The following is a 275,639-nucleotide window of genomic DNA, read 5'->3' on the forward strand; positions in this document are numbered from 1 at the left end:
CGATGGTGGCCCGCAGGCTCTTGGCTGACGACTGGGGGGCGCGGGTGGGCGTCAGCCCCACGGAAAGCCCCAGCGTGGTGGGGTCTGTAGCCCCCTGCCCGCCCAGACCAACACTGACCCGCTGCAAACGCTGCCGGGGACGCCCCGCGTGTGGTTTTGAGCACCTGGGCGGGTACCCGGTGGAGGATAGAAAACCCACCCTCTGCCCCACAGCTGGTAACGGGGAGGGGACATGAAGCTGAGGGAGAAGGGAGCCCAGTGTGAAGAGCAGTCCCCTCCCCAAACAATGCCCAAGCAAGCAGAAAGAGGAAGGTGCTAAATGAAACGGGGAAATAAGCGACAGGGCACAGGGGCCAGCCTGCCACAGGGCTACGCATGGCCAGGGAAGGGAAATGGGGCACAGTCAGCAAGATTTGGGTCTTGGTGTGTCTGTAGGGAGGCTGGAGGTCCCAGAACTGGGCTGGCGAGGCTCGCTCCTGCACCCACCCAGCAAGGGAATCAAGGAGCAGGGGAACAGCACTGAGACACGGGGCTGTGCCGGGGGGTACGACCACCCCAGCAGCTACAAAGCACCCGGTGTGCAGCAGGGACAGGGCAGGGCAACGGATTTGGAGCGATTCTGCCAACAGTAAAGGGCTGGAGGGGTAACGGGGTCCTGCCTCGGGACCCCTGGGGACACCGAGTGTGTCCCCGCTCCTACCTTGGTCTCTGCCAGCTGCCGCTTGAGGAGGTGCAGGGCCTCGGTGTGGCCTCGCTCGCTCTCCTGCAGGCCCTGGAGCTGCTCCTTCAGCTCCCGCTGCAACGCAGGCAGGCGCTCAGACCCAGCTCGCAGCCCAGTCTGACCAGTCTGCCCAGTTCCCCACTCCCCATGGGGCCGTGAGCTGGGGGACCCGGCAGCATTAAGAAAAGAAAAAGACAACCCACGGGATTTGGGGGGAAAAGCAAAGCTTCTCGCAGGTCCCAGGCTCCTGCAGCCCCAGGCTGAGCTTCACCAGCACTGCCAGCAGCACGAAGCCGAGGTGCTGGGAACCCCCGGCCCCTCGGGACCACAGGGTGGTCCCACAAATGTTTACCGGGGCATCACTGGGCACTGACAGCGGTGAGGGGATGAGTCGGTGCCCGTGAAGGTCAGCGCCCAGCTGCCTCCCCGCAGGCACGGGCACAAAGCTCCCCTGAAACGGCAGCCCTGGGGGTTTGGGGACGGACGAAGGACCGTGCCCATCGGGTGCCAGTGCCTGCACAGCAGCACCGGGGTAGAGACACGCTGAATGCATGGACACAAGGGGGAATTTTATGGGGAGCACCTCCTCAGACCCACGTGCGAACAGAGGGAGCTCCAGCTAAGGTGCACGTGGGCAGGCAGACAGGGCATCCCACGGACACACTGCCCTGGGGAACAGGGACAGACAGACGGACAGACGTCGGCAGAGCAGCTCAGCGCAGCCGGGCAGGGGGGACAAGAGGGACAGCGCCCGGACCCCCAAGCCAGGCAGGGCCGGACGCCCACCCACCCACCTGCAGCTCCTCGAAGGCATCGTCCACGTTGGTGACCTGGTGCTGCTCGTGCACGGCGGGCTCGTCGCAGAAGAAGCAGACAACGGCGCGGTCGGTGAGGCAGAAGAGCTTGACCTTCTCATGGTCCTTGCAGGGGAAGGGGCTGCGCTGGGCCCCCAGGATGGCGTCCAGGGGGAAGGCGCTGTAGCGCTCCACGATGTTGGCCAGCTTGAGGCTGGGCGCCAGGGTGGGCTCGGCGAAGGTGCGCCGGCACTCGGGGCAGTCGCGGGCGCCCTGGGGCTCCTGGCGCACCCAGTGCTCGGTGATGCAGCGCCGGCAGAAGTAGTGCTCGCAGCCGAAGCTCACCGGGTCCTGGTAGATGCTCAGGCAGATGGAGCACAGCAGCTCGTCCTTCAGGCTGCAAGCCATGGCCGCCCGGGGGAGGCGAGGCCGCCCGGGGGACCCGGGGCTGAGAGAGCCCGTGGGGGCTGCAATGGGGGGGAACTGGGGTGGTGTGGGGGGGGGGAGGGCTGCAGATGGGGCTGCAATGGGGGAAATTGGGGGGGGGGCTGCGAGGGGCGGGCTGCGAGTGGGGCTGCAATGGGGGGAACTGGGGGCTGGCTGCGAAAGGGAGAACCGGGGAGGGGCTCTGGGGGTGCAGCGGGCACGGGGGGGGCGGGCTGACTGGGGGGGCGGGGGCTGCCCGCGGGGCCGCAGCGGGGGAGCCCCGGGCTGAGGCCGCCCCGGCGGGCCGCGGGTTCGAATCCCGGCCCCGGCTCCGCGCCCCACCCGCAAGTCCCGGGTTCGAGGCCGCCCCCCGCCTACTCCGAGCCGGCGGCGCCCGCTGCCCTCACCCAGCCGCAGGCGGTGCCGGTGCCCGGTGCCCCCGGTGCGAGCGAGCCCTCGGCCACCTCGCAGCGCGCCCCGCCGCGACGGGCGGGGGGTGGGCGAGGAGGAGGAGGAGGAGGAGGAGGAGGAGGAGGAGGAGGAGGAGGAGGAGGAGCAGGCGGGGCCGCGCGGCACTTCCTGCCTCCCCCCCCCCGCAGCCACAGTGGTGCCGCCCCCGCCCCATTGTCCCCCGCCCAGCGGCCCGCACCACCTCCCGCCCGCGGGGGGGGCCTGGGGAGGAGGCGCTTAAAGGGGCCGCGGTGCTGAGGCGGCTCCGCTGCGGGCTCGGAGCCGTGCCCGGGCCCCTCCCGGTGCCCCCCCCCCCGGTGTCGGAGCCGTTCCGGTGCCCGGCGCTGCGGCCTGGCCATCGGGGAGAGCAGCCCCCAGCCGCCCCCCTCCCGCGGGCACCTCCGCCCCCTCCCGGGCAGCCCCCTCCGTCTGTCCGTCCGTCTGTCCGCCCAGCCTTCAGTTGGCCCGTCCGCCCATCCGCCCCTCTGTCTGTTCTGTCCTTCCGTCCCTCAACCCCGTTGTCCACTCATTTGTCCATCCTCCCCTCTGCTCCTCCCTCCATCTGTCTGTCCATCCGTCCCTCTCTCCATCCCTCCATCCATCCCCCCATCCCTCCATCCCCCCATCCGTCCATCCGTCCATCCGTCCCTCTCTCCATCCCCCCATCCGTCCATCCGTCCCTCTCTCCATCCCTCCATCCCTCCATCCATCCCCCCATCCCTCCATCCTCCCCTCTCTCCATCCCTCCATCCGTCCGTCCGTCCCTCCCTCCCTCCACCCACCTCCCCACCTTCCCGTGCCCAACAGCAGCTCCCCCCTTCCCGCCCCTCCGTTTTGTCCCCAGTCCCCGGGGACAAGGGTTGAGGGGACACCGGGGGTGACACCGGCAGGGGCAGGACCCCGCGGGACGCTCAGCCCCGGCTGTGGGGTGCAGGGGGGAGGCCGGGCCCCCCTGCGCCCCCCGGGCTGCTCCCTGCAGCACCAGGGCAGCTGCGAAGCCACTGGAAGGCGAGGAAGGGTTTATGTCCCCAAAAATGTGTTGCTGGCAAAATGCCGCCTTTTTCCCCCAGATCTTATCGACTTGACCAAAAAATGACGGAGCTGCGGTGGTGACAGGCTTCTCTTGTCCCTTCCCGTGCCAGGGAGCCCTCCTGCCTTGGGGCTGTCCCCAGCCCTTGTCCCCAAGCAAGGTGATGGCCAAGCCTGGAGGAGCACAGCCACCGTTTGCCCGGCCGCTTGAACCATTGTCCCCAAATCCCGCAGCATCGTCCCCAAATCCATCCCCAAATCCGCTGCCATTCCCTCCGGGCACCGCCTGGGGCACCCGGCCAGGAAACCAGCGCGGGGAGACCCCAGAAGCCACGCAGATACAGGGATAATCGGGAACGGATGGCGGAAAGCCCCGTCCGCGCTCTGGGGACGCACCCGGGGGTCCCTCTCCCGAACCCCCGCCGCAGAGGGGCTCTCAGCGGGGGCTCGGGGAGGAAGGAAGGAGCCTCATAGGAGGGGGGTAGCGATGCCCTGGGGGTCGAGCTGCACATTTCAGAGGCAGCACAAAAGTCAGGCCCGCCGCTGGCCGGCAGCCAAAGCGAACAAGGCTTTGCTTTGGCTGCCGAGCCCCCTGCGTCCCCCCGAGCCCCCCAGCACAGCCCCTCCTGCCCCTCGTCCCCCCCCCCCCCCGGCAGGGGGAATAACCGCCCGCTTTGTTCCTCGCCCGTGCAGGAGGAAGGCCCGAAAGGCTGAAAAAAAAAAAAAGAAAAAAAAAAAAAAGCCAACCACAGGGGTTTGTTTTTTCTGCTTGTTTTTCTGCATTAGGAATTCAGGTCTTGTCTCCCCTCCAGGACCCGCTGGGGACTGAAGAAATGCTGAAATTAAATCATCAAAGCGCCGTCGGAGCGGGGAAGGGGCGGCTCGGCCGGCAGCGCGCCCGGCTCGCGCGCCCGCTTCGCCCCAGCCTGCGGCACGTGGCGGGGAAGAAGCACCCGGGCTACCCGGGCACGCAGCCCTGCCTTTGTGCCAGGGGGGTGGGAACGTCCCTTCGCATCCCCAAGTCCCCCTAGGAACCAATATCTGTTTTTTTCCATGGTTTAAGTAAACCCTGCTCAGCTGAGGTCAAAATACCCTCATTTTTTAAATTTTTTTATTTTTTTGTGGGAAATGCAGATGGAGGCCAGTCCCTGGAACTCTTCCCTTTCCGGAGCAGGTTCCTCCCTCAGGTACTGATGGGGAAACTGAGTCAGGGGGAGATGGAGGACGGGGTGAGCACGGCAGTCCCACGGTGGAGCCACTTGGACGCGTGGCTCCCAGCCCATGTCGTTTAATTTGTGTCCCCAGCAAGTGGCCGGAGCACCCGGGGTCGGACTGGGAAATCTGGGCGATGCGGAGCCGCAGCCCGTGGGGCACGTGGGGTGGCCAAGGGGTGCCCAAGCTCTGAGCGGAGCTGCTAAGTGTTGGGTTGCTCGTTGGAGTTGGAGAGGCACCCGGGGTCCCCCCAGTGCATCCCTGCAGTTCGTTAGCGCGCCTTCGTTAGCGCTGCAGGAAGGGAAGCGCACCCTGCCCAGAGCCCTGTTGTGGGCGAGAGTGGGGCGTGAGCCGTACCTGCAGCAGCCGGCGTGGATGAAGGGAAACCGCACGGCGGGGTGTGTGTGTGTTTGGGCAAACAGGGAAATTAATCCCGGTTAATTTTTAAATTGGCTTCGTTACCTCCTGTTAACCCTTGTGCGAGTGCCCGGCGGGCTCTGCCGCTGCAGCCGGAGGGTCAGGGAGCCCACATCGCCGCCGTGCCTCTCTTCCTTGATTTTTCGGGTCACGCAGATGCTGCCGGGAGCTGGGGAGGATGAGGCGGGGGACCGGGCACGCGTGTGCCCTGCGGCCACGGGCTGGAAGGTGCCAGGAGCTGGTGGGAGCTACCGCAGGGGACACCGGGGACCGAGTCACCTCCGAGGAGGGAGAGGGAGCAGGGTGAGCTGGAAAACCCCATCGGGGGGTGCGTGGGCATTCGGTTCCTTCTGCTGCCCCGTGCCGCACGCCGTGCCCGGAGGACGCTGGCAGGAAGGGAGGCCCCCGAGCCGCTGGAATTTTCCCCGCCGGTTCAAAGGGTGCTGCCGGGGGGCGAAGGCGGGGAGGGCAGGCCGGGACAGGCAGCTCCCAGCACACACGCCTGCTTCCCAGCATCGCGCCAGGGCAGGTTTTGGCCTCAGCAGGGCGGACGCGCAGGGCTGGGAGCGTCCCCCTGCGTGCTCAGGGCTGTCCTTGTCCTTGCTGCAGCCCCCAGCCGTGTCCGCACCCATCCTGCTGGATCCGTCCTTCCCAGGTGGGGTGGCTCTGGCACCTTTAGCTCCGTCAGCGTTAACCGGGTGCCAGAGCACAGAGAGCAGCTGTTAGCGCCTGCCTCTTTTCCTTCCCCGCTCCCGCAAACGCTCTCCAGCTCTCCCAGGGCCCCAGTGCCACAAAGCCAAGACGTCCCCAGGATGCAGTCCTGGCCCAGCTAAGCTCGGCGGAGGCCTCTCCTCTTCATGGGGTGGGATTTCATCCCAGTACCCAAAGCCCCAGGCACCAAGGGTTAATGGGAGCATGCCCCCACGCAGAGCAGCGTCCTGCAGCCCTCCAGAAGAGCAGGAGGATGCACAAAGCCGCACTACACTGGTCCTTTTCATCTCCTAAGTGCTTTGCAAACATTAACTAATTAATCCTAATTAACTCATTACCTAATTATAACCAAATGGCCCTCCCATTTGCAGGGGGGAGAAGGGAAATAAATGCACTGCCACTTTTCTTTTTTTTTTTTTTTTTTTTTTTTAGTAAACACTCCCAATACCCCAAAACCTCTGCAGGACTCAAACCAGCATCTGTGGGGCCCCCGTGCACAAAGGACTGTTGGCATGTTTTGGGGTCGAGAAACCTTCCCAATCCCTGCTGTTCTGGGGTGAAAAAAAAACCCTCTGCAGGTTTGCTAACCCCATGCAGCATCCCAATAAGCCGGGAGCGAGCATTTCCATGCGCCCACCTCCGGGGGCCCGGCGCCCCAGCGTCACCAAGGCGCAGCGTGCCCACCCTCGCGGCTCACGCGGCTGCCGTGAGTCATCGCCTGCTGGCTCGTGTGCTGTCCCGCTGGTTGGGAAACACCTTGTAAAACGCTGCACCGACTTGTTCCAGGTCTCCCAACTGCCTGCCGTAATTATTTGCCTCTTGCAGGGCCAGTGAACGTTTGCGGGGTGTTGCAGGCAACGTCCTTTGGGGCAGGCATCGCCTGCGCCCGCCCTGCTCCTGCTGATTAATGGCCTCTGCTCCTGGGCTCTGACCAGCGCTTCCACTCCAGCCCTGCTTTATCGAAAGAGAGAGATTTCTTGCAAAGAAAAGGAAACAAATATGCGGTTAGGATGGAGAGAGACATTTCCCGAAGGATTTCCTGCTGCTGCTGCTGCAGACAAGGACAAAGACCAAGCGGCTTTGGGACGCGGGGCCACCCAGCACCCAAAGGGCTCAGCGTGGTCCCTGCGGCAAAACCAGCGCGACCCCTCGGGGACACCGTGGGGACCGAGTTCCCCGGCCAGGCTTTCCCAGGCTGTGCTCCATCCTGTTTTTGATGAAATCTCTTTTTCACCACCAGTTCAATGGGAGGGATTTCAATAAAGCCGCAGCTTGGTGCCGCACAGATGCGAACCGTGCCCTGGGGACAGGGACTGGGATCTCTCCAGCATCTCTGCCCCTCCTGTGCTTTCTCCCCCGAGCTTCTTCCTGCAGGAGACAAGGAGCGCATCCCTGACCCGATCTCCTGCCTTTTGGCGGGGACGTGGGGAAGCAGGAAGGGAGCTGCCGTTCCCAGCGCCGGCGGGCGCAGCTCTGTGGGCGCGGGGAGAGCAGGTGTAGCAGGGATGCCGCCTGCCCAACCGCCCGCAGAGGTGATTTATGGCAAAGGAGGCATCTCCATGCCACGCCGAGCACTCCCCTGCCTTCCTTCCCTTTTAATTGCGGTTGGATTTGCCCCGGGGGCAGAAGAGCCTTTGAACGTCTGGTTTTGAACGCGAGCTTTGCAGCCAGCTTCGTTTCCTCTCTGCAATGCCATTTTGCAGCTCAGGATGGGGACGGCAGCGTGGGAGATGGGCACGGGTTCCCTGCCATTGGCTCCTGGTGCTGCCAGAGGCCGGGTGGTGTCGCGCCAGCCCCAGGACCGGAGCTCTGCTGCCAAGGAAAGGGGCCCCTGCCCACACCCAGCGAGGGGGGAACGACTGAACCCACACCGTGCACAGCTGGAAGAGCCCCAGTGCGCTCGATATCACAGCGTCTGCACCAGGGACATGCCAGCTGGCCTGCCTCGATGGCTGGGGATCCCCCGTGCCCCGTCCTGCTGTGTCCCCTGCCTGCAGGTCTGGGGCTGGCCTCCAACAGCTGGGATTCTCCTTGGGCGATGCAGAGGTTCGAAAACACCAGTTTCACAATGACGGCAAAATACTTCCAGCAGCCAAAACCCCCCAGCCTTGAGGACAGAAGTGAAAGAAGTGTTGACAATGTACCTAGCAAGGAGCCAGAGGAGAACTTGGCAGCATGGGGGTGGCAGGGGACGAGGGGATGCCATCGGCCTCGGGGGCGGCAGGGAGAGTCCAAAATGTGCCCAGGTGTGAATGAACCTTCCACCCTGACACCGCCGCGGGAGGATGTTAAATAGCAACTGCTAGGTATAAACAGCTGAGCATCAGATAAAGGGGGAGTTTTCAAGGAGCTGGCTCAGGATCTCTGTTGAGTCACCAGGAGCTGGTAATTAACAGATCTGGGGATGTTCCAAACGGGAAAATGTTGGGTGAGCACTTAACGGGGGACACACGGAGCGATCGCAGGTCAGCGAGCCAGAAACAGTGGTGGGGATGTGGGTGCAGGACACGCGTGAGAGCAGAGGAGGAAGGCACAGCGGGGTGACAGTGTGCCTTGCCGCGTGCCGTCACCTTGCCAGGATGAGTGTGGGCACCCACCGGCGTCGGGAGCAGTGCCCACCCTCGGTGGGACCTCACCCCTGGCGGTCCCAAGTCCTGCCCCGCTCGCCCCGGGCCCGTCCGGTCCCTGAGGGAGCCCTCGCAGGACCGCTCCGAACGGGAGGGGCGTGAAGCCCGATCGCGTTCGCCTCCTACTCCAGCTGCTCTGGCGGAGCTGTGGGAACAGCGGGAGCAGGGGGAAGAAGATGAAAGGCAGCGTGGGAACTCGCTGCTTTGCTTTCTTCTGCAATAAAACACAGGCCCTCCAACTCCTCCAGCCCAGCTTGAGATACAAAGGGGGAGAAGGACTCGTCTGTGCCTACTGGGAGAGAGCCGTGCTTCAGGGCTGCGGCAGCCAGGTGAAGGACATGCTGAGGACTGAGCCCCAGATGTGCAAAAATGGGTTGGGAATGCTGCGGGATGAAATCAGGGGGGTGGTGCAGCCTACACCTTCCTGGCGTGGTGTTGTCGCTCAGGAACTGTCCCAGGCGATGCTGGACGCTGCGGGAGGCTTTGCCCATGGGAGATGCCCAGTCTGGAAACCAAGGGATGCAGCAAAGCGGTGCTGTGGCATGGCACGTGCTCTCCGTCTCCCTTGGGGGGCTGGGGAAAGGGCAGCCCCGTTGGCCCTTTCCCTGCTCCCCAGCCCTAAATCTGAGCCGTGTATAGGGGAAGCCATGTGGTTTGCCCATTATGGGTCCTCCTGGCAGCTGCCAGCCACGCTCTCTGCCTGCTCCTGCCCCCCTTTCCTACTCCCCACAGCCCCCCAGCACCAACAGCCTCCGGTGCCAGGGGATGTGACACCCGGCTGGCACCTGCGGGGCTGCCTTTCCCACCTCCTGAAGCCAAGCAAGCAGAGCAATGTGGTGCTCGCCTCCCACTTTATCTGTCTGGGTTTTCTTTTCCACCCGCTCTGCTCATGAGGGACCCCGAAGCCCTGCGAGTGCAACCCACTGGAGAGAGGCCGGGGGAAGGCAGCGATTGCAACCAGGAGCTGAGAAAACTTGGCCTGTGCGGAAGGGCTGAAGGACTGGATTTGTTTAGTCTAGAGAAGAGCAGGCTGAGGGGAGACATAATAACAGCCTTCAAATATGTGAGAGGTTGCTGCAAAGAGGAAGGGAGCAAAGCACTCCCGGGCGCGCTGGAAGACACTGCCGGCTTCACGGGGGGGATTTCATCTGCCCGTGGCATCTCTCACCTCTCCATCTGGGCTTTTTTCATTCTCTGCGAGGGATCCTTTTAGGAAACTTTGGAAAGCATGAAAAAAGCCCAGGGCTGGGCTTTTGTTTTTTATTTTTTTAATTGCACTATCACTGGAAACTTATGGGAAACCCGGACTGCCCCCAGTTGTTCTTGGTTTGCTGGAACCGAGCTCTGTGCGCTGCTGCATGACAGAGAACTGGGTCCTGTGCAATTCAGTGAGCGCATGGGGACAGGCAGCTGGGGCTGCAAATCACAGAATCACAGAACTGTAGGGGTTGGAAGGGACCTTGAGAGATCATTGAGTCCAACCCCCAAACGATGAAGGGCTCCTGAATGCGTGTGGTCAGGAGCCGCCTCCCCAGCTCCTGGTGATGCTTTGTGCCCATCAACGTCTCTCTAAAACGGGACGAGATGTTTTCATCGCAGTTATTTCTCTAAAACTGAAGGAAAACATTATTACTAAGAAGCAGAAAGGTGCTCGATACCTGCCTTGAAAACTGGGGTTAAGGAGCTGGTAGAATGATGCTGACGTAGAAAGCAGCTCACATTTTTGGGACGTCAGCTTGGAGGCAGAGGGGATGAGTTGGGTTCACCTCCGCTCCCAATGGGGCTGGTGGGCTGGTAGCCGCCTGCCTGGGACCGAACCAGCCCAGCCTCTGTTACATGGATTTACGAGGTTGTTAGCACGCAGAATTAAGGACTCCCAGCGCCGCCGGTTTCCCAACGTGAGCTGGAGAGGGCTTGGTAAATGGAGCCCCACGGGGAGGGGTTTGGTGCGTGGGACCCCACCACACGGCCACCACCGGTGAGCGAAGTGTCAGGCACCCACCAGCAGTGTGCCCGCGCCCAGCGGGTGCCACATCCAGCAGCAGCGTGGAGCCAACGCAGCACGGCCCCCAGAGCCCCCAGGAACATCCCGCTCACTTTCGAAAGGCGAGGACTTCATCCCTTCCGCACCAGGGCCGGAGTCTTTAGGCGTCTTTCTGGAAAGCAGAAAAACGGGCAGTAAGGCCCGAGAAGTGACAGAGAGTGAATGAAGAGGTTACTTCTGCACATCAGCAAAAGGAGTCAGCCGGAACAGGCTTCTTGAGGGAAGACCAGCAGCACCTTGCAGCCTGACAGTACCTTCACACGCACACCTACACACGGATTGAAACCACCACTGCTACCCGGGCACGGTGCTGCCTGCAGACGTAGGGGATTCAGACGTCTTCTGCACCAAAACAGAGGGGGAAATTCCGCGTCCTCTGTTCCCAAAGCACCTTCGGCTCCACGCGGACGTGCTGCAGGATGTTTGTCCGCCTGCCCTGGGTACCCCCTTCCTGCTGCATGCACCCCAAAGTTCACCGACACAGGGCTGCCTGGGGCTCACCGCCCTCACGCACGGTCCCCAGGCCTCTGGACACGAGGGGAAAAAAAGCAAAGCAAAACCTGAGCTCAAGTTGGGAGGTAGATTTGGGGGGGGAACCTCAGGAGGGACAGAGGCAGGGCCACAGTCTTGCTCTCTGTGCATCCCCCTCCTCCTGTTTTCTCCCCAGAGCTTCCCCAAGGAGAAATAAATGTTAAAAAAAAAAAAAAAAAAAAAGGGAAAAGGAGTGTACCTAGAAGAGATCCTGGGCTGAAGGAGCAAAAGGGGAAATGGCTCAGGAGACACAGGGCTGGGGGACCAGAGAGGGGCCGGGGGATGCCAGGAGGGGCTGGGGTGGATAGAGGCACTTGTGGGGTGCAGACGTCCAGTGAAGGGCTGGGAGGGGGGCAATGGGGGTAGCGAGACTCTGAGAAGGGCTGGGGGCCTCTGCAGGACTGGGGAGACACAAGGAGGACCGGGGTGTCAAACCTGGGGGCAGAGACCCTGAGGGGACCCACAAAGGGGGCTGTGGGGAGGGGGGGTGAGGAGATCCAGTGCTGGGTTGGGGGGCTGAGGAGGGGGGAACCCCAAAAGGGGGCCATGGGGCTGCAGAGACAGAGGGCGACTGAAGAGACTGGGGGCTGAGGAGAACCAAGGTGATGAGACCTGGGGGGCACGCGGGGGCTGAGGAGAGCTGGGGAGGGGAGCCCTGAGAGAACCGGGGCAGCTGAAGAGAACTGGGGGTGCTGGGGAGACCTGGGTGGGCTGAGGAGAACAGGGGGCGATGAGGGGGCTGAGGAGACCTGGGGGGCTGCAAGCCGGGGGCACTGAGGACAACTGGGAGGGCTGAGGGCAACTGGGGGGGCGATGAAGGGAACTGGGGGAGGAGGAGAACTGGGGAGTGCTGAGGAGACGTGGGGGCTGTGAAGCAGGGGTGCTGCAGGGAATGGGGGACGCTGAGAACTGGGGGGGCGATGAGAGGAGCTAGGGGTGCGGAGGGCACCTGACTGCTGCAATCCAGGGGCGTTGAGGGGAACTGGGGGACACTGAAGAGAACTGGGGGCTGAGGAGAACTGGGGGGCGAGGAGGGACCGGGGGCTGAGAATTGGGGGCGCTGAGGGGAACTGGGGCTGCTGGGGGGTCTGAGGAGACCTGGGGGCTGCAAACCAGGGGTGCTGAGGGGAGTGGGAGGCACTGGGGGGAATTGGGGGGCACTGAAGAAAACCGGGAGCTGAAGAGAGGTGGGGGGCGATGAGGGGGAGTGGGGGCTGAGAACAGGGGGCTGAAGAGGGGAACCAGGGTCTGAGGAGATTTGGGGGTGCTGAAGGGAACTGGGGGTGCTGTTTGGAAAGAATGGGGGCTGCAAACCAGGGGTGCTGAGGGGAATCGGGGGGCACTGAAGAGAACCGGGGGCTGACTGGGGACGACTGGGGGTGCTGAGGGGTCTGAGGAGGCCTGGGGGCTGCGAACCAGGGGTGCTGAGGGGAGTGGGGGACACTGAGAACTGGGGGGCGATGACGGGAGCTGGGGGCTGAGAATTGGGGGTGCTGAGGGGAACTGGGGCTGCTGAGGGGTCTGAGGAACCTGGGGGCTGCAAACCAGGGGTGCTGAGGGGAAACGGGGGGCACTGAGGGGAATCGGGGGGCACTGACGAGAACCGGGGGCCGAGGAGAACCGGGGGGCGAGGAAGGGACCGGGGGCCGACGAAAGCCGTGCAGCCCACGGCCTCCCCGAGCCGCTCCGCCGCCAGCGAGGCCCCGCCGCCCGCCGGGCCCATCCCGCGCCTCCCCCTGCGGGTCCGCCATGGCGCCGGGGCCGGGGCCGGGGCCGGAGCCGGGGCCGCGGCGGGGGGGCGGTCCCGGCCGGGCAGGGGGGCCCGGTGCCGGCCCCGCGGCCCGGAGCCTGGGCGGGCGGAGGAGGACGCGGGGGCGGGCGGACGGCGCGGGGGCGCCCATTTTCCTCCGTGCGGCGGAGCGCCGGCGGGACCGCGGCTGGCGGGAGCATGGCTGTTGGTATAGGAAGTGTCTTTTTTTTTTTTTTTTTTCCTCTTTCCCCCCTCCTCCTTCTCCTCTCCCGCATTCAACCCGGGTGCTTCGAAAAAAAAAAAAAAAAAAGCCAAAAAAAAAAAACCACCCCAGCCCGCCCCCCGGGTGCGAGCCTCCGGTAAACACCGGCCGGGGGGGGGCCGGGGGGGGGCACCGCGGTGTGGGGCCGCGCCGCCGCTTTTCCTCCTTTTATCATTTTTTTTTTTTGAATTTTTTTTTTTTTTTTCGCAGATCTGCAGAATATGGCGTCCCCGTCCTGTGTTAAAAATAAGCCGGGGCTGCCATTTTTGTTTTTCTTTTGTCTGCGAATTTTAATAAAACTGTCTGAGAATGTGGGAGAGGCGGCGGGGCGGCGGAGGGGGCACCGAGCGGGGCCGCTCCCCTCCCTCCGCCCGGCCTTTTTGTCTGCGCCGGGGCCGGGGCTCGCCCGCAGCCCGCCCCGCCGCGGCCCCCCGCCCGCCGCCGCCGCTCCGGCTCCGCCAGGGCAGGTCGAGGATTTCAACTTCACTTAACGCCAAACTTCGCCTTTTTCGACGCTTTTTCTCGCCTTTTTTTTTTTTTTTTTTTTTTTTTTCCGAGGGGGGCGCCCCCCTGCGTGCCCCCCCCCCCCCTCCCGGGCGACGGGGGAGGAGGAGGAGGAGGAGGAGGAGGAGGAGGAAGGGGGGGGCAGCCAGGAAAATGCCCGCTTTGCTGGATTTTCTCTTTTTCTCCCTCTGGATGGTCTAATGGAAAAGTTAATTGCAGCCGAACGTACCTATTTTTGTGCCGGTGGTGGTCGGAGAGGAGCTGTGGATGTTGCATGGGGGCTCGGCTTATTTTTTTTTTCTGGTTGCCTTTTTTTTTTTTTTTTTTGCCTTTTTTTTTTTTCTGCACGGGGTGGCGGAAGAAGGGGGGGGGGGGAGGCTGCTCATTTATTTATTTATTTATTTCCCCCCCCTCTCTTTCCTCCCTTTCCCCTTCTTTCCCTGTTAACCGGTTTTTGTCTCGAAAGTGGTCTGGCTGGCTGGAAGGTTTTAATGGGGGAATATTTTGCATCGCGCTTTGGCAGGAATGTGGAAGCTGCAGCCTTAGAAAGGGAACCAAATTTGCGTGGTGGTGCCTAGAGAGGTCTGTGTGTCTGTCTGGACATATATATTTAGCCTTGTGTTAGCGTGTGGATGCATATACTATTTATACATCTGTAATCTCCCGGCCACGCTGGGCCGGAGCTGGGAGCCGGAGTGGCCGCGGCTAAGCTGGGAGCAGGAGGATGCGTTCTCGCCCAGGAATGATTAATCCGCCTTTTTCTTTCTCCGAGCCGGCGGCGAGGACGCTGCCGTGGGGCAGCTCGGAGGATGCTCCTTTCTCGGCCCCGCGTCGCGATTATTCGGACAACAAGCGTGCTTTTCAATCCGGCACGCGTGGGGAGGGCGAGCGGGGCTTTCGCCCGCTCCTTCCAGCTGCCGGTGGCCGAGCCAGCCCCGAGGCCTTTGAAATTAAAGTGATATTTTAGAGGAGAGGTAAAAGTTTTCAGCCCCTCCCGGCGTGCAGTTTGCAGAGAGGCGGAGGGTCCGGGGTGAGGGGATGGATTTAGGCCCCGCGCTTCCAGCCAGCTCCCCGTGCCTCAGATTCGCAGGCAGCTTCGGGGTGAAACGTGGTGACGCCGGGGCAGGACAACTCCCCCTGCCCCGTGCTCCCCGGGATAAAAACGTTGCTTTTCTTTTTGTCTACTTTCAGGAAAAACCCCACGTTCCCACGGGTTGGGTAGGTGGGAGCCGCTTCGCTTTTGTTCCTCCGCTCTGCCTCTCCCGGAGCTCGCGTGTCGGGGGCTGTCTGTGTTTTTGGGGTGTGTGAAGTTGTCCTCCTTGTCCCCCGTAGAAAAACGCCCCGCGTGCAGCACCAGTTCCCAGCTAGATCTGGAGATGGACGCGGATAAGGGGAAGCAACGCCAGTACTCTCAGAGGTGGGCATGCCGGCTTTCTCGAGGGGAACTGGAAAACGATCTGTTCGTGCGGGTCTGGGAGCGGGGGCATGTCCTGGCCCTCCCCAAGGAGCCCGGGGAGCGGCGCCCCGCGGGGTGAGCCCGGGGCCGCCTGCCCGCGGGGAGGGCGCAGGGAGGGGACGGCCGCTCGCTGGACCCAGCCACCACGACGGGGACCCTGCTCACGGCGTAAGTCCGAACGCTTTGAATTTCCATTCCCAGGGCGCAAGCTGGATTTGAAATATCTGTACTTAATATGCGCAAAATGATCTTTTCTCCCTTAAAAATCCTCTTTTTTTCTACCCCCCTCCCCCTTGAAAAAATGTGGATCCTCGGCTGGTGGTGGAGGTGTTATGACAAGTGCATGTGTACGCAGGGGTTGTGTTGTGGGGCGGGGAGGAGGGAAACGCTTTGCTGCCTCCTCGCCTGGCCTTGGGGCAAGCCTCTGCTCGGCCGCCCGTGCCTCAGTGTCCCCAGCTGTCACAGCAGCCCTGCACACGTGCCGGGTGTCACCTGGCTGCTCGCGGGGCTCTCGGCACCCCCAAACCCCCTTACTGCAGTGCGGGGTCCGGCTGGTCGGGCCCTGTCGGAGCATGGTGGGCTGCGGGTGCTTGTTCTGGCTCGCGGGGTGCTGGGATGGCACGCGGTCCGTTTTGGGGGCGGCCGTATCTGTGGGAACAGGGGCTGGTGGAGCAGGCAGCCCCCGCCAGCTCCAGGGGCTGTTCGGGGACGCGGGTTCGGTGGTGGCACCGGCTGTGGGACTGGCTCCGCTTGGCACCGTGGCGTGAGCATTGCCCCACGGGCACCGGGGTCCCGCACAGGCCACCCCTGCCCGCCGTCCCCATTGCCCCCTCGCAGCCCCACGTCCCCTTCGGTGGCTTCCAGCGGTGTGGCTTGGCCCCGTGGAACGCTGCCTCGCTGGGCTGAGCGGGTCCTGCTCGTCCTCGTGTCCCCTCTGCCCCCGGAGGTGAACGCTGCTGGTGCTGGGGTTTTAACCCCAGGCTTTGGGGTCTTCTCTGCTGGCTTCCTTGGCTTGTCCTTGGGCTGGCAGCTCTCCCCTCGCCTTCTGGGAGCGCTGCCCTGTGCCCTCTTGCTGCCCGGCTGGTTCGATGGGCTGAGACCTGGCCGTCCGATCCTGCCGGTTCCCCACGGTGGTCTCCAACGACGTGGCTTTCAAAGTGAAGCAGGTCGCCTTGGCGGCTCTCCCCATCTGCTTCGCATCGATTCCTTCTTCCCTCTGGACACGGGGGGCTGCGGGAGCCCCCCACGCTGGGGAAGTCGCCCCGGGCGGCAGAGCAGCCCTCGGGCCCCCAGTGACTCCTTTTGGCCTTCGGGCGGCCGCTCTCTCCTTGCTGGGCGCGGGCTCCTCTGGGATTTGGGGCTCCCTGCTTGGCCCTGGGTGCGGTGGGCAGAAAGCGGGGCTCAGACCCCGCTCCGAGGGCCGGCCCGTGGTGCCGGGGCGCTCTCCCTGCTGCACACCCGACTCCCCCGCGGAAGCGACGGCGCGCGCTCGGCTCCTCTCACCCACCCTTGTGTCCGCGCACCCCTTCCCGCGGGGCCCCTTCCCGACGCCCCCGGCCCCGCTGGGCCGGCGTGGGGTTTTCTGCTCAGCCGCTCTTGGGCTTTTGTTGGTTTTGCTCGGGGAAGGAAATCTGAATGAGAAACACCAGTTACAGCCCTTCGGGGGGCGGAAACGTGGGGTTTAATTGGTTCCATCTTGGGTGAATTCTTCTGGCACACGATCCCCTGAGCTGCTCCTCTCCGAGCGAGCGCTGGATGGGGATTTCAGAGCCGCCTGCCCCAGGTTTCTTGTGTTGTTCCTGCTTCCCCGGCTCGCGTTCCTTCTGCTGCCTCCGCCTTGGGGAAAATTCTTCCCGCTGAGGAAAATCCGGGCTGGGGGCTGTGGGTGCAGGGCCCACGCGGGACGGTCCCCCCAGGCTGGAAGTGGAACGGAGCGTTCCCCGGCACGGGGAGCCCGCCCAGGCACGGCGTGCTGGCACGGCGCGGCGGCCCCTGCGGCAGGCGGGCGGCTTTGATGCTGCTTCCCGCCCGGCGGCTCTGGGCTGGGGTTTTTGCAGAGGGGCCCTTGGTTTCTCTCGAAAAACTCCTGCTCCGGGCGAATGCTGCTTGCACGCATCCTGTGGAAACGCGGGCCGGCTTCTGCCCGTTGCCAGCTGCATGGGCGGAAGGACGGGGAGCCCGCGCTGCCCCTTGCCGGCCCCTTACCCTGGCAGAGATGGGCTTACAAGGGGAGAAAGGCAGCGGCCTCGTGCTTTTGGGGGAAAATGAGGCAGAACGTGGGGCAGAGCTGGGTTCTGCTCCCGCCCAGACACTGGCGCAGAACGCTGTTGGGGGGTGGGATGGCACGAGGCTGGACAGAGAGCCAGCAAAGGGATCGAGAGGAGAGGCCAAGGCCGCAGGTCCCACGTCCCCTGCCACGTCCCCGCGTCCCCTCCCAACGGTGTGATCGCGCCTGGCGCCTTGGAGCCCTTCTCTCTTGCCTGCCGTGCCACCTCGGGCTGCGGGGGCTCGTGCCGCCCTGCGCCGGGCACCTAGCTGCCCGTAGCCGCCCTGTGCTCGCTGCTGCGCTCCCGGCTTGCTGCCCGAACCGACGCTCGCTGCCCCGGGGACCCTGCTTGGGAGAGCGAGGCTGCGCTGGTGGAGGGACTGGCTTTTGGCTTGGTCGATGGCACCCCGCAATACTCAGGCATGCCGGCTGCCGCTCGGGTCACCCCCGATCCCTCCCCTGCCTCCCCTCGCCCCGTTTGCCGCCCGTACCTGGTGCCGGGTCGGTTCGTGGCCGCTCGCTGGCCGTCCCGCAGCTGGCCGCAGGGGTGAAGCGGCGCCGGTACCCGGGAGCTAACCCTTCTTGCGGCGGTGCCGTGCCGCGTCCGTGAAAAGAATCTCTTGTTTCTTTTTATTTCAGCGAAGGCGAGACAGAGAGGGCTGCCAAAGTAGAGGCGTTCCCTAGAGAACTGTAGCTTGACTTAGCGGCAGTTTGGTAGGAAGTTGGAAGGCTATAGTGAGCTCCGGGGCCTGGCGCTCGTACCCACCCGTGCCATCATCTACCTCCATCAATCTGGAGCCTCATCGACACGTCTCCCCAGGCAGCTGCGGCCATCTGGCTTCTGAGGCCAGCCTGTGAGTACCAAACACGGCGTGCACCATGTCTTGTCTCTGCCGGGTCACCGCCGGCCCCTCGCTGCAGCCGCCTGCGCACCCCTTCCCCTCCACGTGGCCCCGGGCCTTGCTCTGCCACGGCGCCTCTCCCTTCCCCTCGTCCCCTTCCACCCGGGCCTCTTCCCCGGCTTGCCGACTTTTCGGGCTCTCTTCCTTCCCGGTGGGTGCAGAGGTGATTTTAGGGCAGCCCGAGCTGTGCTGGCTTCATCCGGGCGGCAGCAGGTCTGTAGCGGCGATGCTCCGGGTCCTGCGCTCCCCTCGGGTACCAGGCTCACGGCTCCGGGCCCACAAGGGCGGGTTGGGGCTCAGCCTGTGGCCCCAGGCGTCCCCGGCCCCTTTTGCCGGGCCTTGCTGCTCCGCGCATCTGCTGCTTGCTCTTTCTACTCCCTTCTCCCCGGCGTCCCCCCGCCGTCCTTCCCCATGCGAGGGCTCCGGCCGTGCCGCCGGCCAGCGCCGCTCTCGTGCCTGGGCCAGGACTGGCGCCGGTGGAGCCCCCTCGGGCGGCCACGATGCCTTCTTCGCCTTCGCAGCACCTCTTCCCGTGGCACGCCGTCCTGTCCGCCCGCCTCGCGCCCAGCCCTGCCCTTAGGGACGCTGGGGACAACCCCCTGTGTCACGAGGGCCACGTCGGTGCCTGGGGATGGGGCGCCGGTGCCCAAGGGAGGGCGCGTGGCCCCGCTCTCCTCCCTGCGTGGCACCGTGTGGCACGGCGATTGGGCTGCGCAGACCCTCTCCGTGATGTAGGGGAGCTGTTGCCCAGGGTTTTTCCTCCTGCCTGGCCAAAAAAAAACCCCGAGGGGGCAAGAGAGCCCTAACGCGACCCTGGGGCTGCCAACATCCCCCTGGGCGGCCCGGTGTGTCCTGCAGAGCCAGGGGGAGACGTGCTGCAGTATTCCCCACCCTTCATAATTTCCATTTTAATGGATTTTTTTTTTTCTGCTGTGTGTCAGCTTCCATTTTTCATAGTTAGCTGAGAATATAGAAAAAGGGAGTTTATGTATTTTTTCCATCTGCTTTATATCCCCTCCAGCCCCCTCCCCCAGCTATCTGAGCGCAGCCCGTGCCACTCCAGCCCTGGGAGAGGGGGAGCGGTCCCTCTACTCCTGATGAAATGCTGCACGATTTATAAAATTAAGTTGGGACAGGAATAGGGATTTTTTTTGGCACGACAACTGTTTCTTTCCTCTTTATTCTGCTCAGGTTTGTAGAGCTGCAAACATGGTTTTGACTATTACAGCAGCCTCATTATTTAATAAGCCCTTCTCAGGTGGAGAGGGAGGGAGGGGCACGGGGAGTATTCGTGCTTTCCGCCCCGTGGCTGTTCTAGGTTGCGCTGGGGTCTTTCATTTTTTGAGCAAATGCAAGTTTGACTTGCAAAACAAAGGGAGAAGCTCGTTGTTCGTAAGCAACCCTACAACGAGAGCGTGAAGAGCACAGGGCGCTCAGCGGAGAGGCTGGTTCCTGGCAGATTCCCTGCCAGATTTACAGCTCGGCGATGGGACGAGGAACCAGGGACAGAGCCTGGCTCCTCTCGAGGCTTTTGGGTGGGTTTCCACAGCCCCCTCTGAGCTCCTCATGCGTATGGCTTCCCGCGGGTCGGACAGCACGACCCCGCTACCGGCAGGGAGGTGGTGACCTGGGGTGACCGACAGGACCGCGTGCCACGTCTGTGCTTGAAGCGGAGGTGCCCAGAGCCACGAGAGCCCCTTCTCCCCGGGGAGGCCGGATCCGTCCGACCGAAGCGTTCGGCTGAGCGCCCGCGCCAGGCTGGGAACCGCGTCGGGTCCCTGCGGCAGGATGAGGCCTGTCTGCAGCACTTCGTGCAGCTTCCGGCTTGGCCAGAGCCACACGGGGCTGTGCAGGGACCGGCCGGGGCCACGCGGGCGCTCTGAGGGCTCGCGGTGCGGCCGTGGCTTCGCGTGGTCTGTGCGGAGAGCCTCCGGCTCCGGTGGAGCCCGCTCTGAGCACGCCGTCAGGATGGGCGAGGGGCGGGCGGGAAGGACGGAGGCCACAGGGCACCTGCTGCGAGGACGGAGGAGCAGCTCCCTGGGGCGGCTCCAAAAAAACCTTTTCTAATCATAGCTCCGGCTTCCTGTTTTCCCGCTCCAGCCCGGCGAGGATCGAAGGGGCATTTCAGCTTCCCACGCCGCGGCGTGGCCGCCGGCTGAGCCGTGATGGTGCGGTTTGAGCCAGGGGAGCTGGCCCGTGGCTGTGCCGGGGTGCTCGGCCGCGGCGGGGGAACACGGGGCCTCCCTGCCCGCCCGCTGCCCTCTTTCCTTCCTGCCTTCATCACGAGGGTTTTTCCCTGCCACAATGTCCTCTTTTGGCCCGGTCTCTCCTCGCGCTGGCTGCTCTCCTCCCGCGCGGCGGTGCTGCCGGGGCTGCCAGCGTCCCCCCGTCCTGGGGACACCAGAGTCCCCTGCGTGTCCCGAGCAGCGACGTGTGGAACCCGCGGGTTACCTTCCTGAACAGCCACAGCGCTTCGCCGTCGTGTTTCTGCAGACGTGGCGCGGGGCAGGGCTCCCGGTCCCTCTGCATGCCCTGTGCACGGCTCTGCCTGCGCAGACGAGAGGGGTAAACCTGGCAAACGGGCAGAACACGCAAAAATCACGTTTAGGGATATTGCGAGCATATGGTCGGCTTTGGTCCGGGGTGCCCTGAGCTGCCGGAGCGCAGAGCGAGCTGGGACGTCCTGTTCAGGGCTCTCCACGAGCAGCTCCCGTCCCGGCTCCCGGCTCCAGGTCCCTGGGGACGCCCTGACTGGGAGGGAAGCGGGGCTGGGGAGCAGGAGCCGGGGCGGGGGCACCTCAATAAAAGCGCGATGGGGTGAGTGGCGTGGGGAGTGGGCTCGTGGCGATGTCAGCGCGGGGTGCCCTGGGGATGCTGCGGGCATCCCTGTGAAAGCAGACGAGGGATGTGGGAGGGAGCCATGTGCCGATGTTTCCGAGGCAGGTTTCGGAGGTGCGGCGTGTCGGTTCCCGATGCAGGTCCACCTTCACTTGAAACGTTTGCCTTAAAAAGCCAAAATCTGGCGTGTGGGCAGCTGGAAGAAAGGCAAAACACAGCGGTTTGAGGCAGGGAAGGAAATTTCCACGCGAACCCAGCCGGGATGCTGTGGTGCCCAGGCAGTTGCCGATCCCGGTCCGTGGCGTTACGGCCCCGCAGGGTCTGTGGGCCTGGACCCGTCTGCGGCTCCCAGCCCCTTGTGCTCGCTGGCAGGCGGTTTCTGCCCGCCTGGAGCTTTTCGTCACATCCCCGCCAGCCAGTTCCTCTCCCCGTTCCCGCTGCCGCACTTCCTTTGCTACAGGCAGACGCATTTCCCCAGCCCTGCGGCCGGTGGGGACATGGCTGTGCCCTGGGCTGACCCGTGACCGATGCACCTCGCGCCTCGGCCCCGTGCCGGCACCTCTCCGGGGCAGGATGCGCCGGCGAGGCGGGCGGGTGGGAGCGGCTGGGCGCTCGCTGGCATCGGCACGGGGCTTCGCCGGGAGGCTGGGGGTCGTGGAGGAGCGGCCCTCGGTGCTGCCAGGCTAAAGCTGCCGCTGCCGGGTAGGTCTGCGCTCCCGCGAGGTGCGGCGCGGGACCCGGGCGCTGCGGCTCCGCATCGAGAGGGATGTTGGGTCCCCGTCTGTGCCTCAGTGTCCCCAGGCGGTCCTGCCCTCCTTCCCAGCGGCGCTCTGGGGGGGGAGCCTGCGTCCATCTCGCGCCCGCTGACTGCCACCTGTAGACATTTTGGGGACACGCTTTGCCCTGGGACAGGGGCTGCGGTGCCACCACGGCCCTGGCTGTAGATTTTGAGGTGCTTTAATGCGACAGACGGGCGGCGGGCGAGCGAGGCCGGGTCACGGCCACATGCCACCGTCCCAGCGGGGACCTTGCCTCTCGTGCCCTGCGCAGGCATCGTTTCGGTGCGCTCACAGCTCCTGGCCCTCCCCTGGGGGCTCGCAGCCCCTCGCGAAGCACTCGGAGGCCGCTGCTGGCCCCGGGGATGCTTGCGGGGCTGGGGTCCGTGTCGGTCTGGTTTCTCCCTGCTGCAGGATCCCGGCCGTGGCCTGGTTTATATTCCAAATGGAGGTCACCTCCCGGCAGCTTCCTCACCTGGCGAGCTGGGGAAGGCGCTGAGGAGGCTCCGATCGCGCGCGGTAATGTCTCCGTTCCTGTGCAGCCGATCAGTCCGGGCTCCCCTGACCGTTGTGCACAGACAGGAGGGTTTTTTTGGTTGCTCCAAGCTTGAGGTGCAAACAAAATACCCGTACATGGTGTGTTTGACAACAGCACGGGCTTCGTTTATCAACGTTTGATACCTGGGAGAGAGGAGTCAGCGTGCTCAGATCCTGCGAGAGGCTGCGCGTCCCCTCGGCTGCCCCCGAGGAGCCCTCCTTTACGTTTCACCGGGGCCTCTTAAACGCTTACCCCTAAACATGCCCCTGCCGAGGTCTGCTGGGCTGCTTTCATGCCTGTTTATGTCAGGCTGTTACGTTGTTGTCATTTTCTTGCCGTCCCCATTCAGATGTTTTCTATTAACCAAAGATGGATTTAGAATTAATTTTTCCGAAGTGTTTAGCGTCTCTATAAATTTCCCGGCCCCACTGCAGCGGGGCTTTCCAGGAGCAAGCACTGAGCTGCTTATGGCTGTTGTAGGTCATTTCGCTTGGGCTTGGGTTTGGGTTTTTTTTTCAGCCTGGGCTGGGCTTCGGGTCTGATGCCACCACTGTCGTGCGTGCGCCTTGCTCCGTGTCCCGTGCCCGCACCAGAGCTGCATCCCATCCACCTCCGGCACTTGCGGCCCCTCCTTGAGGTACCAGGGGAGCAGCCCTAATACCTCCGGGGCTTGAGGGATCTGGGCCTCGCCAGGAGGCATTACAAGCCTGTAATGCGCTCAACCCTTTTATTCCCTCTTCTCTGCCAAACTGCGCCCTGCATCCCCCTGCGCCCGCGTGCTTGCCGCTGTTGTGGGGGTCTCGGAGGCGGACAGATGCCCAGGGCTGCCCTGACCCTGCAGGAATTTGCAGCTGGGAGGACGCCGCTGAGGTCCCAGCCGCGCAAACAGGCCCTGCCTGTTCCCTGCCCTCTTTTACAGCCGGGGCGTTGCCACCCGCAGTGCTTCACAGCTCCCCCGGCCCTCGCCAAGCTTCGCCCCAAGGCAAGCTGTGTCCCTGCTGCCCCGGCCCTGCGTGGGCACCAGGGGTTTGTGGGCAGCGCTGCGGGAGCCCCAGCAGGTGCCCGGTGGCCACCAACGCGGCCAGATTTTGCCTGGGAGCGTTCTGGTGCGGCCGCTCATCCCCTGGCGATGTGCTCTGCGTGGCAAACGAGCTGCCCCGGAGCTGGTGGCCCGGGGTTCCCGCTCCACTCCCTTCTCCCTGCTTCATCTCCTCCTTGAAGGCTTTTCTAGGAAACCGTCGCCTGGAAATCACGTTGTTATCAGACGTGCTCCTAAAAGAGCCTCTCGCAGCGCGGTGGCGTGGCTCAGCGCTCGCGGAGCACGCGTGCACGCAGAGATGCTTCTCCGGGGGTTTGGGGGTTCATCAGCCTCGTGCCACCGTTGCGGCTTGAGTCCCGTGGCAAATTGCAATGCTGGGGAGAGGTGCGGAGCCTGGGGGCTCCTTCACCCTGGGGAGGCCGGCGGGTGAATGCTGTTGGGTCAGGAAGGGCCAGACCCAGACCCGTCCCCTGCCCGCGCAGCCCCGCGGGGAGGTGGGAAGGAGCCACGCTGGCTGCTGCCGCCCCGTAACGTGCCCATCTCTCCCCGCAGGATGGCGGAGCCTCGCTTCAACAACCCCTACTTCTGGCCGCCTCCTCCCGCCATGCCCAGCCAGGTAAGACCCCCCGCAGCGCCGTGCCTCGGGATGGGTTTTTGGGGAGGAGGGAGGGCAGATGGACGTGGGGATGTGGGAAGGGGTGGGCAGGTTGGGGTACACCTGGGGGCCCTGGCTCCTTCACCTTCTCTCTGCCTTGTTCCCCTGGCAGCTGGACAACCTCGTCCTGATCAACAAAATCAAGGAGCAGCTGATGGCAGAAAAGATCCGGCCCCCACACCTGCCCCCCACCTCCGTGGCCTCCCAGCAGCCCCTCCTGGTGCCCCCCTCGCCCGCCGAAAGCAGCCAGTCCATCATGTCCCTCCCCAAGCTGCAGCAGGTCCCGGGCCTGCACCCGCAAGCTGTCCCCCAGCCCGACGTGGCCCTGCACGCTCGGCCGGCCACCAGCACCGTCACAGGTACCCACACGGGCACCGGTGGCCCCCAGCAGCACAGGAGGGGCTCGAGGAATTGGGGGGTCCCCGTTTTGGGACCCCGCTGTCTGTAGGGATGCTCGGGGACACGGCAGCGGGTCGTGAGAGAAGGGAGCGGGGAGGGCAGGGCGCACGCCATTAACGCCTGCCTTTCTTTGCCTGCCAGGGTTGGGGCTGGCCTCCCGCGCGCCCGCGGTCAGCACCTCCGAGTCCAGCACAGGCACGGGCACCACCACCCCTTCCACCCCCACCTCCACCAGCCAGAGCCGCCTCATCGCCTCCTCGCCCACCCTTATCTCAGGAATCACCAGCCCGCCCCTCCTCGACTCCATAAAGACAATCCAGGGCCACAGCTTGTTGGGGGCACCCAAGACGGAGCGGGGCCGCAAGAAGATCAAAGCGGAAAACCCTTCGGGGCCGCCCGTCCTCGTGGTTCCCTACCCCATCCTGGCCTCGGGGGAGACCGCCAAAGAGGGGAAGACGTACAGGTAGGCACCACCCGCTGGGAGCTGGGGCGCCCGGCCGTGCCGCAGACGGGGGGGGTGCAGCAGAGGGGCCCGGCACGGCGTCCCGCCCCAGCTCGGCCCCTGCGGTGCTCTCCCCCTCCAGGTGTAAGGTCTGCCCCTTGACGTTCTTCACCAAGTCGGAGATGCAGATCCACTCCAAGTCGCACACAGAGGCCAAGCCCCACAAGTGCCCCCACTGCTCCAAATCTTTCGCCAATGCCTCTTACCTGGCCCAGCACCTGCGCATCCACCTGGGCGTGAAGCCCTACCACTGCTCGTACTGCGAGAAGTCCTTCCGCCAGCTGTCCCACCTCCAGCAGCACACCAGGTGACGGCACGGCGTCCCTGAGGGGCTGGGGAGGTCCGCATGGGGTTTGGGGGGTCCCTTCGGCCCATTTTTCCCTGGTGGGGTTGGGTGTGCACTCGGCACGTGCCACCTTCCTCATCTCCACCTCCCTGATCGCCACCCCACCTTCCTCATCCCTACCTGCAGCCTCCAGCCCCCCTGCCCGTCCCTCAGGTCTTTGGGTCCCAGCCCTGGGGTCTCCCCTTTCACCTGTGCCCCCTTGGGCCCCCTGTCACCTGGCGAGGCACCGCCCTTGCAGTTCCTTTGAAGCAGAGGCATGTGGCCGTCGCTGTCCCCAGCTGTGGTTCTCCCACCTAGCGTGGGAGCAGCGTCTGCCCCCGGTGGGTGCCGGGGGCTTTGCAGGGGGTGAGGGTGGTGGGAGCTTCCCAGCCTTGCTGGGGGCGGCAGCCTGACTTGTCCCCCTCCTGTTTCACCTGTCTCCGGCGCAGAATTCACACCGGTGACAGACCCTACAAGTGCCCGCACCCCGGCTGCGAAAAGGCGTTCACACAACTCTCCAACCTCCAGGTCAGCACCCTGGGGACATCGTGGGAGGGGGGACAGAGCCCTGAACAGCCCCCCCCGCCCCCCGCCCCGGGGACTGAACCGCGGGGAGGGCTCAGAACAGGGAGCACTGTTGCGGGGCTGGGACCCGATGCTTGTGGCTGCTGGGGCTCTCCTGGCCCCCTGGCCCCGTAACCCTTCCTCGTGCTCGGTTTTGCAGTCTCACCAGCGACAGCACAACAAGGACAAGCCCTACAAGTGCCCGAACTGCTACCGGGCATACACGGACTCGGCCTCCCTGCAGATCCACCTCTCGGCGCACGCCATCAAGCACGCCAAGGCTTACTGCTGCAGCATGTGCGGTCGCGCCTATACCTCGGTGAGCGGGGCCGTGGGGAGCACCGGGCGCGGAGGGGGGGGCACGGACCCCGGACTTTGCCGCTCACCCTCTCCCTCTGCCCTGCAGGAGACCTATTTGATGAAGCACATGTCCAAACATACCGTGGTGGAGCACCTCGTGAGCCAGCACTCGCCTCAAAGGACGGAGTCCCCCGGCATCCCCGTGCGAATCTCGCTCATCTAAGGAGGCTCTGCCTGCTGGCCGCCCTCCCTCCCGGCTCCGCTGCCGTCGGGGGGCCCCGCGGAGGCCATGGCGCCACATCCGGACCCCCCCGCTCCGCACCCCCCTGCCCGCCGAGCGGCCCTGGCAGCTTGGCGGGGAGCCGGCGGATGCGGCCACGCTTTGGAAACGTGCCCGGGCCCCCACGCCCCCGGTCCGGCCCCCGGGACTGCAGGTTTGGTGACATCCAAAGACGGTTTCAGAGCACTTTGAATCTCTGCGTTTTTTTTTTGGGGGGGGGGCGGGGGGCGTCTTCTCCTTCGGTTAGTCCCTGCCCCGTCTCCTCTCATTTTGGATACAAATATATATATATATTTATTGGCCAAGAAGTTGGTGCTGCTAAAACAGAAAAGGAAATAAGACACAAAACGAACCGCGGACCAAGATGAGCGCCGGATGGCGAACAGGGGCTCGGGCCCCCTGCCGCGGCCTCTTCCTCCCCTGGACTCTGCGTCGGAGCCATGGCCGGAGAGGGGAGCCGGCAGGACGTGGCCGAGCAGGCACGGCAGCAGGACGGGCACCGCGGCGGCCGCTGCCTCCTTGGGACGCTTCGGTTGGTTTTGGTTTTATTTTTAACAATGTTCTCCCCTCGGGGCTCTCTCCTCCCACGCTGGACTCCGTCGCCGGGAGCAGCAGAGGGACGTGCCGGCCGCCGGCGGACACTGGGCGCGGGGCTGCGCGGCTTTGGGGCGAAGCCGGCGGGGGGAGCCCCGCGCCTCCGCCGCCCCCAGGGGGGGGCTGGATGTGGCCCCCACTCCGCAGGGCGCCGAAGGCGGCGGGAGGGCATCGCTTTGCCTTGTGCTGGCCCCGGGCGCGTGTACATAGACCCTTGTATAGAGCCGGGGGGGCCCTGCTCCCTGCGGAGAGACTCGACAGAAACTCATCTATATTATGTACTCTTTGGTTCCGTTTTGGATATTAACTGTGTTATTTTTTTATACACTTTTTAAGCCTTAACTCATTGTTTTGCCAGGGTGTTTATTACCTTCTGTTTATTAATTTGAGTTCCCGCAGCCTTTTTCCCCCACCCTGTGTCCATCCTGCCTCTGGTTCCTCGTTTCCGACTCGATGTTGTACGATACTCAATATTGTAATCTTTTTTGTCAGCATGTTAATACTGTGTAAATATGCCTCTTATACACACTGTTAACACCCCCCCCTCCCTCCCCCTGCCCTGTTTTGGGGCTTTTTTTATTTTCCTCGATGGAAATCCAGGCCACACGTCCCTAGAGCTAGTTATTACCTTATTAAAAAAGGAAAAAAAAAAAAAAAGTGGGAAAAAAAAAGAAAAGAAGAGAAAATTAAAAAAAAAAAAAACCACCTCCCCCCTCCCCCCTGTCTTGCATTGTGGTTCACGGAGAAGCCAGGGGGAGGCCGTGGCCTCGCCGGGAGCGTTTGCGGTCTGTTGAAAAAAATGAGTGAAACCCCCCCAAACTGGCGCCTGTTTCGAAAAAAAAAAAAAAAAAAAGAAGAATAAAACAAAACAAAACAACAATCTGCTCTTTGTATCGCTCTGTTGTGAAAGACAGAAAAAAAAATTACTACTAATAAATCTGTACGTGCAAACTTTGGCCAGGCTGTGGGTGTGTGATGGGTGCCTGGCCCCCCCCCCCCCAACCCCCCCACCTTGGGGTCCCGGGGTCCCTTTGCCACCCCCAGCTGGTGACACCTGGGGACAGCGCCTGCTCCCTGCCCAGACAGGCCTGCAGGGCCCGGGAGGCAGCGCAGTGCCGGGGGGGTAACGAAGCAGCCGTGGGGGCTGCCGTGGAGCACCCCAATAGGCACCCTCGGGGCCGTGTCCCCAAGGCCACCAGCTCATTGCTAAGGGGACACCCCAGGGGACCGGGGGGTGGCCAGAGCACCGCGGGGCTGGCGGGCGGCTGCCCAGAGGGCAGGGGGAGGCGGCAGCTCTGGCCCCCCGGCCCCCACAGGTGTTGGGGCTGGGGTGGGGACACGCAACGAGCCCAGCACCGCTGGGGCGCCACGCAGGTACCAGCTCCAGGACACGTGGCCACCATGGCCACCAGCACCCAGGTGGCGTCGCCACCATGGGCACCACCCCCAGGAACACCTCACCGGGGACACCAGCGCTGGGGATGCCATCTCTGTGGCCACCAGCTCCGGGGACTCCTCACCATGACCACGGGCTCCGAGGACACCAGCTCCAGGCCCCCCCCCGTCCAGGGCTCACATATTTTGGGGCCGGTGCTGGGATTTTGGGGCCTGCCGGCACCACAGAAAGGACGCAGGCAGCCGCCTCCCTGGTGGCTCCCCTAGGGTCCCAACTCCATTTTGGGCTCCAGCAGGGATATGAGGGCCAGAGAGGAGCTCCTGAGCTCCCTCGGGGGTATCAGGGTCACCTCCAGGCTGCCACCCAGCAGCACACCTGGGGCTGGTCCCCTGCCTCATGTGGTCCTCCTGTCATAGAATCATCGAAGTTGGAAGAGCCCTCCAAGACCATCTGGTGCAACCATCCCCTACTACCACTGTCACCCGCTAACCGTGTCCCCAAGCCCCACGTGCAGCCTTTCCTTGAACACCCCCAGGGACGGTGACTCCACCGCCTCCCTGGGCAACCCGTCCCAACGCCTGACCGCTCTTTCTGAGAAGAAATGTCTCCTCATTTCCAACCTGACCCCCCCCGGCACAACCTGAAGCCATTCCCTCCAGTCCTATCACTGGTTACCTGCGAGAAGAGGCCGACCCCTAGCTCCTCTCAGGCAGATGCAGAGAGCAATGAGGCCTGCCCTGAGCCGCCTCTTCTCCAGCCAAGCACAACAGGGATGTCCCAGCCCAGTCCCCAGGGGTTAGAACAGGAACAGACGATGGAGGTGCCACCAGGCCCTCCCGTGCCACCAGTGAGCCCCATCCCCATCACTGATGGAGCGACAGGGGGGACGACTCCCAGCCCAGGCAGCCCTGGGCCCCTTTCCTGCCCCCACAGCCCCTGCTGGCCTCGGGCTGGTTTTGGCTGCACCCTGCAGCCAGGGAAGGACGTCCCCAGCTGGTGGCACCTGTCCCAGCCCCGGGGGCCGCAGAGCCAGAGGCACCACCAGGCCCTGGGGGGTACCGCGCGCCTGCTTACGCGCCCACAAGGTGGGTGGGTGGGTGCGAGGAGGACATAAAGCATGCAGGGAGCAGGGGTTTATTATTTTTTTTCAGTGTTTATTAAAAACAAAAACAGGAAAAAAGGGTTGTGGTTTCTGTGTTTTTCCTTTTTTTTTTTTCCTCTTTTCTTAGAAAGACTGGTGGCCAGCAGCAGCGGCAGCGAGGGCTGGGGGGTCCTTACCTGCCTCGGGGGCTGAACCCCCACCGCCGCCGTCCTCTACTAAGGTGCCCCCAAAACAGCCCAGGGTAGGGGCGACGCCTTCTCCACGAGGCACCCCGAAACGCCCCTCGGGGGGCTACAGCCCCCCTGCCAGGTCCTGGCAGGGCCACACATTAAGGCAATCGTCCTGCTTCGCCCTGCCGTTCCGGGGGGCGCGGGGGCCCTCCCTGCCGGAGAAGGGGCCACCCCACGGGGCACACCCAAGGGGAAGCTATCGCTACGGGCTATGTACACACCCCTGCAGCAGAGCTGCGCCCCGGCCTGGCTGCGGGGCGCAGGGGGGGCTGCCCCGAGGCTGTTTGTGCTCAGCAAGTGGATCCCCCCCTGCCCTCCCTCCCCATCCCGCCCTGCAGCCCCCCAAGCTGGGCAGGGATGAGGGGGGGGCACGGGTCCCCCCTCCCCACCCCGCCAGGAGCGTTCGTGCGGGCCGGCGGCCCCGGCTCTAGGAGTCCTTGAGCATGCTGATGCGGGCGTAGATCTTGAGGGCCGGGCCCAGTTTGATGTTCATGGTGCTCATGAGGTGGTCCTCCTTCAGCAGCAGCAGCGCCTGCCCGTCGATCTCCTGCGCCCTGAACTCCTCCGCGATCTCCTGGCAGCCTGTGGGGACGCGGCCATGTTCAGTACCACCCCGAAAACTGTCTGCGTCCCCCCCAACCCCCTGGCACCCCGTGCTCCTCACCCGGCAGCGAGCGGATGAACTCATAGACGTCCTCCACATTCCACTTGCTGGGCTCGCTGGGCAGGAAGCGGTGCCCGATGCCCGCCAGGTCCCGCATGTGCATGTCAGGCAGCTCCATGTCGCGCAGCTCGAGGTCGCGGTCGCCCTGGCGCCGGCGCGAGGTGGACGAGCTGGCCGAGATGGGGGACAGCGGCTCCTCGTAGCTCGAGTTGTCCGAGCAGCGGCTCGAGTCCTCCTGGCTGTGGTTGAGCTGCAGTGACGCCGTCACAGAGAGAGGCACCGAGCCCGTCGGGAGAGAAACCGGCGTCTGCGGGACGGAGCGACCGGGCAGCACCGGCCTCGGAGCTCACCCGCCTGTGCTCCCCCAGCTTTGGGGACGAGTCGTGCCCACCCCCATCCTCACCTGCTTCTTGGTGTCTTTGCTCAGGGTGGGCACCTTGCAGGTGCGGCGGCGCCCGTGTGGGGGGCCACCAGGTTTCTGCAGCTTGCTGCGGTCGGGGTGGAACAAGCCCACGCGCTTCGTGCACCCCACATTGTACCTGCGGAGTAGAGAGGGTGAGAGAGTGGGGCTGGGGGGGCCTCCAAGGGGTGCACGGGGAGGGGGCTGGCCCCCGAGTTACCTCTTGGCACAGGCCATGGAGCAGAAGCGCTTGGAGCGCTTGAACTTGTAGGCGAAGTCGACGCGGCCGCAGAGCTCGCACTTCAGCTTCGGGGGGTTCCCCTCCTCTTTGGACTCTGGGGGGCGCGGAGGGACACCCAGAGAGAGAAACGCAGCCAGCTCAGCCGCGGGCGGGGAACGGGGGAGAGAGGGAGGGAGAAGCCGGCGCCCCCTCCCCGTCGCGCTCGGCTCGGGGGGCCGGGCGCTACCTTGCATGTAGGGCTCCTCCATTTCCGAGTCGGTGGTGGTGGTGTTGTCCTGCTGCGGGAGTTTCTCGGCCAGCAGCTCCTGCGCATACTTCTTCTTCAGGTTCCCCACCAGCAGCGAGGACCGCCCCACCTGCGGGAGGGGCGTCAGCGGGGACCCCGGCCCCGCCGCGGGGGCGCACCGAGAGCCCCGGCGGGGAAGAAGGAGGAGGAGGAGGAGGAGGAGGAGGCGGCCGCGGGCGGCCCCACGCGTACCGGGAACGGCTCTGCCCCCTCCTGGATGACGAACCCCTCGATAACGTGCGTCAGGATCTGGGGCTTCACTATGGCCTGGGGCGGTTTGTTCTCACCATTGTGCGGGGCGGCGCCGGCGACGGTGGAGGCAGAGCTCCCGTTCCCCGAGGTCATGCCGGGAGCGCTGGCGTCGGGCTGCGCATGAACGCGGTCGGCGCCCGGCTCTGCGGGGGCGAGGGCGCCCGTCAGCCCCGGGGGGGGGCCGCGCTGACGCCGCGCTGACGCCGGGCCCCGCGCAACCGGGCCGCGGCCGTCCCCACCGGGCCCTCGCCCGGCCCCGGCCCCGGCCCCGCCGCCCCCCCCCGGGAGCCGCCACCAGGACCCCGCGGCCAGGCCCGGCCCGGCCCGGCGGTGGCGGCGGGCCCCGGCGGGCCCTGCCGAGGCCGCGCTCCCCCCCCCCCGCCCTACCTGCGCCCGGGCCGCGGCGGCGGGCGGCTCCGGTCCGGGGGCGGATGCGGAAGTGAGGTCAGCGCCCGCCGGGCCGGGCCGGGCCGGGCCGAGCCGGGGCGGCGGCGGCGGGGCGGGGCGGGGCCGGGCGCGCACTCACCGGCGGCGCTCAGCGGCGCGGCGGCCCCGGCGGCGCCATGGCGGGGACAAAGGCGGCGCGGGCGGCGCTCGGCGGCGGCGCGGGGACAAAGGCGGCGGCGGGGCCGGGCCGGGCCGGGGCGGCGGCGGCGGCTGCGCGGGGCGGGGCGGGGCCGGGCCGGAGGCCACGCCCCCGAGCCCCCATTGGCCGGCGCGGCCGCCTCGCGCGCGCCTGCGCGCGGCGCCGCCGGGGAGGGGGGGGCGGGACGGAGCCCTCCGTGAGAGGGGGCGGGGACACAGAAAGGGGCGGGGCTTGGCGGGGGCGTGGCCAAAGCGGGCGACGGGCGTGGTCATGTAAATGAGGGGGCGGGGCTGCGAGGAGGGGCGGGGCATCCCCAGCCCCGCGCCCTCGGGTCTCGCCTCGCAGCCCCCCGGGGAGCCCCCGCGGCCCCCCCGCGGCCCCGGTGCCGGCCCCGCCCCCCCGTGCCTCAGTTTCCCCCCCCCGGCGCTTACCGTGAGCGGGGGGCCGCTCGCCCGGGGGGGCCTCGGGGCCCGGGGGGGCGGCGGGCGGCGAGAGGGCGGGGGGCTGCGGCGGGGCGGCGGGCGGGCTCTCGGCGCTCCTCTCGGCGGGCAGCGGGTCCCGGCGGGTGCCCTCGGGGACGCTGAGCGGGGGCTGCGGCGGGGACAGCGTCAGGGCCCCCCCGGCACAGGGGCACCGCGCGGCCCGGCCCGTGCACGCGCCGGGGCTGGGGCCTGGTGAGCGGGCACGGGCACGGCCCGACGATGCCCGGACACCGACGGGGCGCCCGTGCGCGGGTCGTGCCCGCATGCGGTGCGCGGGGCTGGGGTGCACGGTCACCCCCCCCTCCAGTGCCCCTGCGCACAGGGACCGGGGCTGTGCACACACGGGCGGCGACCGGCCCCACGTGTGTGCACTGGCCTGGCGCGAAGGCGGCCGCATGCCTGTGTGCGTGTCAGGCACACGCGTGCACGGGGCAGACGCGTGTCTGCGCCCGGAGACGCATGCACACCCACGTGCACCTGCCCACGTCAAGCGCGCCTCCCCATGCACCCCCCGCACAGACCAGGACCCCCCCCCCGTGCCCCCCAGCTCTCGCCAGCCGGGCAGGGGGGCACAGGGAGGCCGGGGGGGCCCTCACCGTGGCACCGGCGGGCTGCAGCTGCAGGATGACGGCGGAGGCGTGCTGGAACTTGCGGGGGGCCCCGTGGCAGCCGGGGTGCCCGTTGGGGGCGGCGCCATCGGCCCCCGCCCCGTGGGGGACCCCCGGGCCGGCCCCTGCTTTGGGCGGGGGGACCGGGCCGGGGCTGGCGGGGGGCAGCGGCTGGAGCTGGGGGGCGGCTGGCCCCGGGGGGGGCTGCCCGCGGGGCGCCAGCTGCTGCTGCTGCTGCTGCTGCTGGATGACGAACTGCTGCTGCATCGGCTTCGGCGGCTGCTGCAGGAACTGGGGCGGCTGCAGCGGGGCGTAGGCTGCGGGGACAGGGCCCGCAGCATCGTCACCGGCGCCTCGCCCCCCGCACGTCTCCCCCAGCTCGGCCCGGGGCCCCCTCCCTGGGAGGCTGCGCCCGGCCTGGCACCCGTTCACCCTGGGGCCTAGTGACAACGATGCCGGCTGCTGCACCGCCTTGGTGGCCGGGGTGAGGCTGTCCCGGTGGGGTCCCCGTTTTGGGAAGCACATCGGCACAGCACCCCGAGGCTGGGTCACCCCAGCAGGGTGCTGGGTGCCCAGGGAGCGAAGAGCCTTCGCCCCAGTAGGCGAGCTGTGGGGAGGAACCCCCTCGCCCCTCTGGCCCGCAGCCTCACTGCCCTGCCAGCCCTGGCCCCGGGGTTTCTAGCGGCCCGCGGGTCCCAAAGGCAGGCAGGGGTGCTGCCGCACAGCAAACGCCAGGGCCGTCATTAGGCTTCAGAGCGAACAACCCCGCAGGCCGTTCGGCTCAGAGCCAGCCCCGTTCGGCTCACCCAGCCCTGACTTCCAGAAGGGCTGCAGGTCCCGCGCAGGCCCTACAGGGCCCACCATCAGTCTCCAGGGTGAACGCCCCGCAGCCTCCCTTCCTGCGCCTCTCACTGGGTGCCCCCCACCCCCAGCACCCAACGGGTGCCCCACGCCCCCGCCACCCCCCACGGCGCAGCACCTTACCTGGGGCGACGAGCGGGTGGGCGGCTGCGGGGGCGGCGGCGCGGGCCAGGGGGTGGGTGCGGGCCTCGGGGCCCTCGGCCTTTTTGAGGTGGTCGCCGGGGGTCTCGGGTAGGGGGACCCGGGGGGGGCCGGCCCGGGGGGGGCCGCCGGGGGGCTTCATGGCGAGGGCGGGGAGGTGGGGGCCGGCGGGGCGCAGCGCCAGGCTGTGCACCTGCAACGGCAGCGGGTCAGCGGGGGGGAGCTGGCAAAGGGGTGGGGGGACGGGACAAAGGGGTGCCGGGGGGGCCTAACCCCCTCACCGGGGGGCTCACCTGGGGGGCGGTGGGTTGCGGGGCAGGCGGCGGGGCCGGTGGCGGGGCGGGCGCGGGGCTCTCGGGCCGGACGGCGCTCACAGGGCCCGTGGGCGTGAAGATGAGCTGGGGGGGAGAGAAGAGTGGGTGCACGTCCCCAGCGCGTGGGGGTGGCACCCTACATGTGTGTGTCCCCCCAAAACATCCTCGTGGGGTGGCAGAAGCATGGGGTATGACTGTGGGTGCCCGTGGGGTCTGGGCACCCTGTATCAGAGGCACCCTGTGGGCTCTGGGCACCCCCAGTGCTGTGGGGAACACCCTATAGGGTGTTGGCATCCCATGGGGTCTGACACCCCTTGCCCAGGGCAAAGGGCACCCTCTGGGGGCCAGGCACCCTACAACAGGCCTATGGGTACCCCCTGGAGTCTGCGCACCCCGTGGTGAGGGCGAAGGGCACCCCATGGGGTCTGGGTGTCTATCGGGGTCTGGGCACCCCCGGCAAGGTGAAAGCACCCCATGAAGCCTAACGCTCCCTAACCCCATAGGATGGACGCCCTACACAGCCTGGGCACCCCCCAGCAGCGTGGGGCACACTCTATAGGGCCTAGGTGCCCAGTGGGGCCTGGACACGCCAGGGTGGGGCAACGGGCACCCTATGGGGTCTGAGGACCCCAGAGGAGGGTGTGGGTACCCTGTGGGGTTTGGGCACCCCCAGCAGTGTCACGGGCACCCGATGGGCTCAGGTGCTCCCTACGGGCGCACCCCACAGCAGTGTGACAGGCACCCTATGGAGCCTGGACACCCCACAGCAGGGTAAAGGACTCTCTATAGGGTCTGGTTACCGCGATGGCCACCCCGCTATGTCCAGGCCACCCCACAGCACGGTGAAGGGCACCCTAGGGCCCCTCAAGGTTCCTCCACGGCGGGTGCCCAGCACCTGCGGGTACCCTACGGGTCCCGGCGGCCTCGCGGCACGCTGCCGGCCACGCCGTGGGTCCCGGCCACCCCCCCAGCGCCGTGGGGCAGGGCACCTCTTACCATCTGCGCCCGCAGGTACATCTGGGCCTGGCTGGCGGTGAGGGCGGGCGAGGCGGCGTTGCCCAGCAGCACGGCCTGCTGCGCGATGCCCGACGCGCCGGGGGCGACGCTCTGCGCCCGGTTCAGGAGCTGGGCGGCCGCCGGTGACGTCGCCAGGTTGATCTGCAAACGGGGAGGGGGTGGGGGGGGGGCGGCGGTGGGAGAAGGCTGGGCTGCCGGGCCGGTGGGGGGGCCGTGCCGCGGCGGCGGGGGGTTACGGGGCCGGGGACTCACCGTGGGCTGCTGCGCCGGTGCCGCCTGGGTGCCGTTGGTGCCCGAGGAGCCGCTCTGCCTGTTGGCCGCCAGGCTGGCCTGCGGGGCAAGGAGCGGAGCGTCACCGAAACCGCAGCACCCACCCATGGGTGCGCCCCGCGGCGCGCTGGGCGGGGGCGAGAGCCGGGGGGGGTCCGTACCTGCTGCACGGCGGCCAGGCTCTGGAGCTGGGCGCTGGTGAGGTGCTGCTGCTGCAGGGCGGCCGTCTGCAGCATCAGGTGCTGCTGCTGCGCGGCGTACATCTGCTGCAGGTACTGCGCCGCCGTGTTGGGCTGCCGGTGCAGCGCCTGCTGGATCACCTGCGGGGCGGCGGCAGCGTCCCCAAAACGCCCGCCCCGACCCCGGCACCCCGTAACGCCGGTAAGCGTCGCCCTTGAACCGGGACCTCGCAGCGCCCGGGGGTTTTCTCTGTTCCGAACCCGGCGTCGGATCTGACCCGCTCCAAGCCCAACCCGGCCCCGTTTTTGGGTTAGTTTCCCATGTTCTGATTCCGAACCACGTGCCCGGCATCCCAAATGTTCCGGGCACCTTCCCGCCGGGCGTCGCCCTACCTGGACGGTCTGGCGGTCGGGGATGCCGCTGTAGACGGAGATCTGGGGGGCGGGCGGGCGGCCGGTGCCGGTGCTGCTGGGCGTCGTGCCGGTGCCGCCGGCGCTGCTGGAGGGCGGCTGCGGGGGCGCCGGGAGCTGCTCGTTCTCCATGGCGGCCGGCCGGGGCCGCGCGAGGCAGCGGGGTCACGCTAGAGCTGGGGGGAGACGGAGCTGGGTGAGGGGGGCACCTCCCAGCGGGGATCCCCGGGCTGGGGGGGCCCAAGGGTGCCAACCGGGGTCCCCCAGCCTCGCGCCTCCGCCCTGCTGCCGGCGCCTTCCTGCGGCGAGGCGGCGCCTCAAAGGCAGCGGCGGGGGGCCCGGCCCCCTCCCCGCTGCTTCCTGCCCCCAGCCCCAGCTGTGGGCTGGGGGCTGCGGGGCACTCGCAGCCCCCCGGCCCCCCAGGGCTGTGTCGGGGGATGCACGTGCCCAGCGGCTCCCGGTTCACGGGGCTGGGGCTGGGAGAGAGGTGCTGGGGTGCTGCGGGGAGCCCCAGGGTAGGTGGGACGGAGGGCGGGCGGCGGGACAGAGGGACAGAGGGCTGGGTGGTGGGACAGAGGGACGGACGGAGCCAAGCGCCGAGGCCCCCACTGCTCCTCTTCCCCCCAGCCACCCGCAGACCTGGGTGGGAGCCTCCAGGGCTCTGGAGGCCCCCCCGGTGTCTGGGTGCCCCCATCCCGGGGGTGCCACCGGGGCGCCCCGGCTGCAGCCTGCCTGGCCCTGGGTGCTGAGCGAGCGGCGGGGTGGGACGGGAGGGGAATGGGACGGGGACGGGACGGGGACGGGATGGGACGGGGACGGGATGGAGATGGGATGAGGACGGGAAGGGACAAGGACGGGATGGGGACGGGATGGGGACGGGATGGGGACGGGAAGGGACAAGGACGGGATGGGGACGGGAAGGGACAAGGACGGGATGGGGACGGGATGGGGACGGGATGGGGACGGGAAGGGGACGGGATGGGGACGGGATGGGGACGGGAAGGGACAAGGACGGGATGGGGACGGGATGGGGACGGGATGGGCCTCCAGGCACTGGGGGACAGGGGAAAATGGTGAGGGGACAGAGGGAAGGACGGGCAGAAGGAAGGATGGCCAGAAAGATGGACAGGAGTGGGAACGGTGAGGGGAAGGAAGGAGGGATGGACGGACGGACAGCGGGACGGAGGGAAGGGATGCAGGGAGGATGTAAAGGACAGAAGGAAGGGAAGGGGGAGGACGGACAGAGTGACGGACGGGAAGCACGGACAGGAAGGGAAGGGACGAGGGAGGGAGAGGAGGAAAGAAGGAAGCAGGAAGGGGACAAAGGACAGGAGGGCCGGGGACAGAAGTCGGAAGGGATGGAGGGACGGGTGGGAGAGGGGACGGAAGGATGGATGGGAGGGACGGACAGATGGAAGTGGGGAAGGGAGGAAGGAGGGAAGATGGAAGGAGATGAAGGGAGGAAGCACAGCCAGAAGGAACGGAGGGACAGACGGAAAGGACAAAGGGACTGGGACAGAAGGAAGCAGGGAAGGGACGGGAGGAAGCAAAGAGAGGAAGGGAGGGCGAGACGGATGGATGCAGGAAAGGGCTGACGGGGGAGGACGGACAGAAGGACAGCCAGGAGGAAATGGGAAGGGGCGAAGGGAAGGACACGGAAAGACGGAATGACAGACGGAGGGGAGGAACAAACGGACAGACGGACGGATGGGAGGGAAGGGACAAAGGGAGGGAAGGAGAGAAGGAAGGACAGACGGACGGATGAGAGAGGAAGGGGACAAAAGGAGGGAGGGAAGGGTGGGGAGAGGAGGTAGGGACGGGATGAAGGGAGCGAGGGAAGAGGGACGGACGGACAAAAAAGGCAGGGATGGACAGAAGTACGGAGGGAGGGACAGAAAGAGGACAGAGGACGGAAGTACGGAAGGGATGGAGGAAGGGGAACAGGGGCGGAAGGAAGGCGGAAAAGCAGAGAAGGAAGGACGGACAAAGACGAAGGGAGGGAGGGAGGACTGACAGACGGAGGTAGGAAATGTACGAATGGGGGGAAGGACGGACAGACGGACGGCAGGACAGGAGTGGCACGGGGCACAGGGCGGGAAGGGCGGCAGGGAGCAGGGAAGGAAAGGGCCGAAGGGCGGGAGGGGAGGCCGGGGGGCGGAAGGGGTGGAAGGAGAGGAACCGAAGGAAGAAAGGACGGACAGAGGGGACAAAGGGAAGGACAGGAGGAAGTGGGCAAGGGACGGACGGGAGGGATGGAAGGCGGGAGGGGGAGGCCAGGGACGGAGAGCGCTGGGTGCTGTCGAGGCCGCAGGGAGGTCCCAGGGCAGCAGCAGGACGGAGCAGGAGCAGGAGCACCTCCAGCACCTCCAGCACCACCTCCAGCACCACCGTGACCCCGGCCAACGCCAGCGCCATGCCCACGCCACCGGGCCGTGGCCACCAGGACCTGGTGGCTCCGCTGCCACCACCCGCGGCCACCGCAGCCTGGCGCTCCCAGAGGTGCCAAGAGGCCTCCGGCCACCTGCCCAGCGGTGGCCCCGCCACACGGCCCGGCCGAGCCCCCGTGGGTGCCACCACGGCGGGCGCCACCACGGCGGGTGCCACGGCCAGCACCAGGGACAGCGGCGCCGGGTGCTCCACCATGGACAGCGGCCACGGTGGCCACGGCGGGTGGCCTTGGTGGCCACGACAGGTGACCCCGTTGGCCACGCCACGGCATGGCACGGACCCAACCCGGCGCCGCACCCGGGTGGCAGGCCCAGGGGACGTGGCGGCAGCGACGTCCCCCGGCCTTGGCGGCGCGTGGCTGCCCGTGGCGCCGCGTCCCCGGAGGGCGCCGCTGCCCCGACACGCGTGGGGACGCCGGCAGCGCGTGGCTCCGGTGCCACGGTGCCCGGGCACGGCTCCCGAGGCCCATCCCTGCTCCACGGCCGGTGTCGCTGTCCCTGGCGCCGCTTCGTCCCGGTGTCCCCGCCGCAGGGCCGCGGCGCCTCGCGTCGTGCCCCGGCTCTGACCGCCGCCACGTGTCCGCCATGTACCGGCCTCGACGCCGCCCGGGCAGGAACCGCGCTCCGTGCCCCGCGCCCAGCGGCCGCGCTCCCTCGGCCGGGTGCAGCGCTGCGGGTGCCGGTCCTGGCGGCACCGCGGCACCGGGGACACCGCCACCGGCACCGGGCGGGGGGCGAGCGGCTGGGGGCGGCCACGCCGGGCCCTGCCGGAGCCGGAACCCCACCGAGGGGCACCCCCGGCTCCCCCCGCTCGGCCCCGGGCCCCCGCCGGTGGGTGCCGGAGCCCCCCCGGGGGGAGGCAAAACCGGGGTGCGGGGGAGACCGAGGGGGAGGGTGGGGGGGGGGGAACCCGGGGGGGCGGCGGGCGGTGGGGGGGGAGCCGAGGCTGGGGGGGGGAGGCGGGGCGGCGCTGCCGGTACCCGCGGGGCGCTGCCGGTGCCCGGGGCCGCGCCGGGGCGGCGGGGGGGGGGGGGGAAACTGAGGCACGGCGGCGGCGCGGCCCCGCGGCCACACGGCCACACGGACGCGTGCGCGGCGCGGCCCGGCCCCGCCCCCCCCGGCCCCGTTCTCCCCCCCCTCCCCTTCCCCCTCCCCCTCCCCCCGCCCAGACAAAGCCGCCGGGGCCCCGAGGCGCGGCGCGGCGCTCCCGGTACCTGCGGCCCCGCGGCCCGGGCCGAGCGGCTCCCGCCGGCCATGACGGAGGCGCCTCCGGGGGCTGCGGCCGCGCGGGCCGGCGGGGCGGGGCGGGGCCGGCGGGAGGGGCGGGGCCGGCGGGAGGGGGCGGGGCCTGCGGGGCGGGGGCGGGGCCGGGCGGGGCGGGGCGGGGCCGGGCGGCTCGGCGCTCCCTCAGGCGGCGGCGGGCGGCCGGGGCTCATTTGCATGCCGCCGCGCGTCACGTGCGCCGCGCGCCCAATCAGCGCCTCGCCGGCCCGCCGGACACGCCCCCCGCGCCTCGCGCCCGCGGCTCGGCCTGCCGCGGCTCGCGCTCGCCATGGCAACGGGGGGGGGGGGGGGGGGGGGGGCCGGCCGGGTCGTCATGGCAACGGGGGCGGGGCTGCCCGCGCGCTGCCCCGGGAGCGGGGGGGGGGGGGGGGGGGGCGGCGGGAGGCTGGGAGCGGGGGGCGGAACCGGGGGGCAAGCGTGCAAAACCGGGGGGCATGGGGCGAGTGTGCAAAAGTGGGGTGCAAACGGCAAGTGTGCAAAAGCGGGGGGCAGCCCTGCGAAACCGGGGTGCGAGCGGCAAGCGTGCAAAAGCGGGGAGCGAGCAGCAAGTGTGCAAAAGTGGGGAGCAGGCAGGAAGCGTGCAAAAACGGGCTGCAAGCGGCAAACCTGCAGAAACGGGGTGCACGTGGCAAGCGTGCAAAACTGGGATGCAATCGTCGAGTGGGCAAAACCGGGCTGCAAACAGCAAGAGCGCAAAACCGGGATGCCATGAGCAAGCGGGCAAAACCGGGGTGCAAGCTTGCAAAAACGGGGGGCAAGCAGCAAGCGTGCAAAACTGGGATGCGATCGCCAAGCGTGCAAAACCGGGGTGCGCGCAGCAATCCCGCAGAACCGGGGCGCACACGGCGGGCCCGGGACACGCCAGGTCCGAAGGGATCCCCCACGCCCCCCCCCCCCCCCCCACGCGCCCTTGGTCGCTGCAGGAGCTCGCTCGAGCAGCAGCCTAGCGGCTAATTGCGGCTAATCGCCGCGGGCTAATTACAGCGGCACATCCGGGGGCTCCTGGGTGTGCAACGGGGCGCGAGGCTTCGTGCACGGCACTCCCGGGTCTGCAACGGCGTGCACGGGGGGGGGGGGGGAGGTTTGCAGAGGGGACACACGGATTTGCGGGGGGGGGGGGGGGGCTCTGTTCTGCCCCTGGGGCTCGAGCGTTTGCACGAGGGGCCCCAGGCTTTGCAGCGGGGACTTGCGGCTTTGGGGCTCTCGGGGGGCTGCACGGGGCGCGGGGGCTCCCACCCGGCACGGAGCAGCCGCCGGGTGCCGGGACCCCCCCAGCCGGGCTTCGGTGCAGCCGCCACGAGGGGGCGATGCCCGCCCTGCGATGCGGTGCCTGCGGGCCCTGCACAAGGAGCCTTTCTCCCTTTTTCTCCATTTCCCCCCCCCCCCTTTTTTTTTTTTGCCCCCTTCCCCGCGCAGGCAGCGCCCAGCAGCGGGGAGCACCCATGGGCGCAGCCCCCCGCCGGCCCTCCGGGACCCACGAGCACCCGCACGGCAAACAGCTTCGTAGCAGCCGGTGGCCCAAACCGGGCGCTTTTCGACCCAAAAAGGGCGACGGCTTCACCTCCACGTTTTGGGGTCACGGCGATGGGCCCCGTGCAAGGCCGGCATCCCTCGGGCCCCGGGGTGCAGGAGCCAGCTGGGACCGGGCTGGGCCCCGCGTGCCGACGTCGCACCCGCGGCACGGCCACCGGCACCGCGCTCCCGCCACGCTCTTCCCGTGCTCGCACCGGGGAGCCGGGCAGGAAAAGCTTTTAAGCAGAAATCCTCATTGTTTCCACCCAGCGGGGTGGCCATTCAGCCTCCAAACACACGGAGGGCTGGGTTTCCAGGAGGAAATTTCCCTCCAGCCGCAAGGGGATGTTAAAAAAAATATATATATATTTAAAAAAATAATAATAAAAAAAAATGCTGCGTTTGGCCCCAAATCTCGGGGGGGGGGCTCGGCGAGGTGTGGCCCGGCCGCCCCGCGCGTGGGCCCGGCGGGCACAAATATTTGTGCGGATAACGAGGAGCGGGTGGGCGCCGGGGAACAAAGCGCGGACGCAGCGCATCCCCGCGAACAATGGGGCCGGATATTTCCTGGTGGGAGCGAGGCCCGGGGACGGAGCTGGCTCACATCCGCCTACCTGCGGGCCCCGCGCTGCCCGGGTGGGCTCACGGTGCCACCGGGACCCCGATTCACGTCCCCGGGGGGTGTAAGGGGGCTCTGCCCCTGCCCTCTGGTGCCACGGAGGTCCCAAAGCCCCTTGGGTTGACTCGCGCCCGCCCGTCGCGTCCTCCTGGGACGTGGCACAGGGGTGACCGCCCTTCCCAGGGCTTGCATTTTGCCTGACCCCTTTTTCGGAGCAAACTGCTCCCAAATCCTTCCTCCCCGAGGGTCGCAGCAGTTGCCAGCAGCATCCCCAGAGCACCATCACCCCCAAAGCATCGCCCCCCTGCAAAGCCCTTGGCCGCGCACGGCGCCCGCTGGAAGGGCTCCAGGGCAGGGCAGGAACGCAAGGAAAGGGGCCGGGCGGGTTATGCAAGCTGCCGAGTTGCCTCTGGGGGGTTGTTTTATTTTTTTATTTTTTGCCGTGAATTCAGGTATTTTTCCAAAGGAAATCACCCGGTGACGCAGCTCGCCTCGTGCCTACGCCTCTGTCCCCGGCTTGTTCTGGATGCCAGCGGGGGGGCTGGAAGAGCCGGAAACCCCCCTGGCTTCTGGAGCCCTTGGGGAGTTTGGCACTGAAGGGGCTCAGCGGGGCCGGGCGGCGATAAAATCCCCCCCGGCTCCTTTTTTGGGGTGCTCCAGCTCAACACGTGGATGAAACATCTGCAAGGACAGGCTGCAGGAGAGGAGAGCTCGTCTTCAGGGCTCTGCGTGGCCAAAACTTGCATTTTTTTCCTTTTTTTTTCTTTTTTTATAAAACTTAAGTGGGTCATGAGCGCTGTTGCCAGCGGGGGAGGTTTTCTTGCAATCCCCCTGTTTTTACCTCGAGCCTCCTGTTTCCTCTCACCGAGCAGAAATTTCAGCTTCCATCCGCTTGGTGTCAGCTCCAGCCCCTCTCCAGCCACCGGTCCATCCGTCCGTCTGTCTGTCTGTCCCAAACCACGCCATGTCTGGCCGTGCCGGCCTGTCTCAGAGGGGCTCGTTAATCTCCCTGCCATTACACCCTTAATTTACCAGCCTTAAGAACTGCCCCGTCTCCTCCTTGCATACCCACCAGCCCAAATAGGAGCGAGCAGCTCGGATTTGTGCCCTGCCTTTCGGCTGGGGATCCCAGCGCCAGGAACCCCCCACATCGCCTCCCTCGATCCCACCGGGTCTTATTTAAATCGTGCCAGTGCGTTTGGAAGCTCCCTTTGTTCAGGAGGGTTAGGGGTGGCAGAGGACGGCGGTGGGACTTTGTAGTGGAGGGGGGACGGGGGTCCTGACCCCGGAAGGGAGCCGGTGCTCTCGGTTTGGCCGATGTGCCCTGACCCCATGAGCTGCCCGGCTGTGCAGCGAGGTGGCAGAAATCACATTGCACCGGGCTGGTGCAATGGGAGTTTCCTCCAGCACGTCAAGGCAGGGCGAGCCCGGTGCTCCTGGGGACGTTTCTGTGCCCTTGTGCATGCCGGGGCATTCAGCATCAGTGGGGCATTTAGCGCCGGTGCATTTAGCATCGATACATTTAGCATTGCTCCCAGGGCGCTGCATCGTACGATACGCCCCAGCGAGGGCCCCAGCAGCAGCACAAGCACCGATGAGTTTACAGGAGTGAGGGGTTTTCATTTCTGGGACCTGAACACCCTGAGAAAACTGTCCTAGCACAGATTTTCTAACTCTGTGAAACCAGTGACCCCGTTCTCCCTGATTCTTCCAGCACCGTCTGGACAAAATACACCGGAGAAGAGATTTCAGTATGGTCAGATTTTTTTTTTCCTAAAAAATAATAAGCCTTCCCAGACAGAGTTTGAGCCTGTACTTAAGCAGAACTATCCTGAAAGCACTTGAACAAGAATTCCCCAAATTGCAGCACTGGGGACAGGGGTGCAGTGGTGGGGAGAAAGGAGAGGGTGGAGGGGCCGGCAGAGGGGCTGCAGCGAAGGTTTCACAGGCAGAATCGACACTGGTAATAGCAAAGAGAAAAAAAGGTAATAGAAAAAAAAAAAAAACCTTGTGAAAAAGCCGGGTAAGCCTCTCTATTAAATTATTCTGCCCGGCTGGAGCCGGACACCCGTTGCCTTTGATCCTCCCAGCCCCGTCCCGTTCCCAGCCCACGGGACCCGGCTCCTGATGGGCACTGACAGCTCGGGACAGCAGCCCCCGTGTCCGCAGGGAGACTGACGCTTTGTTAATGAGCCCTAATGAGGCCGAGAGGCCCAGCGAGGCTGTCGGTGGGCTCTGCTGAGCCGGCGGGGTTGGGAGTGATGGGATAAGGCCCTGGCCAGCCCAGGGGCTCTGCAGGCGGGAAGGGGAAAAGAAGAGATTTTATTTTCTCTTTTGGCTTTTGGACACCCATCGTTTTTCCAGCATCTGGCAGTGGGAGCACAGCTGGGCTGTGAAAAGGCAACTTAATTCCTCTGCTCTGCCCTCTTCTTATCACCACCCCCCTCCTTTTTTTTTTTAATTACTTTGGATTTAACAAATTCCTGGCAAGGCCCTGGGCTGGTCCGTGCCCCTTGGGCAGGCTCAATCCCCTGGGTGAGGCTCGAGGGGAGAAAGGCTGGGTCTCGTGCCTCGGGGCACCAATCCCCCACAACATCAGCCTGGCTGTTAAAAAAAATAAAAGGTTTAACTAAAGTTAATTCAACAGATGATGCAGACGAGCTGGGGGCTTGGGTGCAACAGGATGGGATATAGGGAACTGATAGCAACCCACCCTTGCAATGGGTTTGCAACAGGCTTGCAATGGGTTTGCAATGGATTTGCAATGGATTTGCAATGGGCCTTCAATGAGCTTGCAATAGCCTGTATCAGTAAGTGCTAAGTGTCTCCTCGATGTTTTGGGCCTCTATCAATAAGTGTTAAGTGTCTCGATGTTTTGACTGCAGGCAAAACAATTTAGCAAGTCTCAGGAAGCCAGATCCCTGGTCCTGATTTTTGAACATCCACCTGGAAAGCAGGGTGGGCATTGAGGGTGCTCTGGCACTGCAAACCCATCAAAGAGCTCGAATCCTCATCGGCCACCAGGTGTTTCTGAACATCCCTGTGATGCTCCCAGCTCTCTGGGCTGGGACGATCGCCCGTGTTTTGCGGCTGGAGCCTGCTCACCTGGGGAAAGAGCACCCAGCCTCGCTGCAGATCGATCCAAATTGCATCTCTGCAAGCATCTGCGGCTGTGTGCGAGCCAGGCTTTTAATAAAGCTCTTCCCAAGAGCAATGAGGCTTTAGCTGTCCAATACAGCTGATGTCTGGAGGCTCCAGAAAGGTATGCCTTCCTCCCGTTGCCTCCAGCTGGTGACGTCTCCCAGGGATGTCTCTCGTTTCGGGCCATCCAGGGAGAGGTTTTGCTTCAAGTCACCCTGGGAAGAGCTCTGCGTCAGCCGCCGCTGCCTCTCACCCCTGTGCCCTTAGCTTTGCTTTCAGTGGTTTAAGGAAAACCAGCTGCAAAAGCGGTGGATTAAAGGGCTGGCTGAAGGCAGGGGGTGGGAAGCCCCCGCAGCGCGGGGCCCTGAAGGTGCGATGTCTGCATGGGGCTGCGCCGAGGAGGCCTGGCAGCGAGGCTCCTTCCTGGGATCAACGAGGCCCCACAGCCTCCAAGTAACTTGAACCAGAAGGGAGGGGAGCCCAGGCTGGGAAATTCGGTCCGGGGACGCCTGAGCCTCTCCCTGCGCACGTCGTGGTTTCTTTGATCCTGGCTCCGAGCCTCGCTTCCCAGCCTCCCCCCTTGCCTCTGTGCTGAGGGTGCGATGGGCTAGCAGGGGGCTTGCAGTGCACCTGAAAGGGGCTAGCAAGGGGCTTCTAATAGGCTGACGATAAGCTTGCAACAGGCTTGCAATGAGATTGTAACAGGTGTGCAATGGGCTCCTGATAAAATTGCAAGGGGCTTGCAATGGGCTTGCAACCAGCTTGCAATGGGCTCACGTACTGGTCCTGCCCAGGACGGAGTTTACTCTCTTCCTGGCAGATCGTGCGGTGCTGTGCTCGTGGCGTGTGACCATGCTGCACCGAGAACAGAGCCGTGGCCTGGGTGGTGCCGAGCTCTCTACCAGGGCTGATCCCCAAGCGTCTCTTTTGTTGCCCAATGTGGGGCTCGAAGGGTGTGCGATCACAGTGGGTTTGTTCGGAGCGTGTCAGATCGCGCTTGGGGCTGTTGTACCTGGCTGGGGGCGTTGTTCCCGGATTGGCTCCTGTGCGTCGTGGTGCTGGTGTGTATTTACTTTGGGTGCTGACGTATGCGTTTCCTCCTCTGTTCCGGTGCTGGATCCCTTTCTTGCCATACAAGGGCAAGGAGGGCTCGGTTTTAGGGCCAGTTCCCTCTGATGTTTTAGCAAATTAGCTGGAGGTAGGACTCAAATGCATGCTACGTAAGCTTGCAGATGATACTAAACTGGGAGAAGCTGTTGATTCCCTTGAGGCTAGAGAGGCCTTACCGAGAGATCTCGATAAATTAGAGGGCTGGGCAATCACCATCCACATGAAGGTTAGCAAGAGCAAGCGCTGGATTCTGCACCTGGAAAGGGGCAGCCCTGGCTACACGTACAGGTGGGGAACGAGAGGCTGGAGATCAGCCCTGCAGAAAGGGTGGTTCTGGTCAAATCTGTTCAGATGGTTCTGGTCAAAGGCAAGTTGAACCTGAGCAAGCAGCGTGTCCTGGCAGCCAGGAGGGCCGGCTATATCCTGGGGTGCTTCAGGCATGGCATTGCTGGCTGGTGAGGGAAGGGATCGTCCTGCTGTGCTGATCTCTTCTCTCTGGTGACAGTGACAGGACCCGAGGGAACAGCATGGAGCTGGGACAGGAGAGGGTCAGGCTGGATATCAGGAAAAGGTTCTTCACCAAGAGGTGGTCGGACACAGGGACAGGCTCCCCAGGGACATGGTCATGGCACCGAGCCTGCCAGAGTTCAAGAATCGTTTGGACAATGCCACCAGACACAGGGTCTGATTTTTGGGTGGCCCTGTGTGGAGCCAGGAGCTGGATTTGGTGTTCCTTGTGGGTCCCTTCCAAGTTGGGATATTCTGTGATTCTATGCAACAACCCCCCAGAATTGTTAATGACTGTTTTCCACGTTTGTCATTTGCTCTGTTGTTTATCGCATTGTGTTGATTTGGGAGAGCTATGATGAAAGCGTTGGCCTTGAGCCCTATGTGGTATTTGGATCCTACGTGTCTGCTGCTTCAGTCCTCTGAGAACCATCTCGTGGAGAAAATCAGCAATTACACCTTTCCGCTTTTCTCCTCTGAGGAACATTTTGTGGAGGGAGGAAAGGATGCCACCTACCCACAGAAGCACAGAGGGGCTGGGGGCGCCCCGGCTCCATCTCGTCCTGGCCCCAGCAGGGCCACCTGCCGCGGGGTGCCCAGGCCCGTGCCCAGGTGGCTGCAGAAGCTCTCCAAGGAGAAGGCTCCACGGCCCCTCTGGGCAGCCTGTGCCAGGGCTGCGACACCCGCGCAGCACGGGAGGGCTCCCCGGTGCTCGGCTGGGACTGCCCGGGCTCCGGTTTGTCCCGTCGCCCCTTGTCCTGGCTCCGGGCACTGCTGAACAGGGCCCGGCTCCGTCCTCCGTGCACCCTTCAGGCCCACCAGGTCCTTCCCTGCCAGGCTGCCGTCCACTGGGACACACTGGGATGCGTCCACTGGGATGCGTCCCAGCATGTCCCGGTGCTGGGGTTGTTCCCAGATGCAGGTCCTTGAGCTTCGTCTCCTGGTTGAACTTCAGGAGGTTCCTGCGGCCCATTTCCCCAGCCTGCCCGGGTCCCTCTGGATGGCAGCACCACCTCCTGGTGTATCCGCTGCTCCCCCCGGTTCTGTGTCATCTGCAAACTCTGCCCCACCGTCCAGATCGTTAATGAAGACGTTAAACAGGATGGGACGCAGTATTGGTCCCTGGGGTGCACCACTCGTTACCGTCCTCCAGCCAGCCTTGGCGCTGCTGGCTGCCTTCCTCGGGGCTTATGCGCTGGGCCTGTCACCAGCCGACCCCGCTGCCCACCCAGCCCTGCCTCTCCTCCGGGAGGGGGCTTTGCAGCCTTTAACAGCCTCTCAGTGCCTCAGATGCCTTCAGACTGTTTGTACTGGTGTGCGTTGTGAGTCTGATTTGGGTAATTGTTCATAAGGCTAAACAATGGCCGAGCTGCTGGACAGGCAGGAAGATTTCGCCTGCCCCGGGCGGAAGATTTCTGGTTTGCAGTTAGAAGAGCCGGGTAATGGATGCTCTGATCAGGAGGAGGGGGCCCTGCCTCCAGCCAGGTGGAGGCAGAGGACAATCAAGATGGGAGTTGTCACATCCCAACAGATGTGATTAATAAAATAACAGCCGTGTCCCCACCAGTGAACAAAAAGGAAACCCAAACCTTCCTAGGCATTGTGGGGTTCTGGAGGATGCTGTTTCCAGGTCACAGTCAACTTGTAAGTCCTCCCTATCAGGTCACCTGAAAGAAGAACTGTTTAAGTGGTGCCCTGAGCAGCAGCAAGTCTTTGAAGAGACCAAAGGGAACATTGTTTGTGTGGCAGCCCTCCGGGCACTCTGGGCAGGACAAGATGTAAAAAACATTCTTTACACCACAGCTGGGGAGCGTGGCCCCACCTGGAGCCTCCGGCAGAAAGAAACAGAGACCCGAGGTCGACCTCAAGGGTTTGGAGCTGGGGGTACTGAGGAGCTACACTCCAGCTGGAAAGGAGGTGCCGGTGGTGTCTGAGGGGGGGTGAGCAGCTGCAGAAGGGGCTGGTACAGAAGCAGAGCTCTGTGATTGCCTGTGCAGGGCTGGTTGTTCAAAGAGAGGATCCCCTCTACTAATCGTGACGTGTGGTGTAAGGGGGGAGCACTGATTGCACCAGGGGCCCAAATGGGGAGCCCCAGCCACCCTGTGATCCTGGAAGTGTTTGTGGAAGGCAGAGACCTCAGAGCATTGCCTGAGGAAGCGCCCCGTGACAGAGGCCCCACTATCTACTAAATTGCCAGAAAACAAGAAGCAATATGCCCTGTTACTGCTGGGTCCCGTCAGATTGGGGGAAAACACTGGAAAGCTGCTGTGTAGAGTCACATGAGTTGCGGAAACTGCCGAAGGAGAAGGTGAATCGAGTCAATTTGCAGCGGGGAAAGCCATCCGACTGGCCCTAGAAGCTGTGGAACGAGAAAAGTGACCAGCACTTTATCTCTGTACTGGCTCCTGGATGGTGGCAAATGCCCTGCAGGGGTGGCTGCAGCAATGGAAGCGATCCAGCTGGCAGCGCAGAGCCAAACCCATCGGGGCTGCTGCATTACTCGGCCTCTTTTCTCAGGTGGCAAGTGACAGGACGCGAGTCATGCCAGGGGCGATTTAGATTGGATATCAGGAAGAATTTCTTCATGGAAAGCGTGGTTAGGCATTGAAATGGGCTGCCCAGGCAGGTGGCGGGGTCGCTATCCCTGGAGGTATTTAAGAGTTGTGCTTAGGGATGTCGTTTAATGCTGGTCTCGCAGTATTAGGTGGATGGTTGGATGATCTCAAAGGTCTTTTCCAACCTAAGTGATTCTGTGATTCTGGCAGGACATTGCTGTCTGCATGGAGAACCTCACTAAAAATCCGCTATGTAGATGCTGATGTGCCTAAGAGCTGTGCCACCAAAGAGCACCAAGATAATGAGCAAATAGATGAGGCTGGAAAAACTGAAGTGGTTCAGATAGAGCTGGTCTGGGAACATAAGATCGAGCTGGTCATTGCTCGTTGGGCCCATGTAATATTGGGACGTCTGGGGAGAGAGGAGATGTACTGATGGGCTTGAGATCGAGGGTTGGACCTGACCACGGAACCCATTGCAAAGGTTATGCATGAGTGTGAAACGTGTTGTAATCAAGGGCGTAGAGCCTCTCTGGTAGAAAGGATGGTGACTGCGATATCCACATGAGAGGCCTGGCAGATTCGTTATATTACCTGCCAAGTGAACCTGCCAAGTGCTTACCATGGTGGAAGTAACAACTGGGTAGTTGGAAACATGGTCTGTAACCCATACCACCACCCGAAACACCATCCTGTGCCTCGAAAAGCACATTTGGGGGGCAACACAGCACCCCAAGAAAGAACTGAACCAGACAACAGGACTCATTTCTGAAATAACCTCGTAAGCACCTGGAGCCCAGCACTGATGGGGTGCACCGTGTTCCCTATCACGCACTAGCCTCCGGAAAGACCGAATGATACCATCGGCTGTTAAAAACTATCCTGAAGGTGATGGGTGTTGGGTCATATAAGCAGTGAGATGCAAATATGCCGAAGCCACTTGGCTGGCTAATAGCAGAAGATCAGATAACCAACCTGGCCCTGCCCAAACAAAACCCGTGTGTATTGTCAGAGATAAAGTTCCTGCAGTGCACCTAGGGAATGGGTTTGGGACAGCAAGGGTTGTTCCTCCCTCAGGAAGAGGGAAACCTGTTTGTGGGATGCTTTTGCTCAAGGACTGGGGGGTAATGCAGGAAGATGGGGAAATGCAATATGTACCTCAAGGAGAGTAAACCCTGGGGGAAAATAGCCCATGATTTTTGTTGTATATTGGAGGAAGTAGTATGGCAGGAATCACCCAAACCCCAGTAAAATGATCCTCTCAGAAAGCCAGGCAGGTGCAGCAGTGACCCGACAGGGGCTGGTTTTGACATCCAGTAACTCATCACAACACAAAACACTGCTTCTGTCCTGAGCAGCCACCAGCACAGACAGAACCCAAGCCAGGGACTGGCTGAACTCCGTGGACGTTTTATGGGCGTCATACAGGAGTGACCCTCAGACTAAAGGAATATATCTGTGTTTTTATCAAAGGGCACCAAGAGGGGTGGTGGTTAGTGAGGATGTATTGGACAGTGTAGGATGTAGACATGATGTAAATGGTATGGAATAAGGGAAGCAGATTGTACTGGGCCTGCCCAGGATGGAGTTGGCTGTTTTCCTAGCAGCCTGCGTGGTGCTGTGCTTGAGGTGTGTGACCAAATCATTCGGGGAACAGAGCGAAAAAAAGGGAGAAAAAGAGCGTTTTTGGGGATGTCGGCCATCTTTTACTTGGGAACTTGCTGGGCATCGGTCTACCTGTGAGAGGTGATGAGTGCTTGCCTTTGTATCCTTTTTTCTTTTTCCTCTCCTCTCCTCTCCTCTCCTCTCCTCTCCTCTCCTCTCCTCTCCTCTCCTCTCCTCTCCTCTCCTCTCCTTCCCCTTAACTTCTGACACGTTTGTCCCAAGCCACAGTTTTCTTGCTGTTTCCCTTCCTTTCCTCTTGCTTGGGGCCAGGAGCAAGCAGCTGGGTGGTGCTGAGCTCTCTACCAGGGCTGACCCACAGCAGTGTGCAGTGGGCTTGCCATGGATTGCTCCTCTCACCCTGGACCGGTCTCACTTCTCCAGGTGTTCCCCCACCCTTGCCACATCCCAGCTCTCATTTAAGCCCAATGTTGGGCAGCTTAATATCTGTCCATCCGTCTTCTCTGCTTGCCAGGCTGTGAGCCGAGGCACCTTCCTGCATGCTGGGCATTGGAGCAGGGCAGAGACTACCCCATGCCAATTTCTACCCCCAGGGAAAACCGTGACCCTCCAAATCCAGATTACTTTGGAAAGCACTTGCATTTCTGCTGGGAAACCTAAACATGCCAGTGAGGGTAAATCCGCTATAAATCGAGGAAAGCATTCACTCTTTTACTATTTTGGAAGGGATTTGATGCTACTTTCAACTGCTTTTGTGTGTGTGCATTACAGCTAGAGGAAGCCGGTCCCTGCTGATTGAAAAAAAAATTGCTTCATGCCAGGCCTTTAGTCCAGTGCAAAACTCAGGGAGATCCCGCCGTGGCCCTTGCTTGATGAGGAATGAGCACACAAATGGGCTCTCCGTTAGCCTGGCTGGCTGCCAGATTTGGGTCAGAGCGCTCTGAAACAGCTGTAATTCGGCACTGAGACTAAAGCTCTGCTTCTCCACGTTTCAAGAGGGTTAATACACGGTCAGTTTATTTACTAACGACTGATTGACTGATTGCTGCATGCACCAGCTGGGCCATAAACTAACTGCAGCTCGTGCTGACAGTGATGGCTTTCCCCAGATTTATGGGATAAAGACAAAATAGCAAAACTTCCTAGGCTAGAAAACACCCCAACCCCTGGATCATTTATTATACTGATTTTCTGGGGCCTCTGGAACTGGCGAGGTGGCTCCCAGCTTCTATAGCATCTCCTCCCCCAGGTCAGTGCAGGAGATGCGCTGGGGCCGGGGCAGTCGTTCACCATTGATCCAGCCCAACTTCAGGTACTTTGCAAGCATTTCCTACAGATTTTCTCCCTCTTTTTTTTTTTTTTTTTTGCCTCTTTTATTCCCTGAACCTATATTTTATTGGAAAATTAACCACCAGCTCCATTTTTCTCCCAGCCACCCCTAGAAGGATGCTGCTGCAACCATCTGTAATGTAGTTATGCAACAACCTTGGTCCTGCTCTAAAATGTATTCACCCTTCACAACCCCACAAAAATCAAGGGTACCAACAAATCTGAGTGCACAGGGCAGGGGGTGCTTCATCCCAACATTGCATTTGGCTCCCACCATCTTGCTCCTGGGAGGGGTTTTCCTGCTTATCCACAAACGCTGTGTAAACGTGGCTTAGCAAAGGTTACGAACGTCCAGGATGGAGTTCGATGAGCAGTGAGTCACTGGCAAACCCGAGTGAGTGTGTTGGCAGGGATTTGCCCAGACGGGCACCGTGGGCTTTGCTCTTTCCCCATCTTGGGGCAAAACTACAGCCGTGGTGATACCAGGAAGAAAATGTACCTGTAGTTAATGCCATGCATGCTCGCTGTCCCCTTGCTTTTTCACTTTGCCCTGGGGCTTTCCTGAACTTACTGGCTTATCTCTGGCCCTGATTTCCAGCTTTTCCACCCCTTTCATTACCGTATCCCATTGGCCACCACCAGCACAGCCTGGTCTCGGTGCTACATCTCCGTTTCCCATTGTTTTGCTCAGATTGAGGACAAAGTAAAGCAAACAACATAAAATAAATCCTTTATCTATCTGCATTATATAGTTCTGGCTCTTCTCTTTTGATGAGGCTGCTCTACCACTGGGGTTTCACATGGGTTTCAAGCTTTTCCCTGTTTCCAGTAGGACCCGATGATGTTTTTGGCTATGAGAGTCCCTGATTTGCCTTTGCAGAGTGGGAGAGGACCATCCTCTGAAAGAATTATATATCTATATCTATATATATAGAGATATATATCTCCATATATATATATCCAGCCCCGCAGCTGCTCACACTGGTACAGTCATCCGGGGGCAGGCGCCTGGGAGCCTCTCGCATGGATTCTAAGCCTCCTGGGGAGCCCGCCCCTCGAGAAAAGTGTTTTTTTTTCTTTCTTTATTTTTTTTCCCTAACACTCAAAAAGCAGAGATGTTATCACCAGTAGAGACCGGTGCAGCCATCCAGGTTTGCTACCCCAGCCAGAAACACCGGCCAAATCAAGCAAAGGAGTAGGAGGCAACGCAGGAAAAATAGACCCCCTGCAGCAAGATAGCCCTCGATTTATTTACACTGCAGGGACAAGCGTGCTTCAGCGCTCGGCCGCTTGCTTCCCGCAGCGCCTGCACACGGTGAGCCACACAGGTAGCCAGGAGGGTGACGCGTGCCTGGCAGTGCCCGTGGGATTTTGGCCCCAAACGCCCCTATTTTGGGCTGGGAAATGCCCGAAGATGAACCCCAGGCATGGGAGGTGCTGGGGTTTTTGTCCACTGCAAGCCAAGGGGGAGAAGGTAAGGCTGGAAATAGTAAGCTAGACTGAAAGCTAAGAACACCTAGTGCCAGCTGGAGCAAATGCAGCTGTGGCTTTTCCTGCAGATAGGTGGCCACTGTCCCCAAAAAGCCTCTGTGCATGCAGAAAGTAGCAAATTGATGCTCCCTGAGCCCCCTGTCCCGCATAACACACTGCATACCCCAATCCCAGCAAACCCAGGGCAGCAGAGCCGAGCTCCTGGGTCGCTGCTCCTCCACCCCACCTCTCCTGGGGCTGCAGGAACCAGGTTTGCCACCAAATCTACATTTTGGTCATTTAAGGCATCATAATATCAGCTAAGTGCTTGGTCCCCAAGGCTGGGTGTGCTGGGCGCTGGAGGTGTGCAGGATGTGGCTGTGTGGGGTTGGCAGCTCCGCAGCTCCTTGCCCAGCTCCTGGGCAGCTCCTGGGGCTTGCAGTTGGTGTTTTGCTGGAAAAATCACCCAAATCTGTAAGCCAGCAATTGCTGGAGCAGAGACAAAGTGATGCTGCTGTCGGAAGTACATGATGAGGAATGAAGGGGGACATTTTGAGGGGCTTCTTGACGTGGCTTGGCCATCCTGGTGTTACATGGAGCAGGGAGCTGTACAACACATCCCCCGAGCACAGGGGGGCGTCCAGCCCGCACCTGGGGTGATTTGGGGCTGCAGGAGGGATCTTGGGCTGCTCAGAGCCAGGGCCAGCTCCCTGCCCTGGCTGAAAACACCCCTCCGGCCCCTACCACACTTTTGCCTATGTAAAACCCGATGCATCTAAATAATAAATAGTTCTCTGGGCACCGTAGCATCGAAAATGTTTGCACACCAAGAGCCTGGCTCCAGCGAAGACACCAAAATCCCACCGCTGGGATCTGCTCCCCGCAGCCATTCCCAGGCCCCTGCAGCCCCCCCGGCCGCCGGCTCCCTCAGGAGGAGCTTGGGCCAGCCGGCGAGGAAAACAAGTGCGGGGAGATCGTCGCGGGTTATTTAACGTGGCAGCGGGCCAGGCTCGGCATCACCTGGGCTGGCAGGAGCGGATCCGGATTCAGCCTCTTATCTCCAATTACAGAAGGTAAACAGTGGATTTGGGACGTAAGCTGGGCTTAGGTCAGCCGAGGCTGGTCGTTAACACCGGTATCGGCACGGCGAGGACGTAATTAGCTGGAAATGCAGCTCTGCTCTGCCATATGTGCGCATTCAGGCTCCAGCACACTTTGGGAGATCAGGGTGGTGAGGGGGCGTCAGGCCTGTCCTTCCTCCAGTAACACTTCCACCTGGGCAAAGCCCTGGGAAAAACAAAAAAGTGGCCACTCTGCTCAAATATTTGTCAACAGGTGAAGTGATAAAGCCAAGGTGGAAAAATTCACTTTGTTTCACTGAATGACTTGTGTCCTGGAACTGCTCTGCCCTCTTCCTTTTCCACTGGGAGAAAACTATGCCATGGTGTTTTTTTTTTCCCGTTCCAGCACAGAAGAAATGGGGGAAAAAGTGTTGGGCAGTGTGAAAAAGTCCCCCTGTCCAAGCCCACTCCTCCTTTCCTGAGGAGAGGAAATAAATCTACTTTATTTTCTCATTTTTAAAAATAATTTTGGAGTGTCTCTGTGCAGTTTGCATCTTTGCAGCAAGGGCTCGCAGGAGCGGGCGTTGCGTTTTCATGGCGTCCCGTGCCTGCAAGCAGGTGACCACATCCCACAGCTGTACACAGCTGGATTTTCTATTGTTTTTGGGGCATGTAATGCAATTTTAGGGCAAAACAAGCCAGGTGTTCCACACGGCTGCTGCACCCCCCACTGCAGACACCTATATGCATCCGATCCCAAAGCGATACGGCCACAGGCGTGAGCCCTGCCCTACAAGGCACCAGCCTTCGCGGTGCCCGTGGTGCTCCAATGTTCCCCTTACGTCCCCCAGCATGGGAGGGAGCGGGGACGTGGCTGGGGGCTCCGCAGACCCCAGCACAGGCCATGCCGCCCCCTCCATCCCCAGCCGATGGCTTGGAGCCCTCCCGGGGTCCCTGCCACGCCGCCGCCTGCGTGCTCGTGCCCCCCTGGCCGTGGCCGCGTTAATACACTGGGGGGCCGTGGTATTTCCCTGGCAGCTCCCCGTCCGTCTCTGCCACGGCCAACCTGCTGCCGTCCCTGGGGCTTAGCACTGCCGTTCCCCGGCATTAAGGGCAAGGCCGTAATCTGGTTACAGGAGCCCCCACCCTCTGCTTCCTCGCTTTGGCCGGTGCCAAGCCATGTCCAGCCGCCTTTCTGCCCCGACTTTGATTTCCTGCTGATATTAAAATCATTTGGGCCAAAGGGCCCTGCGGCACGGCCCAGCGCCTCCCGGATACGGGACCCAGGGGCATGCAAAGCTGCGGTGCTCCTGATGCAAAGCTCCCTCTGGCTTTGCATGCAGCTTAGCCCTCCCAAAACGACCGTGATGGCAAACGCCGGCTCCTGCTTTCCAGGCTCTGATGTCCAGCACCGGGAGCTTCAGGAGCGCGGTGGGTCGGGGGCACAGTCCCAGGCACGACTGGTCCGAGGAGAGCAGCCCCATTCCCACCACCACTTCCACAGGGCTCACATCCTCCCGCTTTGCTCTCCCTGGTGGTGATTATTTGTGCACCACTTGGCTTCTTCCTCTTCCTTCCCTTTGAAATGGCGATTTTGCTTCCTTTTGAAGGAGCCTGGGGTTCCTGCGCTCTCCCAGCACAAATGTGAATGTGGTGGGGCTGAGCAAGCCTCGCTGCTCGGGGGGCAAGGAGCAGGGGGCAGGAGAGGCTGACACTGCAGCCAGGCTCTGTGCTTCCTCCTCTGGCCATGGTGACGGCTCTCTTCTTGGGGAGCAAGATGGTATTTCCAGTGCTGCTTGGTGTCAGGAGCACTGCCAGTCAAGGGGAGGCGTTTGTCCCTTGGTGTGGTGCCATCAAAGCCTTTCCATGTGGCCAGTTTGGGGTCCCCTGGTCCACAGAAAGCAGAGAGGGACTGGCGCAGGGGCACTGAGGTGCTCAGACCCAAGCGTGTGGGGCGGGCTGCCGGAGAGGAGACGGGGGTAAGCACAGCCCAGGTGACACAGGGCAGTGCCAAACATGGGGCCAAGCCTGCCTGAAAATCCAAATTTGCCCTAAATTCAGCTCACTTCCAACATGCTCCAGCACACAACCTAGGCTGCACAAGGCCACACCTCTATAATGCTGGGTAACGCAAGCCCTGGAGATACGGAAAGCCCAAATGCATCATTTCGCCTCCGGTTTCAGCTCTCTTCGCCTTTCCTCTGCATTTTATATCTCAGCAACAATAAGACCACAACAAACCGGGTAACTTCAGCTGTCTGACAAAAGCCCTGCAAATTATTTCAGCTCAACAGGTCGGAAGGAGGCCAGGGCACAGGCTGCCGGGGCGCTCGGCCGGCGGAGCTGTCGCTTTGTATTTTCCAGCCCTTTGCACCAGCGGGAGAAATGTGCAGTCTCTAACATAAAAAAAAAAAAAAGACTGCATCCATTCCAGCCGACCCTCGTTTGAACAGGCACAAATTCCATACGTTGAATTTGCAGTGTGGGAAAGAAGCGTAAAAATAGCAAAGCCCAGCCTCAAAACCCCCCGAAGGTGCCTAACGCTTTGGGTCCATCCCAACACCCAAGCGAACTCTGAGGTGATTTAAGCTGTGTTTGTGATTTTTGCAGCCCGTGGTGAGGAGCAGGGGTTGGAAACAGAGCCCCAACATGTAGGGAAGGATGGGAGTCAAATGGAGCAGACAGGGAAAAAATAGGGGATGCTCCTTGCTCTGGGCAGAGCAAACGTATCAGGATGCCAGCACTGATAAACAGGGATCAATGTGGATAATTTTTGGCTAAATCCCTATGTCAAAGATGAGCATCTGGCTGTGGACCCAGCAAAGTATAACTCCTCTGAGCAGTCTTGGAGCGAAGAAAATACTCAATGTTTTTGTCACCCTCTGTGGGTTTTTCAGCTCTTTTCTGCCAAGCAGCTAGTTCAGAAATGGGGAAAAAGTTCAAAGCACGGGTTTTTTTCCTGCTTTTAAGTCTCCCAGCCATCACGGGTGATTTTGGGGCATCAGCAGGTGCCTTGTACCAACAGAGACGTCTTCGTATCCCCTGCCCTGGGGAGGGCCAGGCTTCGGCAGCAAGCGCTGAGCCTGGAGCTGAGCTGCCTCCAGCTTAATCCCTGCCAGCTCCCCGCAAAGAATAGGCTCCCTATTCATTAAAGGGGGAAATCAAACTACAGATGCTCTGAAATATTTCCTGCTGACACCCCCGGGCCGGCAGCGTGCCCGGAGTGGGGGCACGTGCCCCTAAATCCTTGGCCTGGCTTTATCGCAGTTGCGCTGCGTAACACTGCCCTCAGAGACCCTACCGCAGCTTTCAGGCTCTGTTTTGTGGGTTTTAAGGGTGAAACAAGATTTTTCCCTTCCTGGAAATGTCTGGAAAGCGTTTGTGCCCTCCAAACCACCCCCGGGAATACCAATGGATGGTGTGAAGCCAGTAAAGAGATATATGTTTTTTAAGCTTGGCCACAAAAAACAAAGTGCATTTGGGGCTACGGGATTTTTAGGGGTGCCAAAAGCCTCTTAGGGCACCAGCAGTGAGGGTTCTGGGGGGTGAGGACACCTCTGAACCCCCTGTAGGCAACACCAAGTGCTGGGTCCTGCTTGGTCCCACTTGAAAACGGGGCCACAAAACCGTTCTTTGCAGCCCAGGAAGGCAAGGGAGCTGCAGACATCCCTCTGGGGTTGGATGCAGCCCTCACACCGAATATATTTCATGCTAAAGCCACCGAGACGTCCTGCTGAGTGCAGGACTTGCAGGCAATAAACTTTGCAGCCCTCCTGCTTTTCACGGAGGAAGCAGAAGTGCTTTGCAAAGCGATGCCTGGCCAAAGGGGAAGAGCTGCCCAGCACTAACAGTGGCTCAAAGGGGCTCCCGAGAGCTGAAAGAAAAGCAGGAAACCTCTGAAAAGACTAAAATCCCCTGGGCTTTTCTCCCCAGATGCTGAGAGACTGTAAGATGGGCCTCACCTTTGCAAAAAGGAACTGTGGGTGAGCCAAAAGGGGGTCTGGATTTGTGCAAAGGAGCCCCGGGTTACCAAAATCCAGTGACAGGTTCACAAAAAGGGGTCTCAGGTTTGCAGAATGGGGTCCCACATTTGCAAAAAGGGCCCCCAGGACTGCAAAAAGGGCCCCCAGCTTTAAGAAAAGGGACTCTGGGTTTAAGAAAAGGAGCCCCAGTTTGCAAAAAGGGTCCCCAAGTTACCAAAAGCTGGTCCCAGGTTTGCAAAAAGGAGCCTCAGGTGTGCAGAATGGGGACCCAGGTCTGCAATAAGGGACCCCAGCTGTCAGAAAAGGGGCCTTGGTTTAAGGAGAAGTTTGCTAAAAGGGGTCTGAGATTTGCTAAAGCCTCATCTCTTGCCGTGTACACTGGATGTTGCGGGAGGGCTCCCATCCCACGGTGCTGCACATGGGAGCTCGAATCCCTCCCCAGTGCCTCCTGGAGAGCAGGCAGATGGGGAGGCAGTGCCGTGTTGCTCGCCCGATGGTGAGGGGACAGGGGCTTGAGCCTGTCCTCTCATCCTTGCCCCTATAACTCTGCCCCCGTGCGAAAACCAGCAAAATGGGCATTACCCATATTTTTATCCCCGTGTGATTTCTTCTGAGCTAATCTGCTAAGAACTTGATCCCCGGGCTGGTATTTCAGAAAAAAAAAAAAGGAAGATTTCATGCTGGGGAGAGAGCCGAAAATCTCCCTCTGGTGCAGAAAAGCCTTTGCTGGGGCTGGTCCCCCCTGGCCCTCGCAAGGCTCCCCTACGCCCACCTCTGCCTTGCACAAGCAGCCGGGGTCTCACTGGAGACTTTTGCAGCGTGAAGTCCCCCAGCAGACACATTTTTGCAGTGGGGGCCCTTAGGGAGCTCAGGCAACGTTTTTTAGTGCTGAGCCCCTGGAGAGAGCGATGCTTTTGCAGCATGGGGCCCCCAGGGAGAGGCATTCTCGTGGCGCTGGGTCCCTGGAGACGGGAATTTCTGCACTGCAGGGCCCCCGGCGTGAGCGGGTTTTGCAGCATGGGGCCCCCGGAGAGGGTTATTTTTGCAGCACAGGGCTAGATAGCACCAGCCGAAAGATATTTGGCCTAAAGATAGCCCACGCTTGCAGCGCAGCAGCTCTTCATGTGCCACCGTGGCTCCCCCCGTGCCCCAGTCCCAGTGTGGGCAGGATCAGGCCCTGGCTGCAGCATCCCCCCTGCCCCCTTGCCCCAGCACCCCCACCTGTGGCTGTGTAAGAGCTCGTGCCCCAGAGCTCTTTTGTGGCCGTAATGATCTTTTCGACATGTTTTTGGATCCTGCTTCATAAATGTTGTTTATTTCCCACGTGTTTCCTCCAGCGTTCCTCATCGGGTTAGCCCAGAAAGCTGCTCAAGCTACGTCTGTCACCTTTGGTTTCCTTCTTCTACTGCTGAGGGATCCACACACTCTTTGCAATAATAGTAATTAAGCGTGAGGTTTTAAATACATGCCATAATTAGGCTTGCCTAGCCTCCATGGAGGAAAGCTGCTGCATCCAAATCCAACGTTAAGACTTTGAAAGCGTTTTTCCCCATTTCTGAACCAATATTGCCCCTCACACACATTCCCTCTGCCAGGAGCGAGGAGTGTCTCTGACAAACCCCACCTTGAGAAAGTGATGCCTTTAAATTAGCATTTAAAGTTGTGCTCGGGTCAAACGTATTTCAAAGAGGCCAAAAATATTCCTGAGAGCCAAAAAGCGCCATGCTCTGCGCAGTGCTGGAGGACGAACAGCAGCCTGCTCTGACGTTCCCCTAGGGATCCAGGGAAATACCATGCCTGGGCACCCAGAAAATGCCCTGCTAAAGCTGTATTCCTGGCAAAACAGCCAAAAATGTGTAAAATGATCGTATTTTATTGTGAACCACACAGTTAGCTCCCATGGCTTCTGGGAAGGTCGGTGCAGGGAAATGACTTAATGCTGGAGCGGATGAAGAGCATCCCCACCGCTGCCTCCTCCTCCTCGCACCGCCGGGCTCCAGTTTGGCATTTTCCAGGCAGTTTTGCTGCTTGACGCCCATGTGGCCGAGCCGGAGCAGCCCGGCGGGGGGCACCGGCTGCTTTGTTCCCCCCCCCCAGTGCCCTTAGCGGGGAACCGGAGCGGCGAACCGAATCGGCACAATGCACATCCCGGCTTCAATGGCACCGGCGCTTTCTCGGCCATCGTTTCCTGAGTTAAACAAACACGCGGCAGGCGGCGCGGCTCGGCGCTTCTCCCACCTTTCTGGAGACCTGGAATTTTCCTGACCCTGCGAATGCCCCTTTTGTGTGTTTTATTTTGTTATTGAGCCCTGCACTATTCCGGGAAGAGGAAAAAAAACATGCAGGCATCAAAAACGCCTTGGAACGTCTCCCTGGGTCAGGTGACGGTGGAGAATAATATCCGAAAAATGTTAATGCCTGCAGCGAGACGAAATCCTGCTTGGATTAAAGCTCATTGGAAGAGGCCTTTCCCAACGAGCTCAGCCGTGCGAGCCCTCGGTGTTAGAAGCAGGAGGATGCTGCCTCTCCTGCCTGGGGCAGTGGGGACGATGACGACTTATTGCTGCCGCCTTCGGGCCCCACTCGCAGGCGTGAGGCGAAGGGGGGGCTCCCCAAAATGCCCAAACTCACAGCTGGGCCCATCCCTGCTTTCTGGCTCAGCCTCAGCATGCCCTCTGAAGCCACCCAGTAAGCTGCAGATGATGCTCCGAGGGCCCATGGCTGGTGCCACAAGGGCTCTGCAGACGTACGGGCTCTGCCACACCACTCCCAGCGAGGGGATGCTCTGCGGGGTGAGGATGTGGCACCTTCCCCCTTCCCCAACATTCGGATCCCGTGGGTTTTTTTTTTCCCTTCCCTTCCCTTCAGATTTTCCCATTTGGAGCCATCAGGAGCCATGACCAAGACTGTGAGTGGTGCCGACGGCCCCCGGAGGATCTCCTCTGCCGTGGCACCCACACCTGCGCCCTGCAGCCCAGCCCTTGCTAAGCAAACACAGCTGGCTGCCGGGCACAGCGGCCAAATATTTTCTCCCTGACGTGGGTTTGGCTCCTGGAAAAAAAAAAAAAAAAAAAAAAAACACAAGAAGAAACTGAACCCAACGGGAGAAGCAGCAAACGGCGCTGCTGCCTCGTCCGAGGCGCTGGGATGGGTAACGCGGTGCTGGTTACACCGGTGTCGGCTTCTGCTGAACCACGCTGTGGTGACTTAATGCAACCTTTGAGTCGAGTGGAAGGAAGTTCCTGCCCGAATCACCCCGTTCACCTCGTCCCCACAGTACAAAGCAATGACTGGTGCAGGAAGAACCTCTTACCCCAATTTTACACCCGATTTCCTCCCCGGTGCCCACCCAACTTCACCCATGGATCTTCCTGGCTGCTGCCCAGGATCTGGAGGGGCAGGCAGGTGTCCTGTGGACAAATCTCAATTATTCGTCCATCCCTGGCAGCCACAGGACTCAATTCCCCAGATCTCCGGAGCGTTTGGGGTTGTTTCGTCCCGGCCTTAGCATGGGTGAGCTCCCATGCACGGGGCTTTGAGAAGCTGATGGACAGGTGAAGCAGGGGGAGGAGGTTTTCCCTCTCTCCAGCCGCACTCCTCTTTCACTGGGACTTTTTGCTCTGTGTCCCCTTAGTAAAAAGGCTAGAAAGTGCTTTGCCATGGGAAGGGTTTTAAATATTAAGCTGGAGTTGTGCTGGTCTCTTGGGAGAATATAGGATATTTTGCCAGATGCGTGTGCTTGGGTTCCTTGAGTATTTGCATGCTTTCTTCAGATCCACCACACCTGCCTCTATACATTTTTGTACCTTTCTTGTGCAAAAAGAGGCCCTTAAACCCCCATCCGGACACTTTCAGCAGGAGGCATCTTCCAAACACGGCCACCTCCCCGTGTGCCCGCTGTGCCTCTCACAGGCACCATAAATCTCTCCTGGGAGCCTCTCCCTGCTGGCTGCCCGGCAAGTCGGAGCAGCTCCTGCAGGCACGGCCTGGCCCAGAGCAGCTTCCTCGGGGTTTGCATCTGGGAACTGCTCTGCGACAGCGGCCACCGGGGCTGACTGGGCTCTGCTGAACTCTCCCCGTCGGCGTGGCGGAGCCCCAGGCTCATCCTTGGGTTCAGCTGATTTTTCTAAGACGGATTTTTCCAGCCAGGCGCTTCGGCAGCCAGATCCGCTCCGTGGACTCGCTTAGGATGGGATGGGCACAAAACGCCGCCAGGAGAACAAAAGCTGGAAAACAAAATCAGGTAGCTGAGACCCAAATCTGCTCGGCAGCAGCCCCGGCAGCACCATGCCAGGGGAAATACCACCCAAACACCGGTACCTGTGGCCTGGCCACAGATGAAACCCTTACAGATGATCCGCAGCACATCAGACCCAGAGTGAATTCATTCCTGGCGGATGCAGAACTACAGGTTTTCGAAATGTTCAGAAAATTTGTTTCAGGCAGATCCTTTCAACTGGATCCCAGGCAGAGGTGCTCTGTTTTCCGCCCCAGCAGGTTTTGCCCAGTTCCTGGTGGATTTGAAGCCTGTCCTTAGAAAGTCAAGGCTGTTTCAGGGGGGAAAAAAGGAAAAAGTTTCATTTAGAAAAGCCCTGGATTCCCGTGGAAGTTTCTCCTTGCTTTCACCTGATGTACGGAATGACATGGCAAAACTGCGGTGCCGCTGTGGTTTCAAGTACAACCTTCCCCCAGCTCTTCTCTGGCTCAAGTCTGGTCCTTTTGGGGCAGACAGAGCAAAGCATGAGAGGCCCAGTTGTCAGGGCGTGAATATTAAGGTCAAACCCCCCACTTCTAGCCATGCCAGCAGAGCCAAAACCCTGCTGAAATGGGTGCTGACGAAGCACCCATTGGCAGCCCGAGGCTGGATGCTCTTTGAAAACCAGTTCAGGCTGGAAAAGGGTGGAAAAAGGAGCAACCACTGGGTAAAACTTGCAAACAACGTGATTGTTTCAGTGGGGAAGTGTGGGATACCACTTCTACAATGCGGCTACATCGGGGCCGAGGCTGCGTCGGGGCCGCGGTGCTGCGCCGTGCTGGGGGAGCTGGACGCGGCGGCGGTGGAAAATTACCACGGGCCGAACAAAGAAATCCAGGGTTTGGGAGCGGGAAGCGAATAAACAGGCGGGCCAGGAAGCTGGGGCAAGGCGGAGGAAGTCTTGGGCAGGGGAAGGGAAGAGAGAGAAAAGCTTTCACTGCGGGGGGCTGCGAAAATAGGCGCCCCCGGAGGGGCCGGAGCCGGGACAGGGAGCGCAGCCGTGGGAAGCGGCGCGGCCGGTGCGGGCAACCCATGCAGACCCGCTGGGAGGAGGTTTCCACGCTTTGCTGCTTCTCCCCCAAATTCCCCCATTTTCAAGCTGTTGGCGCAGGTACCGAGCCCCACCTGCAGCCCTCCAGCCCTGTTTTCTGCCCGCTCCTGGGGTGGTTTGGGACCAACCAGGAGCCCGTAGTGAAAAATCACATAAAGCCAGAGCTGCTGTCTTGCTTTTTGCTCTTAGATGGAATTGCCAGCAGCTAGGAATGAATGGTTCTGGCGTAACGGGGACGTGCCAAAGCAGCACCACGCTGCTGGGTGGCCCCACGGCCTCATGCCCACGCTCGAGGCCGGCAGGACGAGCGATTTTCATCTCAGGGGCTTCACGCACAGCAGCCGGGGCTTATTTCCAGCTGCTGGGATTTTCTACTCCTACAGCCCCAGCACCTGTTTCGGGGGTTTTGGTCGCCCAGCACTGCAGGAACCGGGGTTTGAGGGTGGTGGTTCCTCCTTTGCCCTGCTTTGCGCACCCTCGCACCGCTCGGCAAGCAGCACGCCGGCGCGGGGAGCAAGCCCTTCACCGCGCTCCCCGAGCTGGCGGCGCAGCTGAGCGAGGCAGCGCCGGGCGGGCACGTAGGCAGGAGCTCAGCCTCGCAAAGCAAACACAGACGTATAGCCCAGCCCGGACACCCTGACGCTGCAAATACAACACAAACACTGCAAGTGCCGGCCTGCAGGTCCCACGGGCTTTTGCCCCTGAAGGCAAAATATAGACGGGCTTTTTTTTTTTTTTTTTCTTTTGGAAAAGAAATAGAGAGATTAAAAAAATGCTGCTTTGAAGCCAGGCAGGCACCCAGCACTAGCACCCGCAGCCAGGGATATAAATAGGCCCTGTGGCTCGTTTTGGGGCCCCTTCGGGTGCAAATCTTATAAAGTCAGGTGTCAAGAGCTGGGGACAGTGGGTGGCCCTGGTGGGGGGACGAGCCCCGGCCCCACACTGGCTCCCAGTGGGCATTTTCAGCTGCAAGAGGTGGCATCGGGTTGTAGCTGAGGCCTGGGAAAGGTGGGAAAGGTCCACAGAGAACCCCCCCCAGGGAATTTTCCCTGCTGAAAATAGGCCGGGGGTCCAGCCAGGAGGGGACTGGGCTCTGAGCAAACACAAATCGGCGATGAGGGCATGGATGGGGACTTTGTGACTCTCTTCTCCTGGCTCGTATTTGCCTGGTGCTGGAGCACTGCAGTGCTTGGGTGCAGTGCCAAGGACAGGTCCTCTGGAGTGGGGAAACCGAGGCACAGGGAGTGCATGGGCAGAGCCGGCAGCATCCGGCATTCCCCATGCTTGGCTCTGCAGTGTGAGAAAAGAAAACACAATATTTCTCATTTTCTTCATTTTCAACCAGTTCTCAAAGCGGAGCAGATCAGTTGGTTGAGCCGTAAGTATGATCCAGGGTCTGTTGCCTGCATTTCCTGCAGCCTCCGGCCACGATCAACCCAAACGAAGAAGCCAGGAGGGTAACCCCCTGCTCGGGAGCGTCCCTTGAGGTGGAAAACGGAGGATGGGGAGCCGCAGAGGGGAGGCAGCTGTCTGGTCGCAAGCGCATGCCAGGCAAGACGGTGCCGATCAGCCCAGCGTCAGGCTGCTGCATGCACGGCCCTGCTGCCCTCCGCCGTTGTGAAACGCCTGGTATGAGGAAGAAACTCGTGCCCCCCATCCCCGCGACAGGTCCCAGTGGTGCATCGCCCCCAAATCACCCCCTCGGTGCCAAGTGGCCCCCAGCGAAGCATTGCCCCCGCTCCTGCCCTGGTGGCGCAGCGGGGCCCTGCCACAGCCATGCTGGCAGCAAAGCATTTTGCTGATGTTGAGAAAGGTGCAAATATTGCCCGTTGGCACAGTAAGGGGGTTTTACTCTCCCCCAAAAAACCCTGCAGGGGCCCATCCCAAATGGGACAGAAGGCACCGTGGCTCTGGTAGAAGCCTGGCACGTCGGCAGTTTGCATCGTGGCAGGGGTGGCCACCCCATGCTGCGCAGCCCAGGAGGCTTGAGGGGGATTTGGGATTCACTCAGGGATGTGCCTGGCTTCAGGGAACGAGGCACCGAACACCGCAGGTGGTGCCAGAACCAGGCGGCTTGCAGCGATGTTGTGACATCTCCAGGGAGGTCCTGGGGTGGCTGGGGACCGTGTGCCATGGGACAGGATGGCCTGGGCACACACTTCGCCTCCCCGGCATGATGGGAGAGGTGCTGATGGTGCTGCGAGCTTCCCTGGGCTCGGTGGGTGTGCGGCTGGCCAGATCCTGCCTGCCAGAGCAGAGCAGGGCAGGAGCCAGCCCAGCCAGGAGCCGGCAATCGGCCCGCGTTATTGCAACAGGAGGCGACAAGCCCTGGCCTGAGCCAGCAGTCTCGGGGCAATTTGACGCCCAGCACCGGGCATGGGACTGCCGACATGTTTCATGGGAGCCCGGTGGACTGGAGCCCGCGGGGAGCGAGGGCAGGTCCCTGCAGCGCCGCGCGGGCGAAGCTGCGCCGCGTTCGCTCCCCTGGGGCGGGCAGTGCCGGGGTTTGACCTTGCTGCGTGATGCAGGAAAGCATCCGCCTTCCCCACGCCGCGAGGGACTGGCTCGCTTCTTTGGCACCCCCTCCAAATGCCGACCATCGTTTCGGGGGCCCCCAGGCAATGCGGGGGCTCGGTGGCTGCCCGTGGGTGTGGGCGGTGGGCACGGCGGCGCTTTCCCCAAAATATCAGGGCTGCCAACCTCAAAGGAGCTGAGGAATTCAGAGAGCAGGCCACAGGCAGCTTGGGCGAGCGGGTGAAAAAGCAAGAAAAAAGGCAGGGAACGGTAGGCTCAGGGTTATAATTCAAAAGCCACAGGTATTTTGGAGGCTAAAAATTCAGTGAGGGATCAAAGCGCCTGCGTGGGAACGCCGCAAGCCCCAGCATCGCCTCCTGCCCGGCTCCCGCTCTGAAGATGACCTTGCTTCGACTTCCAAAATCTCTGGGAGGCAGCATCCCTGCCCGTCCTGGTGGCACGGGTCACCCCGAGGTGACACAGGGCACCCAGCCCACAAAGCAGGGCCCCCTCCCGCCTTGCTGCTGCTTGTTGGGGTCCCTGCTCCGGGGTGCTGTCCCACTGCACCCAACTGTCCCCCCCGGCACCGGGGCAGGTGCAAAGCCAAAATCCCTCTTGCGGGGCTGGAGCCGACCCGGCCCCTCCGTGCCCTGTCATGCTGGTTAATTACAGCGCGGCTCGCGCCCCAGGCTGCCTTGTTGGGCGGCGCGGCCGTGGGGAAGGCGAGCCGGGGCCGCATCCTGCCTCCCTACCCTGCCCGCGCCGGTGCGCGCGTTGGCCCAGGAGAGGTTTGCGCCGTGGGGTTTTTTGGCTGCTCCTCCCCAGCCCAGGCGCTGGGTGAGCTCCAGTCCTTCTGCTGCCTGAGCGAGATTTAACCTGAAAAGAATATGAAAAAGCATAAAATTGCCTCCGAGTCACTCAGGTGACTCCCCAGCCCCAAAACCAGAGGCCTGAAGAACCGACAGGAGCCCAACAAGAGGCTGTTTTCGGAGCTGGCAACGGCGCTGACGACACATGGCTGAGATTCCCTGATGATCCCAGGTGGTTTGAGCATCCCCCATGGCTCAGCATCCCCTCTTGTCCCCGGGAAGCCCCCAGCCCCACCACCACGGTTGTCCCAAAACACAGCCCCGGGCGGGTTTTCCGGCGTGCTGGGACATGCTGGGAAGCGCTGGCTTTTCCAGCATTTTCCTATTTCTCTCTGCTCCCATGCAAAGCATTTGGTGGTAAAACCTGCCCTGGGGCACGGGGAGCGTGGGCTTCGCTCTGCTCAACCCCACCTTGCCCTCATGTCCTGCTCCCGTGGGGTCTGGCTTTGGGGAAAAAAAGGAAAAATTGCATGGGACTGCACGGGAAGCAATGCCTGAAAATGGGGAAAGAGCCAGTTCCGCACGCACAGGGAGGGTTTGGGGGGTGCGGGATTAAGAGTAAGGGGAATATTTCGCATCCGTGCAGTTTGGGGCAGACTTGGCCGCCCTATTTGCAGCAGCCCTTCGGTGAAATTCAGGGCTCTGAAAAGGTCCTGCTGCATTTACAGCCCCTGGGAATGAGAAATGAAATGAAAATCCAACGTCGATCACTGGAAAGATAACAGAGCCGGTTTGGCTGGGGGGGGACTTTCAGGCTCCATTGGAGCCTTTACAATTGGCTTACAAGTGTTAAACCCTGAAAACTGCCCCGATAAGGCAGTTTAAGCTTGAAAACTGCCCCGATAAGGAGAAGCCCCGGGGGTGATGGATGCCCCGAGCAGCTGCCTCCCAGCATCCTCTGCATTCTGGTCAAATCCAACAGGAGAAACCCCCAAATTTGGGGATTTATAGCAAATGGCATGGCTACCCCACGCCATCCCCGCTTTTTTGGGGCCGTGGGGAGCGGCAGCCGAACCTGCCAGCACGCTGTCCCCAAGCCCCAGTCCCGCACCACTGCTTTCTTCATCTAATGAGCGGAGAATTTCCCTCCGCCTTTGTGTTTAATCAGCTGCTCATTAAAACTTTTGCTTTAATTGCTCCAGACGAGGTGCAGCGGGGCCCGACATATTTCCAATTTCCTTTCTTTAATTCTTTTAATTGGGAGAAGCAGTGGGACGGTGACCCGGCTAGCTCCCGGCTGCTCAGCAAGGGTAACCGGGGGCTTTTTGGGGCCATTTTCCACCCATTTTATAGGGCTGCTTCCCACCGCCTCAAAAAATGGGCGGCTCCTCTGACAGTGTCCCCAAACCCCTGTAGGGTTTGCAAGACAGCAGGGGGGCCCCCAAAACAAGCCGAGGGGAAACGTCACCTCCTGGCAGCGAGGGCGGCTTTCTTTTGGCTTCCCCTTAAGCACTGCTGGCGGTGAGCCCAGGCTTGCTCCCAGTGGCATTTTCGGGTGCCCTCCCAGTGCCACCAGACGCTTTTCCCCCCACGGGAGAGGCCCCGAGGCTGCAAAAGCGCCGGCTGTTATCTCACCCATCAGAAACCACCGCGTCTGCGCTCAGGGCACGGATTTGCTGACTGCTCGCCTCTCCCTACCTGACGCGGCCAGTAACGCTACGAACGTGTTCTGCAGAGCCTTTCACCCAGGTTTATTTATGGTTTTTATAAACCGTAAATAAAGGTTTCCATAAATCCCCGGGCTGGCGGGCAGGGCTTGTGGGGACGGTCCCAAGCGCCTCGAGCTGCGCCACTGCCCGGTGGCTCCCCACGCTGCTCCCGGGGCTGCGGCGCGGCGTGGAGCCGTGTGCGGAGCCGTAACCTCTCCCGCTCCCCAGACTCGTCCTGGATAAGAACAGGTCAAGTCTTGAGCTTCGAAACCCAGCTCCCAGATTCAGGGACTCGCTGAGTAATGAGTTCTGAGTGCAGGGCTGTTGGTGCTGCCTAGGCGGCGGGCGCGTGGAAGAGCCAAGCCCTTGGTGGAATGAGACGAGTGCAGCAGACCCGGAGGGGCGCAGGGAGCACCCATTGTTGCTGCTGTCATGAGTATTGTGTCACCATGTCACCCATGGGGGACATCCTTCGGCCCTGTCCTGGAAACGTTTCCCAGCCAGGGGGCGAGGGCTCGGCTGGGCGGCAGAGGACCACGCCATGCAGCAGGATGTGCTCCCCGCGGTGCCACGCCACAGAGCACTTTGTTGGGTCCCCCTGCTCCCGCTGCCACCCCCTGGTGGGAAGGATGGGGCCACTGCTTGCAAAGCACCCCTGAACCCCCCAAACAGCCCTTTTGCATATTCCTGGGAGACTCCAGGGCCCTAAAACTGAAGTGCAAAGCCCAACACCACTACTTTTCCCCTGCAAGTCCGGTGCTGCCAGCTGCCATGCCGGGACGGGGCAGCGCTGACTCTCACCGCCCGGGGCCAGGGGATGCTTTTTCCTTCTTCTGAGTTAGCAGAATCGCAAGTCGGCACATTTGATGTACGAGGCCACGTTTAAAACATGCCTCTACAAAAGAGCTTTTCATGACTGAAGACTAAGAATACCTGACTAATTATTATTCAGGGAGTTATTTAGGTAATGGGTATTAATTCGTCTTCCTGTGCGGCAGTAATTGCTGCAGCGAGCTTGCTCCAACGTATTCCCAGTGCAGGGAACCGGGCACTTCCCAGTGGGGCCCAGTCCAGCAGGGAGATGTGGGGCAAAGCCCATCGTGCCCGTAGCTGGAGGGGTTTTCATGCAAGATGTGAGGCTCTGCGAGCCCCAGGAGGGACTTCTTTCCTTTCTGGTGCTTCGCAGCTTGCAGAGTGCATGGGGGTGCCCACGCTGCAGCTCCCCATGTGCTCCCCAAAGTACCTGGGACACATTCACCTGGCTCCAGCTTTGCATGGTGGAAGGGAAAAACAGGGGGTAAAGGTTGGGGGGCATCACAGGGAGCACCCCAAATGCTCTTTTCCTTCTCCTTTCTCTGTCTGAGGCAGGAGCAGCTCTCCCTGCATCATCAGAGAGAAGCTAAGCAGGGTTGCGCCTGCCCTTGCATTTAATATGGCAACAGTGACAATGCTCCCTGCCTCCCACGAGAGGGGGGACTACGTTCACTCAGCCCCCCCATCCCCAAATGCCTCCCCACTTCTAACCCAGGAGCTCACCCGTGCTGGTGAGCTGGCCCCAAAATCCTCCTCCGGCCCCTTTTCTGCCCCCCCTCCCCATGACTACCTGCAGCCCTGTGGCTGGTGCTGCCATGGAAAGCCCGTTTTGGGGATGTGGGTGGGCAAAGGATGCTCCCTCTGCAACGGCGGTGACACCCATCCACCCCCGCCGTAGCTAGCAGGCTGCCAGCATGCGTTAAAATTAGCACGATGGGACTATTTGGGTTGGAAAATCAGCCTATCTGGCTCTGCCGTGCCCAAAATCTCTCACCAGTGGCTGCAGGGATGACGGGCACCCTAAAACCTACCTGCAAGGTGAGGCATCCTTAGGGACGGCTCCATGGAGCAGGCTTCCTCTCCGCAGGGTCTCCTTGCAGCGCTCGTGGGGCTGCCGCGGCTGCCACTGGCGCGGCCCCTATCAGGGTGGCCTCGGGCCGAGGTCGGGGCCTCCGGGACGCAGCCTCGAGGCAGCGAGCGGGCGAAACCCCGCTGGGCTGTCCCTCCTCCGTGCCCCACGGAGGGGGAACCACCGTGGTCAAACCCAGAACCCTGCCAGACCCCAGGCTGCGCGATAGCACTGCCCATGCTGCAGGGGACGGGGTGACAAAATAAATAAATTCATGGGAAATCGAAGAAAAAGGAGCCTCCCTGCAAATTAAGACGATTAAGACACAGGAGTCACTCGATGACCTTTTCAGCGCTTCCCTTGGTTGTTATCGCTAATGATTAATTATTATCATTAACAGCAGCTAATGATTAATTATTATCATTAACAGCAGCTCTCCTTTCCCTCCAGAAATACCCCCCAAAGAAGAAGGGAGCTCCAGCAAATGGGAGTTGTTTCAGCTCGGTGTTAGGGAAAAAATCACCTTTTTTTCTGCCAACCTGGGTGCGCGGGGCAGGAGGGGGGGGGGCCTCAGGAATGGTTTGCGACGTCTGAGCAGTCGGGGTGAGGGAAAGCAGCGCATTTTACATCGGTGTCAATATGGATGTACGTATGTACACGTATGTATGTACATGTACGGATCCGTGTTTTCAGGAAGAGGAGCAGGTCGGGCGGGAGGAAGCATCCAGCACCGTGACCCAGGCTCGTGAACGTGCGAGGCTGAAGGGCTGGCGGCTGCCTCCTGCTCCGGCCCTCGCCTCTCGGCGTTCCGGTGACTCACCGCCGCCGTCAGCGCGGCACGGTTATTTTTAGGTGCAGCCTCTTTTCTCTCAGCTGTCGGCTGGGCAGAAAAGTTGCCCTAAAAATGCAAACGCGAGAAGAAAAAAGGCTGAGGTGCAACACCAGTGTTTGCAAGACCCGGTCCTTGAGCAGACCGGGGACGGGCTCTCCCCCCTAGATGCAGCGGGGACAGCAGTGCGGCGCTGGCTGTCGGCTTGGCAATTCCCACCTCCTCCCCACGCCCAGCTTTTAAAAATCTATCTTGAATTCCTCCATACACAACAAAAATTCCCTCTTCTGTTCAGCCCTTTCCGTCTTCCCTAGCGGGTGAAGAGGCACAGGCGTTAGCGCTGGAAGCGGTGCTGGTATCGCTGGGAGAGCTTTCCTCCCTGCACAGAAAGTGGCTGGAAAGCTGAAAAACATCAGACTGGAGCCTTGCTGCTCATTAATTGGGATAAATTATATGACACATATGGCTGTAGTGGCTCTTACTTAGTGTGTTAATCATTATTGCTTTTATACAGTCCACGAGGTAATCTGTCTGTCTCGCAGTCCACGGACTGCAGCGCTCTGGTTTTCCTGTGCTGTGACCAGCCCGAGCAGGATGAGGCCGCTGCCAGCCCCGTTTTAAGGACAAGGAGCACGCTGCGAGGCTCGGGCTGTTCAACCCCGACCTCGAGGCCGTCAAGGTGCCGCCAGCATCTCCAGAAACGGGGGCGCAGGGCTCAGGTCTCACAGCTCGCCTCCTGCGCCCGACCCCATGGGACTGGGGTGCTGCATCAGGACAGGGAACGGGGAGGGAGCTGGAAACGCCACCGGGGGCAAAGCACAGCCCTGGGGGCACGGGCAAGCTGCGGCGGATGGGATGACAAACCGCACCGCGCCCTCCTGCTGGCACCGGGTGATGAGGACAGTTCTAGGGAAGGCTGCGCTGGCATTGCCCAACCCTTCCCATCGCCCAGCCCTGCTGCCCCCTGGACTTTGCCTGTGTTTCGTGGCTTTGAGCTGATGCTTTTCACACCGGGCACCTGCCTCAGCTCCTGCCGCTTCTGGGCTTGACCCGGTCTCACCACACGGCTTTGAGGGTGGCGAACCCACCCAGCCCGGGAGGTTTGACCCAGTTTGCCTTGGATTGCAGAACGTGGCCGCTGCGATGGGGTGACCGGGGTGCGGAGTGGCCGGCGGGCAGGCAGGGCCGTGGCCTGCCAGATGTTGACAGCTGCTCCCAGCTGTTGTGCAAGCTGTAATAGGAAATGCGAGCGCATTTAATGCTAGCTTTGAAGAGCTAAACCAAAACACCCAAACAAGCACGGGCAGATGGGGTGACCCAGCCGCCAGTCCCGGGGCTGCAACGCATGGCTCAAGTGCCACGCGGCGCGGGTTGGGCTCTTTGGGATATTTCGGAAATGGGGGCAAATTGGGATGATGGCCTTGGCCGTGCTTCAAAAGCCCTGCCATTGCACGCTGCAAGGACAAGTGGCTTTGTGCTGCTTTTTGGGCTTCTCTTTGCACAGCAAGCAGGAAAAGTGACTTTGGAAAACTAACCAAAGCTGTGAATTAGGCCCAAGCAAATTAAAGCCATTTAACTCCCGAACAAGCACGTCCACACCGGCACGGAGCACAGCTCAGACTCTAAATCTAAGGGTCAGTTCCGATGGCTTTGCCCAGCACCCTGCATGATGAACCTGCTCCCGGTGAGGCGGCGGAGCCAGCACGCAGGTGCAAACAGCTCTGGGGACTGTTCTGTGCCCTGATCTGGGAGCAAAAAAAACACACCCCAAAGCACTTTTAGCTCAGTGACTGCTTCTTTTAAAGCTCCTTGGGGCTTAAACACATTGGAGGCCTTGGGAAACATTCGAACAAATTTGCCCTGAAGTGGATTAGCTCTGTCCCGCGGCGCGGCGGGGATGCTCTGATTCAGAGTTCAAGTGCCCTCGGCTTAATTCCTCTTCACTCGCTCCAGAAGCAAATTCGCTTTGGGGCTGATGAAAGGTGGCTCTGAGCAGCTGGGTGCTGATTCCAGCCCCAGCTGCAGGAACGAAGCTCCCGAAGGCGTTTCCGCAGCCAGTACCCCCCCCCCCCCCGGCAACTTTGGCCCCTCAGCCCCACGCTGGGAGCAGGGGGTGTCAGAAGCCTTCTCCTTCAGCTCCTGGGGGAACGGCTGCTCCCGGTGCTTCACCTCCCCGCAGCGGGAAGAGCTCTGCCTCGCGCTTCAGCTCCCTGCCTCGCCCTGCTCCTCCAGCCCCCCAGCACAGCACCGCTGTGGGCCCCCCTCCAGCCCCCCGATGCTGGCTGTAGCCCCGCCGCTGCTTCAGCCAAAATAATATATATAAAAAAAATAAAAAGCAAACCCAAGCCAGGTGAGCTGAAGCCTCCCAGCTGGGAGGGCGCAGCTGGAGCAGCAGGATTTGGCTCCCCTGGGCGGTTGGGTTTTGGCTCGGGTGGGCAAGGGAGTGGTTTTTTAGGGAGCTAGGTGGGCGGCGATGCGCAGGGCCTCCGCTGTGCCCAGCTCCATGGATTTTAAGGACAAGGGCGAGGGGCATTTCCATCCCTTCCCCTGCCTGCAGGACCAGTGCTTCTGGCTCCTCACTCCATAGTTGCTCCACGTCGATGCCAACACCAATATCCCTGCAAAGCTGCCTCCCCCCAAATTTCCCTTCGGAAATACTGATTTTACTGCCTAGACCCAAAAACCAGCCCCAGAAAGAGGTGATCCCCACTTTGCATCCTGGCACCGCAGCGGGGGTTTAACGCTGCTCTGGGCCACTCGTCTCTTATTTTTGCTCAAGCAAACAGGGCAAGCCGAGACTGGGAGGGCTGGAACTGTGCAGGGGGAAAGGGGAAAGCACTTCAGCTGTTGGGCATCTGGGTGCCGGGACAGCCGCGTGTCCGGCAGCGCTGGGCCTGATCACATCGGTGCCAGCCGCGGGCACCCTGGGGATGGGAGAGGTGGCCAGCGCGGGGGTGGCAGCGCTGACGTGACACAGGGGAAAATAAAGACAGCAGACTTCCTCGTACGCCCGGAGATCAGATTTTTCCAGAGAAATCATGCCAGCTGTGTGTGGAGTGGCAGTTTTGGGGCGCAGGGCACACAGGGAGACGCACAAGACCCAAAGCTCCAGCTTCGCCCCGTCTGTGCGATCGCTGTGCCGGCGGCGCTGGCCAGGCTGGGACAAGCCAGCGAGAGGCAGAGGTTGATCGAGCTGGCAGGGAAGGAGCCCGCTCGCCCGCGGCCCCGTGAGTCAGCGGTGGCCCAGCTTTGCACTTGGGCTCCAGAGCGCTCGCAGCCGCCCGCCCGCTCGCCCAGCCTCGGCAAGGGCGCGATCCCCAGCGGCGCCGCAGCCGGCCGGCTGAGCGGGCACGTGCTCGCACGCTTTGCTGAATCAACCCTCGCCGAAACAACCCCAACCCACCGGGTTTCTCCGGCCCAGCCAAGCAGCGAGGGCTCGGCTCCCTCCACGTGGGGGCACGGCGAGGCAGAGCCCCTCGCCGCAGCCTCTGTCCCCAGCGCCAGCTGAAGCCCCCCGCTCAGAAGCCCCCCATTGGCCCTCTGATGGGCGATGGGACCCCCGCTCCCCGCACGCACTGTAGCCCCCCAGCAAACCCAGCACCCTGGCACCTGCCAGAGCCTGGAGAACTCCCCCTGGGCGTGGGGATTTTATTTTTACCCTTTCCGCCCACCCACTCCAAGGGAAGGGACGGGCAAAATATCCCCTAAATCCCCCTGCAAGCCCTCGGGGAGCAGCTTATCAGCGCAGACGGAGATTATCGCCTCTGTGTTTCCAAGCCACCCTTTTCCCTTCCATCAGCACTCGCCCATTGTGGCGAACCCGTCCCGGCTCCCAACAGTACTTTCTTTTCTTTTCCTTTTTTTTTTTTTTTTTTTTTTTGAACAAAATGCCGGTTCATCAAAAGCCCTTCCTCACGCACGGGAATTTCACGTCTCCCGTTTGCGATGAGCAAAAAGGGGAAGGAGGAAAAAAACCAAAAAGAATAAAGAAAAAAGAAAAGGTGCGTGGGGGGAGTCGTGGAGCCGCCGGAATTCGGATTTGCTGCTTTCCCTGCGTTGCTCAGCCCGAGCCGAGGACTCGCCCGAATGCCCAAATTCGGAGCAAACCAGGAGGCTTGAAGAAAACAAAACTTGACTTTTTCCGGCCCCCCCCACCCCCCCCCCGCCCCCCCGCCCCGACTTTTTGCACAATTCTCTCTTCCTCGCTCCTTTACAAGGCAAAAAGAAAGCGGCCGGAGGCTGAAGGGCGAGCCCCCCTCCCGGGCGGCCGCTCGCGGCGCCGTGCCGGGCTGGCTCCGGGGCTGGGAAGCGGCGACTTTTTGCTTTTCTTTTGCTGATTTGCGAGCGCAGCGCCCGCGGGAGGCGGCGGGGGCCGGGGCAGACAAAGCCTCCCCCCCCCCCCGGCGGGACCCCCGCCGCCGCCGTGCGCGGCCCCGAGCGGAGCCGGGTGGGACGGGGTGGGACGGGGAGGAGCTGGCGGACGTGCGCGCCGGCACATCCAGCCCCGAAACCCCTCCCCGGCCCCTTTCCCCCAAGGTTTGCAGCTCGGCAAAGCCCCCTTCCTGCACCAAAAGGGTGCACCGGGGGGGGGGGGGCGGGGGGGGGCTGCGCTGCCGGCCCCGCACCGGGCGCACGTCGTGGGGCGGTGCTGCGGGAGGTCCCACCCCGTCGGCTTTAAAACCGCACTTTTTTTTTTTTTTAAAAAATTTTTATTTATTTATTTATTTATTCCTAATGGCAAGCCTGCAGTTTGGCAACTGGCGGCCAGGCCTGCCCGCGCAGGAGAGGCTTCGACGCCGCCGGCCCCGCGGTGCCCTCGAGCTCCGGGGTTTGCCGGGGGGAGTTTTTTCCTCGCACGGCCCCGCTCCGTGCAGCGGCACCCGGCCCTGCTGCGCGCACCGAGGGCTGGCTCGCAGCCTCTTTCTCTGCCCGGTGTTAGCATTCAAGCGCCATGCCCGGCGAGCCCGAGTTCATTCGGCGGCAGGACCGGCGGAGGTTTGGGAAGGGAGCCCGGGCTGCGGCCGAGGGAGCGCGGGAGCCCCGGACGCCCCCAAGACCTTGCACGTAGCAAGCGGGGTCGCTGCGAAGAGCCGCCGCGCTCCACGTGCAGCGGGAGGCCTCGTGTGGAAACCGTTGCACGCGCGGGGCGGCGGGCACGCGCATCGCTGCGCGCACACAGGTGCACGCGCACGCGTGGAGAGGCGAGCCCGTGCCGATGCACACGCACTCGCGTGCACTCACATGCACGGATGTGTGCGTGCGTGCAGGGGTGAGCGCGCCCACGGTTTCATGCCCACGTCGCCACGCGCGTGCGTGCGGATTTCGGCACCTATTTCCACGGGCACACCGCGCGTGCATGTGCCCCCTGTGTACACTCCCCCCCTGCACCCCCCTGGGCAACCCCCTACGCCCCCCCATGCTCCCCCCATGCAACCCCCTGTGCACCCCCCTATATTCCCACCATGCGCACCCCCCATGCACCACCACGCACGCCCCCTCCATGCCCCCCCATGCCCCCCCCACTACACACTCCCCATGCCCTCCCATGCACCCCCCCATGCACAGCCCCTCATGCACCCCCCCACACAACCCCATGCCCCCCCATGCTCCCCCCACGCCCCCCCATGCACACCCCCCATGCACACCCCCCCATGCTCCCCCCACGCACAGCCCCCCATGCACCCCCCCGCACCCCCCTCCATCCCCCCCATGCTCCCCCCACGCCCCCCCCCGCACACCCCCCATGCACCCCCCACGCACAGCCTCCCATGCACCCCCCCGCACCCCCCTCCATGCCCCCCCATGCACCCCCCACGCTCCCCCCGCCCCCCCCCGCGCCCCCCCCATGCCCCCGCCCCCCCGCACACAGCCGCACGGCCGCGCGCCCTCCCCGCCCCCCCCGCCCCGCGCACACCCCCGCCGGGCCCCCCCGAGGCCCCGCCCCCTCCCGTCTCCCCCCCTCCCCCCCGGCGCTGTCCAATGGGCGCCGCCCCCCGCGCCCCGCCCCCCCCGCTCTCTTAAGCCGCTCCAATGCCCCCGCGCCGGCCGCGCGCCTCCGCTCCGCCGCCCCGCGAGCAGCTCCGCGCCGCCCGGCCCCGCCATGGAGACCGGCAGCAAGGTGAGCCCGCGCCGAGCCGAGCGGCACCGGCACCGCCCCGCCCGCGGCACCGGCGCTGTTATTCCTTTCCCCGCCGGCCCCGCTCCCTCCGGTGCCCCCGGAGCGGCGGTGCTGCCCCGGTGCAAGTTGGCGGGGCCGGTGCGCGGGGTTGGGGTTGGGGTGGGGGGGGGATATAAAGCCCGGGCGCTGCTCGGCGTCCGGCTGCTCGGGATCCTGCCCCGGGCTTGGGCCGCGGGGGTTTGGAGCTGCCCGAGCTTAATTGCGTCAGATTTAATTGCACCGCTGCTCCCGGGGCACGGCCGGGGGGCTGCGGGCGGCGCTGCGCTCCCCTCCGCCCCTTCCCCCGCTCCGCGTTTTGGGTTGAAACTGAAACGAAACGAGAAACCGAAAGGTGAGCCCCGAACCGCAGCAGCTGATCCCGGCCCGAGCTGCCCGGAGGGCGCCTCGGAAAGGGGCTCGGGGAGGGCAAACCGAGCGGCAACCGAGCGCTGCCCGGCCCAGCTGGGGGGCTGCGGGGGGCCCGAGGCACCCCGGGCGCCGGCCCCGTCCCGGGTGGGGGCTCCCCGCGGACCCGGTGGCGTCGCAGCGGTGCCGAGCCCCGATTCCGCCGTGTTTTGTTGGAAACGGGGTCCCAGGAGCGTGGTCGGGGGGTGAGTGGGAGGCACCGGGCTCAGAGCAGCCCCCCCCCAGGGGCTGGGCTGGAGCAGGGAAGGGCTTTAAAACTGATGCAACTTCGTGGGGCCGCGGGATGGGCTGTGGGGCTGTAGGGTCGTTCCTATCAGACCCCGGTGTGGGGGGTCTGGGTGGGCAGAGGTGCCCGCCGGGCCGCTGCCGAGACCCCTGTCCCGGGGCGTTACGCCAGCACGGCGGCCTTGCTGGGGAAGGGAGCAGAAATGGCTCCTCGGCGGTACCAAGTGCCGGGCGGCGCGCTGTCCCGCATAATAAAAAGCCAGCTTCCAGTTCAACTCGTGGTGGGAGCCCGGGTGGCTTCTGGACTTCGTCAGCGATGGCTCCGAGCGATGTTCCTGCTCCGCCGCGGGCAGCGAGAGCCGTGCCCGGCTCCTGGCCGCTTTCCGGGTCAGCCACTGGCAGAGCGGGGCTGGGGAGCTGCGTCCAGCCTTCCTCCTGTCCCCGGGTTTGGGGTGCCTTTTGGGAGTAGCGCGGCTTTTTCCTTCAAGCAGGCTGTGCTGGACTGCTGGGGGAAGGCTTTTTTGGGGGATCGCTGGGGGGAGGAGGGGGTTGGCAGGCGGTGCAAGGTGCTGGGGAAGGAGCCCGGGGACGTGACGGCCGGGAGCATGTCAGAGCCAGCGGAGGGAGGCATCAAGGAAACTTGCTGTCTTCCTTCACAAAGAAATCCGAGGCACCGCCGGGCAAATCCAGCCCTCAGCTACAGAAATGGAGGCTTGCAGGGGCCAGGGACAAACCCGGTCTGTTTTTGTGTCTGTAACAGCAATTCCCGTTAGATCAACTCACGTTAGAAACGGTCTATTTTGGTTAAGTGAGTAATCAATCACAGGGCCAGCCTGCTACTCCGTCATGGGCGACGCTTAAATCCCAAGCGCGTGTTTCCGAAAGGGCCCCGTCCCATGGCAGCCAGGCACCTGGCAGCCCACCCCTGGGGGGGCCGGGGGCCATGAGCAGCGTGGGGGGGGGGACCCCGGGGCTGTGGCTTGGGACTTTGCATAAGAAAACACTTCCTGGGCTTGTTAGAGAGGCATTCCTGTGGTTGCAAAATTCAGAGGGATCTTGTTGATGTCCCCAGCTGACCTTCTTAAAAAAAAAATAAAATAAAAGTAAAAACATTGGGCTTTTTCCCCTCCCCTTGCTGTGCGCTTTCTCCCACATCGAGGCCCTTTGGCAGTGATAATCCCAGCACCCGCCTGGCCCCGGAGCCCCACACGAGCCCGCGGTGATCGCGGTGGGGCTGGCGGCTGTGCCAGCCTCCCATGCCCTGCCTCGGCTGCGAAGAAACTCCCTCGGCCGCCCTGTCTGCGGGCACCGGTCCTGTGGCACGTGCTCCCAGGGCCGTGTCCGCTGCGTGGCGTTATCGTCAGGTTTACCCAGCGCTGGGCAGCGACAGAATTTTTTCCCGGACAGAGCCAACGCAAGCCCCGAGTTATCGCTGGGCTCTGGCTGCCTCCCCGGAGGCTGCGCGGTGATGCAGCGGGGGCCAGGCTGGCGGTGCGGTTCCTTCCCCGGCAGGACGGCGTCTCCGTGAGGAGGGAAGCTGCCGGCATGTGATGGTGTTCTCCCTCCCCCCCAGTTCCCAAACTGGGCTGTGACGGGGGGTCTGCGCCTTGTGGGATGAGCCCCTGTGTAGCCGAGGTGTAAGGAGAGGTCTCGGGGGGGGTTGAGGTGTTCATTTTAGTTTGCTGGGAGCCTGTCTGTGCGTGCCATCCCAGCTTGCTTTTGCTATGGCTGGGCGAGATGCCGTGCTCGCAGGGCTGTCTGTTTTGTGATGCAAAGTTTATTTTCTGTCGTCTGCTGCCCCCATTCCAGCAGCCTGGCGGAAGCCTCTCGTGCCGCTGGCTTCGTCTCTCGGGCAGTGGTTTCGTCACAAAAAGCCTTTGCAGGAGACATCCTGCGGAGCGAGCAGGCTGTGAACCCTCACTCCAAGCGCCCTTGCTGGCGGGAGTGACCTTGCTGGCGGCTGTGGGGTGGGGAGGATTACTCACACGAGTAAGGATTTGCTCTCTCAGACTTTATTTTTCCAAAACACCGAGCATGTGCTCAGGCTGCATTCAGGCAAGCCGGCGGGTGCCCCCGCACACCCACGGAGTTTCATTGTCCGAGAAGCAGCCTGGCGTTCAGAAAACCTCACGGGGATCTGACAAACCCTGCTCCCCCCGCCGGGCAGCCTGCAGGCAAAGCCTGCTGCTGCCGGTGCCCGCTATGGCAAGGCATGTTGCGGAGGGGTCACGTTTGCAGCAGGCTGCATGCCTCATCTTTACGGGCTATTCTAAAAGTGGATCGTCCTGGAATTCCCTACTGGGACTTTTTTTGAGATTATTCATTTCCTTGTTCCATTAGGCAGGCAGCGTTCCGAAATCCTTCCACGCTGGTGAAAAATGGGTAAAAAGTGAGGCAAGGGAGATGAGCAAAGGCAGCGTGGTCTGCTTGGGGCTGAGCTAGCATCCCTCGTGCCGCAGGTGCTGGTGAGTGGGGCAGCGCCCAGGTGACGCTCCCCGGTATCCTCCGAGCATCTTCACTTCCATGTTCAGCAGCAAAGGAAGCAGGAAACGGCGAGCCAGACATCCTTCATGGCGAGCTCTCACCTTTGCTTAAAAACCTGGCTCTTGCAGTATGCCGGAGCGAGGAGAGGGTATGGGTCTCTTCCTATAGCGCATAGGGCTCCCTGTAGCCGGTACAACACAGCTCTTGTCTGTCTTCAGGCTGTGCAGGTGTTCATTTGGAAGTAGCTGTGCAGGAGTAGGAGGGGGAAGTGCTTTTGCTGAACTCCAAACAAAGCTGCTGCTTTCTGTTAGGCTCCAAGTGAGGGGTTAACAAAACAGAGCTCGCTGCATGGGTTTACAAGAGTTTCCCATGAAAGACGGCCGCTAGAAACCAGCTTTTTTTTTTTTCGGCTCTCCATCTTGAGCCTCTCCTTTAATGGCAAGGTTAAGGCTGAAACGCAGCCGGCCGAACGGCGGAGCAGGCTCGGCAGCGTGCTTGGCGCTCGAATGCAGGCGCACGGCAGTGAGCAGGCGGCGCTGACTCACAGCGGTCCCGGCCAGGCTGCTGGCTTTGCCCAGGAACGGTGGCCAAAAATGCCAAAAGCCTATGCTGGAACTTTATTCCTTCATCTTGAAGCTGGTGGTGTTTCTTAACAGAAAGCTGGGGATTTCTGTCAAAGGTTAAGCTTGCAAAAGTAGTGTTTTTCTTCCTGATAGGCACCGTGGGGTGTATAAAACAGAAGGAAGGGTCTATTAAGTGTTTTTTGGTGAACTTCTTGAAGTGCAGTCCAAAGTGTATGCTCAAGGCTGAAGACTTTCACTCCTTGAACGCACTCACTTAAAGCGAGGCTTAGCGCCCTGTTTCTCCCATACACCAATACAAAGCCTCTGTCCTCAGTTGTGCTGATTGTCTTTTTTTTGATAGTGAAATCCCAAGCCTGTGCTGGAGAAAGCCCCTTGTGAAGAGCCAGTACTGCCTGTAATCTTCCTGGAGCAAAGTTCATGCTGAGGACTGGCCAGAGCGCTGCATCCCCATCCCCGGCCGTCGCTGCTCCCTTTCATAAAAGCTAGCTGGGCAAACAGGCGTGTTGCAACGGCGTGACTCACCTGCAATGTACTGCACACCCCTCCTTGCTTCCTGCTCGCCCCAAGTGTGCAATACGTGGGGATCGATGACAGGTATTCCTAGATGTGTGAACCGGTGCTCACCGGCACGCTCCTGTGTGAGGAGAAGGCTTTGTGTGGCTAAACAAGGCTGAAATTGCCGCCCTTCAGATGGGGAAAACAAAAAACGCAAGGCACTTCTAAGCGTTTGTTCAAGCACAGGTTGTTTTTTATACATTAATGGTGGTGTGCGTTGTAGCTGTGTGGAGCAAAGCCATCTGAGGCCAGCGTGGTTTGTGCTGAATAGCCAGAGAGTTGGAAGAAATTACAGCCCTGCGACACCGAGCTGTGCTGGCTGGACGGGGGAGCTTGGGGTTGGGGTTTTGGAGCACGGGGTGGATTTCTGTGCCCGCCACTTGTTTTTCTCTAACTTTGGCAGCATTTCTCAGCCTGCTCTCACCCTGCATTGCAGGTCTGGGCCACAAAGCTGCAGTGCTGGGATTTGTTGGGGGGGCGGAAATGCGTTTTTAATTGTGGAAAGGCTTTTGGGCAGCAGTGCGAGGGAGAGCAGTGTCACCGTAAAAATGGAAACCTGCCAGGTGTGCGGGGCCTCGCCACCAGCTTGTGGGGTCGGTGGGGCGCAGGAAACCCAAGTCCAAACTCCTGCGGCCAGTTTTGGGAACTGTGGCCCTGAGCTGGTCCTCGCTCTGAAGTTGGCATTTTCTTTCCAAGGTTTGTCGGACTTGCTGAACAAAAGCAAGTGACAAAACCTCCCCAGTTTCTTGTGAAGTGGAATTGTTGTGTTCAGGCCAATGCTAATTAATGAACTTAATTAACGGGGCTGGCTTTATTTCCTGAGGCAGCTCAGGGTCCTGTTGCTGCTCTTCGCAGTGAGCTTCCTAATTCCCTGTTAAAGCGGAGAAAGGCAGATTGGCAGGAGAGCCAAGACCAGCAAGCAGTAGTTACTGTTGCCGAATGCTTAGTGTTTCAGCGCATAGCCCTTGGTGTGTTGTCTGCAGTCAGCTGTCACCATCACCGTGTTGTGCTTCGGTGGGTCTGCCTGACACCAGACCTCTGGAAATGTCCCTCTGTGGTGCCAGAGGAGCAAAGTGGGGCTGGAGGTAGCTGGGCAGGCTGCCACTGCCTCCAGGTCTGTGGTTTCACCATGCTCCCCAGCTACGCTCCTGCTTTTGGTCTTCCAGCTACAAACAAGTGCTGGGGACCACTGGACACGTGGCAAAACCTGCAGTAAGGGGGGTCTCAGTGGCTGCGGGGAGCTCTAGCTCCCCAGGGAGCGGTATACTTTTATGTGAGCTCCTGCTCACAGAAGTTTCTTCTTGGGAATCTCGATTCCTTGGGAATCGTGCACTGGATTCCTGCTTTGCAGGAAGGGCAGCGTGCTCTGGCCAGGAGCACCTGGGAGTGCCGGGCTCTGTCCAAAAACAATGCCAGGGCCCAGCCGCACTGCCTGAGCGGCCAGCACTTAATTGCAGGGGTGCGGGGAGCCTGGGGAGCCCCATGAAATGACCTGTGACGGGTCTGGGAACCAGATGCAACTGTCCCTTGTAGAGGGCTAGATTTGTCTGGGCTAGATTCAGCTCAGCCAAAATTGTCTTGGAGTCTGTCTGGTGCTTCCTCTTGGCTGGTGGTCTCCAAGGGCCTGGGTCCAGCACCAGAAAACCAGGGCAGGGCTTTGGGTGGGCGTTAGCCTGGATCTGGGCCGGCAGCGCCCCGGTGAGCTGCCTGGTACTGGTGAAGCCTTGCACACTGAGCGTGCTGGGTGGCTGCTACCACTGCGCTACATCATTTGTATTTTTGGGGACTTGCTTTGTGCACTCACCGTCTGTTTCTCTTGCTGTTGTCCTCCACTTGGGCTGAGGTTCACCTTCCAGGGGTCTGTGCTGGGCTCCCGTTGCACGCCTCACCTCTGGGCCCCAGCACTGCTGCCTGCTGTTGATGTATCGAGTGAAATGTGTGAAATGCATGTGGGTCTCGCCTCAAAGACAGCCACAGCCAGACACCAGGACCTGACATCTGACAATTGCAACACGGGTTTTCCCTCTGCAGGAAAAGAGAGGGGGCAGGAAGCGAGGGGGCCGCACTGAGGGAAGAAAGGCCCTTTCAGGCAATCAGGCAGAGAAAAGGAGCAGGAGGAGAACTGCAGGGACGGCTGTCGGGGCTGGGATGTGAATGGGAGAAGTGCGGCTGGAGGAATAAGTAGGTGGTCAGGTCAGGGAGCCGGCGCGAGCGGTGCCGCCGGGGTTGTGCCGGGACAGCGGAGGAGGCGCTCGTGTCGGCAGGCAGGAAGCGCCCTGTGGGACCCAGCTGCTCGCAGGTAACCCGCAGGAGGCCGGCGGCAGCTGCGGAAGGAGAAGCGAGACTGCTGTATGCGGTTTCGGGCCCTTCCTGGCAGACTCACTGCGTCACAGACTGGCCCATCCCAAAACGAGATGGCGTGTGCAGCAGGGCTCTTGTGCCAAATCAGGTGCCTGTGGCTGAGGCTTTGGCTCTCCCCAGCAAGGGAACAATGCCTGGGATTTGGTAAAGAGTGCTCGCCCGCTCCAGCGAGGCCTCCTGTCTGCCACAGCAAGCATCGCAGCTGTGTGCGAGTGCTGAGCCCCAGAGAAGGGGCTTTAAGTTCACGTGAATGTCCCTAAGCTGATTAACCGAACCTGGGAACATCAAATCCCTGCTCTTGGGGCACTGTGGCTGGGCTGAGCAATGGGGAAATCTCCTGCCAGGGATAATTGGGCCATTGATGGAGGTGTCCAAGTGCTGGCCTGCCCTGACCTTGCTCAGAAACAAGCCTCCAATTGTTGCTGTAGCTTAAGCAGGAGAAAAGGGAGGTGGGCAAGTGCTTGCCAAATAGCCAAAGGCACTGAGGCGTTGGATAAATGCTGGGATTTTGCTTAGTAACAGTGAATTAGGCTCTGACACAAACCTTTGTTAGCGGTGGCTGAACCATGCGGTCCAGGCCATCTCCATGCTGGTGACGGGGATGGTGCTGCTGAGCGTGGTTGTGCTTCGCCATGCTGACCCCCAAGCCTTTGGTGCTGGGGCTCGGCTGCCCCAGGAGCACCTCTCCTCCCCTGCTGTTTTCTGTCCAAGGTCACAGAGTCCGACAAGGTGCCTGGGCAGCAGAGCCTCGCAGCACGGCACAGCAGGAGCCGTGAGCACCCAGGCGCTTTGGGCAGATCCAGTGCACGGGCTCCTGCAACATCCCTGAAAGCGGCCCCAGGAGCCGGGTGCCAGGCACTGCATGGCCAAACCAAACAGGGCCGGGTGCGGTGGGCGGCTGGGGATATCGCCGGCATGCTCTGCTCTGTGGCTATCTCTGGCGTGCCGTCGCTGCGGCACCCTGGCTCTGAGCGCTTGGCGTGGGGGATGTGGCACATGCAGTGACCCCGATGTCTGGGACTGTCGTGGCCTAAAGCCTCTGGCCTGAGTCAGGAGGCAAAAAAAAATAATCCTGGGATCCCGAAAGTGTTGTGTTACTTAGCCCACGTGGATGTCAGGAAACCATGGAAGCAGGACGTCCCTTTTGTCCTGGGTTCTGCCCATTCACGCTTGCCTGGCACAGCCGGTCCACCCTGGTGGGTGCCCAGGTGCTGGCTCGGTTTGGGTGAGCACAGGGCCCCCCCAGGGTGCTGCAATTTCAGTTTTCTGGTGGTTTGGATTTGTGGAGGGGGCCCGGGGCTGTGCTTGTGGCTTTGATCGGAAGGAAGACCCCTTCCCTCTGGAGCTCTGGAGGGAGGCATTTTGGGGGGGTTGCTTGGCCCCCTCAGCACAGCCAGTCCCACATCTTGGCTGGGGGGCTCCCCGCGGCCTGAGGCGGGTCTGTGGCACGCGGCCTCCTGAGCCCGCTGGGCTCAGCGTGGGCTGGGGTCTGCACCCTGTGGCGGCTGAGTGGGTTGTGGGCCCACCAGTGTGTCTGCCTGCTCCAGCAGCGTGTGGAGCCATCGTGCTGGGGGGCTTGCCCCATGGAGGCCAAGGGGGGTTGCTGAGGGCACAGCATGAGCCTTCGATGCTTTCCCCTGGGAAGAAGTCACGGGTGTGTAATCTGGCCATAGAGGATCTCTGTGACGGAGGTGGTGTGAGCAGGGCGGCAGGGACAGACATCTGAGTCGCTTGACTTATAAAGTATGTAGTACCAGTGGTTCCTGGGGCTTTTGTGCTGCCTCGGACTTAGCAGCTTCCCAAGGTGACCGGGGGTCCCAGAGGCAGGGGCAGATGGGCAGGGTGCTGAGAGGGGGCGAGGAGGACCTCGGTCTTGGGGGTAGGAGGGCCTGAGCAGAGATGGGGGCTTGCCCGCTGCCGGGTCCTGGGCGGGCTGGGGGTGCCTGCTTGGGGCAGAGCCTGGGACCCACACCTAACCCCTCTCCTTTTTCTCCTTCACACAGATGACAGCTCGCCTGATGCTGGCTGTGGGAGGAGCAGTGCTGGGTTCCTTGCAGTTCGGCTACAACACTGGTGTCATCAATGCCCCGCAAAAGGTGAGAGCGGAGCGGCAGCAGGACAGCATGCGTGTGCCGATCCAGGCATGGCAGCGTGCACCGAGCAGCCTGTCTGTGGCAAAATGGGAGGGTTGTGCAAAGAGGCTCTTGCAAGCGAACACTTACTGCCCACCTCGCCCCTCCACCATGAGCCTGGCTAAAATAGTACATCCTGCTAGGCAGCTTACTGCCTCTAATGGGATTTGTTAAGGAGCTGTTTAGCTCTTGTGCTCCCAGGAGAATTAGTTTCCTCTTGCTTAGCGTTTTGCTGGTGAATTCTGGGAATGCATGTGTGTGCTTCGAGAGGCTCTTGGGGTGGGATCTGTGTAACTTTTAACCTCAGCCTTAGCGAAGATTTCAAAGCTAATTGGGACCTTAGTCATCTCCCGGGCAGTGACCTCGCTGATGGGCAGCTGAAGAAGCTGGTTGTTCTCCCACATGCGGCTGAGAGCCGGAGCCCAGACGCGCAAGGCATGCCATGAGAACTCCAGCACTTTCTCTGGTGTGGCTTTGCAGGGCGAGCGGTGGAGGAGTTTGGGATGTGAGCAGGCCTGGGAGTGCTCACCCACGTGGCCTCACAGATCTAGATAACAGCCCCGGTGGGCTGCCTTAGCAGGGAGGGGCGGATAATTATTGCCCCAGTGGAGGCAATGTGCAGGAGGCTGCAAAATACCAATGGTTTGGGGTTGCCAGAGCTGCCTGGCCTCCACCACAAAGGAAGCGGGGTGCACCAGCCCCCCCATGCCTGCTGAGCCTTCACACCCATCTTCTGCCCTGCAGGACGGAGGCGGCATTGGCTCCGAGGGCCGGTTTCGGCTGCGGCAGGGAGGGTGTCTGGCACTGCCTCCTGCCTGTGCCCTTTTGCCACAGTGCGGGGTACCTGGCGAGCTTGCTCACCCTTGACTCAGCAGGCGCCAGGCGGTGACGGCTGGGGAGATGGGAGGCAGGGCTGATCCTGCTCTGGGTGTGGATAGCAATAACTCACCCGGCCTGGGTAACTGCTGTCCTGCCAGGCTGCAGCAGGCTGTCCTCCCTCCCACTTCTGAGACAGGAGCCTGGAGTGGGGCAGAGCTGCGGGGGGCTGGGAGCAGTCCCTCTCCCAGCTGCTGGGGTGGCTGCAGGGCTTTTTTCCAGGGGGCAGACGTGGGGACCTGCTGTGGGATGTGGCAGCTGTCTCTGGTGGGGGGTGGCAGGATCCTTCATGGGGTCTCAAAGGGAATCTGAAGACCCCAGTTAGTTGGTAAAGGGTGAGGGTGTTGGAATGCCTGCAGGAGCATTTATGGGGGGGATCCCATGCAGGCATCAGAGACTAAACATCCCCAGGTAAGTGGATGAGCAGGGACAGACAAGATGAAATGACATAGCTGTGTGTGAGAGGGAATGAACAGCAGTAGGTATTTGCTTTATTTTACTGCCTCTAGCAGATACCAGGACCCTCCCATGATCAGGCACCTGGTGGGTACTTGGAAGCTCTGAAAAACATGGGGTTCCTCAGAACTGCACAACCTTTTGAAATTTTACAGCCCTGGAAATGTTAGCTCAGAAATCCTGTATTGTGCTTGTTACGTGCCCTGGGCAAAGCTCAGCTGCCAGGGTAAGGTGTTGAAAGACAAACTGGGCTCCAGCTGCCGCTTGGCTCGAAGGAACTGGCTGTTCCTGGGCTGCAGAGAGAGTTAAAACATCAAAGCCTCTGGTACACAATCCCAAATAATTAAAAACACTGAGGCAGAATTTGTGCCACTGCTGTTAATCTTATTACTGGTGGGATTGGCCAACGGGCTGCGAAATCTCCTGACATTGCCCGGGAGCACAAACACCAGCGTGTCACCTCGAGCACTGAAAAACTTGTGAAAGGGAAGATCCCATGCAAGTACTTCCCAAAACATGTCAGCATGGGAGGCTGAATCCTCTTAATTGAGGGGAGCAGGGTGCTTCCTTGAGGCTGCAGCAGTCTTCATGCTGCAGGATGCTGGGGGCCCGCACCTCCCGGCAAGCTCCTGTGGTGCCTGTGGAGGCCGGGCTCGTGGGACGGTGCCATCTTTGCCTCTGCACTGGCTCTGCCAGCAGCCTGGATGGCTCTGAATGTCCCCCCCCATGCTGGCAGCCACAGGGACTGCTCTGCTCCTGGGGGATGTCTGGTCCCCCTCTCCAGGAAGGGGGAGTTGTAGGAGGGCCTCAGAGGGTGCCACCGCTCCAGCTGACTTGGTGTCAGTGCTTTGCCTGCGTGAACGAAGCCCAAGGGCTCGAGCCTGTTCCTGCCCAGCCTCCTTGCTCCCATAGTCTTTGGGTGTAGAGTCAGGAGCACTGAAAGCATCCAAGAGCCAGAGCGCTGCAGCATCTGCTGAGGGCATTGTGCTGTTCTGGCTCTGCTGGAAAACCCTGGCCTTCCCCTGCCAGATGTCATCGCCGGGCACCAGCAGGGCCCACCTGTGCTGGTGGCCTTCACATTGGTCAGTGGCGAGGCTCCGGTGCGAGGCGGAGGTCGGGGAGAGGCGTTTGCCTCCTGCCCATCCCGGAGACAGGCAGTGGGAGCAGCGCGTGCAGCGCAGTGAGCCGGGAAGGCACGGAAGTGTGCTGGGAAGTGGCTTTATGGTTTCTGCTCTCATTTCCCCATCCCCTGAGCTCCGTGCAGAGGAGCACTCCTGACGTGGCGCAGTGTGCTGTGGGACCTCGGGGAGCAGATGCTCTGTAATTACTGCGTTGCATCAGTGCCATACCTGCCCGACTCCAGTGCCTGGGATGAGGACGTGAGTCATTTCCTTACATCTCTTTTCCTTATGGCTGCAGGGACTTTTCTCCAGCCTGTCCAGCTGACCCACTGCAAAGGGAGATGTGAGTCTCCTTGAGGTGGGCATGGACCACATCTGAACTGCCCTAATGGGGTCTCTTCTTGGGGACAGGCACCAGGTGTGATGTGAGGGGAGGCACATGGATGGGTTTTTCGCAAGGAATGGGTAAGATCTTCCCCCAAGGTGTGTTGCCAGGTGCTTCCACATCTTACAGAGCGTGGTGGAAGCTGTCCAGCTGTGCCCTAAAACCCTGGGAGCTCTGGTTCATACGGACCCACAGCAAACAAAGGTCCCTCTGCCTCAGTTTCCCCTTGTGCTTTCTTAGTGTTAAGCCCCTGGGCTCAGCCTTGAGATGGGCTGTGTTTTGGGGACGAGTCTCCTAGCAAGCTGCATTGTGCGTGAGGTGCAGAAGAGATGGGGAAAGTGGTTTGAGGTGCCCATTTACTGCAGGAAAGCCCTGCCCTGTACCAGGGGAACAAGACAGCAGCGCACAGGGAGGTGGGAGGAATTCTGTTGTGGGCAGCAGGATGTTCTGGGTGTGGGGATTAAACCCCTGCAGCTGCAGGCTTTGTGTCCCTGCCGAATCTGAGCCCTGAACTTTAACTGTGGGAAGCAGGGCTTGGGACTGGGGTGCATCAGCCCCTTGGCTTTGGCAGCGTGCATCCAGCAATGCTTTCCTGCACCAGCACCCTGCAGCCAGCTGCCTCAAAAAAAAAAAAAGCTAAGAAAGCCTCCTTTCTTGCACTGAGGGCTGAACACCGGGTTTGTGGTCCTCTTAATATAGTCCTCCCTGCTCGGTGCTGCTGAAACAGCTGCTTGTTCCTTGTGGGGTGTCTGTAGACATGATGCATGGAGGGGACGGCCTGAAACTGGGTGAGGGCTCGTGGAAAACAGCTCAAATTAAATGAGGGTGAGGGAGGAAGGCAGGAGGGACACAGAGAGCCTTTGGGAAGTGTAGCTCTTCTTTCTTTGCCCCCCACTCTTCACGCTTCAAGCTCAAAAGGGTTTTTCATCCATGTGTGGCAATCAGATCACGGTGGGATTCTTCATCGATCACTTTTGCACGAGGAGAAGGGTTTGCAGGAGGGTTGGTTTGTTTTTTTGAGCTGGGGGAGCCTTCGTGGTGCCGAGAGGAGCAGCAAACCCACAGCCCAGAGGAAGCTGGGCCCTGGCTGCGTATCTCAGCCAGCCCTGGGGCACCAGCCGGCACTTGGATGACTTTCCTCGAGGGGAGAAGGATGGAGGCCTCTGAGGAAGGCAGGGAGGGATGTTGTGCACCACAAAGTTTGGGCTGTGTGCTGTACCCTCAGGGGAGGCAGAGAAGTTCTTGGGGATTTTGGACCTGCACCCTCCCTCGCTGCTTGGCCTGAGCCAAGCCCCCCCGGCAGGTACCGCCTGCTGGAGGGGCTTCACTCCCCAGGGCTCAGAGCTGGAGAACACGGCCAGAAGCCTTCCTCCTCCCTCACTGCCACGTTTTTGGAGGGTGGCTGTGCCCAGGGGCCTCGCAGCTGCCCATGCTGGCAGGGTGGGCGATGGAGCTGTTCCTGCTCACCCGGGGGATTTTTGGGGTCTTCCCAGTGGAGTCAGGGTGTGCAGCCTCCGCTCGAGGGAGCGATGGCACCTGCGCTCTGATCCCACTGGAGAAGGAGGTGATGGTTTCCAAACTGCCTTTTGCAGTCCTGCTGTTCCTCGTTCCCGGGAGGCAATAAAACAATGAATCAGGGCTGCTGCTGCTAACAGTTCCACTTGTGTGTCCTAGCGGAGAGCCGCTGCAACCTGATAGTGCTTTGTGTGTGGAGCTGCATCCCGTGTCCCATTGCTGCCCCTATTTTTAGCCTACATCATGCCGGTGTGTTCATTATATAAATTGTTAAATAACTGCAGCCAGTAAATTCCTTGTAGAGAAGACGGGGTTATTACCTTCTCCGCCCAGCCTGATATTTTAAACACTGTTTCCCTTTAACCCAGCATCCATCTCCCTAACACAATTTTCGAGTGTTTTAATTATTGGGACTTTAGGTTTCAGGCTCTTGATCTGGGAGGAGAAATCAAGAGCTTGAAAAATGAAGCCTGCTCCTTGCTCTGTGCATCTCCGAGTCCTGCTGCTGTGCAAGCCAGCTTGGCGTGGGGTGTTTAAGGCGGTGGGCTTTTCTGACAGGCAATCCTGTGTGCTCGAAATAATTACAATTGCTTGTTTTGGTGACTTTAGGAAAGGAGGGAGGGGGTGGGGACAGGACACACAAGCGTCAAAACATCTAGGCAAAGCAGGACGGGGTGACCTGGAGGCAGATGAATGAAATTACTTAAGCCTTGTGAAATCCTTGTCATTTGGGGGTTTGTGAAAGGAACAATTTAAAAAGAAAAAAAATTCCCACCATCATTATTGAAATTTACAGTGAGGTATGTGGTACAGATTGTATTTCTTGGGCTTTCTCTGCCAGGGATTCTCATTCATAAAGTGAAAAACTAAACGAAGACTTATTGTGCAGACGCTTTCTGAGGCTCATAGCACCGCTTGCAGGAATGAAGGCTCGCTTCCCGCTTGGGAGCTGAGCGTGCGTGCAGCCATTTGAAGCTTCAGGATCGGTGATTGTCTAAGAGCAGCTTCTCTTGCTTGCATGAAGTCTTTCCTCCTTGCAGACAGGGTTGCTCCTCTCTTAGAAGGGATGGTGTCGGTGCATCGCTGAGACCCATGCGTATTTCTTTTGGGCATGGGTGAGCCTTATTCCGGGAAGGGGCTGTCCATGACCCTTAGGTAACTTGATTGAAGCTGTTTGGCAGTTGGCTGGCTGTGTTTCTTTAAGAATATATATTTAAAAAAAATGTTATTCTGCTAAGAAAGTAATTAAAAATGTGCACCTGTCTTGGCTGTCAGCAGCTACTACTAAAGTAAAGTCCTAGCAACATATCAGTAGGGAAAAGGGGGTTGTTTTTTAAACTGGGGTCTTTGTTTAGTAGGATTCAAGCTGTGCTCTGGCACAAGTATTGCAAAAATACACTAGAAACAAGCACAAGGAGCTGTGCGGGGGGATGAAAACTGAACTCATCCACCTCCAGCTGCACAGACCATGTTGCTTTCATCCCCATCTTCCTCCTGTGTCTGTCCATCTTCCTCCTCCCCGCGTGTAGCTTCTCCTCTAGAGATGGAGACCCGAGCCGCCTCCTGCAGCCCGCTCAGCCCCTCGCCATCGCTCCCTGGGCTCTGTGGTGGTGACCAAGGAGGAGCCTGACCTTCCCGCAGCAGAACGGCCGCTTCAGAGGCTTTTTGGCAGTGCTGAGCGTTGGCAGGGCGAGCCCAGAACCTGTCTGGCTGCATTTTCCCTGTGCATCCCTTTGGGTTTCCTCCCAGATCCAAGCCCTGCTATCAGCTTGCTGCCAGCCTGCAGCTGGGTGGCTCCCATCAAGTGGAAAGCAACGAGTACTGGGTTTAATGGGAGCGTGCCTGCAAACCGGGGCTTGCTCAGTGACACATTGTCTTGTGACGGGGAAGAGATGGGCCAAGCCTTGTGACTGAGGCTTGCGGGCCAAGGCAGGGGTGATGGGGAGCTGCCTGCAGGCTGTAGGTGGCTGGGCCGAGGCAGAGGAATTTGTGGCACCGGTGATGCAGATGAAATCTTGAGCAGCAGGAGTGGAGGAGGACGTGCCCAGCCTTAGCAGATGGGTGTGTGGTTAATAGCAGGGAGAGCCCCTCCGCTTTGAAGGGTGCTTGGTTCTGCTCTCGTGCCAGCCTGGGTCTCAGCGGCGGAGGTGCTCTGCTGCCGGCCCATCCTGGCCTTGAGTTGTTTGGGCTGCGGCGGCCGCACCGAAGTCATGGTGGGGTCGCAGGGGCCTGCGGGGAGGAATTAGGGCTGTGACGAGGTGAGGAGCCTCATTCCCCACCGAAACTGGGAAGGGGAATGTCAGCCACTGGCCTGGGGAGCCGTGTTTGGTCCAGACCGCGTGAGCAGCAGCGTGTGGCTGCGGTCAGTGTTCTGCCGGGGCTGGAGGCTGCAGGTGAGCCCGGTGTCCGCACCACTTCCAAAGCAGGCCTGGGCCTAGCTTCGCACCCCAGGCTGGGTGAACCCTGCCCTGCAGCACGAGGGAGAAGGGCCGGTCCTGTGATGAGCCTGGATCCAGGCAAACCTGTGTTGGGGTGTGCTGCAGCCTTCCTGTGCCAGCATGGCTTGCGTCAGTGGTGCTGGGGACGAGGTCTGCTGAGGGCTGTGTTGTGGTACCCAGCATCACGGTGGGGACATCAACAGGGCCATGAGCAGAGCTGCAGGCTGGTCTTCCTCAAATGGGGGGCATTATAGGTGCCCATGTGGCTGGGACAGGATGCTATCACTGAAGTGCCTAGCCCTGTGCAGTGTGGTCCCTTAGGCAGGTGTCGGCGAACCTCTTAGCATGAATGAGGCACAGTCTTACCCTGTGGCTTCGTTTCTTCCCCCTTGCAGGTGATTGAAGACTTTTACAACCGCACCTGGTTATACCGATATGATGAGCCCATCAGCCCTGGCACCCTCACCACGCTGTGGTCCCTCTCTGTTGCCATCTTCTCTGTCGGAGGAATGATCGGATCCTTTTCCGTGGGACTCTTTGTCAATCGCTTTGGCCGGTGAGCACTGAGCGTGTGGGACCTGTGCTGACCCCCCCCCCACACCCCTCCCAGGGGCCCTGCTGCCTCATCCCCTGTCGTCCCAAACCCACACCCGCCCTCTGTGCTGCACGGAGCGCTGTCCAGAGCTGCAGCCTTGCTTTAGTCACGGCAGTTTTCTCCACTGAGAGCTCCACCACTTCCTCTGGCAGTGGGAACTGGTGGAGGCGGGACTGGCTCTGGCTCATGCCTTGCCCATGAGACCATTCTTCCATCCTCGGTAGCTTGTTACCGCTCGTGCTGGGAGCTGGCATGTCTTCCTTTCCCTGCCTTCTCCAAGGCTTGGCCTGCTGCGGAGCTGAGCCCTTCATGTGAGCCAAATTCATACAGTCTGTCCCATAATAGCTTCCCTGTTGGCTTTTTCAGAGCCCGCTGATTCGGATTAGCTTGTGTCAAAGCTGTGCTGTGTTTTGGTCCTTAGGGCAGCATCTGTTTAACTGGCTGTCACAGGGGGGCATTGGTCTCATCCCTGCTAGCACCTCTGTTTCTCAGCTGTGTGCAGCAATGTGCTTGCACTGCCTCACAGGCTGTGGAAGCAGATTGAGCCCTGCGTGGTGCTTATGCTTCAGCCTTGAATGCTTTTCTGCATGGGAAATGGCTTTGGACACCTCCCTCAGGCAAAGAGTTGGCGTTTGGTTTCATGCACTCAAACAGTGCCTACTGATACCCCCTTTAGCCTGACACCTGTGGTCCTCACCGCCCTCCTTCCTTGCCTCCCCAGGCGCAACTCCATGCTGATGTCTAATGTGCTCGCCTTCCTGGCCGCTGTCCTCATGGGCTTCTCCAAGATGGCTTTGTCATTTGAGATGCTCATTCTCGGCCGCTTCATCATCGGCCTGTACTCCGGCCTCACCACCGGCTTCGTGCCCATGTACGTGGGTGAGGTGTCACCGACTGCACTGCGGGGCGCACTGGGGACCTTCCACCAGCTTGGCATCGTCTTGGGCATTCTCATTGCACAAGTAAGTGCTGTCCAGGTGGTCTGTCTGTCTACGCTGGCCACGATGCTGTTTCTGCACAGTCAGCCAGGGTTTCTTCCATGTTGCTGAAGCTGCTCTGGGTCTTGGGATAAGGTGGCCCAGGAGCATTGTTTGTGCTGTGGCTCTGCACAGCCGTTCAGAAGGAGCCAGGGACAAAGCTAGGGCTCAGCAGGCACGAGGGTGCTGTGAGATCTAGGATTTGGATAGGCAGCACTGGGACACAATGTCTGTGGGCCACCTGGATGCGGTGTGGGGCTCTGCCCCTCCGATAAGTGCACTGTGAGGCTTGGGCATCCTCAGGTGCCCCAAGAAGGGGAGCTGGATCCAGCTTGCGGCAAGCTGGCTTAAAGGAGAAGGGGAGGCTCCACAGCACTCACGTGGCTCAACCTCTCTTGTCCTCAGGTGTTTGGTTTGGACTTGATCATGGGGAATGACTCACTCTGGCCACTGCTCCTGGGGTTCATCTTTGTCCCTGCGCTGCTGCAGTGCGCCATCCTGCCCTTTGCCCCCGAGAGCCCCCGCTTCCTGCTGATCAACCGCAATGAGGAGAACAAAGCCAAGAGTGGTGAGTGACCCATGTCCCCAAATTCATTTCACTATGCGTGAGGCTCTCAGCCGCTCCTGACCCACCCTCCCTGCCTCTCCTCAGTCCTCAAGAAGCTCAGGGGCACAACAGATGTCAGCAGCGACCTCCAGGAGATGAAGGAGGAGAGCCGGCAAATGATGAGAGAGAAGAAGGTCACTATAATGGAGCTCTTCCGTTCCCCCATGTATCGCCAGCCCATCCTCATTGCAATTGTGCTGCAGCTGTCCCAGCAGCTCTCGGGGATCAATGCGGTGAGTTTAGGGCAGGGCTGGCAGGTTAGGTGCCACAGGTAGCTTGTTCCACCTGGGCACAAAAGCTTGGGCTGTGCTGGCTCCATGTCTCCATTGCCCGTGGGTCTGTACCAGCCCCAAGCTGAGACCCGACTTCTTTCCTCATGGCGCTTCCCTTCCGTTTGTAGGTTTTCTACTACTCCACCAGCATCTTTGAGAAGTCAGGTGTGGAGCAGCCTGTCTATGCCACCATTGGCTCTGGGGTGGTGAACACAGCTTTTACAGTTGTTTCGGTGAGTTTTAGCCTGCTGTGGCTGCCCCACCAGCAACCACTGTGTTAATGCAGGGCTGGACTGGTGGGCTCAGGGGCGAGCATGTAACATGCTCCCCAGGGAAGGTGGGTGCAGGGGAAATAGGAATGCTTTTCCCTGGGCAGGGGGTGTGCTGACAAACACATCTCCCCCATCTGACAGCTCTTTGTGGTGGAGCGAGCCGGACGTAGGACCCTTCACCTCATCGGCCTGGCGGGGATGGCAGGGTGTGCGGTGCTCATGACCATTGCTCTGACGCTGCTGGTGAGTGATGGGGGCTGAAGGGCAACCCCAGGTGGGTGGGCTGGGAGGGGGCACTACACGCTGCTCCTTAGTTGGTGGCTTGTGGGAAGGTATGGTGGGAGAGCAGGACTTCCTCCTCCCAGGGGTGATTGCAGAGTGGTCCCCTCTGCCCAGTTTGCTCTTGGGGTCCCAGGAAACCCTGTCTCCAATCTAGAGAAACCTCATGGCTTCTGCCAGCATCAGGCCTGCCTGCAGTCTTGTTTGCGCTGGCCAGATGCTTTGTCCATCCCCACTGCAGGGCACTCACTGACCTTTTCTCTCTCTCCCTTGGACTAGGACCAAATGCCCTGGATGTCCTACCTCAGCATTGTTGCCATCTTTGGGTTTGTGGCGTTCTTTGAGATTGGTCCAGGCCCCATTCCCTGGTTTATCGTGGCAGAACTGTTCAGCCAAGGCCCTCGCCCTGCCGCCTTTGCTGTTGCTGGGCTGTCTAACTGGACCTCGAACTTCATTGTGGGCATGGGCTTCCAGTACATCGCGGTAATCATCTCCTTCTGCTCTTGGGGGGGAGTGGGTCTGGGGGTGTGTGCAGGCAGCCTTACATTGCGCCAGCTGGATTATGTGATTAGAAGAGATTTTGAGTCCTGAAACCTGTGTTGAGAACAGGACCTGGGTTTGGTTTGAGTTTGGCTTGGGAAATGTGCCTTGGGAAGAGGCTTGGGGACAGGACTTGGGGGGCTAGACATATCCTAGAGCAGGCTGGATTTATTTTTGAAGCAGCAGGTAGGGGCAGGACAGTCACTAGATGAGAAGCCCCTTGGCTGGGGGGGTCGGGCACAGGCTGTGGTGCACTGCTTTGCACTTGGAACTGGTGAGCAGCTGTGCTCTGGCAGCTCCCGCAGAGCCCCTGGTCTTTGGCTCTGTCTGTACACTCACCACTTTGGTGTCTCCCCTTTTCAGCAACTCTGCGGCTCCTACGTGTTCATCATCTTCACAGTGCTGCTAGTCCTCTTCTTCATCTTCACCTACTTCAAGGTGCCAGAGACAAAAGGCCGGACCTTTGATGAGATCGCCTCCGGCTTCCGTCAGGGAGGCGCAAGCCAGAGCGACAAGACCCCGGATGAGTTTCACAGCTTGGGTGCCGATTCCCAGGTCTAACCAGCCTGCGGCACATCGTCTCCTCCGAGCCTCCCAACTTCTCTCCTGAGTGTTTTTAATGCTTGTACAGAAACCAGGAAGGAGGGAGCGGGGGGTCTGGCTCTTCTGCATACGCTCCTTCTCCAGACTCCCCCACTGGCCGCCTGGTTCATCAGTGACAGACTGACATATTTTTGCTAGGAACGATTTTAGCTGGTTTCATGTCCAGGATTTCAAAGCTGATAGATGCAGAAGCAATGACTAATATTTTAAAACCAACCAAGCAGCGTCGTCCAGCCTCCATGAGCAGGAGGGTGGCTCCCTTTTTAATGAAGTGATAGGTTATTTAATGAGAAATCACATAGTGGAAGGTTTTTAAAGCTGGAAACTTTTTTTAACATTCTAATCATAGAGAAAAACATGTAATTTGACTAAGTCTAAAACAACAAATTTCTTTTTTAAAAAAGTTATTTTTTAAAACAGTCTAAGATTTCAACCCCCTGCGGGTTCGTGGATGGGGATTCCCTGCCCTCTGGGAATGCCTTGGGGCAGCACTGAGGATGGAGAGGTCTGCGGGTGCAGTCCTGCTCCTCTGCAGGTGCCGGGCTTGAGCGTTTCCTGAGGAGGAGGTTGGAAAGGTCACAAGTACTGTAGCAGGTTGCAGAGCACCATCTCCCTTTGCAGTCTCCAGCAGCAGCTCCTCGCCTTTCCAAGTGGAGGGCTCTGTTTCTGGCTGTGCATGCTTCCTTGCCTGGATTTCAGCTGTTCTCTTGCTGGCTGTGCGCTCGGGTGGGCTGAGATGGGAGGGGAGAGGGGTCTCTTAGTTTAATCTTGGCAATATTTGCCTGATTGGTCAACGGTGGCACAAAGTGTCGGCAGATGGGAGAGGGGAGAATGCAGCAGAGCAAACCAGCAGCCCTGGCCTTCCCTAGCGTGACGGCATCCCCGCCAAGTCAAAGCCCTGCATTGGCAGGAGCGGCCGGCGGTCCCATACTACATCCAGCAAACCTGCCCAGCGCTACCATATCAAGTCCCGGACTCACCGAAATTCATCACATGGATACAAACATTTCCTGCTCTGTGTATAGACTGGAAGATATTTATATTATATATATTTTTGTTCAATGGTGTTAATAGTAGACATTAAGTTATAGTGTTTCTGATTGACAAGCAAAGTACTGTAAATATTCTTGGAGTATATTCACATTGTATAATGTATACAAAAGGTACAGATAAAAGGTATAGTTTCTATAGCAACTGTAAGGAAAGCTTGTACATGGTTAGGATGACTTTTGTATAGTTAATTACCTGCACTGTAGTTGTATCTATTGCACTGAATTTTAGTCTTTAGTATATTAAAAATAAGAAATACCCTTCTTTTAAAACAAAACTTAAAAAAAAAACAAAAAACAAAAAGCAGCCCTTCTCCCCTGAGTGCAACTGTTGTAGGAGCTACTGGCACAGGCAGTTATTTAATAGTGGTTTTTTTTATTTATTTGTCTGTTTTGGAAGTGACTATAATAACCACACCTGAAAGTAAATAAAAGGAAGTAAAAGAAAAAAAAAACAACCACATGACAGAACTCATCACACATCTGTGCAGCATACCAGAAACGGTGCACTTCTTCCTCCCCCCCCCCCCCCCCACAGATGCATAAAAATAAGTGCCAAGAGAAAGACGTGTGGTGTGCTAACAATAAATGAGAATGTATGCAGCGACCCAACCTCCTGTGTGCTGTGCTTTTTTTTTTTTTTTTGCTGGGGCACACTGGTGACTTGTGGGCAGTGGATCAAACCCTTACCTGGGCCTTCCCCTTTGGCTCTTGGTCCACCTCGGACATGTGTTTGTGCTCACAGAGCATTTTTCTCTGTGCCACCTCCTGCTCCAGGGGTAGCGGTTGATGGGGAGCAGTGCAACCCCCATAGCACTCCCCAGCACGGTGCCATTGCCATCCCAGCTGTGGCCCAAGCTAAGGGTTTCTGGCCGTGTTCACCAGTGCCCAGATTTGGGCTAGCTGTGGCCCAACTCCATTTTTCTTCCCTGAAGCACCTTGCGGTGGGGCTGGGAAGGGGGAAGTTGTGCTGCTGGGGCCAGCGGGGAGGCAGGATGGGGAAATTCGCCCTCTCCCCACTGGTTTGGAGATGAGCGCGGCTGATGGATGCAGGCCCTGTTCTGGGAACGTTGCTCACAGCATCTTTTGTGGATTCAGGCTCCCTGGAACAGGCAGTGGCTGTGCCTGTCCTGCTCCCAGAGCAATTTGCTCCGGACCGGAGCAGTCTGTGCAGCCAAGGCCCCACACGGCGAGGCAGGGCATGCGACAGGGGCTAAATTCCATTTTTACCACTTGGCAAAGAGCGAGCAGCACAGGGACAGGCGGGCACCTTTTGGGAACTGCAGAAGACCCCAGCTGGTCCGTGGGGCTGTGGTTTTGGCTGACGCAAGCCAGCAGAGCCTCGTTGCCCACGGGCATCGTGTGCTGCCTGCCTGCAGTCAGGCCCAGGCTGCCTTTGGGTGCTGGAGGTGCTGCCTTTGGCCCAGGAGCTCCGTTTTGGGCCCTTCCAGGTGCCAAGCGAGGGCTCCTGCCAACGAGCTCCTTGATGGGGTTGCCTCAGCACAGGTGCAGATTAGCAGGGCTCCCCCAGCAAGCGCAAAGCTTTCCCTCAAAGGAAACCAACGCTCTTGGTTACAAAAGGTCTGTGCCGAGCAGCACCGTGCTCCTGGATGTGTTGTTGCCACCTCCTGGTACTGCTGAGCTGCCTTCAGACATCGCCGAGCCCCCATGTGGGCCCATGGAGGAGCCTTACCAGGGCCATCCCTGGGATTTAACTGCCCCAAGCCCCACCTGGGACCCCCAGAGCTGCACTTTGTGCTGTGGAGGTGTCACCCCTGCCTCCTCATGCTCCATCTGCAGCTCTGTGGGTGGACGCCTGACACGATCCATCCCCTGGCGGCTGTCGCTGGACCCCACAGCTGCCCCCGGCCCAGTCGGCTGCGCTGGGAGCCTGTGGGGCTGGGATCTGTGTCGGGACAGCACGGTCCTGCGGCCCCGCTGCGAGCACCTAAGGCAGGGAGGGATGGCGCTGGTTCCTGGGGGAATTTTTCCCTTTAACAAGGTGCCAAGCGCTACAAGTCCAAACACTTCCAGGCAAAGAAATGCTGATGTTGATCACTTCAGTTTTCTGCTATTTATTGAAATGTCTCTTTGCCCTGAAGTGTATACAGAGGAAAAGGCTGTTCCTGAGGGTCAGAGGAAATAGCTCCTGTAAAAAATCTTCCAAATCTCCCAAAAATGCTCCTCGTGCAAATTCCAGCAAGACACACAGTGGAACACTGGGTTGAGGATAAGGTCATCTGCCCAGGGCTCCTCTCATTACCATTGCTAGGGTTTCCATTTCCAGCCCTTGCTCATCAGTGTGTAGGCCCTGCTCCTGGAGATGCCCGGCCCTCAAACCTATAAAAAATTAATTTTCACACTGCTTTAAATAGCCAGGAACAGTGATACTGTGCTGCGTGGCACCGCCATGGAGGGGACACCAGCCTGACACGTCACGCAGAGACAGCCTGGCTGTGGCATGCCCTGGGGGGATTACTGCTTCCAAATCCCCAGCCACAGTGATCCAAATCCTCCGTGTCCTGAGGCACGGTGCCAGCAGGCGCTGAGCATCCTGGCTGCTGGCACCCCCCCCTTGAGTCCCCTGTGTGCTCGGCCCAGCTTTAGTGAGAGCTGCCCTGGTTGGCTGGAGCGGAAATATGAGGGTGGTTGTGTCCACCAGCATCTCCCGTAGCAGTATTTGGAGGTCTCCCACCTGCCCCCAAGTCTGTCTGCTATGGGTCACCTTGCGTGCACCTCTCGGAGCTGTCCCACCCTCTGTAATTAAAATCAGTTGAACTGGAGTGAGTGGCTTTCCTTTTACCTGCAACATCAATCCTTTCTAATTGTTCAGGTCCCAGCTCGACGAAGCATTTAAAAGCGTACTTGACTCCATCCCAATTCAGCAAGGCAATTAAATGCATTCATAAATCCTCCTGAAGTAAATGAGACTTAATCGTGGGCTTAACGCTCAGCTGAATCCAGACCTCAGCAGCAGGGCAAGTTTCTCTTAACCTCTTTCCCAGCTGTGCAAGGCTGTCACATGCTTCAGGGTCTGAACCAAGCTCACTGTGCAGCTGCCTCCAGGTACAGGGCTGGCTCTCTCGGGGCTCCTCTAGCCCTTCTCTAATGCCTGTTGGCCTTCACACACCGAGGGTCACACATACTCTGTGCCCTGCTGTTCTTCTTTCTCTGCTCTGCAAGGAAGCCCATGAGAGCTTGGCAGCCAGTTGGATGGGAGCCTGTGGGGAGCAGCGCACAGCAACTCAGGGGACTTCGTCCTCCTGGGGCTGGCACCAGAGATAACGGGATGCCTATGTGGTGGCAAGCTCTCGGACATGAGGAAACCACTTCTTTGGGCTGCAAGCTCTGCTTGGCTAAAAGGCTAGCTGGCTTTTTAATCTTTGGCCTCAAGTCCATTGACCAGCATGCTTACAACTCTTGATGCTGTTCTCATGAGTCCTCCTGGATGCAAGTTCTCCCATGAGTGGAACAAATGAGTCCCTCAGTGTCCAGAGCTATGAGACTCCTCTAAAGTGCTGCAAAAAGTGAAACCATGGTTGGAGACTGAGGGGTATTACAGAAAGGTGAAACACCTGAGCAAGCCCAGCCATGTTCAGGGGAGCAGGTGTCAACCACTCAAGTCAGGAATGTAGTGAAGACCTTCCCTGGGTTCCTCCCATATCTCTCCACGGTATCTCACTCATGAAAGTGAAAAGAAAATTGAGGAAAACAGTAACAAATATATGTCAGCTGTCTTAGCTTCTGAACAGACAACATGAGGATGTAAAAGGCTGTTGTGCTTATTTACATAAGCAAGTAGATAACAATTTATGCATCTTGCGAAGGTTGTGCTTTTGTTTCCCACCCTCACGCTGCTATTCCATAACAGTCTACAGAGGTTGACCAGCATGTGAAAATAAACTAACACCACAAAGCTGAACTTTCAAACACCTGGAGATGGAAAAGGACACATCTAGAAAGATGACAATAGCAGACAGGACCTATGCCTTGTAAGGTATTTTCATTGTTTTCAGCAACGTAGTTAGATAACTAGGATCTGTAGCCAAGGACCTGGCTCTGGTAGAAAGAGCTCCTTATTTTGTGTAGAAGGGCTTGGAGTTAATCAACTTTAACAAATGGCCAATGGCTTCTAGAGATTCTTGTTGGGGCAGTTGTTTCAGCAGGTCAAAGGCTTTTGTCCCCATTTCATAAGCCTGGAATGAAACAAAAAAGACAATGTAATTGTCAAGAATTTGGCTTTTCTCAAGGAGTACTTAAAATACCTGCAGAGGCTCACTGGAATAGCTGCACTGGATCAGATCCAGGCTCCAGTCACTCAGCTGCCTGTTTCAGAGGGTGACCTGTACAAGCTGCTTTAGAGGAGAGAGTAAAGCTGCAAACAGATATCATATTTAGGATCCAGTGGTGCAGACAGAAGAGATTACTAACCCCAGCTCCTCCTGCTGGAGAGCATTACCTCCCATCTGATACAGCAGTTCATCTGAACATTCTCAAAGCTATTTCAGGCAAAAACAGCTGTATTGACTCAGTTTGAACTAAATCCCTCACTTCCCTCAGCAGTTCATCCAGTGACTAGACATTCTCACAATTACAAAGCTTTGCCTTTTTTCTAATTTGAATTTGTTTCTTTGTGTCTTCCAAATCCTATGGCTTTCTCTAGTACAACAAAGAAACCATTAATAATCTGTATTTTCACCCTTCAAATCACAAGCAGAAGAAACTTGAGTTTCTGACTGCTTATCCCAAACAAAAAGGCCCGATTTCTAGATGGTTAGTGTTCAGCACTTTCTCAAAATCCATTATTCTGAATGCAGAGAACTGGACACTGAAGTTAGCAGTTGCACCTGAGATTTTTAGCCATAATCTCTCAAACAATGTAGCGCAAATTCAAAGCTGAATTACAAGGTCCGATAGTGTGAACCTACATAAACATCATGGTAGATGCAGGGAATCTTGCTCAAGTAGAGACACATGCAAGACCTATGTTTTTCTTGCTGCTTAACATCCAAACTGATGTCTAAATATGGCTTGTGACAGGCAGGTACACTGCCAGGACATCCCAGATAAAGGACAAACCTAGAAAACATGAGTAACTACAGGACCCATTGTGAATGGTGTGGCAGAGATCAAAACAGATCCAGTGGGCTTTTTTAACCTTGACAGGGTGCAAATCACGGGCTGGCTTCATGCAGAGCTGCCAAGGCAGATTTGCCTTAGGTTATCCGGTGCTCCGAGGCAGCCGTGCACTCAGGACAGGTGCCAGGACTGGCCTGTGTTCCTCCTTTTGTGGGATGGGGCCAACACTGAAGCAGAGCTAGGGAACCCTCCTGCACCCTTTCACCTGGTGAAACTTACCTTTGATACATCCATAATCAGATAATAAAGCATTGCAAGAGCATGTAAAACTCTTGCAGTTTTGCCAGGTTGTTGCTTCGGTGCTTGTTCTCTGATACCTAGTACTGCATTCAGTACTTGAATTGCTTCTGCTTGCTGGGCTTCAGCTGCATCAAGAATGAAATAAACTTGTTGGATGTATGTATACAAGATAACATATTCAAAACTAACCAATTATCTCTTCTAGACATCAAAGCATTTCTACTACAAGCATCAATGTGGTATCCCAGCTCCATGCAAATTCCATACCCATTAACAGATGTCTTTTCATCCAGTCAGTAATTGTGTTGATTAGCCTTTAGTAAGGATGTGAAGTCATAACAGCTGCATGAAAAGAGCAACTTCCATACTCCTGTCATAACCAAAGATGGAATCATGTAGCCCTGCCTTGTGTGGTTCCTACTGCAGCAACTACTGCTTGAGAGAATGCCAGGTATGGAGATCTGCAGAAACATTTTTCTTCTCTGACAATGTTCTTATGAGCATAGACGGCTAAAAGAAGATGAGGAACAGAGCCTAGTCTTTTCCTAGTCACTTCACTTCAGTGGAGTGTGGAGTAGTACCATGCAACCTAGCATATTTCTTAACGCTTCATGCAACTTCCCTGCATCCTACTGGGAGATTTCCCAGCTCGTCTTCTGAGAGTATTCTCCATATTAATATATCCAATTATCAGCATATGCTATTCGACTGTGTCCCACTGCTTCAGATGGAAACCTACCTAAGTGAGATGAAATATCACTTTCACATAATTAAATGGACAGAAAGGAGCTGCCAAGAAACAAGAATGCTCAAGTGGAATCAAATCCTGAAAGACAAAATCTTGTATCGTTGGTCACTGCCAAGGGTGCTGTGAAAAGGAGCAGGTAAACCAAAAGGGGAACGCTGTGTTTTCACTTGAACACCCTCATTTCTAAAGTGGTCTCATTTGTTTCATCCAGCACTATCCACTAAGCATAAATACCCATGATTCTGATTAAATTTGGTCTAAAGAAATGCAGTGCAAAACCCAGCACAGTAAATACAAACACTAAGATGTATGGATTTTCTTAAAAGCCTGTCTCGCAAACACTTTTGCGCAATATCGGTGCTTACTCATATTGTCTTCTCTGACTTCCTTGTCCTCAGTGAATGGAGACTTTTCTGCTCTTGACTTGTGAATTTGCTCTTGTGTTTGAACTGACTTCATAAGAAAGGCATGCCAGATGTCGGTTACCTACCAGGAAGTAAATGAATTATTTCACTTGTATGAACACATGCATTTAGTATTTAGGCATTTAGTAACTAGTTGTTCTATAAACAATGTGTCCTGCGATGCACACCCCTGCCACAATAACCCAAGTGCTTGCTGGTTAGTGGGCTGGCTGCTGCCGAGCTGGCTCTTTCACACGGAGATCTGATGGCTCTTCTCCCATTGGGAGCACAAGCTGGAATTTCATTGCTCCATCTATTAATTTTCATCAGACTCGAGTAAATCTAACTAAACTGTTAACCAAAAGCAAATTGGTGGATGTTTGTGAGGGGAGTGGAGGCAGATTGCATTATCTGACAAAGCCTCATTTACCACAGAAAATCAGGCTAAACAAATTAAAGACTTTTTTTCTTTTCAATCATTATGGTGGTTAGACAATTGTTCACAGAATCATAGAATAACAGAATCATGGAATGGTTTGCGTTGGAAGGGACCTTAAAAAACATCCAGTTCCACCCCCTGCCATGGACAGGGACACCTCCCACCAGATCAGGTTGCTCAAAGCCCCATCCAACCTGGCCTTGAACATCTCCAAGCACGGGGCATTCAAAGCTTCTCTGGGCAGCCTGTGCCAGTGCCTCACCACCCTCATTGTGAAGAATTTCTTCCTGTTCCTTCCTTTGCTTTGCATGCTGAAAAGCTTTTATCACTGCCACTTTTCACTCGTACTCTGCTTAAATTTTACATTGCTTGTTCACATTCCATTGCTGCTCTGCCGCCCTTCCCTCGCTATGGAAACTCTGGCCACCATCTCAAAGACATCTGGGTATGTCTTTAACCTTTTGTGGGGAGCTTTTGGTAGTAAAGCTATTTTTAACAAGGTTCGGCTGCCAAAACTGAAGACTGCAACTTATATATATATATATATATATATATGTATACAGATTTGTTTACCACATGTAGAATTTATCTATTCTGGTTTAACTCAGGGAAATATATAGGTATGAAAACAGTTTCTGAGATTGATGCTAAAATGCTGATATGGTGACCATCATATTAAAGGCAGTCAGAAACAGGAAAACATTGGAAAGTGCACAGAAGACAAAAAAACTAATTGAGAAACAGATACAGGATGAGTATTGGTTTTACTAACCTCAGCATAGAGTGAGTCTGCTATGTCCATTTTGTTTTGGCGAAAGAAAACATTAGCCATGTGGAAACACCCTCCAGAGGCCTCAATAGATTTTAGCCCAAATGTAGAACTAGCAAGGTAAATCTGAAAACAATATTTAAAAAATAATTATGCAGAAATTTAGCATTCATATCTACCCTGGGAAATTTTTCACTACAGATTAGTAATACTGCAAGCATTCTTTCTTTTTGTGTAACTATAGCATTAGTTACACCTAATTATAACTATAAACTATGCTACTATGAAACCTGTATTTTGTGTTTTATACAAAGGAATGCAACACCCCCAAATCCCTGCTAGCTGGGGCAGATAATTCCTTATCATGGTGTGTTACCCTGCTGAAGCGTGGAACAGGTTTCCCACACCTCTTACTGCGCAACTCATGTCTCTCCTCTTCAAACGAACAACTTGCTGCTGCTTTTCAGCTCTCCAGTCATGCCCCGGGAGGCTGTTTCTCCCCCGAAGCCCCAGCCAAAGTGAGGGGAGGGAAGTGGCAAGGCAGTGGTACATTGCAGTAGTACATTCCAGCTATTCTGAGCTGGCGTGTGACTCTCAGCAGATCTCAGACACGCAGCCAGAATTCGAGCAGGTCCTGGGCTGCTCTAATGTAGGCCAGCAACTCACTAATAGTAAAAAAACCTATTACTTTACTCCGTTTGGGCACCAGATCCATGGAACCTAAAAATACAGTGGCATAGCAGGGAATCTCTCCCAGCAGGTTTACAAACTAAACAAAGACAGGGTTGTATTTGTTATGATGGAAAGTGTCTAATTCTCCTCCACCTTATGTCATCGTTTACACCCACACAAAGCTGTTGTAAAAAGCTACTATCAAATTCAGCAGTAGTGGGTATACATCACTCTGCACTGGATAAATTTAGGCTATATGGGACATAAATAGGAAGTCATGGAGACCATCTGCCTTTGGGGGATTAAATAACAGGCAAAGCATCCCAAAGAACACTGCTGGCAATGACAACTTCAAATTTTACAAACTGCTCTCATGGCTAAAAAGATCGAATTGGGGAAAATGTTATTGAACCAGACATTTAAATAGTTAAGTAAAGCATTCATTAAATAATGGATGATGGAGAATTGCCATCTAACAGAAAAGTATTAAGGAAAATGACAGCCAAAATATAAAGTAACCTGTCTGTTGAATAAAAGGCAACTATACCAATTTATGGTAGGAATGCCTGTTCATCTCAGGACCATAAAAAAACACAGGTCAAGTGTTGTTAACATGTACTCTTCTGGTACTTAAGATCAGTCCCAAAAAACTGTCTGCTGAGGTTTTCCATAGGATCTGGAAAAGCTAGAGAAGGAAAGAAAATTTAAGTGTTGCGGTATTTTAATTGGCTTACGTCATTTGCCAGGTGATGTAAAGCCTGTTCAAAGTTTCCTTCAGCAGCACAGAGAAGCCCCAGACTGCGATGTAATCTATGCCGAACTGCAGCGCTGCAGTCTGGTGTTCTGAGGACAATCCACTGAGCTTGGGAGAGATACTTAGATGCCTGCAGATGATGGCCAACACCTGAAATGACAAAAAAAAAAAAAAAGGCAGGATAAAGACAATTTCATATTTAGAAATGCAGAGGATACTGCCAGCTATCCCTTTGCTGTAGCTTGACATGAAGACCTAGTTTGGACATTCCCCTCTTCTCTTCGGAGTGCTCCTCAGTCAAGCAGGTGTTCAGAAGCTAACTTGCAGGCAGGCTAGAGCTAGGAGAGAAACCAGAAACTGTGTATTGCATTCAGTACCTCTGAAAGACGTGTACAAAACAGGCTAGCTCCAGGCAGCAACTAACAACTAGTGTATTACCACAGTAGAATTACTGATGTGATTTTTTCCCTCATCTCACCACCCCATTTTACAACAATCCTTGAGATCACTCAGTTTTGCCAGTAGAGCATTGTGAATACTCCTATAACAGCAATGGTTTACAATAATTGTTTCAGGTTGGAAAAGACCTCTAAGATCATCTAGACCAACCTTTAATTTTAAAAGTTTAAATTTAATTTCTCAGTCCTTTATGTTTGCAGCTGAGGAGACCAGTTCTCTGCATAGAAGGTCCTAACTTGACATTTTTTATAAAGCACACAGTCAATGAGAAAAAGCTCTGCTTCAGGTGGAGCTCACCTCTGTGAACGAACTGAGGTGTTCCTCTGATGCAATGGCCTCAGAAATGTGCTGGTTCCCAGAGAAAACAGCCCAACCAACCACACTTGGGAATTTAATGCTTTTGAGAGTTCTATGAAGCCACAGAGGTAAACAATAGAATTTTATACTGCTTCTCATGTGGGAATCGGTAGAGACGGAGAAAACATTTCATTTGCTTTCATTGATCTCTCACCACAGATGAGTGATTCTTTTCCCCAGACTCACGCAGAAAATGGGGAGTAACTTCTCAAATCTCTCTGGAATGCCCTTGAGGCCGGGCAGAGTAGAGACATGGCACAATGCTGAAACGCAGAGCTGGTCGTTCCCTGATAAATGGTAAAAGGAAACCGGAAACCTGATCCAAGGGAGATCTTGCCCTTGCCAAAGTTACTATTTAGACCAGTGCTTACCAATGCAGGCCTCAGCCAAGAGGAGATAAGCAGGCACCAGTTGCACAGAACTTGAGCCATACACTTCAGTGCTGAAATGCAACGCATGCAAAGCTGCAGGCATTGCTTTTTCATGCTTTCCATCCCAAAGAAACTTCTGTGCTGTGCTGTATGTAAGATCAATGATGTACTTCTGCAGGGAAAAATAATAGTGGGACAGAGTGAGCAAGGGATAAGGAAAAAGAATACGCACGGTCTCTTTTTCCATCCAAGTTTGCCAACTGTTAACAGTGATTGTAATTTTTTCTGTGTCTGTAATTAATAGATGGAAATTAAAGCTGTCATATTATAGCCTGGATTCTATCGCTACTTCTAGTAAGAACAGCTTTGGGCACCCTCTTAGGTCAGGTGGTGTCTTATGAGACGAGGAACCCGTGAGGCCTATGAAGAAAGACTAACAAGGTTGTAGCAATAAAAGCTGTGAAGCACAGAAAATGATCATCACAAGACCACAGAAAAGATTAGACAAATGGGCTACGGCAGGATTTTGCTGACGGTAATAATGGTGGCTCATAGCAGGCAGCAGAGCGTATGGTTTACCAGGCTGGTGCCAGCACGGCACAGCTCCCGCTGCAGGAGACGCTGTCTGGAAGCAAGGTTAGAGTTCGCTGCATGGTGCTGCAGCACGCTGCCCCACAGCTCTGAGTGAGGTCGGGGCGGGACGGCAGCGTACCTGCATGCATCCTGGAGGTCGACAGCTTCCCCTCACCCTCACCTGGCCAGTTCTGGGCTCTGAAGGCCTGTTAGTTTGGGTGCAGAGTCTGGAAAGCTGGCCAAAGTCAGAAAACCCTAGTGCATTGAATTATACTCCTGTGTCTCCAACGCCCAAGCTCGGCTTGGTGGTCAAGCAGCTTTGCAGGATTTCTGTTTGCTGTCAGAAACCATAATGTTTCTCACAGGTATAGCTGCTTCCTAGCAGTCCACACTGCATTTGGTCTTTTTACCCTCTGCAGCACCTGATCTGTTCATCAGCTCCCAAAATGTATCTCCATTTGAATGCCTGTTCGTTGCCAAGTGCTCTTCAGCAACTGTAGAAGCTGTGCCCTTACAACACGCTAAGGGTTGCCAACGAAAAAGAGCCAGGACACTTACTTATCTATTTCTCTTAGCTTTCATCATAATTGTTGCCAACTCCTGGCACTCGTGTGTTGGCTTTTCACACAAGTGGTGCAGAGGGAAGGCTGCCTGCAAAGAAACCTCATTGCTGGTTTGCCTAGCAGGGCTGCCATGGTAAGGCAGCAAGGCATTCTTCTCTTGCTAGGAGGCACGGGCAGGCCTGTGCAGTGAGCACCCGCAGAAAATAACGTTTTACCTCTTTGCAGGCTCTGCTTTGTTGCCTGGTTTTCCAGCTGCAGCTGAGCAGAGGGCAGAAAACGCAAATTCCAGTGCTGTTAGAGGACAGGTTATGGCTTTGGCATTTTACTGAACTTTAAGTGCTCCAAGAGAGTCGTGCCATGGGTGAAAGAATGGCTCAGGGACAGGGAACCACAAGGACAGTGTGTGAGTGCGTCCTGGAGATCACAGCTGAGATAAAGGGACTGTGCTTTCCAGCTAAATGAGAGCCTTGAAGAGCCCTGCTGCAACAAGGAGGTCCAAGAGCATGGAAACACAACCATCACCCCCTCTCTAGCCCCTGAGCTCTCAGCATATATAGAGTGAAAAAGACGTAGAGTCATGGAATGGTTTGGGTTGGAAGGGACCTCAAGGATCATCTAATTCCACCCCCTGCCTTGGGCAGGGACACCTCCCACCAGACCAGCTTGCTCAAAGCCCCATCCAGCCTGGCCTTGGGCACTGCCAGGGATGGGGCAGCCACAGCTCCTCTGGGCAGTCAGGCCAGTGCCTCACCACCCTCTGAGTGAAGAATTTCCTCCTTACCTCTAATCTACATCTACCCTCTTTTAGTTTAAAGCCTTAACTCCTTGTCCTATCGCTACAACCCCCTGACAGTACCCCCCCCAGCTTTGCCATAGACCCCCTTTATGCACTGGAAGGCCGCTGTAAGGTCTCAGCCTGGGGAAGAGGAGGCTCTGGGGAGACCCTACAGCAGCCTTCCGACACCTAACGGGGGCCTGCAGGAAAGCTGGGGAGGGACTCTTTGTCAGGGAGTGCGTATGCACAAAACACAAACTGAGTTGGGGGATCAGGTGCCGAGGTGAAAGTCAGCACATGGTGAGGGCAAGAAGCAATGAAAAGCTGCTGTTTATCAGACTGCCTTTTCTGTCCTTGCCACTCGCTCTCTGTTACAACCAACGCTGGCTTTGATGATCAGATTGTCATCTGGGGAGGTGCTGGAGATCTGCATCATTCTTTTTTTACTCCTTGTCAATAGGATCATCACCGATTCCCATCAGGTAAGTTACCTTAAAACATTGGCAGTGAGGACAAGCTAATGGTTAGACTCTTGCACAGTTCCCAGAAGGAGAAAGGGCAGGAGACAGGAGAAGCCCTGCAGTGCTGAATATCTAAGGCAGCACAGTTGCAAGCCTAGAGGGCATCGTTAGCTTTGGCCCTGCACTGTCTTGCTCATAGCCCCACTCCTTCCCGGAGACCTGCACGCTCTGGGCTCTTTTCATGTGTGTTGCAATTACAGAGATTTCTCTGAAGATACCCCCACACAGTTTATCCCCCAGTTAGGGTTTGAGGAGGCTGAGGACCCCAGGCGGGAGCAGGCGGCTGGGTGCACACCTGGGGTTCTGTGCCACATTCATTTCCTCACTCAAGGGCACCCATAAAGATGGCATGCTTGCAGAAAGCACAATGTAAAGAGGAAGTCAGGCTTCCAGTCACTTTGAACGTGGGTCCTTGGAGTTAAAACCCACAATCAGCAGGGCTAGCATGGGTGCTGGAGGACTGCTGTAGCTGGCTGCGGTGCGAATCTTTTCCCATACCCAGAGGCTGGGGTAAACTGACAGCGCAAAGGCAGGTGAGGCTATTTTACAAACAGAAACTTGGAGTTTTGTCAGTTTGGAGGCACTGTCTGTAGGCACCCCCACGGCTATGTTGACAAAAGCAGATTTCTATCAACAAAGTTTTGGAGTACATACGAGGTATGAAACTCATAACCTCCTGGCTCTCAGTTTAATGCACCACCTTCCCTTAGGCCAAAGGGCATTTTGATGTGCACAGGCTTTCCTGTGTCCTGACAGAGGCTCGAGCTGTGTTTTTTCAAATAAACACAGTGCAGGAGTTTGTGAAGTACAAGAGAAATGTTCAAAAAATAATAAACCTATGTGCTGGCTTTCAGCAGAATAGTTTCTCTCTGATTGTGAGGACACTACGTAGCTCTTCCCTTAGCTCCAAAGGCCTTCTTTAGAGCATTTTGTATTAGCTCTATGAATAGGAAAATAACGAAGTCAGCAAGATGGGGCATTAAATACTCTCACTGTCTCCATCCTGCTTTTCTGATGCTTGTCAGCCAACCTAGGCCAACCCTTGTTTAGCAGTTTCCCTATGCCTTGCTGTACATAAAAGCAGACCTCATTTGTAGGCTAGGAGCTGCAGTCTCGATGTGTGAGAAAGCAAGTAACAAACAAGATGTTTGTGCTTCTTCACTCCTTTCGCAGGAGAGAAGGAAGACAAGGCGTACCTTCATATAACATTCCGAGAATGTGTTTTATTTAAATAGTTTGGAGACAAAGGTCAAAGAACAAATGCAATTATAGTTGTTAAAAATCCTATAAATTTTTTCACTTAGAAAAACAATCTGAGTCTGCTGTCTGTAGCTTTTCCTACAAAGCCAATCCAAGCCTTGGCTGAAGCAGTACTTTTGGAGTCACCGCATGCTAACCTAGGTGTGCACTCCAATCAAGAGGAGGGATTCTCCCTTTGCATATTTCTCCACCAGCCCTATGTTCCGGGTGCTTTCACTGGAACCTAATAAAAACAAATGACTAGCTTCCAGCTGAAGTATTTCCCTGATTCGGTGGTCATGTGAACTGTTGTAATGTACACAGCAGAGCTTTAGTTGCTATAAAATCAATGATGTAATGGCCGATGTTTTCAATGTCAATATTCAATACGTAGGTACAGTTTTCTGGAAAAGCTTAAAAAAGCAGGATTGCCTGGTTTGCCCCACCCCCATGCTTTTGCATTTTTCTTGGGGCTGACCCTGTATTACAGAAATACTCAGAGAAATTGAAAGACAATTGTGCAACTTAAGGGCTTGTTTGGGTCAGGAGTGAAGCCTGTTTTTCTGATACTAAGGGTGTCCTTCCCAGACAGTGGGATTATAATCCATCCTACATGTTTAAATCCATAACCTTTTTTACGTTGTCACTATCACCCTCTTGGCTTCTAGGACGTACTGTTACAACACACTTTCTTTGGTCAACAATCTTATTTGTGATTTTCCATCAGATGGCATTTTCAAAAACAAACCGTGTTGTCAGTACCTAATTCCTACAAATCTTAAAGGAATCTGTTGCCTGAAGCTTTCACAAGCTTTTACCACGCAGGACTTTTGTCCGCCCAGGTTCCAGCCCTTTCAAACCTTTTTTCTTCTGTATGCTCCCAAGAGAGGTATTGACTGCAGCAATGAGTCACTCGCACCAAAGTACTAGCATCTGGCCCAGAAACAATCTTAAAAGCAATACAGGGTGTAAAATCCGGAAGATTAGCGATGTTAATCTTCTCAGTGGCAACATTTGGTTGTTACCATTTCACTTTCAGTTGTTCTGTTGTCCTACTGTTCTGTGATTTGGAGTTATGTAATGACAGGAGGATAATTTATTTTTTATGGGAAAGATCATTCTAAATGGCAGATGTATTTGGGTGGGTTATTTTATTCTACCAGCGTTGTGGAAAGGCAGATGCTGCACCCCATAAACAAGAGTTCAAAACCTCTCCAGCTGGAACGGAGCTGCACATCTGCAACTCCTAAGAGGCCAACAAAGCAGAGATGAAAGACCACAGTTAGTGGGAAGGAGCATTTAAAGTTGGCCAGGTAAACAAAGGGAGAGGACTTTATTTCTTTACACCCTGCTCAGAGAAAGGGGAATCCCTCTCATCACCGAAGGACCAGTACACCCTGTAAGCACCAAAACTGGCTCCCAGGCTCACAGGGGAGATGTACGAACTACTGACTGCCCTTGCAAGGCAGGAGGTGCAGGATTACTGCTGCCGGGCCAGCAAAATGAAGAAGCTCAGGACTAGGAATAAAGACCGCTAAAAAGGCAGGAGGCTTGTAGAATTGGAAAGAGGAGACTCCCACTCCTTTTATTAGGAAGTTTTAGTTGCAAACTCCACTCTTTTAGTTTTTTAAGACGCTGATGAACCAACTGCATGCCCTGCCAGCACAACGCACATCAGCACGTAGGAAGCAGAGACGTAATTAAACTTTGCCGGCAGCACTTTGGGGCGGTGTTCCTTCTTTCGTGTACATACCTGCCTCTTCACCGGCTGCCCCGCTCCGCGTGTTCTTTCTTCTTCGGGAACGAGCCAAGGGAGGGACGCGCGGACTGGAACCGGCAGCCGGCACACCTTCCCGTGGGTACCAACCCGGCCGGCTTCCTGGCGCTCGGCATCGCTGGCCGAACAAGGGGAGAACGATAGTTTTGTTTATTTGGAGCCGGCGTGAAGGAAGACCGCTGCCTGCTGTTTCTGCAGGGCTTCCGCCGCAGGAGCTACTCACAGCAGCCGCCGGCCCGTAACGTCCATTGCTCAGCCCGGTCACAGAGCCCTTAACGTGGGCTCGGCGCAGAAGCCGGCGGCGGCCCGCCGAGGCTCCTCGCTGCGCCTCTCCCGCACCGCCCGCAGCCCCCCGGGCAGCAGCAGCCAGCCGCGCCTCCCCGCCGCCGAGCCCGGCCCGGGAGCTGACGAAGCCGCGGGGCTCCGCTGCGGGTGCAGCCGGCGGCGGAGGGGCGGCGGGGCGGGGGCGGTGCCCCCGGGCCCGTTACCGGGCCCCCTCCGGCGTTGCCAGGGCGACGGAGCGGGGTTCGGAGGGGGCGGGGGGGGAGGCTCCGCGTGGGGGCGTGGCTTCGCGCGAGGGGCGTGGCTTGCGGAGGAGGCGTGGCTTCCGCGGCGGGGGCGTGGCCTGCGGCGATGGCGGCGGCGGCGGCGGCGGCGGCGGAGGAGGCGGCGGCGGCGGCGGCGGAGGAGCGCGTGCGGGCCTGGGCGGCGGCGCAGGCGGCGCGCGGGCGGCGCGTGGCGCTGGTGACGTCGGGCGGCACGCAGGTGCCGCTGGAGGCGCGCGCCGTGCGCTTCCTGGAGAACTTCAGCAGCGGGCGGCGCGGCGCCGCCTCGGCCGAGCGGCTGGTGGGCGCCGGGTACGGCGTCTGCTTCCTGCACCGCGCCCGCTCCGCCTTCCCCTGGGCCCGCGCCCTGCCGCCGCCCGGGCCCGCCCTGCTCGACGCGCTCCGCCTCACCCCCGGGCCGCCTCCCGGCGTGGCCGCCGAGCCGTCCGCCCTGCCGGGCCTGCTGCCCGCCCTCCGCGAGTACCGGCGCGCCGCCGAGAGCGGGGCGCTGCTGCCCATCGAGTTCACCGGGCTGGCCGAGTACCTGGCGCTGCTGCGAGCCGCCGCCCGCGCCCTGGCGCCCTTCGGTACCGGGGGCGGGGGGGGGCGGTGTGAGGGGGCCGGCACCGGGGGGGGGCCCCGGGGAGGGAGGGCCCCGGTCGGTCCCCGGGGGTCGTAGTCGGTGCGCGAGGGCCTGGCAGCTCGGTGCAGGCGAGCAGCGGTGAGCGCCGGCGGTTGTTGTCTCTCGCAGGCTCCAGCGTCATGTTTTACCTGGCGGCAGCCGTGTCCGACTTCTACATCCCCGCCTCGGAGATGCCCGAGCACAAGATCCAGTCCTCGGAGGGGCCCCTGCAGGTGAGGCACCCCTGGGCCTGGCCGCCCCCATCTGCAGCCTCGGAGTCCCCTCCGAGCGCCCTGGTGGTGCCCTGGCGGTGCCGGTATCCTGACAGGGTGGGGATGGCTGGGGGACAACTGAATAAGACCTGGGAGAGGTCACAAAGCAAAAGCCCGTTGGCCAAAAACGTGCATTTTCCCTGGGAATGCGAGGGTGCGTTTCCGTGGGAGCAGGAGCCCTTGAAGATAGTGGAGTTGCACTGTTTTGTTCCGTCCCTTGCACCAGGCTGGGTTTTTTATTTGGTTGTCTTAGGGTGAATTGTTGCCTAGATCTAGTTCCTCTGTTGTTTCCCCAGCTGCCTCTTTGAGCTTCGCTGCAAAAGCAGCAATGGGGCTGTGTGGTAGGCAAAGATAAGAGGGCACGGCAGGATCAGTCCTGTCCTAGAGTGATCTGCATTTACGTTTAGTACCCTTCCTGCGGTTAAGGGGTGTAGCGTGTGCCTCTGGTGCCCAGGCCCTCTTACCTATGGGAACAGGTGGATCCGGAGTTTTGTATATAACAAATACCAAATATGTTCTGCTGGTTTAGTTTAATTAGCTTTTAATGAGTTGCTGGTCTTATTTTTTTTTTTTAATCCTTAATGTAGGAAAAAATAAGATCCTACCTGAATCCAGTGACAGGCTCAGAGGCTGAGAAGTTGAATAAAAAGACTACTATGCCCCCCCTCCCTTCCCTTTCCCCACCATATTTTGGCATATATATGCCTCATGCGCCTTAAAAGAGTTCGTAGAAGAGTTAAGCCTTGGTAAGGTGGATTTTGGAGAGCCAAAGACCCAGTGTCTTGCAGTTTTAAGTCTGTACTAATCTTCCTCTGCTTACACGTAAGTTCTTCAGCACTTAAATAAGAGAAGCATGTTGATGCAGTTACAGTGGGCTTCGTTGTTGCAGTTACAGTCTCATTGCTTAAGAACACCTTGATTGTTGTGAATAGCAGACAGGTATTTGAATCTAGTTTTTCAGTGCGTGCTAGTGAAGTTTTACCTTGCTTGGTGAGATCTGACAAAATACGGTCTTGAAAAATCTCCCAATGTAAAAGCCACGTGAAGGCAGAATTTCCTTAGTCCTTGTGTTTCTGTCCTTATCTCTCATTAAAACACATTGTTATGTTTTAACTGAAACTTTTTTTCTGTTGTGTTTTCCTAACGTAGATCACAATGAAGATGGTGCCAAAAATGCTGTCTCCTCTTGTCAAAGAATGGGCTCCGGAGGCTTTTGTTATTTCCTTTAAATTGGAGACAGATCCCTTGATTTTAATTGATAAATCACTGAAGGCTCTGGAGAAATATCGTCACCAGGTGGTGGTAGCAAATATCCTGGAGTCACGGAGAACCTCTGTAATTATTGTAACCAAAGATTCACAGACTCCGTTGTCTCTTTCTGATGAAGAAATAGCGCAAGGCATGGAAATAGAGGAAAAGATAGTGAGCTATCTTCAGGGCCAACATACCTCGTTTATAGAGAAGAAAATCTGAGGTTCGACTCTGAATGAATTAAATGAAATTGTACTAGAGAGGGAGTGGAACTGGAGCAGTTCTCTATTCCAGGTAAATAGAATCACGCTATGGAAAAGGCTGCCGTCCAAAACTGTCTACTTTTCTACAGCTTGGTGATGGTTATTGTTGATTGCTTTGAAAAAGTAAAATACACAGAAGTGAAAACATTCCAAAGGATAATAAATTAAATTGTTTTAGTTTGTAGAAAAGGAACAGGCATATTGCTGTATTTCTGCCCCACGGGCTGGGAGAACCGGGAGGTGGAGAAATGGTTTCCATATGTCTATAAATGATTTTTCTGAATCTGCCTCTTCAAAGTTTCTTTTTGAAATGCTGGACGGAAGGAACGGAGCTCTGCAGGAAATAAGATGTTCTGTTACACACGTGGAGTGGAACCGTAGTGCTGGCAATCGGCTGGTATTGAAAGTGGATGGTGAAACCAGTGTGGCAAAAAGGAAGGAGGCCATCGTGGTAACAACGGGCAATGCTGGAGAGCATCTGTTGCTCTGAGATGGATCCTGTGGACCCACACTTCAAGAACTCTGCCTACAAACACTTTTCAGAGCAGAAATGGTAGCAGTTGCTGCAGTTGTGGTTATTTTCTTTGAGCTGAGTCCTCTCGAATATCTGTTGGGAATTGGCACCTGTTGTAGGAAGTGCTGTTGTTCAAGCTGAGCTGAGAGGAACCGGAGAGTGGCTCTTAAGAGCAAAAGAGCAGCCAAATAGGTACTGTAATGGCGTCCTTAAAGCAGCTTTGCTCAGTGGTGTTCTTTCCAGCGTGGGTGTTACCAGATTGCTGGGGGGCATAAAGGGAAAGGGATGTGTGGCACAGAGCATAAGTGGTGGTGTCAGGTTTGGGAACAGGTGGTTAGAGTGATCAGCCTTGGGAGGAAAGTACTTGTTCGCTGTTGGGATGGAGTTAAAGTGGGAGCCAGTTAGAGCTGTGGGATTCCTGATTTTCCCTAAATCCTGCTTCCATATGATTGCTTATTTTAAGCGTGAGGAATGTATGCTTAGAAGCTGGTTAAATGTGCCATTAATTACAGAGTTAAAGGAAAAAAAAAAGAAACAATAAATTTAATTGCATATCTACTGTTGTCCAACGTGTGCCTTTTTGCATGCTTTCCTTGAAATAAATTTACTGTAATTCTGTAAACAAAGAGAATAATGCACAGTAGTGCAATTCTCACACTGAGTCCTCTCCAAAGGTGAGGATCGTCTCATCTTTAAGGTCCCTTCCAACCCGAGCCATTCTATGATCTTAAAACCACTGAGCATACAAGAAGGCAACAGGAAAAAGTGCTGTTACAACAGCACCAATCACCTGAAAATAGGTTTGCTCAACCCAGCAGAACAGGAGGCTGAAAAGAGCATGAGAACGGGCTGAGCAGAGCAGGAGGGGTGCCTGAAAGACTTACAGTGTGCAGGCAGGTTATATTTAGGGGTGGAAGAAATAGCCCAGGTTCCTCAGAGCTGAGAGAGCTAGCAGCTTAGGAGAAAGAACCAATACTTTCTGTATGGCTGGGACTGATGCCTGCAGAGGTCTCTAGTGGTTGTTAAAAGTGGTTGTTCTGAAGGGAGAATCTGCCAGCACAAGTGATGTGCCCGTGGCTGGTGCTGAATATTCCTTTTAACCCTGGAGACCTGGCCGACCTGCACTACCCTAGGGAGTTCAAGGTCGCCTCGTGTCTGTAGGGTAACAGCAGAGTGTTTTAAGAAACTGAAATGGAGACTGTGATCAGATGTGGAAAGTACCTGTCCAAGTGCAAGAAGGGAAAGTGCTTAGGAAAAGATGGAATGTGCTGCACGTGTATCGTATGTGCTTGTGCACTCTGAAAGCTGTCTGTTTTAATCTTCCGGTGCGTAATCAATATCAACATATGGTCCTGCTAGCTTACAGGTTTCTGTTGCCTTATTTTGAGTCTTGCACTTAAAGACAGAGGTGGGCTGGCAAAGGTGAGAATATACAAAGTCATGTCCAAGTAAATTAAGCACACCCTTGAAGTAGTGTTAGCACAAGTGGTGGGAAACGTGCAACAAAGGTCATCTTAGTATCCTGCCCTTTGTGAGGGGGTTATGAAGGAGGGAAGCCCCAGGCACCACCTCCTGGAGCCCGCTGGAGTCGCAGGGACGCTGCTGCGGGATGTGCTGCACGGTGCCCGCTGCTGCTTCAGCAGGGGGTGAAGCTGCGGAGAGGGGAAAACCCGGGCCGAGCCCCAGCAGTCCCGACCCGGCGCGGCCCTGCAGCGAGCAGCGGTGGGACGAAGACCTCGAGAGCTCGCAGGACCGCGAGGGGCAGGAATCGAGCTCCGGTTCAGCTCCGGCGCGTGTTCCGCGGCGGGTTCGCTGCCACCGCGCGCACCCGGCCGCCGCAGGGCTCCTGCTCCCTGAGGGCTCCGGGCTCGGTTCGGTCGCACACCCCCGGGGTGGTGCCGCTCTTCCCGGCCTCTGGTTCCCCCGGCCTCGCGCCGCGGGACGCCCGGGGCCTGTTTCACGCGCCCGCTGCCTGCCGCGCCGCGGGAGCCGGCTTTCACCCCGAGCGACCAGGGCCCACCCCGCCGCCGGGCCCGGCCGGGCCGTTCTGACAGGACCCCGCGGGGCCGCCTCGGGGGCCCTCCTCGGGGGGCGGGCCTCTCGCTCGCCGCCCTGAGTGACGGCTCCCCCAGCCAATCGGCGGCGCGCTCGGCGCCCCCTCCCCCCGTTGCCATGGCGCCCGCCGTCCCGGCGGGGCGGGGCCCGCGCCGCATGGAGGCGGCCGCGGCCGCTCCGGTGGGTGCCGGGGGCGTCCCCGGGAACCGCTCGGGGGCTGCTCGGCAGCGCCCGGGCCGCGGCACCCCGACCCGCCCGCCGCTTACGGCCCGTCTCGGTTCCCCCGCAGGCGGAGGCGCCGGTGCCGGCGGAGTTCGTCCGCCGCTGGCTGCGGGCGGAGGGCGCCGACCCCGCCGCCCCGGCGGAGGAGCAGCTGGGCCTGGCCTGGCGGCTGCTGCGGCGAGCCGAGGCCCGGCTCGGAGACCTCGAGCGGCGGCGGGCCGAGGAGCTGCGAGAAGTAAGGGCCGGCTCCCGGCGGAGGGGCCGCCGTTACCGCTGCGCCTCTCTCGCCTCCCGCGCCCGCGGCGTGTCACGGGGCGAGGTCGCGGCCGGGAGGCGCTTTCCCCTCGGCCCCGTTGCCAAGTGCAGGGCCCGGCTGTCGGCGGCGGGCCTCGGGCCTCCGCGCTCCCGGCAGCTGGCCTCCGGTCCCCGAGCCAAAAAGCCGCCCGGAGAGCGGGGCCGGTGCCTGTGCCCCGTGGCCGGGGCGCGTCCCCTGCGCTCGCCGGTAAATCCCGTTATAGGCCGGCTCGGGCTCCTGGTGCCATGCCAGGTCTGGTTTGCTGCCCAGTGTTGAGCCTTTCCGTGTCTCTTCTGATAAGACCTATTAAAAAAAAAAAAGGAGAGAGAAACGGGGCTTGTTTAGTTGAAAGGCTGCCTCCCTACCGAAACGTCCCCGGATTCTAAAACGGCACAAAGTGCAGTGTTCTGCAGACGGCTGAGTTTATCCCGTGAATCGGGGGGGAGAAGGGAGCTCAAGAGTTACTCGTGCCAAGTGAGTTTCTGAGCTGTTTGTAAGCGTGCTGAAGCGCAGGGACGTTTGCTTGATTCCTAGGTGGAAAGCTACGTGGGCCATGTCCGTAACCTGACAGAGGAACGGGACAACGTCATCACGGAGTATGAAAAAGAAAACGAGCACCTCCGAGATGAGCTGATGCAGCTGCAGCTGCAGCAGGGTAATCCTTTCCCTCGGAAGCACAGTCCAAGGGGATGCGTTGCCAGGTAGTGCTCTACAGGTTTTCCGGCAGAGCTGGCTGAAAGCTTCTTTGCAGGAAGAACAACATTTCTCGATGAGTTCTGTGAGACCAGCGCGCATGGCTTGTTTTTTGGGAGGTTGGCAGAAGCCTTGGTGAAACTGAAACGTTGGAATTGATTTGTAATCGACTTAGCCATTCTTGTCTGCTTTTACTGGCTTTATTCAGTGAGTTGCACACTTTCTCACCTCATGTAGCTGCATTGTCACACGAAGTATCTTCCAGAGGCTGTTTGAAGAACAGAATCGATTGTGCTGGTCATCTCCCTACTCTAAGTTGTTCGGTAGCTGGGTGTTGAGTTGTGCTCCTTCTGAAGTCGATGAAGCAACTTTGCCATTCATTGGCTTTGGTTTAGACAAGGCCTGTAGTTTTTAAAAACAACTTTGAAGGACACAGATATGTTTGCAACAGTGATCCAAAACTTGTAGTTTGTGCTTATTTTCGTGTAGTTGTTCTGTTTAGAACAAATAATTTCACTTCAAATGATTTGCTTCTCTCTCAAACCTGGGGTTGTTTTGTTCTTGTTTTTCTTCAGTCTCACGAGTCTTCTCTTGTGCGTTGGGTGCTGCTAGCAGCACGCTGTTACCATTAGCTCTTCCTTCTGTGGTATGTATTATCCTGGGCCAGTGGTGAGACTGGGGGTGAGAAGCATAGCTTGAACAGGCTCTTTGTTATGCACGCTTTATTTGGGGCCATGAATATAGGAGTTCGGGGAAATTTATTGCAGTTTTGAGCGTTTGGCTCTGGCCAGCATGCAGATTTCAGGGAGCATGTCTGGTGAAGTGACGTTTAAAAGATAGGTGAGCTTAAGCACTGTCTGAAAATCTGGTCCTCTGGCACCTCAGGGCTCCAAGAGCCGTACTTTACTGTTGGGTGCTGGTGCGCAAGGCTTTGAAATGACCCAGTGACCTTTCGCTAGCGGTAGAGAATTTTATTACTGATTCTTCCCTCATCTTGCCCACGAGGTGGCAGGCGAGTGATGAAAACGTCTACAAAGCTGTGTTTACATTTGTTTCCTCGTGGTGGCTCTGCTCTTTTCAACTTTGTCCATTTTTAAAGGATTCTCATGGCTGTTGAGCAATGGTTAACACTGAAATGGAAGCTGAGATCCGTGCCCACGATGTTGGTGGGTTCCTAATTGTGGCCAAGTTATTACCAGCCTGCAGTTCCTGAGGAGTGCCTGTGGTTCCACGGTGCTTTGGTGCCGTATGGTGGTTTCACGCAGCTCTCTGGAGAAGTTTATTTTGGGATGTTGCTGCCAGACTTTGGTTTTCAAGGCCTGTTACTGCCTTACTGATGGCAGTAGCTGCAGTCCTGCAACACATACTGATGGCTTAGTGATCTGGTCAGTGGTATGGATACGTCACTAAAGCCCTGTCTTCCGCTAGGGCGTTCTCCACAGTGAGGGATGCCAGCCTTGGGGTGTTTTGGGATGCTTATGGATAGCTTCCTTGCGGAACTGGCCTTTTGGCTTGGCAAGGCAGCTGCTGGCCGTGGAGGGGTGCGATAGGTGACAAGGAGGCACTATTATTGGCTGTGCAAGGCAGCAGCTTGGATTCTGGCTGAACTACCGTGTCTGCATGTGCCAGCATGTCCCCAGAGATCCAGGGAGAGGGGCTGGAGGGAGGACTGGAGTCCCTTTCTTCCAGGAGTTCATCATCTTCCTATCCCACCTCCAGCTACTTCGAGGGTGATGTGAGACTGCTGGGGGGGGCAGCTTGAGGGCTGTAGGCATGCTTTGTGGTCTGGTGCCTGGCAGCAGCCTCACGTTGGAGAGATCTGAGGTACCTCTGAAGCTGTGTCCTGGGTCCTTGCACGTTTGTGTCTGTGTGTCGGCTTTTCCCTCTGAAGGTACTGACTGACGCAGACGTGGGTGCTCACGTTGTCTGTCGTCAGCGATTGCTCCAGAGTGCTCAGAGGTCCCTGGCTCTGGGCAGGATGTGACTCAGCTGCTTGGAGTTCATATGGGTCATTTCTTGCTCTGTGAATATTTGTTATTTCTGCCATTTTTCTCTTTCCCTTCTGTTTCCTCCCCACCTATCCTTCCTCCTTTACAAAAAAAAAAAAAACCACCACTGGCCGTCTCTGGCACAGAGCTGCTGAGCGTGCTGAGGAATGTGCTTGTGCCTTAGCAGCCGTGCTTGCTCAGTCCTTTACCTGCTCCGGGTCTCTGATGCACCTCTGCTGCCTGCTGCGTGGCTGCACAGCTCAGTGCTGCATCACCACGTTTGTTCCATGGGCCTCTGCTTTCTCCTGGAGTTTGTGCAAACCAGCCCAGAGGTTCCTCCCGTGTCCTGTGGGGTGCAGAGCAGGCTGAGGGGCGGTTGTCCTTGGGTCTTATTGCACCTCTTGTCTTGTTTTCTCTTTAGGAGGGACAACATGATACTGCAGATCAGGCTTTAACAAAACAGGGCAGGAGAAGGGGTCTTGTGAAAAGGAAGACCCCAGCCTGCTGGGACTGTTAAACAAAAATGTGAGTAACGTCACGGCAGGGAGCTTTTGGGAGGCTTGAAGTGAGTTCAGATGGGAAAGGGTAGTTGAGGACAGCGGCTGGTTCAAGGCTGTGGTGCAGCCAGAGGATCAGCATGAGTGGTGAGGTGCAAGCGGACAGGATCTGTCCTGATCTGGAGTGCAGGGAAGGCCAGTGGCAGCTGGGAGAGCCGGCTTTGGAGACCAGGACGGGAAAGTGCCCTCAAAAGAGGTGCAAAGACTCGGGTAAATGCGGGACATCACTTGGGTGGGCTGTGGGGGCCGAGCACGCTCCCTCTTCCAAAAAAACACCCAAACAGATCAGAAGCTGTGCTTGGTCCTAGGATTGCTGTGAGCAATTTGATCTGCCAAAAGCTGTTTCTGATGATAAAAAGCAAGTTTATGCTTATATATTTATTTCTTGCCTGGAACATGCCCAGAGAGTTCCTGCCTAGAACAGCTGTGCCTGGTTTTATGCTGAGCTATTGATCTGAGCTTTACCTCATTTGGTACCTCTGCCCAGAGTGACATTTTTCCTTTCCTCGAGGCACTTCATAATCCATTTCTGATGGTTCTCATCTGATATGCTTCAGTGTTCTGGAGGGCAGATCGAAAACTCGTGCACAGAATTATCAAAGCTTTTATGAAAAACAGATGTAACAGAAGTAAAACACGATGCTGCTGGGGCCTTGCCATGATTTAAGGAGTGAAACAAAAAGAATCGTCGTAGCCTGAGCTCGTTTGTTGTAACAGCTGTACTGCTTAAACCTCCCCTGCGTGGACGAGAGGACGCGGCTTCTGTTGTGGGTGTGATGTCTGTGAATCGCACGTTTCTGTGCGTCAGGGAGAGAAACTTCCTCTCTTGCTTTACAAAGGTAAGACACCTTTGCAGAAACGAAGCTCGCTTCCAGAGAAGCAGCGGTGCAGTAGGTACGTGCTTGTGGGAGCACATCAGGGCGCTGGTCTGACATTGATCATACAAGGTGTTTGCTCTCTTTGGTAGGTCACATACGATGTGATAGAGAAGGGGTTTGTCAGATGCTTGTAAGGAACCAGAGGGCTTTTACAGGAAGATAATTTGTGCTGTGTGCTGCAGTCTCCTCTCATCCTCACAGATCTTTTTTTTTCCTCTTCAGCCCGTGGAAAATGTCTAGATCCTGTTGCCACATCTATATAGCGTAGTATCGTTTTGCAGGCTGCGTGCAAGGGAAGTACCTTCAAGCAAAATTGTCCATACAGGAGCAGCTGTGTGAGTTCAGTCCCTTTTGCCTGCTGTCCTGTTTCTGTCCACAAGCAAAGCAGCTACTGGGGGAAGGTGCAAGGACCCCGGTTTGGATCGTCAGTGGGATTTGGCAAAACCATGGGAGGAATCTGTGAGGCAGCTTGGAGGCCATGTGGGTTTCTCAGTTTAGTGTGAGCTGTGGGCTCTTCAAAAGGCATATGGAGCAAGGGGTCAGTTATTTTTAAACTGCAAACTGCAATATTTTGTTCTCCTTCGTACAGGAAAGCTGCAAGAGAGCCGCGCTTGACCTCTTCATTGAACAAGCTGTAATTCATAACCACAGGGAGGGTGAATGGGAAACCGCAGGGTGTTTTCCATCCATAGGGCTGGACAGAGCCAGCTGCAAAGTGCAGAGTGGAAACAAGCAATTGATTCGAGCCCTAGGGTGTGATTGCGCTGGGTCCCCTGTTAAATCCAGTGTGTGAAAGTGCAGAGCAGGCTTGTCCAGAGCTGTATATGTATTCTGTGTAAGAGTATGAGAAGTACTTGTTCTGTGTAACTTCTGAAGTTTAGCTCCCTAAGCAGTGAAGGAGTGTGACTGTGCCTCCCTCGTCAGCACAAACTACACAACTCCCCGATTCCCATCCTACAGCACTTGGAAGCCTTTATAATCTATTTGGGGCAAGAAATTGGGAGCAGTTTTTAATATGAATTAAATTACTGGAGAAAGGACTGATGAGAAATGAGCAGTGTTTACACAGGGAGGTTTTCAAAGCCCTTCCTTAGGTTAACAAGCTAATAGATCCGGTGCAGGAGTTGCTGCCATGGCCACAAAGGAGACGAAGGCATCCTCATGCTCTCTAGGTGGATGAATTGCCAACCAAAGTGAGGGGTTCTTGCTTAATTTTTTTTTTTTTTTAAACAAATGATCTTGAGCATGCTGTAAAATGGAGTTCAAACCAAATAGGAAAGCTCTTGCATTTTTTTTTTTTTTTTTCTGCACGTTTCTTCTGAACAATGTACCTGGAGAAGTGTAACCACAACTGTATAGTGCTTGTAACCTGGGCAGTAGAGCCAACTGTGGCCCCAAACACAGCAGTGCCTAGTTGTAAACAAATACCATTATGATCTGTTTACCTCAAAAGCCATCGAATCTTTAAGTTTTTCCTAGTACAGAGTCTTCCTAGCTGTAACTCTGGGATAAATAGCGAGTGGTAATTTAATTCTAAAAGGAATTTTTGCTCCTTTAATCTTACAGGAGACCTCCAAATAACAGGTCTGCGTCACCAAGAAGTTGTCCTTAGCCTGTGGGATTAGAGCTGGTTTTGGAGGAACGTGCATGGGGAAAAAAGCTCTTAGGAAAATTCTGTTTGTATGAGTGATGTGGTATTTTGTGTCTCTTCTTCCTAAAGAAACTGCTTATGTGATTGCCTGCCCATCTGCTTGGTTTCTCTCAATGCTTTTTTAATCTGTTGTTTAGCTTCCGCCGAAGTGTGTTAAGGGGTAAGAGAGTCAAGGACAAAAAGGTTGGTGAAGCTTAGCTGCTGGGTGGAGGTAAATGGTCATAACAACTCACCCCTCTTAAGGGCAGGAGAATTCAGATGTAGCAGGTCCTATCGCTTGCTTGACAGGCAGGGTAGTGGGTGCGAGCAGAAATGTCACAACGGTGGGAATAGGGCTACCACAGTAGGAGAGAGTGGGGGATAGGAGGGAGCAAGGGAGCTGGGAAGCAGGAGAACAGACTCGAAGTTTTGTGAGCTGTTGGAGGGTTCCAGGAGCAACTGGGGCTGTCGTGGTGTTTAGAGAACCTGGGGCGCAGATCTGCAGGTAATTGGGCTTCATTTCTTCTTGTGCTCACAGAAAGCCTTGTCTTGCAGAAGCCCAGCTGAAGGAGGTCAAGGAGATGCTGGAACAGGAAGGCTTGTCCGAAATAGCTCACAGTAATGCCAGCGAACAGATTGCTTATTTACTGGTAGAAAGAACAATGCTGCTGGAGAAACTGGAGATCACAGATCAGAAGTTGAATTCACACAGCTACGTAGACAGGCTGTGTGCTGCACAGCTTCAGGTACACCCTGCTTTAGCTGCTCAGACTGTCTGAAAGCATGCTGGGGAAAAGGGTATCTTTGAGATTTTTAAATTAAAAGTTTTTCTCCTATCTGTGGATTGTTAGTGATGAAGTTTATTTCTGTGTTAGTTTTCTCCCTTGTATGTTTACGCTTGATTTGCTCCCACGTCTTGCATAGGGATAATGAATAGAATTATTTTTGAGAGAATGTTGAAGAATTTGTGATATAATTGGGTCTGAAGATCTTCATTGGGCTATAATGGCTTCCTACTGATCCAGATTTCCTGATGATCCATTATTGAATTACAGGTGAGTGAGTTCCCTTGACAGTCGTTAATTTAAGAAAAACCCTCCCTGTACTCTAAGGTGAGGTTAAAACTCCTTCCTTGTCTTTTAGCTGCTGAGCTAGAGGATGGAAGTTAAGTAAACCTCTGCTTACAGATTTTGTTCAGTAAATAAATTTGACAACATGACTTGGCGTTTGGCAGGCTAGGGGAAGACCATCCACATCTTGCCTCTTACTTTTGAGGTCAAGATGACAAAACGGACAAATGGTAGAGGAGCAGCAGCTCTGGTGTGTCAGAGAGGCAGTTTGTGACCACCTACCTCGACTAGGGCAATCTCCCTCCCCGCAACTTCGACACCGACTTCCACCTACTCCTGAATATGACTGTTAAAGGGAACTGGAGCCCAGGAGCTCCTGGCCGTTGTAGCTCCTCATTTGCAGCTCTCCTGCGTTGCCGTGCTTGTTGGCCCTGCTGTGCAACGCTCAGTCTGCCCTTGTGCAATACTCACCTCAACCCTAACTTCATTTTGACAGTCATGGCTGTCGGATGTACGGGAGCATAAACAGTGCTGCCCTGGGCTAGCTCAAGAGCCTGTTTAAACTGCAGCATTTGTGATACAGAATGTTCAGTTTCTCTTACTCTTCCCAATCTCCTTCTGCCAGAAGGAGAAGTGGCCAGACCAGGTTGTCCTTTGGGGTGGGGGGAGCTGTTCCTGCCTGGGGACACAGTGGGTGAGCTCTGGGCTGCAAGGGAGATGCAGGAGGGCTGGGAGCTGCAGCCCCTGCAGAGCACGGCCAGCCAGAACTGGGGACAGAGGAGATGGCAGGGCTTGGTGACACCCAACTGTTTGCTGGAAGCAAGGGCTGCCTGCTAGGGCACCAGCAGGTGGAAGATCTGCGGGCAGACTGTTGCATTTCTGTCACTACCTTGACCTTTCTATAGTTAAAAAGTTGGGTTTATAGTTTTTCATTCTGATAAACTGGTTGGAGTTGAAAAGCTTCTTGGCCTCTTTTGGGTGAGCACACTTAAGGAGGGGGGCTCGTCAGGCCTGCTGCGAAGCTCAGCTTGGTTTGGGCTGCGTTGCACCATCTGACCAGAAGCTCAGAGGACTGCGTAAGGGCAAAAATGTAGTGGTAGTACATCAGAAATATCCCCCTTGCCTCCAGTGCTGTGCAGTGTCTGAACTGTAGCTGCTATCTTTGTATTTATTAGTCCTTGATTAATTTTTCTCTTCTTTGAATGTGGTTGCTTGTCGACCCCATGCAGTTTTCTTACATCCTCAACATTCTGCAGCAAGGTTCAGTTGCTGTCACGTTCCTCTGTTTCACCCTACCATCTCTGGGCTTTGCTTAATGCTCTCCAGCTTTTGCATTCAAGGCAGTGAACAATTGCCTTTTGTCTGCCTTTTCTGTGCCACTTGGGATTATACTGACCTCAAGAGCATCCCTTTCTGGCTGGAGAGTCCCAGTCTGCCTAACTGTTACGGGGTTGGGTGTCATTCGTGGTACAATAACACCTTCGCATATAGGTATCTTCCTCAGAATCAACGGGTTTGCTTACAGTGAGAGAGAGGTACTTCCCTGACGTGTTGCCTCCCCCTCCTTGATAGAAAATGTCTCTCTGTGAATCCTGAATAATCTGCCTGTGAATGTCTGTCACTTGATACAAATGTTTGCTGCAAACCGACCATTTTTCTGGTGAAGCATTGTAATAGAAACCTCACTGTAGTTAAGAGGAAGCAGAGCTGTAACCTTGCAGTGAAATGCCAGTTAACCACATCTGCTACGGAGCATTTACGATGAGTGATCAGGTTTGCACTTCCTTCAGTGCCACGGCTGAGTAAGAGAAATAGGGCCAGGTCAAATGAAGAATGCAGATGCCTCCAAGTCCGGTATTGAATCCAAACCTTCCTGCATGGAGCTCATCCTTCTGAACGCGTAGCTGATGGGGACTTCTGTCTAACAGCCTGCGGATAAAGCACGTACCCATGTAAGATGTAAGTTCAGGTCCCTCCTGTTGATCACTTCAGAGGAATTCATTCCACTTGCATGTTTCTCTCCCTGAGTAAATAAATGGCTTTCCATCCTTGTGTTGGAGCTGGCCACCGAGCAGTGAAGAAGGCAGATTCCTGGAGCCAGGAGAGCAAGCAGGCAAGGAGCAGGACTGCAAATAGGGGGTAGGGATGGAAGTCCTGCTTTCTCCTGCTCTCATTCCTTCCTATTTCTCCATCCACTCTGGGGCTGAATGCCCTCTACACCTGGCTGCAGGCTTCCTGGAAAAGAGCTACAGCAGTTATGCATCCAAACTTCTGTTGTGACATACGGTGTCTGCAGCAGCAGCTTCTCCTAGGTGTCCCCTCTCAGACCATTCTTTCTGATGCTTCCGTAACGACCACACAATATGTTTCTGTAACAAGGCTGGCGTTGACTACTGGGTAAAATTGGAGAGTGTATTGTTGCAGCTGTGCTGGGTGAAGGACAAAGCCAGGGCAAAGTCTTGTCCGTAGAGATAATATAGTCTACGTGTGAAGAACAACGTTGGCTTTTCTTGAATTCCTCCTGTTACACAGTGCTAGACCCCCCTGTTATGTAAAGACAGGCCTGTAAATACCTGACTTTTATCCACTTTTCATACAGCTGTTTAGAAGAATGAGGCTTGGAAAGGCAAGTGTATTCTTGCATGATCAAAATACGTTATAAGGTTAATGCTCCTCATTCTGAATCAAACAGAACTTCTCTGCAGTTCTTAGGCTGGACACCTTTCTTTCTGTGTTTTTAAAACCAGGTGAAAGACTCTGGAGACCTGCTTTTCAGGAAAACAATTTCTAAAGCAGACTGTTTTTTCTCCCCAAATGATGTCATTGGTGTTCATGCTTGTGAGCTAGAAACTGTTGATTAAGCACTCCTTTCTTCTGGGTAGCATCACACATTTGTTCTACAGGATCATTAGAGTCACAGCAGTGTTTCAAGTGAAAAGGTTAATTGCTCTCGTTACTCTGTTAACTGGAACGTGTAACCTTTCTAATTCTCAAACAAACTGTTATGTGCTTGTTCACTCTTATACCGAAAGTCCAAATAAGTTTGTCTGTTACGGAAATTAATGTTTTTTTTTTTTTATTTTTGCTAGACTGCTTAAGCATAGCTGATTTTTTTTAATGCACCCTCAGTAATGCAGAAAGCCTGGGTACAAACATGCATTTTTGTGTAGTCATCCTGATACGTACGTGGGAAAACACTTTGAGTAGTGCCAGAGAAACCTGGCATGTACAAGCACACACCTCTCTAGCATCAAGCTGCAAAAATGTTAATGACAACTAACCTGAGCAGAAGCAAATCCTTGGTGCTGATTCATGTGCACAGACCACAGGAGCAGGAGGAATCTGTTAAGCTGGTAAGCACTTCAAAAGAGTAGGGCATGAGGAAGTAACCCACCATTACACTGATCGAGTGAATCTAGTGTACATTTCTTGGAGCAAAGCTGAGCCACTGTGCTCGAAAAGGAAGTTGCCAAGGAGATCATGGCTTTAAAAAAAAATGTAGTGGGCCTGTAGAGTACTAGCAAAGTATAATAGACAACTGAGGATTTTCCCAGGGATGTGGGATATCTCTGGTTGAAACTTGTCCTTTAAGGTATGATTACAACCCCTTGTTAATGAAGGTATGTTAAAACTGAGAATACTACACCCTGGTGTCCATGGCAGCATGCTTTCTTGTGGTATTGATCTATTAAAATCTCTTTCTGTGCAAGGATGAGTTTGATCACATTCATCAGACATTGGAAGATGAACTCCAGCAACAGTGCAAATCCATGCAGCATGCAGAAGAGACGATAAATGAGGTAGTACATTTGCACGTTGCTTGCTGATGACGTGGCATGTAGCTGAGATTTCAAGCAGTGGGTCTGTTCCTGAGCACACTGTGAGGTTACTTGGTATTTTTTGCTGATGGGTTGTGAGCGTGCTCTGAACTGCAGGCTGTGCAATCTCATCAGCCTGCTGCTACACATGAGTTACTAACTTCTGCTGAGAGCCAGGGCTAACATCTCACCAGGGTGAGATGGTTGGGTTAGGGCTGTGAGTACTGTAAGTACTCATGTGCCTTTCATTCTAGCCACAAAGAAAAGATATTGGAGACAGAGCAGACCAAAGTCATGGCTGTGAGAAACAGCCCTTTTTATATCAGCTGAAATTACTTCTCGGCACAAACACCAGGTCAGTGGGTGAGGTCTCTGGTTCACAGACTAGGAGCATTTTGTAGGCTGGAAGAGGAGGTTACCATTGCCGGGCTGGGTTGGGGCTGGCTCTCACAGCAGCCTTGGGATCAGCTCTCACAACAGCCATGGGACAACAAACATGCAGAACTGACTTGTTCTTGGAGCAGACCCTCACAGGGTGTGATGGAGCCCTCAGCTTGGAAACCCCCCATATATATGTTTTTCTGAACTATGTGCTGTCTGTAATCATTCGTCCTTGTCTTCAAATGTGCTTGAAAATGCACCTTAATTAACAGCTTTGTCTCAAGGAAGGAAAAACAGAGCTTTGTAGGAAGCAGCCACGGCATGCTGTTCGATGTCTGCTCTTTGACACTTGTCCGTGGCAGGGTGTCACCCTCTACGTCTCTGTCTCCTGCCTCTGCAAGATCATCTGGTTTCTGTTTGTGTCACCACCCCTGTTCTGGTGGGCCCAGAGGGATGTGGAGGGGGGATCTGCAGTCACCAGAAGGGTTATCTCATTTCCACTGGAGCATTAGATTGTGTGCTCCAGTCCTACAGGGAAGAGCTGGAGAGAGAACAGGCATCACGCGTAAGAGTTGAACGAGAGCTGGCTGAGGCCACGCAGAAGCTGCTGGTGGCCCACAAAGGGATCCGGAGGCTGACAGACGAGCTGGATACACAAAAAAAGGAGCAGAGCAAAATACGTAAGTGCTTCTCGTGTGGCTGCGTGCCACTCGTAATTACTGGCCTGCGTTTAGCCCACCCCTGTTCAGTGTGAGCCTTGCACTTCTCACCCAGGGGAACTGGAGAAGGGCTGCCCCATGTCCTTGTAATGAGGAAAAATCTGTTTCAAGGGTTGCCTCACTACCTAGGAGACCTGAATGCAGAAACACAATCAGGATGAATCCGGAGTGTGGAAAGCCAGAACATGGGGTAATCTGATCCTTGATAGGAGTAGCAGCAGTGTCTTGACTGAATTCCTCTCCCTGGCTCATACAAAGGGAGAAATACATACCCCAGAAGGGGATTGAGAAGAAATGGCAACTTGCTCCAGAAACAAAACAGCTTAAATAACTCATACACAGTGTCAGCATGTCTGAACCACCCATCTCCAGGTTCTCCAGGTGCTATTTTTGGAATGCTACCTCATTTAGGGGTCATTAGCAAGAGCTCATAACCAAGGCTTGTCAGTGGTCTTGAAGTGACTGGTTGGATTTTTACACCTGCCAATACTTGTTTAACCTCCTTGCAAGTATTTAACCTCCTTATTGAAACATCTGTTATTGTCCAGCCCTGAAGTATTCCTTTTTTTAATTACATTTAAATACTGACTGAAAAAAATTAACTGTTTTTTGGAAAGAAGTGAAACTGTTTGGTAAAGCTCCTACTGGAATGATCCCTAAAGCCAGGTCCCTCGCTGCTGCCTCCTACAGGAGGCTCCCCCAGCAAAACACTGGTTTCTAGATGCTTTTTCTGTTACTCAAATTGTCCCAAAATCCGTGATACAGAATTTCAGCTGAGAGCAGCAAGGTGCGGTGCTGCCCCATCACCTTTGCAGCAGCTGCTCTCTTAAGGAGACTGGTACCCACCTGGGCAGGGCGATGGCAGATCACAATGCTGACCTCGCAGTTTGTGCATCACACTCAGATGTAGTCACTAAACCTTCTAGCCAGCCTCCAAACCCGTTGTTGGCAGCTTTTTAATCAAAGCACCCTGCAGTTATCTGCTTTGTCTATGGATCGGTACGCATGCGTTCGTGTGGGTGAGTGTCGTGTCGCAGCCTCCAAACCGTACTGCCTCTCCAGATTTCGGACGGGCTGCAGCGTGACTCCTCTCCCTGGATCTTAGCCTGCGTGGGGAATCTGTGTTCTATAAAATTCCTAAGTATCAAATGAATATAAGACTTTCCAAACTGTGAGTAAGGGTTTCATGCTTGCTATGTCTGTGTGGTTTATTATGTTGTATTAGCGTGCAAGATTAGTGCTGAAACATCTCAGTGACTTCCCCGATGATGTGTATCTGCATGCCTTCTCTTCCCCATGAGATACAGAGCCAAATGCTTTGTAAATAAACTGATTTTTAAATAGAAAACTAAATGAAATCTCTGATCTTCAATAAGACTCCACTTAAGCAGTGTATTTTGGTTCAATGATTACTTGCAGCTGCTTGCTTGCATTGATGAGAAAATACAAGATTGCTCCTGGGCAGTTTGTAGCTCAGTTATTGGGTCTTGGTGATGGTGATTAGAGATTTTAAGTCGTGTGCAGTGGTCTAGATGTCAGCTTCTTATTTTTTATTTTTTTTATTTTCTTTCAACTCTATATTTGACAAAGAAGTGCATCAAAAATGTTGCTTTTTGTTGTTGTTGTTCAGAAACTTGCAAATGAATTGCCACAGCAAAACTGTCTCTTTGTTATCCTTGCAGAAACCGCCTCGTGGTCAGCCCTGCAAGTGCCTGAGAGCTGGGAAGAAGGGGTACAAGAATGGAGAAAGAGTGGTAAGTCGACCAATTTATAAGCGGAGAAGATCCAACATTTTATCTGTAGTGGTAGACACACTTTTCAGCAAAATGAATGCTTTAGTAGAAAGTGTTTCTTCACTTTTATTTTAAATTACAAAACTGAAAATCCAATAGCAAAATCCCTGTTTGAAAGTGGGGTGTGGTGTTGTTTTTTTCTTTTTTTTCCCCTCTAGTTTAGAACCGAGAAAATAGGTATATTTTTATTTTTGCCTGACAAAAACTCAAGTTTAAGTTGAAAAAGGGAAAAATCATGTTCATCATTTCCGTAAGGAAAACTGGCTTCTCTACTTCTCTGTAGTTCTGCTTTTAGGAGTAGAATACCAGTGTACATGCACTCAGTCAGACACATTTCTGTCAGTGTGCTCCTAATACAAACATCTTTTTCCTGATTCTGCCATTTGAAATACTAGATGGTCTGTGTTAATTGGTGTGATGGTTGCATGTGTGTATTGATTCAGACTTGATGGGTTGGTATACAACAACGATTTTTACTCTCTGGTCATGCTATAAATATTAATGTTAGCACAACACTGGTACATTCACATTGTAGTTCCTGCTCATAGCAAGTCATGAATTTTAAGCTGAAGTTGGAAGTTTCTCCCTGGTAAGGTAACTTTTCCAAACTGTTTGAAGTATATTTTGTGGACAGGCATCAGGTCTGCCCATGCTGCTGATTCTGGCTGGAGTTTGAACTAGAGCACAGCTCACGTGTACGTGGTGGCTGGTTGTGGAATTTGAACTTGGAGGTGAGCTTGAGCCCTGAGCTAAAGTGACAAATGCCCAAGGACCACTGTGTTACAGCAGAGCTTAGACTCCTCCCTGATCTCATACATACAGGACTGAGGCTCATTGTCACAAAGAAATTTTTGCACAACTTGGATTTAGCAGCGATTTAAGATTTATTAATACTTTAATGGTAAATCACAAGATTTGACTGTATGAGTCTTAACAGCACTTAATCATCAGCCAATTCAACACGAGGATTCAACAGTATTTGCTGCAATACAAACAGATTTAGTTAAAGATTTGAGAATGGAAATGTTCATACGAGACAGCAGGGTATGGGAGGGGAGTGTTCTAAACACAGTCGTGTGCTTTCAAGTTTTTTCCCCCTTTTCAGTGAATGTCTCACCCTTCTCCCTTGTCAGTGTTTGTCCGTGGAGGAGCTGTGGTCCTCGAGGAGGTCCTGAGAGGTGCCCCAGCTCAGCAGGAGATCGAGGGTCATAGCCCACTGTGATCCCCGGAGAGCTCAAATAGGCTTTCTCTGGCCGCTCTGTTTGTAAGATGAAGTGACTGGCTCCTAGTCAAACTCAGATTCCTTATCATGTTGTTCTCGACCTCCGTTGTGATCCGTCATTTCCCCATGAGGAATTTCAATGGGTACTTGCTTTCAGGCAGTACCTCCCTTTGTTCGTGGTCATGGCCATGGGCATCCACCTGGCGCTGTTGGTGACGAGCTGCCCGGTTCAAGGGACGGTCACCTCGAGGCCTGCTGTGGCTCAGAAGCCTGAGCAAGTCCTGTGCCAAGTGCAGGAGTAGAGCGTCCCCGCCACACTTGTGTACACCCTTACTTTTTCAGACATTCGTGGCATGGACCCCCCCAGGGTGCTTATCTTTACCTTGGTTTAAAAAATAAAGAGTTTTGAGTCCAGCTGGACTCTCCACCACTCTCTGCAGGGATTGTGCAGCATTTCATAGGTGCTGTGTTGTCCCTTTCAGAGCAAACATCCCCCTGCATGAGCTGTTCCCAACGCTCACCCCCTTTCACGTTGTCTGCTTTGCTGTGATTTTGTGGGATGATACTTGCCAGAAATTTCTAAAAGAAGTTTTAAAATAAAATTAAACAAAACCTGTTTGGAGTTTTCCAAAACTTACTGTTGCTCTTCTTGAAACCCATACCTACATGTCCGAGGCAAGGCGTTTTCCCTGATCTAGAAGTAAGGTTATTCCTTGGAATAACTATGGAGAGACTGCTGTGCTCCCGCAGTAAACAGCATGGCTCAGTAGCACTGCTGGTGAACCTGGATCTCCAGAAACATAAACCTCTACGCTATGAGGAAGAGAATGGTGTTCCCGCATGTATCGGGAACTACCCTCTGTGCTGTGCTCCCAAATACCTGTGCATAAGGGCAATGTAATTTCAGAAACAGTATTCATGCGGTAGCTCTGCTCTGAGCTTGATGGAGGTCACGGGCCAAGGCAGTGTTGGTGAGCAGCCTGTGTGTGCTCTGTCCAGACAGGACTGCGCTACAGAAGGCCATGGAGCACAACAGCAGGTTGGACAAGGAAATTCTGGCACTGCGAGCACGGGTCCAAACGCTCGACTTGGAAAGAAAAGCATTCCTTGATCTGGTGAGTACCCATCTTGTCCTGGCTCCTTCTCCAGGCCTGCTGTGACACCAACAGGCTGCTGCGGAGCCACCAGTCCTGGCTTGGCTCCTGAGGCTCAGATGTGCTCCTTAACCCTGCCCTGCCTTTGTATTTCCTCTCTCTTTTCTTTAATGAGTGTTTCCAGAACCGCAGCTCTGATGTTTCATGGCTCATGTAGTAACAAACACCAGGAAACTGGCAGAATAAATATCCAAAGCATGTTTTAAGGCAGCTGCTGTTACTGCAGCCCTAAAAAAAAAAAAAAATCAGCTGTCATAGTATCTTTCAGTGCAGGATGAGATCGGTGGTACTTTGATCATGGAGGGGTCTGTTCATGCTCAAACTGAGTATGTGCTTTAGAGCTCCTGAGATGTTTGTTTTCTTGTGCACAGCATTCAGAATCAGATGGATGCTTTCTGGTGCTAGCCGTTGTTTGCACAAAATTAGGTGGATAAGCAGAGGCAGCAACAGTTCTACATCTTCCTGGGGACTGTTAATAAAGAAAAGAAATAAGTTTAGTTTAAAACCCAATGCTAGCTATATTTCAAATGATTTTTAATTTTTGCTCATGTTTTGATACCTCTCAACCTCTTTGGCTTTTTAATGTGGTTATGCTGGTTGGTTCAGTAGAAGATAAACTTACTGCTTTTCATTTTGTGTGGAATGTCATTGCTATTAGTTAAATGGTTGATATATTAAACGTAGGTTTCTCTAAATGTAGTAATCTTTATCAACAGAGTAGTTCCTTAGTGAGATTGGCAATAGGAAATAAATATTAAATGAATATTAAAACATGTAATTTGGCACAAATTTTGCTTCTGTTCTTAATTCTCAAATTCTTTGTATTAGTCCTTCAGCAGCCTATAATTGGTTCTCAGTAGTATGTAATTACTTTTGCCACCTCATGTCTTGCTGTTCAGTAACTAACTGAGCTAATCTCAGTAACTGAGAGTAAGCGTGTGAATGATTGGTGGCTGTGTGGTGTGACTGCTTACCTGCTATTAGTAATGTTATGTTGATCCTATCAATAACAGCAAAGACAGTCTTAGAAATAGTGGTTGTGATCTGTCTCCCCCTTGGCGTTCAGTCCTGTTTGGTAGGAGGGCATGCACAACACATGCACAATCAACAACTTAAATGAAGAAAAAATGCTTGCTTTTTAATGCAGCGTGGTATTCCCTATTTTACTTCTCTTTACCTCTCATATAGTCTGAGGCCACTTGGCTATAGCAGCCACGTGAGCTCCTCAGCCAATCCCTCAAGCTGAGTGGTTAATATTAATAAATCAGCAATTTATCTGCGTCAAGTTTGAGGAGGATCTTAAGACAGCAAGATGAAAATCAATCAAAAATACAAGCAAGTGTTTTTATTTTGAAGGTCGAACAGCTCAAAGAAGAGATCTGTGAGTATCAAAAGGGTGAGAAGCAAGGATTTTCATTGTCCACACCGGTTGAGACTGAAGAATTGAGCATGCTGCAGCTGCAGGTACTTTCAAGGGCCTTTTGTTCACCAATGTAAAAAGCAAATAGAGCAAATAGGCCCCACTCTGCATTTTAATCCCATGTCATAAATGAAGAAGCATAGCTTGTTGTGCAGAAATGCTTGTGTTTTCCTTTCTGTGTGTGGGACATGAGTTTATTTGGTATGCCCAGCATAAATCTTATGTGTAGAGCACATCTGTCGGTGTATACCCACTAGTGCCTTCATAGCTGTTACAGGCCTTGGGAGGTTTTGCGATTATAGCCAGCAGATTATCTAATATGAGTAGATGCAGCTGATGCAGCTCATGCTTTCTTGTTGTCCCATTCGTTTATGAGGGACTTACGTAGCTTTAGAATCACGTCATGCTAAGATTTGAGTCTTAATTGTGTATTAACTTCATTTTCTCTTTATGCACAGGGCACAAAGGATGAAGGGAGGGTTGAAGGGGACCACACTTCAGGCAAAGCTGGCTCAGATCAAGAAGACAGATATCAGAGTAGTGAAACACTTCATAAAAGGTTTGCAATGAAGTCCTTTGTATATTGTCTTTTTCTAGTGGCTTGTCTGGCACTCTGTTTGCTGGTATTCCGTCTTGCAGGGTTCATTTAAGTATTGGGTTCTTTAGAGTATTCTTTGGTACCAGTTTTGTTCCTTTGCTCCCAGATTTGAATGTTTGGAGGTAATGCAGTCGTGAGTGGGTGTGTAGTCCTTGGTATTAAGAATACAGGCTGTTTTCTGGCACTTTCTCCAGTTTTTTGTTTTCCTAAAAGAATAGGTGTTGGTCTTTTGTGGATCCCTGCAGACAAAAGCGTTGTTTTTGAAGCTGTTTTGCTGCTGGGAGGATTTCCTCTGGATTTGGTTGCTGTCCAGGGGTGTACCAAGACATTTGGCTTTCAGACTTCCATGTGTAAACTGGGATTTTTGAGGGAAGTCAAATCTTTGTTCTCCTGTGGCCTGCTTAGGAAATTGCTGCTGCTAAACCTCTTCTAGCGTGTTCAAGGAGGAAAGGGCTGTCTGATCCCATCCCTCTGTCTCTTTTCCCCTTCGAATGCCCAAGCCTGTTCCCCCACCTCATGAGGCTGACTTCGTCATTGACTTTCTGCTGTTAGCATCCTCCTGCCCGACCAGGTCTCTCCACAGACCCTCATCGTTACTCATGCAGAACGCATCGCCAATAATTCCACACATCACCACCTAAATAAGAACAGGGACAGGTCATGCTGGGTCTGAGACTCAGAATTAGCAGGATAGATATCACACAGTGGGAAACACATTGGATCTTCCTTGTTTGGCGGTTTGTCAAGAGGTAAGTGATCTGTCTGTGTGCTGATGTGTTCACATAGCAGTTTCAGCCTCAGTGATATTGGTCTTTGGTGTGCAGGTGCCGAGAGGTGATTGAAAACATTGAGGGCAGGAATTCGCAGCTCCTTCACAAGCTGCAAAAACTTGAGCAGGAGCACGAGGATTTGGTTGAGCGCAATGAAGAGCTGGAATCAATTCTGGGAGAGACACAGATCCAAACAAAGCAGGAAAAGGAACAGTTTGAAAGTGAAGTGGAGGGACTTCACCGGAAAGTAAGTAAGGAATGGAAGAAATGCTGTTTTGGTTTTGTTTAATTCTAGCTGCTTTTCTCTCTGCGTATTCATTGGTAAAATAAAATGTTGCTTGACTTAAAGCTGCATGCTCCTTTGTTTAGTTTGACAAGAAATATAACTAGCAAAATCTGCTAGTTTCAGAAAAGTGGGAGAAAAAATAATTATAGCAGTGAGTAAATGACTCTTGCTTGGAGGCACAGATTCCCCCTGTGGAGGTACAGCAGTATTGTCTTTTCCAGCTTCTATTCCCCTTTTTCACGCTTGCACAAGGACTGTTAAGTAGCCAACTTACATCCTGGATCCACAAGCCCAGGCAATGCTCCCTTCACAAACAGCTTTTCTGTACACGTGGACTGTGCTAGTGTTGGTTTCTTCTCTGAGCTGAGGCAAAGCCTTTGTGGTTCAAGTTTGAATTGCCTCATTTTTCTCTGGAGCTTTTTCTTTTGAGTATCTTGTAGCTTGGAAGCATTTATTTCCCCTGAGAAGCTGTCCTAGGTAGCATCAGTGCTCCTGCCAGACTTTCGCATCGGTCTCCTTTAGGAATTGCTTTTCCACCTTGGATGGTTGTTTCTGCTTCTGCAGTTCCTGCTGAAGAGCGAGTTCCAGGAAGCCCTAAGTCGTCCTGGGGCTCAGAAGAGGCACGAGGTATTTCTGAGGCCCGTGAGTTGTCCCTTAAGCTGGCAGTCATGATAGAAGGCTTTAACTTCAGTCCCTATCTCTTCTCCAGACCTGTCCAACAGAGAATGTGGTCCCTGTGGGGCAGTGGTGCCACCTGAACCCAGGAAAGGTCACCGGTTAAGCATGCTGGTGATGAAACGCTGCACTTTTTGACTTCTGATGCCACCTTTGTCAGGGTGCTCTTTAGCTCTGATTTGATTAGGGACTTTCCATCCTTCTGGAGGTAGCTTTGTGAGGAGCACCTGTGCTTTCTGACCACTTAGTGACTGCTTGCCCCAAAGGAGATCCTGTCTGCAGCATTTGTGCAATGTTGCTGCCAGGGCATGTGGTTTGCTACAGACAGGGCAGTCGAACAGGCCTTAGGACAGGTCCTCTCTGCTAATTTCTAGGCAGAAAGAACAGAGGGAGCCAGGAGCTGGTTTTGCTTCTAGGTGGGTTGGCGGCTTTTCCTCCAAAGAGGCTGGTGGAGGAGAACTTCTCCTTTTCCTTTGGCTGGCTCAAGGCCTTGCTACCTGGCCAAGGGTTCTTCCTTGGGCTGTGTAGCCCTCTCCGATCTGTCTGTGGGTAAGAGATGTTCTCGAGCTGCCAGGCAGCAGGACCAGTCCGTGGTGTCCCAAGAGAACCTTGGATTTCTGAGGTGAGAAGGAAGGACACAGGTTTATGAGTCGGGAGTGGCGCTTTGACATATCCACACGCTTGCTGTTGTGTTACACTGCGATGTAGGAGGTGGTACAAGTGTGAAGGTATTTCCCATGTGAATGTGGAAGCAGCCATGCATCTCCAAGATGAATCGTTACAAGTAATTTATCTTGTCTTCCTTTGAAGTAACCTCTGGCTGTGAGGGAAAATTGTATAATGACAGTAAAACAGATTGAAGGCATGTTCAAATATCTCCTGAAGGACCCCAGCAGACGTCATGTTTAGAAAGGTGTAGCTGAGGAGCCGAGGGAAGACACTGACCGTGATGGGAATGGCAGCAGGTCTGTCCACCGTGACTGGACTTTTATTTAAATTGAATGGAGCGTTTGTTCAGCACACATTCAAACGTTCCTTACTTTTCTCACTGAAGTAGAATAAATCAGCTCTCTGCAAATCAAACAAAATGCATTTGCAGTTTGGGGAAATCCCTTTTTCCCTCAGTCTGTTGTTAAAAGGATCCTTGGGAACGCTGCTTCAGGGGATGCAGAGGGAGCGCGGCGGGGGGCACCAAGTAGTCAAGGAGATGCAAAGCATTTTGGCTGGCGTGAGCTTGGAGCTGCGTTCTGCTGGGTACAAAAAAGAGCTAAAAAGGGCAGCGGAGAGACAGGTGAGACAGACTGCAGGATGGAAGAGGAGGGGGGGGGTTAAACCTTGGCTAGATCCAGCCTCTGCTCATGTGGAGGGTGCAAAGCTGCATCCTTCAGCTCTGAGTGGCTTTTGGATGCCTTGGCTGTAATGAGGGAAGAACCGCACAGAGGCATGTGTGCTGGAGCCTGGAGAAAGCAGTGCCCCTGGGTGTTTGCCAGGCTGCACTGTGTGAAAAGGACCTGGGAGTCTTTTCTGTTTTGGCAAGCCTACAAAAGTCCTGGCTGGTTAGGCCACTGACACAGAACGAGGACACCAGGATACAATGTGAGTATTGTTCTGCCACTTGCATGGGACTTACCTGCCCAGCTTAAATGCTTAAAACTTAATGGCTTGGGGAAAAAATAAGCAAAATAATGGAAATGCATAGCTGGTTATCAGCTTCCTAAGCAAAGGTTGATTTGGGAGCTAGGGAGGGGAGGTTTGTTTTGTTCCTGAGATTCCTTCCACAGCTCCAAAGTCGTGTTGAACTACAAACTGTCATCTGGTCACGGAAGAGAAAGCAGGTTTCTGCCAGAGGCCTGGGTGTTTCACCCTACCAATGTGCATTTAACACCTGGCTTGAAAACATCATCTGTCTTAGAAAACAATATATCAGCGGCCCTCTGTTAGAGATTGGTTCTTGCTGGGAGCTTCAACAGAGCCATCTTGTGCCCGAAGCCTGTCAGTGGAAGCAAAGCTTTTGCTCTTGAGCTTTGACACGCTGCTTTGTAATCACTGAAAACGGACTGGGTTTTGCAGAGGCTTGGCACTTCCTTCCTTTTGGCTTCCCATTGAAAAGGAGTGAAAAATGGTATCTGAATATGTGCAGAGAAAAGAGAAAGAGGGAGACATAAAGCCTGTGAACGTGCGGTGGAGCAGGTGCATGTTCTTTGCATGTTATGGTGTATGTGGTGGACAGATGAACACTGAGGCCGGTCCCTGCAGCTGGACTTCATCTTCTTCCACTTGCTCTGCAGCCTCGTGAAAGCCCAGCCTGGTCAATGGGGAGGCCAGCTTGGTGGTTTAGAAACAGGAAAATCAGCACTATTTTTTTTTCCCAAGTGTAAGAAGCTGCAAGGAAAGGCTGCTGATTGCTGTGCTGGCTAGCAGTGGGGCAGAGCTGGGCTGTTAGTGCCAAGACTCCCATTTTTCAAAAGGGTCTGCAAGAACCATAATCAGGAGGGGAAATTGGACTGTTTCTAGCTCAGATAAACCCTTTAAAACAGCAGGACTGATAACAATTGCCACCAGGGCCCCTGCACTGGAAGACTCCTCAGCTGGAGGGGCAAACTCGGAGGGAATCCTTGTCCAGACGCCTCTCGGCTGCCAGGAGAAAAGCACACGTCAGTGTTCTGCCATCGCAAGTCCGGAGCCCTTGGAGCCTTGCAGGAGGGAGTTACAGCCTCCTCCGGGTGGCGGAGGGGCTAGGACAGGTCCGGGGACTGGGTCCAATGTCTGCTTGGATGAGATCAGCTGTGGGGATTGGGCGCTTCTACCTGAGCATCGTGAGACTGTGGGAAAGGAGGATGGCCCATGGTGTTAGTCAGGGGTGCCTTTGTATAGGGTCTCGTGGGGTCCTGTGTGCTGGGAGAGCAACATGTAGAAGGCCCACGAGCTGTAGAGGCCTTGAATTTTAACCATGTATCTGGGTCGTTTCTCTCCTTTTGTGAAGCAGGGTTCTTTCATTTGCCTACTTGGCCCTGGATGAGCTGTTCAGCCTTTGAAGCAGCAGGATGAAAGACCTGAGCTGCAGCTAGCCTGTGTTGGCAGCTACCCACATCCCCCCAATCCTCACTTCCAAGCACAGGGTTTATTCTGTAATTGCTGCACAAGGAGCAAATTCACTACTAGTTGCGGGTACTGGTTTGGTTTTAACTTGTGGTTTGTGTATGTTAAGATCATGAGTTTAGAGACAGAGTTACTTGAAGTGCAGAAGAACAAAACTGAGATGAGTGGGGAAGAGGAGGCGTCGTCTGATGGAGCACAGGAAATGCAAGAGGTAAGAGGTATTCCTTGGGAAATACATTCATTTCTTTAGAAATGTATTAAATGAGCATCTCATGTGAATGCTCGTTGTCATCTTCTGAGAATTTGTATTCCGTCAGCTTATGCAAGGCAGATAGCTGTTTTCCTCCAAAGACATCCAACATGCCCACATTATCTCTGTGATAGCTCAATTCTTTGAATGCTCTCTTAAGAGATTGCCTTGCTTTCAGCACTGCAAGCTGAGGAGCATGTTGACTTCCCTCTGAGGGTGAAAGGTTTACACATGTAGAGGAACACCAAGACCTGAAGTTCTGCTTGACCATTATTTAGAGTTTATTGAAACCAGCGTAGCATGTAGGTACGCTTACCACGAGGCTGATTCGCAGCTAGTTTTGGGCTGGCTTTGCTGTCTGTTTGTTACTTCCTGGTCAAACGACGCTATTCAGACGATGGGAGTTTGTTACTTGTTAGTCAGGTTTCTTTTGTGGGAGAAGACAGAGCTTATAGTGTGGGGGAGATCAGCTTGCTCAGGTACCTTGGGTCAAGTGAATGCTCTAGAGGTGTCTAGCCAGCTCTAGATAAAAGATGTAGGAGTCCTGCTGGCAACATTCGAGAGCCATTTTTCCCAGTCTCATCTTTCTAGAAGACTTATTTTCTGCAATTTATTTCTCTTTTTTTCTAGAATAAAGGATGCTGTGGAAGTGACTCTTAATCTTGCTTGTTCCAGATGCTGGAAAGCTGTCAGGAAACAATAGAAAAGTTGGGAAGTCAGCTGGGAGAGCGGAGAGAATGGAGAAAGCAACTTGCATCTGAACTTGAACTGTTGCGGGAAGATCTGAAGGCTGAGAAGAAGGTACTGGGCAGCCAGATGTGCATCAACTACAGGATTGTGGTGTTCTTCCAGGAACTGTGTATTTTCTAGTTTGGGAAGTAGAAAATTTTTCTTATGGCTCTGCTCTTTCAGGAGAATCTGCACATAGTTCCTACAGTGTGACTCCCTGCAGGAGGCAGTTGCCTTTGTGACTCCATAAAACATAAGAGTTGCCCTCCAAGGGTGTTGCGTGAATTCTATTGACTCATTTCTCTAGTCCAGCCAGTTCCAAAGCTTATTTGGCAGATGGTTTTAAATCTAACTGCTTTAATGGAACTGTCTCTTAACTCCGTAATATATTTTTCCTTTCAGTGAATCTAATAACAAAACAGTAATTCAAAGTCTATACCCGAAGCCCTCTTCTGTAGAGGGCAGAGGGAAAGTTTTCAGACTGAGTATTTTAATTAAAAGCTGTGAGTCATATTGCTTCCTTAAACATAAGTAAAAACCAGTGAGGGTCTGAACTGTTGGTGTAATTGCATGCATACCAAAGTCTTGCTGGAGGAACGGTGTCATCTAGAGGACAGGTCTTTTGTAGAACTTAGACAACAAATTCACATTGCAAAAGCTCGTGTTGCAGACCAGGCTTTGCAAAAAAGCAGGTTAGAAAGTGGCTAGGTCAGTCTATAAGATATAAAAAAGGAATCGTCTGATTTGGAGATGATGGGAAGAACAAGAGAGGTCACTCTAACCTCTGCATCCCAATAGTTCAATCTACTCATAGTCCAGGGACCTTTTAACCAAAATTGTACATCCCTGTGAGTTTGTTTGTCATTCAGCCACCTGTTGGCTGGTGGTTTTGCTTAAGCTGCAGAGCAGGCTATTTCTCCATTAAAGGGATCATGAGATGAAATCCAGTGGCCTGTGTTAGGCTGGATGGCTGTAATCATCTTCGAAATAGAGGACTTGCATGTGTTTGGTAGGATCATTGACTTCACAAATGCGTTCATTCCCTTTTGTTAAAGGAGCTATACGGGGACAAAACATTTTCCAACAGAGTGCTGGAAGTGAGCTTGGCATGAATTCATTGGGCTGTTGTGAGTAATATGCACCTGGAGATCAAGATTTGAGGTTGTTCAATGTTGTTTGTTGGGATGTCCAAAACATAGAAAGGGCCTAGTAAATTCGACAGTATTTTAGTTCTTGTAGCTTTTAATAATGACTATGTATGTGATGTGCCATGGGCCAATGCTATACACAGAGCTGTTTGCATTCGTTGGAACCTTTTTTCTTGTTTTTAAGAGATTTCTGGACATTTGAGAGGAGAAAGCTCTTTCTCTGAGCTTATAGTTAGAGGTATTGCATTGCTAACTGTTTTCTTTAACACTGGTTGCCTGACTCAAAACCGGAGCATAGAAGTCATTATAATGGCTTCCAGAGTCTGCAAAGATCATCAGCAAACAGGGATTTCTTTAATGTATTCCATGAGAAGCCACAAAAAGATAATGCTTTGTTAGATACAAAGGTGAGAAATGTAAAGGAATCACCGTCCTTCTAGTGTCTGCTGCAGACAGAAGCTGCTTGTCTGCATTGTTCAGTATAAATAAACACATCTGAGGGTGGATAAGAAGACCTGGAATTAAAATTTTTGTGCTAGTATGCACTTAAAAAGAGCTATTGATTTAAACAAACAAACAAAAAAAACCCATAAATTTTACGAAACAGAGTAATAACTCTGGGTTTAACAGTATTTTCCTTTGAAGGATTTGGTTTCGCCACTGCTTAGCAGCAAATACTAGGCTAGGCAGATTCTGGTTCCAATCCAGTCTGGGAGTTCCCCTGTTCTTATGTATTCCTAATCCCTTCTTTTCTTTTTCATCCCTTTTATTTTCTGTGCGTGTTTGCTCTGTGTCTCAGGCTTTGGGTCTGGCATTGCCAGGTGTTAAGGCATAGGTGACACTGAAAGAGGAGAGCAGCCATCCACAGAAAGTTGATTCGGTGTGGCTTGGTTGGAGGATGCGCTCTCTGTTTTTCCAAGAGTTGCTAGTTTTGTAAAGAAATGCGGCACGTGATATAAAGCACTGAGAACTACAGATGGCCAACAGAAGGATGAAATCAAATAAAGAACTGTGATTTGGTGATAGCTTACACACAGCTGCCTCCCATGCTGAAAAACTGGCATGTGTGTCTTCAGGGGTCAAGAGCTACAATAATTTAGCTGCAGAATCACAGACCTTTGCTTGATGGGGTCCCCAGGCTGTGTTATACTGTTCAGAATATTTCAATGAGACCGAAGAAAATGAAAGTCGTGGTGTTTTCTGACCTTGCAGGCCTCTGAACTTGTACAAGAAAGTGAGCAGATTAGCAAACTTGAGCAGCAACATGAAGATTTATGTACAGATGAAAAGACACATGAAGAGCAGATGGCTAAAGTAGTATTTTTGGAAGAGCAGATCCAAAACTTGACGGATGAACAAGAACTTGTACGGTAAACCTTAACAAGGCCTGTGGTACTTTCTGCCATTTATCTTTGATGATTAATTGTTTAGTCCTTTCAAAATCCATGCAGTGTTTCTTCTGGCAAGAATGGGCACAGCAGTTTGTGTCTTCCTCTAAGGTATAAGGTAATCAGCTCTCTGTAGGGATTTTTGGTGAATAAGCACTTCCCTTAGTGATATCATGATCAATCAGCAGTAAGCCTTTTTTTTTTTTCTGCACCTGCTCCACATTCTGAACAGCGTAAACGAGAGCTGTTCTTTGGGAGTGGGCTTTTTCTCTTTGAGTTAGGTAGCATTTGGACTAATATGGTCCCAAAGAGTTCCCATCATGGGTTAAGGCTTCTTGGGCCTAACCACTGCCAACAGCTTATGTCGTACATCCTGCTCTGAATTTCAGTGGTCTTTGAAGAACAGGTTTCAGCAGATATCAGGGGTGTTCCCTCACTCCCCTTTTTTTGGTAAACCAGTACAAATTTGAAGTTAGAGCATCCATGCTCAAACTTTCATTAATAAGTAAAAGTCTGGATTAAATCCAGTATGGTTATAGTCAGCTCTCAATTACCTGGCTAGCTCAGTACTGAGATAAAGTAAAAATCAGGATAAGACAGGTATGTTAGCTTGTAAGGTCGTATAGTTTGGATCAGGATAAGTCAGACAGCTGATGGGTAGAGCTGAGCCCCTACTTCCGTGCAGCAAGGCACTGTGTGAGTGCTCCAGTGCTGCTTGTTGGTGCAGAATGGTTCACATGGGCCCGTGCGAGTGTTTCTTTGCATAGCAGTTAAACTAGTAACCTATGACTGAGAGCTGTCCCTTTGGATACACGTTGTTTTGTGGATCAGTGTCCATGGGAGACTGAACCTTGCCCAGAACTGCTAGTCCCAGGATTAAATCCCCTGGGATTTCACTGGACTCTCATATCCCTAGTTTTCTGTTCAGAGTGTGATTTCCTGTGGATGTGTATAGTTATCTCTTTGCTTTACTATTTCTTCTTCAAGTTCTGAATTACTAGAAAGCAACAAGAAGAGAGAGGAGCTAGAAAAGCAGCTAAAGGAGAACAATGAAGAAAAACAGTTGTTATTGGAAGAAATTGCCAAGCTAAAGCAAGATATCCTGACTACCAGGGAGCAGCGTGACAGCACAGTTGAAGAGACTTTGAGGATGAATCAAGGCATGGCCAATAGAGACAACAGGTTTCTTGTGTCACAGAGCTCTGCAAGCAGCTTAAATGGGAGCATTAAACAGGTATGGACAGCTTTGCAATCTTTGACATCTCCAGCATCAGCCAGTTCTTGCAGTGCTGTAGTGTTAACACACAGCAGGAGATGAGAGGCTGACTGATTTCCTTGGGAAAAATGCTTGGGAATGAGCAAATGTAGTGATTTCCTTCTGTCATGTTTTTGGTCATAATGAGAACTTGGATAAACTGAATGGCTCCCTTACTGCAGGTGAAAGAAATAAGTTATACAGTCCTCAGATAATATTTTTGACCTTTTTAGAGCTCTTTCTCAGCTCCCTTTTGGAGTGTGAGCAACAGAGCTGTCTTTCTGTTCCCATAATGGTCTTGCTCTTACAAGACCATCAGAAACTATTCCACTGCCCTGCTCCTCCTTGGAGTTTTCTGCTCTTGTACTGCTGTGCCTGAACTCATCCTTTAACTGCTGACTCAAAGTGGCAGCTCACAAGCCCCTGGATTTTGCTGCAGCCTTGGTTACTGCTTGCCAATTGCTCTACCAGGCGGCAGGCAAGGGCTGCGTTTGCTGCTGTGTTTATCTGCTTTAAATGCAAGTTGTTCACCTGTCTTAATACAGGAGCGAAAAAAGGAGGGGAAGAGCAGCTAGCCCTGTCAAGAGGAAGAAATGAGGAAGAAACCCAGGCTGGGGAGTTTTAAGATAAGCAAGGATTATGTGTGGGAGTTTGGAAGAGAAGAGAGGACAGGAGGGCCTGCAGGCAGGAGTGGGAGTGGAAAAGAGGATCAGAGCTGCGCTGATACCAAGATGCATCACATCTGTACAGTTAGAGCAGACCAGAAAAGTGTACTGTCTGCCAGAGCAAGATAAAAGGTGTAGAGGAGATGCTGAAAAGGATCCTAACAGAAGGTGGGAACAAATCCCTGTTGGGGGAACATCTGGGAACAAATGACATTGCCAGATCCAAGAGCACCAAACAAAGGGTTCCTGCCCAGCTGGACATTTGTTGAGAATGTAAGCTTGATCTTCAGGGGACTTCACCTGGTCCCAAGAGCAGAAGGTGAAGCTGCAAGGCAAGAATGCAGATCAACAGACGGCTGAAATTGATGCTGGGAAGAAGAAGGATTTTGATACACCAAACATAGGAAGAGCTTCTAATCTGTGTACGGTGCACTTGCAAGAAGATGGGGGACCGAAGAGCTCAGTCATTTTCTGAAAGCTATTGTAAACCTGTTTGCCTGTGACAGAAGTGGGTGACCACTCCAAGGTGTCCAGGCTGCTGTTGCATTGTGTCAGTGTGTCTGTTCCTGCACTGCTGCAGGACCTGCTTTGTTCCTCCTACCTCTGGAAGTTGTGTCTGGGTGCACCACTCGTGCTTAGCGAGACTGTCACAAAACTCTGCGACACCGTCAGAAACCAGCTCAGGAACAGATATATGAGTTAAGAGCAACCTGGGTTGTTTTGCTTTAGTTTGCTAGGTTAGCTTTAACAGGGATTTCTTGCCTGATCCAGGTTATCGCATCGTCCCCTTCAACCTCTAGAGTTGTATAAGCTTCTCCGTGGAGATGGACAGGGTAGGACACAGGTCATGGTGTTGGGGCAGTGACCTGCTTGGGTGGGAATCAGAAGAAATACTTGCCTGTCTGTACCCCTCTTCCTACTTAGATGCCCATAAAGTCTACTGGCATACTTTTGCAATCCTCACCTTTCTTAATTACCAGTCTTTATCCTTCCTTTGAATCAATTCTCCCATGACTTTTGTTTTGCTGTTCCTGCAGAGTCTGTCTGAAGAGAGATTCCAACAGCAGGAGGAAAAAGTGCAGCAGCTGCGGCAGGACTTGCGTCGAGTTCAGAATTTGTGCAGCTCAGCTGAGAGGGAGCTGAGATATGAAAGGGAGAAAAACATCGACTTACAAAAGCAAAATCTCTTGCTCCAGCAGGAATGCACCAAGGTAGGAAAAGAGCAGGGATAACTGCTTGAGGAAAGCATCACCTCAGTGCCAGGAAAGGTGGTGGAACAGGTCATCTTGAATGCAATCACACAACATGTGCAAGACAACATGGGGATCAGGCCCAGCCAGCATGGGTTCGTGAAAGGCAAGTCCTGCCTGACCAACCTCATCTCCTTCTGTGACCAGGTGACCCTCCTGGTGGATGAGGGAAAGGCTGTTGACATAGTCTGTCTAGATTTCAGCAAGGCCTTCAGCGCGGTTTCCCACAATATTTTCCTGGAGAAGCTGGCAGCCCATGGCTGGGACAGGCACACTGCTGGGTTTAAAACTGGCTGGGTGGCCGGGCCCAGAGAGTGGTGGTGAACGGGGTGAAATCCAGCTGGTCACCACTGGTGTTCCCCAGGGGTTGGTGTTGGGGCCCATCCTCGTTAATATCTTTATTGATGATTTGGATGAGGGAATTGAGTGCACCCTCAGTAAGTCTGCAGATGACACCAGGTTGGGGGGGAAGTGTTGATCTGCCGGAGGGCAGGAAGGCCCTGCGGAGGGACCTGGGCAAGTTGGGTCGATGGGCAGAGGCCGTGGGATGAGGTTCAACATGGCTCAGTGCCGGGTCCTGCACTTGGGGCACAGCAACCCCGCGCAGCGCTACAGGCTTGGGGCAGAGTGGCTGGAAAGCTGTGCAGAGGAAAAGGACCTTGGGGGTGTTGGTTGATGCTCACCTGAACATGAGCCAGCAGTGTGCCCAGCTGGCCAAGAAGGCCAACGGCATCCTGGTTGTGTCAGGAGTAGTGCAGCCAGCAGGAGCAGGGAGGTGATCATCCCCCTGTACTCTGCTCTGGTGAGGCCGCACCTCGAGTGCTGTGTTCAGCTTTGGGCCCCTTGCTACAAGAAGGACATCGAGGCCCTGGAGCATGTCCAGAGAAGGGCTACGGGGCTGGTGAAGGGCCCGGAACACAAGTCCTGTGAGGAGCAGCTGGGGGAACTGGGGGTGTTTGGTCTGGAGAAGAGGAGGCTCAGGGGAGACTTCATATATAGAAGTTCAGACTTGATTTCTTCTTTTGAAACTCAGGTCAAAGCTGAACTGAAGCAAGCTCGGGCAAAGCTCTCGGACGCAACTGAAACATGCTCCTCTCTCTCAGCACAGTTGGAAAAAAGTCAGCAGAAGGTCAAAGAACTTGAACAAGAGCTCTTGAAATGCTCCCATGCTGATAAATTGCAGAGCAGCCTGCAAGAGAAACTTGCACAGGAGAAATCCAAAGTGTACGAAGCACAAAAACAGGTAACTCAACAACATGGATTAAGTTAACATCAGGTATATTTTTAGCAGTTTTGTGTAGCTGCAGTTCAGAAAAAGAAGCACTAGCAGTTCACAAATCAGTTCCCTGAAGTCCATTTTACTAGTTTGAGATCACTTGGCAGGTTGGCTGAGTATTTTAGGAGACATATTGGTTAATAGTGGATGCATAATTAAGACAATAGAAAGCAAATTGGATGCCTCAACTCCTGACTCTAAAGTTCGGTATCTGAGAATACTTCTAGTGGGGCTGGCAGGTGTAGGGAGCCTGGATCATGTCCTCACAGAGGACCCTTGCTGCTGTTCACAGTCTAGTGAGTTGCAAAAGCTTGTGTTTTCTATAGCATCAATTCTTCTGTGTTCCTGCACTAATCGTTGGATTTGTTTTTGAAGGGTACAGGATTGATTTAAGTGTAAAAAATAAAAATAAAAACATGTTGCTAATTCATGACATAGTATCTGATCCAAACTAATTGATAGCCTTTTGAAAATATTTTACTATTCATTTTGGGTCCAAGTACTGGCTTGTTAAATTCAGAAAGTTTAATCTGTGTCCCATTTTAATCTGAGATCTCAAAGCTCCATCAGAAGTTGAAGGATTCACAACACCAGCTCCTGCTGGCAGAGACCCGTGTTTCAGACAAGAAACTCCTGGAGGAGGAATTGAAGGAGGCTCGAGAAAACGAAGCTCGAGTGCAGCAAGAACTCCGTGAGGAGCTGCTGAAAAGGTACCCAGAGCTGGGTAAGACCTGTGCTGTGAGTGGAGAGGAGGTGTGTGCCAGCCAGCAAATGCTTCTGTGCCAGCCTCCCAGCTACCTTCTGCAGCTCCATGCCTGGCCCTAGGTGGGCTCGCAGAGTCGCTGATTTTTGCCTCCCATCTCTTCTTTTGCCTTCCAAGTGTTTGTGGCAGACAGAATCCCCTCTTTATAAGATTTAAAACACTTGTGGAGACTTCAGCTGCCTCAAAAGGTGCATGGTCCTTTCCAGGCAGCCCAGTGGTTTGGTTCAGTGATTATTTACCCTCTAGATGCCAGCAGCTGTTCCAGCTGTGTCCCACCACTGCTGTGTTCACACTGGGTTTGACATTCCCAGATAGGACTTTCACCGTTTGACATGGCACTGGGACGTGGGGACACCTGGGATGTGCGCATTTCTTTCTACCTACCCTCAGAGTTGTCCAGGGCAGGTGTGGATGCAGGCGCGATGTTGTTTTTAGACCAGAGCCGGCCTTGAATTCACGGTGGCACGCCATGGGCTGGCCTCTGTGTCCATGTCTCACTGTCACACCAACGTGCTTTTAGGAAGCTCCTGGAGCAGCAGGTGGAGGAGCTGCGGCAGCAGCTCCGGCATTCACATGAGACAGAGGCATCACTGGCCAAGATGCACGTGGAGCTGCAGGCCAAGACTCTGCATGCCCTAGAAGATGAGAGGAAAACTGATTCGAGTGAGGTGAGCTGCAGCATGGACACGTCCTCGTCACCCAAGGTGATGCTGTACTGGTGGCTGGCTCCAGGGCAGACTGAGCTCTAGGGAACAATTTGTGTGGGTAAATGGGACCGTTCCAGTATGAAATCTGTGTGGGAACTGGTGAAATATGGCCAAATCCAGCCAGGTGCTGAGCAATTGCAGATCCCACTGACTTAAAAAAGGAACTGGAGGAAAAGCACCATCCCGTCTTGAGTAGGTTTCCTGGGGATGCAACTGTGAGGGCAGGGAAGGAGGGCTTGAAGGGAGAGAGGAAAAGAACATCCCCTTTTCTCATGAAGCATGGAGCTTTTCACAAGAAAATTTTGGTAGAGTTCACTGTCTGGCAGGATGCAATGTCTCCCTCTGCCCTTTTAAAGCCTGTGGTCCCCCAGCAGCACAGAAGTTCATATTCCCCCTTCTTTTTGGGGAGGTGTGGTGGTTTCACCCCGATGGGCAGCTGAACTCCACCACACTGCTCTCTCGCTCTCCGTTTCTCTCTGTTGCTGTTCTGTCTCCCAGCTGCTGTTGCACAGCAGTTTTTTTCCCTTGCTCCGATGTGGTCTCCCAGAGGCACAACCAGTGTTGCTCATCGGGTGGGCTTTGGGCAGTGACAGGTCCCTTTTGGAGCTGGCTGGGACTGGCCTTTCTCTGACACGGGGCAGCTGCTGGGCCGTGCTCACAGAGGCCACCCCACTGTCCCCTCGCTACCACATGAACCTGATGCAGGAGGAGGCAGTGGCCTTGGCGGCAGGGAGGTTGGGAGCAGGATGGATGGATGTTATCTGTCATGGGGAACGTGAGGATTAATGACAGACTGCAAGAGAGACCGGAGTGAAAAGGAGGCAGAGAGCTGCTGTAGCTGAGGACACACACACAAATAAAAAATAACTCTTTTCCAGCATCTCCAGTGTCACAAGGAGAACCAGAAGCTTTCAGAGCAACTTTCAGTGCTGAAGGAGGAAAACAAAGCTCTTTATGAGGAAGGAGTCCGTCTTTTGAACCAGAAGGATCTGTATGTCAGGTAAGGACTGAAGCAGCAGGGAACATGAAGACGAATTTCCCAGGAATTGCTCTGGTGGTGACACTCGCCGTCACTGTTCTGTAGCCATTCGTGTCTCTCCTGTTCAGGACATTTAGCACTGAGATAACAGCCTTAACCTGATGCCCTTGTGTGCAATTAGGTTATGCATCACACATCTGCTGCTACTTCGTGTTCCCCTTGGTAGCTAAAGCAGTGTGGAAAATGAGGGGGTGTCTAGGGAGAGCTGTGGGTGCTGCTGTTTAGGGTCTGGGCAAAGGGGCTTCATGGAGCTGTTTTTTTTTCCATCAGAATACTTTTGAACTAATTTGAAGCCTAGTACTGTTTTTCTCGTGAGTTTTGAGCAAATGTATGCAAACCTCCCTAATCTGATAGAGACTCTTGTGTGATATTTTCCAACTGGGACAGAAAGAAAAATTAAAAAAAAAACCAAACATGTCTTTCCTGCCTAAATGGTCAGGATACGAGGGGGGAGCAGTGGTCACAAGTCTCAGGAAAGACAAATATTTAACCCCAGTGTTGCAGCTTTAAGAAGAGCTCACTGAAGTATCTCTTTCCACAACCTGCTCTGTTTTGCCTGACCCTTGCTCTTTAGGACTCTTCTTCATAGAATGATAGAATGGCTTGGGTTCGAAGGGTAGTTAAAAACCCATCTTAATTCCAAACCCCTGCCATGGGCAGGACACCTCCCACTAGATCAGGGTGCTCAAAGCCCCATCCAGCCTGGCCTTGGGCGCTTCCAGGGATGCGAGTCTCCCCTGTAAATACCGGTTTTATTGCTTTCCGCCCCCTGCCTCTCAAGTACTTCCCCTTTACCACCTGCATCTCCATAAAATAAACGCCTTACCCCTGTTTACCCTTTCCCCATTACTTCCAGTTTTGGTGACTTTACACCTGTTTGATATGAAGGAGCTCAGAGCTAAGATGAGCAAGGACACGATTTTGTAAGGCTGGGAGTCAGTTTTGGGAACGCGTTGGGTCCTTCTCCCTCAGTCAGTTTCCATTTGGTTGACACTTAATTATGCAACCTTTGCAAGACAAAAAACCCAAATGGTCAGAAGTGAAAGATATAGCCCAGAAGGCTGCTGTGCTCATTCTGCCTTTGACTGGGAAGCCAAATAGAGCTTGGTAGATGGCTGCCAGTTCGTGCTTGGAAAAGCCTGAATAAACACAGAACATCTGCCTTGTTTTTGACCCAGAACACAAAAGGATTTCATGGCCTTAAGTTTGTCTCTGTGCCTCTTCAGGAAATATAATGAAATGCAGCTCCGCCACAAAGACAAGATCCGCAGAGCCAAAGAGACGTTCATTCATGAGGTGAAACAAAGGGACAGCAGAATTAAGCAGCTTGAAAGTGAGCTCAGTGAGTCAAAACTCCAAGTGGAAAAGGTAAGAGAACACATCAAGGGCTTTCCCTCCTAGGGAACATGCTTGATGGTGATCCTTTTGGTAAGGCACTTTGAGTGGATAGAGAAGAGCAAAGCATAACTGCTGGTTGTTGTTTCCTTCTGTGACAACGCTCAGGGGAAGGTGCTGATTGCACAGATCACTACTGAGAATGAGAAATTACTCCAGGAAAGAAGACGGCTCCTCCAGAAGATAACTGACCAAGAGGAGACCCCTTGGAGCACCAGGTCTACGATTGCCGCCCTGCAGAGCAGGTAGGCTCCTAATGATGCCTTGGTGGGATGCCCCTGGAAACCTGCCTCATCCTATTACTTCTTTGGTTTTATTCTCCTTTCTCTGAAGAAATCCCTATTCTGTCTGGAGGAAAGCCTGAATCATGCCTCAGTCACTAGTGCTGGGGCTTTTCATTGCTGTGGGATGTAGTGTTAGGCCCTTGGCATACAGCTGAAGGCTGTGCAGGCAAAAGGGTCTGAGTTTGAAAAAGAAAATGCCCTTTTGAAAGCACAGTGTGCCTGGACGGGAAATAACTTATGCCTTGTATACAACGTGCCCAGAGTGAAGATCCTGGATGAGGAGAACGTGCGGCTGCATGAGAGCAAACTGCAGCTCTCCGGCCACGTGCCCCCCTCGCAGCGTGCCATGAGGAGCATCCACGCTCCCAACACGGAGGTGAGACCCTCTGAGCAGACAGGTTGCAGGAGCTGATGTCCTGAGAGTGGGTCAGTATCCAAGCTGCAGCTGAGGTGCCAGGGAAGGGCTGGACCGATCCTCTGCTTTGGGTGGGAAGGGACACCAAGCCCGCAGTAGACTGCAATGGCTTTGTCACTGAGGAGAGACTTTTGGGGTAGCTGACCTCCTAGCCTGGTATGGCACTCATTATTATCTGCCCTTGCTTTTTCATGTGGGTAGCGACAAATTTATGATGAGAAGTCCAAGGATGATCAAAGGAGACTTCAGGGCCTTTGGGATCTTTTGGGATATTGGTAAAGAGATCAGGGGTGCCAGCAGAATTATCCTCTATCCTTCCAGTTGTAGGGGATTATATCAAAATAAGCGGGCGGACCTGGCTTATCCATACCTGGTTCCAAGGCTGGTGTCACTGGCAGAATTTGGCTTTTTTATCGTGCGGTGGTCTACGTGACATCAGGCCTGCTGGGGCCTGGTAGGATTCACCTTTCTTAAAGGGGGGAAAGAGTTTTTGCTTACAAGTTAATGGGGCTGAGTGAAAGAGCATTAAACTAGGCTTGAAGGGGGAGAGGGATAAAATCAGGCTCACTAGTGATAAGCTATGGGACAGCATGACAGTCTTTGAGGAATATTGTGCTGGTTGGAGCTTTCACTCTGAATACACTGAAGCGTATTTGAAATATTTGTACGCTAATGCACACTGTATGAGGAACAGAACTGGAAACTTTGGCTCAGTCTCACACCTATGGTACCATTGGCATAAGGGAGACTTGGTGGGAAGAGTCCAGTGACTGGAGAGCTGTGATGGACGGCTTTAGGCTCTTCAGGAGACGTAGCCAGGGCAGGCGAGGTGAGGGGCTGATGCTGCACGTAAAGGAGGGGTGGGACTGTGTGCAGCTTGCAGCTGGGGATGACATGATTGAGAGCCTCTGGGTGAGGATTACAGGAAAAGCAAATAATGCAGATGTTGTTGTGGGAGTCTGTCATCATCGTGGCTGGATGGCCTATAGCACTGGTATATTGTTCTGTAGGGAATTAAGGGATTTCTCTAGACTTGTTCTTATCCTTTTGTGTGACTTCAGCTTGCCAGACGTTAATTGGGAATACCACACAGTGGATGCAGACAGCTCTAGGAAGTTTCTAAAGCATGTTGGAGATAACTACTTGGTACGGGTGCTATGGGAGCCGACTAGGAAAGGTGCTCTCCTAGATTTGTTGTTGGTAAAACAGAGAGGGTCTTGTGGGTGAATTGGCGATCGGTGGCTGTCCTGGCCACAGTGACCCTGAAGTAATTGAGAAGTGCCTCCCTTACTTCAGCAAGGATCCTTTCATGATCTCTGCGTCCAAGACAGCCTCCAACCGTCCTTCACCCTCAAGTACTTCCCTCCTTGCAAACAACAAGACAAGTGGGGCACCTTCCCTAGCTGGCTCGCTCACCATTTGCATTGAGAAACTATCCTCCACACAGTCTGGGAGTCTTCTAGACTGTATCCTCTCTGCTGTATTGTATTTCCAGTAGATGTCTCGGAAGTTGAAGTCCGCCCCACAAGAACAAGGGCTAGTGAGACTTCCAGTAGCTTACTGAATGTTTAATCTGCTTCTTCATCCTGACCGGGTGCTCTGTAACAGACTCCCACCATAATATCTGTCTCATTGGCCTTTCCCCTGACCCTTAGACAGAGACACTCAACCTTTTTATTGCCATCACCCAGCTCCATGCAGTCAAGGCGTTCCCTAGTGTACGTGGCTATCCCATCTCCTCTCCTTCCCTGCCTCCCTGTCCTGCAGAGCCTGTAACCATCTATCCCAGCATCCCAGGCATGCAAATCATCCTGCCCTGTCTCACTGAGGTCAGTGATACAGCCATGAGATTTCACTAAAACTTCCAGTTCCCCTTGTTCATTTCCCATGCTGCATACATTTGTGTAGAGGCACTTAAGCTGGGCCCCTAGTGAAACTGTTTTTTTGGATGAAGTGGCTGGAGGAATTACTTTGTGCTGCTCTTCAAGTGTTCTCCCACTGACCTCTGATCCCCTTCCTGGCTCCAAGCATCTATTGCCGGCACTGGCATCGAACCAGTAAGAGCTGAGTGGATTGAGGTTCCTCTCCACTGGTAACCTTAGTGGAAAGGCCTCTTCACCAGTTGGCAGGCCTGTAACCAAAGATGCTCTTCCTCACCTCCGACAGATGGACCCCATCTGTTCCCAGTAGACCAGGTTTCTCAAAGATAGTCCCATGGTCTAAAAAGCCAAATCCCTGGCTAAGGTACCAGTCCCATGCATTGATCTGCTGGATTCAGCTGCTCCTTTCAAAGCCTTTTGACTGGTAGGATTGGACAGTAGAGCACCAGTACTCCAGAGCCTCTTACAGCTGCTCCAAGGGCTCTGTAGTCCTTCCTGATACACCTTGGACTGCTCTTGACAGTGTCATTGGTACCCAGATGAAACAACAGCAGGCGATAGCAGTCTGTGGGCTGCCCATGGCTCAGCAGTCTCTTGGTAGCAGCCCCGATATGAGCCCCTGGTAGGCAGCAAACCTCTAGAGAGTGAGGTCGGCAAGTGGGCGCCTCTGTTTCCCACAGAAGAGAGTTCCCTAAGTTCGCATTGCCTCTGTTTCAGTTTTAGAGCTGTTAAAAGACTTCAGTAATTGGGGCCTGGCCATTTTAAAGCTAGCTTTAATATCCTGACGAATAACCCAGAACACTGTGGTAGGGAGTTAGGTATGTTATTTCTGTGAGCCAAAAACAACTCAGACCAAGCTGACTGACAACAGTGACTAAACTGAACAAAGGCACATCTTACCTATAAACTCAGCTCTGGATTGAACAAATTCATAAAGAACTTGGGGAGAAATGGGGAAAAATCCAGGAAGGTCAAAGATTTTGTTTCAACAACTCTCCAGATAAAACAGGTGGATATGGAAGTTTATTGGTACATTTTGAAGTTTAAAAGGAACCCAATGTGGAAACGAGTGATTACAAATGAAACGAAGTGCTTTCAGGACCTGGTAGAAATAGCTGTCTGTGTGCTCCATTGCATTTCATTTCTTTCTGTTTCTTTGACCCGCGCTATTTGTTGTTTGTTTGTTTTTTAGTTTAGATTCAGACCCAGAAAACAAATTTAAGATTATTACCTCTGTGGAGCTGGGGATTTGGGGAACTAGCTGTGAAGTGGGGGGCACTTTCAAGACCCAGACTGTGTGTTGAAATTGAGGATCTGATACACACCTCCTACTTTGAAAGTCTCTGTTTATCATTCCAGGACTTGAAGGGTGCTAACCTCTCTGAACTGCAGCTACAGAGTAAGGTGTTGCCATCTCCCCGTACCAGGTATCGTGGGGTAAAACAAGAAGGAAGAGATTTTTTTTTTGCGTGTGGCAATGCAGAAGTTGTACATTTTGGCTGTTAAAACAAATGCTCCACTCTGTGCTTTCACCTCCAAGGGTCTTTTTCTTTTTTCCCCTTTTTTTTTTTTAGTCTAGTTACAGGGAAAATGGTATTAAAAAGACCCCCATGAAACTGATGGGATGGAGAAGTAAAATTTTCAAAATATGTCAGGAAACACCAGGACTTAGAAGTGAGGCTCACATGACTGTGTAAATTCCAGCACTTGCTGTGACATTGTCAGCTTCGTGCCCAGTGAATTTGGAGAAGTGTTTTTACACGAGAGGTTATGAGGCTTAGAGGACGGCTGCTGCCTGGAGTTGTATGACCCATGTCCCAGGACAGTTTCATGACTAGTGGGCAAGGGGGCAGGAGGGAGCCTGAGCTGTTTCTCAACCTCTGGCGTAGCACGGAGCACCCCAATCCACCCCAAAAAGCAGGAGGTGAGCACACTAATGGGGAAAGCAGCGGGCTCTGGTCTCTGCTTGCTGGAGACCTGGCACAGTGGCCCTGCTTGTGGCCTTTGGGTGCTAATGTGGGTGATGGACAGTGTCACGAGTCAGAGTATGCTCTGGGGGAAATGGGCCGTCAGCTACGTGCTGGAGGAAGAGTGCTGGAGCCTTAGCCCAGGCAAACTTCATTGACCCTGTGCTGCCTCACAGCGGTGCTGGAAGGAGCGCTGGGGCTGTGCAGGTAGCAGAGAGTCGGAGTTTGCAGAATGACTTGAGAGGAAATTTGTTTTCAGCTTCCCATCACGAGAACTGCCAGACTCTCTCAGCACCCTGAAGCCCGTGCAGGACACAAAGCCCGAAGGAGGAGCCGAAAGCCAAGACTCATCCTTTTGCTTATCGCCCTCTCAGCCTTCTGAGATTGGGTACTTAAACGTAGCCTCGCCTGGAGACACCACAGCCTCCCAGCTGCAGGAGGAGAGTCAGAGCATCAGCTCCGAGAACTTCTAAACAGGGAGAGATGTTTGTAAAATACACCCTCGCTGGACTGCAAGGATTTGGGCTTCTGTTGCCATCAGATGACAAGGACTGCAGGAGGGGGAATTGCCAAATGAGTTACTTGGTGACTTTTGTGATATCTTTCCACTAAATTATTCAACAGCTTTTTTTTTTTTTTAAACTCACCTAACCCTAACTCTGTGTGTGTCATCCCAGATCCACCTGGGAGGCTGGAATTTGCAGACAAACTCAGTAAAAAGGAAGAGATAGAAGAGATGTGGGATGAGACAAATGTCCCCCTGAACCCTAATTCCCTGTCCAGACCAAAACTATGAATTTTGTAAATAAAACTTGGAGAAATTCCCCTACATCCTGCTGTGTGTCCACTTTTCTCTGTTCCCCTCTGTCTGTGCTCAGATACTGGTTGTTCCTCCTTTTGCGCGCTCTTACTTCTCCATTTAGTTTTGCATGAGCCTGGGGAGGAGAATGGATGAAACCTGAGTGCTCAGAGCTGAGGCGCTGGGAGGAAGGGAGGGCATCGGAGGATGGAGGGAGGGAATCAGAAGGAGCACAGCAGGAAGGTAAAGGAAGGTGGGCGTACAGGGGCTCTGTGCATGCAAAGAGGGAAGCAGAAAGGATCAGAGCATATGCTGGGGGGGTGTTCTGCACACACACAAGTGGGAATGGAAGAGATCTGAGCATGCATGGAGGGTAATGGAGGGGAGCTGAGCACAGAGTGGACAAGTAAGAATTACTGTTCCCATGAGGGGGAATTGGGGCTCTCAAAGGAGGAGGGGAGAAGTCCTCAGAAAGAGTGAATCAGCCTGGAGGAGATCTGAACTGTCACCGAGGACCACGGTGAGGAGAAAAGCAGTCCCAAATGGGAAGAGAGGAGATCTGTTCTCCCAAGGAAGGGAATGGAGCATCTCTGAAGAGAATGAAGAGGATCTGAGCATGCACGGGGGAGCAGAGAGACTTGGGGCCCACAGAGGGGCAAGGGAGGCTTTTCCCTTGTGCCTGCCTCTCCCTGCACACAGCGGAGCAGGTGTGGGCAGTGGCTGCTCAGCTGGGCAGCCACAATTTGAATGCATAAAAGCTGTCCCTTGTCCCTTCGAATCTCATAATCATGTTTTTTAGGTGAGAAACATGCTAGATTTGAACGGGAAAGGGGTAAAAACAGGCTCAGCAGTGATAAACTATGAGACTGTGCCAGCGAGATCCTTCAGTCTGCTCTGTGGGGTGCTGGGTACACTGGAGCACGCTGGAAATGTTGTTGCACCAATGCACGCAGCATGAGGAAAAAGCAAGAGGGGCTAGAAGCCTTGGCTCAGTCCCAGAGCTACTGGGGACACACTGGCGTAAGTGTAGCCTGGTGGGAAGAGCCCAGTGACTGCTGTGCTGTGATGGACGGTTACAGGATCTTCAAGAGGGACAGGCAGGGCAGGGGGCTGATGCTGCGGGTAATGGAGGGGCTGCGCTGTACGGAGCTTGCAGCTGGGGGCGACAGTTTAGAGCCTCTGGGTATGGATTAAGGGACAAGGAAATAAATTGGATGTCATTGTGGGAGTCTATTATAGCCCACCCAAAGCGATACTGAGGACTCTGGGGTGTCCCAAAAGGCACATGCAACAGTCCAGAGGTGCCCTGAAAGCACACGAAGGGCACTGGGGTACCACGTAAGGCACAGCCATGGGTTGGGGGAGCAGATCAAGGGGTGCAGAGCCACCTCAAAAGGCTCACACAGGGTCTTGGAACACTCTGACAAAGAAATGGAGGCATCCAGGGTGTCCCAAAGGCACACCAAGGGGGTTCAGATGTACTGAAAGGCACACTGAGGAGCCTGGGGTGCCCCAGAAGAAACACAGATTGCACTGTTGAGCACTGAAATATGCACCCAGGGTTCCAGAGACACCAAAAGGCATGCCCAGGGCTCTGGGAGGTGTCCAAAGGCAATCTGAGGAAGGCAGAGCACCCGAGATGGCACACAGGGTAGGCAACAACACTCCAAAAGCCACACTAAGGGGTCCAAATTGCCCCAAAAGTCTAAGTGAGAGGTCTGGAGTACCCAAATATGCACACCCACTGGTCCAGGAGTGCCCTATAACGCCCATCAAGAGCCTTGGAGAACCCCAGAAGGCACAATGAGAAGTCAGGAGCACGTCAAAAGATGGTCCCAGGGGTAGGGGATGCAACAAAAGGCACTTCCAGGGCACTGGGGCATCCCTGGAAAGGGACCCAGGAGACCTGGGCATCTGTAAAACAACGAGGGGTTACGTGATGCACCAAGACAAAATGGACACCAAGCGGTGTGAGGCACTGCAACAGGCGCACCGTGGGGACCAGGCTGTGCCAAAAGGTGCACTCGTGGGGACTGAGTATACTGAAAAACAAACCAAAGGGTATGGGTGTCCCAAAATGGACACTGAAGGGTCTGGAGTTCCCTCCAGGAGATATCCAGCAGTCCAGCGATGCACAGAGGCACAAGAAAGGGTCACGGGTGCCCCCAAACACGCACTGAGGGCCCAGTACACACACTGAGGTGCAACAGTGGCATCCTGCTGCCTTCTTTCATGCCTCTTGGAGCCTTGATGGTGGGCACCTGCTCTGACAAACCCATCCTTCTCCACACAGACGAGCTCTGTGTGGGTGCCAGGAGAGGAAGGGATGGCGGCGGGGGGCCCACAAGGACCTGGGAGCCGTGCGGGGGTGGCCTTGCGCAGCCCCATGCTCCTCGGCTTGTGCGAGGGGCTGTGTCTTCGGCTACAGACACGTGGTCCCCGCCAGCCTCCGGAAGGATAAGATGGCCACCCCCAGCCGGCCCCTGTGCTTTGTGATGTTGTCAAGCATTTTATGACATCAGTGAGCATGTTCAGCGGGTCCGGAGCACTTGGGCAGGTCCCGCAGGCCCTGTCCCTGCTGGATGTGGTGCTGCTGCCGGTGCTGGTTTTGGTGGAGCTGCTGCCGGTAACTTACCTTTGTGCCTCTTGGTGCCCATTCTCAAGGGCAGTTACGTGCGCTTGGCACAATCAGTACGTGCCAGTATCGCTGGGAAAAAACTGTGCCTGGGTCTATTGCGGGCTGTCAGCACCTCCGGGAGTAAGGCACGCTTCAAGGTTTCTACAGGAAAAGAAATGCAAGCTGGGCTTCTGGCTGAAGGTGACATGCTGTGCCACTGCCTTGTCTTTCAGAGCAGCATTGGTAAGAGGAACTGCTTGCTGGTATATTGCTCAATTTACACGTTATTTCTTCTCTCAGTCTCAGCACAATGATGAGGTCTGGTTCCCCGATAGTGGCAATCTTGAGAAATGAAAATAAGCTTTTTTTCCCTGTAGTGTGGTAAGATTTGCCATCCCTCTAGGTAAGGGGGCACAAGGCCTCGAACCTCTCGTGTCTTTCCCCCCTGCACCATCCTCCCCGGGCATTAGCACAGGTGGGTGCGGGTGAGAAGAAATGGGGCAGAACAGGGGTGCGATGAAAGCGCTGGCAGAGAACAGGACTGCTCCTTCTGTCAACTGTCCACTGGTGCCAATTTAGTTCAGGATGAAAATACCAGCTTCTTCCTACCCTGGAATAAATTTCATCTCAAGAGATGAATAACATGCAAATCTCTTGCACTGTTGTTAGGACATAAACCGTTACATGTCTGTCCTCTGGCTGCATTCAGTCGGGTTTGCGGTGAGAGCACTGCACCTCGCAGGCATGCAAGCTGTACAATGCTGTAGAAGGAGCCGAGTGCCTTTGCCAGGTGCCCTTCTGGAAGGAAGGGAAGGATAGAGGCTGGAGCCCACCTGTCAGCGAGGGTTTGACAGTTCTGACTGCTTGAGGAGAACCAAGCGCCTTTTCCTTAGCTGAAATACAAGCTCAGCTGGTTTTGGTTGGGTTAAATTTAACTTTCTTCATAGCAGCCAGGATGGTGCAACGTTCTGCATTTGTTACCAAACCAGTTGATAACACACCCGTGTTTCAGCTGTTATGCAGTCTTTAGGCTTTCTCCATTTCTCCCAGCAAGGAGGACAGCAGCATGCAACAGGCAGGGGGGGAAAGCAGCCGGGACAGCTTACCCAGACTGACCAAAGGGGTATTCCCTACTGGGTAGCGGAGTGCTCAGCAGTAAAAACTGGGACATTGCAGGGGGTGGGAGGGAATTAGCCAGGGCTGCTGTATCCTGGGGTTTGGCTGGGCATCGTTTGACTGCTGGTGAGTGATTGCTTTTTGCAACGCTCGTTTTTCTTTGTTTCCTCTTTTACTTATTAAACTGTCTTTATCACATCCCAAGTTTTATCACTCTTACCCTTTCAATTCTCTTTCTCACCCGGCTAAGGTGAAGTACGCAAGGGGCCATGTGGTGCTTTGTTGCCTGCTGGTTAAGCCACAATGGTCCTTTTTTGGCACCTAAACAGGGACTCAGAGGGTTTGAGATAATGCCAGATTTGACCACAGTGTGTTAGATGGAACTTATTATATGTTTGACAGTTACTGGTCACAATGTTGACTTTTTTGTTCTCAACATTGTTTTATTTGTTCTCTTATCTGATCCATGCTATGCACCTTTTTTTTTTGTTGTTGTTGTACATCACATTTGAGAGCTTTTTAAAGGCTTTTTTTTGCTTTTTTTTGGGGGGGGGGGGGGGGGGGGGGGAGTTGCTGTACTGTGTAGCACTTGGCTGTGTTTTGCCTGGGAGAACTATGAAAAAAGCACTGGCCTTGAGCCTAGTCTGGTATTTGGGCCCTCCCTTGCTGCTCTCCCTGTACTTTGGAAACCATCTCATGGCAACACTTAACAATAACATTTTTTCCCTTTTCTCCACCAAAAGCAAATCTGTGGAGAAAACAGGATGGCATCTCCCCCTTCTTCTCCTGTGGGACATACCGTACAATAACCCTTCACTATCTTGAACATCCTTGGGTAACCAAAACGATCCTATCGGTATGTCTCAAGAATCTGTTTCCAGATTTTCCTAAGATTAACCAACTATTTAGGGGTATCACACAGGGGTATGTCCTGAGTCAGAATAGCTACAGTTGGCAAGGTGTGGGGGGGAATATGGGCAGAGGTGTCTCGAATGTTTCTTGCCTCTGATGCTCTGGGACGTCACCCCCAAACACATGCAGAGTCCTGATGGAGTGGTAGAATGAGACATAGCTGCTCTGGCCCTGCTCCTGTGCCCAGGAGCTTGTGCGGTCCCTTGAGGCTGCCTAGGGGATGTGGCAGGAGCATGGACATGACTTGCACAGGGGTGGTGATGGGACTGGTGTCCAAGTGGCCCAGAGGATGTCAGCAGCCAGCTGCTTTGTGCAGGGGCTGTGAGGCCGCTGGTGCCCGAGTGCCTGTCAGGCAGGAGCAAGCACACGGCTCGTGCAGGAGGCTGTGGTTTCACTTCTGAGCCTACATTTAACCCTAACCTCATCCCTAACCTTAAGCCTAACCCTAACCCTAAGCCTAAACCTAACCCTAAACACAACCCTCACCCTAAACCTAATGCTGATGCCAAACCTAACCATAACCCCAAGCCCTAACCCTACTGCTGGCCCCTAGCCCCTAACCCTAATCTTAGTGTTGTCACAACACTGGTGTTGTCACCTGAGGCGAGCAGCCTCTGGGGATGGGGCAGGCAGGTGGCTCGTGCAGGTTGTCCTGACATCCCTTGGTGCTGTGGAGCTGACAGGGCAGCAGCAACCACGGGTGCTTGTGGTTCCACTCGTGGCTGCCTACCTGATAGGGCAGCGCGTTCCTCATGAGGTAGGGCAGTGCCTACCTCACGAGCAGTGCATTCGCTGCTGACCTGTCACATCCTTTGCCAACAGCGACAGCACAAGCACCTGCACGATCTCTGCTGTCCAATCTGCTCAGCCACGAGTGGCATCACAAGGCCCCGTGCAGAATGGGCTTGCTGCTGCCCGGTGTGCTACTACTCAGGCATGTAGGGCATCGCAAGCACTTCCAGCGATGTCCCTGCTCCCAGCCCTTCAGCTACGTAGGGATCAGTGACCTAAGAACCACCCACCTTCATGTCCATTCTCCTGCCCCGTCAGCTGCACGGCAAGAAGCATGGGGTCATGGCTAGGGTTAGAGTTAGGGCTTAGTGGTAGGGTGAGGGTTTTGGTTAGTGTCTGTCTTCAAGTCAGGGTTTTGGGCATCAAGTAGGGATAGGGTTCAGGATCAGTGTTAGGGTTAGAGTAAGGGGTAGGTTTAGGGTTAGGCTTAGGGTGTTACACTTACAGTTAGGCTTAGGACTAGGGGCTAGTGTTGCATTTAAAATTCCCATTAGGGTTGGGGTTAGGAATAGGTTTAGGATTAGAATTAGGCATAAAGTTAGGGTTATAACCTAGTGCTAGGGTTATCTTTAGTATTAAGTATAGGCTTTGAGTTTAGGGTTATGGTGAGGTTTAGGGTTAGGCTTAGAGTTAGAGTTGTGGTTTGGTTTAGGATTAGCCAAGTGCAGCAGCCTGAAGCTACAGTCGGAGCAGTGAACCTGGTCCCCGTGCAGCAGTGGGTTTCAGTCTCCATCCCACTACAGTGTGCCCACCCTAGATTTGTTTCCATGCTGTGGCGAGGGTTCCTGAAGTCTGTTGATCCCCTGGCCTTCACTGCTCTGCTGTGTGTGAGGGCCACTCATCTGCACTGATATCGGGGCTGGAAAAGCTGCTGTGCATGAGTATCGACGAGGTCCAAGAGCACTTTGTGGCTGGGTGCTGGGCTGCTGAGTGATGGGTGCTGATCCTCCCTCGTCCTGCCCGGGCACTGGATGCACTGCGGTGCATGAGGGTCACCAAGTCCCCCCCGTGTGCTGGGAATGGTTGTGCTGTTGTATGCAAAGGTTTCCAAATTCCACTAATGCAACAGATGGACAAATTCCCCTGATGGACAGAGTACACTGCTGTATGTGAGTATCCACGACTCCTGCCGGTAGCTGGAGAATCGGTTTCCTGCTACGCACAAGGGTTCTCATGACTTGCGGGCACCCAGGGGCTGAGCACACAGCTGGGTGCGAGGGATGCTGAGCCCTGCCACTGCACCACACCTGGGCTCACCAGCATGGGCGAGGGTTTCCAAGCTCTGCTGATGCACCAGCATTTGCTGCTCTGCTGTGTGCGAGGGTCAGCGAGGCCCATCGGTGTGTTGGGTCCGGGCAAACTGCTTCGCACAAGTGTTCGTGAGCCTTGATGGCAGCTGGAACATCGACACCCTGTGGTGGGCTCCTGCCCATCTTTGTTTACTCGGACCTGGCCACAGTACTTTGTGTGAGGGATGCTGAGCCCTGCTGGTGCCGATGTAAGACTGGGTAGGCTGCTGTGTGCAGGGGTTGCCAAGTCCCTCCAGAGCTCCTGGAAAAACTGTGCTTGCCGAGAGCGAGGGTTTGAGACAACCCATTGCAGGGGCTGGGATAAGGGGCAATAGGCACAAGCTGCAAGATGAAAATTACAACTTGATTGAAGAAATATGCTTTTTTGTTGTTTCTTTGTTTGTTTTCCACGAGTGTGGTCAAATGCTGGAAGAAGGACCCAGACAGGTGAAGGGATTTCCACCCCTGGAGATAATACTCAACAGGCAAGGCTCTGAGCAAGCTGTTCTTAACCGGACCTGCTCTGATCGTGAGTTTGGAGTAGACTTGTGTTGTTCTCTAGTCTATGCAATTTTGTGGGTTTATGATTTCATAAACCAGTATCTTGGGAACTGCTGCATTGGTGGAGCAACGACTATTGATGAGATGAGGAATGGAGAAATAAAAAGGAAAGAAATTCCTTCACAGACGTCTATGGCAACTGGTCATTATGGTAATAATAGCAGAAACCTGCATACACCTGCTGAACTTTGATCATGTGAGTTTAGGTTGAAATGTGAGAAAGGACAGACAAATAGTAATAAAAATAATTAAATATAAAACCTGAAGCCTGTCAGCACACAATATATGATTGAGTAAATCTCTTGGAAATATGTTACATGTAGATACCTGGCCTCAGTGTTTCATGCTAAACTATCAACATCTGAGATACAGAAGCAGAAAAGTTAAAGCAGTGCTTATGCTTGGGACTGTCAGCCTTCTCATACTGATCAGCCGTCTCAAGATTTTCTTCCTATGTTTATTTCATTACTTCCCTTGGTTATGAGACCTGACGTGGGCATTTTTTGCTGCTAAAGACGGGGCAAGCCGTTGCCCTGCCAGCACATTTTTAATGCATGCAAAAGTGTAAAAACAAGCAGCTTTTATTAGTATTTGCTTTCCAACTTTGAGTTAAGCTCTGTTCTCTGATATATTTTCAGTCGAGGAGGAGCGTTTCCCTTTATGCTGTCTACTCGGAAATAGCTGCTTACAGTCTCCTCGCCACTTCCCAGGGAATTACGAGCAAATGTCCCGCAAATGAGGGGATAAGGTGCCCTCCCGTGGCTACACGAGAGATAGGTAGGCCAAAAAATAAAATAAAATAAAAGGCAAGTTAGTCAAAAACAGCTTACTCCTTATAGCCATTGCTTGTTCCTTCATCCTCTCAGCTCTTCCTAAAACTTGCAAAAAAAAAAAAAAAAAAGGAGCTCATTCTAAAGCCTCTGTGCGCCCTTCAGCCTGCCTGGTGCTGCAACACACCACACGTGCAACACACCACGCGTGCAACACACGTGTAACACACCTCGATGTTGCTGCAGCTTGTGGGCTGCTGCTGTGAGCCTTCAGGTTTGCAGCAGGACCGACGGTGGGACGAGAGCCAGCAGGAGGCCTGGAAACCCCTGGGGCCTCCATCGGCCAAATCCTCCTGGAGCCTCACCCCCAGAGGTACACGCAGACTCCTGGCTCCCAAGCCTCCGAAGCTGCCCGTCAGCTAGGCTGGCTCGGTAACTCCACTGATCGCACACTGGCTGCTGGCACATGGCCCCCAGTCCCAATCCAGCTGCTGGCACGGAGACCCCCATTCACACACATGCACACAGAATAAAAGGCTCCTGACACAGGAAAAGTAGTAGAGATGGAATTTAATGAGAAGACGAGACAGACCGTGCTGATCAGGGCACGGCACATACTGACTGGTAATCTGTTTACGTATCTTTTTTTTTTTTTTCTTTCCCCAGGTTTATTCCTCCCCAAACCCCATTGATCCCCACTTTTCTCCACCTTCAGTTCCTCCCCTAAACATCCAATAGTAAGTTTAGTGAGATCCTGAAAGTCTCTTCCCTTGCATCCCATAATGTGCCCCATATGCCTAGACCCAGAGAGAGGAGAGGGCAGGGGAGGAGCTGGGGAGAGAAAGGGAAAGAGAGGGAAAGGAGCAGGGGGAGAAACTCTCATTGACTCATCCTGACAGGTTTCACATCTGAGGCTCTCCTGGGCAGCCCTGGCAGTAGCAGGGCCTGGATATTATTCTGGTTTTCCCACTTGTTACTGTTCCTTTGTGCGATGTTGTGTGTGTGAAGACAAGCTTTTTAAACTTAAACTAACACTCTACTATTTCAGGGGTCACACATCCAGAAAAACGCATTAGGAATATGAATGTAGCATTTGCATTTCACTTCTCTCCAAATAAAAACTTTGTTCCTGAAATGTTGAAATTTGAAACAAGGATCTGCCTTTTGAGCTAGCTGTATGCCTGCGTTCTCCATCTCCCTGTAGCAAAGTGCTTTTGGCTATGTCAGGAATGTACACACAATTTTCTTGGTGCTACAGGCAAATATTAAAATAAATTTGCATCCAACAGTAACTCTCTCTCTTATGAGGTAGTCATTAGCTCATTCTCTTTACCAAGCCACTTGTCATGGGGTGCATACAATAAAGCACCATCTGTTAGAGTCACAGTATATTCATCCTACATTATTATAAAACCAATCTCCCACACTGTTGTGCTCAACCTTCCATTTTTACTATATTTGGTGCAAAATGCTATGATGTTGAGTCAAATATGTGAAAAAAATAAATATAAATGCATACCTTATTGCAGGGCCTGAGTGGGACTGCCAGTCATTGCACCTTGACTGTGACTTGTGGGTGCATTCTTCCAAATAAGCATGTTTGGAGAATAAAGTCAGCTCAATATCTGGTCACATGCAGAGTCTCTGGGAGAGGAAGGAATGCAGCCTGAAGGGTGTGGTAGACACTGAGAGTTTCGTCAAAATATTATCTGAAAGTCAAGGTCATAATCAATGGCAGTCTTGGCTGCGGTGACCATGAAATGGTGGAGGTCAGAATCCTGTGGGCAGGGAGGAAGGTGAAAAGCAAGCACACAGCTCTGGGCTTCAGGGGAGCAGATTTTGGTGTTTTCAAGGATCTGCTTGGAAGAGCCCCAAGGGATAGGGTTCTGGAGGTAAGAGGGGCCCAACAGAGCTGGTTACAAGAAAGCTGCTTAATATGGAAGGATCGCTTACTCCAAGGTCTAGAGCGATGCCTCCCAGCAAAGAGAAGTCAGCCAAAATTGCCAGGAGGCCTGCAGCAGATGAACAAGAAGCACCTGGTAAAACTCAAACACAAAAGGGAAGCCTACAAAGGGTGGAAGCACGGACAAGTAACCTGGGTGGAACACAAAAACATTGTCCGAGCATCCAGGGATGAAATCAGGAAAGCTAAAGCTCAGATGGAATTGAATCTGGCCAGGGATGTCAAAGACAAGAAGAAGGGCTTCCATGAGTACACTGGTGATAAAAGGAAGACTAGGGAAAATGTGGGCCCACTGCTGAACAAATGGAGTTACACAGGATGGAAAAGGCTGGAGACCAAATACCTGCTTTGTCTCAGTCTTTTCCAGCAGGGCTGGCCCTCAGGAGTCCTAGCTCCCAGAGACCAGGGGAGAAAGCTGGAGCAAGGAGGATGTGCCCTTGGCAGACGAGGACCAAGTCAGGGAATACTTCAGCAAACTGGACATAGAAAAATCCATGTGGCCTGATGGGATGGCAAGGAGGAGAGGGAGCTAAAGGCTGATCAGCCTCACCTCGATCCCTGCAGAAGGGATGGAGCAGCATATCCTGAAAACCATTTCTAGGAACATGAAGAGCCAGAAAACCATCAGCAGTAATCGGTATGTGTTCACCAAGGAGAAGTCACGCTTGATCAACTTGATAAGCTCTTACAATGAAAAAACCAGCCTGATGGATGAGGGGAGAGCAGTGGATATTGCTTTCCTGGGCTTCAGGATGGCCTTTGATACTGTCTCCCATAGGATTCTCGTAGGGAAGCTGCTGCCATATGGGCTGGATGGGCAGACAGTGAGGTGCGTTAAAAACTGTCTGGGTCCAGAGGGTGGTGATCAGTGGTGCAAAGTCGAGTTGGAGGGCCGTGGCAGATGGCACTGAGAGGCCACCCTTGATAATCCTTGATCAATCGGGGCAACTGGGCGGAGTGCCCAAAGCGTGGAGGAAAGCAAATGTCACTGCTGTCTTCAAAGAAAGGCAAGCAGGAGGGCAAAGTGGTGAAAAGTCTAGTTGGAGGCAAAGTAGCTAGAGGGTTACCCCATGGCTCTATACCGTGCCCAGTCCTGTTTAATGTCTTCATTAACGATCTGGACGGTGGGGCAGAGTTTGCAGATGACACAGAACCGGGGGGAGCAGCGGATACACCAGGAGGTGGTGCTGCCATCCAGAGGGACCTGGGCAGGCTGGAGAAATGGGCCGCAGGAACCTCCTGAAGTTCAACCAGGAGAAGAAGCTCGAGGACCTGCATCTGGGAACAACCCCAGCACCGGGACATGCTGGGACGCATCCCAGTGGACGCATCCCAGTGTGTCCCAGTGGACGGCAGCCTGGCAGGGAAGGACCTGGTGGGCCTGAAGGGTGCACGGAGGACGGAGCCGGGCCCTGTTCAGCAGTGCCCGGAGCCAGGACAAGGGGCGACGGGACAAACCGGAGCCCGGGCAGTCCCAGCCGAGCACCGGGGAGCCCTCCCGTGCTGCGCGGGTGTCGCAGCCCTGGCACAGGCTGCCCAGAGGGGCCGTGGAGCCTTCTCCTTGGAGAGCTTCTGCAGCCACCTGGGCACGGGCCTGGGCACCCCGCGGCAGGTGGCCCTGCTGGGGCCAGGACGAGATGGAGCCGGGGCGCCCCCAGCCCCTCCGCGCTGGGGCCGTGACGGGGCGGCGGTGACGGGGCGGCGGTGACGTCAGACCGTGCCGCGGCACTGTAACGAGGGGCTGCTACGTGATGCCGTGCCGTGTGCGGTGACGTTACGGCGGTGTGACGTGGTGCTGCGGTGCGGTCCCGTGACGTGACTGTGACGTGTGGCTGTGACGTGCGGCCGCCCCGTCCCGCCCCGTCCCCCCCGGCCGCCTGAGGGAGCGCGGCCCCGCCTCCCGCTGCCGCTTCCGGGCGCCATGGCGGTGCTGGCGGCCAACCCCAACAACCCCGTGGTCTTCTTCGATGTCACCATCGGCGGGCAGGTGGCGCCGGGCGGCGGCGGCGGCGGGCCTGGGGGCAGGGAAAGGGGCTCGGCGGGGCGCCGTGGGGGCATCGCGGGGCTTGTTAGGGCTCGGCGGGGCTCGGTGGGGGCTTCAGGCCCGCAGCAGGGCGCTGAGCTGGCTGCTCTCGCGCTCTCTCTCTGCAGGAGGTCGGCCGCATGAAGATCGAGCTGTTCGCCGACGTCGTGCCCAAAACCGCGGAGAACTTCAGGTGAGGAGCGGCCGGCGGTCCTGCAGGCTCAGCACGGGGCTGCCGGCCTGGAGCCGGGTTCCAGAGGCTTCGCGGTGCAGGGGTGTTGTGGTGGGAGCGACGGCTTGCCAGAGCCACTGCACCCGCTTCGGTTCTCCGCCTGTTCCCACAGAGCTGCCCGTGACCATGCAGCATCCTAACCCCCGGTGGAGCCTGTCTGGCTTGAAGGTGAAGGGCTCTGGTCCCTCCCTGCTCCCTGTGTGGAGCTGCTGATACACTCATTGTGTTTACAAAAGAGAGCGCCTTAACATCGTGGCAAAACCTCCTTGCCACCCCATTCTCTGTCGTTGACTGCAGGATGTACCACGTGGACTGCCCAGTGTCAGAGAAGCGAATATGCCCTGTCCCCTGTGAAACATGCTGCCCTGCTCCACATTCCCTGCCTCTTACAACCTCAGTGTTAAATACCTGAATTTCAATATCTCTGCAAAGCTCTGTTTAGATATGGAAGCGATGAGCAGTTACTGATGATTCCTGTTTCACTGGGGAATATTGCCAGTGTAATCAGAAAAATCCCGCACAACATTCAGTGTGTGTTTGGTGAATGCAGCCCTTTGTGTCCTCAGGATTCAAAAGTTGTTCATGCTCTGCTCTTCTGTATTTTTTTCTTTTCCAGGCAGTTTTGTACAGGTGAATTCAGGTATGTGGGTTATATTCTTTTAAGTAGCATACTCAGAAAAACAGGGCTGGGTGATCAGAAAGGAGGCCCACTGGGAAGCTTTCTTTACTATACTGCTATAAAATGAAAGATTTACAGAAATCTGCTCTGATGAAAGTGACTAGCTTGGCTGGTCACAGAGATGGTGCAATTTCCCCTTTGGGCATGACTTTGGTCATACTCCAGTTGCTCTAAAAATACATTGCCTGCAAATCCCACCTGTATGTGCTGCAAATTACAATGGTATCCTGTTAAGATTTTGAGATGGATGTCATAAGCAACCATGTCATTTAATGTGCAGAGCCGATTCAGGGTTTCCCTTGGTCTCTGATAGCATCAGTGCACGTTAGGACCCAGCAGGCACTGCCGGAGGTGGGTTGGCGGGTTGTATATCAAGGGAGTTCCTAATGTACAGGACAACCCTTCAGGACTCTAAACTCCTGGGAGGGTTTCGTGTTGGGATACCCAGTAAGTTGTAACAATTTTCCTTTTTATTTCCTTGCAGGAAAGATGGCGTTCCTATAGGTTATAAAGGAAGCACTTTCCACAGGTACTTCTGCTTTTGCTTAGAAATTTAAATGGAAGTATGAGTTAGGTGTGATTTTTAGACCTGTCCCAAGGGTATTATTGGTCTAGGAGGCATTTGTAGGTGGTCATGGCTAATACTGTTCCTCTGTCGCCTCTGCTGTCTCTATCCTCTGGGGGATTTGGGGGCGCTGTCAAATGGGTGCCGCGGGTCACTGCAGAGGGTTTCTCCATTCCTGGTCTTCCAGCTCAGAGATCATTTCCTTGTATCTGTTACATATCTCTATCTATTGTTGAACAGCAGTGGTCCCTGTGGTGGGTTGACATTGGCTGGCTGCTGGGTGCCCACCAAGCTGCTCTCCCCCTCCTCAGCAAGATGGTGGGGAGAAAATGCAATAAAACAGCTTCCAATTGAGATAAGGACAGTGAGGTGGCTCACAATTAACGTCATGGGCAAAACAGACTTGGCTTGGGGAAGATTAATTTTTTTTTTTGCCGATTAAGATCGAAGTACAATAGTGAGAACTAAAAGCAAACTAAAAACACTTTCTCCCCACCCTTCTTCCCTGGTTCAACTTCAGTCTCTGTTCTACTTCCTCCTAAGCGGTGCAAGGAACAGGGAATGGGGGGTTGTGGTCAGTGGAGCACTTTGTGCTGCTCCTCCACGGTCACTCTCTGCCCTGACTCCAGTGTGGGGTCCCTCCCACACTATGCCGTCCTTCCCAAACTGATCCTGTGGGGGCTGCTCACAGGCAGCAGCTCTTCAAGAACTGCTCCAGTGTGGGTCCCCCACAGGCAGCAGCACCCCCCACATCCACCTGCTCCACCGGGGGCTCCTCCACGGGCTGCAGCGTGGAGATCTGCTCCGTGTGGGACCCGTGGGCTGCAGGGGGACAGCCTGCTCCACCAGGGGCCTCTACACAGGCAAACTTGTGCTGCGTGCCTGGAGCACCTCCTGCCCTCCTGCACTGACCTTGGTGTCTGCAGCATTCCTTCTCTCACGTTTTCTGACTCTTCTCTCACAGCTGCCAATTAGTGTCTTTTATTTTCTTAAATCTGTTATTATGGAAGCACAAACAACATTGCTCGTTGGGTTGGCTTTGACAAGTGACAAATCCCTTTTGGAGCCGTCTGGAACTGGCTTTATATGACATGGGGGGCAGCTTCCAGTCTCTTTTCACCAGGAGCTACCACCCCTGCACACCCGTCCCATTCCTCCAATACAGACCCAAATTACCTGATACCAACCAGTAATTAATATTCACTGTTGGTCATAGACTGTAACATTCATAGACCCTGATGACTTTCTCTGTGTTGTAAGATGTAACTTCTTTTTATTGCATATTAAGCTGCTTGAGGCATTTTTCTAGTAAGTATCATTTTACTTTTCTAGGGTAATAAAGGATTTCATGATCCAAGGAGGTGACTTTGTAAACGTATGTATTGCTGTGTTGCTTTTGTATTTTTCCTGCATGGTGCATATGCAACTCTTTTCCAGGGTCCATGCTGATTCGTGGTGTCTCTGGCTCTGTTTTGAGGCATCCGGTAGTAACTGGAGGCTTCCTCACAGCATTGCTACCAACTTACTGCAACAGATAGTAATGTACTTGAAAACAACTCTGGAGTCTTGGGTGAAAATATCTTCTCCTTCCCCATAATATTTCTTCTGTAAAATGGAATGGCAATATAGCTAGAGGCTTTTTAAACTTGCAGAGATCTTTTTTTTTTTTTTTTTTATCCTGCTGTCCTCCTTTCTCCTGTCTGCCCAGGAAGAGACCCTGTGGATTTCCAATGTCTTTGTGAAGAGAAGACCCTAGTACAGGAACAGAGTGTCTAATGCAAGAGAGAGTTAAAATCAAACCTAACTTTTTTGCTAGTGAATTGTCTAAAAATAGCAGAGAGTATTTGTGCCTGCAGTGTTACCATGGGGGAAAAGCAGGGTGTTTGGGCGAGGCTGTAAGACCACTGAGTCTTCACTGTCCTAGGACCCAGTAGAGTTATTTCATTTCTGGAACTATTTGAGATCTGAAGGGTGTGGTAAAAGAAAGTTGTGTTTTTTTTTTTTTTTTAATGCAAAACGTGGCTGTGTGAAAGTCATGGAGAGAACTAACTGTACAGGGGCAGCTTAGCCACACCAGGTGTTTAGGCAGTCCCCAGTTGTGATGCTGCAGGAAAAGGAGCAAGGACTAGGCAGGCACATCAAAAGGTGTGGAGCTGTGCCTCTTATATTATTAGCACTCATTTTCCTATTAAGTCTGGCCTAATAAAGAAAGTATATGTTAGGTAGAAAGGCAATAAAGGGGGACAGACTGCAGCAAGCCAGAATAAATGGGGCTGAAGCAAACAGAATATCAATGCAGAAAGGGAAATTATGGTCAGAATAGTAAATTTAACTGACCATGCCAGAGGTATCTGGTTGTGTTGCTTTTACAGCTTTCTCTGGAGGGTTCCTCACTGCACCTTTTTAAGGCCATTTTACTGAAGAGTCTCTGGTGGCACTGTACAGGAATTTCTCTGTAGGACTGGACCAGAAGTCAGGGTGGCCTTTCAGTGATCCCACAAGCTATATCTCTTACATGAGTCGTCTGTCAGGCTTGTGCAAAGTCATAACCTCATGAGCAGTCAAAGCTTGCAATCTGCAGCAGTTACAGGCCATGCTGCTTTGATTTATAAATGTGTTGACTGAGAGCAAGCGCTTGTAGTAAGTACAAGATGTCTCAGCTTGGTAGAAAGTACAGCAAAAATTAGAAGCTCTGTACTTCAGAAACTGTCCTTGCTTGTGACTTTGCAGACAGTAGCTGCTAAAAACTGAACAGAGGGGGCACTTCCCTGTTTTCAGCAGAGTCACAGAAAATAAGGTGAAATAAGCGTGACATCAGCCAATTTCTTCCACACAACCACTTCTGCTTTCCTTGTCCTACCAGCCAATACTTCCTCCCCTCCCTTTTCCCTGGAGAGCCTGTTAAGACCAGGTGGTTCCATACCAAGCAATCTGTAACTTCTATTGCACTGAGAGGCTTGGACTTAATCCTTACATCTCTTTGGGTTTCTGCCAGCATATTGATGACAAATGATGTACTGTGTAGTTAGAAACCAGTCACTGTTTCTCTTCAGAAATGAAACATCTGAACGTGTTCATCACTGTTGTATAGAAATGGCAGTGCAGCATCCATTTTGGGCTGAGTTTAACACTGCTTTTGCTTGGTTATTTGAAATTTGTGCTACAGAACAAATGCTGTAGCTGACTAATCCCCTCTCTGATGCAGGGAGATGGCACTGGAGTAGCCAGTATATATAGGGGTCCTTTTGCAGACGAAAACTTCAAGCTGAAACACTCTGCTCCTGGTCTGCTTTCTATGGTAAGTATAAAATTGAGATTAAAAAGCTTTTGTTACTTTCTCTCTGTCCTTTTCCTAAATGTATAAAATGTTTGACAGACAGCGGAAATCTCCACCATTGGATGTAAGGTCTGAAAGACCAGCTTTGTAAGTACCAGTCAGGTTACTCATGGGTTAATGTGTCGAGTAACACCGAAGTCCTGATGCTGCAGCATCCTTTTTCCTTACCTGTTGGAGTTCAGGGGCAGGCTTTGTTTGATCAGCTTTCAGAGTAGCTTGATTATTGACGTTTTTGAGCAGTGGCAAGTGGTGTTTTTTTTCTTCCCTGATACTTTTATTAAACACTGACCTTAGCAAGGATGAAACAGAGAGATTTGGGAGTTTCAAAGCCATAGCAGTGTTACCATGGTATCTTTCAGAACATATGCTTCCTGTTCAACACTGTAGGAAAACTGCAAGCGTTGCATGTTGTCTGGTAGGAACAATACACTGTTTTTTGGGAATAGAAAGCAAGTGGGGCCAGAACCAAATGTTCCTGTCTACAACTGCTTTTCCCCCCACTCTTTTAGCTGTCTTCTCCTTAAAACTACTTGCTTTGGACATTTACCATTTGGATTTGATATTCACCCCGTTCAAAATGTGGTCCAAAAAGATCTGTCACGACACAGCTAAGCAAGCAGTGTACCACAGTATGTGAGAAGGGATGCCATGCTGGTATTGCCAGCTTTGTGTTAAAAGAGCATGGCTCTGGAGTTGTTCCGCTGGGCCAAACCAAGGTCCGTCTCAGCCAAAGGGATTAGCCTTAGATTGGCACTAAGGAAAAGATCCAGTGTGACCGTGTCCTGTGTAGTCCTGCAGGTGCAGGACTTGCACAATTCACTCGTCAGCACAAAAACATGCCTTAGTGTCTCCTGACTGGCAAAAGAGCTGTGGAAAAATTGAGATGGACTTGAGTGTTGCAGAGATGTTTTCTTAGGAGAGACCAAATGCTCTGGGTGTTGCATTCAGCTCTGAATTGCTCAGTGCATCACATCATTCCTGTGAACTCTGTGCTAGCATGATCATTAGCTTTCTGATCCTGACCATCAGAACAGACACCTTTTTTATTCTTAGGCAAACTTCCAAATAGCAGAAATCAGCTTCTTTTTTTCTGTCCTGGTTTCTTGGCTTTCAATTTTCCCCAGGATAATACTGCAGCCAGTAAGTACTCATCACCAAAAAGTTCAGCCTTTTTTCAGGAACATGCTCTGGAGCCCAGGTTTCAGCACAGTCTTGTGCTGAAGGTGCCTTTGTAGAATTATCATAAAAAGAAGTTGACGTGGCTCTTGCACACATTGGCAGGACTGACTTGGTAGTACACTGTGTCCAAGCACAGGGTGCTCTCCTGCAAATAAATGTCTTGTTTTCTTTGGTTTGTATAGCAATAAACTTAAAAAAAAATAAAAAATAAAAAAACTAGGCTAGTTCTTAAGCAACAGCTCTTTCTTATATGAGATGTCTCTGCCTTCAGCTTTGGGAAGTCCTAATTTTGTATTTTGACATTCTCAACCCCCAGGCAAACAGCGGTCCAAGTACTAACGGCTGTCAGTTTTTCATTACGTGCTCCAAATGTGACTGGTTGGATGGGAAACACGTTGTGTTCGGTGAGTATCTGTCACGCAGGCCTGGTGTACTGGCTCGTGGACGCGCTCCATGGCACGGCTGCTGAAATGAACAGCCGTGGACTGCTTGTTCCTTCCCCATCACTTGTGGCAGCAGAGGTATTTGTGCAGCCAGATACTGAGATGGACCACTAGTGAAATGAAACATTTTTTCACAGCTCTAATCCAGATCAGTTCTTTGATCAGCGTATTATGTTACTACGTAAGTCCTCATGCCAGCGCAGATGGGACAGATGGGTGAAGGGATACCTTTCTTCTCCACTGTCAGAGAGTGGAACTGGCATCCAAGTGGAGCTTTGAGCTGAGTTTATAGAACAGATGTGGTTTTGGAGAGTTACATTTCCATGTACTGCCTCTTGAGCTGTAGGGTTTCAAGGCCAGATGTTAAGCTCTTGTCCTGTTTACTACTTCCTCTAATTCTCGAGTAACTCTTGAAATCATTCTCTGCCATTTTTGCATTGTTACACATACTGTGTTGACGGAGTTGGTATACGTGCTGATGGTGGTACAGCTCATGCTGTATTTTACCACAACTGGTGGAGGTAAGTCTCAAAACCTAGTTTTCTACACATGCCACCTGTGTGAGGGGAAAACACGCATAATGTGTTCTGAATGTGGCAAATGTTTTAAGAGGGATTGTTTCTTTTATCGGTTTAGAGATCAGTAGCAAACCCTGAAGTGCCCAATTACTATATGCTGCATGGTGCTTTTCAGAGGGAAAAAAAAATCATGTACATGTTGGGGAGGGCAGCAAAGGTGAAAACAGGCCATACTGAAGTGGATCCATTTTCTCATTCTAGGTAAAATCGTTGATGGGCTGTTGGTAATGAGAAAAATTGAAGTAAGTTGAATTTGCCTTTATTCTCTGTGAATGTCTGTGTTGGAAAGTCACGTGGGAGAGCAACAAGGGTTATTCTGTTCTCTCCTGCTGTCTGTTTAACGGATACCAGGGAATACCAGTGATGGTAACTGGTGTTACTGGTTGTCATCATTAATAAGACGATGGGAAACTGTTGTGACAAAGTCTGTCATTTAGATTGACTTTAGAAATGCTGTGATCCTGTGGTTGCTGGTTAGCCTTTGAGCGGGGATTTTATTCTTGTGGCTGTATTTGCAGTGCTTTGCATTTGTGCAGGAAGCTGAACTGAAAAGCTGTTCCATCAGCAACTCAGACAAGAGAGTAAAGCAGATCACTTCTGTGCCATTGCCTAGGATTGTTCAGTGGATGCTAAATCATCAGTTCTGCTGATCTGTGATCAGCATATGTAATAAGAAAAGTTAAATCTTCCGATGGGCTTTCAGGAGCTGTAGATAAATATGTTCAGACGTCGTGGTTACCCTGTATGGAATGCACCACGACTGGGTATCATGGCAGGATGCTGAGTGGACTTAACAAACAGTGTGTTATACGATACATCTGGCAGTGACTTCATGGTATGCTCCTGCTTTGGGTGGGGAACTGTGTGCAAGGGCCATCAGAGAATCCAAAAAGTGGGGCAAACACAGAGCTGCCAGCTGTTAGGTATTGAGAAAAGGTCCCGTGCAAGGAACTACGCAGCATGATACGGTTGCTAGCCCTTTGTCGCTAGCTGTCTTCACTAAAAGCACCTTCGTGAGCACTGATGGAAGAAGGGTTGTGGTCTGTGCTGTAGGATGTACATCACTGCAGGGAGTGGGAAACTAAAGGAATTAACTAAGAAGTTCATGAAAGAGCAGCCAAGTCCAGGAGAACAGGTGGTTCAGAATGGGGGATGCCTTGTGACTATCTGTTGTTTGGATTCTCCTTCTGTACAAATATCAATTTACTTTGCTTGCTGCAGCTCTAATTGGTAACTTTAAAGATATATAAACCAGAGCAGCCCCAAGTGATACCTTCTCTGTTGTATCTCACGAGGAGCTCCCCAGTTTTTGCTCTCTTACTTCCTTTCTGTTCAAAGGATCAGGGTCTGGTCTGTATGCCAAACCGTGGTGTACAGAGAATGTTCACTGGATTGTTCATTGCCAAGATGCGTGAAGGTGCTTATATGTTGCTCAGAGCTCTGTCTAAGTTTCCTGGTGTTGCACAGATGCCTTTTAGCCAGTCTTCAATTACCTGTCACTCACTGGGTTTGTTGTTTTCATAAGGTGTAACATTCTATGTTTGTTCCCAGAATGTGCCTACAGGTCCAAATAACAAACCCAAGCTGCCAGTTGTGATCTCCCAGTGTGGGGAAATGTAAAGCAACGAAACAGAAATGTGGTAAGTCTGTCTTCTGAGGTACCCACTGCAATTGAACCGTGGGCTGCCATGCTTCTTAATTTTCTCTTGGCTTGTTTTCACATTCATCTGAGTCTGCATAAAGTTGGCTCATCTCGCTGACACTGAAACCACCAGAAAACACATCTCAAATAGATTTTTTACTCTAATAGAATTCTCTAACAGAATTTTTACCAGCTCAACTCCCTGAAGCTGTTTCCCTTCAAGCTACATAAAGACCAAAGGCAGCATTAGAGGGACAGGATCTTGTGGCTGCAGTCTGAGGGAAGATGGGGTCATGGCAGCCCTGCTTTGGTGGCAGTGCAACAGGAATCCAGCTGGTATTACCCAGGCAATCTGCAGGGATTAGGGGGTTCACTTTGACCTGCAGTTTGGTGAACTCTCCTAATACCACAGAAAGTAGAGTGTCCATGTTTGGTGCAAGCAAAGATCAAGAAAAGAAGTGCTGGGGGAAGAGAGGACTTGAGCCTACTTGCTCACTACAGCCATAGGACAGTCACCACTGGAGGGCCAAGGAATTATCATGTTGCATTGCCTTACCTTAATTCAGGAAGATACCACTGTCATTACAAAGGGAGATGTTTCCAGCATTTTCTGTGACCCAGGCTTCATTTTGGTTAAATCAATAGGTACAAGACTGAGCTCAGTACAGTATTCTGTTTGCATTTGTTTGCCCACTTCACTGTTAAAAAAAACCCACTACCACCAACAAACACACACACACACAAAAAAAACCCTAAAAATAAAAAAACACATGAGCATTTAAGCAAGTCTGACCAGATTTCAATGTGTCAGGCTGCAGCTTGTCAAAAATCTGCTGCATTAGCCTTTTGGTTGTGGATTTTTCAAATTTCAGCAGGCAGGCGCTGACAAAAGTAACTCCGCACAATTTTTGACTTTTCGTTAAACGATTGCCAAAGATGTCTGGAGTTACCCATGAGGACGCATTCCTGCTACTGTGGTTAAGTCTTTCAGATCTTTCAGAAGCTGCAGTGCTTCAGCTATTTCTCCTATTTGATGAAGTGACGATAGGGAATGTAATCATTCTTTCATTTTCCTGGTACTTCTGGTGGCATTTATAGGCTTTTGAAGGTAGGGACAACCTTGTTAAGTAGGCTTTCTTGCAGATGAAGAAACCTGTGCTCATGGGTGGGATCCTTAGACCCAGACCCGTTGATCATTTTTCTTTGGAGCCTTTGTACGTGATCTGTGGTCAACATCCAGCTTGAGACTGGAAGGTCTTCATTTCTGGGTATGCGGCTGGTGCCACCTTGCTTACTTCCTAGCCAGGTCTTGGGAGCTGCCTTTGCGCACGCTGCTGCCTGTCAGCTGCCTCTGGACAAGAATGGGGTTTGTCTCCCCCAACTTCAGACAGCTAAATCAGTTATTTGTCAAGACCCTTTGAAATCAGCCCGGTGAAACAAACACCGCTGTTAATTTTAAGTGGACTGGAATGAAGACCCAGGAAGACTCCCTGGTTCCCTAGGTCTTGTAGGCAGGTTTGGCATGAGCTGGTGCATGCAGCAGGTAGCGCTCGCTTCAGTGCCACCGCGTGGTACCCAGTGACACTGTGCAGTCCTGCTGCTGTTGTAGGACATTACAGATGGCCATCAAGCATTCCTCATGGAAGGGGACTCTTTACTGGGGAGCGTAGCGATGGGACAAGAAGTAACGGCTTTAAACTACAAGAGGGTAGATTTAGATTAGCTATAAGGAAGAAATCCTCTCTGGGGGTGGTGAGGCACTGGAACAGGCTGCCTGGAGAAACTGTGGATGCCCCATCCCTGGAAGTGTTCAAGGCCAGGTTGGATGGGGCTTGGAGCAACCTAGTCTGGTGGGAAGTGTCCCAGCCCTCCCTGCCCATGGCAGGGGGTTGGAACTAGATGGTCTTTAAGGTCCCTTTCAACCCAAACTATTCTGTGGTTCTATGATTTGGACCTGTTTGTTCTCCTTTGTTTCAGTGCTCCTTCACTGGTGGTTAGGAGGCCTTTGCCGGCTCCATGCAGTTCCAGCTCCAGCCACTTCCCCCACTGTCCTTGTCCTCTTCACAGGCCAGACCTGCGCTCTTGACATTCTCCTGAAGTTATTTAATAATTGGCATCTATATTTTTTTAACACATTGAAATGTAAATAAAGGATTGTGGTAAATACCCACGTAGTGGACATCAGTTAACATGCTTGGGAATGGATTCTTTGGGTGAGAAGGGTCACTGGGTTTTTACTGTCTGTGTCTGCAGTGTGCGTTGCCCTTAGCTGATCCAGTAGGGAACACCTTCTGTGCATGGTATTGAGAGGCATTGCTGCTGGAAAGAAGGGGTGAAAGGAACATGGCAGAGCTGTGCTACACCAGCTCTTTTCCTTGGCAGGTAAATAAGGCTGCCTGGCAGAGAGGTTCTTGGCATCTCGGGAGTCTCTAGAACCTTTTTCTGTGCAGCTTTATTGAAGCACAGGAGATTGGTACAGCACAAAGGCTTTATCAGCGTGAGTTTGCTGGGCTCCGAGGTGAGTTATGCTGTAAACCCTCCCCTGGCACATCCCAGTGCTAGGGCTAGGCCATCGGGCTGCTTTGTGCCACAGGTGTTACAGGAATTTACCTGGGTGTTACGAGGATGTTACGGAAGGCCTTTGGGCTGGGAAGCAGAGAATGATTGTGCTGGAGGAGTAAAAATCAGGGCTCCTTTTTCTGCATGGTTGCAAAGAACACCGTCAAGGCAGCAGGTCTGTGGAAAAACTGCCAGTCTCAGAGTGGGTTTGCAAACTCACCTGCTGGAGGACTTGAGAGCACCCCTCATGGGGGCTGGGCTTCAAGGTGAGTTTTCTTGTGCAGCAGATTAAATATAAAAGAGGTTGGACAAAGTCTGTTCGGTCACGTGCAATTCCTTCATCCCATCCTGATACGCCCCGTGGCTCCTTGGGCGGCAAGAATGTTTTATGATCTTTGCCTATGGTGTGCTGTGTGGGGCTGTCTCAGGGAGGCACGGTCTGTGCAGGTAGCTTGGGCATTACTTGGTGCTGGAGAGCAAATGCTGATGTATTGGAGGAGAGATCCTGCAGGCAAGCTCTGGTGTCCTCTTTTATTTAACAGCTGTTTAAAATCTGTAAGGCAGGCTCTGGCAGTCAGGCCTTCCATGTCGCTATTCCTGCGGTTGCGCAGCTGCTGAGGACAGTCGCACTCGCTTCTTCGCAGCCCAAATCTTTTCTTGTAGCTGCAATATGTCAGGTGGTGAAGAAACAGAGCGTACCTTTCCTCTCCAGGCCCAGAAACTGCATGGGGCTCTCGTAGGAGATGAGGGTTGAGAATTCCTCCTATGGAGGAGAAAACTGGGCCCAAATAACAGCTGTGAGGTAGAGGCGACCAAAAAAATATCAGGTGTTCCTGCTCTGGAAATGTGTCCAGATGTCCTTTCCCTGTGGGGTTAGGCATGAGCTTAACTCCAGGTGGCTCAGGGGAGCGCTGTCTGCCTGCTGCAGTGCTGAGGTTCATGGTCTGGCTGTGGGTACCCAAATTCACCGTGCTTTTTCACCAGGGAACCTATTTCTAGGTCCAGGCTGAGGAGCACTTTCTCAGCCTGATGTATTTGTATCACTGTGATCAGCCAGTCTTTCTTCCTGCATAGCAGGGGCCCCACAGGTTCCCCAAATTAATTTCTAACAGTGGTAAATCCATTGTAACCTCTTGGAAGTTGAATGGTGAATTAGATCCCTGGTTACATTCGTCTCCCTTGGACACTGAACGTGTTGAGTTTCAGCTTTCCAACCTTTGCTGTTCCTTACTTGCTGGCTGAAAGTTCTCTCAACTACCGCATTTTTGGGTTTAATTCCCTGGGATGAAGTCACCCTTCAGTCATGTGTGAAGCAAATCCTGGAATCTGCTGTAGAGCAGATGATTGTTACTCTCTCCAAGCTCCAGCATCTTCCTCCAAGTGTGGACGTTCCTACTGGAGGTGGTACTTCAGTCTGCCTCTGGACACCTGAGGAGCACGTTAGCCTTTAGACTCTGCAGGTACCCTCCTCAAAAGACTCTCATGCCCTGCTCACTAGCCATCCGTGGCCCACACGTTCTGTAGGTGTGTGACCTGTAAATCCTTACTGGCATCATCACAGATTTGAAGATTTCTTGCCAAGTACTGATAAAACTGATAAATTGCTTTGACCCTCTATTTGATCTGACCCTATATGCCATTATATTTTATGTCAATTTTCTCGATTTATTGAATGCCATTCAGGTTTGATGCCACTCTAGTTTCTTGATAAAGGTTGTGATACGGATGCAGACCCCCTGCAGGACTGTGTCGCTGGATTAAGCTCTTTCCTTCAGTGGCTGAGTTGGGGATCTTACGGAAAAAGATACCAAGTCAGCTTGACAAGACCTATGTCTGTAAACCCACAGGCAACTGTTGTTGGTTGGCAACAGTTACACGACTTGTTTTGGGTTGTCCATTAATCAAGCCCTGCGTTTTGTCAGGGATTTCCATCAGGTCTCTAATTATTTTGGTCACAGCATCACGTGCTCTCTCTCCCTCTTTGTCCGTAGATTGCCTACCTTGCAGGGCTGGGCACCAGACAGCCTGAATCAGCAGAAGCAGTCAGCCTCCAAGAGAGCCGAGCAGTCTGTCAGACCCCAAGCAGATGTGTTTCGGACCGCGTAGGCTCTTTGCTAGAGCCTGGGGAGGTGAGGGGCACGGGGCTGAGCTGGGATGTACCTGCCGCTTGGCAACACAGCTCACCTGGAAGCTTCTCCATCCAGGATGAGCAGCGAGGCACCATCTCTTCCCACCCTGTGACTAAGCGCTGCCTTGGCAGGGCCCCGTTCGAGCCCTCATCCGGTCGGGACTCAGCGGTAATTGGTAAGGGTGCTGAAGGGCCGGCCCCAAGGGGACGCTTAGCATGCTGGTGGCAAAGATGGTGCAGCGACGGGCCCCCCAGAGACCTTGGCTCTGTTCTCGGTGGTTGCTGGTGACCTTTCCCTCCTCTAACGTGGAAGGAATCACGTGGCCAAGGGCAGGGCTGTCAGTCTGCGGCCAACAACTACAGTTCGCGTACATGAGGAAAACAACGTGGTGCGCAAGAACGTTTGTTTCCCTTGGACCTTGTAGAAAATCCAGCTGAGGTTTCTCTGAGCCGCTGTAAAGCGAAGCTGTAGGAGATGGAGGCAAAGAGGGGAGGAAAGGTGGTCACTGGAGAAAGGGCTCCCTCACAAGAAGGAACCCAGCACGGATGCTTTCCCCGCTGCCCCGGTGGGGAGAAGGGCTCAGGGGAAGGCATTCCTGGGGCCAGCCCCACGCCTCCACACCCCGGCACTGCAGGGAAGTGTCACTGCAGGGAAGGACGGGATGCTCAGGAGAAGGCTAATTAAAGGCAAGACTTTTAAGAGACCTCTGACCCGGGGCTACAGCCTGGCTCTTAAATAGCTCAATTAGGAGACATTTATGTTGACTAACTGCCCAGAGAGGTGTAACCAGAGGAGTTCCTCAGGGAGCCGCACGAACACGAGCAGATGGAGCCCGTGAGGCATCGCCCTGCCCGCCTGCAGCGCGGAGGTGAGGGCAGCCGCCAGCCAGGCCCCAAACCGGGGCGTGGGGGCCAACGAGCACCTGGCCCCAGGCTCAGGACCGGGGCTCAGGACCCTCTGAGGCACCTCGGCTGCCAGCCGCGGAGCGGTGCTGCGTCGGGCTGTTTCTCAGGTTGGTTATCGTGGTTCAACTGCGCGTAGCCGCGCACTGAGCGGGCTTCGTACCGGCTCCAGAGCCACTATTGGCCCCTCCTCATTAACAGCCGCAGCTTGCTCCCGTTTCCCTGGTTTTTTCCCCAAACGGGAGCTGTGAGCCCGGGGGAAGCCTGGCGTGGAAAGGGCCCGGAGGCAGCCCCGAGGCCATCCCGGGGCTCACCGTCCCCGGGCTGGCTGCGGGCCGGGCCCCGGGCACAGGCGTTCCCCGCGCCCCCCTCCCGGGGCCGTTCCCGGTTCCCCGCCGGGCCCTGGCCGCGGGCGCGTGCTCGGGGCGCTCCCGGCCGCGTGGCCGCGCGCGCGCTACCCCCGCCAGGTCCGCAGGGGCGGGGGCCAATCAGGGTGCGGGGGCGGAGCCTGCGGGTGGGCGGGGAAGGCAGAGGAGCCCGGCCGCCGCCGCCTGAGCGGCCAATGGGCGCGCGTGCCGTTGAGGAAAGGCAGGTGCTGCCGCTAACGGGCGTGCGGCGAGGGGGCTGCCGCCGGGACGAGAAGGGCCAATGGGGTCGGCGCGCCGCCTGACGGGCAGCCCGCTCGGCCAATGGCGGGGCGCGCGGGCGGGGCGCGCGGGGTGGCTAGCCGGTGCGGGCCGCCATTGTGGCCAGTTCGATCGGTATCGGGAGCGGAGAGCGGAGCTCAGCGAGCCCGGAGCAGGGAGCAGCCCCCCCACGGCCGGCCTCAGTCACCATCACACCGCGGGAGGCGGCGCAAACAGCCAGTCACCACCACCGCCCGCACCGAACAGCCGCCGCCATGAGCAGCGAGGCCGAGACCCAGCCGCCCGCCGCCCCCGTCCCCGCGGCGGCCCCTGCCGCCGCCCCCGCCGACTCCAAGCCCAACGGCGGCACCGGGAACGGGGGCAGCGGCCTGGCCTCGGCGGCGCCTCCCGCCGGCGGGGACAAGAAGGTCATCGGTGAGGGACGGAGGGGGCCGCGGTGACGGGGAGGGGAACGGGAGGGGAGGGCCTCGGCGGTGCGCGCGCCCCCCACCCCCCCCCCGCGGGGCCGCGCGCGCGTCTCCTCAGAGCGCCGCGCGCCCCCCTCCCCTCCGCCCCCCCCCCCCCCTCCCCTCGCGGCCGTTGGGCGCGCGCGCGCCGCCGGGCCCCGCGTGTCGGCGGGTGGGGGCGGGGCGGCGCGGCGCAAAATGTCCGCCACGCGGGGCCTTTGTGTGCGCCGCCCCGCCACGTGCCGCGCCTGACGCCCCGCAACCTCCCCCCACCCCCCTTTTCTCTTTTGTCGCTGCCTTTCCAGCAACGAAGGTTTTGGGAACAGTGAAATGGTTCAACGTACGGAACGGTTACGGCTTCATCAACAGGTGAGCGCGGCCCCGGGGCCTTCCCCGGGGCCTTCCCCGGGCTCCTCGGGGCGGGGGGGGAGTGGGAGGGGGTGGGAGGCCGGCTGCCGTCAGGAGCCGGGGGGGGGGCGGGTAGCTGGAGGGGCCTGGAAGCGTGCTGTCCTCGGCGAGCTGCGACCGTACGGGGAAACGTGCAAAGTTCAGGCCGCCTCTCCATCGCGAGGCTTGAGTGCACGGACAGGCCTCGAGAAACAAATGGCCCGGAGGTTCTGAAAGGCCCGGGAGGTGCTGAAACGCCCAGGAGGTTCCCTTTCTGCCAGTAGGTGATTTAAAGAACAAACCTGAACGCTTATGGGTTTGTGCGCAGACTTCGGGTTAGCGTAGCAGTGAAGCTGCTGAGTGGCGCAGGAGTTCTAGAATTGCTCTGCCAGGCCCTTCTGGAAAGAAATGGAAATCCTGTCAGCCGGTGGTGGAGTGCCATCGGGTGGGTTATTTGCAGAGGCTGTATTTGTAGGAGCTGTTCCCCCCCTTAAGCACCTCTGGAGGAATGCATCTACCAGAAATGGGGAAAGACATAGGATAATTGTATTTCCTGCTGGAGGTTATTTTTGTCTCTTCTACGGCAGCATAAGGCTTTTTGGATCAGGAAAGTGTTGAGTGTAAGTTGAACAAGTGTGTTAAAGTCTGAAACAAGCTGAAGAAAGATGTATTGCAGCTGGGTGGCTTCAAACCCACTGTAACAGAATTTGACAGAAGGCTTGGGAATCCTTCTCTAGGAAAGCAAGTGTAGATACTGGTGTTGTTACTTAGGTTTGTTCTAAAGATTGCCTTTTTATCTACCTGGTACCTTCTGGCCCTGTCTTCTGGCCTGGTACCTGCTGAGCTCCTTAGCTGATTTTGTGTGTGGCTTCAAAGGTTTGGCTGGCTGAACCTGTCCAGTTCCCCGTGTAGCGTTTGAACGTTTGGTGCTGAATAGCTGTCTGCATTGTTAGCTTCAGCGTCTCTTGCTCTTCTTGTAAGTGCCTATAAAGTTACAGGCCACAAACTCTACCTCTAGGGAAGGCTTTTCTCAGCTCCGCTCAGTAGTGGAAACGCTTAGTTATGTGAGTCAAGCACGGAAGCAACAGCAGCTAGTTAAGACATCTGAATGGCTTCCCCGCTCATATTGTTTTGGCAGCTGTTTAATCCCCGAGGTTGCCATTTTTAATGAGAAACCCAGCATGATCTCATGTTATCAGGAGATTAGAGCTGCAGCCTGAGAACTGAACTGGAGGACATTTCCACAGCTCTGGAATATCTCCCGCTACAAGGGAAATTGCGAGAGCTTCTGCTCTTGCTTGTCTTTGCTTCGGTCGGGTATGCTTGCAGCTAAAACCAGCTTTGCAACTAAAATTCAGCTTTCTAGGTGCATGTGAGCTTCAAGTATTTACTGTGTTATTTTAATGTTAAAGTGCATTTCTTTCCTGAAATAGTAGTTTAAATTCTATCTGTCAATGGTTTCTCCCAGTTGTCAAAGTAATAAATGAATATGCAGGCCACCGACTCGGTCCTGTTAACTAATTGGAACTGCACGTTGATGGCTGGCTTTGTATTTACAGCTTTGCTACATTTTCATACAGAGTTGGTCTGCTTGTCTAAGTGTTCTTTTAATGCAGTTAAAGATATTGATGGGAATATCATCTAGTACTAAGATGAGCTAACCAGGTCATTAGGGCTTCAGAACGGGGGTCTGCTGTGCCATTTCGTATTTTGGTTGAGAATGTGATAGCTGCTGTTATTCCTGCGCCATCTGAGTGGCAGTACGCTTACTGCTTCTAGATGTGGTTGCTGGAAAATGCCATCTTAGTACGGGAATCATGCACTGGGCTTTGAAATTAAGCAGTAAACTTTCTCACTAATCAGGTATACACCATGAACTACTTGTGCGTACCTGAGTCATTCATGTATCTAAAACTTCAATATACTCTCAAATGAAACAGCCATTGAAAAAGGAAGGACCCTAGTGACAAACATCTGATGTGGCTGCCAAAAATCTAAGTTGGGCAAGAGTATAGAGCATCCACACTTGAAGAGCATAGGTGGTGAGCGCTTCTTGACGCTGCATTTCAGCTGAGAGTGCAGAAGGATAGCAAGCGTCTTTACTGAAACCTGTCACTGGCTTTCCTGAAGGTTTTCAGCTATTGGTGCATCTCTTAAGAGATCTTGCATGGTGAACAAGCAAGTGTTTAGGCTCTGGCTTTCGAGGGCTTCTGGATGCTGCATCACGGGGGCTGGAGATAAGCTGCCTCCTGATGATCACGCTTGCTCTTCTGTAGTCCTTTCCGTTGTCTTTACTACAGTAAACTCGGAGGCCTGTAGTATTTTCAGGTATCAGCTGTGTGAGGAAACAGGGTGACTTTTAGTGGTGCTGTCCGGCAGAATAGCCGAAGCTTGGATTGAGTTTTGGAAAAGGCACAGTTGTCATTATCACGTTTTAAAGCCAATGGTGAGGAGTAACTGCCTTTATCTTATTTAAAAAAAAAATAAAAATCAGTTATGAGCGCACTTTAACGCAAGCTTACTTTGCTGTGTCTTTAACCAGTCATTCTAGGAAATAAAAGGCACTTTGCTGTTGATTCATGAGTCTGTGGAATGACTTGAAACTAACACCACAGCGAGGTTCGGTTGGTGTGATGTGACCTTGAATGTGGGGCTCTGAGCTTGTTATGAGTGGTGGAAATGGTGAGTAGAGCTCTCAAACCATTGTGGAGGCCGTTTCAGCTGTGCCGCTTAATTGCAGAACAGAAACTTTCCTGACTTCACTTGGTGCTGATTGTGGTTGCCCGGCCTTGCTCAGCATGGCAGTTGTGGAAGCTATGGCGTGAGGACCATGAAAGATGCTTTTGGATTCTTGTTCAGGTTAGAGGTACAGATTCGTGCTGTTTTCTGTTTCTTGTGAGTAGAGAAGCCCAAGGCTGGCTCTCTCTGCGTTCACAAGTGGGACTTGAATAACCCCACTGCCTTTCTTCAGAGGAGTGCTGATCAGTTAATGCTGTTGCTCCGTAGCTGAAGGAAGCAGCACGGCTGAGAGGAGGTAACTGAAGTGGTCGCAGGTGGTTGTCAGCAGGAAGCCAGCGTGATGGGGCGCGCACAGGGTGCTTGCCTTGCTTCGCAGCAGGAATGTGTCCTGTGCCCTGGTCAGCAGCTGTCCTCACAAGGTCGCTGCAGCTCGCTGTTGCAGCCTGTAGGAAATGTGACTGGTGAAGCAAGACTCGGGTGGTTTTCATAGCCTGCGATGGCACATCTCCCACACGGTGTTACCAGAAATGATGGACCGGTCACTGTCAGGTGTTTTTCTTCTTCAAGCCTCTCTACTGGTGGGAGAGCAAGGATGGAGAGAGGAGAAACGCTTTCATGAGAGTCTTACAGGACTTCGGTGCGTACTCTAAACCTTGCATAGGCTACCTGATAAAATCTTTCCTTTAAGCAGTAAGCTAATAAGGGAACAGTTACGAGCAGGTTGAAGAGTAGTGCTGATGCTGGAAGCTACTTGTCTTGACTGTTTGCTGTTTTGATCCCACTCCTAAACAACTGCGTTTTAAAACTGGGCCAACTCACTGCACTTCACATCTGAATTTCAATTTCATGTTGTCTTACAGGAATGACACCAAGGAAGATGTGTTTGTCCATCAGGTAAGATTTTCTGGAAACTGAAAAACATGTTATCTGTCTGAGACTTGCTCTGCACAACCTTACCTAAGTGGAACTGAGGGGGTGAAAGCACCTCAAGTTTCCAAGAACTGTTACTTGAACACAAGCGACTGTTTCTCAGGGATGGGATGCAAGTAGAGCTCGCTCGTGGCTGGAGATTTTGCATATCCACATGCATCCATCATCAGGACTTTAGATACATAGGGTGGAGTAGGCTGATGCTATGTAGCGATGGAAACTATAGTACCCCAACTTGGGAATAGCTATCTGAAGTCCATTTAAGTTGTCTTGCGGGTTTACAGCATATAGAAATAAGGCTAAAAGAAAAACGTGCGGCAGGGAGAAAAAATGAATTGGGCTGTTAGAGGAATGAACCAGTGAAGGTGTTTTTTTTTTTTCTGGCAAAACTTCTATGGATTTTTTTTACTCCAGGCTTTCAATGAAAGTTTATAAACATTTTAGTAGATGCGTTTTCAGTCAGACGTACCCATTTAAATATAATCTGTGGGTAGCACAAAGTGAGACTGCGATGCCTCTGTGGTTTATTTCATAGAGCAGATAGGCCTTCACTGAGTCTGTTGTGTCTGACTTGTAAGTCAGTGTGACCAGCTCAGTGTTTTTAAACATAATAAAACTGTGGAGGCATTTATTAATAAAACATTATTCTGTAATGGGCAGTGGAGAAAGTCTGAGAGACTCAACTGGTTTTCTGTGGACAGAGACAGGAATATATACCCTGAAGGAAAGCAAAGCGGTTGGACTTCATTACCTTGACTTACTGTCAGATTTCTGGGCTTGTCATGTAACTACTGTCGGTTTCTAACAGCACAGTTTGGCAGTGGCTTGTTTTAATGTAGCAGTTTTGGGGCTTAATCTGAAATAAATGATCATGTTCTAGGCTGTGTATGCTCCTTCCCATCCTCGTCACTAAGCTAGTTTCTCATGAAGGTGTGTTACACTCTGCTACTGTTGTAGTAAGGTTTCTCATCTCTCCCTAAAATCACTATATGCTGAAACTTCTGGACACGTTTTTCTGTAGATTTTGTTCCATTTAGGGAACAAGTCCAGCTGAATTCTATTGCTGGCATTTATTTGTAAAGTTGTTTCACTTGTCTTACTGTTCAGTTCAAGGATTGTCAAGTAGAATATGGCTGAGAATAGTGCACATAGAGCACTGTCACCTGTCAAAAAACGTAACCACTGCTGAACAACATAGAAAACTCAGCATTTTCTAGTAGTGTCATTTAACATGCAGACACTTAGACAAAAAGTTTTCTAGTATTGACACTGTGGAAAGTGTAATGATTGGTGTATAACATTCAGCTAGAGTAGATTTGCAGTTAACTGGTAAATAAAACACTGTGGCCGAAGTAAGAGTATCGGAAGCCTCGGAGAAGGAAGTCTCTTGATTTCTGGTTATTGATGTGTTTACGTAGTTTGGGACAGCCTCATTTGAATGTAGGCTGCTGCATATTCTTGTGGGAAGTAGAGGGATGGAAACCTGATTACATGATTGGAAAACCCAAAGCAAGCTTTTTGTATTGGTGTGCATATTTCATGGGAATGTACAGACACCATGGGGTGCTTAGTGATAAAATTCTGGTTCAGTTTGCATTGGTTTTGTGGTTTCTGTGTATCTCTTCAAACTGCTTTTTCAACTTCTCAACTAGCAGACAGCATATTGTCAGATATTTCTAGACAATAGTAGAGCTTCAGATAGGCCAAAATCGTAGTAAAACATAAATTTGGCTTTGAGTTTTCACTGTGGTTTAATTCCTTGTTCAGGAGGATGTCATCTTAAGGAATAAATACAAGTCTTCAGACATGCTAAGTAGTATTTTAATGCTGTGCCTGTAAATGTAATTCTGCAATATTATGTTGTTAGACTGCCATAAAGAAGAATAACCCCAGGAAGTACCTCCGCAGCGTAGGAGATGGAGAGACCGTGGAGTTTGATGTGGTTGAAGGAGAAAAGGTAAACACATCTCGGGTGTTAGAGTATGCACAGAAAACTTGGTCTGCAGGCTTTGGTGTGGTGTCTGTGGTTTGAGTCGATGCCTGATGACATCCAGGGAGATGAATGGGGTTTCATTGCTTTACAAATGTGGATGTAAATTGTTGCTCAGTACTACATTATACTATGCTATAACTGATCTGGTGCTCACTGCTTACCTAACGCTCTCCCTGCTCTGTAGGGTGCGGAGGCAGCTAATGTTACAGGCCCTGGTGGAGTTCCAGTGCAAGGCAGTAAATACGCAGCAGACCGTAACCATTACAGACGATATCCACGTCGCAGGGGTCCTCCACGCAACTACCAGCAAAACTACCAGAACAGTGAGAGTGGGGAAAAGAACGAAGGAGCAGAGAACATCCCGGAAGGCCAAGCCCAACAACGTCGCCCCTACCGCAGGCGGCGGTACCCACCTTACTACATGCGTAGGCCCTACGGGCGTCGACCACAATATTCCAACCCTCCCGTGCAGGGAGAGATAGTGGAGGTAATGTTTGCGTAGAGCGTGGTGCTGTGCTGACTTGATTTCTTTGGAGCATGGCGATGGGGTGCAGCTCTTTGCCATTGTTTGTGGATGCTCAAGATCTGTTCCATAAGGCTTTAGCAGTAAGATAAAATGCTTGAGCAGATAGTAATATGCTGGAGGTCTTAGTCAATACTCTTGAAAAGCAGTGTGTTCATATTTGTGTTAACTTTCTGTATAATTAACTGGAAAAAGAATAAATTCTACATAGTACTAGGACCACTGTCCACCTTATTGTATGCTTCAGACTTCAGCCATCAGCCCGCCTGGCTTACAGCAGGCTCTCCATGGTTTGTCTAGTTGTGGTGGTAATGTTTTTGCATGTGGCTAAGATGGTTTGTTGCCTAATGTCTTCCAGGGTGCTGACAACCAGGGTGCAGGAGAACAAGGCAGACCAGTCAGGCAGAACATGTATCGAGGTTACAGACCACGATTTCGCAGGTATGCTGCAGATCAACTCTTTTTCTTTTACCTTGAGCTTTAGCAACACGGACAGAACATCGCGATGGTCAGATGCTGCATTGTTAAAGCCTAGCTTGACTTTCAGGGGTCCTCCTCGTCAAAGACAGCCTAGAGAGGATGGAAATGAGGAAGATAAAGAGAACCAAGGGGATGAGACCCAAAGTCAGCAGCCACCTCAACGTCGGTACCGTCGTAACTTCAACTACAGACGCAGACGCCCAGAGAACCCTAAACCACAAGATGGCAAAGAGACGAAGACAGCCGAACCACCAGCTGAGAACACGTCCGCTCCCGAGGCCGAGCAGGGCGGGGCTGAGTAAATACCGGCTTACCATCTCTACCATCATCCGGGTGCGTGCCTGGATGTTCTTGAGGATATGATCTGATGGTTGACCTTTTTCTTTGGACACTTTCCTCTTAATTTTTGCCTTAAGAGATTTGAACTATTTTTGCTAATGTGTATTGTAAGAGAGCTAGCCACACTTAGCAGTGCACTTACCAAGTTTTGCAGAACTGAGCTGTGAGATTTTCCTGTCCAAATGCTGGTTAATTGGGAGGACTCAGCAGGCTCTAATTTTCACTGCTGGAATCATTGCCTAGAGTACTGCTAATCTTAAAATCTTGGCTATAGTCGGTAACTCAGGCTTACGACAGTCTTCATTCACCCAGAAGTAGTAGTTCAAGTGATGCTGGTATAGTGAGCTGAAAGTATCCTGCTAGGAGAAACAGGTATGCAGAGATACTAGGATTTAGTTGAGTCTGTAAGCATGTTTGGCTTTTGCTGCTGTGTCCCAAAGGGGATTTGAATGGCATTAAGACCTCTAGGGATTCATTTCTAATAAGCTGATGTAGAATTTGCAGGAATAACTTGGTAGTGGCTTTTTATCTGAACAAAAATGCTGGCAGCAGTGGTTCTTAAGCAGCTCTGTTGCATCTGTGGTTGACGTTGCATTCAGCTGGAGGCCTCACTTTCCTAGACTGAAGTACTGGTGTGGCTTGTTGTTAAGGTCAATATTAAAAACGTTGCCTTCATTGCAAAGTAAGCGAGTTGTGATTTGATGCTAGCTTGGTGCTGTCTTCTGATAGATTCGCTTGCTAATTTGGGAATTTTCATTGCCAGAACAGTTTGTTACTTGTTCTATCTTCTGCTTTGTTTCTGGCACCTTCCCTGTCTGTTCTTCCTCTTCTGTATTTCCTCTCTTAAGCAGAGTTCATATCCCACTCCTGTTGTTTCACTCATCGCTCTTCTGCCTTCGAAGGCCAGCATTCAGACTTATTTAGATCCTGGTGAGAATGTTAATGAATGGTTACATTAATGGGAAGAATAGGGAATGCAGGAGTTAGACAGGAGCAGTAGTTTGGTGTCATTAGTAGCTACAGACCTCTCCAACTATGAGGTCTTAGGGACTCTTACTTCAAGGGCTAGGATGCTGCTGAATTTGTTGTGCAGCAAGACTTGAAGAGGTATCAAGTCAGTTATTTGCACAACAATAAGTGTGCCTGATGTGAACCTTTGTATTATTCTGCTGTTAATCTTAATGGTTGAGACAAGCTGGATGAACTCCTTAACTAGCAGGCTTCAAAGAAAGAAATAACACAACATTTTATTTTGCTTTTTCTATCTATTTGGTAGTATTGAGGAATATAAATTGTGATTTCTGGTGCATAGTGAAGCTGTTCTACCTCTGTTAGGCACAGGTAGAGACTTGCTGTTCAGCCATTTTTTGCAGATCGTAAGCTGTCCTCCTGCCTTCCCAGGAGTTTCCTCGGAGTTTACCAGCTTTGTTTCCAGATGAGCGTATGGTGAAGTTGTGTGTGTCTGCGGTGCCTGATCTGAGGAGCTTTCTCCAAGAGGCTGTCATGAAAGAGTCTGAAGCAGGAGGCCAGTGAGGGGAGAGGTTTAGATAGAATTAGGTTCTGTTTAAAAACTCTTTTTTTTTTTTTTCCTCCTGGAATTCTTTGCACTTATTTTGCATAGAAGCTGGCAGTTTTGATCACTGGAAAGTGGGCTGATGTGCTGGACTAATTTAAGAGCTGTAGCTAATAAGATTTTTCTGTGTGTATGAAAGCTCAGTGTGAATTTAAATTGCAGGTGAGTCTTGGTAGACAAAACATTTATATCTGATGATATCTGTCCCTTTTTTCTTTCAGTTTAGTCATCAAAGAAAAGACCTAAGAAATGAAGAAGAAAAGAAAATGAAATTCCAGCAATAAGAAATGAACAAAAGAATTGGAACTGAAGACCTTAAGTGCTTGCTTTTTGCTGTTGACCAGATTACTAGAACTATCTGCATTATCTATGCAGCATGGGGTTTTTATTATTTTTACCTAAAGAAGTCTCCTTTTGGAAACGATAAACACGTTTTTTAAAAGTCTGTTTTTTCTCAATACACCTTTAAAGGTTTTTAAATTGTTTCATATCTGGTCAAGTTGAGATTTTTAAGAACCTCATTTTTAATTTGTATGAAATGTACACCTGATTTTTTCAAGTCAAACTGCAAGCATCTGTTAATAAAGGTCTTAAAGAATTACAGTGTGTGCTTGGTTGTTTCAAACCCACTTTTGTATGGAAAGCATGTAAGTTAAGCATTCGTAAGAGGCTTTGAAAAAGACTGCTTTATTTTTTTGAGCATTTTAGCATATTTAGATATCTATCAAAACTATGTTGAACTCGTACACTCTTCAATTTTAAGTGTCCTCAGCTCTGCTCAGTGAAACCTAAGGGAAATCTGTATGACCCTAAGGCACTTGCTTCCTGTGCTTGACTTCCTGGAGCCTGCTTCTGGCTGCCTGTCTGTTCCTTGCCTTACTGCAAGGGAGTTTGGGTTTGTAACATGCTTCCTCATTCAGGCTGTTGCGGTAAAACAGACTGAGAGGTCTACAGAGCCTCTTGTTGCACGTGAGCTTAGCAGCTCTGTGAAAGTCACAGCCTGGGGCCAAGGGCTCAGAGAGATGACAGCTCTTGGTGCAGGGCTGGCTGCTCAGTGGGAGGCTGCTGTTGCCTCACACCCTTCCTGTAGGCTGCAGTGGGTGAAAGGGCCCCGGCTTGTGCTGGACCCCCCTGGGTGTTGTGCAAGTGGAGGGTTGTCAGTGCTGGTGCCCTGGCTTGCAGCGTAATGACTGGAGGGTTGCTGATACCTTAATGGCAGGTGTTATATGATGGGAGTTTCTCTGTAAAAACTCCAGTTTGTCAAACTGGTGAGTTAAATGCAGAGGCTGAAATCTGTTCTTCATGTTAAGTGAGACCTCTCTGAGCAGGGGCGTTTGCTGCCACCTCTCCAAGGCCGTGGGTGGCTGAGGGGTTTTTTCCTCCTGCTGAATTAAGTTTTGTCGTCATCTCCTTGAGGAAAGTAGTCTCGAATTGGACACTTGCCAGTTTTGTAAGGATGGTCAGTCACAAACTTCTGAAAATGGTGTAATTAAATCCTGATACAACTTGGTGGAAAGGCCGGAGGATGATGAGGGGAGGTGCTTGGTGTCATCCAAGTGTGTTTCCAAAAGCTGTTTGCTGGAGCAGCTCAGCTGTGTCCTCACTGGAATATGAACACCGCAGAAACAGAGGTGATGTGGGAGCCCTTTTGGGAAGGGGGGGCACCCGTCATCTGGGATGATGCAAAGCGCTGCTGCTCCTGACTTACTAGGATGTGGATGTGATGTTTTCACAGGTGAGTCACTGCAAAAGTTGCTGCCCCCTTAACTGCTGCGTGGGGAGGGATCCTAGGGCAAACCAGGGGAAAACACAGGTCTCCAGCTGGGTTTGAAGCTGAGCTCCGAAAAAGGGAGAGCAATCTTAAATGTGCATGGGCTTGGTTTAACTCGTGCTCTGCTCGGTGTGGGCTCCTGGCAAGCAGATGTCGGAGCTCCCAGGCTGTGCTGCCCGCAGGCAGGTTCAGGTGGTGACATGCTTCTCTGCTGTGACTGAGCTGCTCTCATGCTGGGGTTCAGTGAGCATGGAAACTCGAGCTGTGTTTTGCAGAGAAGCTGCCTCCTCTGTGATTAAACCTCGCAGTGAGCCAGGTGTGTGTGTGTGTGTGTGTGTCAGGGCTGCTCGGGGCCTGCTGGAAATCCAGAGCTGTTTCTTAGCCCAGGTGTGGCTCACTCGGTCCTGCCCAGCCTCGCGGAGCAGCGTGCTGTGCGCTTGTAATAAATTTACTGGTGACGAATGCAAAGCTGTTAGCGAGGAGCACCCAGTGAGGTCGGAGTAGTCTGACAGCTTTGAATGGGAACTGTAGCGTTTTCCTTTCTATGCACTAATGAGCTCTCTGCTTTTATCATGCAAATGCTTGTTCTTTTTAATTGCTTTCCTCTGTGCTCAAATGCCAACCATTAACAGCCCAATGCTGCATCTCTAAATGCCTTTTTAACGTGCTGCTGGCTGCCTTAGAGCAGTGGAGGTGTCTCCTGTAAGCTGTCAGTTGTTCGGACCACAGACCTGGTATCACAGTATCACAGATTTCTAGGTTGGAAGAGACCTCAAGATCATCGAGTCCAACCTCCGACCTAACACTAAGTACTCCACTAAACCATATCGCTAAGCTCTACATCTAAACGTCTTTTAAAGACCTCCAGGGATGGTGACTCCACCACCTCCCTGGGCAGCCCGTTCCAATGCTTAACCCTTTTGGTAAAGAAGTACTTCCTAACATCCAACCTAAACCTCCCCTGGCGCAACTTTAGCCCATTCCCCCTCGTCCTGTCACCAGGCACGTAGGAGAACAGACCAACCCCCACCTCTTTACAGACTCCTTTAAGGTAACTGTAGAGAGCGATAAGGTCGCCCCTGAGCCTCCTCTTCTCCAGGCTGAACCCCCCCAGCTCCCTCAGCCGCTCCTCGTAAGACTTGTTCTCCAGACCCCTCACCAGCTTGGTCGCCCTTCTCTGGACTCGCTCGAGCACGTCCATGTCCTTCCTGTAGCGAGGGGCCCAAAACTGAACACAGTACTCGAGGTGCGGCCTCACCAGAGCCGAGTACAGGGGCACAATCACTTCTCTAGCCCTGCTGGCCACACTGCTTCTTACACAAGCCAGGATGCTGTTGGCCTTCTTGGCCACCTGAGCACACTGCTGGCTCATATTCAGCCGACTATCCACCAATACTCCCAGGTCCTTCTCGGCCAGGCAGCTTTCCAGCCACTCATCTCCCAGCCTGTAGCTCTGCTTGGGGTTGTTGCGCCCCAGGTGCAGGACCCGGCACTTGGCCTTGTTGAACTTCATACAGTTGACCTCAGCCCATCGCTCCAGCCTATCCAGATCCTCCTGCAGAGCCTTCCTGCCCTCGAGCAGATCGACACACGCACTTAGCTTGGTGTCATCTGCAAACTTACTGAGGGTGCACTGGACGCCCTCATCCAGATCATCAATAAAGATATTAAAGAGGGCCGGCCCCAGTACCGAGCCCTGGGGGAAACCAGGTCCAACCTCCTTTCACTGCCATGGTTTCTGTCTGCTAATCTTTGGCTAAGAAGTAAGGGATAGGACAAAGACTGAGCAGAGCAGGGAGGAGTGACTTTTCTCTCCAGGCTCACCTTTGCAGTTAGATGAACTTTCCCCAAGGAGCGTGGCAGAGGGCCCCAGCATCCTCAGAGAGGAAGGAGCAGGTGGTGTGGTGCTGTCATGCAGGCGGGAAGTGAGGCTTTTCCTGGATTGCACGTCGCTTTTGGCCGTTGAGCACAGGAGCTGAGCTTGAAATCGGGAGATTTTAATCTCAGCCAATGGGGGAGAGGGTGGTTTGGGGGTTCTGGCTTGTTTTCAAAGTGTTTTGTGAGTCAAAAAGGGTAATAATTCATTTGGAAAACAGAATTCCTTTTGCATGGACTTCAGTACCCAGCTCTGCACGAAGAGCACCTCCATTAGTTTTTCAAACTGCCTCTGTATGTGGTTACGGAGTTACTCTAATGATAACCCCGTGAGAACATTATCGAATGCTCCAGGCTACTAGCGTTACCCAGTTTTTAAATGGCATGTATGCTGCCAAATTTCTGAGTTGCAGGGGCTGCTTCCAGCAGGCTGCTGCATCGTCAGGGCCAGCAGCCACGAGGGGTCAGTGTTGCTCCATGCAGACGAGGCTTTTTGCTCACCTCCTCCAAAGCAGTAGTGGGGCAGTGACCAGGAGCTGCTTCGCTGCTGTCACCCTCAGTGCAGCGAGAGCTCCCCAAGGGGCTTTGGGGCAGCAGGAGCAACCTAGGATGGTACAGCTGGGGAGCTGTTGCATGCAGGGGGAAGCAGGAGCTTAGGACCCCAGGTTTCATACAGGGTCATATGAGGTACTGAATTGAGCTGTGCGATCTAGAAAGGTCCTGAACTGCTCCACTGATGTTATGATGGAGAAATAGGGAATTAAATTGGGAAGCGTGGTGTTAAGCTTTCCCCCACCCCTGCAGAGACCTCCTTCTCCCTCTTCTGGCATCAATGAGGAGCCTCTTTTCATAAACCACCACTTTTCTAGGTTTTATTTTTGAATAAACCTGGCTGGAATTGGCAATAAAGCCTCTCTGTGCGTGACTTGCTTCTGCAGCATGCCCGCTTTTTGGAGCTGCTGATACCATAGCTTGTGCAGGCCCCGCCTGGAGCCCTGAAATTGGAGTCCTAGAGCAGTTGCAGAGATGTCCTGGAGTAGATGATGGTGCTTTAATGGGGTCAGACTTGGGGTGAGCATCATGCAATGGGCTGGGTGCAGGAGGTGCTGCTGCCCATTACACACGGGAGTCCATGGTGTACATCTTGCTGGTGACAATTCGGCGCTGGGGGAGCCTCGGGGGCTGCTGATGGATGCTGGGGCCTTGCAGGAGAGAGTCAGGGATGTGACAGGGGCTGTGCAGGACAAGAAGCCCCCTGCTGTGGGATGGGGCAGCCCAGGGCAATGTGGACTGACCTGAACAAGCGGAGAGGCAGCAGGTCAGCAGGATGAATGCCATGAAGCAGCCTGTTGAGCCAGCCATCCCCAGCCAGCAAGACCACCCGAAGTCATAGTGGACTCCCAGGAATATGTTGTGTGACACCAGCATGGCCCTCTCCACGTAGACATCCACTGCATACCACACAGAGCCCACCAGGCCCAGGATGCCTATGAAGAATGGGGCCAGTTAAGGGAGAGCCATACAACCCCAGGGCCCCTCTGAGGTTGCCCTTAGCTCCCCATGGGCCACGAGGTCCAGCTGCCCCCCGAGCACTCCCAGCCACGCACTCCCGATGCCAAGGATGACACCAGCCCCGTAGCACATCCTCAGTTTTGCACGAGGATCTTCCTTGAGGAACTTGATGCAGTTGAGCCCAAGGGGCGAAATTGCCAAGGCCAGGCCCACCAGGAGGTCTGCTGTGATCAGCAGCGTCCGTGTCACCACAATCTTCACTGGGGAAAAAACAAAACAAAACAAAAAAAAAACAGGGGACTGAGGAATGGTCAGAGGATCTGCCTCCCCCCCTCCCCAACTGCTGCTTGTGTCCCTGCTAGACTCACCCAGCTCGCTGCTGGGCATATCTGTAGGAGATGTTGACACTAGGACATCCCCCCAGCCCTATGTGCCGCTCACCATGTACTATAGCCAGGGTGCTCATCAGAAACCCTGCAACAGGACTTAATCAGCCAGTTATCAGCTCAGCTCAAGAAACCAAACAACTTAAGGCACACCAGTCAGCATCTGGGATGTGGTCGTTTCCTTGAGAGCTTCACATCACTGTGTGTGAGTGATGTGACTTCTCCCTGCAAAGCTTTTTCCCCAGAGCAGCACAAAATCCCCATGTAGTCTATGCTAACTTCTCATTCCCTTCTCCTCTGTCCAAATCTGTGCTGTCCCACACCATCACCCTTTACAGGACAAGGGCTCTCCTGTGCGGGGCCTGATGTGTCCCGTGCAAGCCTTACCACGCTGTGTCTGTCCATGAGCTGAGGACACAAGGTCTTGGCCAGTGGGCATGGCCCTCACCACACTCCCTCGAACACCTGCATCCACTCAGTACAACTGCTTTGACTCATGTCAGGCTCCCCTTTCCTGACGAAATTCCTTCTCCTGAGGTGAGAGGGGGTTGCAAATCCCATCAGGAAATGGTGGAGCAGGATGGAGCTGGGCCGAACCACCTCTGTGGTGTGTTGGCCTCTCGGCACAGCTTCGTGCCCTCACTCAGCAGATGCAGCAGGTCCCTGGGCTACTGTCCTGGCCATGCTGGTGGGGCAAGAGGCCTCCGATGCTCAACCACAAAGGTCAGCTCTTCGCAGTGAGGGTCATCTTCTCAAAGAGAGAATACTTTTGGCTGTGTACTGAAAAGTGCCTTTGTGGCTGTTCGTGGGAGATTAAAGGGATTTGGTGGAATAGGCAAAGTATTTGCCTCATGCTAGAAAAGGGTTAGTGCTGTATAGTAATGCCTCCACCTCCAGACCCTGCTCACTTACCTGGATGGTCTGCCAAAATGGAGTCATATTGGTCACAGGTCCTGACCCCATCCTGCATGTTGGTGACACATTCTCTCCAAAGCCCCCGGCATTTGTGGCTCACCTGGAAGCAGGAGAAAGATGCAGAAAGCACCCAAAAGCCCCCCTGCTCCTCAGGGATATCCCAACCCAGCAAGGCAGATCTTCGGGCTCTCACCACCATATCCCGTTCTTTGTCTCTCCCTTCCTTCTGCTCTAGCATTTTCCTGGTCCTCCAGCTCACGCAGAAAGTGGTGGGTTTATCCCACCATGTTCCTCCTCCAGGCCCGTGGAGACCTGATCCAACCTCTCGGATATCAAGGCACCTACCTGGCTCTCAGCCATGAACACAGCTGCTCTACTCACCTCCAAGCTGTCATCGGCATTCACCATCCAGCAGTCAGTGCATGTGGCCAGGAGCAGTCAATGCATGAGCAGACCCAGCAAACGTACAGCTGGTGCTCGGAAGTAGTTAACTTTTATTTTGTTGTTGTTAATTTTTTTTAATTTTTTGTTAATTTTGTTTCATGACAACAGATGCAAATATGTATCTTGAGTTGAGAGCAAAGGTGACCTTGGATCTGAAGCACACAGGCGTTCACTAATGTCCCCCCCATCCTGAGTGAATCCAGAACGACTCGGAAGGAAAAATGAAGTACAAAGCAGTGCGTTGTGATAAAGAGAGTTTAATAGGGTAGAAAAGGAAGAGAACCTAAAAAAATGCCATCCTGTACAACACAGTCAATAAAGTAAATTTAATAAATAAAATTAATAAATATAATAAATAAAATAAATATTAAAATTAATAAAATAATAAATAAAAATGAAACCAATTTGTCCTATTCTAATGAATTCCTATCCCCATCGTGACTTCCCATCCCACTGGTCATTTCCTATCCCAACAACCTCCCGTGTCTGATCCCAAGGCTGAATTCCCAACTCCCATCACCCTCCCATCCACCCAGCCGTCCACCCATTTTCTCCCGTCCGTGCTGGCCATGCCCACATCCATGCACGGACTGAGCATGGGCAGCGGGAGCGGGCTGCATGAAATCCCCTCGGCATCCCAGTGCCAGACCAGCTGCAGGCAGAGGCCTTGCTGAGTGAACACCTACACTAGAGGAATTTAATAAGGAAGGCACTAAATAAGAGAAATGACCCGAAAGAAGAAAGAAGTTTGGGATCTCAGCCATTTGGTGTCCCAACAAGCAGTTCCCACGCCCAACCTTTCCCACCCCAGCTATTGCCAACATCCCAACAGCTTCCCATTGCAACGTTCATTCGTGACGCGCGCATTTCCCATTGCCCCAGTTGCCCATCCCTGACAGTGGCAAACACTGCCTAGCTCCAGCACTGGAGAAGGGAGAGGGCAAGCGAGAGGGGCAAGGGCTGAGGAGCGTGGCTGAAGCTGGAGCAGGCGCCTGCAGAGGTCTCTGTGCCTGCATGCTGAGCGGGCCCGGGTGTTGCGGGGGCCGTCGAGGAGCGCAGGGTCACGGGTAGCCGTAATACTTGGCTATGGCGTGGTCCTTCTGCCGCTGCACGAAGAATTGCACGGGGCCGATCTTCATCTGGTGGGCCGCCCGCTGCCGCTCCTCCTGGGCCAGCTTCTTCAGGCGCTCCCGCTCGGGACGCTGCTGCGGCGTGATGGGCACCGACGCCTCCTGCTCCTCCAGCGGCGTGGGCGCCGCGTCGCCGCCCGCCCAGGGCCCCACGCAGGGCACGTAGTCCACGCGGGGCTGCGCCGGACGCTGCAGCGTGCGCGGCTGCGTGGGCAGAGGCTCCCGCTGCGCTTGGCCCCCCGCGGCTGGCAGGCACGGCGCTCTGGGCGCCTGCTGCAGGGGAGCTCTCCACGCTCGCGCCGTGCTGCCTGGTGGTGCCGGCACCGCCTGGGCCTTGTCTCCAGCTGGGGGCCGGGGGGCAGCGGGCACAGCGCTGGAGCCTGGCACCGTCGGCGGGGCCCTGGGCATGCTGCTGGGGCCGCTGGAGGTGGGCTGCGGCTGCACACAGGGCGGCTGGCGCACTGGCCCCAGCGCCTTCGCCCTGGCCCCCAGCGGCTGCAAAGTCTCGCTGGGGGTCTTTGTCCCCGGGTGCTGGCGCTGCAGCGTCTTGTCCCCGATGGCTTGGGGACGGAGCCTGTCCTGGGCCCGCACGGCACGGGCACGGGCACGGGGCTTAATGGGGGGGGGCTCCAGCAGCAGCAGCGCTCTCCGGGGAGGCGGTGCCGCTGCTCCTTGCCCCCCAGCAGCCCCCGGGCTTCGGGCCCTCTTGCTGGGCGCCCTGGTGCTGTCGCTCGCCGGCTGCTGCCTGCCGCCGCCCGCTTGGCCGCTGCTGCCAGCCACCGCGCTGTGGCCACCCGTCTTCCCCTGGCACAGCGTCTTGGGGCCTTGGCCACCCTGGCCCAGCAGCGTCGTCTTCTCCTTGCCGGGGGTTTTCTCCGTCGCCGGCCTCCTGTGCTGGGAGCTCTGCGCTGTGCTGGGGGTGCTGGTGGGCGCGGGGCGCTTGGCCCCCCACTTGGTGCCGGTGGGCGCAGGGGCAGGCGGGGGGCTCTTGAGGGGACTCAGAGGGGGATTGGGCAGGGGCCTCCTAAGGGCACTAATAAATTCAGGGCCGGGGGGGCTCTTGAGGGGACCCAGAGGGGGATTGGGCAGGGGTCTCCTAAGGGCACTAATAAATTCAGGGTCGGGGGGGCTCTTGAGGGGACTCAGGCGAGGCTTGGGCAGGGGTCTCCTAAGGGAATTAAGGAATTGAGGGTCGGGGGGTCTCTTGAGGGGACGCGAGGGAGGGTTGGGCAGGGGTCTGCTAAGGGCAGTGAGGAATTCAGGGTGGGGGGGCCTTTTGGGGAGAGTGAAGGGAGGGTTGGGCAGGGGTCTCCTGAGGGCACTGAGCTGGGGACTGGCTGCAGGCTTGAGGGGGGAGCTCGCTGCCGGCACAGCAGGGGGCTGCACCGCCCGCCCACCCTGCACCTTCTCGGGGTGCACCCCAGGGGTTGAGGGTACCTCACCCAGCGCTCTGGTGGCTGCCAGTCCCTGTGTGCTCGGCTCCTCGATGTCCTCGCAGAGGTCGGGCAGCTCAGACAGGAAGCGGCTGAGCACAGGACTGCTGGGGACACCGGGGAAGGCGTCCTGGGGCTCCACGGCATCGAGCCAGCTGAGCAGCTCCTCCAAGCCGGAGATGTCCAGGTCGGCCGGGAGCTGGTCCTGCAGGTGCTGCAGCTGCTGGCTGTCCCCTGCCAGGTGGGGAAAGGCCTCGGCGAAGGCATCGGGGCCCAGCTCAAGCAGCTCCAGGGGCTCCTCAGGCACCTCTGCAACTGTCGCCGCTGAGGAAAAAGCAAGCAAATCCCCCAGGATGGGCGATGCCAGCTTTCCCATGGCTCCTGGGTGTGGGGCGCCCAGCGGCCGGCTGTGCCAGCCCCAAACTCACCGTTGGGCGTCACCGTCTGGGTGCTGGCGGTCGTTGGAGCCTGGGCAGGCTCGGGGGGAGTGGGGCCGGGCAGCGGGGGCCCCTGGTCCTCGCTGAGCCCCACGGCGTGGTCGCAGGGCTCCGGCAGCTGCCCCCGGCTGCTGGTCAGGGTGCGGGGCGCGGGGAGCGCCTGCCCCCGCAGCGGAGGCCCCGGGACGAGGAGTGGTGGGGGGCCGGGGTGGGCAGGGGCCTGCAGCAGGCAGGTGCCTGCGGGGTGCAGGAGCTCCCCATGGAGCACGGCCCCGGGCCCCAGCCAGAGGGGATCCTGGGGCAGCACCGTCCCCGTCCCCACGGGCTGTCCCCACTGGTAGACGGGGGCCCAGGGAGGAGCGGTGTGGGGGAGCTGCCCCACAGCAGGGAGCTGCCCCACGGCGGGGAGCTGCCCAAGCTGCAGGTGGTGCCCCTCGGGTGGGAGGTGCCCCCCAGGTGCCAGCTGCACCCCGGCGGGGAGCTGCAGCACCTGCCCCTGGACCCCCGGCACCACGTGCCAGACGGTGGCCTGGGGCAGTGCGTAGGGGAGGGTGGGTACCTGGGGGGGCTGCAAGGGCAGCGCCATCGCTCCGGGGAGGGAGGGCAGCAGCCAGGCAGCCACCGTTGGCGGCACGGCTGGGACGACGAAGGGGGAGTTTTGCGTCTGCGGAAGCCGCGGAAGCCGTCTGGGGAAACCCTCTGTGGGAAAAAGGGCGCTGGGGTGAGATCTGGGGCGCTGGGCTCGCCAGCAGGGCCGCAGCCCTGGGAGGAGCGGGAGCCGGCTGCTGTACCTGCCATGGTGGCTGGAGAGTGGGGCGGTCGGTTGGGGAACGCGGGCAACGGCCGTTCCGTCCCAACGGCTGACCAGCCCCTCGCCGCCATCTTGGTGAGGACTGCAGCTTTTGGACCCAAGCAGGCTTCCCATCGCAAGACTTTTCCATCCCCATCGGGCTTTCCCTCCCACGCATCATTTGCCATGCCCAGGACGGTTTCACACCAACACTTCCCCGTCCCAAGCATTTCCCGTCCCAGTACCAGCTTTGCATCCTAACGGTCATTTCCCATCCTTACAATTTCACATGATAACAGATTCCCATACGAGATATTTCCCATCGACACGAAGCGTTTCTTAATCCAAAGAGATCTCATCCCAAAGAATTCCCATCTCTCTGATTACTTTTCCAAGTACTTCCTTCCCCAGTGAATGTTACCCACCCCATTAAAGACTTCCCATCCCAATACTTCCCCATCCCCGGAGTGATTTCCCATCCCAACGCTTTTGCTTCCCAATGATTTCAAACCCAGGGAAGATTTCCCATCTCTTTGAGTTCCTAGCCCAATGGCTTTCCACCCCATGGAAGTCTTCCCATCCCAGCAATGATTTCTCGGCCCACTCATCATTTCCCATCCCAATCATTTCCCATTTTCACCATCCAACAGACAGCTTAGCCAGCCCACAGCTAGAGAGAGATCACAACAGGGATTTGGACGATTCTGTTAGATGCAAGGTCACGGAGACTTGGTGTGCTACCGATTGCTCTTTATTACAGATCAACACAGATCGCCAGTACCAAGAGCGCTGGGATGAATCTGGTGAATATGCAGATACAAGGCTCTTACATTTCTTACCAGGAAATAAACAGATATGGGCATTTCTCTCTACCCACCTTAGTAAAAAGATAGGAAGGGTAGAGCACTAATTAAGAGCAGCATGCTCAGCCACCGGCACGGAGGCTGCCCGCTCCTCAGCACCTCTAAGCAGCAGCACCTTCACGTCTCCTCCTGCACCAGCAGCACATCAGCGCCTCTTGTTCCAGCAGCAGGACATCGGCGTCTCCCATTGCACCATGCAGACCTCCACGCCTCGAGTGCCACCAGCAGTACTCAATGCGAGCTGGACGCTCAGGGCACTTACGGCCACCCACCTTTGTGAGGTCAAAGGCTGACAGTGACTCTCTGCTGACCTCACACGGCTCTCGGGCGCCCCGATGGCAGAGGTTACGGCGCTAAGCTGACTGCCAGGAGAAAAGGCTGACATGAAATGGCTGCTCCACAATGCCAGGAGCAAGGTCTGCTGGAATGGGGGTTCGGAGGGGAGCTCGGCCTTGGGCCTGGGAACTGTGCCTGGGAGCCAGGGACGTCCTTGGTGTGCAGCTGGACACCTGGGCCTGAGAAAGCAAGGTTTCTTTAGAGAGAATTGGAAGCATCGTCACCTAGTGGCTGTGTCAGGGGGACGAGAGAAATGCACAGCATCTCTTGGTTCCCTGAAGTGCACGTGTCCTACGCCCTTGGATGTCTCCATGATAGAAAAAGGGACTGATTTTTACCCAAAACAGAGCTCCTTTCTCTCGGGAGCTTCTCATGCTGCGTGTCCTCCTCTCTTTCTTGTATTTGGCTATGACTTTAGGCTTGTTCTTGCTGCTCCTTAAGCAGACTGAAGCTTCCCCGGAACATCACATTAACTGCTTTTCACTACCTCTAAGTGCCTTTCCTCCGCTTCTCATCTAATTAATTAGTGCTATCCTCTTCACGCCTGCTACAGAGGTATCTTTCCTACCTGGTACAAGCTAGAAGAGCTTAGCAGCATCCATACGTCTCTTTCCTTTAGTCCTCACAGTAGACTTGCTCGAGGTAATTTGTGTTGAGCAGTAATCAAGAGAAAGTGTCACCAAGCCAAGGCTGCATTTGCTTGTGTCTTATGGAATCCCTGCAGCTGTGTCCGCTCCCAGCTTCCTGTGTGCCCCAAGCATCCTCGCTTGCAGGGCAGTAGAAGATGCAGAAAAGTCCTGGCCTTAGTGGAAGCACGGCCCTGCAAGAGCTAAGACATCCCTCTTAGCAGCTCACTGTAGCCCCGAAATCCCAAAAAACGGCACGTGCCAGCTACTGGGAAGGAAATGAACTCTGTCATTGTGATATACCCGCTCAAGGCCCTGCACTTTGGCCCAGGTGTCTATGAGACGGTTTTGGAAATGAATCCTGTTGTGTGACTCCGTTCTTTCTGGGTGCTACTTTTCAGTTTAAAGCGGTTACTCCTTGTCCTGTCACTCCAGGCCCTGATAAAGACTCCCTCCCCAGCTTTCCTACAGGTTGCCTTTAAGTACAGGAAGGCTCTCCCTGGTGTCGCAGTAAGCTCACCTGTTACCCAGGTGTCACAGTTATTTCCTGTGATAGGAATAATGACCAGGGTTAATCTATTGCAGGTGATTTCATACAATTATAGAAAAGCTTTTGTTGGAAAGCACCTTAGAGGTCTCCAGATCACCCGCGTACTTCAAGCAGGGCCATTTTTAAAGCCCTGTCATATTGCTCAGGGGCTTGTACAGTCAAATTTTGAATGGCCCCAGCAAGAGACCCTACACTCTCACTGTGTCCCTTTGCCAGTGCCTAGGCAGAGTGTGCTTCCCCTGCTGGTCCTGGTGAGATGAACTGATACAAGTTTTGAGAAAACAGAAGTTTATGCTACTGCATGAAGTACCCGTTGTAACATTTTTTTTTTTTAACCTTTACTGTTTCATATCTGAAATTTGAAATTCATCAGGGAACTCAGCCTGGCACACAGTAAAACTGATGGCAGATACTTCACAATATTATTCGAATTTCACGTAAATAGAACAGACTAGCAACTTACTTAGGAGAAGTAATACGATTTCAGAAATATTCAAAAGCAAAGGCATTCCAAACTAAGTTTAAGTTCAGAGGAAATCCAAAGGAAAAACTAATTTTGAAACTAATAATCAGAGAACATAATCTTCTACAAACGATAGATTTTCCTCCTGTATTGGGTAATTTTGATCTGTCTTTAATGATCATCTAGACATGGCTTTGACACTGAGTATTTTGCTTTGCCACTGCATTAAGTCTTCTTCTCATGTGTGGTAAATGTCCTGCTCTCATGGGATGGGCCTAGGAGACATACGCACTGTGTCTCATGATGCTTGGCTATCATCTTAAATCTGTGAGAAGAGGAAAGGTCTCGCTGCTTCCTGAACAGGGAATTGGATGTCTGCAGTTGAGAACCCTCTGTCTAATCTAGAAACGTGAAGGAAGGAGTTTGCTGGATTGCAAGTGACAGTGAAGAAAGCCACAGATGACATATCAAACTGATTAAAATGTTATTTAGCTCAGGGCATGGCTAATGATGTGGAGCTGGAATAGTTTGACGATTGTAATTACACTCACTATCATTGTTATTTGTTTACAGGATGGTAATGCCTAAAGGTCCCGCTGGAGCCTGAAACAAGGTTGTGCTGGGTGCTGCACGTGCATATATCAGTGGCGATTTGAGAGCTAGTGATACAAACAGACAAAACAGAGATTGAAAGGAGAAACAGAGGGACAGAGATAAGAAGATCTCCCTGCAGGTCATTTAGGGGAACCAGCCATGAGTACAGTGCATCCAGGTCTCCAGTGCTCTGCTGGCCCAGCCAGATGAATGGAAAACATTGCAGCTTTGGAAAAATAGTGTTTCTTCTAATTCTTTGGCCACAGTTTTGATGTTTTAGGACTGCTTTTTTTTTTTTTTTTCCCTTCCTTTTTTTCTTTTCCCCATTTGTGCTAGAAAAGGTGAACTTTTCAAATACCTATTCTGAATTAAAATATCGTTTTCATTGTTATGTTTCTGGTTTGTTGGCACTATTCATAATGACTTCTACCCTTCAGTGGCAGCAAAAGCTTATCATACCGTACAATTGGAAAGATCACAGAAAACTTCAGAGCTTTTGAAGAAAGGTGAGGAAAATCCATTCCCTGTTCTAGGCAGAGAGAGTGGCTGATTTCCAGAAAGGTAAATGGGCAGGATAAGGCCACTTCATGTTCACTGATGGCCAGTTGTACGGACTGTGAAGATAATGGACTACCAGCACAAGAGACGGTGCCAATAATCTAATCCAATCCAATCTATTTCAAGTGGTAGAGACCTGATACTCTACGACAATGTGAGGAAGACCTAACTGTCAGGCAAACTTTGAGATGATCATGTTCAGGATCTAAAACTGTTATGACAAGTGTCAACACAGGAAGGGTGAAACAAAGGCATGAATGTCATACAAGTACTGATAAATCTCAGGAAGGCTGGAAACCAAGGCAAATGGATGGAATAAGATGGTGCTTTGTGTTAGCAAGAAGCAGAGGATGGAGAAATTAAATGTTATGGGTCAGCAAAAGAGTGGTTTTGTGCAAATCACTGCTAAAGATAGACAGCCTTGCTAGCCTGCTCTTTGCTCTTAGCTCCAGTCTAATAGTGAATTATCTCTGTACAGTTATCAGACACGTAAACAATAATGGGAATTATGGGAGACTTTAACTTCCCAGCAAAAGATTGAAAGATAATTACCACTTATGTTCATAGAGGTGTACTATGTGATGGATTTCTTCCCAAAAGTGAAAAAATATAAGACCATTTTAGACTTGGCTCCTGTATGGGTTTAAATGTAGTAAAATTTGAATAAAGTGTGATCATGAGCTGACTTTTCTCATTTTACATTTCACGACAGACAAAACCAGGTTTAGAATGAAGGTTTTGAGGCTTAGAAATGCAAACTTTGAAATCTAAGGAAATGAATAATTGAGTCTGACTAAGCAGCTCTGGGACTTGAGTGCAGAGAAGGCATAGTTAAAATTCAAAATTCAAAGAGGAAAAAAGCGATGAGAAAAGGCATGTTTCAGAGGTTAAAAACTGCAGAAATAAAGTAAGAATGACCAAAAACCTCCTTCACATAGGAAATTAAACAATAATAGTAAGTGGTACTTAAGCCACAGAAACCAGGGGGAACAAAGAGAACAAATTAGGACAGTTGCACGCTTGAGGCAAAAATAGATCAAAAGTTACTGATGTCTCAAATGCTGCAAATCTTATTTCCTGCATCTAACAGCAACAACAATGTGATATTAAGGGCAGTGACGGGACTCCCATTGAAAAGGAGGGTAGGGCACTAGGCGCAACATCATCTGAGGTGAAATAACAATCTATAGCGATTCAAGTGAAAAATGAAAAGCTGATATCTACCTAGCCTATTAACAGCATTGGCACACAGAACAACAAGTCAAGTAGGAAAAATGCATAACAATTGTGCAAATCAGGGATAGTCCCCAGAATGGGAGAGTAACAAATACACCTCTGTCCAGAAGAGGGTAAAGAGTCATCCAGACAAGTGTGGGCCTGTTAGTTTGACATCAACACCATGCAAAGTTTTGGAGCAAGAACAGCTAAGACCAGGGAAGGAGGGGGTAATGTGTAATTTACAAAATAATTTATCAGAGCTAAATTGTTTCCAGATAATTTAATAGCTTTCCTTTCTAGGACCAGTTCTTCCCTACACAGGGGATGAATTACATCTATTTCACTTTCTGTGAGCTTCTGATACATTATCTACGGATACATGAGCTCACATGAGCTTTGAGATTTGCAGGGGACATAAGGTTGGGAAGTACTACCAAGCCTGACAGAAGGATATCGCTTGTGATTGAAATGGTTCAGGTGAAGTGACAGGTGATAATACAAAGCAGAGCCATTCTCAGAGATTCTCAAAAAAGGGTGTTTTTTGGTCATGTTTGCTATATGGCAGTCAGGAGTTTAAAGCAAGCAAACAAACAAACAAACAAACAAAAATGACAACAAAACCTCACGTTCATGCACTGTTAGCACAAGGAGGACTGAAAAAGTTAAGTGGTTATATAGTGTGTATGGCTATTCATTTTTTTTTCCCTCCAGTATGAATACACTGGACAAGGCAGCCCTGACACTCATTTGGGACATGAGGCACAGTTCTGCGACTTGTATTCACATTGAACTTAGGAGGAAGAATTCACAAGACAGAAGGAACAAGTTGCCTATTGCCTGGAAGGGAATGAAAGGACATCATTCTGCCCAGCCAGATGCCAGTTGAGAGAAGAATATGTTGTCTCTACGTAAATGAATTTCTTGAGTAAATATCAAGGAGAAATAGGAAATGTGTAAGTTGGGAGACACATCTGAAATGATGACTGCAGTTGGCTTATGAGCAAGTTTGGACGGGAAATTGGTAGAAACTTCCCATTTTAAGAATAAAGTGCACCATAGATATGAAGTCAGCATTCACCTAAAGAGTAATGGCCAACTCAAATCCCCCACAAGAAAGCAGTGGACAAACCAGAACACTAACAAACATGTTGGGGTCTAGAGTCAAACAGATATACCTAACTTTACTATACCTAAACATCTGAGGGATTGCTTTTAGAGGCTGAGGGCTTGTACCCCATTTCCAATCACTTTCTCTGTGCCCCCTTCCCCAGAGAAGGAAGCTGCTTGGCTTCCCTGCCCTCTGATTCAGCTGCCCGCTGAGGCTGCCCGCTCCTCAGCACCTCTAAGCAGCAGCACCTTCACGTCTCCTCCTGCACCAGCAGCACATCAGCGCCTCTTGTTCCAGCAGCAGGACATCGGCGTCTCCCATTGCACCATGCAGACCTCCACACCTCGAGTGCCACCAGCAGTACTCAATGCGAGCTGGACGCTCAGGGCACTTATGGCCACCCACCTTTGTGAGGTCAAAGGCTGACAGTGACTCTCTGCTGACCTCACACGGCTCTCGGGCGCCCCGATGGCAGAGGTTACGGCGCTAAGCTGACTGCCAGGAGAAAAGGCTGACATGAAATGGCTGCTCCACAATGCCAGGAGCAAGGTCTGCTGGAATGGGGGTTCGGAGGGGAGCTCGGCCTTGGGCCTGGGAACTGTGCCTGGGAGCCAGGGACGTCCTTGGTGTGCAGCTGGACACCTGGGCCTGAGAAAGCAAGGTTTCTTTAGAGAGAATTGGAAGCATCGTCACCTAGTGGCTGTGTCAGGGGGACGAGAGAAATGCACAGCATCTCTTGGTTCCCTGAAGTGCACGTGTCCTACGCCCTTGGATGTCTCCATGATAGAAAAAGGGACTGATTTTTACCCAAAACAGAGCTCCTTTCTCTCGGGAGCTTCTCATGCTGCGTGTCCTCCTCTCTTTCTTGTATTTGGCTATGACTTTAGGCTTGTTCTTGCTACTCCTTAAGCAGACTGAAGCTTCCCCGGAACATCACATTAACTGCTTTTCACTACCTCTAAGTGCCTTTCCTCCGCTTCTCATCTAATTAATTAGTGCTATCCTCTTCACGCCTGCTACAGAGGTATCTTTCCTACCTGGTACAAGCTAGAAGAGCTTAGCAGCATCCATACGTCTCTTTCCTTTAGTCCTCACAGTAGACTTGCTCGAGGTAATTTGTGTTGAGCAGTAATCAAGAGAAAGTGTCACCAAGCCAAGGCTGCATTTGCTTGTGTCTTATGGAATCCCTGCAGCTGTGTCCGCTCCCAGCTTCCTGTGTGCCCCAAGCATCCTCGCTTGCAGGGCAGTAGAAGATGCAGAAAAGTCCTGGCCTTAGTGGAAGCACGGCCCTGCAAGAGCTAAGACATCCCTCTTAGCAGCTCACTGTAGCCCCGAAATCCCAAAAAACGGCACGTGCCAGCTACTGGGAAGGAAATGAACTCTGTCATTGTGATATACCCGCTCAAGGCCCTGCACTTTGGCCCAGGTGTCTATGAGACGGTTTTGGAAATGAATCCTGTTGTGTGACTCCGTTCTTTCTGGGTGCTACTTTTCAGTTTAAAGCGGTTACTCCTTGTCCTGTCACTCCAGGCCCTGATAAAGACTCCCTCCCCAGCTTTCCTACAGGTTGCCTTTAAGTACAGGAAGGCTCTCCCTGGTGTCGCAGTAAGCTCACCTGTTACCCAGGTGTCACAGTTATTTCCTGTGATAGGAATAATGACCAGGGTTAATCTATTGCAGGTGATTTCATACAATTATAGAAAAGCTTTTGTTGGAAAGCACCTTAGAGGTCTCCAGATCACCCGCGTACTTCAAGCAGGGCCATTTTTAAAGCCCTGTCATATTGCTCAGGGGCTTGTACAGTCAAATTTTGAATGGCCCCAGCAAGAGACCCTACACTCTCACTGTGTCCCTTTGCCAGTGCCTAGGCAGAGTGTGCTTCCCCTGCTGGTCCTGGTGAGATGAACTGATACAAGTTTTGAGAAAACAGAAGTTTATGCTACTGCATGAAGTACCCGTTGTAACATTTTTTTTTTTTAACCTTTACTGTTTCATATCTGAAATTTGAAATTCATCAGGGAACTCAGCCTGGCACACAGTAAAACTGATGGCAGATACTTCACAATATTATTCGAATTTCACGTAAATAGAACAGACTAGCAACTTACTTAGGAGAAGTAATACGATTTCAGAAATATTCAAAAGCAAAGGCATTCCAAACTAAGTTTAAGTTCAGAGGAAATCCAAAGGAAAAACTAATTTTGAAACTAATAATCAGAGAACATAATCTTCTACAAACGATAGATTTTCCTCCTGTATTGGGTAATTTTGATCTGTCTTTAATGATCATCTAGACATGGCTTTGACACTGAGTATTTTGCTTTGCCACTGCATTAAGTCTTCTTCTCATGTGTGGTAAATGTCCTGCTCTCATGGGATGGGCCTAGGAGACATACGCACTGTGTCTCATGATGCTTGGCTATCATCTTAAATCTGTGAGAAGAGGAAAGGTCTCGCTGCTTCCTGAACAGGGAATTGGATGTCTGCAGTTGAGAACCCTCTGTCTAATCTAGAAACGTGAAGGAAGGAGTTTGCTGGATTGCAAGTGACAGTGAAGAAAGCCACAGATGACATATCAAACTGATTAAAATGTTATTTAGCTCAGGGCATGGCTAATGATGTGGAGCTGGAATAGTTTGACGATTGTAATTACACTCACTATCATTGTTATTTGTTTACAGGATGGTAATGCCTAAAGGTCCCGCTGGAGCCTGAAACAAGGTTGTGCTGGGTGCTGCACGTGCATATATCAGTGGCGATTTGAGAGCTAGTGATACAAACAGACAAAACAGAGATTGAAAGGAGAAACAGAGGGACAGAGAGAAGAAGATCTCCCTGCAGGTCATTTAGGGGAACCAGCCATGAGTACAGTGCATCCAGGTCTCCAGTGCTCTGCTGGCCCAGCCAGATGAATGGAAAACATTGCAGCTTTGGAAAAATAGTGTTTCTTCTAATTCTTTGGCCACAGTTTTGATGTTTTAGGACTGCTTTTTTTTTTTTTTTTCCCTTCCTTTTTTTCTTTTCCCCATTTGTGCTAGAAAAGGTGAACTTTTCAAATACCTATTCTGAATTAAAATATCGTTTTCATTGTTATGTTTCTGGTTTGTTGGCACTATTCATAATGACTTCTACCCTTCAGTGGCAGCAAAAGCTTATCATACCGTACAATTGGAAAGATCACAGAAAACTTCAGAGCTTTTGAAGAAAGGTGAGGAAAATCCATTCCCTGTTCTAGGCAGAGAGAGTGGCTGATTTCCAGAAAGGTAAATGGGCAGGATAAGGCCACTTCATGTTCACTGATGGCCAGTTGTACGGACTGTGAAGATAATGGACTACCAGCACAAGAGACGGTGCCAATAATCTAATCCAATCCAATCTATTTCAAGTGGTAGAGACCTGATACTCTACGACAATGTGAGGAAGACCTAACTGTCAGGCAAACTTTGAGATGATCATGTTCAGGATCTAAAACTGTTATGACAAGTGTCAACACAGGAAGGGTGAAACAAAGGCATGAATGTCATACAAGTACTGATAAATCTCAGGAAGGCTGGAAACCAAGGCAAATGGATGGAATAAGATGGTGCTTTGTGTTAGCAAGAAGCAGAGGATGGAGAAATTAAATGTTATGGGTCAGCAAAAGAGTGGTTTTGTGCAAATCACTGCTAAAGATAGACAGCCTTGCTAGCCTGCTCTTTGCTCTTAGCTCCAGTCTAATAGTGAATTATCTCTGTACAGTTATCAGACACGTAAACAATAATGGGAATTATGGGAGACTTTAACTTCCCAGCAAAAGATTGAAAGATAATTACCACTTATGTTCATAGAGGTGTACTATGTGATGGATTTCTTCCCAAAAGTGAAAAAATATAAGACCATTTTAGACTTGGCTCCTGTATGGGTTTAAATGTAGTAAAATTTGAATAAAGTGTGATCATGAGCTGACTTTTCTCATTTTACATTTCACGACAGACAAAACCAGGTTTAGAATGAAGGTTTTGAGGCTTAGAAATGCAAACTTTGAAATCTAAGGAAATGAATAATTGAGTCTGACTAAGCAGCTCTGGGACTTGAGTGCAGAGAAGGCATAGTTAAAATTCAAAATTCAAAGAGGAAAAAAGCGATGAGAAAAGGCATGTTTCAGAGGTTAAAAACTGCAGAAATAAAGTAAGAATGACCAAAAACCTCCTTCACATAGGAAATTAAACAATAATAGTAAGTGGTACTTAAGCCACAGAAACCAGGGGGAACAAAGAGAACAAATTAGGACAGTTGCACGCTTGAGGCAAAAATAGATCAAAAGTTACTGATGTCTCAAATGCTGCAAATCTTATTTCCTGCATCTAACAGCAACAACAATGTGATATTAAGGGCAGTGACGGGACTCCCATTGAAAAGGAGGGTAGGGCACTAGGCGCAACATCATCTGAGGTGAAATAACAATCTATAGCGATTCAAGTGAAAAATGAAAAGCTGATATCTACCTAGCCTATTAACAGCATTGGCACACAGAACAACAAGTCAAGTAGGAAAAATGCATAACAATTGTGCAAATCAGGGATAGTCCCCAGAATGGGAGAGTAACAAATACACCTCTGTCCAGAAGAGGGTAAAGAGTCATCCAGACAAGTGTGGGCCTGTTAGTTTGACATCAACACCATGCAAAGTTTTGGAGCAAGAACAGCTAAGACCAGGGAAGGAGGGGGTAATGTGTAATTTACAAAATAATTTATCAGAGCTAAATTGTTTCCAGATAATTTAATAGCTTTCCTTTCTAGGACCAGTTCTTCCCTACACAGGGGATGAATTACATCTATTTCACTTTCTGTGAGCTTCTGATACATTATCTACGGATACATGAGCTCACATGAGCTTTGAGATTTGCAGGGGACATAAGGTTGGGAAGTACTACCAAGCCTGACAGAAGGATATCGCTTGTGATTGAAATGGTTCAGGTGAAGTGACAGGTGATAATACAAAGCAGAGCCATTCTCAGAGATTCTCAAAAAAGGGTGTTTTTTGGTCATGTTTGCTATATGGCAGTCAGGAGTTTAAAGCAAGCAAACAAACAAACAAACAAACAAAAATGACAACAAAACCTCACGTTCATGCACTGTTAGCACAAGGAGGACTGAAAAAGTTAAGTGGTTATATAGTGTGTATGGCTATTCATTTTTTTTTCCCTCCAGTATGAATACACTGGACAAGGCAGCCCTGACACTCATTTGGGACATGAGGCACAGTTCTGCGACTTGTATTCACATTGAACTTAGGAGGAAGAATTCACAAGACAGAAGGAACAAGTTGCCTATTGCCTGGAAGGGAATGAAAGGACATCATTCTGCCCAGCCAGATGCCAGTTGAGAGAAGAATATGTTGTCTCTACGTAAATGAATTTCTTGAGTAAATATCAAGGAGAAATAGGAAATGTGTAAGTTGGGAGACACATCTGAAATGATGACTGCAGTTGGCTTATGAGCAAGTTTGGACGGGAAATTGGTAGAAACTTCCCATTTTAAGAATAAAGTGCACCATAGATATGAAGTCAGCATTCACCTAAAGAGTAATGGCCAACTCAAATCCCCCACAAGAAAGCAGTGGACAAACCAGAACACTAACAAACATGTTGGGGTCTAGAGTCAAACAGATATACCTAACTTTACTATACCTAAACATCTGAGGGATTGCTTTTAGAGGCTGAGGGCTTGTACCCCATTTCCAATCACTTTCTCTGTGCCCCCTTCCCCAGAGAAGGAAGCTGCTTGGCTTCCCTGCCCTCTGATTCAGCTGCCCGCTGAGGCTGCCCGCTCCTCAGCACCTCTAAGCAGCAGCACCTTCACGTCTCCTCCTGCACCAGCAGCACATCAGCGCCTCTTGTTCCAGCAGCAGGACATCGGCGTCTCCCATTGCACCATGCAGACCTCCACGCCTCGAGTGCCACCAGCAGTACTCAATGCGAGCTGGACGCTCAGGGCACTTATGGCCACCCACCTTTGTGAGGTCAAAGGCTGACAGTGACTCTCTGCTGACCTCACACGGCTCTCGGGCGCCCCGATGGCAGAGGTTACGGCGCTAAGCTGACTGCCAGGAGAAAAGGCTGACATGAAATGGCTGCTCCACAATGCCAGGAGCAAGGTCTGCTGGAATGGGGGTTCGGAGGGGAGCTCGGCCTTGGGCCTGGGAACTGTGCCTGGGAGCCAGGGACGTCCTTGGTGTGCAGCTGGACACCTGGGCCTGAGAAAGCAAGGTTTCTTTAGAGAGAATTGGAAGCATCGTCACCTAGTGGCTGTGTCAGGGGGACGAGAGAAATGCACAGCATCTCTTGGTTCCCTGAAGTGCACGTGTCCTACGCCCTTGGATGTCTCCATGATAGAAAAAGGGACTGATTTTTACCCAAAACAGAGCTCCTTTCTCTCGGGAGCTTCTCATGCTGCGTGTCCTCCTCTCTTTCTTGTATTTGGCTATGACTTTAGGCTTGTTCTTGCTACTCCTTAAGCAGACTGAAGCTTCCCCGGAACATCACATTAACTGCTTTTCACTACCTCTAAGTGCCTTTCCTCCGCTTCTCATCTAATTAATTAGTGCTATCCTCTTCACGCCTGCTACAGAGGTATCTTTCCTACCTGGTACAAGCTAGAAGAGCTTAGCAGCATCCATACGTCTCTTTCCTTTAGTCCTCACAGTAGACTTGCTCGAGGTAATTTGTGTTGAGCAGTAATCAAGAGAAAGTGTCACCAAGCCAAGGCTGCATTTGCTTGTGTCTTATGGAATCCCTGCAGCTGTGTCCGCTCCCAGCTTCCTGTGTGCCCCAAGCATCCTCGCTTGCAGGGCAGTAGAAGATGCAGAAAAGTCCTGGCCTTAGTGGAAGCACGGCCCTGCAAGAGCTAAGACATCCCTCTTAGCAGCTCACTGTAGCCCCGAAATCCCAAAAAACGGCACGTGCCAGCTACTGGGAAGGAAATGAACTCTGTCATTGTGATATACCCGCTCAAGGCCCTGCACTTTGGCCCAGGTGTCTATGAGACGGTTTTGGAAATGAATCCTGTTGTGTGACTCCGTTCTTTCTGGGTGCTACTTTTCAGTTTAAAGCGGTTACTCCTTGTCCTGTCACTCCAGGCCCTGATAAAGACTCCCTCCCCAGCTTTCCTACAGGTTGCCTTTAAGTACAGGAAGGCTCTCCCTGGTGTCGCAGTAAGCTCACCTGTTACCCAGGTGTCACAGTTATTTCCTGTGATAGGAATAATGACCAGGGTTAATCTATTGCAGGTGATTTCATACAATTATAGAAAAGCTTTTGTTGGAAAGCACCTTAGAGGTCTCCAGATCACCCGCGTACTTCAAGCAGGGCCATTTTTAAAGCCCTGTCATATTGCTCAGGGGCTTGTACAGTCAAATTTTGAATGGCCCCAGCAAGAGACCCTACACTCTCACTGTGTCCCTTTGCCAGTGCCTAGGCAGAGTGTGCTTCCCCTGCTGGTCCTGGTGAGATGAACTGATACAAGTTTTGAGAAAACAGAAGTTTATGCTACTGCATGAAGTACCCGTTGTAACATTTTTTTTTTTTAACCTTTACTGTTTCATATCTGAAATTTGAAATTCATCAGGGAACTCAGCCTGGCACACAGTAAAACTGATGGCAGATACTTCACAATATTATTCGAATTTCACGTAAATAGAACAGACTAGCAACTTACTTAGGAGAAGTAATACGATTTCAGAAATATTCAAAAGCAAAGGCATTCCAAACTAAGTTTAAGTTCAGAGGAAATCCAAAGGAAAAACTAATTTTGAAACTAATAATCAGAGAACATAATCTTCTACAAACGATAGATTTTCCTCCTGTATTGGGTAATTTTGATCTGTCTTTAATGATCATCTAGACATGGCTTTGACACTGAGTATTTTGCTTTGCCACTGCATTAAGTCTTCTTCTCATGTGTGGTAAATGTCCTGCTCTCATGGGATGGGCCTAGGAGACATACGCACTGTGTCTCATGATGCTTGGCTATCATCTTAAATCTGTGAGAAGAGGAAAGGTCTCGCTGCTTCCTGAACAGGGAATTGGATGTCTGCAGTTGAGAACCCTCTGTCTAATCTAGAAACGTGAAGGAAGGAGTTTGCTGGATTGCAAGTGACAGTGAAGAAAGCCACAGATGACATATCAAACTGATTAAAATGTTATTTAGCTCAGGGCATGGCTAATGATGTGGAGCTGGAATAGTTTGACGATTGTAATTACACTCACTATCATTGTTATTTGTTTACAGGATGGTAATGCCTAAAGGTCCCGCTGGAGCCTGAAACAAGGTTGTGCTGGGTGCTGCACGTGCATATATCAGTGGCGATTTGAGAGCTAGTGATACAAACAGACAAAACAGAGATTGAAAGGAGAAACAGAGGGACAGAGAGAAGAAGATCTCCCTGCAGGTCATTTAGGGGAACCAGCCATGAGTACAGTGCATCCAGGTCTCCAGTGCTCTGCTGGCCCAGCCAGATGAATGGAAAACATTGCAGCTTTGGAAAAATAGTGTTTCTTCTAATTCTTTGGCCACAGTTTTGATGTTTTAGGACTGCTTTTTTTTTTTTTTTTCCCTTCCTTTTTTTCTTTTCCCCATTTGTGCTAGAAAAGGTGAACTTTTCAAATACCTATTCTGAATTAAAATATCGTTTTCATTGTTATGTTTCTGGTTTGTTGGCACTATTCATAATGACTTCTACCCTTCAGTGGCAGCAAAAGCTTATCATACCGTACAATTGGAAAGATCACAGAAAACTTCAGAGCTTTTGAAGAAAGGTGAGGAAAATCCATTCCCTGTTCTAGGCAGAGAGAGTGGCTGATTTCCAGAAAGGTAAATGGGCAGGATAAGGCCACTTCATGTTCACTGATGGCCAGTTGTACGGACTGTGAAGATAATGGACTACCAGCACAAGAGACGGTGCCAATAATCTAATCCAATCCAATCTATTTCAAGTGGTAGAGACCTGATACTCTACGACAATGTGAGGAAGACCTAACTGTCAGGCAAACTTTGAGATGATCATGTTCAGGATCTAAAACTGTTATGACAAGTGTCAACACAGGAAGGGTGAAACAAAGGCATGAATGTCATACAAGTACTGATAAATCTCAGGAAGGCTGGAAACCAAGGCAAATGGATGGAATAAGATGGTGCTTTGTGTTAGCAAGAAGCAGAGGATGGAGAAATTAAATGTTATGGGTCAGCAAAAGAGTGGTTTTGTGCAAATCACTGCTAAAGGTAGACAGCCTTGCTAGCCTGCTCTTTGCTCTTAGCTCCAGTCTAATAGTGAATTATCTCTGTACAGTTATCAGACACGTAAACAATAATGGGAATTATGGGAGACTTTAACTTCCCAGCAAAAGATTGAAAGATAATTACCACTTATGTTCATAGAGGTGTACTATGTGATGGATTTCTTCCCAAAAGTGAAAAAATATAAGACCATTTTAGACTTGGCTCCTGTATGGGTTTAAATGTAGTAAAATTTGAATAAAGTGTGATCATGAGCTGACTTTTCTCATTTTACATTTCACGACAGACAAAACCAGGTTTAGAATGAAGGTTTTGAGGCTTAGAAATGCAAACTTTGAAATCTAAGGAAATGAATAATTGAGTCTGACTAAGCAGCTCTGGGACTTGAGTGCAGAGAAGGCATAGTTAAAATTCAAAATTCAAAGAGGAAAAAAGCGATGAGAAAAGGCATGTTTCAGAGGTTAAAAACTGCAGAAATAAAGTAAGAATGACCAAAAACCTCCTTCACATAGGAAATTAAACAATAATAGTAAGTGGTACTTAAGCCACAGAAACCAGGGGGAACAAAGAGAACAAATTAGGACAGTTGCACGCTTGAGGCAAAAATAGATCAAAAGTTACTGATGTCTCAAATGCTGCAAATCTTATTTCCTGCATCTAACAGCAACAACAATGTGATATTAAGGGCAGTGACGGGACTCCCATTGAAAAGGAGGGTAGGGCACTAGGCGCAACATCATCTGAGGTGAAATAACAATCTATAGCGATTCAAGTGAAAAATGAAAAGCTGATATCTACCTAGCCTATTAACAGCATTGGCACACAGAACAACAAGTCAAGTAGGAAAAATGCATAACAATTGTGCAAATCAGGGATAGTCCCCAGAATGGGAGAGTAACAAATACACCTCTGTCCAGAAGAGGGTAAAGAGTCATCCAGACAAGTGTGGGCCTGTTAGTTTGACATCAACACCATGCAAAGTTTTGGAGCAAGAACAGCTAAGACCAGGGAAGGAGGGGGTAATGTGTAATTTACAAAATAATTTATCAGAGCTAAATTGTTTCCAGATAATTTAATAGCTTTCCTTTCTAGGACCAGTTCTTCCCTACACAGGGGATGAATTACATCTATTTCACTTTCTGTGAGCTTCTGATACATTATCTACGGATACATGAGCTCACATGAGCTTTGAGATTTGCAGGGGACATAAGGTTGGGAAGTACTACCAAGCCTGACAGAAGGATATCGCTTGTGATTGAAATGGTTCAGGTGAAGTGACAGGTGATAATACAAAGCAGAGCCATTCTCAGAGATTCTCAAAAAAGGGTGTTTTTTGGTCATGTTTGCTATATGGCAGTCAGGAGTTTAAAGCAAGCAAACAAACAAACAAACAAACAAAAATGACAACAAAACCTCACGTTCATGCACTGTTAGCACAAGGAGGACTGAAAAAGTTAAGTGGTTATATAGTGTGTATGGCTATTCATTTTTTTTTCCCTCCAGTATGAATACACTGGACAAGGCAGCCCTGACACTCATTTGGGACATGAGGCACAGTTCTGCGACTTGTATTCACATTGAACTTAGGAGGAAGAATTCACAAGACAGAAGGAACAAGTTGCCTATTGCCTGGAAGGGAATGAAAGGACATCATTCTGCCCAGCCAGATGCCAGTTGAGAGAAGAATATGTTGTCTCTACGTAAATGAATTTCTTGAGTAAATATCAAGGAGAAATAGGAAATGTGTAAGTTGGGAGACACATCTGAAATGATGACTGCAGTTGGCTTATGAGCAAGTTTGGACGGGAAATTGGTAGAAACTTCCCATTTTAAGAATAAAGTGCACCATAGATATGAAGTCAGCATTCACCTAAAGAGTAATGGCCAACTCAAATCCCCCACAAGAAAGCAGTGGACAAACCAGAACACTAACAAACATGTTGGGGTCTAGAGTCAAACAGATATACCTAACTTTACTATACCTAAACATCTGAGGGATTGCTTTTAGAGGCTGAGGGCTTGTACCCCATTTCCAATCACTTTCTCTGTGCCCCCTTCCCCAGAGAAGGAAGCTGCTTGGCTTCCCTGCCCTCTGATTCAGCTGCCCGCTGAGGCTGCCCGCTCCTCAGCACCTCTAAGCAGCAGCACCTTCACGTCTCCTCCTGCACCAGCAGCACATCAGCGCCTCTTGTTCCAGCAGCAGGACATCGGCGTCTCCCATTGCACCATGCAGACCTCCACGCCTCGAGTGCCACCAGCAGTACTCAATGCGAGCTGGACGCTCAGGGCACTTATGGCCACCCACCTTTGTGAGGTCAAAGGCTGACAGTGACTCTCTGCTGACCTCACACGGCTCTCGGGCGCCCCGATGGCAGAGGTTACGGCGCTAAGCTGACTGCCAGGAGAAAAGGCTGACATGAAATGGCTGCTCCACAATGCCAGGAGCAAGGTCTGCTGGAATGGGGGTTCGGAGGGGAGCTCGGCCTTGGGCCTGGGAACTGTGCCTGGGAGCCAGGGACGTCCTTGGTGTGCAGCTGGACACCTGGGCCTGAGAAAGCAAGGTTTCTTTAGAGAGAATTGGAAGCATCGTCACCTAGTGGCTGTGTCAGGGGGACGAGAGAAATGCACAGCATCTCTTGGTTCCCTGAAGTGCACGTGTTCTACGCCCTTGGATGTCTCCATGATAGAAAAAGGGACTGATTTTTACCCAAAACAGAGCTCCTTTCTCTCGGGAGCTTCTCATGCTGCGTGTCCTCCTCTCTTTCTTGTATTTGGCTATGACTTTAGGCTTGTTCTTGCTACTCCTTAAGCAGACTGAAGCTTCCCCGGAACATCACATTAACTGCTTTTCACTACCTCTAAGTGCCTTTCCTCCGCTTCTCATCTAATTAATTAGTGCTATCCTCTTCACGCCTGCTACAGAGGTATCTTTCCTACCTGGTACAAGCTAGAAGAGCTTAGCAGCATCCATACGTCTCTCTCCTTTAGTCCTCACAGTAGACTTGCTCGAGGTAATTTGTGTTGAGCAGTAATCAAGAGAAAGTGTCACCAAGCCAAGGCTGCATTTGCTTGTGTCTTATGGAATCCCTGCAGCTGTGTCCGCTCCCAGCTTCCTGTGTGCCCCAAGCATCCTCGCTTGCAGGGCAGTAGAAGATGCAGAAAAGTCCTGGCCTTAGTGGAAGCACGGCCCTGCAAGAGCTAAGACATCCCTCTTAGCAGCTCACTGTAGCCCCGAAATCCCAAAAAACGGCACGTCCCAGCTACTGGGAAGGAAATGAACTCTGTCATTGTGATATACCCGCTCAAGGCCCTGCACTTTGGCCCAGGTGTCTATGAGACGGTTTTGGAAATGAATCCTGTTGTGTGACTCCGTTCTTTCTGGGTGCTACGTCCCCATAAAGCTTGCTTTTCAAGGCCCAGGAGGGTCTGCTGGGCACTGGCCTGGGTTCCCAGCCTGACCCACCTGCTGGGAATCAGGGAGGCTCGGTCGGTGTCTTGTGTTGGGTTTACGAGGACAGGTTCTGGTAGCGGGGGGCTGCAGGGGTGTCCTCTGTGAGGAGAATGCAGCAGCTGCCCCATGTTAGATAAGGGCCGGTTCCAGGAGGCTCCAGAGGGACCCGCTGCTGCCCAGAACTGAGACAAAATGGATGATGTTTGCGCCTGTGTGAGAGCCCATCTAAGAAAGGGAAAGAAACCTGCTGCACAGCAGCGTCTGGGTCAGGGAGGAGTGAGAAACCTCTCTGCAGCCCCCAAGGTGAGTGCAGCAGGAGGCAGGAGGTGCTCCAGGCTCACAGCAGCAGTTCCCCTGCGGCCTGGGGAGAGGCCCCTGGTGGAGCAGGCTGTCCCCCTGCAGCCCACGGGTCCCACACGGAGCAGATCTCCACGCTGCAGCCCGTGGAGGAGCCCCCGGTGGAGCAGGTGGATGTGGCCTGGAGGAGGCCGCGGCCTGTGGAGAGCCCCCGCAGGAGCAGGCCCGGGCTGGACTGGAACAGGCTCTGCTGAGCCTCTTTTGCCCGTGACGATCATTGTGGAGTGATCTCCCTGTCCTTCTCTCAGCCCTTGAGCCCTTTCCATCCTATTTTCTCCCCTTTCCCTTTGAAAAGGGGCAGGGAGAGAGCGGTTGAGGTGGAGCTCAGCTGCCCAGCTGAGGAAAACCACCACGTCTCTCCCTTGCCGCTGCTGCAGCACGGTGGGAGCAGCCAACACCTGCTGTTCTTCGACCCTCAGCAACCCCACAGCATCTTCCTGGAAGGGATCCCTTTCCTTCACGCCTGACAGGCGCCGCCTCCAGAGGCTTGTGCCCCGTTTCCGATCGCTTTCTCAGTGCCCCCTTCCCCAGAGAAGGATCCCAGCTGCTTGGCTTCCCTGCCCTCCGATTCCAGGCTCCCGGAGCTGTTATCCCAGCATCGCAGCAGCCAGGTGACAACGTGCTCGCCTGCATGACAGCTGAAATCTTGTCCCATGTCTCGCAGCTCGCCCAGGGATGGGGATCACCTGCTTACTGCTGCTTTTCTCTCTTTTCTATTTTATAACAGCCTCCTCTTCCCTGGGATGGCCCTACATTGGGGTTGCCTGCCTCGCCTTCCTGTTGCTCCTTCCCCTTCTTCGGAGGACTTTCTTCCCTGCCTAAACGAGATGACTTCTGCATCCATTCCTTCATCTTGTGTGTATTGGCGACTGATACGGCAACGGGGTAGTCCCCGGAGCCAGCTGTAGGGCCTGTCACAGGGTTGGAGTGGCTGCAGGGAACATCACAGGGGTTGCAGGGGCTGCAGGTAACGTCACAGGGGTTGCAGGGCCTGCTGGGTGCGTCACAGGTTTGCATCAGATCAACCAAAAGAAATTACGTCAGCTAGGGTCAACGTTTTACACATTCTTCCAGTTATATCTGCCTGGCCCTTTTGGAAGGAGCCCAGATCAGAGCATTTCTTGTTGTGGACTTCAGGCTCCTGTCCAGGTTAAGCTGTGCAGGTCGTTATTCATGCAAGGACATAGAGAGGTGGAGGATGGACGGGAGTCGTGGAGGTGGGAGCCCCTTTCTTGGAGATGATATGTGCCCATCCATGTGGGGAGGAATTACCTTGGCCTAATAAGTACAAGGTGTTTTCACACTTTGTGTGTTCCTTCAAGGCCTCCACCAAAGGTGTCAAGGTGAATATCAAACAGACCTGAAGAGGCCCAGGAACTGGGCTAAGGAGGCAGTTGCTATAGGAACAGAGTGGCTTATGGTGGATAATATTGAATGATATGTCACATTCACAAACTCACTGCGCTGAGGCAGTGTCTCAAAGGAGGCATTAAAGCAAACCCAAGGAACAGAGAGTGAGCTGAGGCTGGGAGCTGACCTCCTGCTGCCAGCTGGTGTCAGGGCACGTGCACAGAAATGCACGTTGCATCTGTGAATTCTGGGGATCATGCACAGATTTCCTGTGTGTTAGCATGGTTGTGCTTGTGGCTGTGCTTACAGCCCTGAGGGACACACAGGGCCGTATTAGTGCTTTTCCTGGCTTTGCTTCCCTGACAGGTGATATGCTAGAAAGCACGTGGCCCAATATTATGTACTTTAGCAGGGAAGTGTGATTTTCACACACAAACATAAGTAATGTCCTCAGCTGCAACCAGCTCTCTGCCACCAAAGCACAGTGTTCCTGGGGTAGCTCTTTTCCATTTGATGCATACAAAGCAGAACAAAAACTCCGATGAAGTCACCAAAGCATAGTGACTAGATTTCCAGGGGCAGTGATTTCCTTCGTATCAGGGCAGACACAGATCCCTTTTGCTCATTTTGGAAATTATGTCCAAATCTCGGGGGTCAGAGTGATGGAGGATGTCGACTTCTAATAATTCCTACAGGCTTTGTCTTCCGCCATGGAAAACCGTCTTTATGTGATGCAAGTTCCCACTGAAGGGGAATTCCTGCAGATTGTAAGGGTCTAGTCCATATGAGCTGGCCCCAGATACCACGGGTAGGTCCACATCCCAGACAGAGCAGAGCAGCATACATAGCTGCAACAGGCTTGAATAAGGATGCTGGTCGGTGGATAGTAGGACTGTTGCTTGGTAGTTTTAAGCTGCTGGGCAGCTGAACTCCACCATAGCCACTCTCTCACTCCCCCTCCTCAAAGGAAAAGGGGAAAAAAATATGATGAAAAGGCCTCAAGGAATTGTGATAAGGACAGGGAGATCACTCAACAATCATCGTCCTGGACAAAACAGATGCAGCACAGGGAGATTAATATAATTTGTTGCCTATCACTAGCAGACTACAATAGTGAAAAATTAAAAGCAAACTTAAAACCCCTTTTACCTCCTATCCACCCTGCTCTACCTCCTCCTGCCGAGTGTTGCAGGGGAATGGGGAATGTGGGCTGTGGTCAGTCCCTAACACTTCATCACCTGCTGCTCCTCCACGGTCCCTCTCTGCCCCTGTTCCACGTGGGGTCCCTCCCACGGGATGCCGTCCTTCCCGAAATGAGCCTGCGGGGGCTGCTTACAGGCCACCATTCTTGAGGAACTGTTCCGATATGGGTCTGTACCACAGGGTCCGTCCGTCAGGAGCAAACTGCTCCAACCTGGGTCCCCCACGGGTGGCAGCTCCCCCCAGACCCCCTGCTCCTGCGTGGGCTCCTCTCCATGGCTGCAGCTCTGGCCTGGGGCCTGCTCCTGCGGGGGCTCTCCACAGGCCGCGGCCTCCTCCAGGCCACATCCACCTGCTCCACCGGGGGCTCCTCCACGGGCTGCAGCGTGGAGATCTGCTCCGTGTGGGACCCGTGGGCTGCAGGGGGACAGCCTGCTCCACCAGGGGCCTCTCCCCAGGCCGCAGGGGAACTGCTGCTGTGAGCCTGGAGCACCTCCTGCCTCCTGCTGCACTCACCTTGCGGGCTGCAGGGCTGGTTCTCTCTCCTTGCTCTTCCAGCTTCTGTTGCACAGCAGTATTTCCCCCTTCTTAAATCTGCTCTCCCGGAGGTGCAAACAACATCGCTTATAGGCTCAGCTCTGGCAAGCGTCGTGGCCCTTCTGGAGTTGGCTGGAGCTGGCTCTGATCTGACACGGGCAGCTTCCGCACTGTTCTCACAGAGGCCACGCCTGCAGCCCCCTGCTCCCAATCCCCATGTAGTAATTCCAAAGCCTCTGTGCTTTGGGCTGTCATGATCCTTCTGCAAGTGCAGGGTAGGCGCAAGGTTGCTTTGCGTTTCCAAAAGGAGTAAGAAAGCCTCCAACCCCACTGGACCTCAGCCACTTGCAGGTTTCAAGCAACACTCCCCACTTTCAGTTATCTCCCTCCCATGCACACAGTGGAAGCAAGGTTGAGCAAACACCTGGTTTGAAAATGTTTATATTAATGAAGAATAAAAGAATTCTACTACCCCCAATCTCTCTGTGCATCCAAGGCAAAAATCGTGGATTGTTCTGCCTCAACACTGTTTTCAGACCAAATTTGTCAAGTCATCTAGCAGAGGATTTCTCTCTTGTTCACTCACTAGCTTATTAGAGCACCAGTTTTCATAGGTGATAGAGCAAATTCCTCAACTGTCTGAAGGGACTTGATCCCAGAAAACTTCAAAACTGCAGATGACTCATGATTTTCTGGTGAAGCATCTATTAAATTAGAGCTGTTCCCCTTAGGGCACAGTGAGACAATGTGAGAAGAACCCTGTATCGCACTGATTGAGGCTTTGTAACTCTACAGAATTGCCAGCCAACAATAAATGGAAAGTGCAGGAGAAATGTTCTTTCTTCCTCCTTGCCCTGCCATACGTTAGCGGACAGCTTGTGGTGGGGTATAGGTTCAGAGCCTCGCAGAAGAAGGATTTGAACTCAGGCTCTCCACAGTCTGCACCACTGCCTTCCTGAGGGCTTTTGACTGTTTTTTGTTTGTTTGTTTGTTTGTTTTGTTGTGTTTTTGCTTTTGTGGATGGTGTCTAAGTCTGGGGGAAAAAGAACCAACCGTGGGAGGAGGGAATGCTACTAGTGTCTGTGATAGTGATGATTTCTGGACAGTGGTAGCAACAGAGCTTCTGCAGAGAAGAGAAAATTAGAGGCAGTCTCTGTTGTTATTCCATGTACTGTGAGTAGTGTGTGCAGTTTTGGGCACCACAGTATAAGAAAAAGATATAAAACTGTTTGAGAGTGTCCAAAGAAGGGCAACAAACAGGAGGGTCTCTTTTAACAGGTGTATTGAGATTTGTGGCAAGGTTTTGGTAGCAAGGTCAGGGGCTGCACTGTGCTGGACACAGCAACAGATGCACCATAGGCCAAACTCAGACAATAAGCCAAGGTGTGTTGCCTCTAAGAATGCACAGAAAATATTGGATGGAGAGAGCTGGAGAGAACAAAAAGAATGAGGAACAACAGAGGGAACATCAAGGTCATAGGAGGAGGAGAAGTAGATGCTCCATGGTGGAGCAGATATTCTTTGAAACCTGTGGAGGATCCATGCCAGAACAGATGAATATTCCTGACAGGGACTGCAGCCTGTGGAGGACCCACACTGGAGCAAAGTAGAAACGAGAAGAAAGGATAGGCAGAGAAGAACTGCTGCACATTATCCACAGCCTCCTCCTGTGCTGCCCATTTCCCCAGTGAATGGACTGAGCGAGATCAGCAGGTGGAAAACAGGTGCTGGGAGTGAAGTTGAGCCCAGAAGAGGAGGAAAAGTGTTACCCCTATGTGGTTTGATGTTTGTCCTTTTGCTTCCCAACACCTGAACTAGTAATTAAATTTATACAAATTAATTGGCATGAAATTAATTTCCTCAAGTTAAGAGAGATTTTTCCACAACAATCATTGATAAGCAATATCCCTGCCTTTATCAAAGCCCATGAGCTTTCTCGTTCCTTTTTTTTCCCCAATTTTATCCCCTGTCCTGCTGAGGTGGGCAGGAAGCGAGCAGGCTACGTTACATCCAACAGAAGCTCTAACACATTTTTCATTGGAGAAGTAGACTTTGAAATGCCAAACACCTTTACATCTCTAAATATTATTTAGATACCACATGTTGTTAATTTTTACAAGTAATATTGCATGTTGTTAACTTTTCTAACATCTAGACTATACATTCAAAATCAGTTATCTAATAAAGTCTATTTATTAAAACATATATAAAAAAATATAACACATATTGTGTTATAAAGCACACAATTCCCTACCAACGACAACAAAAAAATCATCTAATTGAGCATGCAGTTTTCATTAACCTGTTTTTTTTCCAAATACACAACAACACATACACATGTACGTGTTGTTGGTGGTTTTTTTTTTTTTCATCGTTTCTCACTGAAGCAATACCCATCCTGTAATGGATCTGTGTCATTACTCTAATTTTTGTTTCTAATGTACTTGAAAAACTTCTTAACTCTATTGATTGCAACAGCGGGTTTTTTCCTACTGATCTTAACTCCATTTATCAATTACTTATTCCCTTAAATTCCTGCTTTTAAGAGATCGTTAGGTATTCACCATCTCTCACTATAATTTATAGCTTTTCTTTTCTTTTTCAATAGTTCAGCCCTAGTCAACTCGGAGTTGGGGAGCAGCAGCTTCTATGGAGATAGTATGCTGAAAAAAAAAAAAAAAAAAGATTGGCCCTGAGGGAAAAGGAATGTGGGACAGACAGATGGGGCAAGGGGGGTGGTTTGACCAGGATACCTTGAGGGTCTGGGAAGAGAAGAAATGGATGGGTGCTTAAGAGGTGAGATCGCTCTTGGCAGCATCACAGCCTACATACTGAAGAATTGTGACAAGCAGTTTAGAAATGTGAGTTATTGGTGGTCTTCTGTTGATCTGCAGCTGTGCTCCATGGCTATAGCTGTAATTTCAGCAGTTTACTGTGTAAGCCGCATGTTGCCACTTCATTGATCAAGGCAATGCTGTTCAGTTGCAGGGAAGAGGGGCAAGACACAGGGAAGAAACAGAGGGAATGGAGAAAACTGTACAGTCTGGATATGCACAAGTAGCAATAAAATCAGTGCTGGACAGAAAGAGAGAAGAGAGAAAGACAGACAGGAAGAAAGAAAGAGAAAGAAAGAGAAAGAAAGGAAATAAATAAATAAATAAATAAAGAAAGAAAGAAAGAAAGGAAAGAAAGAAAGAAAGAAAGAAAGAAAGAAAGAAAGAAAGAAAGAAAGAGAAAACCCCACACTCATAAAAATGAGAAACATCAAACAGCTCTCCCTTGCCGCTGCTGCAGCACGGTGGGAGCAGCCAACACCTGCTGTTCTTCGACCCTCAGCAACCCCACAGCATCTTCCTGGAAGGGATCCCTTTCCTTCACGCCTGACAGGCGCCGCCTCCAGAGGCTTGTGCCCCGTTTCCGATCGCTTTCTCAGTGCCCCCTTCCCCAGAGAAGGATCCCAGCTGCTTGGCTTCCCTGCCCTCCGATTCCAGGCTCCCGGAGCTGTTATCCCAGCATCGCAGCAGCCAGGTGACAATGTGCTCGCCTGCATGACAGCTGAAATCTTGTCCCATGTCTCGCAGCTCGCCCAGGGATGGGGATCACCTGCTTACTGCTGCTTTTCTCTCTTTTCTATTTTATAACAGCCTCCTCTTCCCTGGGATGGCCCTACATTGGGGTCGCCTGCCTCGCCTTCCTGTTGCTCCTTCCCCTTCTTCGGAGGACTTTCTTCCCTGCCTAAACGAGATGACTTCTGCATCCATTCCTTCATCTTGTGTGTATTGGCGACTGATACGGCAACGGGGTAGTCCCCGGAGCCAGCTGTAGGGCCTGTCACAGGGTTGGAGTGGCTGCAGGTAAAATCACATTTCTTGGAGGGGCTGCAGGTAAAATCACAGGGGTTGCAGGGGCTGCAGGGTGCGTCGCAGGTTTGCATCAGATCAAGATGCATTTCCCTAGAACCACACATTTCCTCCTGAAGGTGCTGAATAGTATTGAATGGTCTTCAAAATGCATAGAGCAGACCCAGCAAACGTACAGCTGGTGCTCGGAAGTAGTTAACTTTTATTTTGTTGTTGTTAATTTTGTATCATGACAACAGATGCAAATATGTATCTTGAGTTGAGGGCAAAGGTGACCTTGGATCTGAAGCACACAGGCGTTCACTAATGTCCCCCCCATCCTGAGTGAATCCAGAACGACTCGGAAGGAAAAATGAAGTACAAAGCAGTGCGTTGTGATAAAGAGAGTTTAATAGGGTAGAAAAGGAAGAGAACCTAAAAAAATGCCATCCTGTACAACACAGTCAATAAAGTAAATTTAATAAATAAAATTAATAAATATAATAAATAAATAAATAAAATTAATAAAATAATAAATAAAAATGAAACCAATTTGTCCTATTCTAATGAATTCCTATCCCCATCGTGACTTCCCATCCCACTGATCATTTCCTATCCCAACAACCTCCCGTGTCTGATCCCAAGGCTGAATTCCCAACTCCCATCACCCTCCCATCCACCCAGCCGTCCACCCATTTTCTCCCGTCCGTGCTGGCCGTGCCCACATCCATGCACGGACTGAGCATGGGCAGCGGGAGCGGGCTGCATGAAATCCCCTCGGCATCCCAGTGCCAGACCAGCTGCAGGCAGAGGCCTTGCTGAGTGAACACCTACACTAGAGGAATTTAATAAGGAAGGCACTAAATAAGAGAAATGACCCGAAAGAAGAAAGAAGTTTGGGATCTCAGCCATTTGGTGTCCCAACAAGCAGTTCCCACGCCCAACCTTTCCCACCCCAGCTATTGCCAACATCCCAACAGCTTCCCATTGCAACGTTCATTCGTGACGCGCGCATTTCCCATTGCCCCAGTTGCCCATCCCTGACAGTGGCAAACACTGCCTAGCTCCAGCACTGGAGAAGGGAGAGGGCAAGCGAGAGGGGCAAGGGCTGAGGAGCGTGGCTGAAGCTGGAGCAGGCGCCTGCAGAGGTCTCTGTGCCTGCATGCTGAGCGGGCCCGGGTGCTGCGGGGGCCGTCGAGGAGCGCAGGGTCACGGGTAGCCGTAATACTTGGCTATGGCGTGGTCCTTCTGCCGCTGCACGAAGAATTGCACGGGGCCGATCTTCATCTGGTGGGCCGCCCGCTGCCGCTCCTCCTGGGCCAGCTTCTTCAGGCGCTCCCGCTCGGGACGCTGCTGCGGCGTGATGGGCACCGACGCCTCCTGCTCCTCCAGCGGCGTGGGCGCCGCGTCGCCGCCCGCCCAGGGCCCCACGCAGGGCACGTAGTCCACGCGGGGCTGCGCCGGACGCTGCAGCGTGCGCGGCTGCGTGGGCAGAGGCTCCCGCTGCGCTTGGCCCCCCGCGGCTGGCAGGCACGGCGCTCTGGGCGCCTGCTGCAGGGGAGCTCTCCACGCTCGCGCCGTGCTGCCTGGTGGTGCCGGCACCGCCTGGGCCTTGTCTCCAGCTGGGGGCCGGGGGGCAGCGGGCACAGCGCTGGAGCCTGGCACCGTCGGCGGGGCCCTGGGCATGCTGCTGGGGCCGCTGGAGGTGGGCTGCGGCTGCACACAGGGCGGCTGGCGCACTGGCCCCAGCGCCTTCGCCCTGGCCCCCAGCGGCTGCAAAGTCTCGCTGGGGGTCTTTGTCCCCGGGTGCTGGCGCTGCAGCGTCTTGTCCCCGATGGCTTGGGGACGGAGCCTGTCCTGGGCCCGCACGGCACGGGCACGGGCACGGGGCTTAATGGGGGGGGGCTCCAGCAGCAGCAGCGCTCTCCGGGGAGGCGGTGCCGCTGCTCCTTGCGCCCCAGCAGCCCCCGGGCTTCGGGCCCTCTTGCTGGGCGCCCTGGTGCTGTCGCTCGCCGGCTGCTGCCTGCCGCCGCCCGCTTGGCCGCTGCTGCCAGCCACCGCGCTGTGGCCACCCGTCTTCCCCTGGCACAGCGTCTTGGGGCCTTGGCCACCCTGGCCCAGCAGCGTCGTCTTCTCCTTGCCGGGGGTTTTCTCCGTCGCCGGCCTCCTGTGCTGGGAGCTCTGCGCTGTGCTGGGGGTGCTGGTGGGCGCGGGGCGCTTGGCCCCCCACTTGGTGCCGGTGGGCGCAGGGGCAGGCGGGGGGCTCTTGAGGGGACTCAGAGAGGGATTGGGCAGGGGCCTCCTAAGGGCACTAATAAATTCAGGGCCGGGGGGGCTCTTGAGGGGACCCAGAGGGGGATTGGGCAGGGGTCTCCTAAGGGCACTAATAAATTCAGGGTCGGGGGGGCTCTTGAGGGGACTCAGGCGAGGCTTGGGCAGGGGTCTCCTAAGGGAATTAAGGAATTGAGGGTCGGGGGGTCTCTTGAGGGGACGCGAGGGAGGGTTGGGCAGGGGTCTGCTAAGGGCAGTGAGGAATTCAGGGTGGGGGGGCCTTTTGGGGAGAGTGAAGGGAGGGTTGGGCAGGGGTCTCCTGAGGGCACTGAGCTGGGGACTGGCTGCAGGCTTGAGGGGGGAGCTCGCTGCCGGCACAGCAGGGGGCTGCACCGCCCGCCCACCCTGCACCTTCTCGGGGTGCACCCCAGGGGTTGAGGGTACCTCACCCAGCGCTCTGGTGGCTGCCAGTCCCTGTGTGCTCGGCTCCTCGATGTCCTCGCAGAGGTCGGGCAGCTCAGACAGGAAGCGGCTGAGCACAGGACTGCTGGGGACACCGGGGAAGGCGTCCTGGGGCTCCACGGCATCGAGCCAGCTGAGCAGCTCCTCCAAGCCGGAGATGTCCAGGTCGGCCGGGAGCTGGTCCTGCAGGTGCTGCAGCTGCTGGCTGTCCCCTGCCAGGTGGGGAAAGGCCTCGGCGAAGGCATCGGGGCCCAGCTCAAGCAGCTCCAGGGGCTCCTCAGGCACCTCTGCAACTGTCGCCGCTGAGGAAAAAGCAAGCAAATTTCCCATCTCTTTGAGTTCCCAGCCCAATGGCTTTCCACCCCAAGGAAGTCTTCCCATCCCAGCAATGATTTCTCGGCCCACTCATCATTTCCCATCCCAATCATTTCCCATTTTCACCATCCAACAGACAGCTTAGCCAGCCCACAGCTAGAGAGAGATCACAACAGGGATTTGGACGATTCTGTTAGATGCAAGGTCACGGAGACTTGGTGTGCTACCGATTGCTCTTTATTACAGATCAACACAGATCGCCAGTACCAAGGGCGCTGGGATGAATCTGGTGAATATGCAGATACAAGGCTCTTACATTTCTTACCAGGAAATAAACAGATATGGGCATTTCTCTCTACCCACCTTAGTAAAAAGATAGGAAGGGTAGAGCGATAATTAAGAGTAGCATGCTCAGCCACCGGCACGGAGGCTGCCCGCTCCTCAGCACCTCTAAGCAGCAGCACCTTCACGTCTCCTCCTGCACCAGCAGCACATCAGCGCCTCTTGTTCCAGCAGCAGGACATCGGCGTCTCCCATTGCACCATGCAGACCTCCACGCCTCGAGTGCCACCAGCAGTACTCAATGCGAGCTGGACGCTCAGGGCACTTATGGCCACCCACCTTTGTGAGGTCAAAGGCTGACAGTGACTCTCTGCTGACCTCACACGGCTCTCGGGCGCCCCGATGGCAGAGGTTACGGCGCTAAGCTGACTGCCAGGAGAAAAGGCTGACATGAAATGGCTGCTCCACAATGCCAGGAGCAAGGTCTGCTGGAATGGGGGTTCGGAGGGGAGCTCGGCCTTGGGCCTGGGAACTGTGCCTGGGAGCCAGGGACGTCCTTGGTGTGCAGCTGGACACCTGGGCCTGAGAAAGCAAGGTTTCTTTAGAGAGAATTGGAAGCATCGTCACCTAGTGGCTGTGTCAGGGGGACGAGAGAAATGCACAGCATCTCTTGGTTCCCTGAAGTGCACGTGTCCTACGCCCTTGGATGTCTCCATGATAGAAAAAGGGACTGATTTTTACCCAAAACAGAGCTCCTTTCTCTCGGGAGCTTCTCATGCTGCGTGTCCTCCTCTCTTTCTTGTATTTGGCTATGACTTTAGGCTTGTTCTTGCTACTCCTTAAGCAGACTGAAGCTTCCCCGGAACATCACCTTAACTGCTTTTCACTACCTCTAAGTGCCTTTCCTCCGCTTCTCATCTAATTAATTAGTGCCATCCTCTTCACGCCTGCTACAGAGGTATCTTTCCTACCTGGTACAAGCTAGAAGAGCTTAGCAGCATCCATACGTCTCTTTCCTTTAGTCCTCACAGTAGACTTGCTCGAGGTAATTTGTGTTGAGCAGTAATCAAGAGAAAGTGTCACCAAGCCAAGGCTGCATTTGCTTGTGTCTTATGGAATCCCTGCAGCTGTGTCCCCTCCCAGCTTCCTGTGTGCCCCAAGCATCCTCGCTTGCAGGGCAGTAGAAGATGCAGAAAAGTCCTGGCCTTAGTGGAAGCACTGCCCTGCAAGAGCTAAGACATCCCTCTTAGCAGCTCACTGTAGCCCCGAAATCCCAAAAAACGGCACGTGCCAGCTACTGGGAAGGAAATGAACTCTGTCATTGTGATATACCCGCTCAAGGCCCTGCTCTTTGGCCCAGGTGTCTATGAGACGGTTTTGGAAATGAATCCTGTTGCGTGACTCCGTTCTTTCTGGGTGCTACTTTTCAGTTTAAAGCGGTTACTCCTTGTCCTGTCACTCCAGGCCCTGATAAAGACTCCCTCCCCAGCTTTCCTACAGGTTGCCTTTAAGTACAGGAAGGCTCTCCCTGGTGTCGCAGTAAGCTCACCTGTTACCCAGGTGTCACAGTTATTTCCTGTGATAGGAATAATGACCAGGGTTAATCTATTGCAGGTGATTTCATACAATTATAGAAAAGCTTTTGTTGGAAAGCACCTTAGAGGTCTCCAGATCACCCGCGTACTTCAAGCAGGGCCATTTTTAAAGCCCTGTCATATTGCTCAGGGGCTTGTACAGTCAAATTTTGAATGGCCCCAGCAAGAGACCCTACACTCTCACTGTGTCCCTTTGCCAGTGCCTAGGCAGAGTGTGCTTCCCCTGCTGGTCCTGGTGAGATGAACTGATACAAGTTTTGAGAAAACAGAAGTTTATGCTACTGCATGAAGTACCCTTTGTAACATTTTTTTTTTTAACCTTTACTGTTTCATATCTGAAATTTGAAATTCATCAGGGAACTCAGCCTGGCACACAGTAAAACTGATGGCAGATACTTCACAATATTATTCGAATTTCACGTAAACAGAACAGACTAGCAACTTACTTAGGAGAAGTAATACGATTTCAGAAATATTCAAAAGCAAAGGCATTCCAAACTAAGTTTAAGTTCAGAGGAAATCCAAAGGAAAAACTAATTTTGAAACTAATAATCAGAGAACATAATCTTCTACAAACGATAGATTTTCCTCCTGTATTGGGTAATTTTGATCTGTCTTTAATGATCATCTAGACATGGCTTTGACACTGAGTATTTTGCTTTGCCACTGCATTAAGTCTTCTTCTCATGTGTGGTAAATGTCCTGCTCTCATGGGATGGGCCTAGGAGACATACGCACTGTGTCTCATGATGCTTGGCTATCATCTTAAATCTGTGAGAAGAGGAAAGGTCTCGCTGCTTCCTGAACAGGGAATTGGATGTCTGCAGTTGAGAACCCTCTGTCTAATCTAGAAACGTGAAGGAAGGAGTTTGCTGGATTGCAAGTGACAGTGAAGAAAGCCACAGATGACATATCAAACTGATTAAAATGTTATTTAGCTCAGGGCATGGCTAATGATGTGGAGCTGGAATAGTTTGACGATTGTAATTACACTCACTATCATTGTTATTTGTTTACAGGATGGTAATGCCTAAAGGTCCCGCTGGAGCCTGAAACAAGGTTGTGCTGGGTGCTGCACGTGCATATATCAGTGGCGATTTGAGAGCTAGTGATACAAACAGACAAAACAGAGATTGAAAGGAGAAACAGAGGGATAGAGATAAGAAGATCTCCCTGCAGGTCATTTAGGGGAACCAGCCATGAGTACAGTGCATCCAGGTCTCCAGTGCTCTGCTGGCCCAGCCAGATGAATGGAAAACATTGCAGCTTTGGAAAAATAGTGTTTCTTCTAATTCTTTGGCCACAGTTTTGATGTTTTAGGACTGCTTTTTTTTTTTTTTTTTCCTTTTTTTCTTTTCCCCATTTGTGCTAGAAAAGGTGAACTTTTCAAATACCTATTCTGAATTAAAATATCGTTTTCATTGTTATGTTTCTGGTTTGTTGGCACTATTCATAATGTCTTCTACCCTTCAGTGGCAGCAAAAGCTTATCATACCGTACAATTGGAAAGATCACAGAAAACTTCAGAGCTTTTGAAGAAAGGTGAGGAAAATCCATTCCCTGTTCTAGGCAGAGAGAGTGGCTGATTTCCAGAAAGGTAAATGGGCAGGATAAGGCCACTTCATGTTCACTGATGGCCAGTTGTACGGACTGTGAAGATAATGGACTACCAGCACAAGAGACGGTGCCAATAATCTAATCCAATCCAATCTATTTCAAGTGGTAGAGACCTGATACTCTATGACAATGTGAGGAAGACCTAACTGTCAGGCAAACTTTGAGATGATCATGTTCAGGATCTAAAACTGTTATGACAAGTGTCAACACAGGAAGGGTGAAACAAAGGCATGAATGTCATACAAGTACTGATAAATCTCAGGAAGGCTGGAAACCAAGGCAAATGGATGGAATAAGATGGTGCTTTGTGTTAGCAAGAAGCAGAGGATGGAGAAATTAAATGTTATGGGTCAGCAAAAGAGTGGTTTTGTGCAAATCACTGCTAAAGATAGACAGCCTTGCTAGCCTGCTCTTTGCTCTTAGCTCCAGTCTAATAGTGAATTATCTCTGTACAGTTATCAGACACGTAAACAATAATGGGAATTATGGGAGACTTTAACTTCCCAGCAAAAGATTGAAAGATAATTACCACTTATGTTCATAGAGGTATACTATGTGATGGATTTCTTCCCAAAAGTGAAAAAATATAAGACCATTTTAGACTTGGCTCCTGTATGGGTTTAAATGTAGTAAAATTTGAATAAAGTGTGATCATGAGCTGACTTTTCTCATTTTACATTTCACGACAGACAAAACCAGGTTTAGAATGAAGGTTTTGAGGCTTAGAAATGCAAACTTTGAAATCTAAGGAAATGAATAATTGAGTCTGACTAAGCAGCTCTGGGACTTGAGTGCAGAGAAGGCATAGTTAAAATTCAAAATTCAAAGAGGAAAAAAGCGATGAGAAAAGGCATGTTTCAGAGGTTAAAAACTGCAGAAATAAAGTAAGAATGACCAAAAACCTCCTTCACATAGGAAATTAAACAATAATAGTAAGTGGTACTTAAGCCACAGAAACCAGGGGGAACAAAGAGAACAAATTAGGACAGTTGCACACTTGAGGCAAAAATAGATCAAAAGTTACTGATGTCTCAAATGCTGCAAATCTTATTTCCTGCATCTAACAGCAACAACAATGTGATATTAAGGGCAGTGACAGGACTCCCATTGGAAAGGAGGGTAGGGCACTAGGCGCAACATCATCTGAGGTGAAATAACAATCTATAGCGATTCAAGTGAAAAATGAAAAGCTGATATCTACCTAGCCTATTAACAGCATTGGCACACAGAACAACAAGTCAAGTAGGAAAAATGCATAACAATTGTGCAAATCAGGGATAGTCCCCAGAATGGGAGAGTAACAAATACACCTCTGTCCAGAAGAGGGTAAAGAGTCATCCAGACAAGTGTGGGCCTGTTAGTTTGACATCAACACCATGCAAAGTTTTGGAGCAAGAACAGCTAAGACCAGGGAAGGAGGGGGTAATGTGTAATTTACAAAATAATTTATCAGAGCTAAATTGTTTCCAGATAATTTAATAGCTTTCCTTTCTAGGACCAGTTCTTCCCTACACAGGGGATGAATTACATCTATTTCACTTTCTGTGAGCTTCTGATACATTATCTACGGATTTGGGCTTTGGGGCTGCAAGTGAATAAAGGGAATTTACAATTGTTCACACTGAAGAGGGACTTACCAGCAAAGGTGTCGTTACCTATGGTAATTCTCAGAGACAGTTCTGAAACTGCAGCTGCTAAGGAGGCAAAGACTCATGGAGAAATGTAGGCTGGAAGGGACCTCTGAAAACCCAACCTCCTATTCAGGGCAGAGCTGACTTCAAAGTTAGATATGTTCGGTATGGACATGGTGGCTGAAGATTAAAAATTACACATGAGCTTTGAGATTTGAAGGAGACATAAGGTTGGGAAGTACTACCAAGCCTGACAGAAGGATATCGCTTGTGATTGAAATGGTTCAGGTGAAGTGACAGGTGATAATACAAAGCAGAGCCATTCTCAGAGATTCTCAAAAAAGGGTGTTTTTTGGTCATGTTTGCTATATGGCAGTCAGGAGTTTAAAGCAAGCAAACAAACAAACAAACAAAAATGACAACAAAACCTCACGTTCATGCACTGTTAGCACAAGGAGGACTGAAAAAGTTTAGTGGTTATATAGTGTGTATGGCTATTCATTTTTTTTTCCCTCCAGTATGAATACACTGGACAAGGCAGCCCTGACACTCATTTGAGACATGAGGCACAGTTCTGCCACTTGTATTCACATTGAACTTAGGAGGAAGAGTTCACAAGACAGAAGGAACAAGTTGCCTATTGCCTGGAAGGGAATGAAAGGACATCATTCTGCCCAGCCAGATGCCAGTTGAGAGAAGAATATGTTGTCTCTACGTAAATGAATTTCTTGAGTAAATATCAAGGAGAAATAGGAAATGTGTAAGTTGGGAGACACATCTGAAATGATGACTGCAGTTGGCTTATGAGCAAGTTTGGACGGGAAATTGGTAGAAACTTCCCATTTTAAGAATAAAGTGCACCATAGATATGAAGTCAGCATTCACCTAAACAGTAATGGCCAACTCAAATCCCCCACAAGAAAGCAGTGGACAAACCAGAACACTAACAAACATGTTGGGGTCTAGAGTCAAATAGATATACCTAACTTTACTATGCCTAAACATCTGAGGGATTGCTTTTAGAGGCTGAGGGCTTGTACCCCATTTCCAATCACTTTCTCTGTGCCCCCTTCCCCAGAGAAGGAAGCTGCTTGGCTTCCCTGCCCTCTGATTCAGCTGCCCGCTGAGGCTGCCCGCTCCTCAGCACCTTTAAGCAGCAGCACCTTCACGTCTCCTCCTGCACCAGCAGCACATCAGCGCCTCTTGTTCCAGCAGCAGGACATCGGCGTCTCCCATTGCACCATGCAGACCTCCACGCCTCGAGTGCCACCAGCAGTACTCAATGCGAGCTGGACGCTCAGGGCACTTATGGCCACCCACCTTTGTGAGGTCAAAGGCTGACAGTGACTCTCTGCTGACCTCACACGGCTCTCGGGCGCCCCGATGGCAGAGGTTACGGCGCTAAGCTGACTGCCAGGAGAAAAGGCTGACATGAAATGGCTGCTCCACAATGCCAGGAGCAAGGTCTGCTGGAATGGGGGTTCGGAGGGGAGCTCGGCCTTGGGCCTGGGAACTGTGCCTGGGAGCCAGGGACGTCCTTGGTGTGCAGCTGGACACCTGGGCCTGAGAAAGCAAGGTTTCTTTAGAGAGAATTGGAAGCATCGTCACCTAGTGGCTGTGTCAGGGGGACGAGAGAAATGCACAGCATCTCTTGGTTCCCTGAAGTGCACGTGTCCTACGCCCTTGGATGTCTCCATGATAGAAAAAGGGACTGATTTTTACCCAAAACAGAGCTCCTTTCTCTCGGGAGCTTCTCATGCTGCGTGTCCTCCTCTCTTTCTTGTATTTGGCTATGACTTTAGGCTTGTTCTTGCTACTCCTTAAGCAGACTGAAGCTTCCCCGGAACATCACATTAACTGCTTTTCACTACCTCTAAGTGCCTTTCCTCCGCTTCTCATCTAATTAATTAGTGCTATCCTCTTCACGCCTGCTACAGAGGTATCTTTCCTACCTGGTACAAGCTAGAAGAGCTTAGCAGCATCCATATGTCTCTTTCCTTTAGTCCTCACAGTAGACTTGCTCGAGGTAATTTGTGTTGAGCAGTAATCAAGAGAAAGTGTCACCAAGCCAAGGCTGCATTTGCTTGTGTCTTATGGAATCCCTGCAGCTGTGTCCGCTCCCAGCTTCCTGTGTGCCCCAAGCATCCTCGCTTGCAGGGCAGTAGAAGATGCAGAAAAGTCCTGGCCTTAGTGGAAGCACTGCCCTGCAAGAGCTAAGACATCCCTCTTAGCAGCTCACTGTAGCCCCGAAATCCCAAAAAACGGCATGTGCCAGCTACTGGGAAGGAAATGAACTCTGCCATTGTGATATACCCGCTCAAGGCCCTGCTCTTTGGCCCAGGTGTCTATGAGACGGTTTTGGAAATGAATCCTGTTGCGTGACTCCGTTCTTTCTGGGTGCTACGTCCCCATTAAGCTTGCTTTTCAAGGCCCAGGAGGGTCTGCCGGGCACTGGCCTGGGTTCCCAGCCTGACCCACCTGCTGGGAATCAGGGAGGCTCGGTCGGTGTCTTGTGTTGGGTTTACGAGGACAGGTTCTGGTAGCGGGGGGCTGCAGGGGTGTCCTCTGTGAGGAGAATGCAGCAGCTGCCCCATGTTAGATAAGGGCCGGTTCCAGGAGGCTCCAGAGGGACCCGCTGCTGCCCAGAACTGAGACAAAACGGATGATGTTTGCGCCTGTGTGAGAGCCCATCTAAGAAAGGGAAAGAAACCTGCTGCACAGCAGCGTCTGGGTCAGGGAGGAGTGAGAAACCTCTCTGCAGCCCCCAAGGTGAGTGCAGCAGGAGGCAGGAGGTGCTCCAGGCTCACAGCAGCAGTTCCCCTGCGGCCTGGGGAGAGGCCCCTGGTGGAGCAGGCTGTCCCCCTGCAGCCCACGGGTCCCACACGGAGCAGATCTCCACGCTGCAGCCCGTGGAGGAGCCCCCGGTGGAGCAGGTGGATGTGGCCTGGAGGAGGCCGCGGCCTGTGGAGAGCCCCCGCAGGAGCAGGCCCGGGCTGGACTGGAACAGGCTCTGCTGAGCCTCTTTTGCCCGTGACGATCATTGTGGAGTGATCTCCCTGTCCTTCTCTCAGCCCTTGAGCCCTTTCCATCCTATTTTCTCCCCTTTCCCTTTGAGGAGGGGCAGGGAGAGAGCGGTTGAGGTGGAGCTCAGCTGCCCAGCTGAGGAAAACCACCACGTCTCTCCCTTGCCGCTCCTGCAGCACGGTGGGTGCAGGCAACACCTGCTGTTCTTCGACCCTCAGCAACCCCACAGCATCTTCCTGGAAGGGATCCCTTTCCTTCACGCCTGACAGGCGCCGCCTCCAGAGGCTTGTGCCCCGTTTCCGATCGCTTTCTCAGTGCCCCCTTCCCCAGAGAAGGATCCCAGCTGCTTGGCTTCCCTGCCCTCCGATTCCAGGCTCCCGGAGCTGTTATCCCAGCATCGCAGCAGCCAGGTGACAATGTGCTCGCCTGCATGACAGCTGAAATCTTGTCCCATGTCTCGCAGCTCGCCCAGGGATGGGGATCACCTGCTTACTGCTGCTTTTCTCTCTTTTCTATTTTATAACAGCCTCCTCTTCCCTGGGATGGCCCTACATTGGGGTCGCCTGCCTCGCCGTCCTGTTGCTCCTTCCCCTTCTTCGGAGGACTTTCTTCCCTGCCTAAACGAGATGACTTCTGCATCCATTCCTTCATCTTGTGTGTATTGGTGACTGATACGGCAACGGGGTAGTCCCCGGAGCAAGCTGTAGGGCCTGTCACAGGGTTGGAGTGGCTGCTGGTAAAATCACAGGGCTTGGAGGGGCTGCAGGTAACCTCACAGCGGTTGCAGGGGCTGCAGGTAAAATCACAAGGGTTGCAGGGGCTGCAGGTAAAATCACAGGGGTTGCAGGGCCTGCTGGGTGCGTCACAGGTTTGCATCAGATCAACCAAAAGAAATTACGTCAGCTAGGGTCAACATTTTACACATTCTTCCAGTTATATCTGCCTGGCCCTTTTGGAAGGAGCCCAGATCAGAGCATTTCTCGTTGTGGACTTCAGGCTCCTGTCCAGCGTAAGCTGTGCAGGTCGTTATTCATGCAAGGACATAGAGAGGTGGAGGATGGACGGGAGTCGTGGAGGTGGGAGCCCCTTTCTTGGAGATGATATGTGCCCATCCATGTGGGGAGGAATTACCTTGGCCTAATAAGTACAAGGTGTTTTCACACTTTGTGTGTTCCTTCAAGGCCTCCACCAAAGGTGTCAAGGTGAATATCAAACAGACCTGAAGAGGCCCAGGAACTGGGCTAAGGAGGCAGTTGCTATAGGAACAGAGTGGCTCATGGTGGATAATATTGAATGATATGTCACATTCACAAACTCACTGCGCTGAGGCAGTGTCTCAAAGGAGGCATTAAAGCAAATCCAAGGAACAGAGAGTGAGCTGAGGCTGGGAGCTGACCTCCTGCTGCCAGCTGGTGTCAGGGCACGTGCACAGAAATGCACGTTGCATCTGTGAATTCTGGGGATCATGCACAGATTTCCTGTGTGTTAGCATGGTTGTGCTTGTGGCTGTGCTTACAGCCCTGAGGGACACACAGGGCCGTATTAGTGCTTTTCCTGGCTTTGCTTCCCTGACAGGTGATATGCTAGAAAGCACGTGGCCCAATATTATGTACTTTAGCAGGGAAGTGTGATTTTCACACACAAACATAAGTAATGTCCTCAGCTGCCAGCAGATCTCTGCCACCAAAGCACAGTGTTCCTGGGGTAGCTCTTTTCCATTTGATGCATACAAAGCAGAACAAAAACTCCGATGAAGTCACCAAAGCATAGTGACTAGATTTCCAGGGGCAGTGATTTCCTTCGTATCAGGGCAGACACAGATCCCTTTTGCTCATTTTGGAAATTATGTCCAAATCTCGGGGGTCAGAGTGATGGAGGATGTCGACTTCTAATAATTCCTACAGGCTTTGTCTTCCGCCATGGAAAACCGTCTTTATGTGATGCAAGTTCCCACTGAAGGGGAATTCCTGCAGATTGTAAGGGTCTAGTCCATATGAGCTGGCCCCAGATACCACGGGTAGGTCCACATCCCAGACAGAGCAGAGCAGCATACATAGCTGCAACAGGCTTGAATAAGGATGCTGGTCGGTGGATAGTAGGACTGTTGCTTGGTAGTTTTAAGCTGCTGGGCAGCTGAACTCCACCATAGCCACTCTCTCACTCCCCCTCCTCAAAGGAAAAGGGGAAAAAAATATGATGAAAAGGCCTCAAGGAATTGTGATAAGGACAGGGAGATCACTCAACAATCATCGTCCTGGACAAAACAGATGCAGCACAGGGAGATTAATATAATTTGTTGCCTATCACTAGCAGACTACAATAGTGAAAAATTAAAAGCAAACTTAAAACCCCTTTTACCTCCTATCCACCCTGCTCTACCTCCTCCTGCCGAGTGTTGCAGGGGAATGGGGAATGTGGGCTGTGGTCAGTCCCTAACACTTCATCACCTGCTGCTCCTCCACGGTCCCTCTCTGCCCCTGTTCCACGTGGGGTCCCTCCCACGGGATGCCGTCCTTCCCGAAATGAGCCTGCGGGGGCTGCTTACAGGCCACCATTCTTGAGGAACTGTTCCGATATGGGTCTGTACCACAGGGTCCGTCCGTCAGGAGCAAACTGCTCCAACCTGGGTCCCCCACGGGTGGCAGCTCCCCCCAGACCCCCTGCTCCTGCGTGGGCTCCTCTCCATGGCTGCAGCTCTGGCCTGGGGCCTGCTCCTGCGGGGGCTCTCCACAGGCCGCGGCCTCCTCCAGGCCACATCCACCTGCTCCACCGGGGGCTCCTCCACGGGCTGCAGCGTGGAGATCTGCTCCGTGTGGGACCCGTGGGCTGCAGGGGGACAGCCTGCTCCACCAGGGGCCTCTCCCCAGGCCGCAGGGGAACTGCTGCTGTGAGCCTGGAGCACCTCCTGCCTCCTGCTGCACTCACCTTGGGGGCTGCAGGGCTGGTTCTCTCTCCTTGCTCTTCCAGCTTCTGTTGCACAGCAGTATTTCCCCCTTCTTAAATCTGCTCTCCCGGAGGTGCAAACAACATCGCTTATAGGCTCAGCTCTGGCAAGCGTCGTGGCCCTTCTGGAGTTGGCTGGAGCTGGCTCTGATCTGACACGGGCAGCTTCCGCACTGTTCTCACAGAGGCCACGCCTGCAGCCCCCTGCTCCCAATCCCCATGTAGTAATTCCAAAGCCTCTGTGCTTTGGGCTGTCATGATCCTTCTGCAAGTGCAGGGTAGGCGCAAGGTTGCTTTGCGTTTCCAAAAGGAGTAAGAAAGCCTCCAACCCCACTGGACCTCAGCCACTTGCAGGTTTCAAGCAACACTCCCCACTTTCAGTTATCTCCCTCCCATGCACACAGTGGAAGCAAGGTTGAGCAAACACCTGGTTTGAAAATGTTTATATTAATGAAGAATAAAAGAATTCTACTACCCCCAATCTCTCTGTGCATCCAAGGCAAAAATCGTGGATTGTTCTGCCTCAACACTGTTTTCAGACCAAATTTGTCAAGTCATCTAGCAGAGGATTTCTCTCTTGTTCACTCACTAGCTTATTAGAGCACCAGTTTTCATAGGTGATAGAGCAAATTCCTCAACTGTCTGAAGGGACTTGATCCCAGAAAACTTCAAAACTGCAGATGACTCATGATTTTCTGGTGAAGCATCTATTAAATTAGAGCTGTTCCCCTTAGGGCACAGTGAGACAATGTGAGAAGAACCCTGTATCGCACTGATTGAGGCTTTGTAACTCTACAGAATTGTCAGCCAACAATAAATGGAAAGTGCAGGAGAAATGTTCTTTCTTCCTCCTTGCCCTGCCATACGTTAGCGGACAGCTTGTGGTGGGGTATAGGTTCAGAGCCTCGCAGAAGAAGGATTTGAACTCAGGCTCTCCACAGTCTGCACCACTGCCTTCCTGAGGGCTTTTGACTGTTTTTTGTTTGTTTGTTTGTTTGTTTTGTTGTGTTTTTGCTTTTGTGGATGGTGTCTAAGTCTGGGGGAAAAAGAACCAACCGTGGGAGGAGGGAATGCTACTAGTGTCTGTGATAGTGATGATTTCTGGACAGTGGTAGCAACAGAGCTTCTGCAGAGAAGAGAAAATTAGAGGCAGTCTCTGTTGTTATTCCATGTACTGTGAGTAGTGTGTGCAGTTTTGGGCACCACAGTATAAGAAAAAGATATAAAACTGTTTGAGAGTGTCCAAAGAAGGGCAACAAACAGGAGGGTCTCTTTTAACAGGTGTATTGAGATTTGTGGCAAGGTTTTGGTAGCAAGGTCAGGGGCTGCACTGTGCTGGACACAGCAACAGATGCACCATAGGCCAAACTCAGACAATAAGCCAAGGTGTGTTGCCTCTAAGAATGCACAGAAAATATTGGATGGAGAGAGCTGGAGAGAACAAAAAGAATGAGGAACAACAGAGGGAACATCAAGGTCATAGGAGGAGGAGAAGTAGATGCTCCATGGTGGAGCAGATATTCTTTGAAATCTGTGGAGGATCCATGCCAGAACAGATGAATATTCCTGACAGGGACTGCAGCCTGTGGAGGACCCACACTGGAGCAAAGTAGAAACGAGAAGAAAGGATAGGCAGAGAAGAACTGCTGCACATTAACCACAGCCTCCTCCTGTGCTGCCCATTTCCCCAGTGAATGGACTGAGCGAGATCAGCAGGTGGAAAACAGGTGCTGGGAGTGAAGTTGAGCCCAGAAGAGGAGGAAAAGTGTTACCCCTATGTGGTTTGATGTTTGTCCTTTTGCTTCCCAACACCTGAACTAGTAATTAAATTTATACAAATTAATTGGCATGAAATTAATTTCCTCAAGTTAAGAGAGATTTTTCCACAACAATCATTGATAAGCAATATCCCTGCCTTTATCAAAGCCCATGAGCTTTCTCGTTCCTTTTTTTCCCCGATTTTATCCCCTGTCCTGCTGAGGTGGGCAGGAAGCGAGCAGGCTACATTACATCCAACAGAAGCTCTAACACATTTTTCATTGGAGAAGTAGACTTTGAAATGCCAAACACCTTTACATCTCTAAATATTATTTAGATACCACATGTTGTTAATTTTTACAAGTAATATTGCATGTTGTTAATTTTTCTAACATCTAGGCTATACATTCAAAATCAGTTATCTAATAAAGTCTATTTATTAAAACATATATAAAAAAATATAACACATATTGTGTTATAAAGCACACAATTCCCTACCAACGACAACAAAAAAATCATCTAATTGAGCATGCAGTTTTCATTAACCTGTTTTTTTTCCAAATACACAACAACACATACACATGTACGTGTTGTTGGTGGTTTTTTTTTCATCGTTTCTCACTGAAGCAATACCCATCCTGTAATGGATCTGTGTCATTACTCTAATTTTTGTTTCTAATGTACTTGAAAAACTTCTTAACTCTATTGATTGCAACAGCGGATTTTTTCCTACTGATCTTAACTCCATTTATCAATTACTTATTCCCTTAAATTCCTGCTTTTAAGAGATCGTTAGGTATTCACCATCTCTCACTATAATTTATAGCTTTTCTTTTCTTTTTCAATAGTTCAGCCCTAGTCAACTCGGAGTTGGGGAGCAGCAGCTTCTATGGAGATAGTATGCTGAAAAAAAAAAAAAAAAAAAAAGATTGGCCCTGAGGGAAAAGGAATGTGGGACAGACAGATGGGGCAAGGGGGGTGGTTTGACCAGGATACCTTGAGGGTCTGGGAAGAGAAGAAATGGATGGGTGCTTAAGAGGTGAGATCGCTCTTGGCAGCATCACAGCCTACATACTGAAGAATTGTGACAAGCAGTTTAGAAATGTGAGTTATTGGTGGTCTTCTGTTGATCTGCAGCTGTGCTCCATGGCCATAGCTGTAATTTCAGCAGTTTACTGTGTAAGCCGCATGTTGCCACTTCATTGATCAAGGCAATGCTATTCAGTTGCAGGAAAGAGGGGCAAGACACAGGGAAGAAACAGAGGGAATGGAGAAAACTGTACAGTCTGGATATGCACAAGTAGCAATAAAATCAGTGCTGGACAGAAAGAGAGAAGACAGACAGACAGACAGAAAGACAGACAGGAAGAAAGAAAGAGAAAGAAAGAAAGAAAGAAAGAAAGAAAGAAAGAAAGAAAGAAAGAAAGAAAGAAAGAAAGAAAGAAAGAAAGAAAGAAAGAAAAGAAAGAAAGAAAAGAAAGAAAGAAAAAGAAAACCCCACACTCATAAAAATGAGAAACATCCAGGCATAAAAGAACATAAAACAAAGACAACTGTCATGATGTGGTATGATAGGATCTAGGAGAAAGCAGAAATCCAGCAATGCTGTCTTTCCTACTCCTCAAAACCAATTCAGTTGACAACTATGAATGCTTCCAGCTGGAAAAAAATGGAAGAATGAAGTGGAGGACTCCTTGCCATCACTGTGTTTCTGGAGCACACCTCTACCTTTCTGCCCAACAGGGGGTTCTTCTTGGGAGATAATTGCAGAATGTGAAAAAACATGACCAAAACCAGAGGACCCATCTCCACAACTGCATTATAAAGATAAAAGACATCTCTAGATGCAGACCTTAGAGCTCCAATTCACTATGTCCCACTATTGGAAGTTATTTTTTATGCTTTGTTTTTAAGGCCACTGGCTGCCTCCTCCCTTATGCTCCCCATTCCCCCTGTTGTCCTGTCTTCTTTCTCCTGCATTGCTTCCTTTCCTTGGTGGACCTTGATGAGGTCTTTGATATTGTGTTGTATATATATGTACGAAGGCAGTATGTCTCTTATTCTTTTACACTGCTGACTGCTACCCCATATACCTCTGCAAGTTTTCTTACAAGGGATTAAGAGAGAAAGGCCTGTGCCTGGCAGAGGGAGCAGTGAATGATGATCTAGCAAAGCAGTCTATCACAGACAGACGACACTGGCCCAGAAATCCTGCTTGAAAATTTGGTGTACATGAAACTGAGACAGAAATTGGAACTTTCGACCAAACGCTGTAGGTTAGAAGTTGTTTTAGCTGAACGTACTGGGCACATATTTGAACGCAAAAGGTAAGGTATTGTTTTGTTCATGTAAGATCTGAGTGTTTCACACAGCACTCCAATATCCTCTCTTAAGTAGGGGAGGCAAACATAAAATAAAGAAGTTGGCAGATGCACAGGATGTGAGGTACTATCAGTAGAGAATTTGTTCCTAATATATATTCTAAGTCTAACTTTTCAGTTTAAAGTGGTTACTCCTTGTCCTGTTGCTCCAGGCCCTGATAAAGACTCCCTCCCCAGCTTTCCTACAGGTTGCCTTTAAGTACAGGAAGGCTCTCCCTGGTGTCGCAGTAAGCTCACCTGTTACCCAGGTGTCACAGTTATTTCCTGTGATAGGAATAATGACCAGGGTTAATCTATTGCAGGTGATTTCATACAATTATAGAAAAGCTTTTGTTGGAAAGCCCTGTCATATTGCTCAGGGGCTTGTAAAGTCAAATTTTGAATGGCCCCAGCAAGAGACCCTACACTCTCACTGTGTCCCTTTGCCAGTGCCTAGGCAGAGTGTGCTTCCCCTGCTGGTCCTGGTGAGATGAACTGATACAAGTTTTGAGAAAACAGAAGTTTATGCTACTGCATGAAGTACCCTTTGTAACATTTTTTTTTTTAACCTTTACTGTTTCATATCTGAAATTTGAAATTCATCAGGGAACTCAACCTGGCACACAGTAAAACTGATGGCAGATACTTCACAATATTATTCGAATTTCACGTAAATAGAACAGACTAGCAACTTACTTAGGAGAAGTAATACAATTTCAGAAATATTCAAAAGCAAAGGCATTCCAAACTAAGTTTAAGTTCAGAGGAAATCCAAAGGAAAAACTAATTTTGAAACTAATAATCAGAGAACATAATCTTCTACAAACGATAGATTTTCCTCCTGTATTGGGTAATTTTGATCTGTCTTTAATGATCATCTAGACATGGCTTTGACACCGAGTATTTTGCTTTGCCACTGCATTAAGTCTTCTTCTCATGTGTGGTAAATGTCCTGCTCTCATGGGATGGGCCTAGGAGACATACGCACTGTGTCTCATGATGCTTGGATATCATCTTAAATCTGTGAGAAGAGGAAAGGTCTCACTGCTTCCTGAACAGGGAATTGGATGTCTGCAGTTGAGAACCCTCTGTCTAATCTAGAAACGTGAAGGAAGGAGTTTGCTGGATTGCAAGTGACAGTGAAGAAAGCCACAGATGACATATCAAACTGATTAAAATGTTATTTAGCTCAGGGCATGGCTAATGATGTGGAGCTGGAATAGTTTGACGATTGTAATTACACTCACTATCATTGTTATTTGTTTACAGGATGGTAATGCCTAAAGGTCCCGCTGGAGCCTGAAACAAGGTTGTGCTGGGTGCTGCACGTGCATATATCAGTGGCGATTTGAGAGCTAGTGATACAAACAGACAAAACAGAGATTGAAAGGAGAAACAGAGGGATAGAGATAAGAAGATCTCCCTGCAGGTCATTTAGGGGAACCAGCCATGAGTACAGTGCATCCAGGTCTCCAGTGCTCTGCTGGCCCAGCCAGATGAATGGAAAACATTGCAGCTTTGGAAAAATAGTGTTTCTTCTAATTCTTTGGCCACAGTTTTGATGTTTTAGGAATGCTTTTTTTTTTTTTTTTTCCCTTCCTTTTTTTCTTTTCCCCATTTGTGCTAGAAAAGGTGAACTTTTCAAATACCTATTCTGAATTAAAATATCGTTTTCATTGTTATGTTTCTGTTTTGTTGGCACTATTCATAATGTCTTCTACCCTTCAGTGGCAGCAAAAGCTTATCATACCGTACAATTGGAAAGATCACAGAAAACTTCAGAGCTTTTGAAGAAAGGTGAGGAAAATCCATTCCCTGTTCTAGGCAGAGAGAGTGGCTGATTTCCAGAAAGGTAAATGGGCAGGATAAGGCCACTTCATGTTCACTGATGGCCAGTTGTACGGACTGTGAAGATAATGGACTACCAGCACAAGAGACGGTGCCAATAATCTAATCCAATCCAATCTATTTCAAGTGGTAGAGACCTGATACTCTATGACAATGTGAGGAAGACCTAACTGTCAGGCAAACTTTGAGATGATCATGTTCAGGATCTAAAACTGTTATGACAAGTGTCAACACAGGAAGGGTGAAACAAAGGCATGAATGTCATACAAGTACTGATAAATCTCAGGAAGGCTGGAAACCAAGGCAAATGGATGGAATAAGATGGTGCTTTGTGTTAGCAAGAAGCAGAGGATGGAGAAATTAAATGTTATGGGTCAGCAAAAGAGTGGTTTTGTGCAAATCACTGCTAAAGATAGACAGCCTTGCTAGCCTGCTCTTTGCTCTTAGCTCCAGTCTAATAGTGAATTATCTCTGTACAGTTATCAGACACGTAAACAATAATGGGAATTATGGGAGACTTTAACTTCCCAGCAAAAGATTGAAAGATAATTACCACTTATGTTCATAGAGGTATACTATGTGATGGATTTCTTCCCAAAAGTGAAAAAATATAAGACCATTTTAGACTTGGCTCCTGTATGGGTTTAAATGTAGTAAAATTTGAATAAAGTGTGATCATGAGCTGACTTTTCTCATTTTACATTTCACGACAGACAAAACCAGGTTTAGAATGAAGGTTTTGAGGCTTAGAAATGCAAACTTTGAAATCTAAGGAAATGAATAATTGAGTCTGACTAAGCAGCTCTGGGACTTGAGTGCAGAGAAGGCATAGTTAAAATTCAAAATTCAAAGAGGAAAAAAGCGATGAGAAAAGGCATGTTTCAGAGGTTAAAAACTGCAGAAATAAAGTAAGAATGACCAAAAACCTCCTTCACATAGGAAATTAAACAATAATAGTAAGTGGTACTTAAGCCACAGAAACCAGGGGGAACAAAGAGAACAAATTAGGACAGTTGCACGCTTGAGGCAAAAATAGATCAAAAGTTACTGATGTCTCAAATGCTGCAAATCTTATTTCCTGCATCTAACAGCAACAACAATGTGATATTAAGGGCAGTGACAGGACTCCCATTGAAAAGGAGGGTAGGGCACTAGGCGCAACATCATCTGAGGTGAAATAACAATCTATAGTGATTCAAGTGAAAAATGAAAAGCTGATATCTACCTAGCCTATTAACAGCATTGGCACACAGAACAACAAGTCAAGTAGGAAAAATGCATAACAATTGTGCAAATCAGGGATAGTCCCCAGAATGGGAGAGTAACAAATACACCTCTGTCCAGAAGAGGGTAAAGAGTCATCCAGACAAGTGTGGGCCTGTTAGTTTGACATCAACACCATGCAAAGTTTTGGAGCAAGAACAGCTAAGACCACGGAAGGAGGGGGTAATGTGTAATTTACAAAATAATTTATCAGAGCTAAATTGTTTCCAGATAATTTAATAGCTTTCCTTTCTAGGACCAGTTCTTCCCTACACAGGGGATGAATTACATCTATTTCACTTTCTGTGAGCTTCTGATACATTATCTACGGATATATGAGCTCACATGAGCTTTGAGATTTGCAGGGGACATAAGGTTGGGAAGTACTACCAAGCCTGACAGAAGGATATCGCTTGTGATTGAAATGGTTCAGGTGAAGTGACAGGTGATAATACAAAGCAGAGCCATTCTCAGAGATTCTCAAAAAAGGGTGTTTTTTTGTCATGTTTGCTATATGGCAGTCAGGAGTTTAAAGCAAGCAAACAAACAAACAAACAAAAATGACAACAAAACCTCACGTTCATGCACTGTTAACACAAGGAGGACTGAAAAAGTTAAGTGGTTATATAGTGTGTATGGCTATTCATTTTTTTTTCCCTCCAGTATGAATACATTGGACAAGGCAGCCCTGACACTCATTTGGGACATGAGGCACAGTTCTGCCACTTGTATTCACATTGAACTTAGGAGGAAGAGTTCACAAGACAGAAGGAACAAGTTGCCTATTGCCTGGAAGGGAATGAAAGGACATCATTCTGCCCAGCCAGATGCCAGTTGAGAGAAGAATATGTTGTCTCTACGTAAATGAATTTCTTGAGTAAATATCAAGGAGAAATAGGAAATGTGTAAGTTGGGAGACACATCTGAAATGATGACTGCAGTTGGCTTATGAGCAAGTTTGGACGGGAAATTGGTAGAAACTTCCCATTTTAAGAATAAAGTGCACCATAGATATGAAGTCAGCATTCACCTAAACAGTAATGGCCAACTCAAATCCCCCACAAGAAAGCAGTGGACAAACCAGAACACTAACAAACATGTTGGGGTCTAGAGTCAAACAGATATACCTAACTTTAATATGCCTAAACATCTGAGGGATTGCTTTTAGAGGCTGAGGGCTTGTACCCCATTTCCAATCACTTTGTCTGTGCCCCCTTCCCCAGAGAAGGAAGCTGCTTGGCTTCCCTGCCCTCTGATTCAGCTGCCCGCTGAGGCTGCCCGCTCCTCAGCACCTCTAAGCAGCAGCACCTTCACGTCTCCTCCTGCACCAGCAGCACATCAGCGCCTCTTGTTCCAGCAGCAGGACATCGGCGTCTCCCATTGCACCATGCAGACCTCCACGCCTCGAGTGCCACCAGCAGTACTCAATGCGAGCTGGACGCTCAGGGCACTTATGGCCACCCACCTTTGTGAGGTCAAAGGCTGACAGTGACTCTCTGCTGACCTCACACGGCTCTCGGGCGCCCCGATGGCAGAGGTTACGGCGCTAAGCTGACTGCCAGGAGAAAAGGCTGACATGAAATGGCTGCTCCACAATGCCAGGAGCAAGGTCTGCTGGAATGGGGGTTCGGAGGGGAGCTCGGCCTTGGGCCTGGGAACTGTGCCTGGGAGCCAGGGACGTCCTTGGTGTGCAGCTGGACACCTGGGCCTGAGAAAGCAAGGTTTCTTTAGAGAGAATTGGAAGCATCGTCACCTAGTGGCTGTGTCAGGGGGACGAGAGAAATGCACAGCATCTCTTGGTTCCCTGAAGTGCACGTGTTCTACGCCCTTGGATGTCTCCATGATAGAAAAAGGGACTGATTTTTACCCAAAACAGAGCTCCTTTCTCTCGGGAGCTTCTCATGCTGCGTGTCCTCCTCTCTTTCTTGTATTTGGCTATGACTTTAGGCTTGTTCTTGCTACTCCTTAAGCAGACTGAAGCTTCCCCGGAACATCACATTAACTGCTTTTCACTACCTCTAAGTGCCTTTCCTCCGCTTCTCATCTAATTAATTAGTGCTATCCTCTTCACGCCTGCTACAGAGGTATCTTTCCTACCTGGTACAAGCTAGAAGAGCTTAGCAGCATCCATACGTCTCTTTCCTTTAGTCCTCACAGTAGACTTGCTCGAGGTAATTTGTGTTGAGCAGTAATCAAGAGAAAGTGTCACCAAGCCAAGGCTGCATTTGCTTGTGTCTTATGGAATCCCTGCAGCTGTGTCCCCTCCCAGCTTCCTGTGTGCCCCAAGCATCCTCGCTTGCAGGGCAGTAGAAGATGCAGAAAAGTCCTGGCCTTAGTGGAAGCACTGCCCTGCAAGAGCTAAGACATCCCTCTTAGCAGCTCACTGTAGCCCCGAAATCCCAAAAAACGGCATGTGCCAGCTACTGGGAAGGAAATGAACTCTGTCATTGTGATATACCCGCTCAAGGCCCTGCACTTTGGCCCAGGTGTCTATGAGACGGTTTTGGAAATGAATCCTGTTGTGTGACTCCGTTCTTTCTGGGTGCTACGTCCCCATAAAGCTTGCTTTTCAAGGCCCAGGAGGGTCTGCCGGGCACTGGCCTGGGTTCCCAGCCTGACCCACCTGCTGGGAATCAGGGAGGCTCGGTCGGTGTCTTGTGTTGGGTTTACGAGGACAGGTTCTGGTAGCGGGGGGCTGCAGGGGTGTCCTCTGTGAGGAGAATGCAGCAGCTGCCCCATGTTAGATAAGGGCCGGTTCCAGGAGGCTCCAGAGGGACCCGCTGCTGCCCAGAACTGAGACAAAACGGATGATGTTTGCGCCTGTGTGAGAGCCCATCTAAGAAAGGGAAAGAAACCTGCTGCACAGCAGCGTCTGGGTCAGGGAGGAGTGAGAAACCTCTCTGCAGCCCCCAAGGTGAGTGCAGCAGGAGGCAGGAGGTGCTCCAGGCTCACAGCAGCAGTTCCCCTGCGGCCTGGGGAGAGGCCCCTGGTGGAGCAGGCTGTCCCCCTGCAGCCCACGGGTCCCACACGGAGCAGATCTCCACGCTGCAGCCCGTGGAGGAGCCCCCGGTGGAGCAGGTGGATGTGGCCTGGAGGAGGCCGCGGCCTGTGGAGAGCCCCCGCAGGAGCAGGCCCGGGCTGGACTGGAACAGGCTCTGCTGAGCCTCTTTTGCCCGTGACGATCATTGTGGAGTGATCTCCCTGTCCTTCTCTCAGCCCTTGAGCCCTTTCCATCCTATTTTCTCCCCTTTCCCTTTGAGGAGGGGCAGGGAGAGAGCGGTTGAGGTGGAGCTCAGCTGCCCAGCTGAGGAAAACCACCACGTCTCTCCCTTGCCGCTGCTGCAGCACGGTGGGTGCAGGCAACACCTGCTGTTCTTCGACCCTCAGCAACCCCACAGCATCTTCCTGGAAGGGATCCCTTTCCTTCACGCCTGACAGGCGCCGCCTCCAGAGGCTTGTGCCCCGTTTCCGATCGCTTTCTCAGTGCCCCCTTCCCCAGAGAAGGATCCCAGCTGCTTGGCTTCCCTGCCCTCCGATTCCAGGCTCCCGGAGCTGTTATCCCAGCATCGCAGCAGCCAGGTGACAATGTGCTCGCCTGCATGACAGCTGAAATCTTGTCCCATGTCTCACAGCTCGCCCAGGGATGGGGATCACCTGCTTACTGCTGCTTTTCTCTCTTTTCTATTTTATAACAGCCTCCTCTTCCCTGGGATGGCCCTACATTGGGGTCGCCTGCCTCGCCTTCCTATTGCTCCTTCCCCTTCTTCGGAGGACTTTCTTCCCTGCCTAAACGAGATGACTTCTGCATCCATTCCTTCATCTTGTGTGTGTATTGGCGACTGATACGGCAACGGGGTAACCCCGGAGACAGCTGTAGGGCCTGTCACAGGGTTGGAGTGGCTGCTGGTAAAATCACAGGGCTTGGAGGGGCTGCAGGTAAAATCACAGGGGTTGCAGGGGCTGCAGGTAAAATCACAGGGGTTGGAGGGGCTGCAGGGTGCGTCGCAGGTTTGCATCAGATCAAGATGCATTTCCCTAGAACCACACATTTCCTCCTGAAGGTGCTGAATAGTATTGAATGGTCTTCAAAATGCATAGAGCAGACCCAGCAAACGTACAGCTGGTGCTCGGAAGTAGTTAACTTTTATTTTGTTGCTGTTAATTTTGTATCATGACAACAGATGCAAATATGTATCTTGAGTTGAGGGCAAAGGTGAGCTTGGATCTGAAGCACACAGGCGTTCACTAATGTCCCCCCCATCCTGAGTGAATCCAGAACGACTCGGAAGGAAAAATGAAGTACAAAGCAGTGCGTTGTGATAAAGAGAGTTTAATAGGGTAGAAAAGGAAGAGAACCTAAAAAAATGCCATCCTGTACAACACAGTCAATAAAGTAAATTTAATAAATAAAATTAATAAATATAATAAATAAAATAAATATTAAAATTAATAAAATAATAAATAAAAATGAAACCAATTTGTCCTATTCTAATGAATTCCTATCCCCATCGTGACTTCCCATCCCACTGGTCATTTCCTATCCCAACAACCTCCCGTGTCTGATCCCAAGGCTGAATTCCCAACTCCCATCACCCTCCCATCCACCCAGCCGTCCACCCATTTTCTCCCGTCCGTGCTGGCCATGCCCACATCCATGCACGGACTGAGCATGGGCAGCGGGAGCGGGCTGCATGAAATCCCCTCGGCATCCCAGTGCCAGAACAGCTGCAGGCAGAGGCCTTGCTGAGTGAACACCTACACTAGAGGAATTTAATAAGGAAGGCACTAAAGAAGAGAAATGACCCGAAAGAAGAAAGAAGTTTGGGATCTCAGCCATTTGGTGTCCCAACAAGCAGTTCCCACGCCCAACCTTTCCCACCCCAGCTATTGCCAACATCCCAACAGCTTCCCATTGCAACGTTCATTCGTGACGCGCGCATTTCCCATTGCCCCAGTTGCCCATCCCTGACAGTGGCAAACACTGCCTAGCTCCAGCACTGGAGAAGGGAGAGGGCAAGCGAGAGGGGCAAGGGCTGAGGAGCGTGGCTGAAGCTGGAGCAGGCGCCTGCAGAGGTCTCTGTGCCTGCATGCTGAGCGGGCCCGGGTGCTGCGGGGGCCGTCGAGGAGCGCAGGGTCACGGGTAGCCGTAATACTTGGCTATGGCGTGGTCCTTCTGCCGCTGCACGAAGAATTGCACGGGGCCGATCTTCATCTGGTGGGCCGCCCGCTGCCGCTCCTCCTGGGCCAGCTTCTTCAGGCGCTCCCGCTCGGGACGCTGCTGCGGCGTGATGGGCACCGACGCCTCCTGCTCCTCCAGCGGCGTGGGCGCCGCGTCGCCGCCTGCCCAGGGCCCCACGCAGGGCACGTAGTCCACGCGGGGCTGCGCCGGACGCTGCAGCGTGCGCGGCTGCGTGGGCAGAGGCTCCCGCTGCGCTTGGCCCCCCGCGGCTGGCAGGCACGGCGCTCTGGGCGCCTGCTGCAGGGGAGCTCTCCACGCTCGCGCCGTGCTGCCTGGTGGTGCCGGCACCGCCTGGGCCTTGTCTCCAGCTGGGGGCCGGGGGGCAGCGGGCACAGCGCTGGAGCCTGGCACCGTCGGCGGGGCCCTGGGCATGCTGCTGGGGCCGCTGGAGGTGGGCTGCGGCTGCACACAGGGCGGCTGGCGCACTGGCCCCAGCGCCTTCGCCCTGGCCCCCAGCGGCTGCAAAGTCTCGCTGGGGGTCTTTGTCCCCGGGTGCTGGCGCTGCAGCGTCTTGTCCCCGATGGCTTGGGGACGGAGCCTGTCCTGGGCCCGCACGGCACGGGCACGGGCACGGGGCTTAATGGGGGGGGGCTCCAGCAGCAGCAGCGCTCTCCGGGGAGGCGGTGCCGCTGCTCCTTGCGCCCCAGCAGCCCCCGGGCTTCGGGCCCTCTTGCTGGGCGCCCTGGTGCTGTCGCTCGCCGGCTGCTGCCTGCCGCCGCCCGCTTGGCCGCTGCTGCCAGCCACCGCGCTGTGGCCACCCGTCTTCCCCTGGCACAGCGTCTTGGGGCCTTGGCCACCCTGGCCCAGCAGCGTCGTCTTCTCCTTGCCGGGGGTTTTCTCCGTCGCCGGCCTCCTGTGCTGGGAGCTCTGCGCTGTGCTGGGGGTGCTGGTGGGCGCGGGGCGCTTGGCCCCCCACTTGGTGCCGGTGGGCGCAGGGGCAGGCGGGGGGCTCTTGAGGGGACTCAGAGGGGGATTGGGCAGGGGTCTCCTAAGGGCACTAATAAATTCAGGGTCGGGGGGGCTCTTGAGGGGACTCAGGCGAGGCTTGGGCAGGGGTCTCCTAAGGGAATTAAGGAATTGAGGGTCGGGGGGTCTCTTGAGGGGACGCGAGGGAGGGTTGGGCAGGGGTCTGCTAAGGGCAGTGAGGAATTCAGGGTGGGGGGGCCTTTTGGGGAGAGTGAAGGGAGGGTTGGGCAGGGGTCTCCTGAGGGCACTGAGCTGGGGACTGGCTGCAGGCTTGAGGGGGGAGCTCGCTGCCGGCACAGCAGGGGGCTGCACCGCCCGCCCACCCTGCACCTTCTCGGGGTGCACCCCAGGGGTTGAGGGTACCTCACCCAGCGCTCTGGTGGCTGCCAGTCCCTGTGTGCTCGGCTCCTCGATGTCCTCGCAGAGGTCGGGCAGCTCAGACAGGAAGCGGCTGAGCACAGGACTGCTGGGGACACCGGGGAAGGCGTCCTGGGGCTCCACGGCATCGAGCCAGCTGAGCAGCTCCTCCAAGCCGGAGATGTCCAGGTCGGCCGGGAGCTGGTCCTGCAGGTGCTGCAGCTGCTGGCTGTCCCCTGCCAGGTGGGGAAAGGCCTCGGCGAAGGCATCGGGGCCCAGCTCAAGCAGCTCCAGGGGCTCCTCAGGCACCTCTGCAACTGTCGCCGCTGAGGAAAAAGCAAGCAAATCCCCCAGGATGGGCGATGCCAGCTTTCCCATGGCTCCTGGGTGTGGGGCGCCCAGCGGCCGGCTGTGCCAGCCCCAAACTCACCGTTGGGCGTCACCGTCTGGGTGCTGGCGGTCGTTGGAGCCTGGGCAGGCTCGGGGGGAGTGGGGCCGGGCAGCGGGGGCCCCTGGTCCTCGCTGAGCCCCACGGCGTGGTCGCAGGGCTCCGGCAGCTGCCCCCGGCTGCTGGTCAGGGTGCGGGGCGCGGGGAGCGCCTGCCCCCGCAGCGGAGGCCCCGGGACGAGGAGTGGTGGGGGGCCGGGGTGGGCAGGGGCCTGCAGCAGGCAGGTGCCTGCGGGGTGCAGGAGCTCCCCATGGAGCACGGCCCCGGGCCCCAGCCAGAGGGGATCCTGGGGCAGCACCGTCCCCGTCCCCACGGGCTGTCCCCACTGGTAGACGGGGGCCCAGGGAGGAGCGGTGTGGGGGAGCTGCCCCACAGCAGGGAGCTGCCCCACGGCGGGGAGCTGCCCAAGCTGCAGGTGGTGCCCCTCGGGTGGGAGGTGCCCCCCAGGTGCCAGCTGCACCCCGGCGGGGAGCTGCAGCACCTGCCCCTGGACCCCCGGCACCACGTGCCAGACGGTGGCCTGGGGCAGCGCGTAGGGGAGGGTGGGTACCTGGGGGGGCTGCAAGGGCAGCGCCATCGCTCCGGGGAGGGAGGGCAGCAGCCAGGCAGCCACCGTTGGCGGCACGGCTGGGACGACGAAGGGGGAGTTTTGCGTCTGCGGAAGCCGCGGAAGCCGTCTGGGGAAACCCTCTGTGGGAAAAAGGGCGCTGGGGTGAGATCCGGGGCGCTGGGCTCGCCAGCAGGGCCGCAGCCCCGGGAGGAGCGGGAGCCGGCTGCTGTACCTGCCATGGTGGCTGGAGAGTGGGGCGGTCGGTTGGGGAACGCGGGCAACGGCCGTTCCGTCCCAACGGCTGACCAGCCCCTCGCCGCCATCTTGGTGAGGACTGCAGCTTTTGGACCCAAGCAGGCTTCCCATCGCAAGACTTTTCCATCCCCATCGGGCTTTCCCTCCCACGCATCATTTGCCATGCCCAGGACGGTTTCACACCAACACTTCCCCGTCCCAAGCATTTCCCGTCCCAGTACCAGCTTTGCATCCTAACGGTCATTTCCCATCCTTACAATTTCACATGATAACAGATTCCCATACGAGATATTTCCCATCGACACGAAGCCTTTCTTAATCCAAAGAGATCTCATCCCAAAGAATTCCCATTCCTCTGATTACTTTTCCAAGTACTTCCTTCCCCAGTGAATGTTACCCACCCCATTAAAGACTTCCCATCCCAATACTTCCCCATCCCCGGAGTGATTTCCCATCCCAACGCTTTTGCTTCCCAATGATTTCAAACCCAGGGAAGATTTCCCATCTCTTTGAGTTCCTAGCCCAATGGCTTTCCACCCCAAGGAAGTCTTCCCATCCCAGCAATGATTTCTCGGCCCACTCATCATTTCCCATCCCAATCATTTCCCATTTTCACCATCCAACAGACAGCTTAGCCAGCCCACAGCTAGAGAGAGATCACAACAGGGATTTGGACGATTCTGTTAGATGCAAGGTCACGGAGACTTGGTGTGCTACCAATTGCTCTTTATTACAGATCAACACAGATCGCCAGTACCAAGGGCGCTGGGATGAATCTGGTGAATATGCAGATACAAGGCTCTTACATTTCTTACCAGGAAATAAACAGATATGGGCATTTCTCTCTACCCACCTTAGTAAAAAGATAGGAAGGGTAGAGCACTAATTAAGAGTAGCATGCTCAGCCACCGGCACGGAGGCTGCCCGCTCCTCAGCACCTCTAAGCAGCAGCACCTTCACGTCTCCTCCTGCACCAGCAGCACATCAGCGTCTCTTGTTCCAGCAGCAGGACATCGGCGTCTCCCATTGCACCATGCAGACCTCCACGCCTCGAGTGCCACCAGCAGTACTCAATGCGAGCTGGACGCTCAGGGCACTTATGGCCACCCACCTTTGTGAGGTCAAAGGCTGACAGTGACTCTCTGCTGACCTCACACGGCTCTCGGGCGCCCCGATGGCAGAGGTTACGGCGCTAAGCTGACTGCCAGGAGAAAAGGCTGACATGAAATGGCTGCTCCACAATGCCAGGAGCAAGGTCTGCTGGAATGGGGGTTCGGAGGGGAGCTCGGCCTTGGGCCTGGGAACTGTGCCTGGGAGCCAGGGACGTCCTTGGTGTGCAGCTGGACACCTGGGCCTGAGAAAGCAAGGTTTCTTTAGAGAGAATTGGAAGCATCGTCACCTAGTGGCTGTGTCAGGGGGACGAGAGAAATGCACAGCATCTCTTGGTTCCCTGAAGTGCACGTGTCCTACGCCCTTGGATGTCTCCATGATAGAAAAAGGGACTGATTTTTACCCAAAACAGAGCTCCTTTCTCTCGGGAGCTTCTCATGCTGCGTGTCCTCCTCTCTTTCTTGTATTTGGCTATGACTTTAGGCTTGTTCTTGCTACTCCTTAAGCAGACTGAAGCTTCCCCGGAACATCACATTAACTGCTTTTCACTACCTCTAAGTGCCTTTCCTCCGCTTCTCATCTAATTAATTAGTGCTATCCTCTTCACGCCTGCTACAGAGGTATCTTTCCTACCTGGTACAAGCTAGAAGAGCTTAGCAGCATCCATACGTCTCTTTCCTTTAGTCCTCACAGTAGACTTGCTCGAGGTAATTTGTGTTGAGCAGTAATCAAGAGAAAGTGTCACCAAGCCAAGGCTGCATTTGCTTGTGTCTTATGGAATCCCTGCAGCTGTGTCCCCTCGCAGCTTCCTGTGTGCCCCAAGCATCCTCGCTTGCAGGGCAGTAGAAGATGCAGAAAAGTCCTGGCCTTAGTGGAAGCACTGCCCTGCAAGAGCTAAGACATCCCTCTTAGCAGCTCACTGTAGCCCCGAAATCCCAAAAAACGGCATGTGCCAGCTACTGGGAAGGAAATGAACTCTGTCATTGTGATATACCCGCTCAAGGCCCTGCACTTTGGCCCAGGTGTCTATGAGACGGTTTTGGAAATGAATCCTGTTGTGTGACTCCGTTCTTTCTGGGTGCTACGTCCCCATAAAGCTTGCTTTTCAAGGCCCAGGAGGGTCTGCCGGGCACTGGCCTGGGTTCCCAGCCTGACCCACCTGCTGGGAATCAGGGAGGCTCGGTCGGTGTCTTGTGTTGGGTTTACGAGGACAGGTTCTGGTAGCGGGGGGCTGCAGGGGTGTCCTCTGTGAGGAGAATGCAGCAGCTGCCCCATGTTAGATAAGGGCCGGTTCCAGGAGGCTCCAGAGGGACCCGCTGCTGCCCAGAACTGAGACAAAACGGATGATGTTTGCGCCTGTGTGAGAGCCCATCTAAGAAAGGGAAAGAAACCTGCTGCACAGCAGCGTCTGGGTCAGGGAGGAGTGAGAAACCTCTCTGCAGCCCCCAAGGTGAGTGCAGCAGGAGGCAGGAGGTGCTCCAGGCTCACAGCAGCAGTTCCCCTGCGGCCTGGGGAGAGGCCCCTGGTGGAGCAGGCTGTCCCCCTGCAGCCCACGGGTCCCACACGGAGCAGATCTCCACGCTGCAGCCCGTGGAGGAGCCCCCGGTGGAGCAGGTGGATGTGGCCTGGAGGAGGCCGCGGCCTGTGGAGAGCCCCCGCAGGAGCAGGCCCGGGCTGGACTGGAACAGGCTCTGCTGAGCCTCTTTTGCCCGTGACGATCATTGTGGAGTGATCTCCCTGTCCTTCTCTCAGCCCTTGAGCCCTTTCCATCCTATTTTCTCCCCTTTCCCTTTGAGGAGGGGCAGGGAGAGAGCGGTTGAGGTGGAGCTCAGCTGCCCAGCTGAGGAAAACCACCACGTCTCTCCCTTGCCGCTGCTGCAGCACGGTGGGTGCAGGCAACACCTGCTGTTCTTCGACCCTCAGCAACCCCACAGCATCTTCCTGGAAGGGATCCCTTTCCTTCACGCCTGACAGGCGCCGCCTCCAGAGGCTTGTGCCCCGTTTCCGATCGCTTTCTCAGTGCCCCCTTCCCCAGAGAAGGATCCCAGCTGCTTGGCTTCCCTGCCCTCCGATTCCAGGCTCCCGGAGCTGTTATCCCAGCATCGCAGCAGCCAGGTGACAATGTGCTCGCCTGCATGACAGCTGAAATCTTGTCCCATGTCTCGCAGCTCGCCCAGGGATGGGGATCACCTGCTTACTGCTGCTTTTCTCTCTTTTCTATTTTATAACAGCCTCCTCTTCCCTGGGATGGCCCTACATTGGGGTCGCCTGCCTCGCCTTCCTGTTGCTCCTTCCCCTTCTTCGGAGGACTTTCTTCCCTGCCTAAACGAGATGACTTCTGCATCCATTCCTTCATCTTGTGTGTGTATTGGCGACTGATACGGCAACGGGGTAGTCCCCGGAGCCAGCTGTAGGGCCTGTCACAGGGTTGGAGTGGCTGCTGGTAAAATCACAGGGCTTGGAGGGGCTGCAGGTAAAATCACAGGGGTTGCAGGGGCTGCAGGGTGCGTCGCAGGTTTGCATCAGATCAAGATGCATTTCCCTAGAACCACACATTTCCTCCTGAAGGTGCTGAATAGTATTGAATGGTCTTCAAAATGCATAGAGCAGACCCAGCAAACGTACAGCTGGTGCTCGGAAGTAGTTAACTTTTATTTTGTTGCTGTTAATTTTGTATCATGACAACAGATGCAAATATGTATCTTGAGTTGAGGGCAAAGGTGAGCTTGGATCTGAAGCACACAGGCGTTCACTAATGTCCCCCCCATCCTGAGTGAATCCAGAACGACTCGGAAGGAAAAATGAAGTACAAAGCAGTGCGTTGTGATAAAGAGAGTTTAATAGGGTAGAAAAGGAAGAGAACCTAAAAAAATGCCATCCTGTACAACACAGTCAATAAAGTAAATTTAATAAATAAAATTAATAAATATAATAAATAAAATAAATATTAAAATTAATAAAATAATAAATAAAAATGAAACCAATTTGTCCTATTCTAATGAATTCCTATCCCCATCGTGACTTCCCATCCCACTGGTCATTTCCTATCCCAACAACCTCCCGTGTCTGATCCCAAGGCTGAATTCCCAACTCCCATCACCCTCCCATCCACCCAGCCGTCCACCCATTTTCTCCCGTCCGTGCTGGCCGTGCCCACATCCATGCACGGACTGAGCATGGGCAGCGGGAGCGGGCTGCATGAAATCCCCTCGGCATCCCAGTGCCAGAACAGCTGCAGGCAGAGGCCTTGCTGAGTGAACACCTACACTAGAGGAATTTAATAAGGAAGGCACTAAAGAAGAGAAATGACCCGAAAGAAGAAAGAAGTTTGGGATCTCAGCCATTTGGTGTCCCAACAAGCAGTTCCCACGCCCAACCTTTCCCACCCCAGCTATTGCCAACATCCCAACAGCTTCCCATTGCAACGTTCATTCGTGACGCGCGCATTTCCCATTGCCCCAGTTGCCCATCCCTGACAGTGGCAAACACTGCCTAGCTCCAGCACTGGAGAAGGGAGAGGGCAAGCGAGAGGGGCAAGGGCTGAGGAGCGTGGCTGAAGCTGGAGCAGGCGCCTGCAGAGGTCTCTGTGCCTGCATGCTGAGCGGGCCCGGGTGCTGCGGGGGCCGTCGAGGAGCGCAGGGTCACGGGTAGCCGTAATACTTGGCTATGGCGTGGTCCTTCTGCCGCTGCACGAAGAATTGCACGGGGCCGATCTTCATCTGGTGGGCCGCCCGCTGCCGCTCCTCCTGGGCCAGCTTCTTCAGGCGCTCCCGCTCGGGACGCTGCTGCGGCGTGATGGGCACCGACGCCTCCTGCTCCTCCAGCGGCGTGGGCGCCGCGTCGCCGCCTGCCCAGGGCCCCACGCAGGGCACGTAGTCCACGCGGGGCTGCGCCGGACGCTGCAGCGTGCGCGGCTGCGTGGGCAGAGGCTCCCGCTGCGCTTGGCCCCCCGCGGCTGGCAGGCACGGCGCTCTGGGCGCCTGCTGCAGGGGAGCTCTCCACGCTCGCGCCGTGCTGCCTGGTGGTGCCGGCACCGCCTGGGCCTTGTCTCCAGCTGGGGGCCGGGGGGCAGCGGGCACAGCGCTGGAGCCTGGCACCGTCGGCGGGGCCCTGGGCATGCTGCTGGGGCCGCTGGAGGTGGGCTGCGGCTGCACACAGGGCGGCTGGCGCACTGGCCCCAGCGCCTTCGCCCTGGCCCCCAGCGGCTGCAAAGTCTCGCTGGGGGTCTTTGTCCCCGGGTGCTGGCGCTGCAGCGTCTTGTCCCCGATGGCTTGGGGACGGAGCCTGTCCTGGGCCCGCACGGCACGGGCACGGGCACGGGGCTTAATGGGGGGGGGCTCCAGCAGCAGCAGCGCTCTCCGGGGAGGCGGTGCCGCTGCTCCTTGCGCCCCAGCAGCCCCCGGGCTTCGGGCCCTCTTGCTGGGCGCCCTGGTGCTGTCGCTCGCCGGCTGCTGCCTGCCGCCGCCCGCTTGGCCGCTGCTGCCAGCCACCGTGCTGTGGCCACCCGTCTTCCCCTGGCACAGCGTCTTGGGGCCTTGGCCACCCTGGCCCAGCAGCGTCGTCTTCTCCTTGCCGGGGGTTTTCTCCGTCGCCGGCCTCCTGTGCTGGGAGCTCTGCGCTGTGCTGGGGGTGCTGGTGGGCGCGGGGCGCTTGGCCCCCCACTTGGTGCCGGTGGGCGCAGGGGCAGGCGGGGGGCTCTTGAGGGGACTCAGAGGGGGATTGGGCAGGGGCCTCCTAAGGGCACTAATAAATTCAGGGCCGGGGGGGCTCTTGAGGGGACCCAGAGGGGGATTGGGCAGGGGTCTCCTAAGGGCACTAATAAATTCAGGGTCGGGGGGGCTCTTGAGGGGACTCAGGCGAGGCTTGGGCAGGGGTCTCCTAAGGGAATTAAGGAATTGAGGGTCGGGGGGTCTCTTGAGGGGACGCGAGGGAGGGTTGGGCAGGGGTCTGCTAAGGGCAGTGAGGAATTCAGGGTGGGGGGGCCTTTTGGGGAGAGTGAAGGGAGGGTTGGGCAGGGGTCTCCTGAGGGCACTGAGCTGGGGACTGGCTGCAGGCTTGAGGGGGGAGCTCGCTGCCGGCACAGCAGGGGGCTGCACCGCCCGCCCACCCTGCACCTTCTCGGGGTGCACCCCAGGGGTTGAGGGTACCTCACCCAGCGCTCTGGTGGCTGCCAGTCCCTGTGTGCTCGGCTCCTCGATGTCCTCGCAGAGGTCGGGCAGCTCAGACAGGAAGCGGCTGAGCACAGGACTGCTGGGGACACCGGGGAAGGCGTCCTGGGGCTCCACGGCATCGAGCCAGCTGAGCAGCTCCTCCAAGCCGGAGATGTCCAGGTCGGCCGGGAGCTGGTCCTGCAGGTGCTGCAGCTGCTGGCTGTCCCCTGCCAGGTGGGGAAAGGCCTCGGCGAAGGCATCGGGGCCCAGCTCAAGCAGCTCCAGGGGCTCCTCAGGCACCTCTGCAACTGTCGCCGCTGAGGAAAAAGCAAGCAAATCCCCCAGGATGGGCGATGCCAGCTTTCCCATGGCTCCTGGGTGTGGGGCGCCCAGCGGCCGGGTGTGCCAGCCCCAAACTCACCGTTGGGCGTCACCGTCTGGGTGCTGGTGGTCGTTGGAGCCTGGGCAGGCTCGGGGGGAGTGGGGCCGGGCAGCGGGGGCCCCTGGTCCTCGCTGAGCCCCACGGCGTGGTCGCAGGGCTCCGGCAGCTGCCCCCGGCTGCTGGTCAGGGTGCGGGGCGCGGGGAGCGCCTGCCCCCGCAGCGGAGGCCCCGGGACGAGGAGTGGTGGGGGGCCGGGGTGGGCAGGGGCCTGCAGCAGGCAGGTGCCTGCGGGGTGCAGGAGCTCCCCATGGAGCACGGCCCCGGGCCCCAGCCAGAGGGGATCCTGGGGCAGCACCGTCCCCGTCCCCACGGGCTGTCCCCACTGGTAGACGGGGGCCCAGGGAGGAGCGGTGTGGGGGAGCTGCCCCACAGCAGGGAGCTGCCCCACGGCGGGGAGCTGCCCAAGCTGCAGGTGGTGCCCCTCGGGTGGGAGGTGCCCCCCAGGTGCCAGCTGCACCCCGGCGGGGAGCTGCAGCACCTGCCCCTGGACCCCCGGCACCACGTGCCAGACGGTGGCCTGGGGCAGCGCGTAGGGGAGGGTGGGTACCTGGGGGGGCTGCAAGGGCAGCGCCATCGCTCCGGGGAGGGAGGGCAGCAGCCAGGCAGCCACCGTTGGCGGCACGGCTGGGACGACGAAGGGGGAGTTTTGCGTCTGCGGAAGCCGCGGAAGCCGTCTGGGGAAACCCTCTGTGGGAAAAAGGGCGCTGGGGTGAGATCTGGGGCGCTGGGCTCGCCAGCAGGGCCGCAGCCCCGGGAGGAGCGGGAGCCGGCTGCTGTACCTGCCATGGTGGCTGGAGAGTGGGGCGGTCGGTTGGGGAACGCGGGCAACGGCCGTTCCGTCCCAACGGCTGACCAGCCCCTCGCCGCCATCTTGGTGAGGACTGCAGCTTTTGGACCCAAGCAGGCTTCCCATCGCAAGACTTTTCCATCCCCATCGGGCTTTCCCTCCCACGCATCATTTGCCATGCCCAGGACGGTTTCACACCAACACTTCCCCGTCCCAAGCATTTCCCGTCCCAGTACCAGCTTTGCATCCTAACGGTCATTTCCCATCCTTACAATTTCACATGATAACAGATTCCCATACGAGATATTTCCCATCGACACGAAGCCTTTCTTAATCCAAAGAGATCTCATCCCAAAGAATTCCCATTCCTCTGATTACTTTTCCAAGTACTTCCTTCCCCAGTGAATGTTACCCACCCCATTAAAGACTTCCCATCCCAATACTTCCCCATCCCCGGAGTGATTTCCCATCCCAACGCTTTTGCTTCCCAATGATTTCAAACCCAGGGAAGATTTCCCATCTCTTTGAGTTCCTAGCCCAATGGCTTTCCACCCCAAGGAAGTCTTCCCATCCCAGCAATGATTTCTCGGCCCACTCATCATTTCCCATCCCAATCATTTCCCATTTTCACCATCCAACAGACAGCTTAGCCAGCCCACAGCTAGAGAGAGATCACAACAGGGATTTGGACGATTCTGTTAGATGCAAGGTCACGGAGACTTGGTGTGCTACCGATTGCTCTCTATTACAGATCAACACAGATCGCCAGTACCAAGGGCGCTGGGATGAATCTGGTGAATATGCAGATACAAGGCTCTTACATTTCTTACCAGGAAATAAACAGATATGGGCATTTCTCTCTACCCACCTTAGTAAAAAGATAGGAAGGGTAGAGCACTAATTAAGAGTAGCATGCTCAGCCACCGGCACGGAGGCTGCCCGCTCCTCAGCACCTCTAAGCAGCAGCACCTTCACGTCTCCTCCTGCACCAGCAGCACATCAGCGCCTCTTGTTCCAGCAGCAGGACATCGGCGTCTCCCATTGCACCATGCAGACCTCCACGCCTCGAGTGCCACCAGCAGTACTCAATGCGAGCTGGACGCTCCGGGCACTTATGGCCACCCACCTTTGTGAGGTCAAAGGCTGACAGTGACTCTCTGCTGACCTCACACAGCTCTCGGGCGCCCCGATGGCAGAGGTTACGGCGCTAAGCTGACTGCCAGGAGAAAAGGCTGACATGAAATGGCTGCTCCACAATGCCAGGAGCAAGGTCTGCTGGAATGGGGGTTCGGAGGGGAGCTCGGCCTTGGGCCTGGGAACTGTGCCTGGGAGCCAGGGACGTCCTTGGTGTGCAGCTGGACACCTGGGCCTGAGAAAGCAAGGTTTCTTTAGAGAGAATTGGAAGCATCGTCACCTAGTGGCTGTGTCAGGGGGACGAGAGAAATGCACAGCATCTCTTGGTTCCCTGAAGTGCACGTGTCCTACGCCCTTGGATGTCTCCATGATAGAAAAAGGGACTGATTTTTACCCAAAACAGAGCTCCTTTCTCTCGGGAGCTTCTCATGCTGCGTGTCCTCCTCTCTTTCTTGTATTTGGCTATGACTTTAGGCTTGTTCTTGCTACTCCTTAAGCAGACTGAAGCTTCCCCGGAACATCACATTAACTGCTTTTCACTACCTCTAAGTGCCTTTCCTCCGCTTCTCATCTAATTAATTAGTGCTATCCTCTTCACGCCTGCTACAGAGGTATCTTTCCTACCTGGTACAAGCTAGAAGAGCTTAGCAGCATCCATACGTCTCTTTCCTTTAGTCCTCACAGTAGACTTGCTCGAGGTAATTTGTGTTGAGCAGTAATCAAGAGAAAGTGTCACCAAGCCAAGGCTGCATTTGCTTGTGTCTTATGGAATCCCTGCAGCTGTGTCCCCTCCCAGCTTCCTGTGTGCCCCAAGCATCCTCGCTTGCAGGGCAGTAGAAGATGCAGAAAAGTCCTGGCCTTAGTGGAAGCACTGCCCTGCAAGAGCTAAGACATCCCTCTTAGCAGCTCACTGTAGCCCCGAAATCCCAAAAAACGGCATGTGCCAGCTACTGGGAAGGAAATGAACTCTGTCATTGTGATATACCCGCTCAAGGCCCTGCACTTTGGCCCAGGTGTCTATGAGACGGTTTTGGAAATGAATCCTGTTGTGTGACTCCGTTCTTTCTGGGTGCTACGTCCCCATAAAGCTTGCTTTTCAAGGCCCAGGAGGGTCTGCCGGGCACTGGCCTGGGTTCCCAGCCTGACCCACCTGCTGGGAATCAGGGAGGCTCGGTCGGTGTCTTGTGTTGGGTTTACGAGGACAGGTTCTGGTAGCGGGGGGCTGCAGGGGTGTCCTCTGTGAGGAGAATGCAGCAGCTGCCCCATGTTAGATAAGGGCCGGTTCCAGGAGGCTCCAGAGGGACCCGCTGCTGCCCAGAACTGAGACAAAACGGATGATGTTTGCGCCTGTGTGAGAGCCCATCTAAGAAAGGGAAAGAAACCTGCTGCACAGCAGCGTCTGGGTCAGGGAGGAGTGAGAAACCTCTCTGCAGCCCCCAAGGTGAGTGCAGCAGGAGGCAGGAGGTGCTCCAGGCTCACAGCAGCAGTTCCCCTGCGGCCTGGGGAGAGGCCCCTGGTGGAGCAGGCTGTCCCCCTGCAGCCCACGGGTCCCACACGGAGCAGATCTCCACGCTGCAGCCCGTGGAGGAGCCCCCGGTGGAGCAGGTGGATGTGGCCTGGAGGAGGCCGCGGCCTGTGGAGAGCCCCCGCAGGAGCAGGCCCGGGCTGGACTGGAACAGGCTCTGCTGAGCCTCTTTTGCCCGTGACGATCATTGTGGAGTGATCTCCCTGTCCTTCTCTCAGCCCTTGAGCCCTTTCCATCCTATTTTCTCCCCTTTCCCTTTGAGGAGGGGCAGGGAGAGAGCGGTTGAGGTGGAGCTCAGCTGCCCAGCTGAGGAAAACCACCACGTCTCTCCCTTGCCGCTGCTGCAGCACGGTGGGTGCAGGCAACACCTGCTGTTCTTCGACCCTCAGCAACCCCACAGCATCTTCCTGGAAGGGATCCCTTTCCTTCACGCCTGACAGGCGCCGCCTCCAGAGGCTTGTGCCCCGTTTCCGATCGCTTTCTCAGTGCCCCCTTCCCCAGAGAAGGATCCCAGCTGCTTGGCTTCCCTGCCCTCCGATTCCAGGCTCCCGGAGCTGTTATCCCAGCATCGCAGCAGCCAGGTGACAATGTGCTCGCCTGCATGACAGCTGAAATCTTGTCCCATGTCTCGCAGCTCGCCCAGGGATGGGGATCACCTGCTTACTGCTGCTTTTCTCTCTTTTCTATTTTATAACAGCCTCCTCTTCCCTGGGATGGCCCTACATTGGGGTCGCCTGCCTCGCCTTCCTGTTGCTCCTTCCCCTTCTTCGGAGGACTTTCTTCCCTGCCTAAACGAGATGACTTCTGCATCCATTCCTTCATCTTGTGTGTGTATTGGCGACTGATACGGCAACGGGGTAGTCCCCGGAGCCAGCTGTAGGGCCTGTCACAGGGTTGGAGTGGCTGCTGGTAAAATCACAGGGCTTGGAGGGGCTGCAGGTAAAATCACAGGGGTTGCAGGGGCTGCAGGTAAAATCACAGGGGTTGGAGGGGCTGCAGGGTGCGTCGCAGGTTTGCATCAGATCAAGATGCATTTCCCTAGAACCACACATTTCCTCCTGAAGGTGCTGAATAGTATTGAATGGTCTTCAAAATGCATAGAGCAGACCCAGCAAACGTACAGCTGGTGCTCGGAAGTAGTTAACTTTTATTTTGTTGCTGTTAATTTTGTATCATGACAACAGATGCAAATATGTATCTTGAGTTGAGGGCAAAGGTGACCTTGGATCTGAAGCACACAGGCGTTCACTAATGTCCCCCCCATCCTGAGTGAATCCAGAACGACTCGGAAGGAAAAATGAAGTACAAAGCAGTGCGTTGTGATAAAGAGAGTTTAATAGGGTAGAAAAGGAAGAGAACCTAAAAAAATGCCATCCTGTACAACACAGTCAATAAAGTAAATTTAATAAATAAAATTAATAAATATAATAAATAAAATAAATATTAAAATTAATAAAATAATAAATAAAAATGAAACCAATTTGTCCTATTCTAATGAATTCCTATCCCCATCGTGACTTCCCATCCCACTGGTCATTTCCTATCCCAACAACCTCCCGTGTCTGATCCCAAGGCTGAATTCCCAACTCCCATCACCCTCCCATCCACCCAGCCGTCCACCCATTTTCTCCCGTCCGTGCTGGCCATGCCCACATCCATGCACGGACTGAGCATGGGCAGCGGGAGCGGGCTGCATGAAATCCCCTCGGCATCCCAGTGCCAGAACAGCTGCAGGCAGAGGCCTTGCTGAGTGAACACCTACACTAGAGGAATTTAATAAGGAAGGCACTAAAGAAGAGAAATGACCCGAAAGAAGAAAGAAGTTTGGGATCTCAGCCATTTGGTGTCCCAACAAGCAGTTCCCACGCCCAACCTTTCCCACCCCAGCTATTGCCAACATCCCAACAGCTTCCCATTGCAACGTTCATTCGTGACGCGCGCATTTCCCATTGCCCCAGTTGCCCATCCCTGACAGTGGCAAACACTGCCTAGCTGCAGCACTGGAGAAGGGAGAGGGCAAGCGAGAGGGGCAAGGGCTGAGGAGCGTGGCTGAAGCTGGAGCAGGCGCCTGCAGAGGTCTCTGTGCCTGCATGCTGAGCGGGCCCGGGTGCTGCGGGGGCCGTCGAGGAGCGCAGGGTCACGGGTAGCCGTAATACTTGGCTATGGCGTGGTCCTTCTGCCGCTGCACGAAGAATT

General features: G+C 53.8%; 11 protein-coding genes and 2 long non-coding RNA genes across 48 annotated transcripts in view; 8 read left to right on the top strand and 5 right to left on the bottom strand.

Annotated features, from left to right (window-relative positions):
- The window catches only part of LOC310883032 (E3 ubiquitin-protein ligase TRIM62), a 5,675-nt gene extending 3,630 nt beyond the window's left edge, over positions 1-2,045 (bottom strand). Inside the window, exons 1-3 of the mRNA XM_083802662.1 lie at positions 1,516-2,045; positions 701-796; positions 1-31 (exon numbers count right to left, since the gene is read on the bottom strand). The exon at positions 1-31 is cut by the window's left edge and continues 226 nt beyond it. Coding sequence (XP_083658788.1) covers positions 1-31; positions 701-796; positions 1,516-1,923 — 535 coding nt within the window. The 5' untranslated portion in view covers positions 1,924-2,045. The remainder of the gene's footprint in view (positions 32-700; positions 797-1,515) is intronic.
- On the top strand, positions 2,031-6,329 carry LOC310883035 (uncharacterized protein; the record flags this gene model as incomplete). Its single annotated transcript, XM_083802682.1, has 3 exons — positions 2,031-3,581; positions 4,207-4,607; positions 6,193-6,329. One exon carries the CDS (start codon positions 2,031-2,033, stop codon positions 3,270-3,272), a length of 1,242 nt encoding a protein of 413 aa, XP_083658808.1. The 3' UTR covers positions 3,273-3,581; positions 4,207-4,607; positions 6,193-6,329.
- LOC310883039 lies at positions 6,227-13,801 on the bottom strand. Of its 3 annotated transcripts, none has more exons than XR_014573293.1 (3): positions 13,708-13,801; positions 10,050-10,543; positions 6,227-6,736 (listed from the first exon to the last, which is right to left on the bottom strand). It is a non-coding gene; the product is annotated as an uncharacterized lncRNA (long non-coding RNA). The 3 variants fall into 3 exon arrangements; XR_014573294.1 differs by having other exon boundaries at positions 6,237-10,000; positions 10,107-10,543; XR_014573295.1 differs by having other exon boundaries at positions 6,246-10,000; positions 10,390-10,543.
- Positions 12,697-27,789, top strand: ZNF362 (zinc finger protein 362). 12 transcript variants are annotated; one of them, XM_083802673.1, is made up of 10 exons: positions 12,852-12,920; positions 14,811-14,895; positions 17,840-18,054; positions 23,846-23,909; positions 24,061-24,307; positions 24,489-24,810; positions 24,932-25,156; positions 25,624-25,702; positions 25,899-26,057; positions 26,145-27,789. In XM_083802673.1, the coding sequence occupies exons 4-10, from the start codon at positions 23,847-23,849 to the stop codon at positions 26,259-26,261; spliced, it is 1,212 nt and encodes a 403-aa protein (XP_083658799.1). In that variant the 5' UTR covers positions 12,852-12,920; positions 14,811-14,895; positions 17,840-18,054; position 23,846; the 3' UTR covers positions 26,262-27,789. The 12 variants fall into 12 exon arrangements, with proteins under 12 accessions (XP_083658796.1, XP_083658802.1, XP_083658799.1 ...); XM_083802675.1 differs by lacking the exon at positions 17,840-18,054 and adding an exon at positions 14,670-14,696 and having other exon boundaries at positions 12,896-12,920; XM_083802672.1 differs by lacking the exon at positions 12,852-12,920 and adding an exon at positions 13,820-14,452.
- Positions 27,790-29,441: 1,652 nt separating this feature from the next.
- PHC2 (polyhomeotic homolog 2) lies at positions 29,442-40,124 on the bottom strand. Of its 4 annotated transcripts, none has more exons than XM_083802659.1 (15): positions 40,014-40,124; positions 36,335-36,528; positions 35,924-36,082; positions 35,745-35,822; positions 35,472-35,633; positions 34,455-34,559; positions 34,144-34,354; positions 33,148-33,476; positions 32,501-32,660; positions 31,424-31,626; positions 31,172-31,301; positions 30,925-31,039; positions 30,708-30,843; positions 30,305-30,554; positions 29,442-30,222 (listed from the first exon to the last, which is right to left on the bottom strand). In XM_083802659.1, the coding sequence occupies exons 2-15, from the start codon at positions 36,482-36,484 to the stop codon at positions 30,068-30,070; spliced, it is 2,343 nt and encodes a 780-aa protein (XP_083658785.1). In that variant the 5' UTR covers positions 36,485-36,528; positions 40,014-40,124; the 3' UTR covers positions 29,442-30,067. The 4 variants fall into 4 exon arrangements, with proteins under 4 accessions (XP_083658785.1, XP_083658784.1, XP_083658786.1 ...); XM_083802658.1 differs by having other exon boundaries at positions 30,305-30,611; XM_083802660.1 differs by lacking the exons at positions 32,501-32,660; positions 33,148-33,476; positions 34,144-34,354; ... (4 more) ...; positions 36,335-36,528; positions 40,014-40,124 and adding an exon at positions 32,010-32,143 and having other exon boundaries at positions 30,305-30,611.
- Positions 40,125-78,042: 37,918 nt separating this feature from the next.
- On the top strand, positions 78,043-99,563 carry SLC2A1 (solute carrier family 2 member 1). The gene is made up of 10 exons (XM_083802788.1): positions 78,043-78,160; positions 86,838-86,930; positions 94,153-94,313; positions 95,074-95,314; positions 95,735-95,897; positions 95,982-96,169; positions 96,337-96,441; positions 96,622-96,723; positions 97,039-97,242; positions 97,663-99,563. The coding sequence occupies exons 1-10, from the start codon at positions 78,143-78,145 to the stop codon at positions 97,858-97,860; spliced, it is 1,473 nt and encodes a 490-aa protein (XP_083658914.1). The 5' UTR covers positions 78,043-78,142; the 3' UTR covers positions 97,861-99,563.
- A 3,370-nt stretch (positions 99,564-102,933) lies between these two features.
- Positions 102,934-115,213, bottom strand: ZMYND12 (zinc finger MYND-type containing 12). The gene is made up of 8 exons (XM_083802789.1): positions 114,975-115,213; positions 114,728-114,869; positions 109,304-109,475; positions 108,097-108,266; positions 106,694-106,816; positions 105,444-105,564; positions 104,310-104,455; positions 102,934-103,147 (listed from the first exon to the last, which is right to left on the bottom strand). The coding sequence occupies exons 1-8, from the start codon at positions 114,998-115,000 to the stop codon at positions 103,028-103,030; spliced, it is 1,020 nt and encodes a 339-aa protein (XP_083658915.1). The 5' UTR covers positions 115,001-115,213; the 3' UTR covers positions 102,934-103,027.
- PPCS (phosphopantothenoylcysteine synthetase) lies at positions 114,748-118,776 on the top strand. Of its 3 annotated transcripts, none has more exons than XM_083802791.1 (3): positions 114,748-114,829; positions 116,048-116,151; positions 117,340-118,776. In XM_083802791.1, the coding sequence occupies exons 2-3, from the start codon at positions 116,059-116,061 to the stop codon at positions 117,661-117,663; spliced, it is 417 nt and encodes a 138-aa protein (XP_083658917.1). In that variant the 5' UTR covers positions 114,748-114,829; positions 116,048-116,058; the 3' UTR covers positions 117,664-118,776. The 3 variants fall into 3 exon arrangements, with proteins under 3 accessions (XP_083658917.1, XP_083658916.1, XP_083658918.1); XM_083802790.1 differs by lacking the exon at positions 114,748-114,829 and adding an exon at positions 115,370-115,883; XM_083802792.1 differs by lacking the exon at positions 114,748-114,829 and adding an exon at positions 115,483-115,608.
- A 1,598-nt stretch (positions 118,777-120,374) lies between these two features.
- On the top strand, positions 120,375-160,783 carry CCDC30 (coiled-coil domain containing 30). 15 transcript variants are annotated; one of them, XR_014573317.1, is made up of 26 exons: positions 120,375-120,453; positions 120,563-120,730; positions 121,325-121,445; positions 127,092-127,282; positions 131,317-131,406; positions 132,332-132,485; positions 134,207-134,278; positions 136,539-136,654; positions 138,050-138,157; positions 138,572-138,672; positions 139,536-139,728; positions 140,290-140,394; positions 143,651-143,752; positions 144,467-144,592; positions 146,881-147,038; positions 148,044-148,290; positions 150,014-150,187; positions 151,260-151,469; positions 152,055-152,212; positions 152,786-152,933; positions 153,851-153,972; positions 155,238-155,379; positions 155,515-155,651; positions 155,952-156,116; positions 159,345-159,412; positions 160,212-160,783. XR_014573317.1 is itself a non-coding variant. In XM_083802870.1 (26 exons), exons 1-26 carry the CDS (start codon positions 120,391-120,393, stop codon positions 160,423-160,425), a joined length of 3,603 nt encoding a protein of 1,200 aa, XP_083658996.1. In that variant the 5' UTR covers positions 120,375-120,390; the 3' UTR covers positions 160,426-160,783. The 15 variants fall into 15 exon arrangements, 14 of the variants coding, with proteins under 14 accessions (XP_083658996.1, XP_083659003.1, XP_083659004.1 ...); XM_083802870.1 differs by having other exon boundaries at positions 155,952-156,066; XM_083802877.1 differs by lacking the exon at positions 140,290-140,394 and having other exon boundaries at positions 155,952-156,066.
- A 4,266-nt stretch (positions 160,784-165,049) lies between these two features.
- On the top strand, positions 165,050-170,169 carry LOC310883086. The gene is made up of 2 exons (XR_014573318.1): positions 165,050-165,340; positions 167,892-170,169. It is a non-coding gene; the product is annotated as an uncharacterized lncRNA (long non-coding RNA).
- Positions 170,170-172,602: 2,433 nt separating this feature from the next.
- Positions 172,603-183,615, top strand: PPIH (peptidylprolyl isomerase H). 3 transcript variants are annotated; one of them, XM_083802886.1, is made up of 10 exons: positions 172,605-172,758; positions 172,923-172,987; positions 173,643-173,666; positions 174,190-174,234; positions 175,603-175,645; positions 177,476-177,568; positions 179,103-179,190; positions 180,009-180,049; positions 181,359-181,447; positions 183,427-183,615. In XM_083802886.1, the coding sequence occupies exons 1-9, from the start codon at positions 172,693-172,695 to the stop codon at positions 181,425-181,427; spliced, it is 534 nt and encodes a 177-aa protein (XP_083659012.1). In that variant the 5' UTR covers positions 172,605-172,692; the 3' UTR covers positions 181,428-181,447; positions 183,427-183,615. The 3 variants fall into 3 exon arrangements, with proteins under 3 accessions (XP_083659013.1, XP_083659012.1, XP_083659014.1); XM_083802888.1 differs by having other exon boundaries at positions 172,668-172,754; XM_083802887.1 differs by lacking the exon at positions 181,359-181,447 and having other exon boundaries at positions 172,603-172,758.
- Positions 183,616-187,690: 4,075 nt separating this feature from the next.
- YBX1 (Y-box binding protein 1) lies at positions 187,691-197,697 on the top strand. 2 transcript variants are annotated; one of them, XM_083802885.1, is made up of 8 exons: positions 187,691-188,100; positions 188,438-188,501; positions 192,119-192,152; positions 194,056-194,145; positions 194,366-194,668; positions 195,063-195,145; positions 195,252-195,517; positions 197,318-197,697. In XM_083802885.1, the coding sequence occupies exons 1-7, from the start codon at positions 187,941-187,943 to the stop codon at positions 195,484-195,486; spliced, it is 969 nt and encodes a 322-aa protein (XP_083659011.1). In that variant the 5' UTR covers positions 187,691-187,940; the 3' UTR covers positions 195,487-195,517; positions 197,318-197,697. The 2 variants fall into 2 exon arrangements, with proteins under 2 accessions (XP_083659011.1, XP_083659010.1); XM_083802884.1 differs by having other exon boundaries at positions 187,733-188,100; positions 195,240-195,517.
- LOC310882947 (claudin-16-like) lies at positions 197,317-203,990 on the bottom strand (the record flags this gene model as incomplete). Its single annotated transcript, XM_083802436.1, has 4 exons — positions 197,317-202,229; positions 202,350-202,514; positions 203,553-203,655; positions 203,937-203,990. Coding segments are annotated over 4 exons (693 nt in total), but the record flags the coding sequence as incomplete, so codon positions are not given.
- Positions 203,991-275,639: the final 71,649 nt, after the last annotated feature.

Source organism: Anser anser (genome assembly GCF_964211835.1).
Source record: "Anser anser genome assembly, chromosome: 17".
Classification (NCBI taxonomy): Eukaryota; Metazoa; Chordata; class Aves; order Anseriformes; family Anatidae; genus Anser; species Anser anser.

Coding starts and splice junctions, on each gene's coding strand:
- SLC2A1 (XM_083802788.1), top strand. Junction 94,314..95,073: donor TTTGTCAATCGCTTTGGCCG/GTGAGCACTGAG, acceptor TTGCCTCCCCAG/GCGCAACTCCATGCTGATGT. Junction 95,898..95,981: donor GGAGAACAAAGCCAAGAGTG/GTGAGTGACCCA, acceptor GCCTCTCCTCAG/TCCTCAAGAAGCTCAGGGGC.
- ZNF362 (XM_083802670.1), top strand. CDS start 12,712: ATGGCGCCGGGGCCGGGGCCGGGGCCGGAGCCGGGGCCGCGGCGGGGG. Junction 14,896..23,845: donor CAACGCCAGTACTCTCAGAG/GTGGGCATGCCG, acceptor CTCTCCCCGCAG/GATGGCGGAGCCTCGCTTCA. Junction 24,811..24,931: donor AAAGAGGGGAAGACGTACAG/GTAGGCACCACC, acceptor CTCCCCCTCCAG/GTGTAAGGTCTGCCCCTTGA.
- PPIH (XM_083802886.1), top strand. CDS start 172,693: ATGGCGGTGCTGGCGGCCAACCCCAACAACCCCGTGGTCTTCTTCGAT. Junction 174,235..175,602: donor AAAGGAAGCACTTTCCACAG/GTACTTCTGCTT, acceptor TTACTTTTCTAG/GGTAATAAAGGATTTCATGA. Junction 177,569..179,102: donor CTCCTGGTCTGCTTTCTATG/GTAAGTATAAAA, acceptor CTCAACCCCCAG/GCAAACAGCGGTCCAAGTAC.
- PPCS (XM_083802790.1), top strand. CDS start 115,385: ATGGCGGCGGCGGCGGCGGCGGCGGCGGAGGAGGCGGCGGCGGCGGCG. Junction 115,884..116,047: donor CCGCGCCCTGGCGCCCTTCG/GTACCGGGGGCG, acceptor TGTCTCTCGCAG/GCTCCAGCGTCATGTTTTAC. Junction 116,152..117,339: donor CCTCGGAGGGGCCCCTGCAG/GTGAGGCACCCC, acceptor TTCCTAACGTAG/ATCACAATGAAGATGGTGCC.
- CCDC30 (XM_083802870.1), top strand. CDS start 120,391: ATGGCGCCCGCCGTCCCGGCGGGGCGGGGCCCGCGCCGCATGGAGGCG. Junction 121,446..127,091: donor GCAGCTGCAGCTGCAGCAGG/GTAATCCTTTCC, acceptor CTTGTCTTGCAG/AAGCCCAGCTGAAGGAGGTC. Junction 152,213..152,785: donor CGTGAGGAGCTGCTGAAAAG/GTACCCAGAGCT, acceptor ACGTGCTTTTAG/GAAGCTCCTGGAGCAGCAGG.
- ZMYND12 (XM_083802789.1), bottom strand. CDS start 115,000: ATGGACGTTACGGGCCGGCGGCTGCT. Junction 109,476..114,727: donor GGCAGCCGGTGAAGAGGCAG/GTATGTACACGA, acceptor TTTTCCCTGCAG/AAGTACATCATTGATCTTAC. Junction 108,267..109,303: donor CTTGGCTGAGGCCTGCATTG/GTAAGCACTGGT, acceptor TTGTCATTTCAG/GTGTTGGCCATCATCTGCAG.
- YBX1 (XM_083802884.1), top strand. CDS start 187,941: ATGAGCAGCGAGGCCGAGACCCAGCCGCCCGCCGCCCCCGTCCCCGCG. Junction 194,146..194,365: donor ATGTGGTTGAAGGAGAAAAG/GTAAACACATCT, acceptor CCTGCTCTGTAG/GGTGCGGAGGCAGCTAATGT. Junction 195,146..195,239: donor TACAGACCACGATTTCGCAG/GTATGCTGCAGA, acceptor GTTAAAGCCTAG/CTTGACTTTCAGGGGTCCTC.
- PHC2 (XM_083802658.1), bottom strand. CDS start 36,484: ATGGAGAACGAGCAGCTCCCGGCGCCCCCGCAGCCGCCCTCCAGCAGC. Junction 36,083..36,334: donor CCGACCGCCAGACCGTCCAG/GTAGGGCGACGC, acceptor GCCGCCCCGCAG/GTGATCCAGCAGGCGCTGCA. Junction 34,560..35,471: donor TGTACCTGCGGGCGCAGATG/GTAAGAGGTGCC, acceptor TCTCCCCCCCAG/CTCATCTTCACGCCCACGGG.